General features: G+C 45.8%; 1 protein-coding gene across 7 annotated transcripts; it reads right to left on the bottom strand.

The window, feature by feature from the left end:
* Nucleotides 1-16,540: 16,540 nt before the first annotated feature.
* Nucleotides 16,541-256,662, bottom strand: TTC7B (tetratricopeptide repeat domain 7B). 7 transcript variants are annotated; one of them, XM_033108190.1, is made up of 23 exons: nt 256,480-256,662; nt 233,873-234,027; nt 231,803-231,971; nt 206,911-207,041; nt 192,856-192,977; nt 192,181-192,204; nt 164,388-164,466; nt 158,994-159,166; nt 144,578-144,641; nt 140,608-140,745; nt 123,527-123,610; nt 122,424-122,528; nt 120,448-120,565; nt 118,318-118,375; nt 112,653-112,725; nt 109,746-109,906; nt 88,316-88,432; nt 80,933-81,030; nt 76,263-76,424; nt 73,906-73,956; nt 64,735-64,875; nt 50,064-50,266; nt 16,541-17,493 (listed from the first exon to the last, which is right to left on the bottom strand). In XM_033108190.1, exons 1-23 carry the CDS (start codon nt 256,598-256,600, stop codon nt 17,272-17,274), a joined length of 2,769 nt encoding a protein of 922 aa, XP_032964081.1. In that variant the 5' UTR covers nt 256,601-256,662; the 3' UTR covers nt 16,541-17,271. The 7 variants fall into 7 exon arrangements, with proteins under 7 accessions (XP_032964081.1, XP_032964083.1, XP_032964082.1 ...); XM_033108192.1 differs by lacking the exon at nt 76,263-76,424; XM_033108191.1 differs by lacking the exon at nt 192,181-192,204.
* Nucleotides 256,663-259,946: the final 3,284 nt, after the last annotated feature.

The following is a 259,946-nucleotide window of genomic DNA, read 5'->3' as shown; positions in this document are numbered from 1 at the left end:
TGAACGCCGAGCCCCTCGCAGCCCCTCACGGTCAGTGCTTCTCCAGACAGTAAGAGAGCAATGATCTGCTTTCCAGAGAACTTGGTGGAAAGAACCTGGGGGACAGGCAGTCCTGGCTTCAAGTCCTGCCCCAGCCATTTGTCAGCTACGTGACCCTGGATACCTTTCTTAACTTCCCCAAAGCTTTGGCCTTTTCCTCTGTAATGTAGTCGCTTAGAATGGCCCCTGGTCATTCGCAGAAGGTGAAAGCATTCACACAAGACTCTATAAAGTGGGAGAGCAAGGAAAGGTTTTTAAAGTTGGGGCAGAGAGGATGCCCATGGCAGTGTCTAAAGAAAATAGATGGCTGCCGGGGGTAGTAAGGAGCGAAACACCCGTGGAGAGGCGGGAGTGGGGTGGGGCAGAGTCTTAGACAACTGCATCTAACTTCAGGTTAGCTTTTTCTTATATGCTAGGAAAGGGGGCGTCAGGCAGGCAGGTCCGAGGGCTGACATCCTTCCTGGGGTCTCCTCCGTTTGAAGACAATGTTATCTTCAGACTCCGGACTCAGACTCGGCCATCACAGCTTGGAGCTTTTATGCATCACCAGTAAAATCTGCAAGGGAGTTGTAAATTGGATTCCGGTGTCCGGGCACCTGAGGATTAAGAAATTGCTCTTGTCTAGGTTAGGATTTTGTTAATTAAAGGAATTCACAAAGTATGAGAAAGGAAACAAAACAGAGTTCTTATGTTAATCAGCGAGGGGCGAAACAAAGAGGAAACAGCTGACTATCAGGGTAGCTCTAACTGCAAACTAGCTAAGTCTAATGATGTTATCAGTTTACTGAATTTCACCTGGGGGTTTACACAGCAGACATTTACTCCTTCCAGTCCTGGAGGCTGGAAGTCTGAGATCAAGGTGTCGGCAGGGCTGGTGTCTTCTGAGGCGTCTCTCCTCGGCTTGCAGATGGCCGCCTTCTCACTGGGTCCTCATGCAGTCTTCCCTCTGTGTGTGTTTCTGTCCTAATTTCTTCATCCTGCTTCCCAAATCCACCAGTCATGTCAGATCAGGGCCCGCTCATACGACCTCCTACACCTTAATCCCCTCTTTGAAGCCTTATCTCCAAATACAGTCACATTCTGAGGTACTTCCGGGGATAAGGACTTGGACATACAAATTCTGGGGACTACAGTTCAATCTGTAACCGGTCATAATATGAACGTCAGCTTCGCAGGTTTGCTGTGAGGATTATTAACCAGGAAATGTAGCCAGCAAGCCTGGGCATTGCCGCCTGTCCAGGCTCTGACACACATGATATTGGTAACCCTCACAGCACAGGGTGCACACAAACCTGCACCCAAAAGAAATGGAAGGTGCTAGAGCTTGTTACCTGGCTCAGGTGGGCCCTTGGCCAGGGAATGGTCTTCCCAAGCCTGACTTGTCCACTGTACCACAGGAAAGGGCAGGTGTGTACAGGTTTCAAGGCCAGTCCACACGCTCGGCCCAGCAGGCACAGCCCAGTTCTAAGGGGTCGGGGCAAGGGAGTGGAGCACTCCATTTCCCAGATGGAGAAACTGAGGCACAGAGCTGCCATGCAGGGCACTGTAGCAGGGAGCTGAAATGCACTGGGGCTGTGGGCCCAGCCTGGGGAGCGTGGTGCCCTGGTAGAAGTAAGGGTGGGGAGCTGCACCCCGTGCTGTTGGCAGACTGGCTCTCATGAGGTGGGTGACCGGAGGTAGGTCTGGCCTGAGGAAGGGAAGGGTCCCTGTGGGCCTGGTCCATCGCCCTTGCCGCAGGCCCCGCTCGGCCAAGCCTCCACTTCCTGAGCCGGCTGCTGGGACAAGCTGGACTGCTGAAACCCTTCCTAAAAAGGAATCAGGCTGTGGTGGCCCAGGCTATTTTTAGACAATTGTGTTGAAAAATCCCCAAAGTACATGTAGCATCATGCATTTTTTCTTCAGGAAGAAAAAAGAGACAGAGCAAGTGGATTCCCCCCACCCCTGCCGCCCCTGTGGGAGGGGCCCCACTTTGTCCCTTCCCTGGAGGGGAAGTGGTCAGCCCTGAGGTTTAGGAGTTCAGGGCTTTGGGCAGGACTCACCTCGGCCTCCTTCTCAGCGTGGGCTTCCAGGGGGTACGGGGCACACACGATCACCCCATGTTACAGATGGGGAGACTGAGGCCATGCTGACCTTGTCCCTATCCTCAGACTTCACTTTAAAAAACAGCTTTATTGAAGTATAATTGGCACATCATAAACTGCACATATTTAAAGTGTACAATTTAATATGTTTTGACGTTAAGTATACATCCATGAAACCATCATCACAATTAAAATAGTGAACACATCCATCATCCCAAATGTTTTTTTATCCTCATTGCAACCCCTACCATCCAACTGCCTCCACCCATCTCAGTCCCTCCCTGCCCTCGGCTACCACTAGACTGCTTTCTGTCGCTGTAGGTTAGTTGGCATTTTCTAGAGTTTTCTCTAAATGGAATCATATAGTATCTTCTCTTTTTTTGATTTTGTTTTCTTTAACTCACCATCATTATTTTGAAATCCATCCATGTTGTTGCATGTATGAATAGTGGTTCATCCCTTTTTATTGCCAGTAGTATCCTCTGTGAACATACCACAATGTGTTTATCCATTCATCTGCTGATGGACGTTTGAGCTATTTCCAGTTTTTGGTTATTATGACTAAGCAGCTCTGAACAGACATGTGCGAGGCTTCGTATGGGCAGATATTTCCTTTTCTTTTGGGTAAACACCTAGGAGAGGAATTCCTGGATCACACTCTATGCTTAACTTTTTAAGAAACAGCCAAGCTGGCCTCCAAAGTGGCCACACCATTTCACATTGTCATCGGCAACATATAAGGGCTCCAAGTTTTCCATATCCTCGCTAACACTTGCTATTGTCTGTCTCTTTGATTACAGCCGTCCTAGTGGGTGTGAAGTGGTGTCTTGTGGTTTTGATTTGCATGTCTTTCAGGACTAATGATGGTGATGGTTGTGATGGTTGGCCCATGTGATGGTTGGCCCAGATTTCACTTTTAAAAAAATAAGCTTTTAATTTGGGCATCATTTTGGATTTACTGAAAAGTTGCACAGATAATACAGATACCCATACACTGTCACTCAGTTTCCCCTAATGTTAGCCCCTGATATTACTCGGTACACTTGTCAGAACTAAGGAACCAAAACTGGAACATTATTATTGACTAAATCCTAAGCTTTATTCAAATGTCACCAATTGATAACACTAACGTCCCTTTTCTATTCCAGGATCCTATCGTGGAAACTGTACCACATTCTATTTAGTTGTCATGTCGCCATAGGCTCCTTGGTCAGTTTCTCAGACTTTCCTTGTTTTCATGCTCTTGACAGTTTTGAAGAGGATTGGTCAGATATTGTATAGAAAGTTTCTCAGTTTTGGTTTTTCTGCTGTTTCTCATGACTGTCCTGGGATTGTGGGTTTTGGGGAAGCAGACACAGAGGGGGAGAAGCTCCTCATCCCCTCCTGTCAGGGGTCCATGCTGTCCACATGGCTTACCACTGGTGACGCTGACCTTGGTCATTGGGTAAGGTGGTGTCTGCCAGCTTCCTTCATCGAAATGTTGCTATTTCCCCCTTTCCAAACTACACTTTTGATGGATGGGAGTCACTAAATCCAGCCCGCACTCAAGTGTTTAAGCTCCCCAAGCCTCAATTTTATTTGAGAATCTTCTATGCCAGGTACCTCACACTGACATTTTGCTTAATCCCCAACCTTACCAGTGTCACTCAGAGAGAGGTCCCAATGATCCTTAAAGGTGGCAATGTTTAAAGTTACAAAGGATCAGGGATCATTTAGTTAAACCCTTTCTTACCCTTTTTACAGATGAGGAAAACTGAGGCCCAGACAGGACGTGACTCACTTATAAGGCCTGACAATTAAGTTCGCAAACTTGTTGCAATGATGTTCTGACCTTTTTTGGTATCTGAGGGATTATTCATTATGAAGCTGTACCAAATGAACAAACAGTTAAACAAGTTCACTATCTGGAAGTGCTGAAAAGGCTGTGTGAAAACATTAGACGACCTGAACTTTTCGCCAACAATTCATGGCTCTTGCATCACGACAATGCACCAGCTCACACGGCACTGTCTGTGAGGGAGTTTTTAGTCAGTAAACAAATAACTGTATTGGCACACCCTCCCTACTCACCTGATCTGGCCCCCAATGACTTCTTTCTTTTCCCAAAGATAAAGGAAATATTGAAAGGAAGACATTTTGATGACATTCAGGACATCAAGGGTAATACGACGACAGCTCTGATGGCCATTCCAGAAAAAATTCCAAAATTGCTTTGAAGAGTGGACTAGGCACTCAGTGCACAGCTTCTGAAGGGGAGTACTTCGAAGGTGACCGTAGTGATATTCAGCAATGAGGTATGTAGCACTTTTTCTAGGATGAGTTCACGAACTTAATTGTCAGACCTTCATATGCTCACACCACAATCAGAAGGAAAATGGTTTTGGGGCACTGGACCAGAGCGGAGATCTGGAAGGATGTCCTGGCCCAGAATCGACATTCACTAGGCATTTATTGGTAGGTGAGGTGGGCATCTGTCTGTTGAATATGGTTTCTCTGGGGACCATGTGGACAGCCCTGCGACCTCCCATTTACCTGTACAAACCAGGGAAGCAAGAATGGGTCATGCCCAAAGGCAGACAACCCCCTGCTGTGAGCCTCAAATGCCTTCCCAGGCTGGCCATACAATAGAAAGTCTGGAGGAAGCTGGATTTGGGGTTTCAGCTAAGCTATCCATGACCTTCCCACTAGTCACTAAAGAGCTAGGGCCCGTGGTGAGCAGATAGTCACACCCTATGGGTGAGTGTAAACTGGAAGGGCAATTTATTAATACATATCAAGAGCATGAAAAAGTTAATGGTTTTGCTCTGGTTCCTGCAGGGAGGCCATGGAAAGGCCATAGAATCAGATGATCAAATGGATCCTGGATGGGAAGACTACAGATTATGCTCTTTGGTGAGTCACCTTGTCATTCTGAGTCTCAGTTTTCCCATCTATAAAATGAGGATGGATATGAGAAATGCTTTTCTATGTGTAAAATTAGTGGTGTTAAAGTGTGGATTAATCCACAATGAGTGTGGATTGGCTAGCAATATTATACAGGTACTTCTGATGGACCCAGTAGCATCTACCCGTCCAGGAGTACCATAGGACCAAAGATCTAGTTCTTTGTCCAGATGCCTTTGACAATTTTGTTGCCTGACTTGACCGGTAGGGAAGTTGAATCCTGAATCCTGCTGTCAGAATCCTGTTACGTCAGCTCGAGTGGACCTTTCATGGGAGACAGTGTACCTGCTTTGGCACCTACTTGCTGACAGCAGGCACCACCTGTCTGTGCTACACATTCCCTGGGGCGCCCGCTGGTAAGGTGAGCTTGTGGGGGAGGCGACCATAACCCCCACTCCTGCTAGTGATTGACCTCTACGCAGAGACACCGGACAGATTCTGGCAGTTCAAACTGGGCTCCGATCAGGTTACAGACTACCTTATAGGATTGTGAGGGTCAAATGAGATAATCCACAGAAAGTGTGTTGTGTGGTTCCTGCACAAACCAACGTCCCTCCTAGAAGTTTATCTTAAGATAGATAATCCGAGATGCTGGGGAAAATAATGTGTATGTGACTAATTAAGAGTGTAGATCCCAGAGTCAAGTGACCTGGTTTTGAAATCCTATCACAAAGTCACTCAACCTTGGGCAAGTTTCTTCATCTGCAGAAGCCTTCATTCCTCACCTGCACCAGTATCTGCAATAATAGCGTCCATCTCGGCGTTGTCATGAGGATTAGATGAGTTAAAAGATGTAGGTTGTTTAGACCAATGCCTGGTGCATAGTAAATGCTCAATAAATGTGAACTAGCCTTAACAATTCCATTGTATGTGGTAGGACAAATTGAGACAACTTAAGTGGCTGACAATAGGGGTAGGTTAAATAATTTACAGTGCATCCGTGTGATGGAAGGTTACGCTGTCTTTACAGTGTCTATAGAGTTTAATGACAAGGGAATATTAAGTGAAAAGGTCTATAAAGTGTTACATATAGTATGATTTCACTTTATTAAAAATATATATTCAGGAAAAAGCTAGAAGTCAATAGGCCAAAATGCTAAGAAGGTGAACACTAGATGGTGGAATTCAATGACCTTAATCTTTATATTTCTGAAAGGGTGTGTGGCAGATGTGGTCAGCAGAATGATGGCCCCTCCAAAGATGCCCATGTCCTAGTCATTGGAACCTGTGAATATGTCACCTTACATGGCAAAACGGACTTTGTAGATGTGATCAGGTAAGGATCTTGGAATGGGATCCAGGTGTGTCCAAAGTCCTTACATGTACAAGAGGGAGGCAGGAGTCAGGCTCAGAAGAGATGTGACATGGAAGATCAGAGGTCAGAGTGGTTCACTGCTGGCTTTGAAGGTGAAGGAAGGGGTCACGGACCAAGGAATGTGGGCAGCCTCAAAGGCTGGAAAAGGCGAGGAATGGACTCTCCCTCAGAGACCCCAGGGGGCACGCAGGCCTACTGGCACCTTGATTTTTGCCCCATGAGACCCTGTCAGACTTCTGACTTCCAGAACTCTAAGATAATAAACCTATGTTGTTTTAAGCCACTAAACTAGAGGCAATTTGTTACAGCAGCTATAGGAAACTAATACAGTGGGTATGTATTTTAAAATCACAAAAGAAAAGAGAAAGCTGTTTGTTATTATAAACAAAAGTAGAGTTGTGGGTGAACTAGGTTTATTTTCACACAACGGCTATCTTATTTAATTGTATTGTTTTTCAGGCCACTATTGGATAAATGAAAATTGACTTAGTTACCTTTGAATGACCATAGTAGGAAAAAAACCAACCTCGGGAGGATTTATAGTGGATCACGTTTGCAGCTTAGAGAACGCTTTTTCCTCTTCACATGGCCAGGTCGTCAGACACTTGCTGCCAATTTGAGGATGGCCCCCTGTCTTCGGTCCACTAGCCAGGCACATGATACTCTTTCAGGTAGAGCATGCCAGACACCTACATTTCTCCAGGGACGTGGGGGGGACCTTCCTGTCATTCAATATCACTGCCTCACAGAGGGGTACCCTGACCATCCACTTACTCTGGGCAGTTACATCTATCTGGTAATTATCTTATTTAATTATACCTCTGTTTGCTCTCTTTCTCTCCAGTCCCCATCTAGACCACAGTTCCCAAAGCCAGGGACCACTAATGGAACACATGCTGTCCAGCACTGTGTGTTTCATGCATACTCTGAATCTTTGTAGCCACCTTGCTCTGCCCATTTGACAGATGAGAAAACAGACTCAGAGAGAACTAGTGAGTCCCTGAAGATCCTCAGAGAGTGGGTGTCCAGGTCCAGATTCACATTTCTGCCAGCTGGCCCTACAGCCTGGGCCCCGCTGCAGACGTGAGCTGACCACAGTACACGAGGGCAGGGCTGGGTCTCACCGCCATTCTCAGACTCTGGCTGGACCCACGGCCTGAGAACAACCTTCTGAGGGCCAGGAGGCAAAGGTGAGGAAAGGCCACCAGCTGCACCCCTGCCAACCTGGCACCATGGGCAGGGCAGGACCCTCGCCTCCTCTTCCATACAGAGGAGCAAATGAATGAAGCACAGTGGGAATCATTGTGTGGCTTCCAGCTCGGCTGCAAATAGTTCTGTGTGGGTAGAAGGGGACGAGAGTCAGCATGTCCCCTCCCGCTCTGCTCCAGAGCTCCTTGGCATGTCCCTGGGCTGCTCACCTCCCACCTTGCTCTAGGCAGGGAGGAAAGAAGCACGTCCGTGCTGTTTCCCTGGGCCCAGGCCTACGCTTCCTTATATTTACATACCCAATAGCCCTGTGAGGGAAAGAGTGACCCCACTGCGAGATAGGAGCTGGAGGCCCTTCTCTAATGGAGGTGCCGTGACCAGGCAGAGCTGGGACTCCAGCCAGATCTGTGTGGCCCACTGCCCAGTGGTCGCCAGGAAACCCTATTGTCCTCAAGGGGTCAGGGGCCAATGAGCAGAAGACAGAGGAGGCAGGGAAGGCCGTGGAAGCTGTGGGCAGCCCAGATGGTTAGCTGGGGCTCCTGGCTCCACATAGACCTGCAGAAGGCACCCACAACCTGCCTGCTACCCCGCTCAGGGCCTGAGCCTCCAGGAGGGGTCCTGCTGCAGGCTGGCTCCGAGGCCACATGTGGTGGCCCCATAGGGTGGTTTCCCCTTCCTGGCATCTCACAACACCTACAGCTGCCTGCTGACTCACATCTCAGTCCGGAAAGCAGGCTGGGCAGGGGTGTTTGTCCTTATCAGATGCTGAGGCCCAGAGAAGGACAGTGACTCAGTCAGAGTCGCCCCCAGGCAGGTGCAGGGCTGGAAGGGGTCTCCTGAGGTATGGCCTTGAGGGGACTTCAGCCTAACCCCTTAAAGACCTTCCGGAGGTGGTCTGCTTGTCTGAGACGTTCACAGGATGTCCTTTTCCTGGTCCTATCTGGCTTCTGTGTGGGTGGGACAGCTGGAAATGAGTGACCATGAGTGTGGGAGGAAGGCTGGTGGCAGGAGCAGCAGTTCTGAGGGTCAGCCCTGTGGGGACCAGCCTGTCTGCTTGTGTGTTGGGGGCAAGGGGCATGGGGTTCTCCCAGCCCAGCACAGCCTGCCTACTGCCTGAATCCCCAAGGCAGAGCCTATGCAAGGTCTCAGGGGTTTTGGTCAGGTGTATAAATGCTTTTGCAGTAGGCAGGAGGGAGCAGGGAGAGGAACCAGGGAGACAGGGCAGGAAGTGGAGCAGGGAGGGATAAGGGCTGCCTGGCCACCATGCGGCCACTTAGCACAAAGCCTGAGAATGCTAGTCACAATTTCCAATGTGATATGTGCGCCCAAACTGGACAATGCTCACCCTGTCTCCATGAGAGATATCTGGGAAAGAAGAGCAGGAGGGAGACAGGTGGAGACAAGGAAAGAGGGAGCTGAGCAGTGAGAGGGCTCCCTAGTGGGGAGGTTGGGTGGGGGTAGGCAGGGAGGTATGGAAGAGGGAGATAGCAGGGCATGGAGTGGCCTTCAGCCAAGCTGTACTGCCTATCCTAGCCAGTATTGTTTATGCCTGGGGGAGCTGGGGAAGGACCACTGGTCTGGGGCCTGGCTGGGATTGGGGTGACAGGCTGCCCGAAGTGCCCTGCAGAAAAAGGGTGAAGGGTGGCAGCCATCTGTGGATTTCTCTGTGGCTCCTGCTGGGTGGCCCCAGGTGGGGCATGGACTGCAGCTGAACTTGACCTGCAGTGGATCCCCTCCAGGGTGGTCCTGCGGCGAGCACCCCCAGTGGCCAGCTTTGAAATGAGCTGGAGCACCACTGAGCCACCCCCAAGAATGACACACCCAAGGGGCAGATTGGGCAGGTGCCAGAGACCTGCTGAGGTGCCACAATACCTTCGCTGTAGTCATGGCCAGTCCTCACAACCAATGAACCAAAGGGTCCATCCCTCCCATTGATATGCAAATAGCAACCAAGGCTCAACTATAAGAGGGCACACACAGCCCACACAAGAGACACACCTGGAGTACATGGCTCAAGTGACCAGGAACACTGCGCTACTAAGCCCCACAGCACACCTACTACATAAGGAAACTCTACTAAGACCGGAAGACATAGCAACACTATCTAGTACATAGAAACAAACACAGAGAGGCAACCAGAATGAGGAGACTATGTACCAGGTCCCAAATAAAAGAACAGAACAAAGCTCCAAAAAAAGAACTAAACAAAATGGAGACAAGCAATCTACCAGATACAGAGTTACAAACACTGGTTATAAGGGTGCTTAGTGATCTCAGGGAGAACTTCAACAGAGAGTTAGGAAGCATAAAAATGGTGATAGAAAACATGAAAAAGAACCAGTCATAAATAAAGGATACAATAACTGAAATGAAGAAAACATTACAGGAAATCAACAGTACATTAGATGAACAGAGGATCGAAACAATAATGTAGAAGATAAGACAGTCGAAAACACCCAATCAGAACAGCAAAAAGAAAAAAGAATCCAAAAAAAATTGATGTCTGGAACAACATCAAGCATGCCAAAATTCGCATTATAGGGGTATCAGAAGGAGAAGAGAGAGCAAGGAATTGAAAACGTATTTGAAGAAATAATGATATAAAACATCCCTAACCTGGTGAAGGAAATAGATATACCCCAGGAAGCACAGAGAGTCCCAAACAAGGTAAACCCAAAGAGGCCCACCCCAAGACACATCATAATTAAAATGCCAAAGGTTAAAGACAAAGAGAAAATCTTAAAAGCAGCAAGAGAAAGCAGTTAGTTATCTACAAGGGAGCCCCCATAAGATTGTCAGCTGATTTCTCAACAGAAACTTTGCAGGCAAGAAGGGAGTAGCAGGAAATATCCCAAGTTATGAAAAACAACGACATACAACCAAGATTGCTCCACCCAGCAAAGCTATCTCTTAGAATTGAAGGACAGATAAGGAGCTTCCCAGACAAGAAAAAGCTAAAGGAGTTCATCACCACCAAACCAGTATTACAAGGAATCTTAGAAGGACTTCTTTAAAGATGAAAAAAAAAATTAATAATAAAATGGCAATAACTACATACTTATCAACAATTACTTTAAATGTAAATGGATTAAATGCTCCAATCAAAAGATAGGGGGGCTGAATGGATAAGAAAACAAGACTTGTACATATATTGCCTACAACAGACGCACTTCAGATCGAAAGACATACTCGTACACAGACAGAAAGTAAAGGGATGGAAAAAGATATTTCATGAAAATGGAAACAAACAAAAAAACCTGGAGTAGCAATATTTATACCAGACAAAACAGACTTTAAAACAAAGACTATAACAAGAGACAAAGGACCTAGTAATCCCACTTCTGGGTATGTATCCAAACAAACCCCAAATGCTACTTCAAGGGGACATGTGCATCCACATGTTCACTGCAGCATTATCTACAATAGCCAAGATAAGAAGGCAAACTGGGTGTCCCTGAATGGATGAATGGATAAAGAAGAGGTGGTACATATGTATAGATAACGGAATATTACTCAGCTGTAAAAAAAGGAGGAAATCTTGCCATCTGCGAAAACATGGATGGACCTAGAGGGTACTGTGCTGAGAGTAATAAGTCAGACAGTGAAAGACAGTCATATGATTTCACTTATAAGTGGAATCTAAAGAACAAAATAAATAAACAAACGAAACAGAAACAAACTCATAGATACAAAGAACATTTTGATGGTTGCCAGATGGGAGGGAGTTGAGGGTAGATGAAAGGAATTAAGAAGTAAAAATTGGTTGTTACACAGTAGTTACGGGGATGTAGGGTAAGGATAAGGAATACAGACAATAATATTTCAATAGCTAGGTATAGTATCAGATGGGTACTAGGTTTATCCGGGTGATTGATGCGAGGGGGGAGGGGTTGGGCTCAGGGTGAAAAAGGTGAAGGGATTAAGAAATACAAATTGGTAGTTACAGAATAGTCATGGGGATGTAAAGTATAGGGAATATAATCAATAATATGGTGATAACTATGTATAGTGCCAGATAGCACTAGGCAGGGGGATCACTTCCTAAATTATATAAATGTCTGACCACTATGCTGTACACCTGAAACTAATATAAAATAATATTGAATGTCAACTCTAATTGGAAATTTAAAAAAGGCGGGGAAGAGTAATAATATTGTGATAGCATGGTACAATGTCAGATGGTTGCTGGTGACCACTTCTTTAGCATAGGGAATATAATCAATAATGTGGTAATAACTCTGTATAGTGCCAGGTGGGTACTGTTGAATAACTATGATGTACACCTGAAACTAATATAATATTGTATGTCAGCTACATTTTAATAACAATCAAAAAAAAAAATAGGGTGAAGGGCGGAGATCTCCAGAGAACATGGGGAGGATACCTGGGCAGGACTTCCTGTAGGCAGATGGGCCAGGGAATACCAGGATTGACTGCGTGACCACAAAGGAGATCTGACTGACCATCTGGAGGAGTCTGGGTGTTGCTCCGTGTGGTCACACACATGCCCTCTTAGGCCATGAAGACAAGTCAGGGGCACAGGGGACAGAGACCTTGGTTCCCACCTGGGGGTAGCCGGAGCGCACATCCCTTTCCAGTCTTGAGAGTGAGCCTGGGCCCTACCTGCCCCCCACCCCCGCCACCTGGGGCCCATCCTGGCCCTGTGCCCAAGAGCTTTCTCTGCTGGGACGGGCTGGCTTCCTTTAAAGAGCCTCCTCCCTCCCCTTCCCTTCTTCCTCCTTCCCTCATGGTCTACTTGCTCTCCCATTGTCCTCAAACTTCCCACCCTCACCCTCAGCTTGCACTCTAGCTGCCTGAGAAATGGGAGCCTTGGGAGGAGAACCCCCGAGGTCTATTCCAATTAGAGTTGACATTCAATATTATTTTATATTAGTTTCAGGTGTACAGCATAGTGGTCAGACATTTATATAATTTAGGAAGTGATCCCCCTGCCTAGTGCTGCCTGGCACTATACATAGTTATCACCATATTATTGATTATATTCCCTATACTTTACATCCCCATGACTATTCTGTAACTACCAATTTGTATTTCTTAATCCCTTCACCTTTTTCACCCTGAGCCCAACCCCTCCCCCCTCGCATCAATCACCCGGATAAACCTAGTACCCATCTGATACCATACCTAGCTATTGAAATATTATTGTCTGTATTCCTTATCCTTACCCTACATCCCCGTGACTACTGTGTAACAACCAATTTTTACTTCTTAATTCCTTCCACCTACCCTCAACCCCCCTCTCATCTGGCAACCATCAAAGTGTTCTTTGTATCTATGAGTTTGTTTCTGTTGCGTGTTTATTTATTTTGTTCTTTAGATTCCATTTATAAGTGAAATCATATGACTGTCTTTCACTGTCTGACGTATTACACTCAGCACAGTACCCTTTAGGTCCATCCATGTTTTCGCAGATGGCAAGATTTCCTTTTATTACAGCTGAGTAATATTCCACAAGAACCACCTGGGCACCCGTCTGAGGCTGCCGGTTGCCTCTCAGTTGCTCAAGGATGTGGCTCCAGCGGTTCCCAGCTCTTCTGCCTCATTAACTTGCGACTCTGCAAACATGAATGTGTGCATTGAGCACCCATCTTGAAAACAACTCCTTACCACCTGCTCCCCTGCCCTTCGCAGCCCCTCTGCAGTGATACCGTGTTTTCCCAAAAATCAGACCTAGCCGGACAATCCGCTCTAATGCGTCTTTTGGAGCAAAAATTAATATAAGACCCATATTATACATTATATTATATTATATTATATTATATTATATTATATTATATAAGACCCGGTCTTATATTATAGTAAAATAAGACTGGGTCTTACATAATTTTTTGCTCCAAAAGACACATTAGAGCTGATTGTCTGGTTAGGTCTTATTTTCAGGGAAACATGGTATACTTGAAAGAGACATCTCACCCCCTTTTCCTATTCTTGAACCCACTTCAACCAGGCTTTACCGCACCACTCTGTCCAAATAGCTTGTTTTAGTCAGCTCTGGCTGCCATAAAATACTACAGATGGGGTGGCTTAAATAACAGACATTTATTTACTCACAGTTCTGGAGGCTGGAAGTCCCAGATCAAGATTCCAGCTCAATCAGGTTCTGGTGAGAGATCTCTTCCTGGCCCGTGGACAGCCATCTTCTGGTTGTGTGCTCACATGGCAGAGACAGCGAGCTCTGGTGTCGCTTATAAGGACACTAATCCTATCTGATCAGGGCCCCACACTTATGAACTCATTTAACCTTGATTACTTCCTTAGAGTCTCCACCTCCAAATGCAGACACCTGGGTTAGGGCTTTAACATATGAACTCGGCTGGGGCACAATTCAATCCATGGCACATCTTGTCATCTCTTGTCATCTCTTGACATCTCTTGTCAAGATCATCACTGACCTTCATATTGGCCAATCCAAGGGTCAATTCTTAGGCCTGCCCTGTGGACCTCTGGGAGCAATGAACACGGCCAACCACCCTCTTTCCTCCCTGAAATTCGGTCTTTGCTGGACCTCTGAGTCTCTACTCTCCTGCTTCTCCTCCTCTCGCACAGTGATTCCTTGTTCTTTGCTGGTCCTTCTCCATTTTCCCAGCCTGTCAACCTCGTCAGGTCCTGGAACTCAGCCCTGATGTTTCCCCTTTCTGTCTATCCTCGTCCCTAAGATGGCCCCAGCACAGCCCATGCCTTTCAATCCCCATTCACTGATGCCTCCCACACTTACACCTTTGTCTTGGATTCTCACCTGTTCTCCAGCTCCACCTGGCCAGCTGCCTCCATACTTGGAGGCTTCACGGGCGTCTTGTACATGGTGTTACTCATGTTTCACTGTCCCAAACTGCCTCAGTCAGGCAACCCTGGGCACCTTTCAGAGGTTCGTCCCTCAGGCCTGGGTCTCAATCCCAGCTCTCCCAGACTATTTCACGTGACCCTTCCAGGTATCTTACCTGCTCAGCTTCTGCTCCCTCGTCTCTTAATGAATGAATGAGTGACTTCATTAATTTGGCAGGCTAGAGGAGCAAGAGGAAGGCCAGAGCAGTGAGAGAGTGGAAGAAGGAGAGGCCAGCCAGTAGCAGGCCATAGGGCTCCTGGAGCCTAGCGCCTGGTTCCAAGTGAGAACTGGGGAAGCCATGGAGGGGTTTCTAAGGGCAGGGGCCTGATCCAATCCTCACCACTAAGAGCACTGTCAGGGCTGTCAGAGAACGGATGGCAGGGCACAAGGTAGGAGCAGGGAAAACACAGCAGTGGTCCACCGAGAGGTGCTGGGGCTGGGTCCACCGTGGTGGAGAGGTGGAGAGATTGGCGATGTGATTAAGGTAAATGACAGGACTTACTGAAAGGCAGAATGCGGGGTCGGTGGGTGGCCAGGTGGGGTCAAGGAAGAGGACTGAGAAGCTTAGGAAGAGTTCCCAAATGGGGAGTGATGGGGCTGGCAGTACTTCCCTGCATTTCTCAGGCCTCTTTTGGGCATAAAGTGATAGAAACCCACTCTGCTTGCTCTAAGCAGAACAGGGAAGTGCATTGGCTTGTGATGGAAAAGTCCAGGGCTCCAGCACTCTAGCAGTGAGCCTGGGTCCCATCCCCTTTTCCTGAGTTGCCATCATTCTCAGGCAGGCCACCCTACAAGTGCCACATGGCCACCAGCAACCCTAAGACTGGAATCCTATCAAGTCATCAAATCCAACAGAAAGAGGCTTTTTGCTAATATTTCCAGAACATAAGTCCCAGGAGTGGGGGGCCTTCTAATGGCCAAGCTTGGGCCACTTGCCCAAACCTGAACCAGTCACTGAAATCAGGAGCTTTAGAGCTCAGCTCTGTTTGGCAAGACCAGACCCACGTGTCTGTCCTTGAACCACGAGGTTGGAGAGTGGGGGAGAGGAGTCTCTCAAGGGAGACGGAAACTATGAAGGGGACAGATGGAGGGCAGGCAGATAGGAACCATCACCAGTGTCCCTGCACCGGCTGATGTACACAGGGTTTTCCGAGGCAAGGGCTTGGCACAGAGATGGCCTAGGAGATGGAGGCTGGTATGGTACCTGGACCATTATCCTTGGATGGCCTCAGCCTCCTGCCTTCCTGGTCCTGATCTGGGCAAGCCTCTCCCTGCACTTCTGCACAGGATGGCAAGGGTTGACCCTGCTCCACTAAGCTCCTGCCCTTTCCTGCCAGTGTCTCACATTGCAAATACCATGATTTATGACCATCCAGAACCCAGGTGCCTCTTGGCAGGTCAGTGCTGAGGTTGGGGTGCTTTCTTGCTCTGCCCACAGCAGGCTCCTGCTCACTGTTCTCTCCCCAGACCTCAGTTGCTCCCTTGCCTGATTGCCTCGCTTGGGTGGGGTCCTTGAGATTTTAGGGTACCTAAGGTCATAGCTCAGGTCCTCTACGTTTCCTCTGGTCCTGGCAAGGTGGGGCTGCCCCACCGCTGCTCAGCGAAGCAGCTGCAGGGGACTGGAGAGGCCTGCTCATGTTCTTTGTGGTTCTTGGTCTTTGCTATGCACTCTGTTGGGGTGCATAGTCTCCGGCTTCACATTTGGCCCCTATACCTCTATGCACCCTCCCTCATCGTGGCACGAGGTCTGCTGTAGTCCCGGCCTCACCTCTCAGGTGACGAGAAGAGTCCAGTAGAAGAGTGAGAGCCTTCCCTTGCAGCTCCCACTCTGATTGGATGACTTTAGGTCACATGTTCATTCCTGATTCTGTAGCCCCGTGAATGCCAGATGTTGATTGGCCAGGCCTGAGTCACACGCTCCAATCACAGATAACTTGGGGAGAGTTGGGAAAGGTGAATTCCCACACTAAAATCAGGACAGGGCCTCCTAGTACCAAGGGCTGACTTCTCCAGAGTGGCTCCCAAGTGCAGACAGCTCTCCACCCAGGTACTGAGGCTTAAGCTCTCTTGGATCTATGGTATTTCACTAACGACAGAGACCACGGGTCCCTTTAAAAATCATTTTATTATTAACATCGTCTTCCTATTTAGCCAAGTGTCTGTCATGTATAAGGAATGTCGGTAAATATTCCATTTGAAGCTCCTTTGTACATATTTCCATTGATAAATAAACTCTGAATTCACATAAAAAAGTTAAACTTAAATAACTCATATTTCCTTCTCTTGTAACAGGCATATATTGGTAAAATATAAATATTCTTGGACTCAGGCTTTGTTCTAAGTAAGACAGTAATTCATCACATGGTACAATTATTGACAATGAAACCAAAAAATTGTCAGCTGGTGTCCTGGCTTGGACTAGTACTGAGGTGGGAGAAAGAAGATTCACATTTGGTTTCTGGGCCAAGGGGGTGGGGGCAGGAGTGGTAACGAGGAGAGAACAGCTTTCTTTACAGCGTTGATAAAAATAATCTGTTCTGCCACTGAATTTTAACTTTGAATATATTTTTCTACATTTGCTGATTAATTCCATAATCATATTACTTAAAACTCAGATGTCAACTAACAAAATATATGGCACATAATCCATTTTCGACAATGTCAGTAGATTCAAAAAACGATCCTTGGGTTGGCGAAAACAACAGAAGTGCGCGTGGGGCAAGTGATGATTCGGGGTTGGTTTGGTTAGTTCACTGTGGCCGATCGCACATTCGCGCAGGGCCTCGGGGTGGCGCACTCGTCCCCTCCGCAGCCTGAGCGTGGTGAGGCTGGTGGGCTCCGGCTCAGAGCACGCGGGGGATGATGGTGAAGGGCACGGCGGGGCTGCTGGCCTCCAGCTCCAGGGCGGTCAGGAAGCACTCGGTGGCGGCCGCGTCGTTGCCCTGAGCCTGGAGGACCTCGCCCAGCCCGTTCCAGACCTCGTGGGCTGTTGAGTTCACCTGCACGGCATCCCGGAGGATCTTCTCTGCCAGACTGTAGCGGCCCAGCTGATGAAGGATCAGGGCCTGTGGGCATCAGAGAGACAGACAGTCGGTCAGACAGAAGCACTTGGCGCCTCTGGGCTCCTACCTGTCCTGGGGCGTCAGCAAGTTCCTTGGAGCGAGGCAGGTATCTCCTTTGGGCTGGGCACACACTGAGGTCAAGTTCTTCCTGCACTCAGGGGCAGTAGGCAAAATAGTTGCTTAAACCAAAGGAAGTTGCTGACGTTCGCCATTTTGGAATGATAAAAATGGCAATTTCATGCAGTTCATCCGAATAGTTAACACCCAGGAGTGAACCAATGGGAATGGCCATGGTCTATACTGAGCCAATGGGCTGTCCTGTATGTACCAGCTGACACCTGCCTGCGCAGAAGACTGCCTGTCATTTTTTTTTTAACCTAAAGAAATGTCATTTGTGGCATTATTATCATCATGCTTAGAACAGAATTTTTTAAGTTGCTCACAGTCCCCTACCCTAAGCAAGCCCCTGATCTTATTGTTGCCCGCTCACTCCAAGCTCAGGCACAGTTGTCACTTTTCCGTTTTAGTCGGGGTGTATTCGTTGGTCCCCAAATATTTTATCATCACGATGTTTCCTAGCTGCACATCTCCACAAGTGATGTGTTTGTGCTATTTCATCCAATAAACATATTCTCATTTACTCAATCACTCTCTCACAGGGGAGACATTTAGGGTGTATCCAGTCTCTTTGCTACTGTCAATCACTCTGTAATGAACACCTTTCGAGACGGTGCCTCTTCACTCTTTCAGATCAGCGGATTTCAAGTCGTTTTTATAGCCCTGGAAATCTTTGGTGAAATGGAACCTTACTGAGCACACCCACATATTCTGGGTATAAACAGACAAAAAGGAACTTCTAGGGGGTAAGACAATGGGAGGGGCCTAGAGTCCCCTGCGGCCTCCTCACAGAGGCCCTGGATGAGTGGAACCAGCTTGACAACCATTTGGAAATTCTTCTTTTAGGACAAATTTCCCCAAGGTAGTGTTATTGGACCAGGGGACAGGGCTTTTTTTAAAGGGTTCTCCCAATATTTTGCAAATTTTAATTCTCCAAGGGTCCTGTCATTTCTTGGGCCATCAACAGAGCTGCAATGGTTGGTCCCTCCCCTGCTGCACTACCATTACTCTTTATTTGTGCTAATTTTGTAAGTGCAGCATACCCCTCCTTATTGAACCCTGCATTTCATCAATAATAATTGAGGTTAAATACTTCCTACGCCTTTGTTTACCAGTCTTTTAGAAGACTGATTGCTATGCCTCTGCTGTCATAATTATCCAGTCTGTTTTTTGAGTTTTGAGATTTTTTTTCTTTGAACAAAAATTTTTCATTTTTAAAATTGAATTCATCGATCTTTGGTTATTTATTTATTTACAAAACCTAGAAAGCCATCCTTTCAAAGAACTGACGCATGGTCAACTCCATTTATTGTGATCTGACTTTCTCTACATAATGGTCTGCTTTACCTTGGCAGATAGGAATCTAAGCACATATCTTTGCCAGACACAAACTAGCTAACCCTCCCCTCCACTCACTCTTGGGAGTCTCTGCCTTTGTTATATAGTGAATTATTACATGAAACAGGGCCCTTCTACAAGAGAAGCCAGACATCTTTACAATGTTTGGTCTTCCCGCCCAAGAATGTGGGATGGCTGCTGATCTGTCAAATCTCACCCTAAATCTCCCAAGAAAGCCCTGCACTTCCTTTTCGTGTGCTGATGAGTCATCCGGTGTTCTCAAGTCCTTACTTCGCCAAGGGGTGAAGGGCTCTCAGGAACAGAACCAGCTAGGGCAGGGGCTTAAACGGTCTGCCGGAGGGCTGCCATGTGTGCCGACGGACCTGATGGGATCCATTCTGAAGAGGTCTGCTCTCCGAGACAAGCTGTGAGGAAGGCAGGGAGGCACCTTCAGTGGGCAGTGTCCGGGCTCTGAAGGTGGCTCAGGCTGACCTCTCTCAGGGAGTGTGGCCCTGGGCATGGCATCTGAGGGTCTGAAAAGCAGCCTGACTTTTGGGAATCGTCTCCACCTACGAGGATAAGCGCCTGGCGTGGGAATGTGAGGCTAACCTGGGTGGAGCTTGTGTGCGGTGTGCGATGCTGTGGAGGGGTCCGCCCCACAGCTCCAGCTGGGAGGGAGAGGCAGTTCAGGGAGGCTTCCTGAGCAAGGTGGCGGAGGAGGCCTCCGGTAGCCAGAGGCTGCCCTCCCCTGGCCAAGGCACAGCAGAATGCAAGGCCAGCTTTACCCTCTCTGAGAGGAAAACAGAAAGAAATCACCTGTTTCCTTTCTTATTGACATCTAGATTGGCCTTAACAATGTCCTGGAGTCCCTGGGTAGGAAGGACCAGGTCCTAAAATGGATCTGCCAGAACTAAGGGTTCTGAGAGGGTGTCCAGGGACAGGACAAGGGTGGCTCCCTCTCTGAAGCTGTAGGACAAGAGAAGCGGCCAGAAGTCCGTGCTTGCAGTTAGGATTTCATCTTGGCTTCTGAAATTTGCTCTCTGAGACTGCAAGGCCTTCTTGCCCTCCAATGTGAACCGCTGGGTCTGAGCTGCCTTTCCAAGGTTAGGCAAGGTCAAGTTTGCAGGGACCACCAGCAGAAGCCTCCCAAGCCCCACCTGTTTGCACACAAGGCCACCGCCGAGAACTACGCCCCAGCCTTCACTGGGTTTTCTCCTCACAGACCCCACTCTCTGCCCATCGAGGGGACAAGGCAACTGTGTGCCAAGGACAGGGGTGAAAGCTCAGCTTGGACCAGGGCTTTCTGGCAGGATGAATATTACCAGTAGCAGCAGCAAGTGCTTTCGCAGTGTTTGTGCCACAGCAGACACCATGCTAAGCTCTTATGTGTGCTAGTTCCCTTAATTCACCGGGGGACCCCAAAGCAATTTCACAAGGGCATGGCCAGGGCACATACGCACCTAGAGGCAAGTCCTGCTTTTATGGCTGCAGAGAAAGAGCTCACAGTGGAGGAGCACCTACGACATGATGGAGAGAATCCCCACGACTTAAGTGTTCTTTTCCTCTTCTGCAGGTAAGTAAACCAGACACCTGGTCTACCAGCTCCTGGAGGCTCTCTTCCCCCAGGCATATAGTTAGCTGCTGCAGAGCTGGGCCAGAACCTGCACCTCCTACCTCCTAGGGCCTGCCTGAAATCCCTTTGGGTGGAGCTCAGGGTGGAGTGGTAAGGAAATCACATCCATCTCCTAGGGTGGTGCTGTTCCCACTCTAGTCCTCCTTTAGAGACAATCTGAGAGCCTGACACCCTCATTTCCCAACTTGACGGTCAGGAAGAAAGAATGGGAGGCCATTTTCCCAGGTTGCAATCAACAGGTTGGAAAGGCTAGAGTTCCTGCCTCCATTCTTCTAGGGTTATCAGCTGCAGGAGGGGGTCTGGGTAGTGGCAGCCAGAAGTGGCATGAGAAGATGACTAAAGGAGTCCCATCATTCTCCTAGAAGGTGTGACGTTTTCGGTTCATCGTAAGTATTCAATACATACAACCTTTTTGAGTGGTTCCACCAGGCAGGGAGATACACACTGCATTTGTTTGGTAAATGGGTGATGGGGGACAAGCCACCTTGTCTAAGACAGAAAGAGGTGTTTTTGGTTTCTTGGCTGCAGGTGGAGACTGTAGTTTAGGTGCCACCACCGTAGAACCAGCCCCAGGCCAATTGTCTTCCTCTGCATGGAGTGACTTGTCCCCATCGGCATTCCGCTTGGCACTTGGACTTGGCCCGTCTCATATCAGCACCACTTTAGGTTCAAGGAGACGAGGTTCAGAAAGGCCAAATGTCTTCCCCAAGGTCCCAGGGCCCGCGTGTGTGGAGCTGCAGGCCAGCCCAGGTCTGCCTGAGGCCAAAGCCTCCATCCTTCCTTCCACCACGTCTTTCTACCCTCTTGCTGCTGCCTCTGTCACTTTAGGAGACAAGCCTGGAGACCCTCAGGCACTAACCCAGTTACGTCTGCACAGCAGCAAACGGGCATCTGCCCCTGCTGTGTCTTCCCTTCCACTTCTCCAGCCTCTCATCACCGACTCTGCTGCCCCTTCCCACGCTCGTGTCTGAGACATGGCTCCCGTCCAGGGCACAGCTCCCTTCTGGCCCGGCCTGCTGTTTGGAGCATGCTGGAGATTCGCTTAAGGCCTAGGAGGGCCCCTTGTCTCCCTGTGGTGCCCTCAGGCCAGCTGGAGATGGCTCAGGCCAGCAAAGGGCTGGGGGTCCCGTTAGCCAGAAAGTGGACCAATGAGACATGGAGACACAGGAGGAGCAGGACCTTGGCCCAGGGAGACGCAGTGGTCACCACTGACTTGTCCCAACCCTGCTGGAGCGGTGACAAGGACACCAGTACTTTTGCTGGGAATTTTGTTTAGAAAGTGGCAGGCCGTTGGATGTGGCTGTAGCTGACCATGAAGGCTTCAGGCAGGGGGCATGGCTATCAGCTCCCAGAAGCCTACAGCGAACCAGCCAAGGGGCTAATCTGGCCCATCACCCTCAGTGATGGGCAGCTAAGAGTCTTTGTGGTTCGCTAGTGTTCTAGGGTTCTCGTGGGCTTGGAAATTTCCAGCCCATAGCTGGATGTATATGCCGCATGTAGGAATAGGCTGCATTTCTAGATGACCTTGAAGCTTCCTGAGCCATCTGTTTAGTGGAATTAATTCTTAAAGCTGAGGCTGCTCAGGGAGACATCGCAGACTTGCCAGGGGCTGCCAGCTCAGGCCAGGCAAGGGAAAGAAAAACTGGTCTTTCCTCAGTGCCCCAGCGAGCAAGAGCAGCTCAGAAATCAGTCAGTCACACACGAGATCAACCAGCACCCACACTGGCCGAGGTCTGAGTCACTGTTTGGTGCCAGCATTGCTGGCAGGTCGGTCTGAGGTGGGCTGGGACCTGGGCATGGCTGGCCGTCAGGACTGACTCACTACCCAAGCCGCTCTGGGTTGTGAGAGGCTTTCCCTGGCTTTGATTGGCTCTTAGCTACTAGAACCCTGACACCTTCTTCAATTCTACAGGCCTGGCTTCGTCTCTTCTCCAAAGATCAGAGCTTAACCCCTGAGGCTGGCATTTCCCTGCTCTTACCACCAGCTGGATCCCACTGTCTCCCAGTATGAGCCCCTGGGTTCAGCTGGGCTGGTGACAGCCCAGGCATATCTGCAGGTTGCAGCCGCCAGCCCCCTCCCTCCTGCCTGATCTCAGTCCCGGCCTGCGGTCACCTGAGTGGAGCTCTAGTCCATCTGCCCAAAGCCCCGACCATCTCCATTCCCCCGAGCCCAGACCACACTGCTCCCTTAGGCAGCGCCACCTAGAGGCACACAGCTCTGAGCCCAGCCCTTAGGCTGGCAGGAAGCAGATTTCAATGATCGACATATTTCATTACCATAATACCCCGCCCTCCCCCCACATCATACTCCGCGAAACCCACTGAACGACTGCCCAGACCTCAGCCATGTGTTAGGGACACAGGGGAGGGCAAGAAGCAGGACTGCGCTCACAGCTTGGGGCCCAGTGACAATCCTAATTCCACCAAGCAATTGCTCTATGCCAGGCGCTGAGCTACACCACAGGCAGGCAAGATCTCATGTAACCCTCCCTCATCTCTGCGACTTGGTGCTACTGCAGATAATGCTGTATAAAAACGATCTGCCAAAGATCTTTGTAGGGAGTAAGTGGCAGAGCAGAGACATACACTCCTGCACCTGTGCTCTTAACACCAGGCCTCCTTCTTTCCTTCCTTTGGAGAGGAAGCCCAAATACCACCTTTCCGGGCCTGGATGTTTCTGGAGCCACTGCAGTGAGGAGCCAGCCGGGGTGGCCTCCGTGGAAGGGGGAATATAATAATGAGGAGGTTCCTTATTAGCCCCGTTCTTCAGACAAAATGAAGACAGCCTCCCAAGCTTAGCTTGTAATTATTATAATCAGGTGTTTTGTACCTTAAGGTCTTAGTGCTGCACTAAATTGGAAATAAGGGATTAAATGAAACCCGTTATTTCAAATGAGACACAATGGACTTAGCTAGTTTCAGGACAATTAGCCTCTTCCTCATGCATGCCTGTGTGTGTGTGTGTGTGTGTGTGTGTGTGTGTGAGAGAGAGAGAGAGAGAGAGAGAGAGAGAGAGAGAGAGAGAGAGAGAGAGAGAGAGAGAGAATTGATGTTCAAGGACTAAGCATGCTGCCACATGCTGAGGGCACTCGTGCAGGAGCCCCGGGCAGGCTGTTGTGCCCCAGAATTCCTGCTGCAGCCCTGGCTCAGGCTAATAGTGGGGCTGCAGGACAAAAGCCCCTTGGGGAGATTTTAGACATCCCCATGGTGCTCTGCCCAAGTGCCGAGTCAGCCCTTCTGGGCTCAAGGGCATGTTACAGACCACAGCTTGTCCTTCTAGGGCACAGGGAGGTAATGTCCCTGTAAGAAAGCATCCTTCCCAAAGCCAGGCCATCACTAAAAAGAAGTCACATGGCTCAGCTTTGGTTGGGGTTCATGCAAGTGGTCTCTCTCTCTCTGTGGCTGTTGCTTTTTCCCAGGCACGGTGCTCTGGAAATCAAACATTCAGCAGCAGGATGGCAATGCCCAACCCCTCGTGCTCTCCATGCCAGGCCTGGCTGCTGCTGTAGACTCCACCCCGCAGGCCCTGCTCTTGGCTTGGCTCCTCGAGCAGAGAGCAGTAAGCTGCCCTTGCCGCGTCAGAGCTGGCCTGGGTTTTGCAGAGGCTGCAGGGCACCACCAAGGCCAGGGTGGGGAAGAAAATCTGGTGTCAGGGGTGGGACTGGAGCACTTCAAAAGCTTTCTGACCCGATCCTGGGTTGGAAACTGCACCATCACACCACTGCGGGGGTGGGGGTGGGAGCTTAGGGCAGCGCTGTCAGGAGGCTCCCACCAAAATACAAATAAACTTGGGAGGACAAACACATGGATTCACCAGGCTCTCTCAATTATTAGTGTGCAAAGGATTGTAACCAACACACTGTTATGTTTCACTGATTTAAAAGTGCCTTCATAGCTGTGCTGAGACAGGTACTAACTGCATTAGCCCAGGTGGCTTATCCCACCTCTGCTCCCCCACTAGGCTTTGCTGTGAGTGCCCGGAGGGCAGGGACCGGGTGAGCTGTGGTCATCTCTGCACTGCCAGGCCTGAGGCCGAGCAGGTGGGCAGTAACCAGGGCAGAGTGAATGAAATGAGCAGACCCCGAATATCTAAGAAGCAAGAATCACATTTAAATCCCCCGTTGACCGAGTACAGGCCTGCTCAGTCCAGAGCCTGTGCTCCAGTGCACACGACATGCCTCAGAGAGGGGGGAGAACTTCCCAGCACCCATGAGCCAGGGGCCCTGATAGGGGCTGCTGAGCAGATCTGCAGCTTTTCCCGGGGTCTGGCCTGCACCGAGCTGCTGGGGCCATTAGAGCCAAACAAGCACCTCTGAGTCTTTTGGACGAAGATACATAAGCCTCCCTGTGGTGGGATAGGTTGTCAGGAGCCTGGGCTTGTGACGGCAGCTCAAGGAAAGCCTGTCTGGGACAGTGACAGAGTTGCTGAGCTGGCTGTGCTCTGAGCTGTGCTGGCTGGAGATGGCACAGCAGGGGCTCAGGACCCAGGAAAGGGGCGAGAAGGGCTCTGTGGGTCCTCACATGTTAGAGGGACCGCCGGCCGCAGGGGAAAGGCGTGACGCTCTCCCAGACAGGGGCGAGTGTGGGTCTGGGCTCACCAGGACTGGCTTTGAATCCTAGCTCCACCGTTGACTTGGACAACTTCCTCTGGGTCTCAGATCCTTTATCTGTATAATGGGTACAAACCCCAACTCACAGGAGAGTCGTGAGGCCTAAATGAGGCAGAGTTTGCAAAGCACTCAGCAGAGTAAACCTTTGGTGAATGGTCACCATCATCAATATCACGTTTATGATCACTGTCAGTACCATTAATGACCGAGGGGAGGGGCGGCCCTGCCATGACGCCCACGGTTGGATAACTTCACCGTTGTCTGTCTTCCTCTGGACCGGCTCTCAGTGACAGCAGGGACCCACAGCGGGCAGGCACAGAGGCGGCTCTTGGTGAACGTCTGCTGAATGGAGGGAGGATGGCGGAGCAGATGGCACGGTGACGGTGGGGAGAAGTGGGCGTGGCCTCTTGCCAGTGCTTTCGACCAATGAGCCCCTGAAAGTTCTGGCCTCGGGTCATCCTCGTCCAAGCTCCCAAGTCAGACCCCGGCCACTCAGAGCCTCCTGTGCCTTCCAGGGACATTAGCAAGGTGGACGCTCGGGAACAGCCTTGTGGGAGGAGGGGCTCTGTTCCCACAGGAGCCCAGTGTGTTGCCATGGCTCCCCTCAGGCCGCTTGCTCGCGCACCACAGACCTGACACCGCTCCCCAAGAAAACTCCAGAACCCACCTACAGACTCTGGTCCTATTCTCCTTACAGATGACGAAACAGAGGGTCAGAGGGGAAAGAGCCTTGCTCAACGCCTTGACCCTATTCAACTCAGGGTCAAGGGACCAGAAGGAGGGCCTGGTGTGTCACTGGTATGTGGCAGGTGTGCAAGCTTTAGACTCTGAGCACAGTGCTCGACCCCACATGTTCTCTGCTGATCCTGCCGGAGGCTACGTGCCCGGAGAATGAGAGCTTTCTGGAAGCTACCTGGGACCCCCGGGTGGCTTCCAGAACCCTAGAGGGCACGGGGACCCCACACGAGCTCCTGCCCCTTCTCAGAAGCCGTAGATTGGTTGGTCTGGAAGTCTGCACGAGCTGAACTATAAGCATCAAATGAGAAGAACCAGCACACTCCTGTCACCATTTCTTTTTAGGTACCTGCATTTTCCTTCCCGAGGATGCAATGGAGAAGCGGGGTGATACCGTTCTCAGAAGCATTTTTCTTTTACATCGGAATGCAAGTAGACTGCAAACCAGTGCCACTCTGAGAAGGCCACAGGAGACAACGGCATTGAAAGGATTTCCTCGGAACAGTGACAACGGGAATGCAAAGCCTGGGCAGCCCCCTGCCTGCCTTCTTCCCAGAGTGGCCCATTCTTCTCTGGCAAGCACCACAGGCACTGTCAGTCTGAGCATGAGCATTTTGTGGGTGCAGCTGAGGGGGCAGCCCTGAGCCCCGCCCTGCTTTCCAACAATGACTTGAAAAGGAACTGGAAACACACACAGATGGGGTGTGGGGCATGCCCAGTTTCTCTACCTGGATTCCAGCAGCTCCGGGTGAGGCCTGGCCCATGCTGGGCTCTGTTTTGTGTCTCGTTCTGTTTGTTTTGAGTGCTTAGAAATTGCACTGGCTTGCCAGGGGCCCAGTGCGTGGCCCTGCCAGCGCCACCCGCCGTGAAGGCCTGCCGAAGCAGGCCAGGGGCTCCACAGGAGCCGGTCCGAGGTGTCCTGGCCGAGGCCCACGGGGAGTGGGGTAGGTTCACACAGCGCAACTCAGCCTCTTTCACTAGGTCAGTCAAGAGCGAGTGAAGGATGCCCTGGAGAAGGACCCTCTGGAAGTCGGTGCGACTCCATTTCCCTCTTGGCAAGTCACACGTGCTGGGTGGGGACTGGTGTGGGGCTGGTCTCATTCTGGCCTTTTTGCTTAATTTGACACAGTTTCCCCAAAGGCCAAGCTAGCCATTCCTGACAACTCTGCACCCATCTAAGCCGCAGGGTGCCCTGCTGTGCATGCTGTGGTGCTCTCCCCAGCAACATGTGGCTGCCACAACTGTCACCTGCTGGTTTCCAAGTCGCATCCATCCTGCCTCCGGCCCTCTGGCGGGACAGAACATTCATGAGGCCATTAGACCTTCAGCGCAACAGAGGGCTGCTGGTGCCCCGCTCTGGGGACCTGGACAGAGGAGCGTGAGGAGGCACAGAGGAGGAGGGAAAACGTCGCTTCTGATGAAGGACCCGTCCCTGGACGTGCTCCATGGAGGAGCGGCCCCTCCTGACCAGGGCCGGCTGGGATTAAGAAGGGCTCCGGAGAAGGTGAGCAGGAGCCAGCTCCCACGGTAACTGGCCTTTCTCCATCTGTGATGGGGCCGGAGACAACATTACAGGGAAATCTCCTGGCATCCCTGTGCCCCTTCCTCCACATCCCCCATTCTCCTTGCTCACATGTCAGAAGCAAACACGGTGGCTCCTTCCCTCAATTCCCTGCAAGTTAACTAAACCAAATGCCCCAATGTCCCCAGGCAGAGGTGGGGGTGCAGTGCCCCAGGGACAAGCCTGTGGCCCAAGGAACCAAAGCAGGGAGAATGATGCTTTGGTCTGGGGCAGATGCTTTGGTCTCAGGCAGTAGGCAAGACTGGAGCAGGCCTGGGCACTCGACACCCCTTGGAGGTGTTCCCTCATTAGTGTATGCTGTGAATTGGTGCTGACTATTCCAGAAGGGAAAAGACCCCCAGCCCCTCCCCTCCCTCACCCACGCAAAGGATGACCAGAAGCAGCCCGAAACGCTGCCCGCACCTTTGTTCACTCAGGGTATCTGATGGCTGCAGGAGGCTGTGCTCTCCTGGGGCCCCTTTTCCAGGTCAAATGTTTTATTTGAAGAAATGTGCCTTCTGGGGACTAGACCTTTCCAGCATTGAACTCAACTCAGAAGGAAACAAAATTCGATTTTTCATAAAACCTCTTATTTTTCTAAGCCAGCAGCCAAATAGCTCTGGAAGCAGAAATCCTCGGGGTTCGGAGGGGGTGGGGCTTGGGCCTCTGTTGTGTGACGCACACACCCCTGCTGCCGTCTAGGCACGCAGCCGCCAGTGATGGGGAGCGCACCACTTCCCTGAGCACCCCACCCCATTAGTGGGCAGTCGGAACTATTGGTTAAAAATGTGGAGTCCTAATTAGCCCTTTTGTCTGATTCCCACTCTGTGATGTTTGCTGAGTCCTCTGGTGTCAGGCAGAAAAGTCCCCTCCCTTTTCCACCTGACAGCCCTTCAGAATCTGAAGAAAGCTTGTAGAACAGCACAGACGCACACACACTCACTCCCCGGCTTTGGAGGAATGGGAAATTCAGGCCTCCCACCCTACTCTCCCACCTCACTGAATTCTGCTGCTTAACATAGGATCTGAAGGAGACCTCACTGTGGGTTCAGATGAAGGCGTCATCGAGCCCCAGGAAAACGTGAGTGTGGTTTTCCTTTCCTCTCTTTCTTTTTCTCTCTCTTTTTTAAAGCATCTGACTGGAAGAATCTTTTAAGGCTGCTTTCTTCCAGAATGTCTTGGAATGTTCTGGAAGAGGTTACCCTGCAATTAGCAGAGCAATGGGATGTCAGGGCAGTAAACACCAGCAGTGAGGATGAGACAAACTGGCCATAAGCCAAAGAGCCTGTCCCGTCTCAAGTGGACTTCATACAGACTCAGGCCCTTGGGCCCCAAATTTCCTCTGGCCTAATTTTTTTGAAACTGGTGCTTCAGCATCAGTACCAAAATATCCATAGGTTGTGGTGGCTTTTAGAGAACAGTCACTGGGGATCGGTGGGACATTTAGGGGAGGGATTACAGCCAGCCTGCCAGCAGCTTCCAAGCAGCAAAGACCCACAGCCTGTCCTCTCTCTGCAGCAGGTGCCTAGAAGGTGGTCAGGGATGGCAGAGAAGGGCATGCGAACATTCCCAAAAGGACCAGGCCTCTTATTTTACAAGTGGAAACGGGGCCCCGAGAGGGCATGCACTCTGCCAAGGTCACGGAGTGAGCTGAGGACAGCATCCCGGCTCCCAGGTTTCCAGCTGGAGGCATTCCTTCTCTCTGCTACAATCAAAGCTGCTTCTAGTTCTTTCCTCCCTTCCAGCTCTGAGTGCCTGTGCCCATTCGGGAACCACTGTGCCGGCACTGGGCACTCGGTGGCATAGGCTGTCACTCCGGCCACACTCCTGCCCTCTCTGGCCTGGAGGGGTTTGCTGTGGGTCTTGCCCCAGACTGAGCCCCCGGAGCTGGGCAGGGCTGTCTTTCCCGTGTGGACGCCCAGCGTGTGGAGCAGAGTGAGGCCTGTTAGGACGATAAGGAGGACATCCCAGAAGAGAGAACAAGCTGGCTGCTCCCCTCCCCCTTTTAAAACACATGAGAAGGCTGAAGCTCACGGCCACACAGCTACAGAGGAGGAGCTGCCATCCCAAATCGGATCTGCCGCCTCTGCCTCTAAAAGCTTCCTGTGAACAGATGTCTGGTCCTGCGCATCTAGTTCTTCCTGGAGGAGACGCTGCTTCCTGATTATACCTGATGGGGCAGGTTCCTATCTCTCAGGCAGCCATACCTGGGAGGGCAAGTACCTGGCTCAGTTAGCAGGCCAGGTAAAGGCCAAGTTGTGTCTCAGGACTTAGGTGTCCTGAGGACCAGCTCTGGGCTCTTTGCTCCATGTCAGGCTACCAGGGTCTCTAGAGAGGCATGTAGGGGCCCCAGAGGCCTTCTCTGGGTTACCTGGCTCTGGACTCCATGGCTGTCGGCTGGGCTGCCCAGGAAGTAATCCTCCTTAGGGGAGAAGTTCTGGGGACGTGACTTCCCCGTCCAGTTCTGTTAGCTGCTGGCCCTTCCTCCATGTGGCGGCTGCCACATCCCAGGGGCACCAGACCCAGGGGACCCCCGGAGGACCTGGTTGGAGAGGGGCTGACGGGGTGCCCGCTCACATCAGAGTGATGAGAACAATGCCCACCCACGCTGCACCCCCGAAGGGGGCCGGGAGGGTCACGCACACAGCAGTCCCTTCACAGTCTGGATTCTGCCACATGGAGCAGACGGGATGGGCAGCCGAGCTCCATGCCCTGTGACACCCCTGTCCCCAGCCAGCATTGTGTCTGTGGTGCTAATCTTACAACAACCCGCCATCTGTAATCTTCGCTGGAAGATGAGGTCATTTAGGTAACTGGTCAAATTCCAAATCAGAGATGGGGTACGCTGTGCCCTTGGCAGTCTCCCTGCTCTAGCTCCAACCCCACTGGCTAGAACCCTGAGTCCCTCTGCTGCCCTTTGGAATGAACGGTGTAGCTATTTGGCAAGTCAGGAAAAAGAGAGGGAGGACGGATGGTAACGGAAGGATGACTTCACCTCAACATCGATATGTCTCAGCTCCTCTCTGACTTGAGCACCAGAAGACGTAAGCGATGTCTGCTTCCTCCTTGGAAAATAGCACAAAGGCGGCTGGGAGCTGCTCCCTCTCTTCATCCCCAGTGCTCCCCCGCCCCCAGCTCTGGAAGTTGAATCACTTTTATCAGTGTCCCAATGCCTGAGTGTCCCACGCTGCTACGGGCAGGATCTAAGGAGACCAGGCCGCAGGGTGACAGGATATCCCGTGCTGGGGGCGGGGGTGGGTGGGATGGGGGGAGCTCCCTGCCGGCTGCGGCTCGAGGCAAGGAACTCACGAATCCAAGACCACATACAGGAACACCAGTGTAAGCACCTCCAACACTCTGCATGGTCTGTGACCTAACTGAAGAAATGTCAGACCAAGCGAGTCCTGTGCGACCCCAGAGGACATCAGTGAGAAGGAACCTCAGGTCAGCCTCTGTGCAGCTCAGGCCGGGTGGGGGTCCCTGATGCGGGGCGCAGGGGGCACAGGAGGAAGCTTCGGGGTCCCTGAAAGATGTGGGGACGCGGGGTATCCTCCTCACTCTGAAGCCTGAGACAGTTCTTGGTAACATTCGAGATGAATCTCCAGCCTCCCATCCCCAAGTTCGCCACTTACATTCATTGTTGTTGCAACGAGTGTTAGCTCAGAGGTTCGATGTGAACAGGAAATATTAGGTACCAGCTCCTGGGAGAGAGAAAGCCGCAGTGTGGCCCAGGTGCTGTGGGACCTGCCACACCCAGCCGGCACTTTCTGTGGGTGCCAAAAGAGCTCCCTTTGCTCCTACTTTTCCACTCGTAATGGGCAAGAGACTCCTGTTGACTTATTTATACATCTCCCTGGTCGACTTATTTATTTAGTTTTATCCACGTTCCCTAAGCACAAGGACCACAGCACAGGGCAGCCTGGAAGTCGGCGCTTCCCCATGGCCCGAGCTATCCACGCAGCGGAAAGTTTGGTGCTAATCACCCTCTGGAGGCTGAGGCCCAGCCTCCCACCCTCAGAGGAGGCCACTGCCGCCTCGAGTGTTTGTGGGAGGATGGTGTTCCCGCCCAGCTAGACAGGCGTGGGCCTCAGGGAGGCGCTGAGTGAGCTTCCCCTGGGGGCCCTGGGGCCCGGCTTCCAAGGGTGACAACAGGCGCAGGCAGCCGCCTGGCCTCCCTGAAGCTGGTGGGGATAGGGTTGGGGGTAGAGACACAATCTCAGAGCTCTGGTGGGGGAGTGGAGGTTCTTCAGGGGCAGAAAAACAATTTAAACATGACACCGCAGAGCTGAGCTGTGGGGCTTCCTGGGAGAAGCCTAGAGTGTGTGTGTGTGTGTGGGGGGGGGAGGACGGGGTCCTAGAAGCCCTGGCCCCACTCCTGAGGTCCAGGGCTGGGACCTCTTCCCAGTGACCCTGAGAGACCCTCATCAGGCCTCTGGTTCAACCTGTGCTCCGGTCGAGCATGCAGAGCAGGGCGGGGGGGTCACTGTGCTTTGACCATTTGTCACCAAAGGCTGAAAGCAAACACCTGTCCCAGTATTTCCAGTACAAGTCCTGGCCCTCCCTGGGGCAGGACAGGGCAGGCGGAGGGCATGCCAGAGGTCAGGCCTGCTCTGTGGTCCACCACGGACTGGCCAACTTAGGCAGAGCTCTCTTTCTCAGCCTCACTTTCTCAGCCTAGGAAACAAAGGGGTGGAGTAGATCTGCAGATGAAAATTCTAGGGTTTGGTAAAATCTTCCACCCACCAGTGTTTTTTGGAGTACCTACTCACATCCCGTGTGTACCTGTTCTTTCGGGGCTGAGACCTAGATCGGAGAAACAGACCAAAAATACTCAGGGCCGCCTCCTTTCCTCTGGCCTAGGCTTAGGGTACCCACACCAGGCCAGGAAGGGGCGAGGGGCAGTGGCCAATGTAGCTGGGAGGGGCTGCCTGGAGGAGGAGAGGCTGGCTTCTGTCCTCCAGCAACAAAACTGGGCACCACCAAGGGAGTGGCTCTGGAATGACACTCCCCGTTGTATACAGCAGCACAGCAGGGACAGAGAGGAGCAGGCTTGGATGGGACCGGGTGTGGAGGGTGGCTACTGCGGGCGCACTGAGCAGTGCAGGCAGCTTTCTCTCTGACTCTTTAAAGGCCGCCCGTGGCTGGGGATGCCGGGGCTCTGTGCAGAGTGGTGACAGAAGACAGGCTCACGGAGGAGTACTGGAAGGCGCCTGGACTTACAGAAACTCTGGGAAGCTCAAAAAAGGCAATAGTGCAGAGGACAACAGTTACTGGAGAAAATTCAGGTCTCCTGGAGGTAGCCTGTGGGGACTCACCCCTGAATCCCCAGAGACCTAGGTGGTCCTGGGGACCCACTGGACACTCAGTAAATGCTTGTGGATGGAAAGGCATTCCCGGTCCCTGGCAAATGCTGGGTACGCTGCTGTATGTACCCAATAGATAGACGAGTATGGCCTGGGTGCCACAGCCCCACGCCAGCCAGCCATGCCCATTCGGCCCAGGGTCCACTATGAGAAGGGTGTGGAAACCATGCCTCTGGGCCAGCTTGCACCTCTGGGCACAGTGGACCCGTGCTTGTGGCGGGCTGGCTTCGGAGCGGAGAGGGTGCTATCTGGGAGGTGGATGGTGGGCGTGTTTCTCAGCCAGGACAGCCACCAAGGTTCTCATCCCTGAAGTCCGCCTTGGGATGCTGGCTCCATCTGGATTTCATGGAAAACACCAACTACACAGGCAGCTGGTGGGATAACACGAAGCCCAAGTCTGAGTTTTCAAGAGGCCCTGCTGGGGGCCGCCCACTTAAGGCCCGCTCCAGGGGAGCTGGTGGCGCAGCTGGAGAGGAACAGCTCTGTCGACCCACCAGACATAAAGGCCAGTGATTCACCACGGGCCGCGGGGAATGTGGTCGTATTGGCAAGTGCCCTCCCGATCGCTGCCAGCGTCTGGCATGAATTATTTTTCCATTTTTAAACAGGAACAAACAGAAATGATAAGATACTTTCTGATGGAGGGAGGATTGGAATTGATAAGCCTTAGAAATTTTTTCTCCACAAATAACAAGAGAACTCACAGCCTGGGATCTGGGTAGAAAGGCGGGGTGGGGGGCTTGCTGGCCTTGACCCTGACTGCTTTTCCCTCACACCCCACGGCACTCCTGGTGTGCCAGAGTGAAAGCAAAGCTATGATTCAGCGAGGAAAAGAGAAAGGCGTTTGCTCGGAAATGCAGACTTTCAGTCCTTTCAGTCCTGGGCTTTGGTTATAAACTTTCTCCCCAGGGCACACCCCGCCCCCCATCTCGTCCCAGGGCTGGAGCAGTGATGCGTGGGGAGCAGCTGCCATCAGGGAACCGCATAGCGGCTGTGGAAATGGAACAGAGACTGAGCCTGGCACTTTCTTCTCCCACACATTTGAGCTCTTACCCTTGACCACTTCAATATGGAACAAATCAGCATCAAGATTAGAGCCATTTCCTCAAAAATCTCCCCGTCAGCACTGACAGGAAGAGCACGGTGACAGACAGAGGCGCTGGGGGCGGAGCTGATGTGCTGGCCACCTGCCGTTTTATGGGCCACAGCTAACGAGGAGCAGGGAGCCTGCTCTAAGCCGAGTGCCTGCGCAGGGAACTCCAAAATGCATCCCGGAGGGACTTAAACAACCATTTGGAGGGAGACGGCGGAAATTGGAAGAGTAAATTAAAGCCACAACGAATGCTGCTTCTGCAGCTAGGCTCACGTGACTTCCACCGTGTGGACTTAGGAAAGGGAATGCTGTACTGCTCACTGGGGTCCACCCAGGTGGCAGCTCAAAGCCCGGGGTGATGGCCTGGCGGTTCGGCTGCCCCGGGAGCTGAGGTCTCAGCCTCCCTGTAACCTACTTGGGCACCTCTGCCCTCCGATTGGGATGTTTCGCCGAGAAGTGAGCCCTTTCCTCCTCCCAAAGAATGGGAAGGACGGGCCCCGGGGCAGACCCGATGTCCATCCTCCATGGTCTTGGGGGAACTCACACTCCACACGATTCTCGCAGCCATGCTGTCTTGGGAGAAGGGAAGGCACAGAAAACTAACATCTGCTCGGCTGAGTTTATGAGTCTGTGCTGGTCAGGTGCTCAGAACTGCATTCGACCCTCACGAGAGCCTGTGAGGGTGAGGTTTTCCTTCCTGAATGATAACACGTCCAAGTCACACAAATCGCCAGTGCAGAGGCTGTGTTCTGCACGAGGCACGCTTCCCTCCTTTATTTATAAAGAAAGACGCAGAAGCATATCCCGTAGGCTCCCGTGGCGGGGCGGGGGGGATTCTTTTTTGCTCCAAAATGTGTCCCAACTATAACCCCTCCCTGCCACCTGCCCAGGCAATTCCAAGTCTTGTTTTCTCCCCGGCGCCCCCCTTGGGTGCTCTCTCTCTATCTAGAGTGGCAAAGTCAGCTGTGCTGTACCTGTGCCACAAGCACTGTCCACCCCGGAAGTCCGGACTCAGACACCTGTGTTCTCCTCTGCCTACGCCCACTGCTCCCCCACCCCCATCTCTTTTGCCTCCCATCCTTCTGTTAAGCCACCGGGTCTGTGAGTCCAGTGGTGCGCTGGTAAACGAGCTCTCCGAAAGAAAAACAAAAGCCCTGATGTGTAACACTCGCCAGTTTCCATGGTATAAATACTCCCACCATGGCTGATTTCAAGCTGCCCGTGATGTCACTGCAGGCGGAGCTGGGAACAGATAAGCAGACTGGGCTGTGGGCTGTGAGCTCTGGCCCACACTGCCCGGTCCACTAGCTGGCAGGAGCAGCAGAGGCCACAGGACACGTGGGCGGTGCTGGTGCCCTAACGGATGGCCATTCTGTCAGCCAAGGCACTTGCCATCTTGGCTGAGGGGCTCAGCAGAAAAATGCTGTTTATTCAGGGTTGAGGATACGAAAGGGAGAAAGGAGATAGGTTTTCTTCTGTCATCCAGCAACTCGACTTGGGGAAGCTTACGTCACCACTGAAACACCCTCAGAACACCTCCGACATCTGGGAAGATGGGGCTGGGGGCATTGTCTTCTCCCACTCAGTCTCCAGAAGATCAGTCAGTGACACAGCCTTCTGAGCCTGATTTCCCTCAAGCCAATTTTTTTGTAAACTGGGCTGTGTCCCATGTCCTCCTCGTGGGTGTGGGGGGGTCCGTGAAGTGCTAGGGGTGGCTGGAGGCAGCTGCTGTGGGTAAGGAGGATGGGATTGATTGCAGCCGGCTTTCTTTAATCATTCCAAAGCCAGAAGCAGATTTGTCACCTTTGTGTAAGATGCCGAGCAGCAGGTAAAGAATTTAACAGCTTGTGGGAGTTCTAATTAGAGAGCCAATTATAACTCGATTGACCTGCCTGGCCGTGAAAGGCCTGGAAAAATGCATGTTGTCTGAGGAAGAAGCAGATTGTGCTTCGAGTTTGTTCTGGGAGATCTCTGCAGGGATCGCTTGCTTGCACTTTGGTTCTAGCCCCATGCATCTGTCTGGATGCTGCTGCCGGACACAGAGGATGAGAGGGAACCTGCAGGGACACGGATGCCTGAGGGGAGGGGCTGTGTTTTGCACTAGTCACAGTTCCCTCCTTTATTTACAAAGAAAGACACACCATCATGTCCTATAGGCTCCCTGTGGGGGGTGGACCAGCAGTTTCTGTTTTATTTGGAAGGACATCAGCCAGCATTTCAATTACGGATTTAATCAAGACTGACCTCTTGGCAAGGCCAGATCCCAGGCTGTGTGTGTGTGTGTGTGTGTGTGTGTGTGTGTGTGTACACGTATGTGCAAGATTCTTTGCAGAAACAGTCACTGTTATTATCAGTGTGGGTCACCCACCCTCTGACTGTCATGAGAATCTGGTCTCTGTTGGTCCAACAGAGACCAGATTCTGGGGTCGGGTCACATGTCTCCTAAGAACGAAGGCACACGTTCATGGTTACACACCATCAAAGGCCTTCTGGCTCACACATGTGATCATATCCAATTCTCCCAAAGCCTGGTGGGGCGGACACCATCATCCCCACATACTGAGGAAGAAACAGGCCCAGAGAAGCTCAGGGCGCCCGGCTCCTCTGCGTGGAAGTGTGTCTCTAATGCAAGTCACTCTGCTCCTGACACGTATCAAGAAGTGACTTTGCTGACTGAGACCCCTCCTCTGCAGGCGGCTGCACGGCCATCACATACACCACGCAGGGCACAGGGCCGGCCATCGCCCAAAGCTGAGAGCAGAGTGGGGCTGTGGAAACCAGAGGGCTTGAGAGTCTGGCAGAGCCAGGCCCCGATCCCCCGCTACAGCTGGGATTCGCTGGATGGACGTGGAAAAACTGTACACTGTCAGAACCTAAGTTTCCTCATGAGTCAAATTTCCCTCCTGCTCCTTAACTGCTGTGAGTCACATCCCAGGCAGTGTCATGCCGTCCTAATAATTGCTTCAGCTACCACCTATAGGCCACTGCCCCCCGCCATGGCTCCAGCCCCAGAAATGCCCCCACCTTCAGCCCCACGCAGCCCCACACCAAGCGGCATCTCTTCCTGGATGGACAGAGGTTGTCCATATCAATATGGTCGGCCAGACTGGCTCCCTCTTCTCCCAGGAGCTGCTCCTCCTCCTGTGCCCCGCCTCCTGCTGTGAAGGCACCTTATCTATACAGGTACCTGCACCAGGTGTCTGAGAGTTGGCCTAGAATCTTCCAATTCCCTCACTATGTCGTAATTACTGAGTCCACCTTCTCAGTATGTCCTATTCTGGACCGTCTATGTGCTATTAGCTGAGTCCAGTCTTAGTGTCTCTTAGCTTCCACGTAACCTATCCTCCACAGCTTCCAGAATGATCTCTCCCAAATGCAAACCTGATCACATTTCTTATTGTTGAACTTTTTTATCTTGAGAAATTTTAAACCTGCAGAAAAGTAGCAAGGCTCATATAACGAACATCGATAAACCTACCACCTAAATTTAATAACCATTAATATTTTTCATACTTGCTTTATCGATTCTCGGGGCAAGGGTTAGTATTTTAGAGTAAATTATAGGCATTGCGACGTTTCCCCCATAAGTACTTCAGCAGGAATCTCTAAAAAATAAGGATGTTTTCTTATATAACCACCCAACCACATCACACCTAACAAAAGCTACCGTGCCTCGTCATCATCTACCTGGCCCACATTCAGATCTCCCCAATTGTCCCGTACTTATCTCCAACAGCTCTTTTTAAGAATTATATATTTAAACTCCATCTGTCCCCTAACTTGCAGAAGAGTCTCCATCTCTACCCAGCTGCTGAAACTTGGCTCCCAGGTCACACCTTCTGTGGAGCTTTCTCTGTCTCCCACCTCCTTGAGGACACACCAGCTGTGCCCTGCCCCTCTGCCTATCAGAGTGCCCGTGGCTTGCCTTACACTTAGTAGACTTCTATATGCGAACGTCTCTCCTTCCAGACTTTCGGGACTTGAAGAAGCAGCCTGTTTATAGCCTCAGGATCCAGCCTCGCTCTGGCACAAACCCAGGTGCCACACATCTTACATATATCATCTCATTTAATCCTTATGACAATTATTAAGAGACTGTGTGCTGAATCAATGTGACTGAATGTGAAGCTAAAGAAAAAGATGGAACACTACCGGACCCAGAGGCGGTGCTCACAGGTGGAGTCCTTTCCTGCTTCACAAGCCTTTTGGGTGACTAGCCAGTTGATGTTCTGAAAGGCTTTCAAAGAAACAGTACCTGCAAAGGTCGTTTAAGAGACAGGTGTTCCGTGAATGCCAAGCAGAGGAGAAAAGGGAGGCAGCACATGGGAGGGGGGAGAGAGGGATCAGGGATCGGTCAGGGAACCTTGCGGGAAGTGAAAGAGGCAAAGGAACCACGGGGAGGCGGAGCTGCGGCCAGGGCAAAGCGCTCTGGAGCCCTGGAACCTTGGCAGAGAAACCCGCTAGCTAAGAGGCTCTCAAAGGGCTTTGCTAAAGCTCTCTGAGACTTGGAGCTTTCTGGATGCGGGGGCCCTGGTCAGAGCGCTGGTGGTGGGGCTCTTGGGCTGTGGTTCTGTCCTCTCACTAGGAGGCTGCTGAGGCCCCAGGGAAGCACATCAGGGGCAAGGCTGCCTCAGGACCCTGGGCAGTGCTCTCAGCAGTGCTGCCCTTGCATGGAGCCTCTGCACACCTCCACCCCACGCTTTGGGCAGCAGCGTTCACTGGTTTCCAAGAACGCGGAGTCTGTGAGGTCAGGGCCCCAGAACAGGATTCTGGTGGGTCTGTGCGGGGGAAGGGGCCTGCCTTGGTTCCCAGTCAGAACATTCCCAGAGCCTGAGGGTTTAGACTTGGTGATTCTTGGTACACTTTTGTCATTGGAACGTTTGTCATTCCTTCCTCCTAAGCAAGTCCTCATCCTAAACCCCTTGGCAACAGGAGGGGAGCCAAAGGCTAACCTGGAAACTCTGCTGCACCCCGCTGGGCTCAGAAATCAGTCCTGAAGCTGGTGACTCAGTCATACGTGGGGCTCGGGGAGGGAGAGACACTTCCAGGCGAGGTAGGAGGCAAGAAGAGACCAAGACTTTACTCGGTGGGAGCAAAAGAGAAAGGAGGCAGCTCAGCAGAAACTGCTTGACCTCAAGACACAGTGGGAGCCTCCAGTCCCCAAAGACAGTGGAAAATTCCACTGTTCCCCAGCAGAGCAAGGGTGGGGAGCTCTCTAGGACCAGGGTCTGCCCTGGAGGAGTCAGAGGCCCTGATCTCTTTCACCCCCATCCCCAACCCAACAAGGTAGGTGCTGTTATCCCATTTTACAGATAGGGAAAATGGGCATGAAACCTTCAAAAGTGATGGAGTCAGGATTCCTGGTGGGTCTGCTACACAATGCTCTGTGTCCTTGGCAAGTCTCTTCTCCCGTCTGGCTCGGCTTCCCCATTTGTAAAAGGGGGTGCTTGGAGTAGAGGGTTTCACTGGCCTTTTAAATCCTGCAATACCTTCAACTCTCTGGTCAAAGGCTTTCATCTGCTATGTACTTCAGGCCCTCATCCTTGATGTGGGTGAAGAAAAGCTGAAGCAGTACCTGGGACCGAATGTCCTCCAGAAGCCTGTTAAGCTCAGTGTGAAGGTCCAGACAACACATGTGGTGGACGTGGCCCACAGAGAGACCAGGAGCATGGGGGGAAGGCCGGGGGGGCAGGGGAGGAGTCTCTGGGATCACCACCAAATGATGGGGAAGGAATTCAGGCACGACGGGCTGGAGGTAGCCAAGCAACGCAGAGGAGGAGGAATTTGAGATGCAGCAGAACTAAAATCCAGGTGGGGGGGAGGTGGGGGCTCAGACTAAGGAGGGGAATTAGGGACGGGTATCTGAGAACATGGAACAATACAGATAAGTGAAAACTTGGATCAGATAGCCTGCTCCAAGCTGGGGAGCAGTAACTACGGCAAGGCAGAAAGGCAGTGGAAGCATAATGTCAAATCGTACTGGAATAATGGGGCAGAATTCTAAGAATACATGGTTTGGATAGAGTGTGTCAGATTTTAAATAACCTTAGATCATAATTACTAATGTGACACTGAACTGCAGTGCCTGTAATTAGTCATCTAAGACTCTAAAACAGAAAATAGAAATAAACACAGAATTAATTTTTTCCTTAAGCTGCAGCAAAGGATCGCCTGGTGACATGGCTTGCATTTCTCAGCCTGCAGGGGGTCTGTGTTGCCTCTGGGCCGTGATATCAGTCCTTGGTGAAAGCTGGGGTGGCCTGACGACATGTCTCCCTGGCCAATTCTGAGAAAATGCTGCAGTGGTAAGAGGAATCCAAAAACCCAGCAGAAAATGTCTGCACCAAACAATGCTGTTTGGGGTGGGGGTGTCTCTGGGGAGGGGTTGGCAAGAACACGGGCTGTAAGTCACACGGGAGTCGTGTGGATGGACAGCAGAAGTTCCAGATTCCCAGGTGACACTCCTCTTGCTCCAAGGAGGACACACGTACCTCAGACCACATAATGTCTTAAACTAAAAATATGTAGTTTCAAAAGGATATGAGGATATAGCTTGTGTCATAAAAAACTTTTCAATAACCTGTTTTTTCCCCCAAATAATTTCCAATACCTCCCCCACCAAATGTCCTCTCCGCTGGCATCGACCTCTGACCCCAGCTTTGGCAGGCACTCTGATGGTTATTGCTGCCGCTGTCATCTCCTCCCCGAGATGGCGCAGGCACAGAGCAAACCCAGTCAGAGCAGAGCGGCTGCCTCTCTCCTCCCCAGAGGAGCCCCCCTAAGCTGGACATGAGAGCCAAGAAGGTGTGTTGGTGCCGTGGAAATAAGGGGAGCTGCTTTAACCTGGCTTTGGGGCAGAGGTGGGGGCAAAAGAAGAGACTCTGAAGTCTAGGACCAAGTCCAGAATGTCGCGCCCTGAATGGGACACTAGACTGACAATCTAGGTAGGGAACCACGCAGGGAGGGGCCAAGGATGTGTTCCGGGTCCCCATCAAGGGACGGTGTGTGTGTGTGTGTGCACGCGCGCGCGCGCGCGTCCGTGTGTGTGAGTGTGCGTGCGTGTGTGCATGTGTGTGTCTCTGTGCGTGTCCGTGTGTGCACATGTGTGCGTGTCCGTGTGTGTGTGTCCGTGTGTGTGTGCATGTGTGTGTGTCCTTGGGGAGAGATGACCGGGGGTTTACTAACCAAAACTCTACTGTAAGAGAATTCGCGTCTGACCTGAGGGAGTGGGGCTTGGGTGCCTATTTTTTTCAAACATGAAATGCTATTTAATGATATTTGTTTGGCACACAGGGGTGAGAGAACCAGGCTGCTCTAGGCCAGGATGACAAGCTCCCCCCTTTCCTGGCTCTCCTGAGGCCCAAGCCTGTCCCTTCTTGGCTTGTCTGTAACCACAGGACCTTAGCGGGAGGCTCTGGTTGAAAGGGTACGTGACAGGTGGGAGAGTCTGGGGCCCCAGGAAGGGGCTGTCTGTGGCAGAGGAGGGGCTGCTGCCAGGATCGTCACAGCCCCAATCCTTGGCATCTGCTTGGGCACCCTGGGCTGCCCAGGGGTGGCCATGTCAGCCTCCCCAGTCCCTGTCTGAGGGTCAGGACTTGGCGCCTGGCATTCAGCGTAGAGGGTGAGCTCCTCTGGGGAGGAGGGAAAGAGCGAGCATGGGGGCCCGACCCAGGAAAGGTGCAATTCTTTATAAGTGATCATTTTGATTTCTGGTCTCGAACTAGATCTCTCGTGGGCCTGACGAGTGTGTCAGTTCCCCAGAGGGTGATCCTCTCTGACCAAACGGAGCGAGCCTGGAGGCCTGGCAGCCGGGCACACCTACCGTCAGGCAGTCCCTCTCCTGCTCCAGGCCTCTCTCACTGCAGCACCGTCCTTGGGGACAGAGAGCAAGTAGCCTGGGGACACACATCAGCCTGGGAAGACCAGCACAGACACCAGCAGGGCCTCCTGGACACTGTTCCACAGCCGTCTCTGCCTTAGGGATGGCGACTGCTGTGGGGAACAGGATCTGACGAAGAACGTGCTTGGGGACAACAGGACAGTGTCTCAACTTGAGAGAGGTGGTCACTGTCCCCACCCAGGGCTCTTCAGCCAAGGGCTGCCCCTCTGGCCTCCTGCCACGATCAGCCCCTGGGATAGTCTGCCAGCACACCTGACAGGAGCCCCACCTTACAGGCCTTCACGTGCTCTCTGACATCCAGCCTGGAACACAAGGAGATGCCATTGTCCTGAAAAGCTCTATTTATTAGCTCCGACATGGCCTCCACGATGTCACGGGAAACCATGCGGCTGCATTTTCCAGTCCCACCTCCACGCCACTTCCCATACTTATAGTTGTGCCAAGGCCAGGCCCACAAACACCCAAAGGACTCTGCACAAAGAAATAGTTAATCTGACTACTCAAAAATCGCGTGTTCCAATGACATCTGTTCAAAATCTCAAGGGAAACAGTACCCAGTATTTGGGGGGCTTCATTTGTAAAAGAGGAATAAGGACACCTGTCGAGGTCAAATTCACTTGTAGTTGTTCTCCCTTTCTCGGTCCCCAGCCCACCGTGCCCAACTGCCATCTCTGGTCTACACAGGCCACTGTGCTGCCTTAGGCATGGCGCCTTCCCCCAAGGAGCAGACAGATCCATGTTGCTTCAAGTGCTTCAAGAGACATGGGTCCAAGGGCTGAGGGTCCCTCTGGGGTGGGGTTGGGTGGGAGACAGGGTGACATCTGAGCTGGGCTCCATGACAGGCTCTGCTCTTCCTGCTGCCCAGACTGACCTGTGCTGCCTGACCAGCCCCTGTCCTTCAGGTCGAGGGCCCACCCCCAGCCTGGCCGTGCAGAGGGCCCGTCCGCGACAGCAACTCTAGTCTGGTCCATTCAGCCTCCCCTCTGAGCCCAGCTTTTGGTCTCTGCCTGGTAATTCATGCCAGCTGGGATTTCTACCCACTCCTTTCAACTCCTTTTACCCTTAATAACCTGGGTCACAGGCTCCAAAGAAACAGTCAGAAAGTAATACTTAAAAGCAAAAGTACTATGCTTTTGGTCAACCATGGGCCATGATATATTCGCATTTCTGCTCCTCCAACTGCTGAAATTTGGTCACGTTAGATCAGAAGGAAAGCCCACCCATGGTCAGCTCACTTGGAAAGATGTCTCCCTCACTGTCAAAAGGATACAGATGGGCTTCCCCCAGGTGTGACCGAAATCAGAGAGAACGACAGTAATGCTCAGTGCTAGTACTTACAGAGCGATAACGCAGCCTGTTTGTACTCATGTACCCGGGACCATGACACCATTAAGGGGGCACTATTATCATCTCCACTTCCCGGCTGAGAAAATGGAAGTACAGGGAGATTGAGGAACTTAGTGCGGGTCACAGAGTTAATAAGTGACAAAGCTGGGACTTGAACCCGGGCAGGGTGGCCCCAGCGCCATGCTCTCAGCCTCTCTGCTGCCCTATTCTTCAAGCCTCAGATGCTTCAATGACTCCACTAGCATCCAATCTCAGTATCTTCCAGGCCTGCGAGGCTCCTAAATTGCAGTGTGACCTGGGGCAGGTTGCCAAGAGCAGTTTCCCTGTCAGTAAAAAAGACATTCTCCGTTTCACCTCACGTAGGGAGAACAAACACATCAGGTGTGGCATTCGAGGTTTTCAAAGTCCTCGTAGAGGTTAAAGCTATATTCATGCCAAGTATTAATAATTCTTGAAAAGGCCTCCAGCTATCAAAGGAGCTAACACGCAGTGCATGCCATTAAAAGAAGGGAGAGAAGGGGGAACGAAGAACAGAGACCCAGACAGCCAACAGAACGCACTCTTTTTTGCACCGTTGGACTGAATGCCAATTATGGCGAGTAAAGATAGTAGGGAAATTAAGGTTTGTACACTTTTCAAGGACTGCTATCAACAAGCACACGGGAGCACAGGAAAGGGGGGGGGCAGTAAATAGTTCATGAGTCTTTCTTTAAAGAAAAAACTTGTTCTCCTTAATTTTAAAAGCATTTTTTTTTCATCCTGAAGGAAAATAAAATATAATTAATAAATGAAAGAGCCTTCTCACTAGACTACGGTAAAGTTTTATTTCCTGTCAATCATTCTTTCCAAGTACGGAAAGAAAAGTGATACTTTGTTTGAAAGAGATCCCTCCTACAGATGAGCATTTGAAAGGGGAGGGGTACCTTGGTTCTGTTTCATTAGCTTAATTGTACCCGGGTCTTATCCAGAGTACTAGGAGGGATCAAAGGCCCCCTCTTTAGGCCTGGTTTCTCCAGGGGAAGGATGTGTGACCCTGTCCTGTCTGTCTGTGCCCTGGGCTGCTTGTGGCCCCAGGTCCCCCTTACTAGATTGATGGATAAATCAGACCGATGCACAGACACCAGTCTCTGGAGTAACCCTGAAAAGTTCACCAACTTCAGGCTGAATCTCTACTCCAGCAGAGGCACAGACTAGAAAACATACCGCTAACTAATAAAATATGAGACTCAAGCAATTTTGTCCAAATCTCATTAAACAGATGGACACTTTAAAAGATGGGAGAGAGAAAAAAACACCCCAGTTTCATAATTTAGTAGTGCAAGCTGCCTTAGGCAAGCCAGAGCACACCGCTTTCCCTCAATTCAAACCCTCTGTACCATTCTTTGGCTTGTCACGGATGGTGGGATAAAGCATTTTCCCACCGTAAATAAGCGTGCAAGCTTGAAGCCAGTTTAAAGGAAGCACGGACTTCACGCCCCTCTTTGAACTTCGAAACAGTCTTCTCAGAGTAATGTCAGTGAGTCAGCCTTGCTGTGATGAATTCAGGACCAATCTTGGAAGCTGTTAAAACAACTTAAAATGTACTAAGAATCCGCCAGCTATATCCCCCTGCACTGAATGTCCCATGTCCTTCCAAACCCACCATCCACGTGGCGTGCCTTTGGGTATTTCACAGGAAAATGCACTTTTCAAACAGCTTAGCCATTCGCTCTGCCTGTCTTTGCTACGAAGGCGTTCCCTTGGAACGGAACGACAATACCACTTGTAAAGTGTTTATGCTCGACGTCCCTCCAGGATTCTAATGTTTCAGAAAACACAAGATAATGGAGGAAAGCCTCAAAGGCGGCCTGTGTGTGAAATCTTTAGCCCGAAGCCATCTTGATTGAATGCAGGGTTTTCCTCGTATAATCCATCCAGAGACAAACGGGCACTTGTGGACCCATCGTGCCCCAAACAAAAAGCTTATTCTATTATAAGATTGGCTCCTCACAGTCACCTCAACACTGTTCTTCCCCTGAGCAGGAGCCCCTTCCAACCTCGCTGTGGTCCCCTTCCATAGCCCGCATCCTGGGGGTGCTCCCCAGATGGGCAGGCCCGCCTTGGCCACACTTCCTTGGGAGAATCACCTGGGCCAAACCCATCACCTCCAAGGTGTCGCCTCCCAGTCATCTTCCCTTTTCTTTCCAGTGGTCTTTTCTCACTATGTCCTCTGGCAGAGCAGCTGGAAATTACCACTTTTTCCCCAGTCTTCCAGCTACCATGCTTTGAATGACTGACGGTTTTCTTCCTGTTCCTGCCCCGCCCTCCGCCTTGTCTTGGGACCTTTGACATTAAAAGGGATGGCCTCTCATGCTTTTAATCTCCATTTTCCCCACCTCTCACATCAGCTCTGAAATGTCCTTGTTTCTCTTGCCAGACTCGCCTTAGCTGAAGGGTATCCCGTCATGGTGACAGAGCAGTTGTCGTCCCTCCCCACTGCAGGGGTCAGGGAGGGACAGGGGCTCTGGCTCTCCGGTGCCCCCTTCCCAAGCTTCTCTCGGCCCAGTCCTTCTCCAGCTCACAGTTCTCCAGGAAACGGCCCCCTCTCTCCACAAGCTGTCCACTCGCTAAGTCCTGATGACCCCCGCCATCTGCTTCTGCTCCTCACCTTTTCTCAGCCTGTCAAGTGCACTGGAGGGAGACCTGAGCATCCTGCTGATGTATTCGAGGATAAGTTTATTTCTCAACAATACTTTCCCCTTCTGGCCTTATCAACCCCCTCCACACAACCTTCTGTGTTCCCTTCCACGTTCATCTCTCTCCTATAAGGTCCGTTCCTTTCTTCCCCTCACATCTCACACTCTGCTCTCCAAAGCCCAGGCCGACGTTATCAGAGGACAAGCAGATTTCCCTGTTTGCAGAGCCCTCCTGGGAATGGTCCCTGGCTGCCCTGAGCCTCTGTGCCTGCCCCTGGCCTGGGCAGCACATCCCAGGGATGCCATCCCTCCATCTGCCGCGAGCCCCGTTTCTCTCCTTTACCCCGGCTCCAGATCGCAGAAGAACTGGTGGGGAAAGGTTGCCCTCCATCCGTTTCGTTAATTCATTTTGGGTACTGGGAGCGCCTGGCTTTTAAACATAGCATGCAAATATATGTAAATTTATACACTTATGCAAAGATGATATGATAATATGACTTTAGATTTTCTGGGAAAAGTCTGATCAGTCTACGAATTCCTCCCCTTGTCAACACCATTGCTTTGTAATTCCCATCCGCTCAGCTCACTGCATCCCTAACACCTGCCCACATTCTGCTGCCTCTGCCTCTCTTGTCTTGTGCTCACTCATCATTAATATTAAATACTATTTTTCTTCTCCCTTCTCTATGTGAATTTAAATACATATATGATGGCTAAAACTATTAGAAAATTGTCATTTTTCACTGAGAGTTAATTTACGTTTCTCTTGTTAAGTCTGACCTTCTATTAACTTTAACGAAAACCATCTGCCAAGTCATTATTGCTTTTTAACTATTAATGTGTTTGCATTTCTGCTTAAATTGTACCTCTCCTCCAAGCTGGGTCAGGCGATCTGGCACATGCTCCCACTTATAACCCCTAGACACTGACAAGTAATTGTTCCTTATGGAGCAAGCGCGAGCTCCTGACTGTTCACAGCTTTCTGCAGTCACCATCGGCCACCTGGCCTCCACCTGGATCAGACAACGTGGCTTCCGCCTTCGCAACTGCTCCTGCCGGCTGTGCCCCCAGCTCCCCTCCTTCCCCACGAGCACTAGTGCCGACGCAGACACACTCTCCCTGCTCTGTTTCCTGTGAACCACCACCAATCAGCCTGCAATGGGTTCCTTGCGCTGGAACCTCCGTGGTTGGTTCTTGGTGGTCTCTTGTTCTGAACGCTCCTAGTGCCGACCTTCCGAGCCTTGGCCCGGGCAGGTGTCCCTGGCCCACCCTCGCTTGCAAGCTCCTCTTCCTGAATGCCTGGCGCCCATCTCCGTCCCTGCCTCCTTCTGCCACATAAATCTGGAGCCTTCTTTCTTTCCTAGGCCTGGATCTGGTAAAAAAGACCATTTCTGATCCTGCTGCTGAGCCCTTCCTTGTCACCGAGGAGCTTAGAAACCAGTCTGGTTTCCAGGAGGGTAGAGGCAGGGCCTTTTGTGACTCAGTAAGAGATTTTCTGTTTCTTTGCTTAATCTGTGTCTGGTGCTAATATTACACACATTTATATAGCTGAGGAAACTGAAGCACAAAGAGGGTAATTTTCCCAAGGTCCCAAAGCCAGTAAGTGACAGAACTGGGATTCGAGTCCAGGCCTCTGTGGCCAGGAGCCTCCTCCTTACCCTGCATAGGGTGTGGGAGGCCATCTTCCTCCCTTCTTCCATCCAAAGCCACAGAAACGCAGCTCTCCTGCACAGCGCAAGGAAGGCAGGAAAGAGATGCTGAGATGTTTCAGGGATGGAGGGCCTGGGGTTCCAGGGACTGACCCTCCACGGCACCAGGGGTTCCCACAGCACCAGTGGGGCTCCTGCCAGCTGTGGGGTGCACAGCTGGAGTACACAGGCCAGCGTGCATCATTTACAAGGGCTCCAAGAAGGAACCATCCATGCCACCCTTTGGGAGTCAGACTGATCCCGGTCAGTGGTTGGCTTCAGATGACGAAAATCTTAACTCCTCAAAACTTGTAGGCTTGTTGGTCTCAGCTTGCCTCCAGTCTGGACGGGTTTTGAATATGTCAGGATGCACTTAAGAGTTTATTGTTATTATTATTTTCTACTGGTGAGACCTCCAAAGCAGCCAGTGTCTCTGAGTCAGAGAAAGCTCACTTGTTGCCCACGACCCAGCAGGCAAGGGCCCTGGCTCACCAGCTCTCCCATGCCCGGCCCACCACTGCTCCTTTCAGAAAGGAAAGCATCTGGCATTTGTCAGGGAGCTCAGGTGTCTTGACAAGCTCCAAAGGTGAAACTGAAAACTTTCCCAGTGCGATTTTCCTATTTGATCTTTTGTCTCATGTGTTCCCTTTGGGGACGAACAAGAAATAGTTCTCTGAATAATTGATAGGCGTCGAGGTAGAAACACGGTGCCTCTTTTTAATAAAAAGGCTGGGTACACGGCATTGAGTATACCTCTTCTGCGATGCTCTAGAAAAAGCACGCAGATCTCAAAAGCACTTATAAATTCCTCTTACAATAGTGAGACAGAAACTAAAAGCAATGTAATATTTTTAATCAAACAAACTAATGTTTGGATAATACATAAAATTATAAAGCTGTATTGAGATACAAAATGCTCACAAAGGGGAGGTGAAACAAAACGAAGTAGCTGTAATTATTATAAGGTCTGACTGATTTTTAAACCTGAAAATGACTGTTATCCGTTTTCTATTTAATGAGCACTTACTACGTGCCAGGAACTCTGCTAGGCCTGTTATTCAAATCATTGCATTCAGTTCTTGCAAACGACCTGGGTAGGTCACAACCCACTGCACAGACACATGGTGGCTCCTGGAGGCCAAGTGACAAGCCCGAGCTTCCCTAGGAGTAAGGACTGGGGCTGAGTTTGGGCCCAGATGTGACTCGGAAGCACACACTCTTCCCACGATGCCTAATGCTGAAAACCAGCAGTTACTGCTCAGCTCTTGTACGTATTGCAATGTTACTATGACAAATGACAAGAGAACGAAGGCTTTGGGATCCTTCGGAGAACATTTTACTTCTTTGTTACAAAACCATATCTTAGTTGTAGATGAAAACTCACAGCCTATTGAGTTGAACGTTTCATTTTACAGAAAGGAAACTGAGTGCAGAGGGTTCATGGGCTTTCCCCAAAGTTCAAGAGCCAGAGAGTGACACTGCTGGGGCCACAGCTCTGCCCCTGGACTCCTTGTCCAGTGCTCACTTTTCTGTATCACACACCATTGATGACAGATGCTGGGCTCCCAAGGGCAGCCGACACAGAGGGCACCTCTGGTTCATTACTACCTTTCCTTTCCTTTGGTTCATTAAGTCCTACCACTAAGATGTCCTACCACTAAGAATGAAACAAAAACGCAGCACCGGAGCCTAGCATGCAGGCCCAGACAAAGCAGGACAGTTTTCCCCAGCTCTTTGGACTCGGTTCACTTGCGCGATTCAATTCAGACTTTCACAGGAAGACAACAGCAGGCTGATAGCTGAACTCAGTATATGTTCTTAACAGATGAGACCCTCCAGACTGGTAGGTCTGTTCCCCCACCCCACAGAAACCGAGGTAGTCAGGTGGCCAACCCCAAGGCGAAGGAAGGAGGGGAGCCCCAGGCTTCTGGCCCGTGCATCCAGAAGAGGGATGTGTACATTTCTCGAGAGCCAATTCCCCACACAGTGTGGAAACTGGGGTGACTTACCTGGATCCTCCTCCGTTCTCTGACAGGATGACCCTACTAGCCAGTGGCCTCGGAGACAAGCTGGAGTCTCCAGCTCCCTCCAGGGAAGAGAGCTCCCCCATTTGTAAAGTGCTCTGACTTTTGTACTAAAGTGTCCCCGGGGGATGGACACCCCCCAAGGTGGCTGCTACAAGCAGGTGGAGACCCAGATGACAATGACAGTGCCCAGGGCCACAAGAATGTCTTCATGAAGCCCAGAGCCGCAGGGTGGCTTGGGCTGCTGGCCAGGTGCCCCCTGACTCAGACTCTCCCCTCACCACAGAGGACCACCGGGTATGGCTGCCAGCTCCCAGTGCCTCCACTTACATGAACCACAGCAGGGACGGCGCCGCTGGCTTTGTGCACTGGGACAGCCTGGCAAGCTAATAATGCTCCAGGCCTTTGGAACCAAAACAGGGTTGGAGGGTATTGCGCTACCACGCGGAGCCCCAGCCAAGAGTGGGGGTCCCGCCGTAGGTCACTCACCAGTCGCTGCATGCTCTTCACGTGGGTGGGGCTGATGGATAAGGCTTCTTCGTACCACCGCAGGGCTTCCTCAAGGTTCCCTCGGAGCTCGGCAACCTGGCCACGCATGTACAGGACGTTGTGGGACATGGGGAAGAGGTTGGCAGCTTCTTGGGTACAGGCTGTGGCTTCTGCGGGCTTTCCAATGCCAATGTAGACTTCAGCTGTGGGGAAGACAGAAGAGGCAGATGCTTTCCTGCTTCAGTGCCCTGCAGAGGCCCTGCGAATGGCTGTGACTCTGGTTGGGGACATTTATTTACATTCCCCCCACGGGAGTCTGGCAGGGGTCCATCTGGAATACACAGGGCCCAGAGCCAGGCAATCCCCCACCCCGAGTGGAAACGGCTGCAGGCTGACAGTCTTTCACGCCCACAGTTACACAGGGACTTGAGTCACTCATACTGTGGAACCTTGAAGGGGACATGTGTCACCACCAACGAGAGGGGAGTGAGGCCTGTCTGTGTCCTTCCCCGCCTCACCCATCCTCGGGACCCATCTAGAACACCTGGGTATCTGGGACACCTGCCCTTGCTCTGACAACCACGGAGAAACGGCTGGAATGAGCTCAAGGACAAGCAAGCCAGAGGCACACAGCCCCTCCCAGGGCAGCAGCTCTGCCCTCCGGCCCGTTCCCCTGATGCCACAACATGTGACAAGAGCAGCAGACTGTGGCTTACATGTTTATGGGCGTGAAATAAAATGGCTGTCCCATCAGACACCGCCCTCCGACCTGGGAAAGTTACTGCACCCTGGAGACTATTAACCAGGAAACATCAACAAAGCCCTCTGGAAAACCCAGCTGTCACTGTCAAAACAGCAGGAAAATGACCTTTCCTCCCATCTCAGGCCTCAACCCTCCCAACTCTATGTGGAGGGTCACAAATGGCTCTGCAGCCCCGGCCTCCCCGAAAGAGCCCCTCACACAGGTCCAACTGCCACCTGTCTGTCAGGAACACGCAAGTGCCCTCCTCTCCTTTTCACCTTGTCATCACAGGACCACCACCTTCCCAGAGCTGGGCCTGCGTCTTCAAGGACGTCAGACTCCTCTCCCTGCCCCTCAGCCGTGCCAGCCCAGAGCCCTGCCCAGGCGGCCGCTGTGCGCTGGGCCCACGGAGCCCTCCTCCTCCTTCCAGGCCAGCCCCTTCCTCATCCGTCCGGGCCTTGACCACTGGCCTCCACTCCTGGCACAGATGTCTGCACCTGTCTCTCCAAGTTACTTGTACGTATGTTAATATACTGTGTATAATATAATGCACACAAACATAGAAACGGCAGAAGAACACAATGGGAAGAAGTAGAAAACTTGCACTATTTTCTTTGCGCACCCGACGAGTGTGTCCTGGAGGCAAGGCCTCCTTGAGCCCCCACCTCCTGCCTCCCACCAGCTGCTGCCCCTGAGGCAAAGCTCTGGTTGGGTCGCCCCCCTGCAGAAAAAACACTCCTTTCTGAAGGCCTTCCTGCCGTTCCCACCCACTCAGCACGACCCAGTTCCTTTCCCTGCTTTCTTTTCCTCCCTATACCAACTGGTAGGTTTATCTTGTCTCATTACTGCCTTTCTAGAACGTAAGCCATATGCGACATAAGGGCAGGGAGAGTGTGCTGTTCACTGCCGGGTCCCCATTGACTAGAACACTGTTCAGGAAACAGTTGCTGAATGAATGAATGAATGAATGAATGGTAACAGTAAAAATAACAGTGGTTAACGAGTTCAGGAAACAGGAGCTTTGTGCCAAGAAAGGCTCTCATTTTCCCTTGCCTCTGCACAGTGATCCCATAGGTACTGTTATTTTAGCCCAATATACAGACAAGGAAACTGAGGCACAGAGAGGCTGAACGACTTGTCTAAGGTCCCAGGGCAAGTTAGGGGCAGAGCCTGGCTTGGAGCCTATGTTATCGTCCTCTACAGAGAACAGTGTCTCCCCTGCACCAAATAATATCCAGGTCCCTTTTCCTGGCATTCAGAGCCCTTGGTGACCAGTCCCACCTGCCCCCCTAACCTGTGTTCCTACTGCTCCCTGAACCCCCGGGCTCTCTCATGGTAAGCACTGCTGTTTCCACACACGCTTTGGTTTATTCTCTTATGATACCATCAATCCCCCAACCCTCTTCGAGGCCTAGCTCAATTGTCACCATTCCTGGGCGCCTGCTCTGACCCCACCGTTCCCCCCAGAGGGGAGCCCAGCCTCTGAACCTCTCTGTGGCTGTGTCCCTGGTGTGTTCTTGTGAGGGGTCTTGGGTCTGCTGCTGGACAGCAGGCTCTGCTGTGGATCCATCTTTGCAGCTTCCCACCCCCACCTTTAAGCCCAGAGACGGGAAAAGCCCAGGTGGTGTCACAGGGTTGCAATCTGGCTGACGCTGCTGACTTCTGGCCCTTGCCCAGCCTGATGGCCTCTCTGCTCAGCTCCCTGGTGACCAGTTACACCACTGATGACTCCTCCGGCCGAGAGGAAGCCTGGGAGAATGTGGCCCTGCTGTGGCCCAGACCCACGCTGCAGCTCCCGCTGTCAGGTCTTCTGTCTGTCTGGCCTCCCTCAACAGGGAGCACAGAGGGGAGGGCTGGCCCAGGGACCCGGGGAGGAGAGGCCGGAGCGCCTCTCAGACATGGAAACTCAGGCAACTCCAGCATGTTACAGAGCCCCGACGGTGGCAAAGCCGGCACCGCACCTGCCTCGCCTGCTCTGGAGACTTGGCTCACCTGGTACTGACTGAGGAGGTACTTACTACACATGGGGCTCCACAGGAACAAATACATTATCTTTGTTTGGGCTCTGGTTTGGGCCCTCCGGGGAGATAAACACCCTCCTAGTGACACCGCAGGGCGGGCCGATGTCTTTTAGTAACAGTTCTTTCCGGCTCTTGCCAGAGTCAGACGTGTGCCCATGGCGGGTTCAGGTTACCTGAGCGCAGCAGCTTCTGGGACAGCTGTGTGGAACGCTCCTCTCCCTGCACACTTGCTCCTGACGTGCTTCCATTCTGGGGGTGCATTTATGTCCGTTCCCAAGCTCCCCAGGGCCTACGGTCTGTGGGTGGGTAAGAGGTAAGACACACCAGGCCTCTCCCTCTGCATCACTACAGGAAAAGGGCCAACTAAGAGAGCGGGGATTCAATGCTTCTGGGATTTTTGTACCAAGATTCAAGTGGGGGGGGGCTTACACCCCAACACGACATGTGAGTCCTGTGCATGGAGAGTCCTCTGTGAGGCTACCGTGTCGTTGTCAGCCAAACATCTGAGCTCTAGCTCCCTTCATGTGATGAGGAAATGGAAGGCGGAGCTGAGCGGAGCCATGATCACGAAGGTGGGAGAAAGATCCAGGCCTCCAAGGGCTTCTTTTCAATGGCACAGAAGTCGGAGGAGGAAACCAAGTCACTGATGAGGCCTGCGCTCCTGAGGCAGACAAATGCATGGCCTATGCTGCTCCCGGTCCCTCCATTTCAAGGTCAAAGGCAAGGACGTAGGGCACAGTGTACTGCAGTGATGTGCAAACCTTTTCCCCCATGGAGGCTCTTTTTTCCAAATTGATCTTAAGACTGTGCCTCCTGCCTCCCCCTTGGCTTGGGCCCCTGTCCCGGCCTCTGAGGCACTGCTGGGGACCTCCGGGTTCTAGGGTACACACCATGTAAGCCACAGTGTCATGAGAACACTGAAGGTGTGGTTCCTGCACCTGGGCCTGTGTGTGGCCCTGGGCAAGGCAGTCAGCCCCTCTGGGCCTGTTCACCGTTGAGGGGGCCAGGATGCTGGCCCACAGCTCTCCCTGGGCAGCGGTAAGGATCAGCCAGGAGGGAAGCCCAGAGCCCAGAGGGGTTGAAAATGGCGAGGGTAAGGCTCAGTCGGCCTCACCCTTTCGAGGGTGCAGAGTGAGGAAACTAAGGTGCCACTACGTAAAATGCCTGGTCCTCTATTTGGCCGAGTCTGTGTTTGGGAGATGCAGGTCCAGCTTTTCTGTTTTACCAGAGCTCCTTTGAGACAATGGCTCCGAATGCGGGCCTACCTGGCAGGTACTGCAGGCTGGGTTCCACACCACGGCAATAAACCTGATATCGCAATAAAGCGAGTCACACACATTTTTCGGTTTCCCCGTGCACATAAAACTCACGTTTACACTACACCGTAGTCTCTGTTAGTGTGCAGTAGCATTAGGTCTAAAATAACAATGTACACTCCTTCATTACAAATCCTTGATTGCTAAACAATGCTAACCGTCACCTGAGCCTTCATCGCGATCTTTTTGCTGGTTGAGGGTCAGGCTTACCTCCAATTGTAAAGAATGTAATGTCTGAGAAGTGCAACGAAGCGAGGTACGCCAGTAGGCATCCCCCCTTTATGAGGACGTTACATCTTAATGGGGCACAAAGTCTCCAGAAATGAATCCTTAGTGGTGGGATTTCTGCCATCAATCAAATCCTTTGGGATGGGGTTAGGGGAGGAGAAGGAAAGGCCTTCCTGGAAATCCCCAAGGGGCCTTCTCACCCAGGCACATGCTGGTTCCCTAGAATACATGGAGGCCATGCAGGCATTTACTATGAGCTTCTGCTGCTTGGGAAGCCTTCCTCCCTGGGAGTGAGTCCACAGCTCCCACAAGGACCAACATCTCTCCAGAAGAGGGTTTCACAAATGTCTACCCCTGATCCCTCCTCTGCGTTTCCATAACACCTGTGTCACTTCTACCATCCCCTCAGGCACAGCATCTGTGCGAGGGGATCCTCCAATCCTGCCTCTTGTTTGTGTCAGATGCCCATCTGCCACAGCCACCCCCCCCCACTCGCTCCCCTAGGTCCCATCGGACTGGTGCATTTGGGAGAAGGACTTGGGCTTGCTCATGGTGGCCCCTCAGAGCTCTGTCTAGTGCCTTGTCCCTTGGATGCCTGCATTCTTGGTTTGTTCTTACAGGCATGACACTGGGCTCTCCCCCTGCAACACGGAGGCCAGCGGTTTGGGACGGGTGAATTCCATTCAGCTGCCATTCATTAGGGAGCCCAGCTGAGACCAGAAGTCAAGCCACACCCTCCGAGATTCAGTCTCCCTAGTAACAAAGCTGGGAGTCTGATTTGCATCTCCCCACCCAGTCTATTTCTTAACTGGCTCAGAACTCAGGAGGTAAAGAGAGGACTAGCATTCATACTTTCCTAAAGCCTCCAAAATATGATCAGTTATTATCTTTTCTGACGAAAACTATGAGCAACTCCCAGCCACCATCATCTCTGCGTCTCTTAGCACAGGCTCTAGCACTTAGTAGGTGCTCAAGACAAGTTTGTAGGTTAATGAATGCTGAATGAGGGTTAGAGGAGGGCAACCACTTCAGTGGCCCAGGTCAGTGAAGAAAGTCAGAGACCAGAGAAGCAACAGCAAATGAAGTTTCCCTGACCCTTTCACCAGGAGCTAAATTCAAGTTAAAAGAACAAATAAACAGAGGGCCTCGTGAGCTTATTAAGAGATGTAAGAACTTGTACAGAAGGAACAACAACACAGAGGGCAGCTGGCTCTGGGAACTCAAAGCCGACAGTAACACACTAGTACGATGTCAGGGTTCCCCGCTGCAGGGCGGGCTCTGAAAGGTGACTCCCTGAAGGAGTCACAGGGATGAAGATTCTGTCCTGGTTGCTGGCAGCTGACAGCGTCTAACTAAAGGAAAGGGGCTATTCAGGGTCACGGACCTTTCTACCTCGTTCTGAGAGCTCAGCCTCTAAGCTCTGGCTCCTCTATGAATCCCTTGGTTTGTCCCTGTCACCAGGGTACTATGAGAAATGTTGCAAATAAATTCCCTCCTCTGCTTGCAGACCTTCATTGGTTCCCTGCTGCAGGTGAATGTAACATGCTTGTTTCGCATTCACTGTTAGGGTCCTGCCACCTTTGCAAATCCCTCCCTCTCTGTTCAGCTCATGGTCTCACTTCCACAACTCTGCTGGTGCCGATCCCTTCTGCCCCAAATGCCTTTCATGAATTGTCATCTGTGGAAGACTCACACTCTTCATTCACTCCAGGCTCTGCCAGTCTCTACCCTGCACACGATTTCCCCAGATGCTCCTGGGTAAACCATGTCTCTGTCACGCTATGGGTGCTCTGGGCAGTCCCTCACCCAGCCTGCCTTGTACTGCAGGGACCTGCGTGTGTCCCACTAGATGCCATGCTCCTGGAAGGCGGGTATCAAGCTGGCTCCATCTCTGCATTGTACCACTCCCCTAACTCTGCCTTGCACAGAAGGCTTTCTGAAGTTATTTGCTAAACCAAACTAAAGATGTGCTCTGCGAAGGTCTGAGCTATGCTGTGAAGGTCTGAGGACTATTGCTTCCTCGAGGCAAAGAGGTATTCCCGCCTGGGGGACTTCAGCAGCAAGGCTGGGAACTGGCTCCGACCTGCCTGCCTGGGTTGTGCAGGTTGTGCACTGTGCAAAGGCGCCGGGCAGAGGGTGGCTGAAATCCAGCCTCGACTCCACTGGTAGGCTGTGTGCCTGGCACTGGGCTGCACCTGTCCAGAAATATGAGGAAGCTCTTTTCTTCTCACAAAGGTGCCTTTGGCTAGCCAGGTCTGCTCCCTGGGGTTAATTCTACTCGGAGGACACCTTTTATGGAACTCACAGAAAGGCACAGAAAATGGTAGAGGCACCCCAAGGGCTGCACACCGTGTGGGTGCCATCACACCTGCCAATCCACCTGAGGTCCGGCAAACAGGGAGGAAGGAAGGACTGGTGTGTCGTCAGGTCCTCCCCAGTCTTGCAGGCCAGGCCTATAGGCAAGCAGGCAGGGAGCTCGGCCAGCAGACTCCCTGACCCCTAAAACCATTTCTTTTACCCCAAACCCTGCTTCCCTAAAAAGTAGGCGGGACTTGAAGCAAACCTTGGCAACTTGGTCTGGGACACGCCCTGCCCCTGGAGGGCGGAGTAGTCCCCAGGGGAACACAGGTGTGTGCCAGGAGCCGCGGGTGCTCCGGGCATACCTCCCGTGTCTTCATGCCTTCACTCTTTCCTATCAAGATCAGCACAAGGGCCAGAGAGAAAAGGGGTCAGATGTCCTTAGGAGTCCCCGTCATTGAGATCGTGAGGAGGGCTTCATCCTTACCAACTCTCACTGGAATTGGTCTTTACAGTTTCTTTGTTTGGGGACTCTGGAAGTGAAAGGAGGTAGTGACTTTGTTTTCATGCGTAGGTCCTACCTGAGCTCTGGCCCAGGCCCAAGCTGGGGTCTGCAGTCCCTAAGAGGAGCAGAGCCCAGGTCCTGTCCTCACTGAGGGCCTGACCAAGGCCTCCGGCAGGATCTTAGCTGCCAGATTGATACTCATTTCCGAGGATGTGAAGGGCTGTCAATCTGTGCAGTGACCCCTTCCCAGGGGCTCGCTGGGACGGAGAGACAAGCTCCGTATCCCCTCTGCATTTGCGACACACTTTATCCCTTCCCAGGCCTCGCCCAGCTGTTCTCCTGACTCCTCAGTTCTTTCCCAGAGTCCCCCACCCCCTTGGCTGACCTTGACTCATCATTCCAAGAGAAAACAGAAGCCAGCTGAGCTGACCTCGCGTCTCTTCTCGCACCAAACCCAAAAGCCCATGGTTGTCCATCCACGCTGCCCCACTTCCGCTATAACCGAGGGCCAATCCCTCTGCCTGTGCCCTGGACCCCACCAGTCTAGTCCCTTCGTGAGAGGTCTGTGCCTTCACACGTCCTCTCTCTCTTTTGGATGACAAGGGTCTCAATACTAACTTGATCGCCCCATCAGCCATCAATGTGACCAGTGTTGGCCATTTTTAAACCCCCTTCCTCGACCCCACATTCCTCCCCAGCTACCCCTCATGTCCCCACTCTGCTCCACAGGGGTTCTTACAAGGAATGTACACCCGGCCGCCCTCTTCTTCCTCACTTGCCATCCGCTCTGCAGCCCGCGTCAGCAGGGCTCCATCTCTACCATGCCACTAAAACCTATGTTGTCACGGTCACCAGCAAATCCCATCTGCAGAGTCCAGCAAAAGCTTTTGTCTCCACCTGGCTCAGTTTCTCAACAGCATATCCTACCAGTCACACCTCCTTACAAACAGTTACTTTTTTACGTTATTTTTTTACCGGCTTGCTATCTGCTGAGCACTCCCCATGCATTATCCTGTGTCACTGTCCCAACTGTCCTTGTTTTGCAGAGGAGAGCACTAGGACTCAGAGGGATTAGGAATAAGCTGCCCAGGCCACCCTGCTGTGCAGACCAGGTGGGACCAGGATTCCACTCTCCCCACTGGTGATTAGAGGCTGCTCTGTACCCCCTCCAATGGCCTCCACACCACCTCTCCCGGTCTCCTCCCACCGTGCTCACCACTCTCTTCTGTTTCTTTGGCCTTTCTTCCTCTCCCCAGATTTCCAATGTGGAGGTGGGAGGCTCAGGTCCCTGGCCCAGCCCTCGCCCTCCTCCATCGACATTCTCTTCCTAGGCCTTCTCATCACACTCCCTGGTTTTAATCCCCATCCCCCAATTTGTTTCTAGCCCAAATCTTAAGTGTAGGCTTGAACACCCAGCGCCTGCCTGACTTCCTCACTTGCATGTCCCCAGGCACCAACATTTCTCAAATAGGACTGAAGGCTTCTCTTCCTCCCTGACCCCAACACATCTGCTCTTCCCCCTGGCTTCCACTGCAGAAAATGGAACCACAGGCCACCCATGGGCTCGAGCCCCAAACGCAGGATTCTTCCCTCACCCCCACATCTAGTCCATCAGGAAGTCCTATCAGACTACCTCAGGAAGCAGCCAGGTACCTATTCCTCCCACCTCCACCGGCACCACCTCAGCCAAGCTGCTCTCCTCTCACGGGAACCAGCATCCCTGACTTGCATTCTGCTCTTTCTGCTTCCCCTTTGGCTGCCTTTCATTCCATTCTCCACATTTAGGAAGTGATCTTTTAAAACCTCAGTCTGATCTTTTCACTCACCCGCTTGAAGTCCTTCAATAGCTTTTCAGGGCTTTTCAGATTAAAGGATCTGGCATGGCCCTGCCTCACGTTGGGCCACTTTATTGCTTTCTCTTTAGGCTTAAGCCCCAGGGGCCCCTGCCATTTCTCGAACACGCAGCTCCAGCTCCGCGGGCGGGGCCTGCAGGCCTTTCCATGTGCGGTCCTGGGCCTCCCACCATTGTCCTGACCAACTGCCCAGCATGCCTCAGCTCCCTGCTCCCACGTGCTCGGGCCGCCACCGGCTCCCACTTGGGGAAGACCTCTGCTGCCATTTCTCACGGGGAACCACTCTGTTCCCTCATGTCACTCGGCACAGTGGGAACGAAGTCTCCTGTCACTGTTTTGTTTCGCATTTGTAAACTGCATGAAAGGAGCGACGCTGTCTGTCTTCATGACCACTGTACCCCAGAGCCCAGCTCTGTCTGTGGCATGCAAACGGATGCTCAGGGATAGTGGAGAGCCCAGCTTGGGCTAGAGCTGGGGTTCTGGGACCACGCTGGCTGGGTCTGAATTCCGGCCTCTCCACTTATTAGCCAGGTAACCCTAGGCAAGTGACTGACAGCTGTGTCGCAGTGTCTTCATCTGCAAAATGAGATGAACAGGATCTTTGTACCTCCTAAGGCTGCCATGAGGACTAAACGAGCTAAGACAAAGTCCATTGAATAAGGTCTGACACATGCATGGTCCTGGATAAACCCTAGTCACCTGCAAGTTGTAGCCCATTCATTAAACCCCCCAGGGCAGAGGAAGGGACAGGTCTGGCGGGGCTGACTGGTCAAGGCTGGCTCTGGGTCAGGCAGGCGTGAGCCCTGGGCACCGCGTGTTCCCTCCCCCAGGTACTCCCTGTGCGGTGACAACACACCACCTGCCTGGGAGCTGTCTTCATTTCATCAGGGTGGCCTCAGGGTGGCCGTGCCACAGGACTGTCCCTGGACCCTGCTGAGGCAGCCCCTGGTGGCTGGGAGGGGCCTGGTAGGGGGAGGGGTGAAGGGGCCAGGCCAGGCCAGGCCAGGGCCAAGGAATTCGTGAGAGTATCACAGCTTTAAATTCCCAGCAGAAATCTGAAAATCTGATCTTGCACATCTAAGAATAGCCGTTGGTTTCGACTGTGAGAGGTGCCAAAGTAAAAGCTATAATTATTAGTAAGTAACAAGCAGAAATTAACCACCTACTGCAGAGGCATTTTTAGCTGCCATCCCAGTGTGGAAATTGAAAGATGGGCACCAAGAAGCTGTTTGGCTTGGGAGAGGCTCTGATTCAACTCTGAATTACTGTGACTGAATTTCCAGCGGTCAACAGTAAGGGTTGCGTTCTAAAGAAGTTGGATGGCCCTAGTGAGATGTGTTTTGAGGTGTAATCTCCCCTCGAATGCTCTGATTCAGTCTCCTGACTCCTGCTGCCCTGCAAAGCAGAGGAAATTACCTCTCTGACCTTCTTCATGCAATGATGAATATACAAACGGCACTGGAAGATACTTGGAACTTTCTGGAAAAGAGACCATAAAAATGGGTAGCTGCTTTCTAAATATCCTATGAAGCCCAGATACCATAAATAGAAGATTGATAACTGTATTTAAAAAAACTGCCAAGAAGACAGAAAACACAAACAAAATAAAAAAGACGGGAACTATTTCTAGCACATATCACAGACCCAAGGCAAATTTCTTTGACATATAATAAATGCTTACAAATCAAAAAGAAACACTCAGTATCTAAGAAGATCAATGGGCAGAAGCCATGAACAGACAACTGAAATACCATTTTCACCTTCAGATTGGCAAAGAGCCAGAAGTTGGATAATTTGTGGGGTGGGAAGGACGTGAGAAAATGGGCATTCACACACTGTTGACTGGAATGTAAATTGGCAAAATTCTGTGGAGGCAACCTGACAACATTGATCAAATTAAAGAGTATATACCCTTTGATCCATCAATTCCACTTTTAAGAGTTTATCTTACAGATACAGAGCAATACATGTAAGGATACTTATTGATGCATTACCCACATTGGAACAGCGAAATACTAGAAATAATCTAAGTGTTAAATCAAGAGAGTACTGGTTAAACTATGGTAAATTCATGCAATGGGTTCCTACTATGCAGCTGCTACAAAGTGTGAGTGGGCCTTACGTGCTGGTCAGCAGTGATCTCCGAGAGTGTGTAACGTCTCTGGAAGGTACACAGACTGCTGACAGTGGGTGCCTGTGGGTGAGGATGACGGAGGCTCAGGGTAGGAGGGAGCCTTTCTACTCTATGTCTTTTTTACCTTTTCAATTGTGTAACAAATTCATGTATTATTTATTCAAAAATATTTTTTAAAACATTGTCACGTAGGTCTAAATAAACCAACGCACAAAACATGTGCGAACCAGGCAGGTCGGTCACTGAGTGACCAGAGGAGTCCAGGTCAGGAGGAGGAAGGCCTGAGGGAAGAGGGAGCCCAGGGCTCAGGTCCATCACATAGGAAGGCGTGACGCTGTGTGATCAAGCATGCCTGGTCTACCTCGGTTGGTGCTCCCCTCTGGCCTTTGGCCAGACTCCTCAAAGAGCAGATGAGGTTCAGGTGTCCTATTCATGATCTCTTTGCCATTCAAGTGGGCATACAAGTGGCCCAGGGACCCTCTCATACAATAGAGTGGAAATCTGTGGTCGTCTCAGAGTGACCTGACCAGTGAGCCTAAAATCTGGACCCCCCAGGGGCTCCCACCACGTGTTCCCACTATGCCCACCTCACCAGAAAAAACAACCGAGAGAAGAGACCCACCAACACCACAGAAATACCAGGGCCTTGGGTATTAGGCTTTGGTCTAACTAGTTTCTTCTAGAGCTCGCAGAATTTACAGAATCTGGCAGTACTGCTAGAGCTGTTGATGGACGCAGATGTTAGCTGGTTTCCATAGGCTGTCAAAAAACACGGGTCACTTTTATTTTGCCTCTCAGAGCAGCAGAGCTCAAACTACATATGGTAAAACTTTACAGTTCAGTGAGGCTGTCTTTTTGAATTTCTTCTGAATTTACCTCTTCAAAGACTATGCAAATATGTGACAGGCTTCTAAATCTTGACTCAAAGTCATTGCTTTGAAAGAATCAATACGGCACAAATCCTATAAAGATTCTAATTTACTCCATCCATTCATATTACATATAATATTCACTATATGCATGCAAGCAGTACACGCATATTCTGCCCAGAGTTTACCAGGCAGGTATGACACTCGATTACCCTAAGTTCAATTCCATCAACTTGTAGAATGTTAAAAGCCATACCTGTTAACTAGCGGGAGAGCTTTATTCTGCCCTATTGGCTACAGCAATGAGACATGGATGTTACATGATTATATAAAAATTCGAGGATAGCTCCAATGTTCTAACAAGTGGCTACCAAATTTCCCCCCAAGAGTCATGGTAGGACTCACAAAGGGGAACAGAACAGAGGGTAACTGAGTGAGGGGCAGCAAGCCACTAGTGACTCTCACTCAGGGATTAACTTTTCCCAGAAGCAAGCAAGAGAAGCAGTGCCCGTGAGCTCAAGGGGGCGAGTTCCAGCCCAGAAGGAAGCCTTCGGCCCTTCTGGTGTTTTAGACGTTGGCCCTTCAGAAACTGGACTTCATGCCCAATTTGAGAGACAGCCGAGTCCCTACACTGGCTCTGCAGGTTCAGCCAGTCTCTCTGGTGGCCCGACACTAAAAGCATAGTCCTTTCTGTTCTCTGCAGTCACTCGTGAAGGCGACTGACTAGGACAGACAGGCCTGGCCTGGGGACAGGGCTTCTCCGCAGGAGAGCTGTGGAAGAAGGCGTCACTGCTGCGGCCCTGCCCTGGCTCGTGGAGGACCCGGGAGAGGCCCAATGTTGGCAAGCATCTGTGCAGGAAGAACAGTCAGCACCCTCATGAATCATCCTTCTTTTGTACTTTGGCTTAGAGGAATATCATTTGTTAATTTACGGTAGTTGTTATGGCTCAATTAAAGATGATGACATAGAAGAGGCTGGCTGAGCTTGGCTCTGGGACATGCCAAAGTCAGGTAACTCCAACCATGTTTTCACATATGAAGATCTGCCAATCGGTCCACACAAGGTTGAACATCATACAATTAGCCTTGGCAAAAAAGGAGTAAACAGATGGACAACGGTGGATAATAAGCCCTTTCCTCAGCCAAATTTGGGCTTTTACCACCCACCCTGAAAGGCAAGCCTGGAAGGCCCAGGTGGGGTCTTGCTGATCAAGTGATACGTGACGGGAGAGACGTTACCTTTGATGTAGAAATATAAATATGTAAGTAAATCAACAGCCATCACCGGCTCAGAGGCTGTACAGTGGGGTTCTCATTGCTAAAATGCCTGTGTGCTGGATTTATTTTTGGGATTTCCAGCTATACAGAAACAGCCGCGTGAAACTGGAGGGGCAATTGTACCTTCCTAGGTGAGTTTCCAGTTCAGCAGCTGCTGTACCCACCTCCCTCTCCGTGAATTACCAGGAGTGCCATCAGAGAGTGGGAACATTGGACACGCCGCCCGTCCTCTGGCTTTGATAAAGACACCTGTGTCATCTATACACCTGTCCCCTCTCCCGGGGACTCCAAGACTTCACTGCAGGGTGTGCCAGGCACTATGCTCATCAGCCCTAGGAGATAGGCACTATTAACCCGACTGCACAGATGGGGAAACTGAGGCTGAGAGGGATGCTATTAACTCAAGTTTATACAGCTGCTAAGTCGTAGAGCTGGGACTCCACTCCAAGTCTGCAGGACTCCCAGACTTCCGGGCTCGGGACACTGTGCTATGCTGTGTCCTGAGAAGAAAGTCTAGGGCGTAGCTCTCTGGCTCTGGCTACAATACAAACCCTGCACCCCACACAGCAAGCTCCCTGGGATCCAGGAAGTCTGATTCAGAGAATGTTCCCTGGATGCCTGCTCCGTGCCAGGCTCTGGATCGGGGTACTGAGGCAAGGGAGGAATGGGCAGGTACAGGGTAACTCACGGTTCCTGCACGGAAGTACAGTAGTCCACCCTTATCCACGTGTTCACGTGGTTTTAGTTACCTGAGGTGAACCGCAGTCCGAAAATGTTAAATGGAAAACTCCAGAAGGAAACCAGTCTTTAAAGAAAGCTTTAAATCACACACCGTACTGAGTAGCATGATGAAATCTCGCGAGTCCTGCTCTGTCCCTCTTGGGATGTGACTCCCCCCTTTGTCCAGCATATCCACGCTACATATATGTATATATACTACTCACCCGTTAATCACTTAGTAGTCATCTCAGTCATCAGACCGACTGTTGTGGTATCGCAGAGTTTATGAGCAGTAACCCGTACTTTACTTAATAATGACCCCAGAGTACAGGAGTCATGATGATGGCGATTTGATAGGCCAAAGAGAAGCCAGAAAGTGCTTCTATTCCATTAGTAGTTATTGTTGTTAACCTCTTACCAGGCCTAATTTATACATTAAACTTTATCATCGGCGTGTATATATAGGAAGAAACATAGCTATGTAGTATTTGGTACTATCTGCAGTTTCAGGCATCCACTGGGGATCTTGGAACATACCCCCTGTGGATGAGGGGCGCGGTTACTGTAGTACCATTTTGGTGTGTGACTACAGTTTTGGTGTCTCCTGATGAAGGGCTGTAGGCTAACGAGGCAAATGCCCACAGGACCCTGCAGCCTCTGGCTGTGGGTGGGGTGGGGTGGGAGGCCCCGTGGGGGCAGAGCGGTACCTGCATGGAGCCAGATCTGTGCCAGCGTCATCCAGGGGTGCAGTGGGCCCTGCTTGGGGGCGCTGCTCTGCAGAGATGAGGCCACTTCTGACAGGGCCTGCTCCACTCTTGAGGCTGCCACCGATGTGGCATGGACAGAGCCTGTGAGAGGTTTTTGAGAAGACGGCATCAGAAGTGAAAGGACAGACCCAACCAACCAACCACCCGCCGCCTCCCACACACAGACATGAGTTCAAGACATACACATACCCCTTTCCCCAGGATGTTTCTAAGTTTTATTGTCCATAAAGATACAATGATTACAGCTGGAACCTTAGTTTCTGCCCTCGGTTTAGCTAATCTCTTAGTCAACAACCAGAGCACATGCTATGCCCAGCGCCCCTTCCAGAAGCTCAGACTGTACCGTGTGAGTGTTGGGGGCAGGGAGGGGTATAGCTAGCACACAGCAATGACGCACCTGTTAAAACATGGCATAGATAAAGTCTACAAAGCGAACTTACAAAGCACCGCTCTAAGGGCCTAAATCTAGAAACAATGTGGGGTGGCGGAAGGAGTCATCCTGGCCTCCTGGGATTGTACTTGGAGTAGATGGGGGCCATTCTCAAGAGAAAACCAGCAACTTTTAGTTCATTCCCTGGCCTTCAGGAGGTAGGCAACACCCCTAGATTTGGAACCATATTCTAGAACAAGACTTAACTGGAGGGAAAGCACTTTTGCCCTGTGCATAAACAGAAGTCTATTCTTAAGGCTACCACGAGGCTAGTGGAGGGCGGGTGACAGCAAAGACGCCTGGGGCTGAGAAGCTGCACCTGCCTAACTCTTTCGGGAATCCTACTGTTCTGAAAGGTAAGGATGGGAGCAGACTGAGCACATTCACTGGTCAAAGAAATGTGGTGAAAAAACTTCCATTCAGAAATCAAACGAGTCGTGTTTGGAGACCACCTTCAAGCCAGGGCTTGTTCCCCACTCTTCCCAACATTCACTCTGGGAGGTACGGTTTCAGAACTGAGAGCAGGGGTCTCAGTTATTTCAAATTTAAAACTGTTGATATTTATATTCACTGGTAATATTCTTAATTTATAATTCATCATAAAGTTTAATACGGACATGAACATTGCAACATCATTAGTGGTGACTATCAACGTATCAGAAGGTTTAAAACAGTGATAAGATATAAAGACAGGTGCTGACCACTGAAATAAATCGAGTTGGTTATACTCTGTATAAGTCGAAGTTGTGAGCATAAAAGTGATTTCTGTGGGGCTTTGAAAAGCAGGATACTTTATTCATTTTAAGAGTATTTGCAGCACTAGACTGGCCATCCATGTTGTGTTTTGGGAACAAATGAGGTTGTGTTTTGACTGTTCCAACGTGAAGGAAACATGGATTCCTTGACACACACTCTAATCCCTCGGTGGGGGTTCGGTGCACATGAGTCATGGGAGGTGGAGGGAAGCCAGAATGGGATCCACCTTCTCTGGGTAATCCACAGGTCAGCTTGCCTGCGAGGACTAGTGATTTGCAGACATTGGTCCTGTCCAAAACGTCCATGGAGACATTTGGTCCACGCCAAAAGGTCCTTGACATTCGGTCACATTTGCTCCTATCTGAAAGCTCCATGGAGACATTTGGTCCTTGCCAAGAAGATCCTTGAAATCTGGAACCCAGGGATGTTTTAAGTGTGGATGTTTTGGAAAGGACCAAGTATCAAGTAACTTTTGGCGTGCATGAAATATCTTAGAGGACATTGTGGACAGGACCAAATGTCCTGCGAGGGGACCAGCAGGAGGCGTGTGCCCCTGAGAGAGGACCGCTGAGTCCTCCAGAGTGAATGCTGCCACACAAGAAGGAGGAACGTGAGGCCCAGCTAAAAGTCACTAATTGATGTCATTCTGCTGTAGGAGAACTGATAAAGTTTGGCAAAAATCAACTGTGCTTAGACAAAGTGTGTCTGACTACTTAAAAAAACAAAAAAAAGTCTTAACAGCAACATTGATTAAACTGCTGTCGATTTTGGGGGCCTTATTTTGTGTTTAACCTTTTTTATGGAAAAATCATATTTTAACTCGGGTAACAAGGACTTGACATACTTTCCCTGAGACTTTTAGTAGCAACTATCAGTTAAATCAATGAGGCTGTTGTTGCTATACCCTGACATTACCAAGCTGGCTTACTTTCTCCCTGTCTTGAACAGTGGTTCTCAACCTTGGCTTCACTTCAGAATCACTTGGGGATTTACAAAATTCATGAGGCCATAGCCACACCCCAGACCAACTGAATCACTAGCTCCAGGGGTGGGGTGGGGCATGTGTTTGTTAAGTCGCCCAACTGATGCCAAAATGGAGCTAAGACTGAGACCCACTGACCTGGACAGACAGGAAGCAGATGTTACTAACATTTGGTCAAACAAAGCCTGAAGGCGTGTTCTACACCTGTCAGCCCGCATGAGCTCTTCTGCCCTGTTGTAACTCAACAATCTGGGGAACCGTGTGTCTCAAGCCTCTTGGGCTCTGAATCCCTTTAGACTCGGAGAAGTTATTGAGAACACTAAAGAGATTTTGTTTACATGAGTTATATCTATTGATATTTACCATATTCGAAATCAAAACAGACATGTTTAAGATAAACAGTCACTATTTATTTACAAGTAACTACATACACTACACTACTGCTCTAGAAAAATTCTGCAAATTTTCTACCAGGTTCGTGGCTCCTGTGCTACACGGACTTGTGACTTTTGGAGGGGTTAATTTTGCTTTTTGGATTAACTGTTTTGTCTGGTCCACAAATGAACAAACCAGAACTTTTGCCAAAGTTCCTTCTCTTTGTGATATCTATATACAGCTAAATTAATTCTCCTCATAAAAATGTTTCACTGTGAATTCTGGCAAAGGATGACAATGATGAGTGATAGTAGTGGTGGCTGTCAGTTTTAGAGAACCTTCCACGTTTCAGGCACTGTGATAATGTATATATATATATTATCTCATTTAATCTTTAAACAACTCTTTGAGGCAGGTAACAATGCTATCTGCATTGTTTAGATGACAAAATTGAGATTTAATGAGGTTATGTAATTTACCCAAAGTCATATGGCCAGCAGGTGGCAAAACCAGGACTCAAACACTAGCCTGACTCCAAATCCAGCCTTTAAATGCAGCTCTGACACCACCTCCTCCAGGAAGGCTGCTGGGATTCTTCCGTTTCTTCTCCCTATCACCGCCTTGTAAAAAGCTAGGCCTTGGGCCCTTAGTGCTCCCATAACCCCCCATGGGTATGGTTATCACTGCACAGACCACGCCGTTTTATGTTAAAGTTAATATAACTATCTCTCCTGTTAGATTGTGTGCGGCTCTAGAAAACAGGAACCATGTCTTCCATTTAGGTATTTTCAGGGGCTAACAATGCCAGGTACGTGGTAAATACTTGTGGAATGAATGAATGAATGAATGAATGAATGAATACTGTCAATGGACATGTCACTGTACAAAATTTAGAAGAGAGTGGTCCCCTCTTTTGGATACTCTACTCTCCTTCTCTAATAATGGCTCAGAGGCCAGAATCTTCACTGTCTCAAAGGGCTTTTCACTGTGGCTGTCATCACATCCAACAACCTAGACTAAAAATGGCAGTGGCACCTAGTTAGATTAAACACTGCACCTCATTTAGTGACTTCCCCCATCTCGAATGTAACCACCTCATTTGAATATGGAACATAACTGAAGTTTATCAGAAATAATTTTTTCCTTCCTAGTCAACCCCTTTTTATAGATGTTTCATAAGGGCAGAGATCCTTTGTGGTCTTAAATAGGGGTGGATATGAGAGAATTCAGATATTTATTAAGCATAGCAGGGAACTAACAATACCGGTAAAATTATTTCATAGGTAATGCCTACTATTCCTGGCAATCACACAAGTGAAATTCTTCCATTGGATTAGAATTTGAAGAAAAAAAGGATAAACATCAGTATGAATCAGAATGAATGTATCTGATTAAAAAATATAACGAAAACAACTTGTATCTTACTGTGTCATAGGACTAAAATGGTTCATGTTAAAATAGCTACTGGATGTTGATCTATGTAGGTAAACAGCTAGAAATGCTAGTCTAGCTAACATAGTTTTAAAGCAACCCTTTTCTCACCAAAACAAATGTGTTCCTACAGCGTCCATGGGGTGGAGAGGATAATTACCCTAAGAAAAATGGACAAATCGAGGCTTGAGAAAGGAATTAGAGGGAAGAACATAAGATATATTTCTAATTTGAAATCCAAGGCTCTGGAGAAAGAAGCTTCTTAGTCATCAGGCTCGACAGGTAAGCGATGGCGAGTGTCCCCAGCTGCCCATCTCTTATTTATCACATTCATTCGAGAAGTGCTTATCACTGCTGTAACCCCGAGGGCTGAGCAGCTGCTGTGCTCCCAGCAAGTCCCTGTCACAGGACACAGTGGCTCTGAAAAGCCACTATGAAACGAGAGGAACTGAGAGCTAATGCAGGCAGTGAGAGCTCGCCCTAAAATCTGGCCCAGGTTCTGTGACCTAATTGCCCCAATGGTACAGGGGGTGGGGTGGGGGAGGGCAGAGGCCCTAGGGCTGAGGAGATGGGTACTTCCTCAAGCCGACTGCTTTTTCTTCCCTCACCCAGATGCCCAAGCGGAAATGTTATCTTGGACACCTGATATGAAGGCAAAATGACTCTTGAAGGACTGTTCTGATCCTACACCCAGGGTTTTCATCTGGGCTCCCCTTGGACCACCCTGTGGGGGGGAGGGGGGCGGGGAAGACAAGGCGAGGACCCAGGAGCTACGGTAAAGAGGCATTTGCTCACATGCCAAGAGGACCAGAAACCAAGACACCGACCCCAGGAAGCTGTGAGTCAAGCTCTGAACCCCTCCCAAACCACGGTTTTCTGACCCATGCTCCTATCATATGCCGCAGCCTGTTGAGAAACCCTGTCACAAGTAGGACACTGGGAACAGCCAGCTCAAATTGCCTTTGCAGCTGAAGCCTTTACAAAAATCCTTTTTCCAAAGCACACTATACCTGTGGTTCAGTTTCACATAGACCTTGAACGTGGCAATCACATGGAAAGCGTATTTCACCAAAGTTCACCAAAGGGATCGTAGAGCCAACAATTTTGTTAAGCCAAAGGCATAATCAAGTATGTGACTTGGTTATGTTTGATAACCCTGCATTTTCACAAGCAGGGTCACTGAAAGCATGGCGTATATTTATATTCCAGCTGTCCTCCGACTGGTGGCATTCAGTGGCTGTGGTCTGAAGGGAGTCCACCTTCTCTGTCCCCTCATATCTTTCACAGCATGTACAAGATAAACTGCATCTCCGATGAAACTCTGCCCACCTAGTGACTTGGCAAGCATTACAGTCCAGGAACAAGGGACAACTGTTACATAATGTGTGGAAAAAAATCCTCCATCAGAGACATCAGTACACGTATCTCACATATGTGCTCAGGATTCGGGGTGGCTCTTTGCTTCCCGGTCCCAGAATTAACTCAGGAGCTTCCTGAGCATGAATATAGGACAATGATGGAGCACGTGGCCCCACCCCAAGTCCCATCTCTCTGTCACCCACATTCTCTGCCTGATGCCGCCACCGCAGACACCTGCCCTCCCTGTGTTTTCTGAAAAGAAACAGCGGAGTCACCGCTGCGAATAAACCTCTGTATTTATTTTCCCTCGGTCCTGAAGTGATTCAATGTTATCTGTCAATAGAGTTTATTCAGCTTTCAGTTCTTAGAAGCTGTGCCCTCAAAAACCATTAAAATAAGAAGAAACAAAAAAAAAGCAGCAGTTCCACCTCTTAAAGGGCCTGAATACTAAATAGCAATCTAAATGACTAAGCATTCTGTCACAGAGCTGTGCTTACAATTTTTTCTTTTTTAGCAGGAAAAGAATTTGTTTCTCAAGATAGGGCTTGGAAGCAAATCAGTCCAATACTGCAGACTGCTGGCAGCGCAGTGACCCTCTCACACCTGCCACCTGTGTTAAGGACCAGTGTCCTCTGGGCTGAACGAGGTAGCAGCTGAGTAGCTAGTGATGATTGTCTCTCACTTTTTGAAGGGAGAGGAGAGATATGAGAGTCCACTGTCACTCCAACCCTCAAATTAGGCATATTTTCTCTGTTTTTTTTTTTTTTTTTTTTTTTTTTACCTAATATTAAACATTTTGGTCTGTCCCTACCCCCCATGGGTGTTAGGACAATTTCCATCTGCTGGTGGTCCTATCAAGTCCTGTGATCCTGAGGAAGCTGATTTTGGGTGGTGGGCTCCTCGAACTGCACTGTGAGATCTCCATTCCGCTTTTCTAATTCCAGGAGAGCTGCCACCTCCCCTCTTGGTAGTGTGTCGACCACGTGACAAGGGCCCGGGACTGTCGTGGCTTCACGGACAACTGCCTGGTCCTACCCAACTCCCACCGACCATGAGGCCTCCTGCTTGTGGGTTCCTCTGATAAATAACTGTGGTCACCACGCTAGTAGAGACTCCCTTTTCTTCACTGAGTGGAAAAGAGATTAAGACAGCTAAACACGTCAGGACAGCCAAACCCACGGTCCCCAGACGAGGTCACAATTTCCAAATGACTTTAACAGAGTATCAAGCACAGTTTAAACCTGACAGGATGTGTCTTCTCCTGAAAGGGGAAAGTTCTTTCCAGGGAAAGCTTTAGGGAAGGATCCCATAAAAGCAGGGAGAGGCTGGGATATGTGGTCACCAGTGGGCATGCGGGGACAGCCCAGCAGGCTGCTGGCCGGTGTTGGCAGGGCCAGGCGATCACACGGAAGCGTGGAGGGAAGCCGTTCACATGCATGCAGGAAGATGCCAGCTGTCAGCGAGCCGCGCCCTGGCTCTGGCCGGAGACAGTACCTTCTGGAGGACCACACTGGGCAGGTGCTCCCACCCCCACTGAAACCCTCCCCGGTGCACGTTCAAGAGTCTGTGTGTCTGGACTGAAGTGTCCCTCTGTCTGGGGAAGGCTGTGTTTGTCTCTGAATGTGTGGGAACAGCTTCCCCGGTTTGGGCGGAATTCTAATTACTGGACATAGACTCCTGAACTTCTATCTGAGGGCCAGTTATTATTGACCTGTCAATCTCCTAAAATCCCGTTCAATCTTATTTAAAGACACCACAGAACTAATTAAGGAGACTTTAATTTAATTAAAATAACAAGAAAAGGTTTACATTTGAATCATTAGGGCTGAATTTCTCAAATTGCCACCCCTCTGAGGCCGCGGGGTCATCAATAGAGGACTTATTCATCTATAGATGAAAAGAAACCTATTAAGCGGGAGCAGAGGGTGAAATCGACCACCTGACTAGTCACTTCCTGATCATGACATACATTTTTGAATGTTAGAAAATGCAAAGTCAATAACAAAATGCCGGCCATAATGGAAAGAGAAAAAAGGACTTCCTTGAATTTATTTCTCAACTTATTGCATTTGAGAGGTGTGTTTTTTCATTAGCCTGTTTACTCTCTTCTCCCTGTTGTGCATTCCTAAAGAAAGCAGCATTTTCACCAGAACCAGTGATATGAAAAACTGAGCCAAGAACCCGAGTCGGCCTTCGTGATTTTAGCACATTCTTGGAGAAGAGACTAAAATGTGAGCACACATTTTTCTCCAAAATGATGACTACTAGAGCACTCAAGAGTGGGGGGCGCCGAGGGTCCTCAAGTCTAAGCAGTGCTGGGCCTGTGGAGAGAGCCCTATGCGGCTGTGTTCCAGTGCGGCTCTTCCCACCGGCGGGTCACCTTCCCCTGGGAGCCCCAGCTGCCTGGGCTGCAGCTCGGGGAGTAGGGTACCGTACCCAACTTAGGCCTGAAATCGGGATCACCGAGCGGCAAACCATAAAGGCATGTGTGGACAGAAGAATCAGTAAACTTACGTCTTCACAGAAGAGGAAACTAAGGCCCAGGGAGATTAAGTGAGTTGCCTGGGTCCCTCTGCAGAACTGGCCCTTGAACCAGGTTTCCTGACCTTTGAGAGAGTTGGAGCTGCTTCTATGGAAAATAGAGAGTACAAGTACCTTGTATAAATATATCAAACCTCAGGAAAAAAATACGAAGCCTGACTGTAACTACCAAGGGCTGGCTGCTTGATGACTTGAATGTAACCTGACTTTCTGAAAATCAAATCTTTTTAAGGTATCTGCGGAGTCTGATATTGAAAGGACCCTGGCAATGAAACCTTTTTTTTACCCCCTGAAAAACCCTAACATGAGGGCAATACCACACATACCTCTTTTCTGTTATGGATTTTTTAAAGAAAAATAAAGTCACTGCTAGGCTGAGCTGGATTTCAGAGGGGAAATCAACTCCCTGGGGTATGTTTGCCAGAAGCAGTAACGACTCAGACCTCAAGCACATTGGCTCATCATACCCTTTAGCATTTCCCAAGATGCAGTCCCTGAAACAGTGATTCCACAGGGTAGAAAATGATGAAATCAGCTGGGGAACACTGGGTCAAAGTGAAGAGAGCCTTGAAGTTTTTAAACTGCTGGACTTCTCAGAGCCTTTAATGTGCTAATGTGAACTGTGAGTCTCTAGGAGGGAGATGCACTATTTGCCCAAGATATCTGACCAGGGAAACCAGTGGTCTAAGAAACATCCCTTGGAAATGTGATAAATCACTAATGCGTTAAAAGAATACTGCCGAAAACACTAGGCCTACACCCAGGGAATTGCTTCATCTCCTCTAAATCTTGGTAGATGTAGATAAAGTTTTATGATGTCTGTTTAGCTTATTTTAGGAAAATTGATGATCAGAATTGCTCTTCTATGGAGCAATAATGGTTGAACTGGAAAGGAATTTCAAGATTCAACTGATTGCCTCTACCCCAAATTTACAGGCAATCCACACTGGGGAGACGGGTGCCCACACTTCTCATCCACGGCGTTTTCCCTGCATTGCCTCCTTTTGTAGTCCTTCCCACACAAGTACTGCCTCCTCAGCATTTAAACCCAAGCTGCAGCGGAAGCGTTAGAATCCCAGGAGAGATGAGCCCCAGGTGGCAGGGTGGGCAGGCAGGTGGCAGCTCAACATTCCCAACAATCAACAACCAACAACCACAACAGACATTCCAGGGTGGAGGGAAGCGTGATTCTGGAGACCCTCAGAGAGGTTAACAGATAGATTGGTAAACTACTTACTAACTGAAAAAAGGGAGGGAAAACCATGAAAGTATACATCTGGAGAGTTGCCTTGGAACAACAAATCAAACCAAAAATTAAAACCAAGAAACAAAACATTTGAAAAATCAAAATTAAGGCTAAAAAAGCAAATAGAGTTCTAATAACCTTCCAACTGCAAGTCTGGCTGTCTGGAATCAGGTTTCAATTCAAATGGGACACATTTCCCCACTAGCAATGATTTTTTTTTTTTTTAAACCAAAGAACGGCCAACTGGGCATTCCCCTCTGTATTTTAAATGCTCACCCAACACATGAAAGCTGAACAATTCATGTAACGTGTTTTGTTTCCAGAGCGGGAAATTCCAAAGGGAAGCAGAAAGTAATCAAACAGTTTTCAGGTCTTTCCACATATTAACTCTATGATTCAACAGTTTGTAGGGCTGGGCTAGTTCTCATTTCTGTTAGGTCAAAGGATTGGAGAGAGAAATTCATAAAACTTTAGGTCTTAGCTATCTGTCCTAATGGAAAGAGTTGGGATTCAAATTCATAACAATTTTAATTAGGAAATTCTATATGTCTCAGCAACATATGGTATGTTTTCCCCCTTCTCTAACTAATGGGCACTTCAGTCTTAGTTAAACTACCTGGTTACTGGGTAGTTCCTCCCTCAGGACGGAAGATGAGCTGCACAAAATATAAACAAATGAACACTGCCTAGGACGCCGTACATTCAGCAAAAAGCCCAGTGGGTGCTCATCACCCTGACAGTTTACTAATTAATTTGACATAAGTGCCTCATTGGACGAGACAGGACTTTGATTTTAAAGGAACACAGGGTCTCTGGGATGCAATGCGATGAATACTGGCAGGGTGTGGAGGTTGGTGGATTTGTTGTGCCCACAAGAGTGGACGGGGCAGTGAGAACATATAAAGTTCTTCTAGAACAGTCAGAGCCCATTTTATGATTAAAAAAACTGGTCAAAAGTCAATGTAAAAAACAATTTTTCTGGAAGAACTGTAGCTGGCAATTGCCCCTCGGCATTGTTTTAAGGGAAAATGTCTATTTTAAGAAGTGGATTAAAAACCACATGAGCAGTTTATAAGCATTCTCTTCATCTTCCATTTCATAAAAACCAGGATTGCCCTTAAGGCCAAGGTCAGAACACGGAGTATGCAGACAAGCAAGGTCATCGCGTTTGTTCGTTTGGCTGATGTGTTTTAGGTGATAGCCTCATTCTGGCCCTGACTCTGTGTGTGTGTGTGTGTGTGTGTGTGTGTGTGTGTGTGTGTGTGTGTAACACAGCAGGTTAGCCATACGAAAGATGAACACTTTAGAGAAAGTAAGTAGTTCTTTCTGGCAATGAGCTTTTGTTCAGTATATAACCTTGCATTTGGAACAAAGATGAGCCCTTATAAATCATGAATATAGAGATTAAATTTTCTGGCAGTGCTGCTGGTAAAGTGAACATTATTAAATAAATGAGTGAAAGAAAACCAGGGTGGACTCTCCTGGTGAGATCCATATTTAGGTCCCATTTAAGGATTTCGTCAACCGCTGTTTCATTTTAATACAGGGATTTTGTTTTCACTGACGTGTTCCCCAACATCCTAAAATGGACTTTCAAATTTCTCTATTATTTAAAAGCAGGATTAGATTAAAATAATGCTCCGTTTTTCTGCATAGTTTCATGACACAAATCCCACATTTTCCTTCCTTGGAAATGGAAAACAATTTATAACATTGTTTTTCACAATGTGGTGCCTAATCCACTGGCACTAGAATGATAAGAGGACGTTTTATAAATGCAGATTCCTGGGCTCCACCTCGGGCCTACCAAACTCTGGGGTGGGGCCCAGAGGATCTGCAGTTTTCAAAGCTTTCTGTGTGGTTTTAATGCACACAGAGAACCACGTATTTCAAAAGCATATGGTCATTATCTTCAGAATACTAGCTTGATTACCATAGACTTGTCGAATTAATTTCTAAACTGGAAACCAGAAATATTTAGGAATACATTATCATTGGCCAATTGTTTTAATTTGCCCTTTTCAAAAACAGAATTTTGATGTATTTATATCAACTCTAGGAAAGCAAGAAGTACCCGAGGACTAGGAGCAGTATTCTAGAAAAGCTTCTATTTATTCTGCTCCAAACAGGTTTCCTTTCCTGTCCAAAGAGGAGGCTGGAACTTGGGCACCAATATCTCCTCCTGCCCCAAACACCTTTCGGATTTTCAAATTAGCAAGGATTTCCGCTCAGATGGACTTGATGCAGTTTCTTATCCAGCTTATCAGTTAGGAAGATTATCAGAAAATGAAACATCAGGCAAATGAAGCAGGTCTAACAAGAAAGGAAAAACCATAAACCATGTTTACACAGAGAGTGTTCCTGGCGGGGGCCTGGGTCACTGAATGACTGAGCTGCTGGGGGCCACACAAAGGTATCGGGTTTGGGATGAGAATGAAGATGAGAAGATACAAACAGGTGGAGAGGAGATTCGGTTCTTGAAAGAGAAGAAGAGGAGGAGGAATCTGACACTAAAAAAGTAAAAGAGAAAAAAAAAAAGGATAAAGGCAAAAAAAAAAACCTTTAGAAACATAAAGAAAAAAATAAACTAGGTTTTAATATACTCACATAAGCTGCAAAGAAAATGAGGTCATGTAATACACAATCATTCCTCTACTTGACAATAGAATACAAGTGTTTTTTGACAATAGAATACAAGTGTTATTTGAAGAAAACCACTTGGTTGTTTTTCCACTGGTTATTTAATTGTTCGGCCACAACACCATGGGATAAAAATAACTCAGATTTACCTGAGCCCAGATTCAGCAGGACGTTCCACTGAAAAGAACACATCTTTAATCTACAACATCCAGGACATTCTGAAGGAAACTATTTGCTTTGCAGTTGGAAAGGGTTAGAACTTGACTTTTCTTAGATTTGTTTTTTTAATGAGAAGCACTCACATGAAGCTTATTTGAAAACTAAGGATTTCCTAGGTGTAGATACTAAGGTGCAACAAGATATCACAGTCCCAGCACACTGAGAATAGCGTGCTAAGTTTTTTGAGCTGGTCTGTGGTTGGGTGCATTGGCTGGGCCCTTGAGAAGGAAGCCATGGCTGCCACCTTCGTGTCTTACACCTGGAGAGACACCCAGCGATGGGGAGACCACCTCTGAGACACCACCCAGACAAAATAGACCACATTTTCAAGTTCATGGAATTATTTTGCTTTGGATAGGTGACCAGTAATATCTACCAGTGATTAAAGGTAAATCTCCTTATTCCACATCCTGTTTCTAAGGCCAAAGGCAGAAAAACAGTTTTTCATCTTCTATTTAAGGAACTACCAGCTATTCCAGAGAAAGGACGATGATTCATGGCTTTGCAGTTACGACTGTCACTCTATCGGATTCCTCTTTTTTGATGGCTGGGACCATCAGATGACAGAGGTGGGGGCAGGAGAGCCAGAGGTGATATCAGAAGGGAAATTATGTTCTTCAAGGAGGGCTTTTTCAGGTTGCCACATTCATTTGATAAAAACAATGTCCACTCTATTAGCCACCGTGGACTGGCCAGTCCAAAGCTTCTGGACGTGGGTTCCCCTTATGTGAGTCTGCAGATCTGCATATGGACAATTTCAGAGGTAGGAAACCATATGCTAGTTAATTAACCACTTCCAAAATCAAGAAACTGAACCTGCACTTAATGATGACCCAGATGTGTAATAATGGTATCGTGCTTACATTTTGAAATAGTTCTTATCTGTGTGACACATATGCTGAAGCTGTGAACGTGAGATATGATATCTGGGATGTTCTTTAAAATACTTTACAAAACTACGTGTCGGCTAAGAGAGATGAATGAAAGAAAGAATGCTAATTGCTGAAGGCTGGCGGTAGGCACATGGGGATTCATATATATTTTGGTATATCTGAAATTTTCCACAATAGAAAATTAAAAAATAAATAGGAAATACATTTTAGTTCTGGAATATAAAAACAAGTGATCCAAGAGGGCCTGTGGCTTCACAACGGAGTCAGTGTACATAGTGGGCGATTCAGAACTGGCAGGTTCGTGGCCGGAGAAGTTTGCCATGGCTTTGGCCACGGTCCTTGCTGATGCCGACACTGTATGGCTTTGCTCGTGTCGCTTTGCTCGTGCCGTTAAATTAGGGAATTCAGAAAAGCAGTGAAGCGCTGGGTGTGGCATGGCCCAACGCTACTGATAAGCTGTCACCCGCCAGGGCTGGGTTCTCTCGGACCACAACTGACCTCAAACTCACTTATGTTTTGATTCGGAACCATTTGTTACCTTGGATAAGTTCCTTTTCTCTTTTTCTCTCTAACCCAGTTGCTTTCTTAAATGAGCAGTGCTGCAGTGGATATTCAAAATTAGCCAGCCTCCTTCTGCACCACATGCACTGACAACTGTGACAGAGAGCAGGAAAATGGCTGTGATCACGCTGGATGGGTAACTCTGGAATGTGAAATCTGAGTTCATAAAATACGTCATTGCTGGAGAGAAGAATGAGGACAGTCTCTACCCATGGATATGGGGGGATCCTCAGGATACGCTATGAAGTGAAAAATGCCGGGTGCTGAGCAGCATATGGACCATGCAATTTTTATGTAAGGGGACATGGGAAATAATATCTATGCTTATTTGCATGAAAAAAACCACTGGAAGGGTGAACAGAAAACCTAATAAAAATGGTTACCTTTTGGGAAAGACGAGATGGAGGGGCAGGGACAGATGCAAAACTTCTCTGTTGTACCTTCTGAGTTAGAGTTAACAAAACCTGTGGGTCGTTTGCAAACAGGCCGTCCCTACAGGTGTAAAGTAAGAATGCGCTGGCCTCCTGCACTGCCTACTGAGCCGAACTTACAGTACTGGGTTTTATTAATCAAGATGGAGGCATTTTTGTCCACTTTAAGGTGAGCTTCCCTAATTTTTAAGTCTCTGATTGAAATGATCATTTCAGAATGTTTTACTCTCATTTACAACCGGCCTGTAATCAATAAGGCCGGCTAACGGGGCCTCCATTTTTCTGATTCCCTGGGCTTCTGAGTAAGTAACTGTTGGTGTGTAACCCAACAGTGTGGGGCTCTGGGGCCAGGGCTGGTGAAAGGAGCCTCAGAGGGGTTCCCGTGGATAGTACAACCACAACAAGCACAACAAGAAAACGGTCGCTGGCCAGTGCCTGGCAAGCTGTGGTTTTCTCCTATGACTCCAGGGCGCCTCCACCAGCAATCCAGACTCCAACCCCGTGGGCTCCTGAAGTGAGTGAGAGAGCAGAGGGCCTCAACAGCACTAAGGACAAGGGGGCAGCGGCCCCGACTGTGCCACACAGACACACCTCACCTGGACACTATGGCATCGGAGGTGTCACCTAAGAAGGAGACTCCTGAGGGCCCCAGGGAACATGTCCCAAGGGGCAGAGGGGAGCATGGATAACAAGGGCCTCACTCCCTTTCTGCCACTATCTGTATTCACTGTGATGTGATTTCAAGTCTTGGGGAAATTAAGGTCCACGCCAGAGGAGGAAAAGGGGTCTGAATTTAGTATGACTGTCCTCACAGGACCCTGGGGAGGGGCTGCAGGAGGAAAACAGCCCTGGGCAGCCACAGCAGCTGAATCGGCATCACCTCCTCTTCTCTGGGGCATCAAGCCTCGCCTTGCAGGCGCTCGTCCTGACAGCCTGACCTTCCCTTTCCAGCCACAAGATGGTTAGCCGTGTCTCTAGCAGGACTGGACAGATCCACGAGCAGCACTTTGCTGTGCTATTGCAAGTCAGAGTCTCTGGCTAGCTTGCTTGCAGTCTAAGCCCACCAAGGACTGCTGATCAACCCCTCCAGGGGTCGGGCCATCGCAGGGGGAGATTTTCTCTATGGCTCAGTCAGTCCGCATTTTGAGCAGTGGCAGCCAGCTATGTGAAACTGCCCTAATTTGCGATTTGTGCTGCTCCCAACTAATGCCCAGTGCTCTTTTGACCTAGGAGGACCAGGGCCCTGGGATTACACTTCTTAAGCCAACTTTAAATTGGTGAAAGGGAGCCTGGCACAGAGATGCAGTCCACAGGCAGCTGCAAGGACGGGCCTGAGTATCACACCTGGCTCCCAGAGGCCTTCGCTCTCCCATCCCAGCAGAGGATTTTCCAGGAGATGGCTGTGTATGCCTCACGGCCACTCTCTAGCTTTCTTTGGAAGGGCTTGGTCAAGAGCTGGGACCTGGCATAAGGGCAGAAGAAGCTGGAGGCTCCTTTCATGACGCCAGCCCATAAAAGACCAGGCACACCCAGGTAGAGATTAAGCCTCACACAGGCCCCTAGGCAGCGGGAAAAGCAACAGAACCAGGTTCCAAACGCACTGAAACTACTTTTGAGGCTCAAGGCAGAATGAATTTCTTTACATTTTGTGGGTCTGTCGAGTCCTCCAAATTGCCACTGAATAGTCGGTATCACTATTAGAATTACATGTTTGGAGAGTTGGAAATTACAGAAGTATATTTATTCCTCTGCACTTAGGCAAATGTGGAAACACAAATGCCGAGGTGTAAACATTTGCTCTGAGGCAGGGAGTGCACAGGCCGCCATGTGGGACCTGTAGAACCAGAAGCTCGGAACCCACCTGCCTCCCTACAGGGTCTTTTGCTGGATGTATGTGTGTTCATATGTGCAACTAATTAGAAATCAAAACCTCGGTTTCAGTAAGGTCTGAAATCTAAAGCGAGAGGGAGAAACAGAAAAGCAGAGGGGAAGCTTGATGGAGATGGGAACAATCTAATTTTAGTTTGAATTTTAGGCTCCAAGAGCTAGGGCAAAAATAGATTTCAAAGAGTTCTGTTGGGCATGCAATATTACTTCCCCCCCTGTGAACAGATACTTGAGAAAGACACTGAAGAAAACGCATCTTAATTGAGAGTTTAACCAACCTGCATGAGAATTTTCCCAACCCCAGTCCCTGGCTGTCTTCACCCCACATCTCTTGGGGCCGTGCCCGCAGTTGATGCCACTCCATCCCCTCTGGCTATTTATTCTCACCTGTCTCAGGATCGCTGAAGTCTGGCAAAGTGATTGTATTAAGCTGTCGTCTGTCAGCAATGGTTCTATCTAAGAGGCTGCTCCCACGTCCGGAATCACTGCAAAACACAGCTACAAATGTCAGTCATTCGAAGGGTGGGCGGGGAGGAAACAGAATCAACCAATACAAACCCCTGAAATGTATTTTTGCTGTCCTTCAGCACCTTTCCATTGATTACAAGGCATCCTGCTTCCTGCTCAGCCTGGGCTGGGATTCCTTTCAGCATTCAATACCACAAACACGGCTTAAACCACATCCACAGACTCTTGCTAATTTTAGCCTCTCTTGAGTCATTATAAGATATAAAAATGAAAACTACAAGCCAGGCTGTCTATCCACTTTGCAGCGGAAAATGGCATTCTATGCTGCGAAGTCTGAGAACTCATGAAGCCCAAGCTCAAGTAGTTCTTACGAACCCGGGACACTCGACACCAGCGTTTGCAGTCCGGGCTGCACAGGAGAATCACCCAGAGCGTTTCTAGAAAACACTGATGGCCAGGTCCCACTCCAGCACACTGAAAGACCCACAGAATTTCTGGGGCAGTCAACATTTTTCAGAGCTCCCCAGATGGTTCTAATGTATAGCTGGATTTGAGAACCCCTGGCCCCTACTTTTCAAAGGGCGAGCACAGCTATGGCCTCATTTGTGTCTCAGAACAGGCCTTTCAGATAATTGCATGGCTGATACTCCTTCCTGTATAACAGGTGAGGAACAGGAGGTGTGAGGTCACAAAATGAGCTGGAGCTAGAGCCCCCATCCAGGGCTCCAGAGATGCAGAAGGTCGGGTGGAAAGAAGACAGCAGGCTTCTGACGCCAGACGGCAGGCAGGTGCCCCTCCCCACTTCCCGCTCCCGTGCCCAGCTTGCTCCCACACGCAGGGCCACATCAGGCCTCACTGGAATGAAACAGTTAAGGGACCTTAGCTCATACAGACCCTTGTTTCTTGTTTTGCTTTTAATTCTAAGAAGCAAAAACAATTGCAGTCTTCTTTTTTCCTCCATCATGATATTGCATCAGAGAGGCTCCAAAAAGAAGCATATCTGTCTCTTGAGCTTTGAGTCCTTCATGTTTTTCTTTGAACCTTTTTTTTTCAATCTGGGGGCTCTAAGAGTGACATTTTTTTTGAAAGAAGTTCAAATTCTACAATAAAGGGACACAATTTCCTTCCTCTAGGCAGCTGTTGCTAAAAGTGGTTACAAACAAGATTTGGTATGAAATATAATATGGTTTCCAGGCTGCAATTCCCACATTCAGTGATGTAGTTAGAGAAATCCGCAGGAAACAGAAGGAAACTTGCTTTAGTTACAGACTACTTGTCAGCCTATACTTATTACATCATTGGGTACATGTTTTTTTGAAACTGTTCTATTCATTATTTCCACAACTAGAAACAATACATATTTCTGAGCAGAAAGCAACATAAACGTCCATGCAAATTTTCATCAATCATATTACTGACTAAATATTTCTAGCATTGCTCTGTTCATGTACGTGTTTTTTAATATAAACATTACCAAAAATATTACAAAAAAAAAGATCTGAATATTGCAATGGCTTTCCACTTAGGAGTTTTCCAGAAGACATTATCTCAAAATAGACTGCTAATTTTCATCACCTTGGGGATTCCAGGACACAGCACCATGAGGTGTTGGCTTGCCTGGCTTTTTGGTGGACCAAATCTGAGGAAGTGGATGAGAAATGTCTGTTTCAGCCATGATCCTGCAGGCTTTCCATCTCACCAAGTTTCAGAGCACAGGGTTGGCTGCCATGTGTGATGCTGGGTCCTGGAACGTGTGGGTTCTTATCCTACATCAACCTCTAACAATTAGGTCCCTTTGGGCTAGGCCACTTTCCCTGTGCCTCAGTGACTTCCTTGTCAGATGAGGATAAGGATTATCTTCCTATATAGAACTGTGTAAACTGTGGTCACGAGGCTTCGGAGGAGTTCTAACGCCTAGGCACACGCCAGGTGTCATTATAAACACACATACCTACAAACGTGCACCTGAGGTTCCTCAGGCTGGTTCATTTTGCCAGACAACTTACTGCCAGCCTTCTGGTGTAATGGTAGGTATGGGGAAGCTGAGGTAAGGACCTCCTGCAACTCCAAAGTTAGAAACCCCAACTGAAACCAAAACTTTAACTTGTGGGGCGGCCAGATGGTTCAGTTGGTGAGAGCGCAAGCTCTCAACAACAAGGTTGCCGGTTCAATTCCCGCATGGGATGGTGGGCTTCGCCCCCTGGAACTAAAGATTGAAAACGGTGACTGGACTTGGAGCTGACCTGCGCCCTCCACAACTAGATTGAAGGACGACTTGGAGCTGATGGGCCCTGGAGAAAAACACTGTTCCCCAATAAAATTTATTTAAAAAAACAAACAACAAAAAAAGCCCTTAACTTGCGAACTTCACCAACTGGTAACAGCAGCATCTATTTCCCCTCAACCTGCTGAAACCATGTTCAGTTACATCCCTTAGTTTATCATCCATAGTTCCTTTTGAGAATAGTACATGTGGATAACTAACTATTCAGAATGGAGGTGCTTTTGTTTCCATTCTGAACGTCGTGTCTGATGGAGACTTTTGCTGGACACTTTAAACAGTTTTCAGTTCTTCATTTACAGGTTGCAGAATTTTAACCAATCAAGATCTGCCTTTACCATGACCCAAAGAATGTGGAAGAAGGGGCAAAGGGAGGCCTCGGCCAGCCTTTGAGTTTCCTTAACTCTCTCACTCTGGCCAATCTCTCTCACGAAAGCCTGCGGTTGCCTTCCTCTCTCCCTCTGGGACACTGACTGTTTGGGTCCCTCCTGTGGACCTGATGTCCCTCATCACAGCCCAGTTCTCTCCCCATCTCTCTGTCTGGCCATTAGGCTGCCAGGAGCAACCCCCAAGGACGACGGCAGGAAGAGAAGGAAAAACAATCCTGGTTAGGCATTCTAGTAGAGGGATTAGGGAGAGAAAACTGGAAGGAACCCCAAATCCATGGTACACAGGCTGAAGGTACCCACATATGTAGATGTATACAACCAGGTAATTTCTGTTCCCCATTAGGACCGAAAATTCAGAGTAAATTGTAGTGATGGTTAAAATTATAGTGGCAATTGGAAGTTTTTCTTGGAAATCCTCTATCGTCCATAGCCACACAGAGGTTAAAAACAAGAGGCGAGCTGGTGGTGGGCTAGGAGTCAGAACCCTGGAGTTCTTGTCACAGCTTTGCCTCTTCCCAGCTCCTGAAACAGCGCCTGGCACACAGTAAATACTGGATGTAAGAGAGGGGCCTTGGATAGGAAACGGGAGGGGAGCAGGTGGGAGAGGGAACGCCTGTTCTTCTCCAGGACTCTTATGGCTGGATTGTAAGAGTCAAGGCGAGTACCCAACATCCCTGAACCTCAACTTTCTCATCAGTAAAGTGGAGATGATACAACATGACATTTGCCTGTTTTATGGGGCTACTTTGAAGATAAAATGAGAGCCTACCTTGTAAAAGGAAAAGTTCCACCAAAACGGTTGTTCACTATTAGCGTGAAACGGGGTGTCCAACTTCCGGCTGGGCTCAGAGCAAAGCAATCGTCTTAAAAATAACCCCAACAACTTTAAATGGTATTCATTATTAAGTGACTAAAATAAGAATCGGGAAGAATACATTTTCTTCCAATCTCATGGCTACAGGACGGAGATGGCCCAAGAGGCAATGGGAGGTGTGGTTACCAATAATAACCGTGTTTCCCCGAAAATCAGACCTCGCCGGACAACCATCTCTAATGCGTCTTTTGGAGCAAACATTAATATAAGACCTGGTCTTATAGTAAAATAAGACTGGGTATAATATAATATAATATAATATAATATAATATAATATAATAAATACTGGGTCTTATGTTAATGTTTGCTCCAAAAGACGCATTAAAGCCGATTGTCTGGCTAGGTCTTATTTTCGGGGAAACAAGGAAATAAAAACAAAGCAAAAGAAGTTGGTTGTCACCTCAGAGAGGGAACATGCATGGTGGAGGGAGCTTAAATGTGAGACAGACCTGGGTTGGAATCATAGCTCTATGACTTACTTAGTTGGGAAAACTTGGGCAACTTATTTAGTCTTGTTCAGGTTCCATTTTATTCTCCATGAAGTGGAAAGGGCGGTAGCTACCCTGAAAGGCTAAGGCCGGGGTTGAAGATCACATACACACGGCCTAGTAGAGTCCCGGCAGAGAAGGGGACCACGATCCCTAGCTGGATGCTCTCAGGTTCAGTTCAGGGGCTGCTGGGACCTTCTGGCCAGACGTCACACTGCCTTAAGTGGCCAAGTCAAAATGCACCAGAACTGAGGGGGGCCTCGTACACCACTAAGAGAGAAAAGATAAGACATGAGACAGATTTCTATGCAAGTGAAATTCTAGTGCAAGCCAAACTGCAGACCTGGGGAAAGAAAAACGGGCTTCTGAAATGACAGATACCTTGCCAAATGTACGCTCGAGAGAACGCCACCCACCAGTTTGCTCACTGCAAGAGATGTGCTCTCAGACGACAGGTGGAACGCTCTTTGCAAGCTGTCTAAGGCTCAGTTCAGCGACCAGCTCATAGTGATTTTCCTTCAGGCAAAAATAAAGAGGAGGAACGAGCTGTAGAGAACATGAAGCTGGGCCTAGTCTCAGTTTGGCCCCATTACTGCCCTTGTCATCCTCTGTGCCTCCTAGTCGCTCAGCTCCGGAGGCTCGTGTCAGCCTCAGGATGGAGTTGGGAGGGGGTGGGGAGCCATGGGAAGCCTTGACAGGTTGAACAGAGGCGCCCACACAATTGATCAGGCTCGGGAAGTCAGTGTGGACCTTCTCCAGGGGGAAACCAGCCGCCTCCTGCCAAGATACTTTCTGCTCCTGTTTTTTCTTTTTTTAAGCGGGGATAACGCACTTGTTCATGAGATTCTACCCCTTTCTAGAAGCCAGTGTGACCTGATGGCAGCCTCAAGGCTGTTGGACCCAGAGCTGCCTTTATCTGGAGGACTGGGAAGTGTGCAGTCCGTCAACACACCCGCCCCACGGTGCTTTATTCTCTTGCCAGGATGTCTAAATTTGTACAATGGTAAGGGCTACAGGAGAAACAGTTACTCATATCCCAGATACAATAAAGTTAAACAAACAAACAAACAGGACGCTCCTTTAATAAGGGGCTGCTTCATTACCAGCCCCTCCCTCAAAGCTTTCTGAGTAGCAGGTAGAGGAGAAGCTGGAGGGAGTTTTGCCTGGGTCGTCCTCCTGCCACCCCTACCTGCCATCCAGACTCTGCGCCCGGAGCCAGATTCCTCCCTGCTCTGGCCCCTGAAAGATCCTTCAGGAAACGGAGGAAGTACGGACACAGCCCAGGCATTTGGTTAAGTATTTTTAAAAAGCTTTCAATTCTGCTATTTTTTTTCTCCTCACATTCAATATTCTTGGTTGCTAAGTGGGAGGAAATGTGGGGAGGTGGGAGAGGTGTGGAGAACTGAGGGAAAATTGGCAATGTGAAAGCTGATGGATTTATTTTCTCATTTCTAAAGGCAGTACAGTCAAAGGAATGTGCTCCAGCACAGAAGCAGCCAGCTTGGGGAGTTATCTCCTATTAGCAGGGCTTGTGGCGGAGTATCCCCCAAATCCTGCTGCGTCTCCTAGGCCAGCAGCAGTGAGGGGCTTTTTGGGAGGGTAAAGATGGGCATTTTCTATTTCTGCTTAAAGACTTAGGAAAGAAGAATTTAAAAAAAATTAAAATGACCTTTATTTTCAGAACATACCCACAGAAGAGGAGAGGCCAGTCTCACGACTATCTTTTCACCAAGAGGAAGATGGAGCATGGGGCAGAGTGACGTGCCACAGGCTGTAGGTATGAAGGGGACTCTCGTCTAACTCTTGTGACCCCAACTCCGCAAGGGGTCATGTGGCTGCCTGCTGGGCGTGGAACTGGACAGGGGGCTGGCTTTCCAGGATGAGCTCCCTCCCTTCCAGTTGCACTGCCCATGGGGCCTGCAGTCACAGGTCTGTTAATGTCAGTTCACGAAAACCCAGGGCCCTGATTTTGAATGTTTTTTTTTTTTTTTTTAACTACAGAAACTTTGCAAAACAAAATCTCTCACTGAACCCCACCTGCTCTCTGCTGCTTCCCTATCACCCATCCCATCTTTCCTCTCCCCAGGGCAGCAGCTGCAGTCGCTGGCCACCAGCCCAGGTGCCCACCTCCTGGTGAACTGGACTGGGCAAGCCACACCATTAGCACACATTCATGATTCGACTTACACATTTTTAGGCTCCTGACTTTTCAGAGCATAATGTGGGCTATCCATGCATCTTGCTATGAACTTGAAAAATATGTTGAGTGTATGAGCAGTTGTTTGAATTCACTTGAATCATTACATCCCTTTTTATTAAATTACTTCCTTTATAGGGCAAGGCACACTTAGTAATATAAACATATGCCAGGAAAAATTGCTCAAGACTTGAAAATGGGCACAATAGGTTATGGGGTGTTTTTCAGTGGCATTGCTGGGGGTTGACTAGTGGACCATTCCCAGATTATCTGCCTCTGTAGGGTGATCCCCTTGGACTGACTGGGACCGACGAGGCAATTTAGCAGGTCTGCAGGCCAGAGTTAGCCTGTAGGGAATGGACAGTCAGGCAAATGAATTTTGTCTGGTCCAGAGACAACTGATTTCCACCCCGCAGTAAAGATAACCCCAAACAGTATATTTTATTGTCCTATAAGATAATGTTTTTGCATTCATTTGCAAATTAATTTCAGCATATCTATTTTTCAAATTCTTCTTTGAAGAGGCCTTAACATTTCATTGATTCCCTCACTAGTTAATGAAGCAAATAAAAAATTTACCACACGCTTATTTTCTATTTGTTTGACTCATAATTTCAGCTCTTGAAAATTATACTTTATCATGCCAATCATGATTTCTACTCTCCTTAGTAGGATGTGGCCTGTTGTCTATGTAGGTCCTTTAAATATTACCATAAGAATCCCATCTGGAATATATAACTGACTAGTCTATCTATAAAACACCAGAAAGATGAAAGACATGTCAAAGAAGTTAAGAGAAATCAGAGAACTATCAGTTGGGAATTGAGCCTAGTGGGTCACCATGGAAGCAAAAGCAAAATAAACCCATGGTTTGGAGATTTCATCAGCCACTGGGGGAAAAATCCCCTTAAAAATGGAACATGGGAAGTTCCACAGCTGTTATCTGCTGTTCATGGTGACCCGGTGGTACACGGTGGGGCAGACTCAATGGCTGCTAAATGCCAATCAGAGATGGCACTGACAGGCAGGGGCCCATGCAAAACCACGCAAAACAGGCCGTGCTGGCCTCTTACCTGGGGTTGGTTAGGTTGTAGCAGGATTTCCATATCTGTAACATGTGCTTACAAGTGAGAAGTGCCTCATCTGGGCCCCGGCAAAGAGACTCCAACTTCACTTTGGAAAACAGTAGTCTGTGGTGAGGAGACAAAGGGAGAAAACAGCACAGCTTAAGCCAGACAGTCCCCACCCAAATGGAACAACATGGCCTGGCTTAGACCGGAAAGCTGTTGTACTCATTGTGGAATGAACTGTCCAAAAGTTGGATCTAAGGGAAGCAGTGGTAGCAGGGCCAAGGATTCCAGGACTCCCACCTCAACATATGGCTTTGCCTGTTTCACCATTAAGGCAAAAGCAGGCACAACGGGACCATTTGTGGTCAGGTGACAGGCATCAGAGCAGCTAATTTTATTCAGAACACAGGGATTTTTACAAAGGGCATGTTTTTTTTAAGAACAAAAGCAATTTATCTGCGAAACTTCAAAAATTCATTAAAAGCCAATCTTACTTACAGAATTACACAGGAGATGTGACTCCTGTCTAATAAATCCTGATTTATTTACAAAATTAAACAGTTGATGTAAATATCTACAGATAACCTTCCACAATGACCCTCATCGTGTGATGGTGAACAGACCTCGTAAGCTTCAAAAAGCCTGAACTGAAGGTGCGTAAAGATGGGGCACCTGGCTAAGGCCCACCCCTCTTTATTCTTCCCCAGCCCTGCTATTTAGGGGCTAGGACTTCACCAACTCAATCTTCTCACTCTACAACCACTATCTCTTCCCTATTTTTGTTACTACCAATGGCTTCACCCTCCATCCAGACCCGTGAGCGCTTAGCTTAGACCCTTCTCTTTCTCGGCCCCTCAGAGTCAGCCCATCCCGAGAGTCTATGTATGTCTCTCTGTAGACATCAGAGACATCAGCTCTCTTGGTCCTGGGCTCATCACTGCCATCCTTGTGAAAGGCCTAGCATGAGCCCAGACACTTTCCTGAGGGTCTTCTTCTCCCCTGACTTGCCCGGCTCTAAGAAATGGTACTGTAAAGATCTCCCCAAATCATTTTCATTCCCAGCTCAAGAAACTACAACGCGTCCTTACTGTCTGTAATAAGTCACAATTCCTCATTGAGTCCTGTAAGGCACTCCGCCCACGGGCCTCTCCTATTTCACCATCCCACTGTGCCATGCATCCCACTCGATGGACCAATAGAATTACTGGCCAAAGGCTATGCTTCTTTCATAACTCGATGAATTCATGTGCCATGTCTTCAATCTCAGTCTCTGCTCACCCACATCTCTCCTTGATTCTTCGTAAATTCAGCTAAAGCCCCACCTCATCAAGTAAGTCTCCCCAGACACCACGTTTACACTGTTATAGTCTCTACTCAGTATGTATCGTGTTAGCTGGTGTTTGTTGTTAATAAGAAGAAAAAGAAGAAAAAGAGAGGGAGGCGCTCCTGTTTGTGAAAGGCCCCCTGTGTGCCCGGCCCTGCGCTTGGCACTTTGCAAACAATAGCAGTTTCCTCTTTGTAACAACCCTTCTCAGTAGGTGGTGTTTCTCTCCCCTCAATGAAAGAATCCCAATCTCTCTCTCTCTCTCTCTCTCTCTCTCTCTCTCTCTCTCTCTCTCTCTCTCTCTCTCTCTCTCTCTCTCTCTCGCCTCACTTCCACAAGTGCCTAGAATTGTGCTTGGAGGTCAGTGGGCCTTAAATCAGCATTTGCTCACTGACTACTTTCTCTATAAACCACAGAAGATAACGAAATGTTTCCAGTGATTTGAGTTAGATACAAAGGTGAATTCCTCAATGACAGGCCTCATTTGAAGGCATTTTTCCTGTGAGGGAGACAGAATGAGGGTGGTCTTGACCCGTTTACCACCCAAGCTCAGGAATGGGTTAGCACCAACCACTCCCTCTGAATGGAACCCAAGATGCCCCAGGGGACGCTGGGGGCTCCCGAGGGGGGTGTCTAGGTGGCAGCTTCCTTTAACCTGGGATGATGGGATGATGGACAAGGCAATGAGAAGGATGCAATTCCTGGTCTACAAGCAGGTGGACATAAAGAGCGAGGCCAGACATGAGAATACGACTTGGCTTCTGCTCAAAAACATTGAAGAAGTAGAAATTCCTTGAGGCCTTTCCAGGACCACCTACAAGGAATGACAGCCACTCAGGGTGTCTGGAGGGGTTTTTAAGGAGCCAGAAGCTGACTCCTGCTGCTATCCTCATGAGTCCAGAAGGTGGTTGGAGTACTTTTCCATCCAAATCTTCCACCAATGTGGTCAAGTGGGAAATGTGTTACAAAGGAAGGAGAAGCTGCCAAAGGGTCACCTGTCAGCTTTTGGTGACCTATCGGAGGCCAGAGACCCTTCTGAATGAGGGCTGGTTGCCAAGCAATTTTGGCCAGGGGCGACCCCGCCCAGGACCATGGTGGTTCTGAGAGACACACCGAGTTCCTCTGGCTTAGCCAAGCTCAGGACATGCCTGCCCCCGGGAGGGCCAGGAGCTGGTGGGGCAGGTTTCCCAGCACAGCAGGCAGCAGTGTGGCTCTAAGAGCAATTACCCATGAGTCCTTTAACTGTACCCAAAGTACCAAATGCCAGAGCTTGTCTCTAGCTTCAGCTTGGGGGAACAGTTCTGTGCAAGGCTTCTTGGCTGGAAAAAGAACTTCTAATTAACATGAAATAACAGCTTTCAAACACTTGACTCAGGATATGGAGTTGATAAGGTGTGGGCTGGATTTAAGGGAATCAGACAGGAAGAACAATAGCAGAACTGCTGAGCATAAATGATGGAAAAGGCACCTGGAAGTGAAGCAAGAGGAACAGGATGAAAAAGAGATTGGCACGGAAAAGGAGCTGGAAAAAACAGGTAGGGGAGAAAAAGCCGAGGCTCTCAGCCTCTTTCAGGTGTGCATACAATGGGCAGAAGGCCCTGACAAGCCGAATTCTCAGGCTCCCTTGAAAGCACAAATACAGCAGGAGACAGAGGCCCTGCCTCAAAGAGACTGTGCTCCTTCCCACCATTTCCCCAAACCTCAGCTTGTTCACGAGGCAGAGAACACCACCAAAAACAGACCAAATGATACTTGTCATCATATTTGCCGAACCCTGCTCACACATTTGAAGACTGTTGGAAAATATCTGGCTGGGTGTGTGTCACATTAGCACAGAAATGAGGAGCACACAATCAAGGATTAGCATTTAATTGGCTGCCGTTGATGTCCAAAGATAGTATGAATTCAATCCACCGAGGAAACCCCGAGGCAAACAAACAAGTCAAGAAAATACTTGTTTTGAAAAAACCAGCATCGACTGCATTTCAAAATGTGGAACTGTCACTCTGACAGAGAGGGCAGAAGAGAGGGCCAAGCTGAGAACCGTTGGCTGGCTGCGTCACCTGAGTCCAACCATGAATAGGATGTTTCTCTAAAGCATAAGAAGAAGTCACCTGCTGGGAAAATGATCTATTCCTATCCCTTGTCCCGGGCTCAAAGTTCATTAATTGAATTTTTTTTTTTTTTTGTTCAGAGACTCATTGAAAACTTACAGGAAATTAACGAAGAAGAGAAGAAACTTGCTAAAATACCCATCTTTGTTACTGAGAGACCAAATCGAAGGTCTTACCCAATACCTGTCATGATCTGGCTCCAGGTGCTTAAGCTTGGTCTGCCCACTGCCCATCACGCACAGCCCCCGTTCTGGCCATGATCAACTTCTTCCCGGTGTCACCTGCCTTCATGCCCCTCGGTCTTTGCACACGCTGTCCTTGTGTCTGGAATGCCTTTTCCACTCATTGCTGCTTTTTAAGCATCTACTCATCTTTCAAGATTCAGGTCAAATAGCACCCCTTCACGGAAGCCATCCTTGAGTAATAGGAGCTATCAATTTCGAAATGAAAAGGCAATTCCAGAAACGACAAGAGCTTTCAACTGTGGAATAATAAGGTGCAAGCCAAGAAACTTCTGCTTTCAAGACAAGTAAAATAACAATAACAACAGCAGCTGTCAGATACTTCAAATATTTAATCACTGATTCGTATGACAGACAGCCCTGCACGTTAGGTTGAGAATTCAGTACTAGCCCAAGTTCACACTGCCAGTCATTGGTGGAACAGAAATGTAAACCCAAACCCATCAGACTCCAAGGCACTGAACAGGAAACAGAGGAGAATGACTTAACATAGTCTAACCACGCTATCGACACTTAGGAAGACATACACGTACGTATAGTATTTTCGAATCCATTGCAAAATATGTAACACCCTAAAATGTGCAAAGATCTGTGTTAGCCACTGTGTGGAACAGAACGTAGTATTAAATATAGTCCCTTGCCCTCAAAGTTTACAGTCCAATCAGAAGAAAATACATGATCAAAAATATTAGGCAGGATTTCTGGTTTAGGGAGATTACAACTCTGAAACTTGAGCAGGGCTGTTGGAGAACAGGGCTGCTGGGGTATTACTGTTTCTAGGATATACCAACATCGTTCTTTAAAATACTATCACATTGTCTGTACTTTTTGTGTCTTGCCTTTTTCACCCAAAGTTCAGGCACACACAGAATTTTCTGGTCATTAGAAGGACCCAGTTAATCAAGGTTTTATTTTTCATTAGAACAAATAGAAATACTACTTTACCCTATTTTTGGAATTTTTTAGAGAATCCCCAGATAACTCTTGAAACAACAACTATGTTTGATTAGTTTAGAAGGAAGACAACACGTCCCCAATGAAACTCTGGGGCATGTGGCCCTGTGACTTTTCATTGGGCACCTTAGGGAGTGCATCAGAGTTAGGTTTAATGTCTAATGATCAGCCCCAGGAAGCCTTTCCTGACTCCCTGGAAACTGTCCCCAACTACTAGACACTCAGCTCTAGTCTCTCGCTCTAGTTGAACTTTATTCGGGGCCCCACCCCCATGCGTCCCAGGCTCCACACACCATCCCTTAAGCTCATCGCAGGCCTCACGGCTCCACATCTATGCTCATGGTGGTCCACCCGCCTGCCTGGAAGGCGCTCCCCAGCGCCCCTTCCTGCCCAACTGTAAACATCCCATGGTCTGCATCTTCCACGCGCCCCAACCTAGGCAGGATCTATCTCTTTCCTCATCGCATGTGTATAAAATGTATTTTGTAACCTGTTTATTCCTCTCATATTTGTACAGGTGACTACCTATATGACAGCACCCGATAATGAATCTGAATTTGTTCATCCTTTTGTCAACCACTTTAAAAGCACCTATTATGCCCCTGAGGCTCCAAAGGGGAATAAGACATGGTACCTTCCCCTCAAAAGCTCAGTCTAGTCTTATAGACGCACAATAAGGGATGAACACAAAGCGCTTTGGCAGCACAAAAGAAGGAGACAGGTTCTGCCTGGGGGCCTTGGAAGACGACAGAGAAGTGGGACTTTCACAGCTGGGATCGGAGGGGCCTTCAAGGCCTTCAAGCAGGTAGCTGGAGCACCCAGAGCATAGGCGGGGAGGTGCGAGCGTCCAAAATGAGTTCAAGGAATGATGCCTGAAATCTGGGATATAAGGCTGGGGCCCAAGATGAAGCTAAAAGGGCAGCTATTTCTAAATTCTGAAATCTAATATGTGTGTGTCTCACAAAGCTTTCTGATGAGGAACTCTCAATGAACATAAATTTGAAAAGTTTGGAGAAATACTAAAGTATAATAATAATTCCCTCCAATCTTATTTGGCAGCATAAAAATACACTCATTAAGTACAACAAGGAGGAAATGTACATGTTAATACACAAAACCCTCACTAATTAGCGGATCCGTAAATGCTGTATGCAAGGCAGCTGAGTCAGAAAAAAATGGCAGGTACCCTGGACATGTGGTATTTTGTGCTGATCTGTGCATGTACGCGCCTGGGCTCAGCGTGCCAGAAACCTGGTATTTGTCTGCTGAGTGTAGGCAGGGATGCAAAACAGCTGTGCAGAAAAGCACGTGGTATTATTGGCTCAAGGGGGGGGCAAAAGCCCTGGGGGGCTTCAATACCGTCTCCACATCTCACTTCTGGGGAGCCTGACAGAGAGCTGGAACGGGGTTGGCTGCCAAACATCCGAAGGAAAGTGAGCATCTTTCCAGGTAAAAGAAACTATAGATGGGATGCAAGTATGTTGAAATGAAATCTTAAACTGAGAGATGGTTTGGCAGCCACGGATCAGAATGGTAAGAGAAATAAAAAGAGCTGTGTTAAATGAAGCACGTGGGGACTAGGAGAAGAGACATGGAAATGTGAAGCCAGAGGAGTCAGCTGGCAACCAAGTCTGAAAGGATGGAGAAGCAGCCATAGCTGGTCATGGGAGCAGATACACCTCACTGACCCCTCAGCGGGGAATGAGGAGTGTCTTTCAGGTCCCAGTGTGGCTTCCATTGAGGAAATCCATCTCAATTCATTGTTAACAACATTTCTGATGACCTATTGTGTGCTGGACCTGGAGCCTTTGCATTCCTGGCTGGGATTCCCAAGCAGCCCAATAGTAGAAGGTGGTGTTCTCTGTGAAAAGCAGCCTGTGGTCCCGGGCTGAGACACTGTCATTGAGAATCAATCCTGTCCCTGGCCTGTGAGCTGCCTGGCCTGGCACAGTTCAACAGCCCAATTACTACCAGGTGAGACAATGACACTGGGTTTACAGGTGTGCAAGCCCCAAAGCCGAGAACTCAGACCACCCTGAGGATCCTCTGACAACAGCTGGAAGCATGGGGAGGAATGGAACAGTTCACGTGACTGCTCCCACTAGATCTCAAATGTAGTTTGGGGTGTCACTAATGGTGAACGTTCAACAAATGTCACCGGAACGAACGGTCTACCTGCTCACTGTTACATAGGAAATACACAATGCCTTTGATCACCTGGCTTACCTAATTGCTGCACTGACAGGCTGTTCATTGGCTTATTAGAAGAAATACGGATTTTCCCAACTAATCCAAAGCTGAAAAAGACCCTGAGAGGTCCTATGAAGCTTTGCTACTCAGCGTGTGGTCCGGGGCAGGCAGCCCCAGCACCCTCGGGGAGCTTGTGAGAAATGCAGGACACCCACCACTCTACACCCAATGGAACAGAATCTTCACCTAACAAGGTTCCCAGGTGATCTGTGTGCAAGTTTAGATCAAGAAGCGCCACTCTAGTTCCTAACTCTCCGTCCTAACCTTCAACGGTCTGATACTTTTTTAAAGACCTCCACGGAAAAGAGTGCCCATAGCCCCTACACTTTGGAAATTCTACCTGTGTTTATTTCCTTCCCAAAAGAATTGTGGGAGTGTTCTGTTCTTAAATTCAGTGGGAATTCTGATCAATCACTTACATTAAGCTCACACATGAAGGGCACCTCCACGCTTGGTCTTGAACAAAACGCTTCCCTTCCTTTGGGAGTGATTTCCCAGTTGGTTTTCCAATGGCTGCACTATCACTCCATCTAGGTCCTCCCCAAGTGTCTCCAGTGACGGTCACTGTACCCATTCAGGGGGTACCATTCACACTGTCACCCACACAAGGGGCACCTCCTGAGTCTGCGGAGCACTGAGTAATCATCCACTGCCATTGTGGGTCCTTCTCGGGGGTGAAAAACTCAAATGTCTTCCAGAGCCAGGCGAGTAAATGGGAGCTGGGCTCAAGATATCAGGGAGTGTTTGGAGTTGTGCCAGCCTACTCTAAAAGTAATCAAATCCCAACATTGTTGAAATGTCCGCAGACCTAATGGAACTCTACCAGCAGACGTCAGCTCACTGGCCACCAGAAGGAAACCCCTAGTCTACAAGCTTTTCAAATCTGAGTAACTTTACAAAACCCAAATGCACACATGGATTCCTGATCTGTTTGCAAAAGAACAACCAAGGGAGGGTTTGAAGAGTATGGCTCTTCTCTCTCATACGTGCAACTTCTCTAGGAATAAAGTCCTGTCCAGCAACTGACCCGGGTGGCTCATTGGAGAACTTCTGTCCAGGAGTTTTTAACCACTGAGGAAATTCTAGAAATCTGACCATGGCTGCTCGAGAAGGAGATGCCACACAATGTGCCGGCAAGTCTGGGGAGGTCACTTAGCATTTCCCCCACACTGGCCTCGCTGTTTCTGAGACCGTTATCCCAGCCCAGCCTTCCAGATATGCTGATTCCTGGGAAAACCCACACCATATTTATTTAGCAAAAGAAAGTTCCAGGAGCAGACATCGTGCTACAGAACTTAGCAGCCCCTCATCCTTGGATGGGAGGCTGCTTGTGAGTGACGGGTTCTGGGGACGGTCCCCACCTTCTCTGAGGATTCCGTTGTGCCGCATGGTACCCTAATCCCGCCCTCTCCTTCTGACAGGCAGGAACCCCCGTTAGATCTCATATCAGTTCCATTTTGTTTCTCATTGCAGTCAAAATGTCAACAATCTGGAATACGGCCCCCATCCTTCTGGTGATATTTTTAGAACAAACAACTGACATATTTAACTGAAATAAATCACCTCAAGAAACCCGCGTTTGGCTCATTTTTTGCTCCTGTTTCAGCTAGGAGCCAGCACCTAAGCTGGAAATGGCCTGGGTGGGATGAACTAAAAGCACCTCTGGAATCACACCGCCCGTGTTCCAAAGACCTCCTCCCACGCCTGAGTGTGACACTTTTATGAAGGGGGCCATTTTATTTAGTGATGCCCACAAAGCAACAGGGTGTGGACACCAACAGTCACGACAGTGTCCTGAGTGCTGTGTCACTGGGTGGTGCTGGGGGCTCAGGGCTGCAAAGTAAGTAGGAGGCGGAGAACCTGCCCTCGGGTTTGGGGAGCGGTAGTTGAGCAAGTGCCTTCGGCACAGTAAGTGTCAAAGAGCCATCTGGTAAGTAAATGTGTGAACAGAATGTATTTGAAAGCAAGTCTTCCCATCAAACTACTCAGGCATTAAACAGAAATAATCTATTCTTCCTGAACCACAAAGGCACTGGTCACTTCTAAAATGGGGGAGGGGTGAACCCAAAGCAAGTCTACTGCCCCACCGCTCCCCAAAGGCCATCGCTCTGGAGGGTTTCCATCTTTATTTCTGACTCAACTCCCATGGCCCTGATCTCCCCACATTCTAAGTCTGAGGATGGGAGCTCAAGTGGAGAAATGAGACATTTGGGCCCATTTCAGTGGACAATGGCTGATATTAAAAGAATGGAAATCCTTCACTCACCTAGACCTAGAAGGGAAAGCGCCCAGGCCAGATATGACATGGACTCAAAGGAATCCCTGAAATTCTGTAAGACAGAAATGGCCCCCTCCACTCCAAGTCAGGAAGGGAGCCAGGAAGGAAGAAGCCCGCGGAATGCTAGAAGCTGAGCCAGCTCTTTGGGACCAGAGGAGGACAACACATCTCCCTGGATCGGGACCTTGAGTCCTTGCACTTTCAGAAACCTGCCCCTGTGAGTCCTGGCCTGTGTTCCATGTCCCACATGCTCTGTTTTTACCCCTGGGTGTTCTTACTTAGTAACTCATGAAGGCTTTGCTTTTGTTTTTGCTTGGCTTTTTTCAGAGGTACCTTTGGGAGACCAAAGGCAGGACCTCTGCCTTTGGAGCTTTACCAGCAAGCCTGGCCCCCCTTGATCGCCCTGACAGTGTGGGTGGTGGTGGCCGCAGTGGTGATCTTTGTTTCTTCTTAGCCACTTGGCACATCCAAAGTAATTCTCCTCCACATAGCTCTGTGAGCTGCGTGAAGACAGGGCCAGTTTCCTCAGCCATGGCTCTCCTAAGCCTGGCACACACTTGGTAGAAAGTGGGGGCTCTCTAACCATGAAAGTAGGGGACATGTTCAAAGGACAGTGAACCTGATCATCTCCCACTGGGTTATCAATCCTCACAAGAATAATTATGGGATAAATTTGGAGATTCTCTACTTTCTCCTCTTTGCTCTCAGATATTTTTGCTTTGTTTTTAAATAGTGAACTTCCATTACCTCAAAATGCAAAAGACCATTACGAATGAACTGACATTCAACTGTATTGGTACTGTTTGATGTTTTTTCACAGTTGGCTGGGTCACTAGCAAGTGCTTTATGTGACCCACTTGCATGAAAGTCCAAGGACACCATCATTTGGTCACATAGTGGGACTTGGCAGAGTAAAAACCAAAATGCACAATAGAAGAAACACAGGTAGACGCATGCTTAGCTGTGGACTAAGGCTACCAGGCTACTCAGCAGGGTCACCACTTTCAACCATCTATTGCACAAACACGTGTAAGTGTTTGCAGCATGCCAAGAACTGGGCTAGGTGCTGAGAATCCAGAGCTTTACAGGAAACACCGGCACATGTCTGGGGATGATACTCCATACTTTGAATTGTTGAATGAGACAGTTAGGAGAACTTGAGATCTTATACAGAAAAGCACCAGGTAAATAAACCTCCTGCATGCCACCCTTGGGGATGGAGGAATTTGGTGCAGTGGCCCCAGCGTGGCCTCTCCCAGCTGCCAGGCCTTGTGAGTAGCTCCTCTCCCGGGCTGACAGGAAACCCCCGTGACCTGAAGGCTTTCTCTCCAGCCTACTCAGAAATAACCAGGAAAGGGGGAACTCTCTAGGAAGGAAGCCAGACACTCCTGTGTGGGGGACAGACAGTCACATGCATGTCTAGGACTGGTCACGTGGAAATGGGGAGAAGCATGGGCCAGCACAACTCCCCACCCGAGGACACAGCGGCTCTGGCCCTGGAGACAGGAAGGTCCTCTCGTGAGCAAACTTGGCTTCAAATACAGTTCTCCTCCATTTCCTCTTCTGCCCTTGCCTCGTAAACCCAGTTTTCCGTTTCTAAGCCATTTTTCATTGACTTTGGGGGGTTCTGTCTCTTTTGCCGAACACTTGCATTTACGGAAGGCAACAGCACAGACCAAGGCCTCACAAAAAGACTCCACGAACAGGCTGGTGCAGTGGGACGCTGCTTCCCGGCTTTAGAAGTCCCCCCAGGAAGAAAGGCGGCTTCAGGACCCAGAATCAGAGAACCCCAAGCCATCTAATCTCAACCTTCCAAGAACGGGGGAACCCTCCACCGCCACACAGGTCAAGGCGTCAGAAAGTTGATTTTTTTTAAAAAAATGTGGTAAAATATATTAACATAAAATTTACCATTTTAAGTGTACATAGTTCTGTGGCATCGGGTCAGAATGTCCTTCCTTTTGAAAGCTGAATAATATTCCATTGTATTTAGATTCACCCCACTTATTTCATCCATTCATTCATCCGTGGACACTGGGTTGCTTCTACCTTTTGACTGTTACGAAAAATGCTGCTAGGAACTTGAATGAAGGATTATCTGTCTGAGTTCCTGCTTTCAATTCTTTTGACTATTTACCCAGATGTAGAATTGATGGATTGTATAGTAATTTATTTTTAATTTTTTGAGGAACTGTCACACAGTTTTCCTGTGGCTACACTAGTTTACATTTCCACCAACAGCACAGGAAAGTTCCAGTTTCTCCACAGCCTCATCAACACTTACTTTTTTAAAAAAAAAAAATAATAGCCCTCCTAATGGGCATGAAGTGGTATCCCATTGTGGTTTTGATTTGCATTTCCCTAAAGATTAGTGATGCTAAGCATATTTTCATGTGCTTATTGGCCAATTTTAATATCTACTCTGGAGAAATGCCTATTTGAGTCCTTGGCCCATTTTTTATTCAGGTTGTTTTTTTTTGTTCTGGAAAGTTGATTTTAAGCTACTGCACCACTGAATCCACTGCACTTTGATCTGTGGTGCTTTTCAGGCTGCCTGCCACCCACTCTCTTCTGCCCAAAGATTCGCCTCCCCAAGGGACGCGCATCCCTGGGTTGGTTATCTTGCACTCAGCCCTCCCAGACACCCTTTTATGTATCCATGGATCATTTCTCTAATTTAATGACATGAACGACTTCTTTCCTTGTGGTCCAACTTTTCTATCAAATGCAATTTAATGGGCATGTTCATTACTCCATCACTTGGCTCAGACATAAAAATAGCCTGTAACACCTGGCCTCTCAATAATCACTACATCAAAACATTATTCAATATGACAGTTCGACTTAAATTGAGTTTCTCTGAGAGTGTGCGTAGAAGTGAGACAGAGTGCGAAAGAGACACAATCTTACTTGCTAAGTAAGGATTTTTTTTTTTTTAAACCAGATACAGACTCCGTTCAAGTAAAGAATGATCCTAACCATGTTTTCTAGTTTACTGATAAGATTAACAGGGGAGATAGCATAAAAATCCTGCTCACCTGAACTGTTAGCTCTAAGAGAGCACTAACTGTCTTTCTCTTGTTCATGGCAGCATCCAAATACCTAGCATGCATGGCACCTGGAACGTAGTAGGAACTCAGTGCTTCAAAGGCAAAGGTTATGAGCACAGATGTCAATACCAGACTGCCTGGGTTCAAATCAAGTCTCCACCACTTACTAGGAGCATAATCTTCGACAAATTACTTAACCTCTCTGTGCCTCAGTTTCCCTATCTGTAAAATAGGGATGATAATGTTACTACCTAGCATGATTCTGACGATGATTAAATTAGTTAAAAATGCGTTAAGTTGCCTATAACAAAGCAGTATATAAATGCTAGTGACTATAATTGCTAAATGAGTAAGTGAATGAATGTTATATTTGTTCACTTCTTTCCACACTGTGCCTGCTAGTGCAAAAAGAAACGTGGCTGACAAAATCTGCTTTCACATAATAGGGTAGAAGACCACATACAAAGAAGAGTGTTGTAGAAGAGCCTACGGTCTTCCAATCAGGTGACTGAGGATTTGTTTCAGCACCTTCCGATGTGTCAAAGTTATGGATCAAAAAACACACTTGAAGAAGTTGTTCAAACCGGTAACGATCCCACTTATATCCTTAAGAGGTTTCAAAAATTACTTTCTTGTGCTTTATAGTAACATTTGATGGTTTCTTAAGTGTGCTGGTCATCCATCTGATGACCTCTCTGAGAGCACATGAAAAAGGACATGCATATATTCTGTTTAAATAGGAAAAAGCAAAATTCAAATCAACTAAAAATCTATAATCAGGAAAGTTGCACAACCTCAATTTGTTTCAGGGCAAGAAACTCTACCGTGGCTGTGGCTGCCCTGCCCTTAGCAGCCATTGTAAGGCCTGCCGAATTAGAACAATTTGTTTTAGTTGTACTAAAGTCTCCAAATGCCGCAGTAAGTATAGTTATGACACTATCTGATATATTTTCCAAAGACAAAAAGTAACAGTCAGTTCTCATCCCAGTATTTTACCTACAAAGGAATCTCCATGGCAGAAACAAAGTCTGCGAGGGTCTGATCAGAGCCTTGGCCGACAGACACCTGACACCTACTTCTACCTCTTTAGGCCAATGAGGAAAATTATTAAGTAAAATGTATTAATCAATTAGGAAATTTTTGCCAAGTTGTATTTCGAAAGAAGAAAGATCGAGGTTCTTATACCAAGTACCGTAGACAGTGAATCTATTAGAATTTATGACCACTGCTCATAAAAATGTGTACTTTATTAAATTATAGTTTGGGAAAAACTCACTATGTGTTAGAGACATTTAACATGTAATCAGCAAATATCAATTTTTCATCCTTTTGTTTAGGTATTTAAAAGTTAACGGATTTAAAAACATTTTTTTTCCAACAGAAAAAGAAGGCAATATAGGAGGAACAAAAAAAGACAAGATTGTATAGAAATGGCAGACATAAATCCAACCACATCATGAATTATATTAAATGTGAACAGGCCTAAACACTTGCGACAAAGGCAGACATTATCAGATTAAATAAAAAAGCAAGACCCTACTATATGTTATCTGTAAGAGAAGAAATATTTAAAATAATAATGGCTAAGAATTTTCTAGAAATGATAAAGAATACAAACAATACCAATCCACAGGTTTAAAAAGTCCAGTGAATTGCAAGCAGGATCGACTCTTAGCTGCATCGTCGTGAAATGTGAAACGTTAGCAACAAAGGCAATAAGGCCAGAGAAAGACCGGTGACCCAACAATGAATGAAGATTAAACCGTGGACTTCTCAACAACTACAAAAGAGCAAGACCACTTGTGTAGTGAGAAAAGGTGAGCCTGGCTGCACTATACACCTGAAGCTGAATAATAATGAATGTCAACTATAATTTTATATATATATATATATATATATATATATATATATATATATATTCCCAAGAAGTGAAGTACAGCATATGGGATAGAGACAGTGGAAAAGTAATGGCTGTATGCGATGTCAGAGGGACAGTAGATTTGTGAGGGGTATAAATGATAAATGTCTAACTATTACAGTGTTTTGTACACCTGAAACTAATTAAAATATATATATATATATATAATATTTAAAAAAAAAGAAAGAAAAGATGAGCCTGGGATGATACGTCCAGTTTGAAAATCTCTTTTTGAAAGTAAAGTCAAATATATTTTTAGATGCTAACTGAGAAAGTTTGCCAGAAACAGACCCTCATTAAAATTTCTAGGGTCATCACTAAACAACAACAACAACAACAACCAAAACAGAATGTTTCTTTTTCAAATTAGTAAAGGAAAAATACGTAACAAAATCATAACCTAGAAGAAGGTCGGAAGGGAGAGGATGTGGTATGAAAAAAGGCAGGACAAATAGAAGGTACAAATGAGATGGTAGACATTGAGACAAATACATCAGTATTTACAATAAATGGAAATGGACTAAATATTCCAGGTAAGTCTGTCGGCTTGAGTTAAAAAATAAATCAGCTATATATAATGAGCACAAGAGCATATGTAAAATAAAAGAATATAAAAAGAGAATGGAAACATATCCCAAGCGCACACACACACATACACACACACACACACACACGCAATTTGTATGTGTGTAGATATGTATATGCACACATGTATGTGGATATATGAATGTAGACTTTGAGGCAAAATTAATTACATGACTTATTACATAATGATGAAGGCTGAATTTACCAGGAAGACACAGCAATTCTAAATGTATCCGTACCTAATAGTACAGCTTTACAATATATAAAGCAAAAACTGCTATGTGGTGAAACAGAACAATCTACAATTCCAGTGGTGGATTTCAACATATCTCTGCTCAATAATTGATAAAGTAGACACGAAAAAATTGGTAAGAATAAAGAAGATCCGACTAGCATAGTTAATAGCTTAACCTAATAAAATACATAAAAATTTACTCCCAAATCCAGCAAACATTCTTTTCAGGCACACATGAAATATTTACAAGAAGTAACCACATGCTGGGCCATAAAACAAGTCTTAACAAATTTTAAATTTATATAGATTATAGTCTCTGAACACAATTCAATGAAGTAAAAGCCCATTAAAAAAAGATAGGTTTAAAAAGTTCATATTTGACAATTATAAAACACAGTTCTAAAATAACTAATGAGTCAAAAAATAATGGAAATTTAAAAATATTTAGAACTGAACAGCAACAAAAATTTTACATAACGAAACTTGTGATGTACAGCTAATGCAGTACTTGGGAAATTTTTAGTCTTAAATGCTTATGTCAGAAAAGAAGAAAGGCAAACAGATTAATGAACTTAACATCCAACTTAAATGATTCAGAAGGAAAACCAAATAAAACAGAATAAACTCAAAGAAAATAAATAATAAAAATAAGAACAGAAATTCATAAAAGAGAAAGTAAACATATAGTTGAGATGATAAAAAAGCTACTGGTTCTTTGAAAAGATCAGTGTAACAAATTTCTGGCAAGACTGTTCAAGAAAAAAAAGGAAGGTGCATTAACAGTATCAGAAATGAAAAAGACTTAATCACAGATGTAGGACAAAAAAGAGTTTAAAAACATTATGAACAGCTTTATGCCAACAGAATCTAAAATTTAGATGAAATGGACAAAGCCTTAAAATATATATTACAATAGCTTACTAAAATAAGTAGAAAACCTAAATATCCTACAATCATTGTTTTAAAAGCATCAGAAGTCTTTCCATAGAAAGAAAGACCAGTCCCAGATGGTTTTACGAACAAGTTCTATCAAAACTTATTATTCTAGGAACAAATAATTCCAATCTCACACGATGATTCCAAAACACACAAAAAAGAACTACTTCAACTCATTTTATGAGGCTAGCTTAGCCTTGATGCCAAAACTTGACAAGGATGTAATGAGAAAGGAAAATGACAAAGGATTTCGCCCTGAACATAAATGTAAATGTTCTTTAAAAAAATTAGTAAACCGATTCCATAAAAAAGCTAATATAGCATGATCAGATTGGGCTTATTCCAAGAATGCAAAGCTAATGTAACAGTTTAAAGTAACAATTAATATACTATTCACATATAGTCAATAAGATGGGTACTAGATTTATTGGAGGGATCACTTCATAAGTTATATAAATACCTAACCACTGCGCTGTACACCTGAAACTAACACAAAATAATATTAAATGTCAACTATAATTTAAAAAAATATATAGTCACAGGATATAAAGTACAGCATAGGGAATATAGTCAGTGGTATTGTTATAGATATGTACGGTATCAGATGGGTAGTAGACTTGTTGGGGTTATCACTTTGTAAGGTGTGTAAATGTCTAATCATTATGTTGTTTTGTACACCTGAAAATAATAATAAAAAAATAAAAAATATATACACTATTCACAGATTAAAGGAGTAAAATCATATAACCATCTCAATAAATACAGAAAAAGCATTTGATAGAATTGATATCAATTGATGACCAAAAAAAAAAAAAAACCCTTAGCAAACCAGGAAGAAGGAAATTTCCTTAACCTCTTAGACTTTTGAATAGGAAAGCATGGAAAATTTTTTTCAAGTAAGTAGGAATAAATCTAGTAAAACATGGGTGAAATCTTTATGAAGTAAATTATAAAACTTCACTTATGAAGTATCTTTTAAAGGCGTCAATAATTAGCGATATAATGCCATGGATTAGAAAACCCACTGTCATAAATATATAATTCTCCCCAAAGTGTGCTATTAGATTAAATGAATTCCAATCAAAATCTCAACAGCTTTTTTTGTGTACTTGACAAGCTGATTTGAAAATTTGTATGAAAGTTCAAAATTTGTATGAAACAGCAAGATGCAAGGATGGATCTTGCTAATCCATATAATAAAGTTGTAAGAATGAAGAAAGAGTGGCAATCACAGAGAAACGGGCACACTGACCAATGGAACCAAGTAGAAAGCTCAGCAACAGCCCCCCACACTTTTGGACATTTGATTTAGTACAACAGTGGCAGTATGGAGCAACAGGGAAAGGAATCTTTTCAAGACACGATGCTGGGACAATTGGGTATCATATGGGAAAAAATTATATTGGATCCCTCACACCACACATACATAAAACAATGAATTCCAGATGGATTCCTAGCTTTACGTGCGAAAGATAACGAGAGAGCTTTTAGAAGATAATTTAGGAGACTCTCTTCATGATCTTGGAGAAGGCAAAAGTTTCTTAAACCAGACACAGAAGTACTAGCCATGAATATGATTGATAAATTTAACTCCTTTAAAATTAGGAGCTTCTGTTCATCAAAAGACATCATTAAGAGAAATCAAAGACAAGGCACAGATTGGGAGAAGATTTCTGCAGCACATACAACCAACAAAAGCACTTGTAACCATAATATATAAAGAAATCCCACAAGTTCTGTAGTATGAAGACCACGACCTAGTTAGAAAAGAGGAATGCGACATATGCTTCACAAAAGAGAGAAGCTAAATGAAGAACCAAACAAAAGGGTGTTCAACCTCATCAATAATGAGGGACAGGCAACTTAAATTCACAGTGTGATACCACTAACTAGCAACCACATTGCCCAAAATAAGTATGACAGCACCGCATGTGGCGTACGGAGCCACATGGGCTCTCAGGCACTGCTGGTGGGCGTGGAAACCACCTTACAAAACAGGTTGGAATTATCTGGTAGAGTTGAAGATGCACAGGTCCTATGACCCAACAATGTCACTCTCAGAAACGCCTGCACATGTGGACCTGTGCAGGGACATTTGCAGCAGCATTGTTCCTGATAGCCGAAAACCAAAAACAACCCACATATCCACTCAGAGTAAACTAGAAAAACAAACCTTGGGCTATTTACATAATAAAATGCTATTCATCAGTCTAATGAATAAATTGCTGCTGCATGCAATAAAGATGAACCCCAGGAACATAACATTAAGCAATGAAAGCAAGTAGTATAAATATGTACTCAGTGTGATTCCATTCTTTTAAAATTTTAAAACATGCAAAACTAGAATTTTTGTTAGTTAGGAGTACAGACATACAGAGGGTGTCCAAAAAAAGGAAGGAAAGGAAAAAGGAAAGAAAGGGAAAAACGGTATTAAAATTGTAATACTCAATATATACTGATATTAAAAGATGAATACAAGTCACATTTGACCTCTGCAATTACAAGAGATGCTCAAAGTGGTTACTATCAGCGTAAGTTTAATATAGTTTTTTCCTTTCTTAAAATGTGTATACACTTTTTGGGCACCCTCTGTCTATGGCACACAAACACAAGACAGCTCAACAAAGAATTCAGGAGGGTAGATAACCTGTGACGCAAGAAGTAAAGGGACAGGTTAGTGGGGGGTATACAGGAAATTCACAGGCACTATTAATGTTCTTTTTCTTAAATGAAGCGTGGGCATACATGTGTTATTGTATTATTTGAAATATATTTAATAATCTTTTTCTTCAACTCAATACTTAATAGTAATTTTAAAGGATCTAAAATATTGTATTTGAAAACACTGTAGTAGTGGTAATAATAATTCCTATGAATTGTTAAGTGATCAACATGTACAGATACCTTAGCTGCACCAGCTAGGACAGCTGAAAGCCCTTGCAGGAGCAGCTGGTCTTTCCTGCCTTACCCATCATTACTGTTACCATGAAATGAGAAAAGCTGGTGTACCATGGATAAGCTTAACAAAGACCAAAACTTTCTGTTATTCTCTACACCAGGCTAAGAGGCTAGCTAAATCAATTCTCAGCTCAACAGTTTGAACTGTTCGACAGTTGGGAAGAGGGTTCACCTCCAACTAGCAGGTACTGACTATACATCAAAGACGAACTCAGTCTGTGGCAGGTATGGCTTGGGGGACACAAACAACACGAGGCATTGCCAGGCTTCTGAGTCTACCGATCTGCGGGAGACAAGCCTGTCACAAACAGACAATACGACATGACAGGTGTCCACATAATCTTGTAGAGGTTGATGTCGCAATGTTTTACTGGGTGGGAAGAAACCACGGGATCGATTGGCTACATTGGGCCCAACTTTTAATAAAATATTCTTGGGAAGAAGTTTCTCATCATAAAGGAAGAAATACAAATATTTAAAAAGCAAACAAGTCATCGCCTGCTTTCAGACCTGCTGCCATATGCTTTGCTTTTCTGAGCTTCAGGCTTAACATTAAAATAACAGGCTTGCATTCCTCAAATTATCTCTACTGCTGTTCCTTATTTCTACTAGTACTTGAAAAGGCTGTCAGCTGCTGTCACTTGGAGGCATTACCATATTAGCCACCACTGTTTACTGCTTACTGTGCGGTGTAGCTATTAGTATAATAAGCCTGTGCTCAGATGATGCTCCAGGCTGTCTATGAGCCACATGCTGGAGTCTAACATCTAAGGAAGGTGTTGGGGGGTGGGAGGCAGGGAAGGCCCTTTTATAAATATTGATGAGAGAAACTGAATTCAATTGCATCAGGTTGTACTTCACTGATAGGTAAAGGACTGAAGATTTTTTTTAAAGAGCTTTAACCACTTTAAGGTTTCCATGGGCTAACGGGCTTCGGACAAAATCCAGAAATATACTCGGTATGTAAAAGAGCAAGTGTGAGATCTGCAAGAAGTAAAGCACTGCGGCAGAGCTCTTTAATTCCCTCTGCATAAATAGCCGAACCTACAAAAGAAATCTCTAGTCAGAAGTTTCCTGGATTAGAATGAGAATTTTCTCCAAGGGGAGAAGAGAAGTGCTCTTTTCACATGAAGACAAAGAAATGTTTGTAATGGAAATGTGTGAACCAATTTTCCAAGAAGAGCTGTTGAAACGCACTGATTAAAAACACAGTGAGGTGATGAGGCAGAGAAAGAAAGCAAGCCAAAGTTGATCCACTTAAAATTTGCAATTACACTTATTTCTGAAAGTGAAGACAGCCAACCTGGGCCACCGGCTACATTCCTTCCCCTCCCCCTGCCCAAAGCCGCCCCCACCCTATTAGTGCCCCTGCCCCTTAGACAATTAGAACCGGCCAGCCTGCAGGACTGTTCACTATTTCTGGCCGCTGTGTACCGGTTACTAGGCTACTCCACAGAGGATAACAGGAAACGAGTAGTCCCCAAGATTGTCCTTCCCAGCAAAGCCTAACCCACAGGCCTGGATTCAGGGCCTTGGAGGTAAGATGTGATGGTAAGTATAGACAATTCAAGCATGTGGCACTTGATAGTGACAATTCTTAGGTTATGTACAAATGCCGAGTGATTGATTTAAGGAATTCCATTTCCTACAGAATAAAACTCAAGAGGTCAGGAATTTTGATGAAAATGGCTTAAAATATAATAATTAAAAAAAAATCCCCTGAAGCTAGTGACACCCCCTGGTAACGAAGGACAAACAGGCTCTGAAGCAGTTTCCCAAGTTTCAGTCATTGGAGTTTGTTCAGTGTAACTTTTGCCATATCCGGCTCTATCTGCATGACTATTTACTTAATATTTTTCTTTAAATTGACTTAAAACAACTCATTTAACAAATTCTTAGTCTCCCTCCGATCAATAATTTCCATGAAATCACATTTTGATATGCAGTTATATTTTTTCTAATGTACATTAAAAAATGTATAACTACTAAAATAAAAATGGTCATCCACAAGCCATCAAAAGCCATGTTGTATGCCCCAAGAGTACACAATGGAAAAAATGGATAAAGTATTGTACCTTGATAACGATGACCTAACGGACTACAGTTGGCCTTTGAACTATGAGGGTCCAATTATATGTGGATGTTTTTCAATAAATACTGTAAATATACCTATTTTCCCTTCCTTATGGTTTTCTTAATAACATTTTCTTTTCTTTAGCTGACTGTATTGTAAGAATGCAGTATACGATACATATAACATACGAAATATGTGTTAATCAACTATATTATCTGTCAGGCTTCTGGTTAACAGTAGGCTATTAGGAGTAAAGTTTTGGGGGGGAGTCAAAATTATATGTGATTTTCAGCTGTGCAGGGGGTTGGTGCCCCTAACCCCCATGTTATTCAAGGGTCAACTGTTTATTTGTTTCTAAACATCTTGAAGAAACAAAAGTAAAGGAAATTGTGTACTATTTGCCCTTGGGATATCCATGAAGGATTTAAATTAAGTAGATTAGAGAGAAGGAAGTTGGGGAGAAGTAAATCGAATAGTTTTTGAGTACGGGAAAACCAACACCTATGACCACTTACATAAAGTTTTCTGGATATTCGCTCAGGGCCATGTCGATGATGTTCAGAGCATCGTGGTAATGCTTCTGTGCTGACAGCAAGAGGGCGAGCAGGTGCAAGGAGTTCACGTCATCACCTTGGAGTTGAAGAGCTTGGCGGACGTATCCCAGAGCCTCTGGTATCTGGTGTAAAACAAAACCCAAAAGAATTTTTAAACACACACACACACACACACACACACACACACACACACACACACGAAGCCACCATTTCAAGATCTGATTCTCTGAAAATACCAAGAGTTGTTTCTCCTTGTACCATGTTCAGACTCTAAGGCAAGTCTTCCTGAAAACCCCAGGATATTAACTGCCAACGTGGAAACACCTACTGTCTTCAAGCTATGGTCTTACCACTGAAGTGATACCGGAGGAGACCCCGTCTCTCTGTGTAACTGCCAGTCAATACCAAATCTTTTGTTTCTCCCTAAGGAAACACTCCCTCCTCGCCCCCGCCTCGCCCTCAAAACTGATCTACTTTTGTTTGTGCCTAATACGTTCACTCTAAATGGAGACACATACAAATTGCCATTGGTTTTTAGTGGAATTAAACTGCCTTTGCCGATCTGTTCTCATTTTTTAAAGTATTACTGAAATGAAAGTGCTTAGTAAGTTATAAAGCCTTTAACAGCTTTCCAAATGATCAGACACCTGTGATTCTTTTCAAGTTCCTTTGTCCTGGATCTCCATTAGACATCAAGGAAATACGTAAGCAAACAAACACAACCCACTTAACTTCCCAAACTACAACCCAAAATAACTTGATGCAAGAAACAAATTGCAATGCCACATACAAAGCAGACGTCCAGACACAACCTTAACCTTTATGTGTAGCAGCTGTTCCAGATTTTCTTCAAAATCACTCAAGCACAATGGCTGATAAAGTGCACGTATGAATATTGTGTGAAGGTCAATGAACATTGAACACCCCAGATCCCATGCAGGTGTAGCAGTACCTAGTGAGGATCAGAACCTGAAGCTGGACTTCTAAACAGAGCTCGAGGGTGAAGCTTCTTACACGACTGCCCGCAGACTCCTTCCGGTCTCCCCTCCAACTCCAATCCCGGTGCTGGACCTCCTCTCAGCTCTCCTGCTTCTTCCCAAACCATCAATAGCCTCACTCCTTAGTAGGAGGACACGACTTCTGTCTTTCCCAAATCTGTTAGTTTTCCTCTCTGAAATTCTGTTTTTGATGGATTTAAGCTGTAAAGGTTGGCTATAGAAGCTTTGTGCTTTGAAGCAGAGAATCACAGCTATCGCAGCTGGAAGAGCGCTCATACGGCCCAATCCTTGGTTTACAGGGAGGGAAGTCGAGTCCAGAGGAGGTGAAATGACTTGACCAAGGTCACTCAGCTACTGAATGGCTCTATATCTTCTGATTCCTCTTTCATCCTCTCCTCCTAGTCAAATGGCATTGGCTCTGAAGATAAGAAGGCCACAGCCTCCTTCCTGCCACAGAGGTCTGGTGTTGCCATGCTGCGTGCCCACGAAGGCTGCTGACACCCCCAATTCTCCATCTGCTTATCCACTCCTCAGACTGACAACCGACTGTGTGAACGGCTCTCGGCCTGGGATTGCGGGGAGGGTCGAAGGTAGGGTATACGCAGGGTGCCAGTTTGCAGGGATGACCAGAACAGTCCGAGAAAAACAGACACAGAGTTCAAAATGATGTCCTCAAGGGACAGTTAACTTAAAGGAACTCAAAGCTGGTTCCTCTACCAACAGGTACTCCTGAGTGCCTGCCACCTGTCAGGCAGTGCTCCAGCTGCCAGGGTAAAGCTGTGACGAAGACAGACATGGTTTCCTGCCCTCGTGGCACCTCAACTGTAGTGAGAAAGGCACTGAACAAGAGAGCTGAGCCCGAGGGAGGAGAAGTACAGGATCCTGCAGCAAGGAGGCTCCACGGAGAAGGTGAGATGAGGTCCTGCTGGAGGAGAGAGGCCAGATGGCCGGTCACCAGCCTACAGCTGTTGCAGCAGCAGCTCTTGCTCGGTCCAGCTGGGGGCCACACCATGCCAGGTGAGAGGACCTTTATAGAGGCGGTAACCTGGTTTCCTAAGTCCCCAGGTTGTCAATGGGACTCACGTCTCAACGCGATTCGCAGGCCTCAGGGAAGTGAGATGCATGCCTACAGCGTAGGGCTGCCAGGGGAATGGCATGTCTGGAGAACTGGCCTTCGATTCACCCTCCAGTCAGCACTCAGGAATGTGCTGGGGTTACCACTAGTGTCTTGCACCTGGTGGGCAGGCAGGCAGGCGTGTAGCCAGAGTCTCCAGAACAGCTGGGAGGGGATGAGAATGGCAAAGGCAGCTTCTGGAAACTACCGTTGGGAAGATGAAGGCCAGCAAAGCTTGTCCTTCCAGCAAGAATACTGTTGAGTCTCCTATTTCGAGGAGCCACCATGTGTAACTGTTTATATCTTCTACGTATTTTAAAGAATTTGGTATCTTTGGTCTATGCCTGCTGGCATCTTGCCGTCAATCACCAATACCCTTATGGCCTCAGCCAGTGACTCAATCCCCACCATGCTGAGAGCTCAGTGCTGGGCTCTGTTGGCAAGGGACATTGCTCTCCAATGACTTCTGGCATCAGGGTACGTGCCATGTGCTGCATCCATTGCCATCGACCCCAGGTTGGACCTTCCAGATCTGTGGAATGAACCTCCAAAAGCAGAGCCTGGCATGCTGGTGTCTTCACAGCTTATGCTCAAACTGAGCAAACACCAGGGTCCTCACTGTGAGGGGTCAGCATCCTCTGGGAAGAGCCTCTGGCTCCAGGTCAGCCTCAGTGAATGGAAGACCAGCTATTAGCTCAAACCAAGGCACTGACGGAACTGGATCGAGATAGTTTAGGAAACGTTAGAGAAACTGACCTGTCTGGAGATGGCAAGCTGGAGAGCCAGGTAGAAAGCTGCTTGGTGATCGGTAGGTGACAGGCTGTGGGCCCTGAAAAAGTATTTATGGCTATTAGTACATGGGAGAGTATTCACATGTGCATTTTTATACCAAGGTCACGTATTTAACTATTTAATGTTTCACTGAGACTCATCTCCTTCGTTCACTGACAAATGTAACACATTTTCCTCTTCACTGTAGTATGTAGCTATGACACAGGGGGAGCCTGTTTCTGTGTTTTGTCCAGACACTCAAGTGGCAGCCAGTGACCCTCGGCTTTGAGGAGGAGCCCGAGGTGAAGACCCCGCAGGCCCTGAGCCCAGATCTCCCTGCAGCCTGAGGCGGAGAGGCCACGTGTCATGCATGGACACGGTGAATCTGTGAGGGCACGTGGCAAAGCGAGGCTGCTTACGTTGTTTTGGCGTGGGCTTAATGCTACTTTGTCTACATTTCTGGATTTCAGAGAAACCAGATGAAAACCAAGCCCTGGCTTTGCTTGTAAAATGAGGTTTTGGGTTTTGATGGACACTAGGGTGAAAAGACGGGTAGACAGTCTTTTGAAGCTTCTGCTAAGTGCCACGCAGCTTACTAATTTAGTCCATGTAACTCTTACTTGTAAGACTCTGTGGCCAAACACGAGGTTTACTTTCATTAACTGGCCTTTGACACCGGATGGGAAGAAGCTGTACTGGCCTCTAAATTGATTGCGAATGTCATTCTTGCTTTTATGTGGAAGTGAATTGTGTTTCATCATGAGCAACTCAAACTGTGACTATACAAGAAACATAATTCTGTGTTTAACAGCCTGGAGGGAAGAGAAAAACAAACTTTTACTTTCTTTAAAGGCCACTGTGGAGCAGACTAATTACAAACGGTGGGACCCAGATAGTAAACAAAACTTCTGCTGTTCTGTCAACATTCTGTGATTAAAAGAGGATCTTCTACCAGCAGAAAACAAATTCAGGATAAAAAAGAAAGGCAAATCATTATGGATTGAATGGTGGCAAACTTGCCAAGAGTGGCTTCCTGCAATAATATGGCCTTTTAATGGAATTGTCCGTCTGCTGTGGGGGGGGAAGACCAAGGAGTCTTCCAGCTGTTTGCCGCCCAGAAGACGTAAGTCCAACAATCCAGGACTTTGGGCACATGTGGCAGCTCATATATGGGACTGGGTGGGGGGTTGGGAGGGTCTCGTCTTTTTCTTAATCTTTTTTTTTTTTTTTTTTTTTTTTTTTATTATTTATTTTTTAATTTATTGGTCTTTTTCTTAATCTTAACAGCAAAGCCCCTAAACTCCCACCTCAGTAACCCGCCTCAAGACACAGCCTTAGGACCTTCTCACCTTAGTGAAAGAGGCCATGTCTGCATTGCCCTGTTAAATGTCTTGTTTCCACCAGTACGCTCCAGTTTTTATTATTTCATTAAGTATTGGTTTTCCATGAATTTGTACATCAAAGAATGTTCTTCTTTGGTGTTCACAAGAAGTGAGATTGGAATGTCATAGTTTCTGTCTCTCCCAATTATTCAGGGAAATTGAATACAAATTAATTATGAAAAGACTTTGAATTATTTAGCACTCTTTATCTCATCTTCTTCCATAATTAATAAAATTCAGGTTTCTACAACCCTCAGAAAGAATTCCTCAGAGCTATCATTTTCTCAGTCCAGTTTAGATTTTTCTACAAATGAAGTTAGATCAGATCATGGTTGCCTCCACCCAAGACCAACCAAGTGAAACGCTGGTAATGGTCTGGTGAATGCAGAGCCATGGGTACATGGATAGTTCTGACCACAGGTCCCACCAGGGCCTTATCAAATGGTTATTAACTGTTAGCCACAGCACTGTGAAATAGAAATCTTGGCATTTCTGGGGTGTAGTAGGGCAACATCTGAACATTTGGCTGATAACGGATATCCAATTGCCAAATTTCTTATGAGGCACAACTTAAACATATATATTTTAAAAAGTCTTATTTTGATAATTGGGCTCATGCGTCCAACTCACTACATTAGCCTATGAAAAAAGGAAGAAAATAAAGGGAATGCCCAAGAAAACAAGAAAAAGTGCCTGGTATCGATCTCATGAGACTCCAGTTGTGCAGAACAACTTCAGCAGCTACGTTTTCTGTGACAAAAGCACCCTGATGTTGCCCACAGCCAACCTGCTCGACAGATATCATCAAGCAAAACAGGTGAGAGGAAAGATGTAAGTGTTCTTGAAAACTGTAAGCCTGCTGAACTCTGCACTTGAGTATAAAGCAGCCCCATAAGCCCTATCCCCATATGGTGGGCACCTGGTGGGGCTGCTAAGAGAAACCTAGAGACCTAAAAATGTCACCACAGCGATGCTCACAAAGTGCATCCCTTGTCAAAATACTGCTACATCCATTAATTCAACTCTTATCCATAAGGCAATAATTATTAGACTGCCGGCTCACCAGGCCGCCCATCCATCCATCCATCCATCCATCCATCCATCCATCCATCATCCATCCATCCATCCATCATCCATCCAACCATCCATCATCCATCCATCCCCTTATTAATCGATCCATCCACCCACCCACCCACATTACTCAGCACCTACTGTGATGCCAGGCCTCTGCTAGACTCTGGAGAGCCTGGAGATGTATCATACAAGTGCCCTTCCTTGAGGAGCATCCGTTCCCCACCAGAGGGGGAGATCCATGGTGATCCTTACAGTGCAGTGAGCACAGTGCCCTGAGAGGCACGCCAGGCTGCCATTGGAGAGCACAGGATGGGCCTCCCACACCACCTGGCTGGAACCCAGGATACTGGTCTCCTAGACTAGTTCTAACGTCCTCTAGAGCTGAACCAAGAATAGAAAGAAGGCTGATCAATTTTGACTCTGGTCCGTCAGACACATACTTTGTAGCAATAATAACTACAATTTATGGAGCATCTTTTCCAAGAACATCCAGCAAGAGACAGAGCTAGAAATGAAATTCTGAGGTCTGGTCTCTCTGCCATGTCACCCTGCTCTCTTGTTAAGCCAATTCTCCTCGAAGTCCCTTTTCGTCCTAATTACAGTGGACACGTGACTAGTGTGTTATTAAGAAAAAAATACACAAACCTGGTTAAATCTATTACTTAGGAAGATCCCATTAATTACACACATAGGATGACCAACTTGTCCTGGTTTACCCAGGAATTTCCTGGATTTAGCACCGAAAGTTCCATGCTCTGGAAAACGGCTCAGTTCCCGACAAACCGCGATAGTTGGTCACTCTTTCACACACAAATCATACCACATTCAAACTTAAGCTCAAGCTAGGAGGGGGAGAGGACAATAACACAGACTGTGTGTCACACTGAGTGATAAACGTGAGTGTCACCATGCCACCTCTTCCTCATGGAGCAGCCCAGATTCCTGCATGCGGGGGTCAAGTCACTGAAACATGCTCTCAGCTGTTTCTGGGCTTGCTTCTCTCTGTGGGATGTGAGAGCCCACAGAGGCAAACACTCAGATCAATTCAGCATCTTCAGAAAGCTTTGCAAACAACACTATGTTTTCCTTCCCTATACTTTTGTATGGGGCGGATGAATCGGTTTCGCTGTTTGGGCTGAGCTTACGAATGAACGTACAGCCAAGGGTCTCAATGTTAAGATGCAGTCATGCAACTGGGATGCCTTAAAAAAAAAATCACCTTTTGGAATCCACCGGAGAGCAAATGTGTCCAAATTCTGACTCTAGGCATAATTAAGGACTAATATATCTGCAACCCCACCCCTTTTTGAGTTATACTGTTTTCTTTTTAAACAAACAAACAAACAAAAAATTGCCAAACAATAGTATGAATAGAATTGTGGGGAGAAGATTTAAAATAAATAGTAAAAAAAGTACTTCTCATCCATGTGGTTCTAAAAGAAGTAACACATTTAAGAAGTAATACAAATCATTCTTATTTACTCAAAATCTTTCCCTTTATCGATGAAGTCTACAGTGCACTCGAATGGTGCTACTCAAGGTGTTCGTGAAATAAAATAATTTTGCTTCTTTGACAAATACTCTTTATTTCACACAAATACTAAGTTTGGTTAGCCTTCCCCAATAAATCACATAGGTTAGTAGGATTTTATTCCTTTTTACTCCCACGTGAACTAATATTTTAAAAATCTCTTTGAATTAAAACCTAAGTAAAAGAACCAAAAAAGGAACTCAGGCCGATGGAACAGCTGTTACACAACATGAAGTTACGAATTCTGGCGGGTCAAGGCAGACCACCACCAGGCCTGTGTTTGGAGAGCCAGTAAGATGTGCTGATTTAAGAAAAGGGAAACAGATGTAATGACCACTTTCTTAGGCATTCGTGTGTGTGTGTGTGTGTGTGTGTGTGTGTGTATCACAGACTAGGACTGGAGAACTTAAAATTCCAAATCACTTGAAATGGAAATGCTGTCAACAAAAGCTTATTTAGCACAGAGATAGGAGATCTGTTTGCAGCTGTCAATTGGTACTTTTTGTCATTAACCAGTCTGAGACTGGTAAGGTAAAGAATACTATTGGGGAGCCCGCTAGGAAACAGAAAGAAATAAGATGAAAGAGTTTCAGACTAACCGAAACCAAGGTACAATGATTTCATGAAGAAAGGAATCCACACACTGCAACAAATCTGTAGGCCACCCAGTTCTAAGGAAAGAAATCTAACAAAGGTTATTGGGTATTGAGAGTCCCTCATGACATTTTGGTGTAAGTAAGTTTCTAATACAAGTCCAAGAAATAAATGTAACTCAGATATATTTAAAGTGAAAGGATCCGTAGCAATTATAGATTTGATACCATGGGGCTATATTTTCAAGCAACAATTCATTTTAGTGATTTTGTATACTTGCAATAAAAATAAAATTAGGGCAGTATAGTAGGTACCAGAAAAGCTGGGTTAGAGACAGGAGAACTTGATTCCATCTTGACCTTAACAGCTATGTGACTCTGGTAATTCTCTTCACCCCTGCATCTCAGTCTCTCATCTGCGGTAAACATACTACTTGACCTGTCTACCTTACTGGTGTGGGACTGAGGATGGGGTCAAGTCAGGGATTGAAACAACACTATGACACTCAAGTGTTTTCTAATTTTAAAGCATTCTCCAAATTTCACAAAAGGTACAATGATGGAGACGAGCACAAGGTGTTATGAAGTATGACAGGTCAAGGGGCCTGGGGCGTGCTGGCCTGACTGTCTTAACATAGTATGTCAGAGACTGTCCTAAAATGTGGCTTTTTCATTTCTTAACATAAAAATCGGAAGCTTGACAAGTTGTTTTTTTTTTTTTTTTTTTTAAAAGCAAGCAATGAACGATCCCTTTTCTGGATGATGACAAATGTCTTTAATAAAAGGAATCATCTCCCTAGACATACACAGTATCTGTCTTCTTAGAGCTGAACTTGCTTTATTAGGAATGAATAAAATGTGCTCAAATGGATGAACAGATTAAGAATGCAGATTTACATGGCAACAAATGACGCAGCAAGTTTTGATACTGTATGTTCAGTGCTCAAGATGAAAGACTCCCAGGGGTAAAACACTGTTTACATAATCTTTATAAATATCTCTTCTTTTTATACTTATCATACTTTGGTGTCATTATGTACAGCCGAGTGAAAAGATGAACTCCCACTCACCTCTGAAATGCAAGAAGTGCCTTTCTCTGCAGGACCTCCTGCATCCCTCGCAAAGAAGCTGGGGAAAAGGGTTCAATTAGTCAGTGGCACAGGAGATCAGGGAGTGTCTGACAAATGCAAAACTCATCACCCAAACCATACATTCCATTGGATTCAAAGTGACACATGCTCTGTCCTGCCCCAGGCGCTGCTGAAGATAGGAAACGCAGCCCATGCCAACCCAAGACCCTTGCACTCGCTGGGCCTAACTGGGGAACGATGCCAGGGGAGAGTGTGAGTTGGATGGTGACTCTTGGTGGCCCCAGGCATAGGGGGCCGTCATCAAAGACCAGCTGGGAACTCCAGAGAGGAGCACATCTGTTTTCTCAAGTGTAGGCACATAACTTTTGGGTGATGATGGGATGGGCGCGACCAGAATGGCAAAGAAGAGAACCGGTCACCAATGGTGTTAACTGGACTGCCCTCAAGGTCCTACTGGCACTGAGAGGCTACGATCCTAGGCCAAGCTTGAAGCCATGAAAGGACAGTTTAATTCACATTGTGCCATGGCCAGGACCTTTGGTACCTTGATATGACTACAAGGGATAAACCAGGCAAACCCCACACTGAAACTGCAAAATCAGCTCAAAAGTGTGAGGCCACCTTGCTGTAGTCAACACACCCCCTGTACAGAGCGTGTGAGAAATGGATCCCTTCGAGTCTGCCGTCGGAATTCAAAAGGTACATTTTATTGTGGCAAGATAAGAAGTCCTGGAGGCACCTGTTTAAGGCTGGGACTGGATGGAGGAGGGCCTTATCTAACAAATCCAACATGGCAGTCACACTAAGAATGGTGGGAGGCTGCCCCAGGGAGCCAGGATGTGGCTGTAACCCACGGCTGACAGAAAAGTGACCGAGCTAGGGCGAACCGCAGAGGTGACCCAACTGAATCACGAATGCAAGATGAGGCCCACCAGGGTCCAGCAACTCGCCCAAAGTTACCGGGCTAACCAGGGACAGAGTCCAAACTAGGCATCTACCTGGATAACTACATGGCACTAAATTTACCCTTCCCCGCAAGTCTCCTATAGTTAAAACAATGTGCTGGGTATTGCCAATAGATCATGTGTATATGAAAAACGTGCAAAAAATCCATTATAAAAAATCAGTTGATATGTAAAACTTCTCCAGGGTCTTTGAAATTTTCAGGCAGTGGAAAGAAAGATTTAGGGTAATTTGTTAAAAATAAAACTATAAAGGAAGTGCATATTATTAAAGTCAGGGATAGTATTTTTTTTTAATGGGTCCCGTGAGCGGGAAGGGGCACGGGAGGGCACCCTGGGTGCTGCCAAGGTCTCATCTCCTAAGCACAGTAGCAATTACCATGATATTTGCCTTATACTAACTCATTAAATTATATATTTTTGAATTTTTAAAATATTCTTGTTATATTTAACAATACAAATGTAAAGGGAAAATAGTAGAGTTCAGAAAAACAATTTATCTATTTATACTTTCTGCAAACATATAACTGAAAACTTCATTAAGTTATACAAAACATTGTTTAGCCAGAAGCCTAACCACCAAAACTTGAAGCACATCCAAAACACAGAATTTCAGAGGATGGGTATTCAGTGAGCTGCTGCACTTCACGTGTACATACCTGCGAATTAAAATGTGAAAATGGAGAAAGGGAGAGGCAGGTCCTGACCAATCGGAGGAAGCTCCTGGAATGGCTGGCCCTGAAGTGTCCTGCCTCCCTGTGCCTAAGACCCAGCGACCCTTCCCTGGTAGCTAGCCTAGTCCTTGCTGGGGCAGAGGTGGGTACAGGCTGGGTTGGGGGAATCATCTATCAAGGCCCCCTGCTCATCGGCATGTGCCCTGCACCTGCCAGCTGGTCCCCTGCTCACCACCAGCCCAATGCACCTGGAAAAAGGCTTAGGGGCCCTGGCACAATGGGAGGGTCCCTTCCCTCCCATTCTCCAAACAGTCCACGCAAAGAGGGCAGCAGCAGAGGGGCCCCACAGGATGGCACACCAGTGACCCAGCTCATACGCCCTCCAAAGACAAAGGGAGGTGGGAATCCTGCAGTGCAGACAGGTAGTCCAGCCCTGCAGCTCAGCAGATCCCGCGGGGTAGAACTTCTCTCACCGTCAGTGGCCTGCAGACTGTATGCCAGCCCCAGAGCTAAGTAGCCTTTGGCCTTGAACTCGGACGTTTTCTCTCCTGCATCAACGACTGTTTTGGCAAACTTCTCAGCCTCTTCCAACTGAAAAATCAGACAAATGAAAAACAACAACCTGCAGAATTTCTAACATAAGTTCCCATCAGCATCTGCTGCCAAAAACAGATTTCTGATGAGTCACTGTGAAAATAACTCCCAGATCTTCCAATTCCACTCCCGTGATTCTGTTTTCTTTATTTGAGCCCCTCTCACAGTCCTCAGGATCCTACCTTCCATTTTCCCTTTAAAGTTTCCCTTATTGCATTTTGCCTTCTTTTCCAAAATCACTTTCATTCTTGGTGGGGCTCTTATCCTTTTCATCTTTATTTACATTTTATTGATTGGTTCTGTAATTAGGTTGTGCAAAGTACTTAGAAATTGAATATATATATATATACATATATATATACACATATATACATATATGTAAATAATAAAGTTCTTGAAATGTTTTGCGTTTGGGTCTGTCTTTTTTTTAAATTTTTTTTTAATGACATAATGAATCCATTTAGGCTTGGATTTTCCTTCCCACAAACTGTTAAAAATGGCAAAACTCCATCTACTTATTTTACAGCGCACAGCACATGGACCTCGCCTCAGCAGATTCCAGTGAGAAAATGTGCACCTGTAAACTACACCCACAACGAGACCTTTTGCACAATTCATCGGAGGCAAAAATAATAAGATTTGTTCCTTCAAAATATAGCAAATGTTGCTGTTATTGAAGCTGAGTGACAGTACATGGGAGTGCATTATACTCTTTACTTCTGTAGTGTTTGGAAGCTTGATAATAAAAATGTAAAAAATATATACAGAAAAAATTTGTTACTCTCATCTTTAAAAAAAAAAAGGTCGGATTTATTTTAGGCGTTAGAGAAACGCATGTTGCAGTAATGAACAAGGCCATATTGGAGGCAATACAGCATAGTCACAGCTGGAAGCTGGCATTTTCAAAACTGAAGGGTTGGTCCACTCCTCGCCCACTCCTGGGGCCTGCCGGCATTGTTCCCTCGCTTGTGGCACCAAATTGTCAAAACCTGCACGGACCACACAATGCCTTCATAGCTGTGTTTCAGGCGACAGCCTGCTCTTTCAAAATGTCTTTTTCCTTCCACATTTTACCCTGTAAAAGCTAACAAAAGTAGAACACTTTCTGCACAAGGCTTACTTTTGTCCTGCTGGGTGAGAATAAATGGGGGGTTGGGGGGGGGAAGGCAGCAAGGACCATAAAAAAAACCTTAGCAAGGCACCTCAGTCTTTTGAGCAAGTTCTTCTTGTTGCCAATCTTGATATGAAGTTACAGAAAGGAAATTAAAACTCCATTATTACGTGGAAATTATCTATGCCACCAATCTCAGCAACTAGTCTGAGTTTCCTATTTTCTACTCAAATGGTATATTTTCGAGGTACTAAAAGCGTTACAAATTAGGCTATTCCCAAATTTAAATGTGAACAAGAATATCTGAAGAGGAAAGCGTATGTGAAAGAAGAGGAATGAAGAACATTGGGTTTACACATGAGCTGAAATAGATGGAGACCCTTTGCTTTACACAGAAACAGGCTCTGCTGAGAATGAATCCTTTAGGGCATATACCACCTTTTCAGTCCAATGCTACCTTCTTACAGCAAGATGTATATGAGTATGAATTCCACTTCTATCCTACCATTTCCACTTTTGAAGCACATTCCTATGAAAAAGAAAAACCTGGATTCCCCCGGAACACACTGGTTCCCTCTGTCCTGGGGGTGAGTCGGCGAGGCCCCAGGAGGCCAGTGGCCCAGGCCAGGGCTCTGAACAGCCCTGTGTTTGTGTGGCTGGGGAATCACTACTCGTTCCTCTCAGTGCCTTGAACTGACAAAGGCTGGTAGGCCTGCCCGCGAGCAGAGGCCCAGCCCCACTCACCCAGTGCAGGGAGCCCATGCACAGCTTCGCCGCGAGGAGTGGGATGGTGGCATCGTCGGGCTTCAGACGGATACATTCTCTCAGCACCTTCACAGCGCGGGCAGACTTGGCAAAAGGAGATTATTTCTGTGAAACTCAAACTGTTTGACAGAACCAAACACTAAAGCCTTCCCAGAGGGATTCTTGGTAAAATGCCTTCTTAATGAGGTTTTCCAACTTTGAGCCCAACCACACAGGAGCCTGGGGACGGCGATAAACCAGAGGTTGGGGCTCCTGAGTGACAGGGGAGTAAACTGTGGTTAAAATAAGCGGAAATGCTTCCCTAGAATCACCCTAGTTTTCTTCCCTACTTAAGTAGCCACTTAACGTTAGAAAAAAATTAGAAAAAATTAAAGACAGTGGCGGCTCACGTTATTATAAAAAATATACTGTACAATTTTTAGCATACCATACTAAATTTGTCTCCACTTAGCCCAGATAATCTTATATCACAAACTTAACCATTCACTAAATAGCAGATTCTTTAAATAGCCCAAATTAACGAGAATGACAGTGGCTACAAACTTTATTGTGGACCACACCTTATGGGTATTATCCATTTATCTAATACCAATTCCATGAAGTAGGTGCTATTACTACTCCGTTTTACTGAGGAGGAAACTGAGATACCAAGTGACCTGCTCTGGGTCAGACAGCCTAAATCTCAACTCCAGCACTTGGATTCCACAACCCACACTTCCAGCTAATATCATACACTGCCTAATGTAAAGCATTGCTAAAGATAATGAAATGATTTCTCCATCAAGGAATAAGTTTATACTCTCAGATAAGTAAAAAGGTCAGTGTAAAGAACTAGCCTTAGTTTAAGCCACACCTTCACATAATGAAGTTACAATGGCTACAAAAAGGCAAATATTTAAGAATTTTTCTGCCTAAGGACGTGTCATGTTAGTCCTCAAATAATTAAATTTCATTGTTCATTTATAAATGAACACAAGACAGTGTCAAATAGTTGTAGACTTCAACTAGGTATCCTATCACCTCTTGGGATTCAAACACTGACTAGTGACACAGAGAACTGCACATCACGAAGGGGGACTTACTTTTCCAGCAGCCATGAGTGACAGAGCAAACTGGTACCAGAGGTGGAACTCCTCAAAGGCAAACTTCATGGCTCTTTCTAAGCACTGGTTTGGAAAGAGGAACAAATGCAGACATCTGAGAATGGCCAGTGTTACAGCTATGAGTTTGTGTCTACGCACACTGAGTTCTACAAAATCTGCTTCCCTCAAATGTTTACAACCCAATCCTCCACCAAACCCGTCCTGCGGAGTCCCCACCAGACAGGATGCGCTGTGCCAGAAGCCAGGATAACTAAAACACAGTCCTTGATCTCAAGTAGTTTTTATTCTAGTACAAGGAAGGAGGGAGGTACACAATCAGCTCAAATACAAGGCCCAAACTCACAAGTGCCCCAAGAACGGGAAACAGAAAGCACTGTGGCAAAGTGGTCACAGGATTCAGGTATCCCGGAAGAATGGTATTTGAGCAGGGCCTTGATTAATGAGAAGAAGAAAACAAAAACACACAGCTATGGTTGGGAAATGGCAGTCCAGGAAGACGGGGTGTGAGCAAAGACGGGGAGGTACAGTGTGTGCTTTGACTTGGGGACAGGGAGGGGTCAGGATAAACCCAGACTAGGACACTCAGGCAGGAACGGGGAGAATCTGGCTGGAAGGCAGGCGCAGGCGGGGGCCACATCTGAGCATCTGACATGGCGGCTCCTTTTCAAAGTTGTTCCATCTCCCTCTTCCACCCCAGCTTTTGTTCTCCCTCTTCTGTGCTCCTCAAGTTCCTAACTATATGTTAGTGTGACAGTCTTCCTGCCCCAGGCCAGCCCAGTCCCACACAGAAATTATCAAGGGCAGAAATCCTGACCTCGTTGTCTCCTCAGTGCCTGCCCGTGGTGGGTAATCTACAAATCATTCACGGTCAGTCAGTGAGGAACCTCTGTCAGTGAGGAAACTTCTGCATTTCCGCAGAGTTACACGATCACATCAGAGCTTTAGGAAGATCACAATGTGTTGGGGGCAGGGGGTGTAAGACCAGAATGGAGACAGGCTAGGAATAAGGTGGAAAGAATGGTCCAGGGACTTCAGAACCAAGTGACAGAACTAAGACATGTGCATGACTCAGAATCGGCAAGGACAGGTCACCAAGGAAGGAGAGGAGGCGTGGTAGTTGGTGAGGCGTAGGGCCTGAAGGAGGCCCCCAAAGTCTCTGGCCTCTATACCTGGGAGCAAATCTATGGCAGAGACAGCTGCTGTGTATGTATGTTTGTGCATATGGGTGCAAACCTACATGTGTGTGCATATGCGTCTGTGTTTTTATGAGAGTTTGTTTTTCAGAATAAAAAAATGGGAAACAAAGGTGTTTTATTAATGAGTTTGGTATGAATATGGTGAGTGTCATGTGGTGATTTACTGCAAATAAGTAGAGACAATCTGGGGCCTCAAGAGAAAGATCTAACAAAACACATACATTTGAGCTGAAAGAAATTTAAAAAGACATAAACAATTGGAAATACCTCCCATGTTCGTGGATTGGAAAACCTAAGATTGTGAAGATGTCAGTGCTACTCACAGTGATCTATAGTTTCAGTGCAATCCCTATGAAAATCCCAATGGTGTTTTCGGTAGAAATAGAAAAACCCATCCTAAAATTCATCCTAAAAATTTCAAGGGACTCCAGATAGCCAAAATAATCTTAAAAGAAAAAACAAAAAACAAACGAAACAGAACTGGAAGACTCACACTTCCTGATTTCACAGCTTACCACAATGCTACAGTAACCAAAACTGAGTGGTACTGGCATAAAGACAGACCCCAAAGAACTGAAAGCAGGGACTCTGATATCTATCTGTACACGGACAGTCACAGCAGCATTATTCATCATAGCTAACATGCGGGAGCAACCCAAGTCCATCAATGGATGAATGCATAAACAAAATGTGATATATAAACACAATGGGATATTATTCGGCCTTAAGAAAAAAGGAAATTCTGACAAACTGAGGAGATAAATGAGGTCCCAGAAGACTAGGGAGAGCCAGGTCCCGGGAACAAATGGAAGGCCTTTCTTATGGAGGCAGGTTCCTTAAGATAAAGAGGAGAGACCCTTCAGGCGCTGCCAACCCAAACACTGTTTTCTCTGTAAAGATGGAATGAGGTGGTTGCTGGGAGGAAAGAAAAACAACAGGGTTAGGAGTTTTTGAAAAGAATAAAAGAGCTTTAAACAACGATACAAACTTCACCCTGAAGGGACAGAAAGCTCACGTCAGAGTCCCCTCACAGACTGTTGTGGACAAGCAGTGGCACCTACAGCACTGTGCTGCCATTTGTTCTCTAGTAATGCTCTGTGGCCAGCCCAGGAGCAGAGGAGAATGGCAGGATTCTCAATTAATGGATGGACAAGGAGGGAGGACTGGTGGCTGGGGCCTGAGAGAGAAAGGAGCCACAGAGAGGGTGACAAACTGGAGGACATAATAAACGTAAAGTAAGGTGGTGGGAAAGGAGAGAAAAGAATTCCAGCATTTTAAATGGAACTTACAGAGATGGTCATAGTAAATATTATGCTAGCTGGTTTACTGTGAAAACCCATCCAAATGAAAATACAGAGGGTGCCAAAACAATGTATACACATTTTAAGAAAGGAAAAACTATTAAAATTGTAATACTCAATATATACCAATAACAAAAGATGAATACAAGTCACGTGCACACATTTTTTTGGCACCCCGGTATACTAAAAAGTGAAGCAATAAGCAGTTAATAAGCACCTACTATATGCCTAGTGATGAAATACGATGGATATCTGCAGGTGCTAAGTAAGATGAACACTGGGTCCCTCATGTTGAGCTCACTGGCAACATGCTTAGCTGCAATCTCAGGGGTGAACACGCGACTCCACTGTGGACAGTGTGACGTCAGCAGAAGTCACTGGGTGAGGCCTCCAGGAGAGCCCACTAAGAAGAGGGCACACTCAGCTGGGGTACAATTTGCCCTCAGCCCTGGCCCTTTCTTCTGTCAGGGACACAGGCCCCGTAATGGAGGGGGTGCAGCCAGGAATTGAGAAGCATGAGCACAAAAGCCACTCTCTACAATGACTGAGCAGAAAGGAAGCACAAGGCCCCTGATGCCATGAGACTCCGCAGCCTCTCACCAGCTTTCTTGCCACGGGGGAAAAAATAAACTCATCTTTGATTAAGTCACTCTAAGTTTGCTTTGTTAATTATATCTGGATACACCTCTCACTATCACAGACACTAAATGGCAGGGCTGGGATCTGAACCTGACCTCAGAGTCCTCTTAACTGCTCTGCTGTACTGATAAACACCAGGAACCTGTTACTGTGTCTTTAAGAAGCACCGTGGGGAAAAATACTAAAGCAGCTTGCTGAAAAAAAATCAAGTAGGCAAGATGGGGTGCTGGGGGAAGACTTAATTCAGGTGTGGAGTGGTATGGGCTGGGAGTAAGTGGGGGAGGACAGGTATTATGGAGGGAACACCAAGCAATGAAAAGCTACCAGTACTTAGGAACTAATTTAGGGAAGGGGACAAGGGCTGATGAAGAAGGAAACAAGAACGCTAATTGCAGTGGCCAGGGTCAGGCAAAGGAGCCGTTCTCAGGAGGGAAGAGGTAGAGGACGATCAAAACTGCGGTTTGTTCTAACAGCTCTACTCAACTAATTCATTGCAATATAACCACTAAGTACTTAAATATATACACAGAAACAGTTAGATGTTTAAATGCTTTTCTTCCTCCTTTTGCTAAGAGGAATGATAAATATTAACTGTTTTCCTGATAAACAAAAGGAGCTCAGCAGCTGAAACAGTCTGTTCTGAAGCAAAAGCTAGATGCTATAAATAAGTGTGCATCCTTATTTTCTTTTGTGCCAAAGGCTAATATACTTGTTATGCTCAGTGAAAAATACACCCTGGAAACCTAATTGGTAGAGAGCTCCATTCCAGGTGCTGCAGGAAAATACCAGCCCTCACAAAGAGTAGACTCAGAATCTTGGGGCTACGAGGGAACTTGGGAAGCATCTAGTTGAAGTCCCCTAAGGAGAGAACGTTTGTCATTTTGGCTGCCTATCATCTTAAAACTCTTCTGATTTTTTGTTTCGGGGGTGGGAGGCACCCTAGATAGAAGGGAAGTGGCCTCTCTGCTTCCCAGTAATAAAGCCTAAGGGTGAGTAAAGAAGAGAAGCAACAGGAATGTGTCACATGACCCCGGCACAGCCAATCAGATGTTCCCGTCAGCGCCATGCGACTGGAGTTAGAGAGGCAGCGGGAGACCATTGGTTGTTCTTCCCAGGGGCCAGAACTGGGGGCCACAGGTGCAGTAGGGTTGGTGGAGGCCTTCCAGGGTAAACTGGGGCAGGGACCTTTTCCCCTTAATTTCTGTTCATACCCATTCTTTAGCCTTCTGTGGATCCTGTGAGCAGTGTGCACCAATAAATGCCTTTTCTGCTTGAGTTAACCAGTCAGGCTGTTGCTTATACCCAAGGCCCTGAAGGTACACCAAATCAAATGCTTCAGGCTCCTCTTAGAACAACCCCTACTTCCTAGCTCCGAACAAGCAGTTTCTACCTAAGAACCTTCCAGAATAGGGAATTCACAACCTGAATAGTAGCTCGAGATAATCTAGGCACCACTAGAGATTAAGTGTGTGAATTTGGACAAGCCAATTAACCATCTATACCTAGATTCCTCACTAAGAAATGGGAAATATTGTCGTAATTAATGTGGAGCTATCAGGAAGACTGCATTAGCGCATACATATAAGCCACGGGAATAGAACCTCAGATACAGGCTAATAAGTGCTAAGTAAAGGTGAGCTATAAAGTCTTTTTTAAAACTTAACATTCTTATATTTAGAAAGAAAACTGCATAATACCTATTACTTTACCCAAATTGAAAATATGAAAATTCAAATTTATAATGCATTACATCAGAAATAATGATGAACTTTACAAAATGTTTCCTCATTTTAGAAAAGGATTCAACCTGAGACCCTTGAAAAGAGTGCACAACTTGACAGAAGCAGACTAGAATCTATGTTTGTTATTTATTTCCTTAACAAGAGGTATGGACTCAATGCTTGTGTCCCCCTCAAATTATATGTTGAAACTTCACCCCCACGTGATGGTGTTAGGAGGAGGGGCTGTGGGGAGGGGACTAGGGCACGAGGGTGGAGCCCTCACGCATAGGATTAGTGCCCTTAGAAAACAGGAGAGATCTGTTATTCCTTCCATGTGAGCACACAGAGAAGCTGGCAGCCTGTCACCCAGAAGCGGACCTCCACCAGACATGACGGCGCCGTGACCTTGGACTTGCAGCCTCCACAACTGTGACAAATAGACATTTGCTGTCTATGAGCCACCTGGTCTATGGTATTTTATTACAGCAGCCCGGATAGACTACGACAACACGCTTTTGGATAACCCTGGCAACGTAGCCAGGAACTGTTCTAACTGCTTTACAAGAACTGCCTCATTTGGTCACCCTAATCCTACAAGGTACAAGTAGGTACTATTATGGTCCTCCACTTACAGAGGAGGGAACTGGAGCACAGATGCCACGTGACTATGTAAGGTCTCCACCAGACACTAGTAGAGCCAGAATCTGAATCCAGGCAGCCTGGTGCCAGAGTCGGAGCACTTAACCATAATTCTGGACTGCCTCTGAGACTTTAATTACAGACATGCCACTCACACTTAATTTATCAGGCCCGTTCATGCTGCGTAAAGCAAAATATAGCTAAATAAAAGGCCCTTAAGAATGCCACAGGTTTCCTGCATTATTTCTGTGATTCACCAAGATTTTTTATTGCTAATGGGACCCTTGCTCCCATGGCCTCTTTGGGATCCCCGAGGCTACTAAGGACTGAGGCCTTTCCATCTTGCAGAATTTTCAAGGAACTTCACAGATCCCAGGATACCCACTCGACCGGTGAAGCCACGTCCCCAGCCCACCTGAAAGGTGCTCAGTTTACCCGAGTCACGCATTTCCTCTACACTGCCGAACCTTTCACAGACCCCTCCTAGCTCGGGCCTCTTGGTGATAACTGTAACAACCCACATCCCATAATAAGCCATCGGGATGTCATACAAAGAGTTAGGAAATACAAGTCAACAATTACAAATTAGCCCTTCACCCTAATTCAGAGGTGTCCAAGCTTTGGCATCATGGCCAATGGCTCTGTCTTCCTGTGGCTTCTTCGTGTCTTATACACAGTGATGGTGCTGGCTTTGAAAAAGTACCCAGACAGCTCCAGATGCTCCTGAAACCTCGATGCCAAGCACACTGTTTGATACATCACATGCCCTCCCCTATGTTCCTGTAAACACCCGGGTTACATAACTCCCTAAGCAGCTCAAGTCAATATACCTCAATCACAAAAGGAGGCCCTCTCCCAAGGAATGTCCCTAAGAAAATAAAGGAACTTGGGCTGTCACTGGGGGTATTTGCAATCCCCAATCTCTGCCTCTTCGGTGGGGTGTCTGCTCTCCCCAGTTGTTTCACTACCTCTTATAAGCACCCTACTCATATCTGTATATGACAGTGAAAACAATTCCAGTTTTACTGAAGAGGGGAGATTGGGAACAGAATATATGCTATAAAATAAAAAAAACAATAAATAAAAATAAAAGCATTCACATACTAATAATAATGGTTCCAGTCTAAAAGAAGTACTGATGAAATGGACTTTAAAGAAGCACAGGCGTTCTGTGCATGGTGGAGGCATTTGAGAGGCTGCTTCCATCTCCCAGGCCCTGCCCAGCTGCTGCTGGCAAAGGGAAGGCAGGGCTGGGCACGGGGCTGAGGACAGCAGTCGCATACGCCGGCACTGGCTCCGGGGCCAAACTCCTCACTCGCCAGCCGCAGGGTGCTTGTGGACCCCATGAAGGGGTGCATGTGAAACGCTTACAGGAGTGTCTGCTACAGAACGATGTATAAACATATCACCGTTGATGTTGTTTTTATGAAACAAAGAAGTAGCAGATCCTGTGGGGTTTGGGGTAACCTGAAGGGGGAATGAAGGTGAGAAAGAGGAGCCCTGGGGTGGGGGTGGGGGTGTCAGTGGGTGGCAAAGAAAGAGTGGAGACAAGCCTCTGTGTGGAAAGGGAGAGATAAGAGCTAGATCGTGGCCCCTTTTCACTTCTGGTGTCCAGTGGAGAGATGGCAGTGAGGGCCTGGGAAGAGGAAGATGGGGTCCGATCCAGGTCTGTAGATCCCTGAGTCACCCACACAAAACAGCAGGTGACATCTCCAAATCACCTCCCTTACCAGAAAAGAAGATTTGTTTGGCAGTAGTATTATTTCTGCCAGGAAACACAGGCCCATTTGCTGTAATCATCATACCGCTGCCACGTCTCCCAATCCCGGATAACATTCATTCAATACCATGAATATCTGGTAGAACAATAATTAGAGTCTAAATGGCATCCTAATCATTTGAGTGGTAGTCAAAATGTCACTTGCAAAAAGTGTTTCCTTCGGTAGCAAAAGCTTATCCTTTCCAGTCTCTTATTTTGGCTTTTCATAAATCAGCCGTTTCTGAAGGGGCTCCAGGGATGAGAAGCGCCCCTGGCACAGGAACGAGGTTTAGCAAGTACCTTCCTGGGACGCAAAGCCCAATTACATGAACTGGGCGCATGGCAGTGACAGCTGTGTAATACCACGGCAAGGAGAAGCCAGAGTCTATTCTTGGAACTCAAGAGTGAGAGTTGGCATCTAAAAACCCACGGAGGAGGGGGCAGGAAGAAAATAATCAGATTTAGCCTCAAATTTAGCCTGGAGCTGAAGTCTAAAATTCATCACTGTTAAAACAGAACAAATACCATAGTGAATTGCCTTCATTAGTCACCTTTGTGGACAGGTTGGCCGTATCCTAAGAGTTCTCATAACACAGGTCCTTCCATCAATTAGGAATGTTTTCTTTTCTACGTCATATGTACTTAATGAGTCAGTGAATAAATGTAATTCCTAGCAGTTGTGCAACAATGTTCTTCTTCTTATTTTAATTTAACGTGGTATGTGGATAACATTTCTCGTGTCTTTACTTTCAGCAATGAAATTTGGACCATTATCTTAGACCCACAGAACGACGTAATCAGAGAGCATGTTGAGACCTTTAAAATTATTTAGTCCCACTCTTACTTTTCAGATGAGAAAACTAAGACCCCGAGAAGAGACAGGACCTGTCCAGGGTCACACCGTGGTAGACCTGAAATTAGAACCCAGGTCTCATGATGCTCACTCAGCTCACGGCCTTATTTCTAAATTAACTAAAAATAAAAGTACAAATTAAAGTGGAATTTGAGAGATCTTTTCTACAAGAGTCTGGGTATAGGAAAAGCTTCTAAAAAGGCATGCTTAGGGGGCTCTCAGCTATAAATAAAAGCACCCCCAACCCAGGTTTGGATAAAACACAATGTCCATCAAGTTTTGCTCAGGTTTTCTCCCTTGAAATTGAAAATAAAATAAGAGCAAAACTCACATCTGTGCCCCTTCCCAGTTCTTTTTGCTTTAAAGCAGCAATACTGCTCCAAGCAGAGGAATCTCAAAGCTTTATTGCTTTACCAAATGCTTAAATTAAGGGACATCCTTACCTCTGGCCATGGTGGAAGGAGTAGAGAGTGGGTTGTTTTTCAAAGGTCACAGGCTTTATTACAGAATGGAACGCTGGATGCCATCCCCCGGCATGCTTTCTGCTCAACTCTAGGAAGCAACTTTGGTCAAGTCTGCAGAGCAAGTAGAGGGTCTCCAGGGTCCTGCCCTAATACTACATACTCCATTGGCTGTTTTGCTGAGGTAGCTAGCTGTTCTTTGTTATTCCTGCAAAATGAATCTCTCAATTCAAGAAATAGACATTTCATTCCTCTACCTCCTTCCTCTTCAACTGCCTCTCACCATTTGGTCTCTGTCTGTTTTCAGCCTACCTCCGCTGGCTTAGAGCACCAGGTTTTAACCCTTCAACCACAGCTGCTGCTTCATCCATGAAAGGACTGAGGGAGGGAAGGAATCGAGAGTATAGCGGCCCAGGGGTGTGCCATGTACAAAATAGGTGCTCAATGAATGCTTCAACGAAGGAGTAAATATGGATTGAGTGTTAGGATCCATTCTTTCAACTACCCTTTAAGGGGGGGAGGGGCACAGACCAACAAGAAAACTCGTGGGGAGTGCCGCGAAATGCAAAGATTCTGGAGATGATGGCTTTTCAGGCAAACTGAGGCCTGAGGGATAAGCTCCGACCTGCTGCCTGTTTTCATAGAGCCCCAAAGCTAACAGTCATTTGTAGTTGAACACTTGCCAGCATTTGATGAGAGGAAATAGTAACTTTGAGTCCAAATTAAATGAAATGTTACCCCCCCGAACAATCCCATTCTTCTCATTAACGTACCCGTATTACAAAACATTGTACTCACTATCATATTTTAATTAATCAATAAAAATTTTGTGGAACTGTGTTTCCTCTCTTGTTATACCAACACGATACCTTTTTTGCCTCTTGGTTCTCAAAGCCTAAAATATTTAGTACCTGGTCCTTGGGAGAAAAGTTTGTTAACCCCCACACGAAAGGAATGGGTCACTTTATGTCACTGAGGCATGACTGACTTGCCCTATTGTTCCAAAGAGATAGAATAGGTGAAAGTTACAAGGAGACAGACTTCGGATCAATCCTTTGGAGTAAGCAAAGAGAACGGAATGGTATGTATTACATATACACCAAGAGCTGTGCTGGCTATTTTACACCTCTCACTGAGCTTCACAACAGTCTCTGAGGTGGAAGTCCAGAGTGGTTAAATATCTTTCCCAAAGTTACACAGTTAGGAAAGGAGAGAGTCAGGATTTGATCTCAGATATGTCTAACTCCAGGGCTGAGTTTTTTCACTATGCAATGAAAGACCCTACTAAGGGTCAAGGGTCATCTGCCAGGGTTATTACAGAGGGGATTTTACATTTGAAAGCAGATTATCAACACCACCAATAAGAACAGTCCCAAGCCCACTGCATACACCATCTCTTTACTCATCACGATAATCTCTGCAGGTTCCTATTATTACCTGTAGTTTCCACATAAGGGGACAGGTTTAGAAAGATAAAGGAATCTGCTAATGTTCATACTTGGCCAGATGTAGAGTAGCAGAACTGAAATTCAAATTCAGCTCTGATATCAAAACATGAGATACTGCTAAGATGGCAATACTATCCAAAGTGATCTACAGATTCAATGCAGCCTCTATCAAAACTCCAACAGTCTTTTCTGCAGAATCGCCAAAGCCAATCCTCAATTTCATGTGGCATTGCAAGGGGTCCAGAATAGGCAAAACGATCTTGAAAAAGAGCAAAGTTGGAGGACTCACACGTCTCGATTTCAAAGCTTACAATAGAGCTACAGTAATCAAAATAGTGTGGTATTGGCATAAGGATAAACATATAGGACACTGAAATAGAACTGAGATCACACAAATAAACCCACACATCTATGGCCAATTGATTTTTGACAAGCGTGTCAAGTCCATTCAACGGGGAAAGAAAGAATAGTCTCTCAACAACTGGTGTTAGGACAACTGGATTTCCACATAAAAAGAATGAAGTTGGACTCCTACCTGACACCATATACAAAAAGTTACTCAAAATGGATCAACAACCTAAATATATAGCCTGGGATTTGGCAATACATTCTTAGATATGACACCAAAAGCATAAGCAACAGAAGAAATCACTGATATACTACACTTCATGAGAATTAAAATCTTGTTCATCAAAGGACATTATCAAGCAAATGAAAAAACAAACTACAGAATGGGAGAAAATATTTGAAAATCATGTATCTGTTAAAGGTTTATTATTCACAATAAGTAAAGAACTCCTGTAACTCAACAACAAAAACAACCCAATTTAAAAATGGGCAAAGGTCTTGAATACACATTTCTCCAAATAAGATACACAAATGGCCAATGAGCACATGAAAAGATGTTCAACATCGTTAGTCATTAGGGAAATGCAAATCAAACCTACTATGAGATACCACTTCACACTTAACTAGGATGGCTGTTATAACAAAAACAAAAACAAAAAATAACCACTGGTGGTGAGGTGGCCAGTGTTGGTGAGGATATGGAGAAATTGCAATCCTTGGGCCTTATTGCTGGGAATGTAAAATGGTGCAGCCACTATGAAAAAAGTTTGATGTTCTTCAAAATTTTAAACATAGAATTATCATATGATCCAGCAATTCCACTCTTGGATAAATACCCAAAAGAACTGAAAACAGGAAGTCAGATATATGTATGCCAATGTTCGTTGCAACATTATTCACAATAGCAAAAGACAGAAACAATCCACAGGTCCATCAGTAGATGAACGAACAAACTGTGGCATATACATACAATGGAATATTATTCAGCCAAAAAAGGAATGAAGTCTGATACAGGATGAAAGTGTACATTGGCTTCGAAGCATTGGTTTATTCAGCAGGTTTTTATTGACCACCTACATTGAACCAAACACTTTGCCTTGATTTCTCGGAAGTCTGCAGCTCCTTTTGTGTTAGGCCACATAGATGCCTTCCAGGGACCCTGGCCCCTAGGTCAAGGCTGAATTTCTACAGTACAAGTGGGGTTGCATGAAGTACCAAACCCTAATGTAAACTAACAAACGGTAGGCCTATTAAACAGAGTTGGTTAGATGTTCAAGTGTTTTCCACAGTACTCCCTGATTAATAAGTGTTTGGTTAGGGATGTGAAAATGTCCATTTGGTACAACCACTAGCCAGACAGTACTACTCACAGAACTATAATGTTGTTGAGATTTCCCATAAACAAATGAATAGGAGGAGTTCAACAGGAAAGATAAAAATACCATTTCTGTCTTTAAAGCTGCCATGTCTACATAGAGGGGACACATACTCCCTTCAAAAAGGACCCCATAACATTCTGTCAAAATGGAGCCATTAATAGCCAAATTCAAGAAACAAACCTCCTTAGCAGCTTGGGTTCATTCTAAAAACAGAGGAAGCAGTGCTTGTTGCTTTACTTTTAATAGCGCGGGTCGTCATGCCAACAAGTGCTGCTGTTTAAATTGAAGGGGCAAAAAAAAGAAGTGCTCCTTCCCACACAAACTTTTCAGCAGAGCTCACAATTAGTCTTTAAAAAACAAGAAAACTCATAGCACTGGAGATATGGTAAACATTGTGCTTATATTTAAACCTGTCAGAATGAGGATGTGATAAACCTTTGGTTTATATTGCCTTTGCCCAGTAACTGGCTGAACAGTGCCCTGAAAAAAAAGAAAGGCATTATGTGGACACATACAAGGCAGCCAATCTTCTTGAGATGGGAGAGGAGACTTCCATCTTGAATAAACACAACTGAAGAAAAAGACAGAGAGGGCAGTTTTCGTGTGAAAGTGGCTCTGCTTCCCCGTAAACATAGTTCTTACAAGCCTGGGTCTGCCCACTGCTGCACGACCCACCCAAAGGTGTCAGTGCCAGGAGGAGAAAGACAAACAGACATGGTAGGAACCGCAGCTGGGGCCCCACGACCCTTTCCCCTGTTGGTACAGGAACGCCTAGGGCTCAGGTCAGCCAAGGAGATGAGCCAGAAGAAAAACACGCCGCATCCTGATGTGGACGTGTTGACGCAGGCTGGGGACAAGAGAAGGAAGGCAAGTCTAAGAATAGGATGAGAAGGAGGTGAGACCTTTTGTCTCACAATAGCCTGGTGGTTGTAACCTTCTGTTCATACACGGTTCCAGCGGGTCTGCAGGGAGATCTGGGCAGCATCGCTGAGGCAGAGGACCTGCTCACAGACCCGCCAGGTGGTGAGGTGGCCAGATCGCCATCAGCAAGGGCCACAAGCAGTCTGTACCAAGACATGGGGTGGGGGGTTGACAATCAGGCTTCTGTCCAGTGTCCTCTCCCCTGAGAACAAGCTTCCATTTCCCAGACCCTCCGCCCAACGCACTCACACCTCCATGATGTTGATAATGAAGGGCCTCCCTCTGCTCTTAGACTTGCACTACCCAGTCTTCTCTAATTACGGGTGACCCTTGAACAACATGGGGGTTAGGGGTGCTGACCCCTGCGCCGTCAGAACTATGCATATAACTTTTGACTCCCCCAAAACTTAGTTGCCCCTTGGTATCAGCGGAGGATCGGGTCCAGGACCCCCTGTGGATACCAAACTCCACAGACGCTCCAGTCCCCTGTATAAAATGGTGTAGACCGATGCAGACAGCCGGCCCTCTGCATCGCAGACTCCCGACCCTGGATGGAAAAGACGACAGGTGTTTATTGAAAACAAAAATCTGTGTGTAAGCGGACCCACGCAGCGCAAACCCCGGTTGTTCAAGGGTCAGCTGGAGTTATCTTTTCAGGGTGTCTATTTTATCTCCCTAACTGGACTGGAAGTTTCTAGAAGCCAAAGACCTTTCCTTTATTTATTTATTTATTTATTTATTTATTTATTTAATTTATTATACTTTGTTGCTTCCCCTGTCCTGCAACTCCTGTGCCTATGGAGGTAGGAACAGTGCAGAAGCCCACAGCTGCCATTTAATAAGCCCTCTGCTGGGCTCTGTTCTGAGCACTTTCCAGGATTAGTGAATAACCCTCACAATGATCTGAGTATGATTATTACCCCTATTTTACAGAAGGAAAACCGGGGCAGAAGAGGTTAATAATTTCCAGGATCACAAAACCGGAACTCAAACCCAAGCTCTCTCCCCTGGGGGGCACGCCCAGGACACACGAGGTAGCTGGTCTGGGCTTGGGGCTGAGGAGACAGGGGTGGGGTGCCGACAGGGGGGAGAGCAGTGACGGGGAACAGCCACCGTATCCCGTTCCTTGAAACTTACAGAAGTTTACAAGCATTTATTCATAAAGAGATACATAAAAAGACGGTCTCTGAAATGTCGATGGGTCGTCAACGATCTCAGGACAGTGGGATTCCAAGTGACTTTTACTTTCTTTTCCACGTTCGTATGTATTTGATTTTTCAAGGAGTCGGCTGGGTTGTTGCATATGGCAGAAAGACGAACAATGAAGTCAATTTCATGATGAGAGAAAAAGTAAAACAAAATAAAAAGCGGGAAAAAGAAGGGGAAAGGGGACGAGCTATGTTTCTGAACAGAAGGGTGGCACGCCTCTTTCTGTGTTTTAGAAAGATCACTCCGGTGAGGATACAGGAGATGAAGACAGGGAAACGCAACATCCCACCATGATAAATGATAACAATGGTAATCGTTAATGCTCGTAGGGCCCATAGGAGTAATACAGGAAGTTTAAAATCCAGTTCCCCTACCGTAGCACTAGTCATCATAGGCAAAGGCCCATCAACTGAAAAATGGATAAACAAATTGTGATATATCCTTACAATGGAATGTTATTCAACCATAAAAAGGAATGAATTACTGACACATGCCATAACGTGGATGACCTTGCTATGCTAAGTGAAAGAAGCCAGACACAAAGGTCATATACTGGATGATTCCATTTATATGGAATACCCAAACCAGGTAAATCCACAGAACCAGAACAGTAGTTGACAGGAACTGGGAGGATGGGCGAATGGGGAACAATTGCTTAATGGGGGCGGGGTTTCCTTTTAGGGTGATGAAAATATTTTGGAATTAGAGGTGATGGTTGTACACAGTATGAATGTACTAAACGCCACTAACAGTACAGTTTAAAATGGTTAAGTTTGTTATATGAATTTACCTCAATTAAAAAAAAAATCCAGTTAGCCTTTTAACCTAAAGTCCTAAGAAAAATGGAAGCTGAGCAGATGAGAAATAAAGGGGAAAAAAAAGAAAGAGAGAGAGATAGCCTCAATAAATGAGGGAAGACAGACATCTAAGTAAGATATGGCCTGAGACTAAGGGGGAGAGGGTCCACGCTAGGCCAAGGGCGGATCAAGCCCCTATCCTCCGTAACCGAGCTACCAGAAGATGCAACCTCTTCCTCGAGGTGCCGTGCACTTTCACCTTTCACCTATGACACGTCCTGTTTTACTTAGAAGATCTGGGACAACATGGCCATCAAATGTTTGCTGGGAGAAGCTCCAACTGCAAAACTAAGTAGAAACAGCAGGAAAGGCTTCAGCCAAGTATTCAAATCATTATTACTGGGTGCAGACCCTGCAGGGAAGCCTCCTCATCCCCAACCACACCAGTGGGCACCGTGCCTGACTCGAGGCTATATCCTGGCCTTCATCACAGCCCCTGGCACACAACAGGGGACTGCAGATATGTATGTTCAAGACATGAATGTCCTTCATTTTATCAACTGATCTATATTTTTAATAGATAAAGCACAGATATGGTTCAAAATTCAAAAGGCTCCAAGGGATATACAATGATCAACTTCCCTTTCTCCTACCCTCGAGTAAACTCTAGCACCTTGGAGGCAACCTCTGGCACTGTCGCCATTGTCCTGACTGTGACTAGTGCAGTGAAATTCTAAATTGCAAAGGCCTCCAACAACCAAGCAGGCTACCCAGCGACTTGGGCGTCAGGTCATCAGCACAAGATGGAAGCTAAATGTGACATCAAGATAAAAGTCATCTGGGTGAAAACAAGGTCCCAGCATTCCGTGCCAGGAGGAAGCACATGCCAGGGAGCTGCCGGCTTGCAGAGGAATGCTGCTAAGGTGACAGCCGTCCCCCAGAGTCATTCATGGCATGACAAGAAGTCCATGGGCAGGGGTCATGCAGCATGGGACCAAGTCAGCCACCTCAAGCTCCTCACACCTGTTTCAGACATAGGCCAATTTCAAGCTGGGAAAAGGCTATGTTGCTACACGATGGGATGAAAGCAGAAATGCAAACCACTCTCAGCCTGGACACAGAGAGAGGTTTAGTGGTTTGTCTGGAGGAAAAAGTTCATCTTCAAAGAACTCAACCACAGGCTGGGTGGCACTGTCCCCACAGACAGGCTCTGCAGTGGACATGGAAGACAGGAACTAAGCTAGCCAGAGGGAGAGTGTCCTAGGAAATCACAGCATCCAGGGCAGTGACGGATTTGGGCCGATCCCAAGCCTGGACAGAGTCCCAGGAGGTGGACCGTGTGTGACAGGACATTTGGACACACTGCTTTATCTAGCTGGATTGTGAGGGGCTTTTTTTGAAGACTGAGTAACCACTGCCCTGTATAGTCACCAAACGAAAGACTAAAAAAAGATCCAAGCCACGCAGGCTCATCTCCTCCCCGGGCTCCTGCCTAATGTGATGAGGCACCGGCAGGCTACAGGGTGAGTCGGGTGCTTATCTGATTTCAGCCAATCTGTTACTGTATTTCATGCCCTGTCCGCGTGCCCAGAGGCTGTTGCAATGTGTATAAATTTAGAAAAAGAAAGATAAATAACAGGGAAAAGTTCATTTTCACAAAATGAGTTGTTTTCTTTCCTTTTACTCCACTAAAGAAAAGATAAAATGATCTTGTTATTTATTTAGCCCCTACCTACCACCGTGGAATTTGGGTTTCTGGGTGGCAACTCAATAACGTATAACCGCAGCCCAAGGTTAACCAGCTTCTTCTGAAACGAAAACAGTCAAGCTTCCACCCTAAATGTTTCTCAGAAGCTGAGGGACTGTTACATGACAGCACCTCGCACAATATCTACAATCAACTAGGGTCTCTTCCGAAACAAGCAGAAGACCCTGGATGAAGGCACTGTTTACATGGGAGCCGGTGCCAGCTCACGAAACAATACTCTGTGCTTGAAGTTGCCATGTTACCAGGAGTTACACACTGACACTTTAAATAAAACGTGTTTTTGTAAGAAAATTCATTGCACAGAGGGGAGATTTTTTGTTGTGGAAATTACCCTGAAAGAGAAAATTGTTTGAGAAATGACTGCCTTGCCTCACATACAAAATCACAGCCAGTAGGGTTTTTGGACCACTGGTAGGAAGTGACCGCCAAAGAACTGTACCATCTAATCATTTAGCCCACTTCCATTATACAGGAGGAGGAAACCAAAGTTTAAGGATGGGCCGGAGGTCACGTGGCTGCCAGTGACAGAGGGGGGCCAGGACCAGGTCCCATAGCTTTGCCCAGGGCTTAAACCACCAGCACCACCCGCCCCCTGGAAGTCATCCAGACTCAAGGCTGTACCTCCGACAGCATCTCATACTGGCCTCTTCTTCCAAGAGCAATGGTCAGTAAATCATAGACCACAGACGCGCTCTGCAGACTGATGAGGCGGTCGCTCCTGTGCTCAGGTATCCTGCTCAGCACGGCATCCCGGTTGGCCTGGAAACAACCCGGAAGAGAGAAGCAGATGGTGAGCCAGCCCATGCACACAGCTATCACTCTGTGGAGAGAAGCCATCCAGGCCCCCTGACCTCTAACAGCTCGCCGGGGGTCTGGAGAAAAGGGCGGGAATGAGTAAGGGTCTTGTCACTTCCGGTTGTTTATTCACAGTCCCCAGAGCACCAAGCACGTGGTACCTGGTATTCTCCAAACATGGAAGCCCTAGAAGCGGGATCCTAGAGGGCACGTGTACCTGCCAGCAGGTATTTGGAGGAAGGGTGAGGAGCCAGTGCAAAGCAGGGTGATTTCTCCTGCTCAGGTGCACAGACAGCACAGTTGCATATGCAGCTGTGCTCTGGAGCAGTAGAATCCTCCTCCGAGAGGCCCTGCTGCATCTCACTTGCAGATCCTGCTTCTGCTCTACATTAAAGAGTAGGAGAAAACTCCCGGCTCCACGCTTCCCACCACCAAATAGTGTCATCAAGTTCCATCAGTCCTACAGAGACGCATCAGACTTTTCCTCCATCACCAAAACGACGTTCAAATCCCTAACAGACATCTTCCCTGGAACAGACTACAAAGACTAATTCAATCTTGTTGAGGGAAGCACAAAACACATGCATAAGAGAAAGCAAGAAGCAAACAGATTTTTGTTTTAAACATATTACCACAGAGGACTCAAGAGAACACCTTGCCTATTTCACATCTTCACTGTTTAGCACAGAAATACAGCAGGCACATTCAAGCTTGTTAATCTCATCTAACTAGAAATCAGATGCTCTCTGCAGCAACTTGTTTTCATTACTTTTGAAATGTAATTTCTCTTCAGATTCCTCCAGACATACCCCATGCATCAGAGCCTCTAACCACTAGCTCGTTTTCCTTTTCTCCCTAATAGGGAGTTCAGAATCAATAAAGTTAGATTTTGCCGATCTTTTTTCCCCTGCCAATTAACAGACGTCTCCATATCTATCCGTCTCTAAGAGCATGGAAAGGGACACTCAGTTTTTCCTCTGAAAGTGGTTACATGAGTATCAGGGTCACTGGTCCAGGCACGCTGATGTTTATCTTCTGCCTGACATTTGGAAAGGCTAGGCACACACCTTTTCTCTCACTAATGAGACAAAATGCTTTCTTTCCATGTGAGTCCAAGGCATTTACTTTTAGCCACACATCAGTACTTACTCACTTTAAAACTCTTTGCTCTTAAATGTCAAAGACAAATAAGAATATATAAGACAGGCCACTTCCTACAAAGTGAGTCATCTCTCATGGAAATAAGCCTACTTTTGAAGATTTTATTCTAAGTTTTTCTTGTTAGGGTGGCTTTTAAGCCAACAAAAGAAGTCCTGACAGAAATAGGGCTTGCTGTAAGTGGCCACATTTTATTTATTTGCTATAAATGTTCCATATTAAGACCAATGCCTGGAAGAGAACAAAACAAAATACTATGTAAGAGAAAATTTCAAATTATGCCAAATGCCTTCTTTTAAAAAACATTTAGAGAAAGTCTATCAGTGTCTTTTGATTAAAAAGGTATAATATAGAACCTCAAACAGATCCACAAACAATAAATATCCCAGAATACTGTAGCAGTGTTGGTTGTGCAAATATAGTTCAGATAACTCTTTTTTCTCCTGGGGAAAACTGACTTGATTTGAGGTGAGAGAGCAGTAGAATTCCAAATGAGTTCTTGTAGGCAGAGAGACTGTGGACAAATTTCTGCTTCTAAGTTAGTCAGAACCAACGAAGAACACAATTTCTCCAAACACCAAAACAAACAAACAAACCCAAAAACACAGCAACTCTCATTTTGGTTCTGAAATTGAGCACATTCTTTTTCTGTCTAAAACTTAAAATCAAGGACTCAAGGAACATGAAAAAAGGCTTCCAAAGGTAACTTAATTTAGATTTCCGCCTATAATTATGGAATGATTTACAGGGAGAACATAATCATTTTGGCTGGAAACCTAGTCCTTCATATTTCCTGATGATGTCACTGGATTTCACCAGCCCTAAAGAGATTTTTAGGAAACGAAATACCACAGAGCCAAATCTGACTGTCTCAAAGGGATCCCAACTTTCTCAGTATTTACTATTAGTTCCTATCACTTCAGTGAAGGAGCAGGAGATATGGAGACCTCATTCCCAAGATACAAACATTTTAGAGATGTGACCATGTTTTCCAAATTCCAAACTGGAACACATGATCTGACAATGGAATTCATTATTTTCAATCAGCTTTCAGAACTTTTAGAAAGTAACAAACCAGGTTTGCCCAAAGGAAACTAGCTCCCAAGTAGGGAAGAGTCCAGCTTAGCATGTGGAAATGTTAGCTAGGAGGCCAATAAGAGCTGGTCCCCATAAAGAACCGAGGACAAAGCATGGTGAGACTTGCTCATGTGAAAAACCGTTACTGATGCCACCAAGTGACAGCCTGTTCACATACACGCCGTCTCTGATCGTGTCAAGGCAGAGGAGAGACTGTAAATGACACCGTCCTAAGTTACAGCTGACAGTGAAGGAAAGATGAGCCAATGGGGCGACCTGTTTCCTTCAGAGGAAAAAAGGCCAATGACGTCAAAGAGCTTCCAAATAAAAAGACTGGTAACTCAAGCAGTCTTGCTCTTGTAAACATCTCTGAGCCATTTCACAGAACAACAAAACCCCGAGCTTTACATTCAGGCAAGAAAGCTGCCCTCCCTGACTAAGCCCAGCCTCTTCGGATCCCTCCTTCGCTCGGCACACGCATATCCTTCTGCCTTTCTGTATAAGTCTTTCTCGCCTAAGTGTATTTCATACCTCCATTTAAACTGTATGCTTGGGCAAGAAGGGAAACACCTTCTCTTAAATTCGTTACGATTCCTGTTTCTCCTCCTTTCTCCTCCTGCCTGCCAGAGGGATGGGAGAGATGGAAAGAGGCAGTATGATCTACTAGAAAGAGCAACAGACCACTTCATGATGCAAACCTTTTGCCTGCTCTGGGCTTCACGTTCCTCATCTATAAAATAAGCGAATGGATGTGAGGACCTCTAGGTCCTTTCGAGCTGCAGGAGCTTGCCACTCTGTTCAGGTGCTCAGCACATACACTGACTTGCCAAGGTATCAACTCCTATGACACACATTGCTCCTAGAAGTTTCAAGCCAGGGCCACGCCTAATGATATGTAGATGAACAATGAAATTATAGACCTAAAATTTGATATCCTGGCCAAACGCGAAGAAAACATTTCAAAGGAAGCTAATGGTCTGGCAAAAAAAAAAAAAAAAAAATCCCTCACAACAGCAGAACCAGGGAACAGGAGTGACCTCTCATGGCTGGGACTGGGCAATGTTTGGGGAGCAGGTGGGAGCTCGGGGAAGGGGCCTGAGTAAGAGGACGAAGCAATTTCATCAGGCTCTTTCTATAAAAACTGGAGGTTCATGTATACAACAAGTGATCTATCCCCAAACTCTCCCTCCTACCAAGGCAAATGGAGAAGGCTTGTAAAGGTTACTCTTTGGGAGCTTCTTTTTCCTTCCAAGGTTCCCTTGGTGGTCATTTTAGCTGTAGTTTACCTATAGTATATACTTGCGTTAGTGTTCAATCAATACTTGGTGGATAAAGGGCTGAATTCAGATGTCTGCTAACTGATATGGGAAGAGAAGCTCCATGCTCTAGGCCAACCAACCTTCTGCTCAGTCCAAGAATTAAGAAACATCCCTCCTTTTAAACCTCTATTTTTCCCCCTCCCAGGTATCCCCTCTATAGAGTCACTACATTGATGGAGCAGCCATATCAAAAGAGAGACTATAGGAACAGGGGAAAGAAAAATAAAACACATTCTACTTACCATAGATTCACTAATCAGCAATAACAACAGGGCTTCTTCCGTATTTTCTTGAGGACAAAAAATGCTGTATAAAGAAAATCAACTTTGATATATGGCAACTTCAAAATAACAACAAATCCACTAACTATGAGCAGAACTGAATGCTAAAAGCTTCTAGATTTTTATGTAGAACCCATAAAAAATACTGGACATATAATCTGGACACTTGAATGAATTTGCTTATTTCTATGGTATCTATGGAATTTATACATTCTAACTATGCATTTTTAATAGCAGGAAACAGGTGAAGTAAAGCTGTAAAAACACGTTAAAAGCCCAAAGAATATATATGCCTATTATAGAAACAGAAATTTAAATCGCTACAAAGTAACATTACCTAAATAATACTAGCTTTCTCCTGAAACCATCATGGAGGTGTTAATTGCAGGCGTTTCAGTAAACAGCACTCTTCTTATCTCTTTCTTGCTAACTGGCATATATTATCCTTTAGATGAAATAAGATTGGATTTCAAAATTTTCAAGTTTGAATAATTTCTAGAATACTGTAAGAATTTAGTGAACTATCTTACTTAAATACGTTTTATTACGGGGTGGCATGCAAGAGCTTTATTAATCTATTTTTATGGAATTTGGCTGATCTCAAAGATCTTGGATTAAAAGAAAAAGCTTTTAAACCTCAGTGTAGCTCAGGATTAGAGAAGAACAAACACCAAACATAATCCCAACATCCATTCTCTGTATCCTATTTTTTGTGCTTTGAGCATTTTAAAAGATTTGTAGCATTTTCTTTCCTGTTCTGAAGCTCTAGAATCCTCTGAGTAGAATTGTGAATGTTATCACCAATTGGGCCAAACTCAACTCTTTCATGGAACGGAAGAGGAGTGCAATAAAAAAATGAAGTGGGTTAAGAAAGCCTCCTGGATGTTTTAGAGATGACTAAAGAAAGACTAGATTCACATCTTCCCAATGATAATATTACAATCATTTAATTTAAGAGATGGGATACTTACCCCAAAATGGTAAAACTGTATTTTCCAAATCCTTATAAATACTTGCTCTCTTTGAAACTTTGGCAACTTTTGGATTGCATCAAAGGACCGTGAAAAGTAAGACAGAAACAGTACAGTGGCTGGTACTCTTTTTACAACTCTGGCTTCCCCAGAGGTAAGAAATCCACCTGTGAGATGGTTCCTATTGCTTTTTCAGGGCTCAAATTTTATGAAAAGCCTGGCTTGTAAGCAAGGGCCAAGACTCTGGAATCGGCAGTAACTTCCTTAAAGAGGCAGCTGGAAGTGATCTGGATTTGGGGAAGATGGAAAACTTCTTTCCCCTTAAATTCAGAAAGAGCTTGTGTGTGTGTGTGTGTGTGTGTGTGTGTGTGTGTGTGTGTGTATACGCACGCACGCATGCAATTCAGCAATCATTTCCTGATATCCTGGCTTATGCTTACATGTATTGGGACCTTACAAAAAAGCAGTAACATTAACCATTTTTTCATAGCTAGCTAGTTCTGCATTGTCCAGACTAATTGAAAAGAGAGATAGCCCATGCTAATTGTGACTTAACACCAGCCAATTCAGTCCATGGATAATCCCCAAATTCCATCTGAGCCATTCAGCCTGCTTAAATGTGAAGTTGTGTTATTTTTACCAGAGCTGCTAACAAGTAGCACATTAACTGATTTTAATTCCACTTCCTCTACCCGTCCTTTCAAGGCAGGCAAGATGGGGACTCAGGAGCACTGCAAACTGTCAGGGCTAGCAGGAAGAAGTGGGGCCAGGGGAGGAAGAAGGGGAGTATTAAGAGACATGCCTAAAAACCGACACATTGGAATGCCTTTTCTTGGTAATAATTAATTCTTTAGACCCATTTTCAGCCATTCCTTTCCTCTTCCCTGTTCAGGGATGTGTGGAGCTCAGGATGAACAACAGTCCAAATGGTTGAGGCCTTCTCTTTTGTGACATTCTCCTCTTGGGGACCAACACCTCAGAGGAGATTCTGGGGTGCTCAAATCTCAGCCTTGTGGAGTTGGAAAAGTGGGGCCCTAGACCCATAGGAAGTTGACTAAAGAAGAGGTGGGAGATCAGAAAAGGCCAGGGAGAAAACAGGGCTCAGCGGGCAGTGAGGTCAAGATCCCATGAGCTGGACTGGCGGGCCTGGCGGAGGCGGGGTAGTGCCAGGGCCGCTGGGCTAAGAATGTGGGGAGGGGGACATGGGGGTGGTGGTGGCTGCGATCTAATCCTGGGCACGTTATTAACTCACTGTCTGACCTTTAGGCAAGTTGCTCCTTTTCTTACTTTGGATGAATTTCCCAACTCATTATCTGATTCTACGGAAGACACATGGAACATGGGCGAGAATCCTCACTTATAAATAGTAACCATGATCCTGCCAAGGCTCTCAGATAATAATAGCCCTTTCTTAAAATTTTCCCCAGATAGGTGAAAAATGTCACTGTATGGGGTAGAGGCAATCACACAAAAGAAATTAATCCTAATTTATCCAACTGCATTTCACCTGTCACCTTTAGTTATTATACAACACCCCCCCAATGACTAGTGGGATGTCTAAAGGTGAACGGCACCATCCAGGAGTCAAAGCAGACTCTCACATAGGTGCAAGGAGGGCCTTGAGAAGAAAGTAAGTTGATATGTAAATAATGACAACATCAACTGCAAGGCCCAGTAAGGGTGTCTTTATAATTTTAATATGCCTGGCTGTAATACCGCGAGGGAATTCCTAGAGAAATACAACCTCTGAACCAAAGACAGACAGATAAGAGCGAAAGAATCAAAGCCGAGACGTCATCAAAATGGCAGCGTGAGGTGAGCCTCTGTAACTCTGCCCTGGAATTTACAACAAATGGAACAACTATAACTCCACAAAGGACTCCCTGCACAGCAGACAGGCAAGACGAAGAGGCCCACTACTGAATTCACCGAAAGGTGGGCGAGTCGTGCGAGCGGAGGAGGAGGGAAAGGAGAAGTGCGGAGACAGAGTCCCGTGGGCACAGGATGCAGACCTGGCTCAGTGCTCCGAGCTCGCTGCATCCCGGAGCTACCGCAGCTGCGGGAGAGGGAAGCACTCGGACTGCTAAGGCTCCCCATATGGCCGACAGGGCTGAGGGGACATCATATAACACAGCTGAACCCAACGCTCACGGCAGAGACCTCGGAGAAAAGACTGAGGGAAGAAGACTGAAAACGGTAGTTTAAGCCGTCACAGCCGCAGAGAACGAAGCCTTAGGCACTGAGACTAGCCGCCCCCTCCCAACCCTCCCAGAGGTCACCCCACCCCCACCTGGCCGGTGCTACAAGCGGAACAGTAGCAGTGTCAGATCAAAAGAACAGAATATTTGCTGTTCTGAGAACTGTGGACCGCAGATAGATTCACAGCCCAACTAGTTCCGGCAAAGGGGAGGGAGCTGTGGAAGCAGGACCAGCTGTGGTGGTGGTCGCCGCCATTGCTCTGGGCCACCTCTCACAACTCACCCTGCCCCTGGCCCCACATATCTGAGCGGATCCCTGCAGGAGTAAATAGAACTGCTGAAATACATGGGCTCTGAATCTGGTGCAGGAAGAGCTTTGGAACTTCAAAAGCTCTCTACATACCCACATGGACACTGCGCCCTGTGACCCAGGCAAACTATTAACAGAGGAGAAGCCCGTATCCCAGGGAATCCCCCCATTGTGTGAGAAGCTGGAACAGTGCAGAGAAAACATAGCACTACCATGTGAGAGAGAAAAACAGGCTGCAGTCGGAGAGAAAATAAAACATTCTACCAACAAGTACTGGAAAACAAAAGAAAGACCTCTTCCTATCAATCTATTGCAGAAGCTACTCCTGTAGATGTCCAGGAAGAGAAATAATAAATCAGTAATTGCCATGAATAACCAAGGAAACAAGACAGCTCAGAAAGAAAGTGAAAAGTCTCCAGAAAAGGAACTTAAAGATATGTAAATATGTGACTTAAATGACAGAGAATTCAAGATTGCAGTTCTGAAAAATCTCAACAAGATGCAAGAAAACACAGAAAGGCAGTTTAATGAAATCAGAAATACAATCAAAGAACAACATGACATTTTATGAAAGAGATTGAAATTTAAAAAAAGAACCAAATAGAATTTCTGGAGACTAAGAACTCAATTGAAGAAATTAAGAATGAAATAGCCAGCTTAGGTACTAGAGTTGACCAGATGGAGGAAAAAATCAGTGACATCAAAGATAGAAACCTGGAAATTACACAGATGGAAGAAGAAAGAGACTTGAGATTTAAAAGAAATGAAAGAACTCTACAAGAACTTTCTGACTCCATCAGAAAGAGCAATATAAGAATAATGGGCATACCAGAAAGGGAAGAAAGAGAGAAGGGAACAGAGAATATATTCAAACAAATTGTCAATGAGAACTTCCCAAACTTGTGGACAGAACTGGATCCTCGAATCCAAGAAGCAAATAGGACACTTAATTACCTCAATCCCAACAGGCCTTCTCCAAGGCACATTGTATTGAAGCTGTCTAAAATCAACGACAAAGAAAGAATCCTCAAGGCAGCCAGGGAAAAGAAGACGGTAACCTTCAAAGGAAAGCCCATTAGATTATCATCAGATTTTTCAGCAGAAACTCTACAAGCCAGGAGGGAGTGGAACCAAATATTCAAACTATTGAAAGAGAAATTATGAGCCAAAAATAATATATCCAGCAAAGATATCCTTTAGATATGAAGGAGGAATAAAGACCTTTCCAGACATACAGAAGCTGAGGGAATTTTCTAATACACGACCTGCACTACAAGAAATACTAAAGGAGGCTATTCGACCACCATCAACAGGGACAATATAAAAAGGGGGAGAGTAAAGGCCTGAACTGGAACGAGGGAATGGAGAAAGTAGCCATGTTGAAGAAAATGTAATACTCTAAATATCAAACTTTCTTTTACATAAACTTCAAGGTAACCATTCAAAAAAAAATCCAGAACTGAAATATATACTGTAATAAAAGAAGAAACAGAGGGAAACATCATGGAATACCACCACACAGAAATAATACACCACAACAAAAAGGCAAAGAAACAACGGAGACACAGCCTTACCAGAAAACTAAAGATAGAATGACAGGAAATCCTCACATATCAATAATCACCCTAAATGTAAATGGACTGAACTCACCAATAAAAAGGCACAGAGTAGCAGATTTGATCAAAAAACTAAACCCAACCATATGCTGTCTCCAAGAGACACATCTTAGCTACAAGGACAAACATAGACTCAAAGTGAAAGAGTGGAAATTGACCCTCCAAGCAAATGGTACCCAGAGAAAATCAGTTGTAGCCATACTGATATCAGATGAAACAGACTTCAGGGTGAAAAAGGTAACAAGAGACAAAGATGGACATTTCATAATGGTAAAGGGGACTATACAACAAGAAGACATAACAGTCATCAATATTTATGCCCCCAATCAGGGAGCACCGAAATAAACCAAGCAACTACTAACAGAACTAAAGGGAGAAATTGACCAAAACACAAGTATGCTAAGGGACCTAAATATATCATCGACAGCTATGGATAGATCATCCAAACAGAAAACAAATAACGAAATAGCAGCCCTAAATGACACATTAGATGAAATGGACATAACTGACATATATAGAGCACTTCATCCTAAACCATCAGACTATACATTTTTTTCTAGTGTACATGGAACATTCTCAAGGATAGATGATATATTGGGACATAAAATCAGCCTCAGCAAATTTAAGAAGATTGAAATCATACCAAGCATATTCTCTGATCACAAGGCTTTGAAATTGGATATCAACTGCAAAAAGAAAGCAGGAGAAAACACAAATACATGGAGATTAAACAACATACTTTTAAAAAACGACCGGGGAAAGAAGAAATTAGAGGAGAGATCAAAAGATACATAGAAACAAATGACAATGAAAATACATCCTACCAAAATTTTTGGGATGCAGTGAAAGCAGTTTTAAGAGGGAAATGTATATCATTACAGGCCTATCTCAAGAAACAAGAAAAATCCCAAATAACCTCATGTTACACCTTAAAGAACTAGAAAAAGAAGAACAAATGAAACCCAAGGTCAGCAGAAGAAAGGAAATAAGAAAAATCAGAGAAGAACTAAATGAAATAGAGAATAAAAAGACAATAGAAAAAATTTATGTGACAAAGAACTGGTTCTTTGAAAAGATTAACAAAATTGACAAACCCTTGGCTAGACTCACTAAGATAAAAAGAGAGAAGACACTAATTAACAAAATCAGAAATGAAAAAGGGGACGTTATCACGGACACCACAGAAATACAAAGATTCATCCAAGAATACTATGAAGGACTATATATGCCACCAAATTTTATAACCTAGAAGAAATGGACAAGTTCTTAGAAACAAATAGCCTTTCTAGGCTGAACCATGAAGAACTGGAAAATCTAAACAGATCGATTACCAGTAACGAAATTCAATCAGTCATCCAAAACCTTCCCAAAAGCAAAAGTCCTGGTCCACATGGCTTCCCTAGTGAATTCTACCACACCTTCAAAGAGGATCTAATACCAATCCTGCTCAAACGCTTCCAAAAAATTGAAGAAGAGACAGTACTCCCTAACTCATTTTATGAAGCCAACATTACCCTGATACCAAAACCTAGTAAGGACAACACAAAAAAAGAAAACGTACAGACCGATACCTCTGATGAATACAGATGCAAAAATCCTAAACAAAATTCTAGCAAATCGAATACAACAATGAATTAAAAAGATTATTCATCACGACCAAGTGGGGTTCATCCCCGGGGCACAAGGATGGTTCAACATCCGCAAATCCATCAATGTGATACATCAGATAAACAAAATAAAGGACAAAAATCATATGATTATATCAACTGATGCAGAAAAAGCATTTGGCAAGATACAACATCCATTTATGATTAAAACACTTAATAAAATAGATATAGAAGGAAAATACCTTAACATAATAAAGGCCATATATGACAAACCCTCAGCTAATCTCATAATTAATGGTGAAAAACTGAAGCCCTTTGCTCTATGTTCAGGAACACGACAGGGTTGTCCCTATCACCTCTGCTTTTCAACATAGTGTTGGAAGTCCTTGCCAGAGCAATCAGGCAAGAGAAAGAAATAAAAGGCATCCAAATTGGGAATGAAGAAGTTAAATTGTCACTCTTTGCAGATGACATGATGCTATATATAGAAAACCCTAAAGACTCCACCAAAAAACTATTAGAAACAATCAACGAACACAGTAAAGTTGCCGGCTACAAAATCTACGTACAAAAGTCCATTGCATTCCTATATACTAACAATGAAATCTCAGAAAAAGAAATACAAAAAACAATTCCTTCTGCAATTGCAGCAAAAAGAATAAAATACCTAGGAATAAACTTAACCAAGGATGTAAAAGATCTATATGCTGAAAACTGTAAGACATTTTTAAAAGAAATTGAAGAAGACACAAAGAAATGGAAAGACATTCCATGCTCATGGATTGGAAGAATCAACATAGTTAAAATGGCCACATTACCCAAAGCAATATACAGATTTAATGCAATCCCCATCAAAATCCCAATGGCATTTTTTAAAGAAATAGAACAAAAAATCATCAGATTTGTTTGGAACCACAAAAGACCCCAAATAGCCAAAGCAATCTTAAGAAAAAAGAACAATGCTGGAGGTATCACACTCCCTGACGTTAGCTTGTACTACAGGGCTACAATAATCAAAACAGCATGGTATTGGCAGAAAAACAGACAAATAGACCAATGGAATAGAACTGAGAACCCAGAAATAAAACCACATAAATATGGATAGATAATTTTTGACAAAGAAGCAAAAAACATACAATGGAGAAAAGACAGCCTCTTCAATAAATAGTGCTGGGAGAATTGCATAGCCACGTGCAAAAGAATGAAACTGGACTGCTATCTGTCACCATGTACCAAAATTAATTCAAAATGGATCAAAGACTTAAGCATAAGACCTGACACAATAAACTGCATAGTAAAAAACATAGGTACTAAACTTATGGACCTTGGGTTCAAAGAGCATTTTATGAATTTGACTCCAAAGGCAAGGGAAGTAAAAGCTAAAATAAATGAATGGGACTATATGAAACTTAAAAGCTTCTGCACAGCAAAAGAAACTATTGACAAAATAAAGAGGCAACCAACTGAATGGGAGAAGATTTTTGCAAACAGTGCCTCCGATAAGGGGCTAAAATATACAAGGAACTCATGAAACTCAACAACAAAAAAACAAACAACCCAATTGAAAAATGGGCAGACGACCTGAAGAGACATTTCTCCAAAGAGGACATACAAATGGCAAATAGACATATGAAAAAATGCTCAACATCACTAATCATCAGAGAAATGCAAATGAAAACCACAATGAGATATCACCTCACCCCAGTCAGAATGGCTATCATCAACAAGACAAATAGTAACAAGTGTTGGAGAGGCTGTGGAGAAAAAGGAACCCTCATACACTGTTGGTGGGAATGCAGACTGGTACAGCCGTTATGGAAGGCAGTGTGGAAGTTCCTCAAAAAATTACAAATAGAATTACCATATGCCCCAGCAATCCCTCTCCTGGGTATCTACCCAAAAAATCTGAAAACATTTATACATAAAGACACGTGTGCTCCAATGTTCATTGCAGCTTTGTTTACGGTGGCCAAGACATGGAAACAACCAAAATGTCCTTCGATAGATGAATGGATAAAGAAGTTGTGGTATACATACACAATGGAATACTATTCGGCGGTAAGAAAAGATGATATAGGAACATTTGTGACAACATGGATGGATCTTGAGAGTATAATGCTAAGCGAAATAAGTCAGACAGACAAAGCAGAGAACCATATGATTTCACTGATGTGTGGTATATAAACCAAAAACAACAAAAGAACAAGACAAACAAATGAGAAACAAAAACTCATAGACAGAGACAATAGTTTAGTGGTTACCAGAGGGTAAGGGGGATGGGGGGTGGGAGATGAGGGTAAGGGGGATCAAATATATGGTGATGGAAGGAGAACTGACTCTGGGTGGTGAATGCACAATGGGATTTATAGATGATGTAATACAGAATTGTACACCTGAAATCTATGAAATTTCACTAACAATTGTCACCCCAATAAATTAAAAAAAAAAAAAAATCAAAGCCAACAATGGTTGCATCCCCAGCCCCACCCCCACCTCAAGTCACACTGTCTGTTAAATACACCAAGGCAGAAAATGATGTCAGTCTCAGGTATATGTGGAAGGATGAGGGTTCCAAGAGAGGAAAAGGATTTAAAGTAAGCATTAAGAGTGCCTCTTGCTTATAAGGGATCAGCTGATCCAATCTGAGGATTACTCAGGCTTCTACATAATTCTTCCATTTTGTTGTCAATCCATTTGGTCAGATGTCCTCATGACAAAAAAAGAGGGGCCTTTCACTTAGATCTGCCCCAGTGCACTGAGCTGAGCTGTGAGTGGACTGGGTGAATCCTACAAAGCACATCACCCTGCATGAGGGCTTCCTTGTTCCTGGTGAGCCATGATGATTCAAGGTGGGCCGTGTGCACAAGAGGTGAGGAGAGAGCGGCAACCAGTGGCACAGCTGGTCATTCACATGGCTTCAGTTCTGCCACCAAGTGGTCTTCCTGACCCTTAACATCCCTCATCCTTATCCTTTCAACAGTGTCCTCATCCTCCCAAACACCTTTGCACTGGCTACCAGGAGGCTCAGACCTGCATTTAGTATTCCATGATCATTACCTTCTCCTCCTAGGCCTACAAAGAACTTCAGCACAATATCTGGCACTCTTAGCTTTCAATAAATCTTTTCATTATCCATTTCCTGGCACAACAGTGGTTTTAAATATCCTTTGTGTAATTATAAAGTCTAATATGCGTTTAATGATCTAAGCCACCTCAAATGCATTTTACAAGGAGGAACACGAGGAAAAAAATATACCTGACTGAAATGCACACATATGTGCCCTATGAAACATAAGAATGTTCATAGCACTATTCCTATTGGCCCCAAATGAGAAACAACTCAAAAGTCCATCGCAAATAAAATAGATCAACATAGTGGCGTATATTAATAAAATGGAATACTATGCACCAATGCAAACGAACAACAACTACATGCAAAAATATGGGCAAATCTCTCAAATACAATGTTAGACAAACGAAGTTAAACAAAAAGTTCTTAATGTATGACTCCACTTGTATAAATTTTAAAAATGGGCTAGACTAAATATTGTGATAAAAATCAGGATAGATTCACCCGTGGGTAGGGGGTAGTAATTGGGAGCGGGGACAAAGAAGGCTTTTAGCATTCTAGCAATGTCTATTTTTTGATCAGGATGCTAATTACCTGGATGTGTTCACTTGGTAAAAATTCATCAAATTTTATACTTTTGACTTGTGTATTTTTCTTAATGTAGGTGTCAATAAAAAGCCTACTGTAAAAAAAAAAAAGCAAGCAGTACATAAAAGTCAAAAATCTTCACCGAAAGACCTAGAAGACAGGAAATAAAGAACGCCATGACATGTAGTCCCTCCCCTCTTTTGTATCTAGGATTGTCAACATTTTATTTTGTTTTAAAATTCATGATGGGGAGAGAACAAGCATCCTGTTTCCACTTCACTTCCAGGTCATAGAGACAGGGAGTGGAACTTTCTGGAGAGTTTGCCGCAGTTACATTCTATTATGACCAACTATTCTGAATGATCTTTGAGGTCTGCTGAAGCTGGAAAGATCTGTGCCACCTAAGGTCTGCTTTGTACTCGTATTTCTCATAAGAGACAGAGTTTGGGACTACTGTCCAAAACGGGGTTTAATCATTATCTATGGATTCCCTTTTTCACGTCCCAACCAGCATAACTGAATTGGTGATAAGGTCCTTTTTGCCACAGAGTTCATTGATCAGATAGTTCTGCCTTGGTAATAAAGAAGCCCCAAGACAAGTATAACTCAATAGGGTTTCTCTCTTAACTAATAAACCAGAAGCAGGATTGTGAACATGCAAAACTAGAAAGTCAAAAACTATGGTATTAACTGAAGGAATAAGGATTAGTGCAGAAATAAATGAAATAGAAAGTACATACACAATAGAGAAAAGCAACAAAACCAAAATTTGGTTCTTCAAGAAGATCAACAAAATTTGATAAACTTTTTAGCTAGACTGACCCAAAAAGAGAGAGAGAGGAAACTAAATTGCTAAAATGAGAAACGAAAGAAAGAACATGACTACCAACCTTAGAGAAATAAAAAACTTGATAAGGGAATATTATGAACAATTGTATGCTAGCAAATTAGATAACTTAGATGAAATAGACAAATTTCCAAAACTGACTCAAGAAGAAATAGAAAATCTTAATAGACCTATAACAAGTAAAGAGATTGAAGTAGTTTTCAAAAGCTTCCCACAACCAAAAGCCCAGGACCAGAGAGCTTCCCTGGTGAATTCTACCAAACATTCTAAAAAAAATGAATGTCAATTCAAAAAAATAGAAGAGGAAGGAAAACTCCCCAACTCATTCTATGAGGCCTAATACCCTAATACCAAAACTGGAAAAAGACATCACAAAAAAAGAAAACTACAGCTCAGTATGTTTTATGACTACTGATGCTAAAATCCTCAATGAAATACTAGCAAATCAAGCCCACCAATAAATAAGAAGGCTTATACACCATGACCAGTAGGATTTACCCAGAAATACAAAGTTGGCTTAACATCTGAAAAATCAATTAATGTAACATATCATATCAAGAGAATAAAGAACAAAACCCACATGATCATCTCAATAGATGAAGAAAAAGCATTTGACAAAATTAAACACCCTTTCATGATAAAAATACTCAAACTAGTAATAGAAAGAACTTCCTCAACCTGACAAAAGGCATCTGTAAAACCCCAGAGCTAACATCGTACTTAATGGTGAAAGGCTGGATGCTTTTCTCCACCTAAGATCAGGAAAAAGACAAGGATGCCCACTCTTGTTACTTCTATTCAACACTGTACTGGAGGTTCCAGCCAGAGCAACTAGGGAAGAAAATGAACTAAAAGCCATCCTGGTTAGAAAGAAAAAAATAAAATAAAACAAATCTCTATTTGTAGATGACATGACCTTGTATATAGAAAATCCTAAGGAATATAAAAACTATTAGAATAACATTCACCAAGATTGCGGTATACAAAATCAATAAAGAAAATCAATTGTATTTCTCTATACTTGCAATGAACAACCCAAAAATGCAACAAAGAAAACAATTCTATTTATAATAGCATCAAAAATAATAACACACACACACACACACCAAAAAAACCTCTTAGGAATAAGTTTAACAAAAGAAGTGCAAATCTTATACCCTGAAAACTACAAATTGTTGAAAGCAATTAAAGAAAACCTAACTAAATGTTCATGGCTCAGAAGACTTAATATTGTTAAGATGGCAACACTACTCAAAATGATCTACAGATTCAATGCGATTCCTTTCAAAATCCCACTGGTCTTTTTTTCCCCAGAAATGAATAAACTGACCCTAAAATTCATATGAAAATGTAAGGGATGGGAGTAGGGTAACAGCTCAGGGGTGCTGGGTTTGTTTTGGGGGTAATGAAAATGGTCTAAAGTTGATTGTGGCAATGGACGTACAACTATGTGGCTGTATTAAAAACCACTGAATTGTATACTTTAAATGAGTGAATTGTGTAGTACGTGAATTACATCTCAAAAAAAACGGTTAAAAAAATCAATTGTGTGTATCTGTGTGAAATGAAACTTGTGACTCGGTAACGAGTCCTGGTAAGGGAATGCTCCCTTTGACTAGTAACCACATTTTCTAGATCTGCATGTTGCCTCCGTAATTCTCCTGGGGCAGATAGGAAAGCTGGTGTCAGAGGAGTGACAAAGACTGAGTGGTTCGAGAAATACAGGAGAAGGGGTCAGCACCGTGAGTTTGATCGCCTTCCAGGAGTGTGGCCACGGTGGACTAGCACCCAGACAGACACAGAGCTCCAGCCATGTGTCCACCTTGATTGGGAGAGAGAGCAAGAACTGAGTTCTTCAATATATTTGGCATCTTATATAATATCTATTAAGAAGCACCTAAAGCAGAAAAAATAAATAAATAGGGTCTATTTTTAACATATGAATATCACTTAAAAATGAGCCCAAATCTGCTTCTAAATAGTTCATAAGGAGGGGGTCGGCATTTTCAAATTGAGAGTTTGGCAATTACTAGAACAGATGTTCTAGAATCCAGGTAAGGACTAAGGAGTAAACATAGGCTGTGAATTAAGCAAACTCATGGCTCAACAAGGCCATGAAAAAGGAGGATGGACACTAAATTAAAATAAGCAGAGGGGAAAAGTTAAGAATATGCTCCCTTGTCTGAATCCACACAAGAAATGCAAACTGAACAAGATGATGAAGGAGAAAGATGCCAAGGTCACCTTAAGAGGAATAAGGGGTGGCCGCCTTGAGAAATGATGTCCCCTTTGACAATGCAACAAACGTTTTCAGAAGCCACACAGGTAGTACGTATCCAGTCACCCCAGGTCTATCAGTGCTTTTTCTAGGGCCTCGGAAGCAACAGCCTGCAGTCTCTCAGCCATTTTTACAATTTGACAACAACCAGAGAGGGTTTCCATATTTATTCATACGTGATCCCCTTTTCTTTATACAGAGATTCTGAAAAGCTATCATGCCGTGTCCTTGTAAGAACAGGCAAAGGTGGGAAGTGAAGGCTCTGAGGGGAGGAATTAAGAATGAGTTAAGGATCGTTCCTGTCTCGTCACCCGTGTTATGGTCTCTCTCCCTCCTATCTCCTCCTTCCCCTGACCTGGGGAAGACCCATGCAGAGACTAAGTGGTTCACTAGCCCATTTTCCTCACAGGTGATCAAGTCCCAAATTTAAAACTTTAAAAAATTAAGAAGTTCTAAAGAGGCATCACCTTAGAATCATTTGCAAATTATTTAATTCTCTTTAAAATTAATTCAGTTTCAAACAAATTTTTAAAGAAAAGGGTCAAGGAATTGAAGAAATGAAAGGTTAACTCTGGTTTACAAATAGCTTTGTCGCTGATTGCTTTATAACGCTGTGGTTCTTCTAATAAATGGAATGAGAATCCCAAAGACCAATCAATAGTGATGGCTGAAATGAGAGCATTTTCCTGTGTAAAATGTCCTCACTGGTACAAAGACATTTGCTAAAAGTGTGAGAAGTAATGAGGTATCTCCATTAAGTTGGTAAATGAGACTTGTTCACCTGGTTCTCTTTCAGTGGAAAATCGACCCTTGAATTTCTACTCAGCCTTGAATTTTCCCAAAGTTTCCCTCCCATCCCCTAACGTACAAATGAGGACATCAACTCCCATACTTCTCTCCTGAGTAGACGCGGGCTTTCCGAGTGAGGGTGTAGGTTTTTGTGTTGGCTCCTTTCCGGAGGGGATCGTCCAGAGGTGACTGACATGGTGGGTCCTCCAGAGGGTTCCAGTAGCTCTGTTCACACATACCCCTCAACAAGATTTCCGCCAACTGCCTCGCTATTGTCTGGAAACACAAAGGAGCAAAGGCATAGCCATGGATCTATTTTGTATCATTCACTCATTCATCCATTTACTCATTCACTCATTTAATAAATATTTTTCAGTCATCACTTTGTGCTTGGCACTATTCCAAGACTCATAATTTAAAATTGTTGATGATATTATATCTGTTGATGACAAAAAAGAAGACACTAAGATATTTGAATAATTTTTTTTAAACACATTCATACCCTTCAAATGCCACCTGCTTCTGTTGCACACTGGAACACTAAACATGTTTTTTATATCTAAAACAACTGAAATTTTAGTTAAACTCTTTTCCAAAAGCCCTTACAAATAACAGGTGAACTGCAAATATCACCTCCCAACTGATGCCTGCTAAAGCCCAAACTTGGCAAAAAGCCAGCACTCAGCCTAGATGATGTTATCCCTGAAAAAAATCTCTTCATCGATGATGTCCACTATAGATTTTTAGAATGTCTTCCTTCTTTGAGCGCCAAGGGCCAGTCCCCCGTGGCCCCACTGTGGGACTCAGCACCTGGGAGCCCGATCCTCGGGTACCCTGGGCTTTCGGCCGGAAAGCTCCCCTGGTCTGTACAATGGAGAAGGCCAAGTAGGGACTCTGGCTACTGCTCAAGAAAGACCTTTTTTCAAAGCTGAACAGGCATCCCTTTTCTCGGTGTGAAAACCCAGGGATAGCTGGACCTCGTCCTCCTAGGTTAAAAGCCGGTCACTATGCTTCCCCAAACTCTGTGTACTCCACTGCCCAGGACGGCACCATGTATGATGGATGAGGGGAACGGCGTGTGGCATCTACTCAGAAGTATTTTGTTGACGGATGCATATCAGTTCATGTACCTCAGAATCTTCCAGTGACAAAGAAGAGAGGAGGTTAAAAAAAAAAGATAAAAGAAATAAAAAAATCTCTCTGAAAACAGTCGTACTGCGCGACAGGGTGGACCAGGCTACCCCACAGTGAGCCAGAGGTGGCAAAATAAAACTTCAACCAGCAGGTTTTCCCACAGGTTTTAGCACTCTTTGCAAGGTGCAGACAAAGAATGCTGATCTTCCCTGAGAAAGAGCCTTTTTAAAATAAATATGTTCCAGAAGAGAACTTTTCTAGGCGTTCATCCATGTGCAATCTCTTAAAACACCACAAGGAAACTTAAATGCAACCAAATCACTAGCTTAGTGGTTTCTGATAATCACTGGGTAAAGGCAAATTTTCTTGATTATTCTCAAGTAAGACCCATTGGCTTTAAATGTCTACAAAAATGTGAAATTAAATCACTTCTATCATCCCCAGCTGAGCCATCTGTAAAGATCTCATAAGAACACAATTTCCAGGACCTAAACAGTTCCTGAACTGTTTTCTTAAACGTTCTGTTATAGTTTCATTTTGATCTCACTGCAGTCATATAAGCTAATGACTTCTGCTAGAAGCGTCAACTGACAAAAATTACCTCCATTCACTATAGCTGAGGGAAAAAAAAACGTTAAAGGAAAAAAAAATGAACAAGGAACTTCATTTTCTGGATAGAGCTGCCAGGAAGGGATTCTAAAATTATAAAAATTTCTGCCCTAAACAATTGACTTGTCCACCACTAGACAGCTCATGCTAGATCTCATTTTCCCGCAGGGTATTAACCTATCAGACAGACTTTTAAAATGAGGTTTTCATGTGATTGCATGTTATAAAGTCATCACCTCATCGGTGCCCTACTGATTAGAAAGGATATTTGGTTGTGCTCGTTGAAAACTCAAATGAAGTTCAGAACAGATTATGAGAAATTATCAGCAAGCTCACCAAAATCTATACCTTTTATTTTTTATACTAAGGTTCTATTTAGCTTGCAGTTTAAAGGTTTAAGAACTGTAGGTAACAGTCATATAACTTCTGAATTAAAGGAAGGAAGGGAGGAAAATGGGCCTGAAAGAAGACTTGAACGTTTATATACAAACTTGGTCATGAAATGCACTTTTTTTGTATCTCAAAAAAAAAAGTATTTTTTAAATTGTGGTAAAAATTTACATAACATAAAGTTCACCATTTTAACCATTTGAAGTGTATAATCCAATGGCATTTAGTACATTCACAGTGTTGTGTAACCACCACCACTCCCTAGCTCCAGGACATTTTTATTATCTCCAAAGAAAACCCATACCTCTTCAACAGTCACTCTCCATTCCTCCTCCTTCCAGACTCTGGGAGCCACTAATCTGCTTTTTGCGTCTATAGATTTGTCTACTTTGGGTATTTCCTATCAATGGAATCATGAAATGTATGGTCTTTTTGTGTCTGGCTTCTTTCACTTAGCAAAATGTTTTCAAGGTTCATCCATGTTGCAGTATGAATCAGTACTTAATTTCTTTTTATAATATCCCATTGTGTGGATGGACCACACTTTGCTTATCCAGTCACCAGCTGATACGCACTTGGGTTGTTTCCATGTTTTAGCTGCTGTGAATAGTGCTGCTGTGAACATTCGTATACAAGTTTTTGTTTGAATGTTTGAACACCTGCTTTCAGTTCTCAAGGGTATTTATTTAAGAGCGGGGTTGCTATAAATGTACTTTTAAATCCTTTTCTGCTATGGTCTCACACCAGACTGAGTTTTACAAGGCAATTTTTTCCATCTCATCGGTATATCACAAATTTACAATTAACAGTTAATCTGAAAAGAACCATGTAGTTATTAAGGCTGATGGAAACACTGGATTGTGAATGGCATTAGCTTGAAAAGCTTTCTGATGTCCAGTATAAAAAAAGATACCAGGCAATTCTCAACTAGGGTGGCAAAGAATCACTGTGGAAACCAGAAAAGAAGATTCTCAGGCCCTGCCCCAGACCACCTCGGCTGGCACTGCTGCGTCAGGCATAGGGATGGGTATTTGTTCAAGGCTTCTCCAAGAATTCTGATGCACACCTTTGGTTCAGCGCTCAAGGAATTAGAAACAGTTTAACTTAGGTCACTTGATGATGATCAAGCAAGACCAAAAGTCAACTTGAACCTCAGTACAACATAAAGTGGGAAGTGACTCCCCTCGTGTAAACACTGACCAGTTAACAGCTGAAAACATCCAGGGGCAGCTCCAGTCTACCCAGACTTTCTTTAGAAGCCTTTCACTGCACTTCTCAGAAAAAAGGAAAAAAAATCTAAGAACTCTCTTCCTTCCTAACGTATCGCTATTCAGAATCCTACGTCACAGGATTTTTATAAGTTCAAATACGTTGATTTAAAAATCATAAACCTTATAATGCTCTAATTCTGAAAAATAACTGAAGTAAGCAGCATCAGATTCCAACAGTACACTCAATGCACTTGTTCCTTTTAATGAGGAAAAGCCATTCATTCATTTCCTTAATGAATCAATATGTTTATATTTTTAAGAGTCAATAATAATATGAACAAATGCTTCACATTTAAGCAATTTTGAAAGGTTGGCTTTTTAAATGTGCTTTTAAAACAATTATAAGAACATTTGCCAATATAATAGTTATTTTTAATGTGCTTCTAAATCTTGGATGAAGCTGTTCGTACTGACCAGTTGAGAAGTTTTATGGAACGTTGGGAGTAGATTGATTTGAGAGAAAGGACATTTGGCAACAACTTTTATCCCTGTTTTGCAGGGTTTTTTTCTTAAAGATGTCTACAAATCAAAACGTTTTGCTTGAATTTCTCAAGGCACCTATAAATCACACTGATATCTAATAAAGACTGAAGACCAAGTGGGTTCTTGGTGGGGTGTGTATGTGAAGTTGTTCATCTTCTCTCACCCCCTAACCCCCTGCCATAATTCTAGGCAAGCCTATGGCTTAGCCATCTGTCCCCGTCAGTTGTATGTTTGCACCTAAAACTCTGGAGACACCAAAAGATACTGCCTCATTTCCCGTGACAGGAATCTATCAGTCTTGCCCAACTGAATACTCTCCCACAGCATTTCAAGGAGGAGAGCAACATGGATGAGAAAAGAAACTGTCGTCTTACATGGGGTTGCTACCAGCGAGCCCCAGGCCTGCACCCAAATACTCAACGCTTATGGCTCTGAAAGGAGAGCTGTGGAGGTGCAATTAAGGAGCCTCGCCAGGCATGAAAGTGAAAGGATTGAAAGGATGAGAGAAAATTCAAGTCAACAGGAAAGCCAAGCTGCTGATCAACCAGTTTATTTAACGAGCTTTTATATTTCTCTTCTAAATTTTATCACCGATACAATTAGTCAGACAACTAGGTACTCCTCAGGGTCTAATCTGCTTTGCTCTGTCTGGGTTTTGGTATGAATTACAGGCGTACAAACAACCCTTTCACCACACTGCCATCTGGGAGGGCTTCCATTCCACCTGTCTTACAGGATGCATTTCTTATGCTTCAAGAGACAGCACTACCAATAAGCAATTGAAAAGATGCCCAACATTATTAGCCATCAGGTAACGTAGATCCAGACTACAATGAGACGACACTTCACACCCCGTAGGAAGGCTACAGCTAAAACGATGGATAATAATAAGTGTTGTCATGGATATGGAAAAATTGGAACCCTCAGAACTTCTGGTGGGAATGTGAAATGGTGTGACCACTTTGGAAAAGAGTCCAGCAATTCTTTTAAGTGTTAAAAATAGTTATCATGGATCCAGCAATTCTACTCCTAGGGATATAACTAAGAAAGACGAACACGTATATCCACACAAGAACTTGCATAAGATTGTTCATAGCAGCATTATACATAATAGCCAAAAAGTGGAAACAACCCAAATATCCATCAACTGATGAATGGATAAATAAAATGTGGTGTATCTGTACAATGGAATATCATTATTGGTAATGAAAAGGAAAGAAGTACTAATACAGGCTACAACATGGATGAACCTTGAAACATTATGCTGAAGTGAAGGAAGCCAGTCACAAAGAGACCACGTATTATATGACTAAATTTATATGAAATGTCCAAAGTAGGCAAACCTGTAGAAACAGAAAGTAAATGAATGATCGGCAGTTTCTGGGGAAAAGGAACAACTAGTGGGTGTGGAGTTTCTGGAGTGATGAAAATGTTCTGAAATTAAATATTAGTGATGGCTGAATAATTCTGTGAATGTACTAAAAACGAATGACTATAAGTGGGTAAATTGCATGGTACATAAACTGTATCTCAGTAAAGTATTATATATGAGAGAGAGCAAACACATGAAGGGCCCTTTGGGCTTCAATCAAGTCGTTAATCACACTTACCATTCGCAGGTTTTGAGTTGTTCTCGTTTCAACTGCTCTGAGGAGCTCTCTAAATCTCCCAACTCCTCTTGTCAAGTTCCTGTGTGCATACAGAATTTGACAGGGTTTCCATCTGGTGTGTATTAATATTAAATATTTTATACACATATTTCAATGCATTTTGTCTACATAAAAGCTGTTGTCTAGATGTTAAGCAAACAATTATTCTGAACATATCTGTCCATCTTTGTTCAACTCTGAAAATTTTGACCTGGATTGATGTTTTTCTGTGTTTCCACAATCAAATTTTCTCAAGAAAATAAAAGTCGGAAAATCAGTTCTGATGCCAGACAAACAAACAAAAGCAAACTACCTTGCAAGAGTCTACCTCCAACCTTATAATGGCTCAGTAGTTTTCCTGCTCTGTTGAGCGGTACTGAAATCTATCTTTTCATTTAAAAGGTTGGTGGTAAAAGGGGCATAGGAATATCAACAAGGCACTGCATGCAATGTGGGTACAGGCTTCTTATAAGTTGCAATTTCATGGGCAAGACAAAGATAAAAGGAATGAAAAATGAGGGGTTCCACCAAGCAACCACTCTGCATCTTTGAGAACATAAATCACTGTCCAGGAAATCCATCAAGCCACCCCGCCCCCTTCCACTTTCTTTTTTGACAAAAGCAGCAAAGGGTCAAAAGCCCCTTCTTGCAAGGGAGCATATGAATATGGAACCTGGAGCTGCCTGACTGTAATCAGAACACATCTCATCTCATTCCCCCACACACCTCACAGAGACATGTTTGGTGACACATTTTATTAAGGGACAAATAATTCTTTAGTAACATCCTGGTCGATATATCCAGGCCCCACTCGTCCTCTCCGAGAGCTGTGCCTGGCCTGTTCAGCTGGGAGCACTTCCCAGCCGGTCCTTTCACATTGAGCTCTGCTACCACCTATGACATAACTCGGTGATATTTATAACCTGCTCATTAGAACACATCTCGTCTTTCCAAAAAGCCGCAGAGCAGGTCAGCCGGTGCAAACTTGTCAGCCAGCCCTGCAGGCTGTGGCAGAAGCTCTAGGTATTTGGCTCTCTTCTTGGATGACATTTTAAATTGCACAAAGGTATTAAATCAAACTGAATGTGGGTTCTGTACGTTACAAGCACTCACAAGGACTATTAATTCGTATCTTATACCTACGTGACATCCCAGGACTCTCATTCACAAGAACAGCCCCAGAACTTGAAGATAGTGGTTTATTGGCAGAGATACATAAATACTCTCATATTCCTCTTACCCACACATATCAGATGATATCAGATCAGAAGCTTTATGGTGGCATAAAAAGGGAAGCTTGAGCTCGGGACGCCAAGCGACGCTAAAGGCAATCTAACAGAGACGTGAATAAAAATTAGGTAATAGGCCCTGGGACATGCAATCTACTTTGCTTTCCTCTTCATTTATTTTTATGGGATCTGTGTTCGCAGGCAACAAAGTACATTTGCTTTGGAGTGACGTGGGGTTCTCTTAAGTAACATGGGAGGGAAGGAAACAGTTACGGCTGAAAAAGGGATGGGTAGGACACAGTAGTCTAATCTTATTCCAGAATCACAGACTAAACTCCTACTACGTACCAAAGGAATGGCATTTTGAACTGTGTGAAGTGGGGGTGGGATTGAGACAACGTAAGTGGAGACGGAGGTTTAGAGGGCTGTTTACCAGGGTGGAAATTAGGCCTTGAATAGGCAGTATCAAATCTAAGTATGATTACTCAGGGAAGGCTACGAGGTAGGAATTGATCATCCAGAATGTCCCTGTGCCCTCCTCCTTGAAGAATGAGACACTTATGCAGTTACGGAAGCACAGAATATTCTAACTATAAATGATCACTATGACACAGAAGTGAAATGGTTTGCTGTGGTTCACAAACCTAGCAAGAGAGCGAGCCAAGAGCTTTCTACCCTACTCGATCGCCTTCCTGGGCTAAAGAAATGTAAGTTTTCAGACTGAAGTGCAGCTCTTGAAGAAAGAACAAAATATGAATACAAGAGCTCAGGTCTACATTTTTTTAAATCATTAATATGCAAATTACTTAATATATATACACACAATACAAATTTCCTGCGTTCCAGTGATCACAGCTAATGAGCTACTCCTAGGAACCGGTTCAGAGTTGGAAAGAAAATCCTGTTGGCCCAGATGAAGCACTCCGGTGTCCGAGGGTAATGGCTCGGCTGCCTTACCAGAGAAACGATGGATAGAGAAATTCCCTCCCCTGTGAGGCACCGGATGGTTTCTGCCGTGCAGCACCCGGGCCCTCTGGTGGAGAACTGGAGGAAGTCTCTCGGACGGAAGGGATGTCACACGCATGATAAGGCAAAACCAGCAGCAGCAAGTGAGGGCATATTCCTAAAGCCCCGATGTTGCTTTGGAAGCAGATACAAGTTTTTCTCAAACTGTTTCTAGTTTATTTCTGGAGAGAGCTTAGGATTCAGAATAAAATTCTTCCACAAACGGGGAAGAATCCCACTTGCAAACAAAGACTCCACGGTAACCAAGAATGTCTCAGTAGGCCTGGGGCTGTGCTACGTCAAATAAGTGTGGCACCATCGGACAACCATGAAGCTGGTGGTCCAACCACAGGTCAGTCTGACAGCAGGAAGGAGGGGAGCTGGAGGTGAAAGACTGCACATTTTAAATATTAGAAAAGGAAAAAGTATATCAAATGCAAAAACATAATTCTCATTGATGCCTACATTTTTCAGTCACATAATTTTATTCAACCAATCACTTTCACTGTTAACAGCAGAAAAATATTATTTAATCTAGATGAATAATTATGACAGAAAAGGAACAAAAAAAGGAAATTAACTTGCAAGAATTACATTCTAACTGCTATGAAATAACCCAATTTGAGAGAAGTAAACAAAAGTCACACGATTGCTTTTATGTCTCTGAACTATTAGCTTATTCTTAAAATGCTGAGATCCAATAAATATCTAGTAGGAATTACTGCTAAAAAACTCCACTCAAAATGAAGAGAAGCGAGCCAGAGCCAATGAACGTCCCTGGTTTTGAGGGTTTCCACAGACCCCTGACATTAGTCACTTATTCCATTTCAACACCCTTGACGGAGAGTGCAATGATGTCAGAATTCATTATGGTAAACTACTCTCAGAATGAATGTTCCTGCCAACATTTGAGCAGCGGGTACCTTGGCGAGCTGTCAGAACTTGGGGGTTCACCTCCTGTACCTTGCTTCGGCAAGCTTCCTGAGCTGGGTGCATTTCCCTCCACTTGGAACAGTTCCCACACAGCTCAGCTATTACCAAGGAGAAAGGGTCTGCAAGGACCTCGAGCACCAGCTGGTTGCTCAGCCTGACAAGCAGGCCAAAGCCCGCTTTCACGTTCCAGCATCATTGCCCGTGCCCCGCCCAGTAGGGAGAGCTCAGGCCAGTGTTGCACAGCCTAGCTCGGGATTAAACCCAGGCACCCTACTGCTCTGTCTCTGGCAGGAAAGCCCACTCACTTCTCACGGAGACACATTCTACTCCTCCCTTGACCTACTTTCATTTTTCTCTTCTCTTCCTTTTCTATCTCGTTTCATCCTCCTCCTTCTGAATCCCCTCCTTCCAGGTCTTGTCTGCTTGCCCTTAGGTCACTGCAGAAGTATGGCTTCCTACAGACACCCAGGGAGGGCACTGGCTTGCCAGCACATGGCCTCCCTCTTCTCCCCTTGGGCCCTGCAGCAGCACTTTTGAAAGCTGGTGTCTGAAATTTACATTCGCCTGGCTTTATCCTGTTCTGTTCTGTAACTCTGAACCACATTCTCAGCTCCTTCACACTTGTCACCTGGGCCGCTGTATGATCAAACCCAGGGGGGAAATGTGTATGGGAGGGAAGCCAGAGCTCCAAAAATCAAAATCAAAATGGAAAACCAAGGCTGGGGAAACTCAAAGATTTGAGAACCACGTCACCTCATGATGGGTGGCTACTTCAACAGCAAGTTCAATATGTTGTGTTATTTCTCTTTTCATTTCTTGGGAGTACAATGGGGAAATACAATTCCCCTTCACTTGTCCTTCCAAATTATCTTCTGACCTCAGAGTTTGGCCCAGGCCACCAATACACTTAAATTCAATATCAACTTTCATTGTCATGCAAACTCAAAGCTCCGATGTGAATAAAATACTTTTTATACTGGATGTCAAATTCCTGGATAATAAGGGAAAGGTGCCCTTGCTAGAGTATGTTTAATATTTTTTTCCTTCTCTGTGGTTGAGAACTTTATAACTAAAGATTAATTCCAGAACAAGTCAACACACTAGATCACTTTGTTTGGCTTTTTCCATGTTCTTTCTTACCAATTAGTACTCCAGAAGCTCTTAAGCAGTATGTTATTTCAACAATTATTGAGCTCTATTAGGTGTCAGGTCCTAGGCTCGCCCCTGAGGTACAACTGGCGAACAAGGGCCACCATCCCTGCCTCCAGGTGCTTAGATGGCTTCACATCCCCCATAAGAAACTAAGCGGAAGCATCTTGCGGACCTAGATCATTGTTTTGCTCACTGACATATCCCAAGCCCCTCAAACAGAGCCTGGCATACAGAAAATGCTCAGAAAATACTTACTGAATGAATGAAATTCAGAATTACGATGAACCAAATGAGCCAAGACGACAAGGGGACACGTTTTCTAGCTGTTTCTTGTCCCCTGCTTTCTCACTGCACATGGACGAGCAGGCAACACTTCAAAGCACTCTCTTAAACAGAACACATCTCATAGGCAATTGGTGGCATTGTCGCATGGCTGCCTGGGGGAGCAGTGCCACATCTGTACCAAGTGACATCCCTGGGCAAGCCTGGCTTGGCAGCTTCTAGACAGCTGCATAGATAATGAGGATTTTGAGATTTTCAAAAGCCTGCCATACATTTCAGGGAAACTTTGCTGCCCATATGCCTTTACACGTGCTGCTCTCTGTCTGAGGTGTCCGGAGGATCTTCTGGTCATCCTTCCAGACCCAGGTCAAAGGTTACCCTCGGGAACCTTTCCCTGGCTTCTCCAAGAAGGCAAAGGCACTGATCCTGGGTGCTCCCAGGATCTGCACCTGTTTTGAGCATTGACTGCATTTGACACACTGATTTTTATTTGTATTTATGTCTGTCTGCCCACCACACTGTGATCATCTTGAGAACACACACTCTCTTGGTACCCACCTCTCCTTTTCCAACTGTCTCACAGAGCCAACCAGACACCCAGCGACACTTAGTAAGCTGTGCACCCACCACCACTCCCCCACCAAAGAAAAGAGTGAGCAAAATCTTATATTCTGAAATCCCTTTCCCATCCTCCTTGTTGAAAAGAATTTTCTTGATTGCAAAGGGGACGACTAATGCACATACTTCTTCCCTCATGAGATACGCCCACTGTCATTCTGGACACTGTCAACTCTTAGAACACTAGAAAAACAGAAACAGAGCATGCACCTCTAGGTCACTTTCTCTTAGCTCTCAGGCTGGGGCACTGCTTCTCCTTCATTTGTATAACTGTTCGTAGTATCTACTTAGTAAAGTCTGAAATCAAAACCAGATATCCAGAGCTGGAAAGTGGAAGAAGAAAAATACATCCTTCACAGTCCGAAAGGACACTTCTGGCCGGCTGTCAGGGAGCTGCTTTTTCCCAGAATGGATTCCAGCTTCTGTTCCCTCTATGCACACTCCTCGCCTCGTATCCAGTGACATGCATTTGTGAAGACAGATGGCTGCTGCAGTCTGGGGCCAGGGATCAAACCCACAACCTTGGCCTCGTTAGCAAAGGACTCTCTCTGATCAACGGAGCGAGCCAGCTGCAGCCTAGATTTAGTGACGGAGGGTGTGACAACCATCCACGCTGGGAGGTGAACAGGCAGGCGAAGCTTCCCAAGTCTCATTTCAAACCTAATGAGAGTTGTACTAGGCTTAACAACATTTTTTTGACTACCTCAGCAACGGAGGCTTCCTCGTGACAAAAGCAGAGTGAATCAGGCATTTTGGTCAGCTGGCCCGGCGGCAGGCAGCACGCTGAGCAGGCACTGGGGACCGGGAGGCGGGGGCATAAGGCACACAGGGCACAGCGAGCCTCCTGGAGCCGCAACGGGGACATGGGACAGCTCCTTCCAACATGGCGCGCGCAAGGCCTACAGAGGAAAGCTGCACAACTGTGACGAGAGGACAACTCCGGCAAAGGAACAACCCAGCCTGCTAGCTGTTCCTTCCGCGCCCCCAACCCCTGAGTCTCTGAGGAAACACAGACACAATGACTGGCTGGCCCCGTGTCATGTCCTTCCCCCCCACCACCTCTGGGAATCGAGCAAAGGCTACCAATCCCATTCAAAAAATGTACGTTGAAGGCCTACTGGACACAGGGGATGCAACAGAGAGCCAGCCAACAAACGTGCTTCCTCGTGAACTTGTAGTGTAACGACGCTCCACTGAATCCTAGAGGACAAACAGTATCTAACACAGAGCTGAACTCCTCAACCTGAGAACACTTATAACAAACAAACCAGCTCCTAACATATCAGGGCTGCTCTTCAAAGTAGTCACCTGGAGACCCACGTCCTTATCTACATACTTAGACTTAGAGACACAGAATGGAACAGGGACTCTGGAGCCAGACTGTACGGGCTCAAATCGAAGCTTTGCCACTCACTAGTTGTTGATCTTGGGAAAACGCCCGTACCTCAGTTTCCTCACTCTGTAAAATGGTGGTAATAAACGTACCCACCTCACAGACTGGCTGCAAAAATTAAAGGAATTAATAGATGTAGTAAGCAGTTTTCCAGTGTTCACCAGTAGTATTTCTATTATCCTCAAAACCCGGCCATTGCTCAAAATGGTTTTGGGATTCTGGAATCTACCTTCCAGTCAATGTGTAGAACGTGAAAGTCTGTTTTACTTCTTTGGAGTCATTTAATTTTGAAGAATAAAAAAGGTACTCCCCAGTTGGATCCATTCATTCACTCCACTATGTATTGAAAGCCTACCGTGTCCTCAATGACAAAGGATAACTGAGGTCAGATGAGGATGGAGAAAAGCTCCTTCTCTGGGGCTCTGTGGTCACTGTCCCAGGAAGCAAAGGTGACATCTCCTACGAGTGCTGGAGTGCAGAGTCTCCCCCGAAGGCCACTAGGGGAGGGGCAGGGACAAATACAACACAGAAGAAGTAGAGGAACTGAGGGTGTTGGCACTGGAATCCTTCTTGTTCTACCTCAGTCCATACAGCAAACATTTGGACATTGTTCTGAATCCATTGACAAGGGTCTTTCCAAACTCAAAAATATGAACTTAGGTGGCTGAGCCACTGCAGGTGGTTTAGTGCCTCAAATTGGTGGTCTGGGTTGTTGAACCACTAGAGGTTTTTATTTGTTTGGTTTTTGTTTTTGAACTTTTATCTATTTTAAGTGTATTTTTCCAGGACCCATCATAGTTCTTTCAATCTAGTTGTGGAGGGTGCAGCTCACAGTGGCCCATGCGGGGATTGAACCGGCAACCTTGTTGTTAAAAGCACCTCGCTCTAACCAACTGAGCTAACCCCAGCCGCTCCCCCCACCCACTAGAGTTTTATAAGAGTGTAATACAACGCTGACAAGAGAAGAGCTAAGCACCAACATCATTTACTGCCACCGAAGATCCAGCTGGAACTGGGAGATAGGCAAATTTAACATGAGGAGAGCAGGAGTGGCCGGGGCTCCAAATGACGTGCTTTATAGGAAGGGATACAATTACATGGAACACTGACGAGCACCAGGAAAATTTATTATTCCTTTTTAAAGTCAATAATAAAGTACGAGGAAGATAGTCTAGGAGGTAGAAATGGTTCGCTAACAATACAACTTCAAACATTCATCAAGTCTAAGCAGCAAAGTCACATCGGTAAAAGGACTTCTGACTACCCTGTTCAGGCAGCCAACTGCGCTGTGGAGAGAGAGAAAGGCAGAAAGGACATCCAGGGGAGGACACAGTACTTGAGCTGAAAGTTAAGTGCAAGGATAAGAGTGCAATGTTCACTTCCATTTCAATTAGCAGAAAACAGGGGAATGACATTTCCAAAACAACCTCTGGGGACAATATTTCAAAAGCTATAACTACTGAGAAAAATTCCAAGGGACTCAGTTTCATAAAGAACACAAAAAGACCTTTAAGTGTACAGGGGTCACTGGTCCGAAAAGCTTCAGGAGGCAAGCAGGCGGCAGGCGTGGGTGGAGAGAGGCTGTGAGAGGGCGGGACGTGGCAGCACCTGTGAGGGTGCCCAGGCCCCAGGCCTGCCTAAGGTGTCTTGTTCAAACCCGGGCCACATACACTCAATAGGGAAAGAAGAGGCTGTGCCACTAAGTTGGTAAATAAAAGCCTCCAGTGTTGCTCTTGGGGAAACAAGGCAGTTTTGCTCGGTTTGAGGCAGCATGGTGCTGTGCGGGATTTTCACGTATTCTCGAGAGTCATGCCCCAACTTGCTTGGGCCTGGGAAAGGCTAATAAGTTGGGGATAGAAAAGAGCAAAGGCTGAGAGTGATCATGACAGGAAGAAAAGGAAGGGAGAATGGAATGTGAGACCCTGGAAATATGGCAAAAGGGGGAACACCAGGTGCTGGGCTCACGACTCTGTGCTTATTTTCTCATAAAATGGGGCTAATGCCGACACCCAATGCCTGGATAAGAGGGCACCTGTAAGGCTCCTGGCCCAGCACCCAACATCATGTGAATCGTCCCATTCCCCAACCACCTGCTACCTCCCACCACCCACCATCTGGCCCTCCAGTCCACAGATACACATTTATTGGGTAAAAGCCAAAAGCAGCCACTAATATGTTCATATACCTTTGGTTTAGCAGAAAACAGTGCAAAATCAGAATTGGTTTCTACTATATTTTATGTCAAAATTTTCTTCTCAACTAACAAGTATTTACTTAGCAGCTTCTGTAGTTTTACACATGAGGAAACAAAGGCTCAGAGAAATTATGTAACATGCACGCGATCATCACACAGCCCACAAACAGAAGAGCTGGGATTTGAACCCAGGCCCAATCTGATTCCCGTGCTCAGAAAAGCTGAAGATGACTCCTGTCATGCAAAAGCCCACAAACAAACTGGGAACTGTCACTAACTCCCATGACACATAAGCATCACAGAGGCAGGAAAGAAGCAAGAAAGGTTGGGAGCAGCAACGGACAGATGAAGCTTCTACCTGGACACACTGGGTTCTAAAGGGACGGGATTCATGGCCCTTCCCAGTGAGGGTGGATGACAAAGGGAGGGACAGCAGAATTTCTGTTGAGTGGTCGAAGCGACACAGTGGAAACGCTGAAGTAAGACAGTGTCAGGCAAAGGGACTAACAGGGACAAAATGATGACAATGCAGAAATGGGTCTGTCCACCAGTCACTACGACAAGCGCCCACGTTAAATTCTTTCATCATATAATGCCTTATTTATTTGGTCCTTCCCCGTCAAAATTCACAACTACTCACTCTAAGGTGAGCTCAACTGAACCTTGGCACCATCTATAGAAAAAAAGCTTTTCTAAGCACATTGGCAGGGAAAGTGTGATCTGTGGGGAGAATATTTAATTTGTTCAGGGGAATAAGCTATTTTAAAGCCCCTCTCAGCCATCCAGAAGAGCTGACATTTACTAATAAACCACTAACAAGATAATTAAAAGTTATTTTACTTTCTTATCAAGAAAGCCCGCGAGGCTTTCGGCTCCTCAGGACAGAGACGGGGTCCTCACACGCTAGGGCAGGAGAAGACCCAGCTGCACACCTGCTCCTCACAGGAGAGTAACAGCCAGCGCTCAGTAGGTGCTAGCCATCACCATCATCGTCTGACATGACACGAACATGCCATCTCCCAGCCCATTGCTCCAGATGGTTCTCCCACCAATAGTGGGGCAGGCTGGACTTCATTATCTTCAACTGACAGAGAGGGAAACTGAGTCCCAGGGAGGGAAAGGGAGAGGCCTGCCCAACAGCTCCGTGAGTGAGTAGTGGGGCAGGACTAGAACCCTGGCCCCTCGATTCCCAATGCAGGGACCCCTCCTCTGCCCTCTGCTGGGCATTGTTCTAGCCTACCTTTCATTTCCCCCGTCCCATTCCTTTTTAACCTCTGTATAGTATAAAATATAGATACAGAAAGCCATATAAAACAAATATATCGCTTAGGGAATCATTATAAGGCAAACATCTTTGTAACTACTACCAAAAAACAAACAAACAAACAAAAACGACCACTGTCATTCACCCCATTCCAATTAACAGGCCCCCACCTCCATCCAAAGGTACCTGCTACCTGACTTTACAGCTACTGCTTCACTCCATTTCCTATGGCGTCATCACTCCGGTATGTATCCCTACACACAGTTTAGTCTTGCCACTTTTTTTTCTTACTTGATGAGTCTTTAAAATCTCTCTTATGGGTTCTCTTCCGACCTCTTTCTTTTCCTTACAATTTACCTGTTAAAGAACCTAAACTGCTTGACCTGTAGAGTTTCCCATGGGACGGAAATCTGCACAGTCGTGGGACAATGAGATACATTCCTTTGTTCTCTGTATTTCTTGCAACTGGCAGCTGGATTTCGAGGTGTGACCAATTCAGATTCATCCCTTTGCAAGACTTTGTCAGTGGCACGCATACTCTTCTATCAGGAGGCACATCGCGTCTGGTTGTCACTCTTTTTTGGATGTTAGCAGCCCTTGATGCTCAATAGTTAGATACATTAATTCACTGAGAGTTTACAAAATGGTGACATTCGAATTCTTTTCTACATGTTCATTTATTCACTGGAATAATTTTATAGGGAGGTGTTTCCTTTTTATCTCATATTTGGTTTTCCAGTTCACATAGTAAAAGTAGGATAAATGTTTGGGTCTTTCTTTTTATTTACTTTGCTAGGTACTGAATTAGAACTCATGAATTTAACCATAGTTGATGAGTCTGTTGCAATTTTTATCCTTCTTGAAATTCAAATTGTCCCACATTTGGCCTGAATGCTTTTAACCTGACCCAATAAATCTGGGTAGTGTCCTTGCAATCGGGTAGTAAAGGTGTTCCAGGCTCATCTTATTTATTTCCTATCCCAGAACTGGAATGAGGTTTCTTTTACTGGAAAATGATACTTTAAGCTCACAATCTAGGCAAGAAATATTCACAGCTACTGGGTCAGTCACTAAGGCAGACCTCCCTCCCATGCCCTCCACTCTTTTCCTCTCCTCTCCTCTCCCTTCTTTCCCCCTCCCCTCCCCTCCCCTCCCCTCCCCCCTTCTCTCTCTCTCTCTCTCTCTCTCTCTCTCTCTCTCTCTCTCTCACACACACACACACATGCACATACACTCACATATACATGTATATATGTGTACATATACACACATATACATATATAGACACACACTCAGATACCTCATGATTTCATATTGATATTTCCGATTCAATCATTCAAGTTCAGGACTACAGAGTTTTTCCTTGATTTCTTCTATCTTAAATCTATTTCACCTTTCGTCCACACCGAGAATCTTGGTTCTCAAGGACCAGGGGATAATAGAATTAGAACGTTTCACAAGTATTCATCTACTTTATTCTACGTTACACAAAATGCTTCAGAACAGCAATACTAATAACACCACCATCATCATGATTACCAAAAAATGAAAAACTTCTCTTCTGCACATGTTATCAGCATTCTCCTCCTGTTTTTTAATTTATGGTTGTACTATATCAGTTATGAGACATGCAAAGAAATAGGGAAGCATGACCTACGCTCAGAAACAAGAACAGCCAATGTAAATTCACTCTGAATGGGTCCACATGTTAGATTTAGCAGTCAAGGACTTCAAAGAAGGTATTATAAGTATGATCAAAGAATTAACAAAAACCGCGTTTAAGATTAGAAGAAAATAAGATGACAATGACTAAACAAATAGGGAATCTCAACAGAGCAATAGAAACTATAAAAATTAACCAAATGGAGATTTTAGAGTTAAAAGTGTAACTAAAATTAAAAATTCCCTTAATGGGCTCAAAAGCAGCCTCTGTGATGGCAGAAAAATCATTGAACGTAAAGGTAAATTAATAAAAATTATCCAATCCAAAGAACAGAGAGAAAAAAAGACTGAAGAAAAACAGAGGCACAAAATTATAAAACTGCTGAAAGACAAAGAAAAATAATCTTGAAAGTAACAATTGAAAAACAATCACATATAAGGGAACAATGAAAGATTAACAGTGACTTCTCAGACATAATGGAAGATATACTCAAAGTGCTGAAAGAAATAAAACTATCACCAAGAATTCTATATACAGTAAAACTGTCATGCAAAAATGAAGGCAAAATAAAGATATTCCCAGATAAAAAGTGAGAGAATTCGTAGACAGCAGACATGCCCAATACAAAGTTTTAAAGGAAGTCATTCAGACTACAAAGAAATGACAACAGAGGATAATCTGAATTCACAGTAATAAATTAGGAAGAGTACAAGAAATGTAAATATGTGGGTTAATATAAAATATTGTATAAATATATTTTAAAATCTTTTCTTCTTTTAATTTCTATGAAAAATAAGATTGTATGAGGAAATAATTAGTATACTGCTTTGTGGTATTTATAACACATAGAGACATGCATAGCACAAAAAGGGGAGGAAATGAAGCTATATTAGAGCCAAGTTGTATATTTTACTGAAATTAAGTCAGTATCCACCTGAAGTAGATTGTGATATTTAAGATGTATATTGTAATTCATAGAGAAATCATCATAATTTTTTTTTAAAAGTACCGGTTAAAAAAAAATCAGAGGAATTAAAATGTAATACTAAAAAGTATTTTTTAACACAAAAGAGGGCAATAGGAAGGAACAAAGAATTCAAAAGACCTGAGACACATAGAAAACAAAGAGCAAAATGGCAGACATTATTCCAATCATATCAATAGTTACATTAAATAGGAATAACACCCCAACAAAAAGGCAAAAATTTTTACACTGGATAAAAAAGCAATGTATAAGAGATATACAAGAGAGGTGCTTTAATTCAAAGACACAAACAGGCTGAAAGTAAAAGGATAAAAAAGATACACTATGTAAACAGTAACCATAAGATAGCTCGAGTGACTATATTAATATCAGATAAGACCGACTTTACGTGAAGAAGTATTACTAGAGACAAAGAGGCATCTATGAAAAACCTACAGCTAACATCTAATTTGATGGTTAGAAGACTGAAGGCACAGATAAGACAGCAGTAAGACAAAGATGTGTGCTCTCACCACTTCTATTCAACAGGAGGTTCTTGAAAGTGCAATCAGGTAATAAATAGAAAAATAAAAGACATACAGTTTGAAAAGGAGAATGTATAACTGTTTTTATTCACAGAGGACATAATCCCATATATAAAAATCCTAAGTAATCTATTAAAAAATTATAAGAACTAATTAATGTTTAGCAAGGTTGTAGGATACAATATAGAGATAAAAAAAATCAACACTATTAACAGTATTTCTATATGATAACAAAGAATAATCTGAAAATAAAATTAAAAAACAATTTCATTCACAATAGCATACAAATAAAATACTTAGGAACAAATGTAACAAAAAATTCAAAACTTTTTTGTACAATAAAAACTACAAAACATTTTTGAGAGAAATTAAAGATCTAAATAAATGGAGACATTGGACTGGAAGAGTTACTACTATTAATATGACAATTCTCCCTAAATTGATCTAGAGATTCACTGTAATCCTTATCAAAATCCTGGCAGGCATTTTTGGTAGAAATTGACAAGCTGATTCTAAAATTTATATGGAAATGCCAGGGACTGAAAACAGAGAAAATAATTTTGAAAATAAACAAAGTTAGAGGACTTATACTATCTAATTTGAAAACCTGCTATAAAGCTATATATTCAAGACGGTGTGGTATTGGCTTACGGATAGACATATAAATCAATGAAACAAAACAGAGACTCCAGAAACAAATCTTTCCATTTATGTGCAATTAATTAATTTTTTGTAAATTGTCAGGCAATTTAATAGGAAAAGAATAGATTTTTCAACAAATGGTGCTTAGACATCTGGATATCTAGGTGCAAAAAAAATTTAACTCAGAACTTTACCTCACACCATACACAAATATTAACTCAAAATAGATTAGAGACCTTTATGTAAAAGCTAAAACTATAAAACTTCTGAAATAAAACATGAGAAAATCTTTGTGTTCTTAAATTAGCCACAAATTTCTTAGATATGACACCGAAAGGATGATACCTAAAAAGAAAATTTGATAAACTGGACTTCATGAAAATTAACTTTTCCTCTTTAAACAACATCACTAAAAAATGAATGCAAGCCACAGATTGGCAGAAAATATTTGCAATTTATATATCTGATAAAGGACTGTATCCAGAATATATAAAGAACTCTCATAACTTGATAATAAGAAGACAACTCAATTGAAAATAGGGCGAAATATTTGAATAGGTATTTCACCACAGAAGTGATAAGAACAGCTAACAGGCATATGCATAGCTGCTTAACATGACTAATCATTAGGGAAACGCAAATTAAAATTACAATGAGATACCACCTCACACCCACTAGACTGGCTCTAATTTAAAAACTGACAATACCAAGTGTTAAAGAGAATGGAAAGAAACTGGAACTCTCATACACGGCTGGTAGAAACATAAAATGGTACAGCCACTTTGGCAAATGGCTTGGCAGTTTCTTAAAAAGTTCAACATAAACTTATCATATGACCCATCAATTCCACTCTATGAATCTATCTAAGGGAAATGAAAACATACGTCTACAGAAAGATTTGTAGCCAAATGTTCGTAGCAATATTATTCACAATAGCCCGAGTGGAAATAATCCAAATGTTCATCAATTGGTGAATGAATACACAACATGTAGTGTATCTACACAATGGAATAACTATTCAGAAATAAAAAGGAATGACCTCCTGATACATGCTACCGTGTGGGTGAACCTCAAAAACATTATGTGAAAGAAGCAAGACACAAAAGACTACATATTCTAGGATTCCACTTACATAAAATTTCTAGAAAAGGAAAATCTATAGAGACAAACAACAGACAAGTGGTTGTCTGGGGTTGGCGGTGGGAGTGAGGGCTGATTGTAAATAGACATGAAGAGCTCTTTAGGGGGATGGAAATGTTCTAAAATTGAATTGTGTCGATGGTTGCAGAGCTGTATAAATTTATTAAAAATAATTAACCTGTATATTTACAACAGGTGAATTTTTGATATATAAATTACATCTGAATAAAGCTGCTAAAACATATAGCAGCTTGTTTCCTGGCCATCTCCCTCGCCCCGACTTTCATCTCTACCTTTTGTTTCTTTTGTCTCTTGTGTCCCTTCCTGGTCAATTTTCATTCCACTCCCTGCAGTTTCTCCTCAATGTGGGGCTCAGTCAAAGCATGGGGCTCTAGTGGGTCAGTTCCAAGTCCTCGGAAGGGCCAGACTCTCTAGCCCCTTCCTTTGGCCTTACTTGGCAAAACCCTCTCCTTTTCAGCCGCTAAATCTCAAATTGGCTGGACAAGCTTTCCAATAAATACTTGTTGGCTATTTTAGGGTCTCCTGTTCACAGGTCTATCAGATGCCCCATTGCTTCCTTCTGCTCTCACCCATGCAAGTGCAAATAACAAGCTAGTCTGTAACTGTTGGCATTCTGTCCTCATCAGCCTGTACCTTGGGGTTTATGAGTATACCCTGTCATCTAGTTTTGTTGTAAGTGTTGTCCGTGGGTTTTTGATTTTCCTATCTGGTTACTGTTCCCTTTTTATATGGATATAAGAAAAGATCCAAAAACTATGCTGCCTCCGTTGTTATCATCTTCCCAGATTTCTCAGCTGCCAAGTCTTACCTTTCCCTGTAGGGAGGTGACAAACCCTTCACTCCGTAGGGTTTTATTTATTGATTTGTCTAGCCCGTGTAGAGTGCTTACTGCGTGCAGACACTGTCCAAGCATATGATTATGACTAACTCACTTAAGCCACCTAACAACAAACACTATGAAGTCGGTTCTATTATTATTCCCGGTTTACAAGTGAGAAAACTGAAACCCAGAGAGGGGAAGTAACTTGCCAAGGTTCCAGTGCTAGTAAATAGGAGATGTAAGAGGGAGGATTCAAACAGAGGCAGCTGGACCCAGCGTCAACACTCTTTAACCACTACACAATGCTGACTCTCAAGAGCTTATAAAGTGTATCTCTGCTCTGTAGAGCTATCATTCAACCATGACTGCCATCCCTGTACCACAATCCTCCCTAAAACAGGGAAATCTTACCCGTCAGACGGTAAATCCTACCCCTCCCTCGAAGACCAGGTTCAAATGTCAATTCTAAGAAACTTGATGAACTCACCCAAGGCAGGTGGCTTCTTCTTTCTTCCTCTCCTCCCTTTTCCTTCTCCCCCAGCCCACCCTTCATGATAGTGCTTTTCACCAGGTGTTATAATTATTTGCTGACATCCTTGCCATCCCATGAGGTCAAAGAACATGTTTTTGTTCATTTCTTATCTCCAGAGCTCACCCTAGTGACTGATGCCTCGCAGGCTCTCAATAAACATTCATAGAATGGAGTAGGCAATAGTTTGTTTGTTTGTTTAACTAGCTCACATTGTACTTGAAAGAAATAAAATTTCATCTTTTTAAAAATCTGTAATTCAGAGATTTTACCTAGTCTGGCTAATGAGTTTTTCTGGGTATTCTTCAGAAGAAACACAGCACTAGACTTTTCCTGATATTTTAACGGCTTGTTTCCAACATGCAGACACCGCTGAGTCTGATGCTAATTTGTCAGGCAGATTCAAAGGAGAACCAGTTACCATACCCACCAACCACGCACCTGCCAGCAGAGAGAGGATACAGAAGGAAGAGCTGGCAGAAGAAAGATACAGTATGTCTGTGCCAAGCCTAGAGAACCAAAGTCACTTATAAATAAAACGTAAAAATTCAAACTTAAAATAGAGAGGAAGGTGGAAAAACCAAACATCAATTGAAAAAAATAATTCATTATTTTTTTTTAAATCTTGTAATTTAATGCAGGATTTTGCTATGAGGACATACAATTATATTGTAGATTTCTTCATGGGTGTACAGATCTATGGCAGATATTGTCATACAAATATCAAGGCGGGTAGTTGTAAGAATATGTATGGCCCCTCTCATTTTCAATAGAAGGTTCTAGTGTTTCCTATCCTAAGAAAAGTCAGAAATTCTCCAAAGATGTCTTAGTCATTTTCTGGGCTTTAGCTCAGTCTCTTTCTGCAACTCTAAGAGTTGACTAAAAATACTTCTGCAAAAAAAAAAAAAAAAAAAGGAGAGAAAAACCATTTTAAAAAGAAATAGGAAGTACCCCTGGAAAAGAGTAGGGCCTCCACCTCCACCCTGCCCTCGTGTAAAATATTAATGCATTTGACACCCAAACCAGGGAAGGGAAGAAGCAGGTTAACCAAGAGCCGGAACAGGATCTTTCCCCACACCCTCCCTCCCATCCACCCTCCGTCCCGGGCAGATACATCAGGACCTGCTCTGCGGTGCAGATGTCACTAAATAACCAAGAAAACTCCCCACAGTCAGACAGGCTCAGAAAGGGTGAAATCTGGCTTCCATCTTGACCAGACAGGATGTGAATTCCTCTTTCCCGACACACATGCATCATTTCACTGATCTGCCCTTGAAGGGCTGCCTCCAAGGGCCACACTGAAACACTCTCACATGCTTCTGTGTCCAACTGCACCCTGTGCGGTTTCAGCTTGAAGAGCTACATATTCATGACAGTGCCGGTCTGGGAGGCTCTGGGAGCAAATGTTCTCAGGCCACTAAAGCACAGGAGACGTTCCTTCTCTTTCCTGCGGGGAACTCTGGAATCCCATCCGGATGCGTTCCATGTTGGGCTTACGTGAGGAGGCTTTCAGGCCCCAAAATGCCACCACGGAAGGAGCTTCTCAGAAATGAGAGTCTGCCAGGGCCTGTTGAAGGAGTTTCTGATAAAAAGCCACCATTACTGTAAATACCCCCCAGTCGCAGAGACCGGGCAGAAAGCAGAGGTCCCTAGGATCTTCCCAGAAAATGTATTATTTCGTCCTGGCTCCCTCCACCCTCTTTTAACAGAAGGATATCATATGCAGGCAGACCTAGGTGGTCAGTGGACATCTCGCTCTTTACCACCCAGAAGCAGTAACCGCAGCAGTGGGTTCCACGAAGCCAGTCCCGGGGGTCGTGTTCAACCTTACATCCCTGGCACCTAGCACAGTGTCCACCAAATATATCACTTAGCTCTCAATAAATGGATGTTGCATTAACTAATTTTAAAGAAAACACACAATTGTTAGGCATCTGTGAGCCACAGCTACCTTAGCTGAAAATAAAAAGTTTCTTCCTTCCTTCCTTCTTTCCTTCCTTCCTTCCTTCCTTCCTTCCTTCCTTCCTTCCTTCCTTCCTTCCTTCCTTCCTTCCTCCCTCCCTCCCTCCCTCCCTCACTCCCTCACATACAACTGTATACCCAACTCTGCTCTAGATACAGATCCCTTCCCAAACAAAACAGACAAAAATCCCTGCCCAGGAGGAATTTATAGTCCAGTGATGGAAGACAGACAATAAACAATTTAGAGAAGAAAAAAAAAAAAAACAAGTGGGCAAGGGGTTAACAAGTTCCCTTCCTCTTCTGCTTGAGAATTTGACCTTAGGTTAACTTTCCAGTTCTGTTTCCCTGGAAACCTAATAAAGATAAAATGTCAATTATGTTACTAGGCAACAGTGCTTATGCTAAAAATGACGCCTGCAGGGAGGGCAAAGTGGGTAAAGGGGGTCAAATATATGGTAATGAAAGGAAAGGAGACTTTGGGTGGGGAGCACACAACAGAGCACACAGATGTCAAATTATAATCTTGTATACCTGGAAATTATATGTTATTAATATTAACCAATGTTATGCAAATAAATTTAATAAAAAATAAATTATAAAAATAAGAAAAATCAAATGTTTGTTTTTAAATGACCCTTCATTGATAACTTGCATCTGGACTGGAAGGATCTATAAATATCTGATGGGGACAAGATAGCTTTGGGCTTCCTTGAATGTGAGCAAATCCCTTGGGAGACCCTGAACACCTACTCAAGGTGAAGCTCATTCTCTAGCACCCGAGCTGGCACCTGAGGGGAGCAGGGCAAAGAGAACAGCTTCTGGGTGGCCCTATGGACTGCAGAGAGCACAGTTTATACAGAAGAGTAATCCCTGACAATTTGTGGTTCTGTTCTAGAACTTTCTAAATAGATGGGTGCCAGCTCTGGCCAATGAAAGTCTTACGGGTCAAAATGTTTAAGGGAACCTAAGAAGATCCTGGTAAGTACTGTTTATGGTATATTCGATGCCAGTTAAATGCTAAGGAGAAAAATAAAGCAAAGAAAAAGGATGGGTTGGTTGGACAAGATGCCTCTGAGAATACTTTTAGGTCTGAACAGTAACGAGCACACTTCCCACCCTGTCCTGCCTTTGCTAGTTAGCCCCTAGTCCCTGATTCATCTTCTGGTTTCTGCTCAGTCATGTCCCAAGGAAAACCTCCCCTAACCACCAAATCTAGGTCAACTTCTTTTTAAAATGGACTCTCAGACAAATGGGTACCTTTCCTCCTGAGTACTATCTCAGGGTGTAGCGAAACATCCAAGAATATAATGATCTCTGGGAGCAGGGAACACGTCTGGCTGCTCACCATTTTATCCCCAACGCCTGAACAATGTCACATGTCATCTAAAACCAAACAGAGGTGGCTCGTATGCCTCATACCACACTGCGTGTTCCTGCTGTGTCTGTTTATTCGTGCCACTCCCACCCAGAGCATGGCCCCAGAGCAGGCCTGCAAACAGTGCCATCTAGGTCAATAAATCCCAGGGGACCAATCTCCAGTCATATCAAGAGTTATTGAGAAATATCAAAATATTAAGTTAACTTTGATTTTTAGACACCTTATTGTATAACCATCTCTTTTTAGGAAAACTTGCAAAGTGAAAAGCTAAATAAAAAAAATAAAAAAGCTTTTTTTCTACCCTTTCCTCAGGCTTAGCCCTCTTGTAATTATTTGCCTGCTGGACTAGAATCCACAGGGATCATTTGCTGTGTCACCGTAGCTCCTAGCACATAAATGTTTGATGGATGAATAAATAAGTGAATGAATAAGCCCCTTCCCTCGTTCCCCCACTAAAGTGAAAATCACTACCCTAGACGAACCCAATGTGAAGACCTGGAATCATTTCCTACACCACTTCATCTTTCAGGGAATCTAATTCTGAGTGGTGGCTAAAGGAAGCAGCTTACGGCTGGGCAAATCCATGTGAGGGGGGGCCTCTGTGAGCAGCAAGGAACGTCCAGTTAGTTCACTAGGCTCCACCCCACCCGATGCCCCTGCACTCTGGAAACCTAGGATGACGTCGCAGGTTCGTCAGCTGACGCCAAGGACATCCAAACAGGATGCAGCGCCTTGTTGAACACTGATAAAGCTTCCAGATGGCACAGGACTCGAACACTCATCAAGGGCTGGCACTTATGAAGTACAAGGGAAGCAACGACCTGTCCCTCCTTATTCATTCTGAAAGTGGTCTTGGAGTTTTGTAATTAAACCGACAGATATTTCTTTGTTTCCATACTAAAGTTTGGATGGCATTATGGGATGAGCCCAGTCTACATTTAAACAAAACAGAAAATTCGGCTGATACTTTTTATTATATAAATAATGACATCTAGACTGGCTTTTAAAAGCCCTTATTTTCTAATTGCAATGTATTCCTTCGAGCTACGCTGCTCAGTGCTCCATGTTCAAGAAGAGAGAACTAACTGGGCATGGTCAGTGTGGTCCGAGTGGTCAGAAAACGGGACTGGGTGTCAGAGAAGGATAAGCAGGTCCCAGCTCTGCCACCAACTACTTGTGCGACACCGAATAAATCATATTGTCTTTCTTATTGACTGTTTTCCCAACCAAAATGTAAACTCCATGAAGGCAGTGACTGGCTCTGACTCGTTCACTTAGGGCAATGTTTGGCCCCTAAGTACCTTAGTAAGATTCTTGGTAAGTATTTATTGAATGATTGCTGAACGTGATTTCTCTGGATTTGATTCCTCATCTATAAAGGACAGTGAATAAAACCAATGTGTTCTCAACATTTGAGCTCCAAGATTTTCAGATTCTACACCCCACCATCAGTTCAACTATTAGGAAAACTAATGTCAAGTGCTTAGCACAGTAAGCTAGGTGGATCAAAAGTCTTCCAGTCATGTAATGACATGTGGCAACACCAAGGTGGGCCTGGCTGGTCAGGCTGCAGGACTCACATTGCTCCAGAAACTTCCCTTTGGAAGCTGTTGCAGCAAAGGCAATAGCCCTCTTACATAGACTCCCTCCCGTCTCCATCGCTGCCTCCATCACCCCTATCTTTCTCTCAGTCAACTGCATAACTTACTATGGTTCCTGCTGAGGTCAGAATGTAGTCTCTGGCCAAAAACCAAGCAAAATGAGCCTAGTCCAACTGAAATGGGGAACATGACTCAGCTGGCACTAGACTCCTGCAAATGGACTACCTATCCGTGGCCCTTTCTGACACCCCACCTGGGGATTCAATGGTTTCTCCATACCTGGAGACAGAACTCTATTCCTTAGCCTGGTTTTCAGTCTTCCGCCATCTTTCTATCATCCTTCCTTCCAGAAAGAACTCTATCTTAGAAAAGAAAATGGAAAAGGAAATAATAATGATTGAAAGTCATCTACATACAATGCCACACTTCCTCCTGTATCTTTTGTTCTTCTCTTTCCCCCATCTAGCTTCTGCTCTTAGACCATCCCACCAGAAGTCTATTCAAGGTCACAAATGTCTTCCATGTTATCTAAAGCAAGCTTTGGTCTTTATCCTTATTAACACACAGCAGCATCCAAAGCAGGTGATCACTTCCTCCTTCCCAGCACACCTTCCTCTTCAGGCTTTCACAGGCACTTACCCTCCTGATGTCCCTCCTACCTCGGGCAGCTCCTCCACAGGTTCCTCCCCCTCTTTTACTTCTAACTCTTGCAGGTGTCCAAGCTGAGTCCTGGGCTGTCTTCACTGCTCTCTCTACACCCTGTCCCTCACTAATGTCATCCAGTCCACAGCTTCAAATACAATCAATCTGCTGAAACTCCCATGTTATAACTCAAGCTCCGACCTCCCCTCGGTGCTCCTGTGTCTTCCTCTTTGACAATTCCACTTAGACATCTCACAGGCATCTCAAACCTAACATATCCAAAGGCAAATCCTTGAGTTCCCCTTTTCCAAATCTGATCCTCTCCTTGTCCCCACTCCATCTAACCAATTCTCAAGACTGAACTGGGGAGTCATCTCTGGTTCTTCTACTTCCCTCCCTTCTCCCCACTTCCCAAATCCATCCACTTCTCTTGGTCTCCCCTACCACTGTCATCTTTCCGGTGAGCAGTTAATGCTTTGTCCAGCTATCATGACCTTGCCTTTGCCCTGGTGACTTGGGGATTTTTCACTGGACAATCACCACTCCCACTGTATGCTGCAGTCGACCTGCCTTCTTCAGGGTAAGCCAGACCGAGAGCATCTGTGACTCTCCCCTTCCGATTCTGCCTCAGATTCTTAAACACAGAGTTCTTTCCTCATTCAAGACCTTTGCACATATGGGCCCTCTTCTTACAACTCTTTCTCCTGCCCTTGGCCTGGTGACTTCCTTCTCGTCCTTCAAGTCTTGGTCTCAATGTCACTTCCTCAGGAGGCCCAGCCTGAGCGCCCTCTCTAAGCAGGTGCCCTGTGTTATTTGCTCTCACTGTACCCATTCATTTCCTAGTACTTCTTACAATCTGTGCTCACATACATTGGATTACTTTTTTATTACTTGTCTCCCTCACTAGACTGTATCCTCCCTGAGTGCCTGGATTATGTCTCTTAAATTCACCAATGTAGTACCAAGCACAGTTCTTTGCACATAGCAGAACTCAATAAATACTTGTTGGATGACTGACCAAACGTACTGCATGCCAGGTCCTGTGCTGAGAGTATATATAAAAATTCACAGATTTCTAAATAAACCTTCACTCCAACCACAATGGTGTCCTCACAGCTGTGCAGAATACATACAATACTGAGTGCAGTGCTAACTCCGTGTTTCTACCAACTACTTGGAATGTCCCCCACCTCTCTCTCCTCCTCCCCGGGCCCGGCTCTCCCCAATCTGCACGTGTATCATTTCAAGCTTTACTCCCCTTTCCAAATAAGGCAGCAGTCTCAACACACAGCCTCCTTATTTGCTTTTGTGGCAACCTGAACTTCTCCTGCCACAACATGTAGAAACTACCCTGAAACTGCTTGTTTTAATTCTTAATTCTCTGAGACTAAGTTCTAGGAGGGGAGAGATTTGGTCCCTCTTTTTCACCATTATACCCCCAGTACCTGACACAGAGCCTGGTTCCTAACAGGCGTCCAATTAATCCTCATTAAATGAATGAATAACTGACCTTCCAGGATTAATAAATAAGTGGGCCTGGAGACTTCAGTTAAAGCGAGTAGGTGTTCTCTCATTGTTTGCTATTTTATGCAACCAAAATGTCACCTTTAAAGTTACTTATGTTATTGTCTTATGCTTTTGCTTTTCTCCTACTATGTCCCAGCGTGCACACCCATTTCTTTTCCATCTCTGAATCTCTTGAAGAATGTCACGTACCAAAAGTTAAATGCTTGCTGGAAACGTGTCTGAATTCTCTCATGTTCACAGCATGTGACTCATAATGTGAAAAGTAGTGTGCAGTAAAAAAGTGAACACTTCTTATCACTGCAAGCGAGAAGACAGTTAGAATGCAAAGGCAATGCCAAGTTGCCCCCGTGCCTGGAGAGATGGGTGCACCGAGCAAAGCCACCCTCTCAGCTTGGCCATGGAGTGTGGGAGCCTGTCTGCCACTGGAAGGCTATAAACCCAGGAAACGCCCCTACTCAGGAACCCATAGGACACTGTGGGCCTCACGGCCCCTTCTTCTGCCTTCTAATTCTGGGCTACCCTGAGCAGGGCTGAACAGGTGTAAAGGTCAACAAGATGCATGGGGAAGTTTAAAAACTTTTTAAAGCCAATGCAGAGTGATGAATAGTGGTCTATTTAAAGCCAGCTCGTATTGGCGACTGACCGTCTTTGCAGAACTCCAAAGAGCTCTCATACCACTTTATTCCCTGGCTTGATTGTAAGTACCTCAGGGAAGCCCATGTCTGACCATACGAGTACTTCCTGACTTCCTACTTTCTCCACGTCAGGGTCTCCCTGGCAGAACTCCATGAGGCACCCTAGCCATGCAGCCTCAGAAAGAGTACCACTCGATGGGCACATCTCCCAGGTACTGACAGTCATTTGCCTTCTTGCTTCAGATATCCCCACCCTCCCTGAATTAAAACCAATTCAGAACCAGGGAAAACACACTACCATCCATTTTGCTCAACCAGTACACCTGACATGGCTGACAAGAGGCAAAGTTATTTGAAATATCCTTTGCCACCCTTCGTTTTATAAGGGATGGTTAAAGGTTCCTGAAATGTGCAGGAAATAATAGGCATCCCAGACCCACGCCTCTCTGGCAATTCCAGCTGCAAAAACTCAAGTGGGGGGTTAACATTTCTGTTCTCCTTAGAAGGCTGAAGGGAGCCCCTTGCTGAGGCCATTTCCTGGCCACGAGCCAAAGAATACCCAATGCGACTGTGTCAGAGGAGCCAGCGCCACATCCCTTCTCTGAAACACTGACATGGCCATCAGTTATTAGATGTTATCCAAGCTAATTGTCACGCATTTTGGGCAGAGTTCGTTAAACCAGCAGTCTAAACAGATGCTCTTCCTTGAAAACTCTGGTGGTGTGAGGCTCAGCAACCAAATGCGTGACGGACGGACGTCTGTTCTGCGAACTTCCACTTCAGCTGTAGCCTGACCTTCCTCCGGTCCCACTTGCAGCAGGGACAGTCAGCTGGGCATCCCCATCACGGGAAATTACAACTGGCCACTTGCTGTTTGCCTGGAGCTTCATGAGTGTTCCCGCACGCATGTTCTTGTCTGTGCTTCACCACAGCTCTTGAGGTAGGAGGTCTGAGCTCTATTTCACAGATAAAGAAATGGATACCCAGCAAGCAGAGGCCTGGTTCCAAATCCAGGTCCTCTGGCCCCAGGGCCCCTCAAGCGAGTGCCCGCCGTGAGCGAGGCAATTCGAGAACCTTGGAGGCAGCAGTCCTGGTTTTCTGAGGCTAACGCTCTCTGATGTCACCCTTGCAGAACCTGAGCAAGAGGTTTTTCATCCTTAACAGGTTTGCTGCTGCCACCCAGAGGGACAAGAGACACAGATGTGAAATAGATGTGGGTACATTCCAAGTCACATCGTGCCCGGAGCACTTGGGGCTGGGATGGCAACCGAGCGTTCTCTCCCTCCAAGGAGGAAAGAGGGTGGAGGAAGGGAGCGTGGGGGAAGGGGGGTAAGAGGGCAACAAGGAGAGGGAAGGGAAGGAAATGGGAACTGAGGGTGAGGAAGAGGGTGAGAGGAAGGAAACAGAGAGGAAAAGGAGGGGTAAGAGAGGAAGGAAGAGGGGGCGTGGGAGGGGACGAGGGGGACAATGGGGAGGAGAGAAGAAACATGATTCGTGACATGCTGTAGATGAGACATGAGGACAAGTGTGATGAGAAAACACCAATCAGCAGAGCCTGGGAACCTTCCCCTGGCAACGTCTGTACTAGGGGTCAAGCTCCGTCACAGAGAGGCCGGGCGCTGGACAAGGCCGCTATGTGGGGGTCCAACCAAGCCCTTCCACACAGTGACAGCATTTCCCCTGCCGTGGTGCAGCGCTAAAAGGACTGAAGATCAAACCTGGAAGCCAGGTCACCGTGGGAAAAAGAGGATCAATTCTACTTATTCTGCCAAGCTCGTAGGCAACAGGGGACGTGAAGGAGATGCCGCCATGGGGATCAGTGTCCATGAAGGAAAACTAATGGTAAAGATAAAAGCATCATTGGGGCCTCAGGCGTTAGGAGGGGCCCAGGAACTGGTCCTGGAGTTATGTTCTTTGTGAACGAGAGCCAAGTTCGCCAGTTTGGCACTCGCTCTTGGAAAAGATGGCGAATTATAAATGAATAGAAGTAATTATTATATCTCACTAAGTCCTCAGTGATGACACCACAGCTGAATATCGTTAAGTATGTTTCTAAAGAAAAAGATGTGCTTTATCAATTTCTATCTCTTATTGCAAAACCCTTCTATAATACATTTCCCTATCCCCGAAAATCAGTCAAACCCTGTCCATTTTATCTTCCCAAATACGTATTTTTAAAAGTGCAGAAAAACAAAGAAAAGGAGTGAGACAACAAAGGAGCAAACACAGCAGGAGCTGGAACTATGGAAAGCCACTGGTGCTGAGAGAAAGCAGCTGCCCCCACCTGCCCCCACTTGCTCCACAGAGACACAGGCTGTTGTTGTTCCCTAACAAATGACCCCCAGATGTGGCTCTTGGGCCCTGAGTAACCCTGACAGCACTTGGCTTGTCCAAAACCTCCCACAGATTCCTCTCCTTTCTTCCATAATTTGTGGTCTCGAAAGTGGCCTTCACCTCTACCTACCCAAAGGTAATCTCTCCTTACTGCTGCAGGCTCCCAGCCTTCAGGACACTGCAGCAGGCAAGAACCGTCTTGAGTGGCTGGCCCAATGCCATCACTGGTCTTTAGAGCACAGAGCGAAGGGCGAGAGGACAAGAAAAGAGGAGCAAAGGCTTCCAAGTTAAGCAATCCCTTAACTTTGATACGCCAATGGGTATCTCCTTGCACTTGTTTTGTAAAAATGAGAAAGGAGCCAGCAAGCCATTCCCAGCGTGTAATCCATCATCTTATGATAAATAATAAACCTCTCTTCATCATTATTTTCTAGTTAGTTTCCAGTGGGCAGTCAACGTTTCATGACAGGAGGTTGAGCCCAAGAGCCCTGCTTCTCCCTCCTCCATGACTAGGCTTCAGATGAGAATGCGTTATGCAGCCCACCCTGATCAATCTTACGCAAAGCCTTTCCAATAGCAGGTCGTGGTGTGGCACTCGAGAGCCCCCAGGGAATTCACTCCTGTACTTGGACTTGTACATCAACCAGACACTCACAGGTTAGAGGGAGAGAGAGCAACGGTGGGAGGTTCCTCTGTGATGACCACCATTTATTGTGAAAAGGGAGAAGAAACAGATCGCTAGAAAGATATCCCACTTCCCTCCCTTCTCCCTTTATTTAAAACAGTAAAGAAAACAGAACTCAAAACTCAGCAGAGGGAACATGCACCACCGCGCAGTCGATCTCCATCAGGGGCAGATGAGATCAAATTTGAGCACATCTTTGTGCCAAAGCCACCAAGCCATTCCAAACCTTGGGGTGTTTCCTGTGGCCTTTCGTGGGCCATGGCACTCTGAACCAGTGGCCTTCGGAGCAAAGCAGGCCTTGCCCACAGTATAATAGGATTTGGGAAATTAGCACTCACTCCCAACAAGTGGAAAATGGCCGCCTGTGGCTCTGGGCCACCAGGAGGATGAAACCCACTTCCGTGAGCTACACCCCAAGGTTTGAAGCTCTCAACAATGAAGAGGGAGCAACTCCACTGTTCATTTATCCGAAGGCTGGGACTCGCGTCCCCTCGGCTGCTCAAAGCACTACTTGAGTCTTCCGAGAGGAAGGGAACGGGCCTCGAGGGGCCTCCCATGCACAGCCTAGGAGGAGCTACAGAGGAACCGGTACCTACTGTTGGTCTTCATGCACATCTATCCTGCAGCACAAGGTCAAAACAAGGGACAGCTGAAGAGATTTGGAACAGAATCGTCGCATTTCTCAGAAGAGTAAAACAAACATCAAATGCATTAGAGAGCTACACCCCACATGGTCAGGCTCTTTAACCTTTCTTAAACCCTTTTCAAAGGCAGCTCAAGTAGGAAGTGTTCTTGTGTGGCATTAGATCCACACTCACTTTCATAAAAACCATATGGGACTTGGCACATCCAATTCTCTGAACTGATCAGCCATTCAAAGGGAGAGGGTCCTGGGTGCCAGGGTCTCCAGTTCATTCCCTCTCCCCCGCATCACAGTGGGGAGGCGTGTGCAGTACCACTGCCGCGGAGGAAGGGCAGGGGCAGCCTGGCTCCCTTCTCATCCACCCCACTCGTCTTGGTGCCCCATCCTTGTGACTCAGACTCACATAGGAGCCCCCCGACTCCATTCTCCCACCTTCAAATCTCATGGGAAAGTAAGAAAGCAAGGTGGAGAAGAGACGAAAGAGCCTATGTTCTTTCTTTTTAAAAAATTCCAATTACAGTGCATCTTTAAAATTGTTTATGTTATAATAACTAAACTGAAGACAGCATTAGAAGACTCTCTATTTTCCTTCTTTAGGAACTTGATTTAAAAAATGAAGAAGGCTTACCCATTTTTGAAATAGAGGACATGGGCTCTCTGAAGTCCTGTTTCTAGGAAAAAACCTAGTTCTTGATCGTGGGGAGCAGGGCCAGGCTTAGGGCTTCTGTTTTGAATATTAGTAAGAATTACCTAGAAGGGGAGAAAATCGGAAAACTAATCAGATCCACATCCAACCTCAACTTCCTTTAAACCCTATTGCTAAATGCACTGCACAATTTGAAAAATCAACTACCTTATGCAAACATCAGTGCACAGGCCAGGGTCAGGAAAGCAGAGAGAACGGCTTCCATGAGACAGGGAACCCAGGGAACCCAAGCAACCCAGGGGCACATGCGGCCCTCCTGGCACCAAGGGCTGAGTGAAGGGTGTTGATGCGTGCATGGTGCCAGGAGAAGCATTAGAGCTGGAGGGGCTCTGCCGAATGCCAGGATGTTGACAGAGAGGCTCAGTGACACAGAAGCAGGTCCCAGCAACGGGCAAAAAAATAGTCATCATCCACCAATGGCTGAGGTCACTGACTAGCCAACTGCAGCTTCAGCCCTTTGAGCTGGAGGAGCTCCAAAAAGGGCTGGGAACTCGGTGCCGTGATTGGCACCAGCCCTAAGACTAACCAGAGAGGGCAAACTCTCCAGGCTATAAAACTGAGGCCAGTGGACTGAGGAGCAGTCATTTATCTGTTCTCAAGGGGAGAGCTGAGAAAAACAACCTAAGCTCCCTCTTTCCCAAACTCGACCTCTTGTCCACAGATAACGAGGTTTCAAAGGTTTCAATTTTTAGCCCTGCAAGAAAGACTGCCAACTAATCGGGAGAAAGGCTTGCAAGTTGAGTGGGTTAAAGTGAAGTAGAAGTACGGGTCTACTATTACAGAGGCTACTCGCTTTAAACTCACATAAAGTCACATAAAGCCTTTATCAACCAGAAGCTACTGTGTCCCATGAAAAAACCATATAAGTGCTCTCCAAACATACTGTCCACATTTGCTGAAAAGTCTGCAGCTCTTCAAAGACCCAGCTGTGAGCCAAACCCCAAATATTCTAGAGGTCTTGAAATTACTCTCCAAATGGAGTTGAAGCAATTGCTAGTTCTCTAACTTGTGAGCTTTGGGAAATGGAAAAGTAGAAAGCACACAATGAAGAGTCTGTCGTGGCACACTTGTATTCAAACTGCATCCCAACACCTTGTCAACACTGCCTGGCTCCTTCACGACTTAGCATTGCAAGCGCTAAGAGGCAGATGTTCTTCCTACCTGTGGGGACTGTCGTTTTTTTGGCTCTAACGCAGGCTCATCCCCCACCCATCCTCCAAGTGCTGGAGACACAGAGTCGGGTCCTGGGCACTTGTCCGTTCTCCGGTAAGTCTCTCTCAAGGTGAGCTATCTCATCCATTCCTCTGAGCTTCAAAATTCATCTATATGCCGCCAACTCCCAAATTTATAATCTCTAGTCCAGACTTTCCCTCTCTGAATTCCAGACTCTATATCTAGCTACCTCCATGGCGTCTCCACTTGAAGGTCCAACTTTGAAAGTTTTAAAAATTATCCTTCACTTGCTTTTGAAAATAGTTTTTCATTTTTTAAAAAAATGCCATGATTATTTAAAGCAAATTCAGTACAATACAAAAAGAAAATTAAAAACCATCTCAAAATTCCACCACACAGAAAAAACCGGTTAATACTGATTGAACAATAATCCAGATCTCTCTATATCCATATGTATCAAGAGGAACGATAAAAGTCATTTTACAAAAACTCAGATTGTGTTCTAGATGCTAGTTTTAATTTAAACCGTTACATTTAATTTTAATTAAACACAAGAAACTAAAGTGTGACCAAAGTAATCACTCAACTTCAGAAAAATACGTTTTTTTCTTTTTTATTAATGGATTTATTTTTTTCCTGCTTTTTCTTTTATTAGCATTTATTTGATGCTGAATTAACTCCCAGGCCTTAAGTTTTTGTTTCCTCACTTTCTTCATGGAGATCTTTTTCTGCTGTGCGACCTCTTCTTCTGGTTTAGGAGCCGTCAGCTCCTTTTCAGTGAGGGTCAGCTCAGTGTGGCAGGGAGAGCTCATGTATGGGTTCATCCGCCCGTGAGCTCTGTAAGTTCCACGTTGCATCTTGGGAGCTTTGTTCCCTGGCTGTGCTCAGTGACCAGGGCATCTACATCTAAACCCCTAAGTGCAGGATTTCTCTCTGCATTTTTAAGCATGTGCAGCCAAAAATTCTGCACTCTTTTTGGGCCACTGACCCTGCATCCAGCCCCACTGTTTGGCCTGGGCACACCTCCCAACTCCACCATTGTAATGACAGAATGGTACACATTGCTTCTGTAATATGACATCCTTTAGATACGTGGTGGCTTTTTGGATATGCATACACTTGATGGCCTGGGCAGTTTCACGAGTGTTCTTAAATTGAGCACAAAGGTTCGAACCTCTTGGTTTACATGATTTTGTGGGGTTCGCTGGGTCAAGGGAATAGTGAACCATTTTCAGAGGTCACATCAGGCAGCTCACAGGAAGAGCAATTAATTTATTTTTAAATTATAGTTGACATACAATATTATATAAGTTTCAGGTGTACAACATAGTGATTTGACAACACCTGACGAAGTGATCACCATAGCAAGTCTAGTAATCATCTGTCAATGTACAGAGTTATTACTTGAGAGAGAGAGAGACAGGGAGAGAGAGAGAGAGAAGTCATTCTTTTACCTACATATTTCAACTGTAGTGTCTACTGACCCCATGGTAAAGATGAAGAAATTAACATATTCATACTACCTTCTGCTTCTGCCTTCTCCTCAGCCTCCTAATTTTGTTACATTACTCTTCTAACGTTGCCAAGGTTCCCAACAATTATGTCCTACTCCACAATTGTTTTGCCTCAGTCCTATATTAAAATGCATTCATTGTTTCTTGAATTCTTTATTTTGAATCAATTCTTGGTAGAATATTGCACAAAAAGGCTCAGGGACGCTGTAGGCCCTGAATTCTTGTACGTCTGAGAACGTCTGTCTCTTGTCTCTATTCCTCCAAACCTGACTGAAGGTGACATTCTTGGATTTCGTACTTTCTCGCCCTTAGAACGTGGCAGATGATTCTCCAGTCTTCTGACACTGAAAGTTGCTGTGGAGAACTCGGAAGCCAGCCTTATTCTTCTCCCTGCAGATGATCTGCGAACAGCACTCCTTTTTGTCCCTGAAGTCTAGAAAATCTACCGGGAGTTATTTTGCCATTCATCATTCTCTGTCAGTTCTCCTGAGAACACAGCATAATTTTCAATCTACGAATTCAGATCTGTAGTATAAAGTAATGCACTGAAGTCAGGCTGCCATTCTGGGCTCAAAACCCAGCCCCCCCTACTTTGGGCAAGTCACAGCCTCTCTAGACCTCAGTTTTCTCACTGGTAAAATGGAGGTGGCAAGAGAACATGGTCTTAGCATAGTCCTATGGACTAAAACAGACAATGAGTGGATAGAACCCTTAGCACAAAGTAAACGCTCAATAGTTTTACTTTGTTGAAGAATTTCTCTTTGATAGAATAATTGTATTTTTTTATTTATTCCATTTCTTCCATTTATTTTTCAGGAATATTAATTGTATATACTGTCTTCATTACTACAGCTTTGTAGTAAGTTGAGAGATCAGGAACTGTGAGTCCTTCAACTTGGTTCTTTTTTAAGGTTGTTTTGGCTCTTCTGGTCCCTTGCATTTCCATATTAATTTCTGAATCAACTTGTCAATTTCTGCAAAAATGGCAACTGAGATTTTGATACAGATTGGGATGAATTTGTTGACCAATTTGGGGAGTATTGCCATCTTAACAAATTAAGTCTTTTGATCCATGAACATAGCATGTTTTTCTACTTATTTAAGTTTTCTTTCATTTCTTTCAACACTGATTTGTAGTTTTTATGGCATAGGTTTGTACTTCTTTTTTATAATTCCAATATATTTTAACCTTTTGATATAAGTGGAATTGCTTTTTTATTCCATTTTCAGAATGTTCACTGCTGGTGTATACAAATTAAAGTGAGTTTTGTATATTGACCTTGTATCCTATAATATTATTGAAATCATTTATTAGTTATAATAGTTTTGTGTGTGTATGTGTGAATTCCTAGGATTTCAAGATCATGTCGTCTACAAACAGAGATACTTCTACTTCTCTCTTTTTAATCTAGATGCCTTTTACTTCGTTTTCTTGCTTAGTTGTGCCATCCAGAACCTCTAATAAATAAAACTAAAATAGTAAGAGCAGATATCCTTGTCTTCTTAGTGATCTTAGGAGGAAAGCATCCACTCTTTCACCATCTTAGATGTTGTTAGATGTGGTTTTTTCATTGGTGACATCTATCAGGTTAACTTCTATTTCTAGTTTGTTAAGTGTTTTTACCATGAAAGGGTGTTGGATTTTTGTCAATTGCTTTCCCTGCATCTACTGAGATCATCATTATCATGTGGCTTTTGTACTTTATTGTACTGATGTTGTATTACATTAATTGATTTCTGTATGTTAAATCAACCTTGCATTCTTGAAATGAATCTCACTTGATCATTCTGTATCTTGCTGGATTCAGTTTACTGGTATTTTGTGGGATGTATTTGCATCTGTATTCATAACAGATATTGGTCTCATAAAATGAATTATGGAGTATTTATCTGCTATTTTCTGAAAGCTTTTATATTATTGCAAACATTTCTCCTTTAAATGTTTGGCTGAATTCTCCAATGAAGCCAACCTGACCTGTAGTTTCTTTGTGGGAAGGCTGTTAACTACAAATTCAATTTTTAAAATACATATAGAAATATTTGGGTTATCTATTCCTTCTTGAACGAGCTTTGGTAGTTTTGCCTTTCAGGGAATTTGTGTGTTTTCTATAAGTGATCAAATTTATTGGCATAAAGTTGGTCATAATTTTCCCTTACAGTCTTTTAATGTCTATAATTATCTCCTCTTTTCTGGGTATTGATAATTTGTGTCTTCTCTCATTTATTCTATTATTCAATCTTATTCAAAGTTTTTGAATTTTATTGATCTTTTCAAAGAATCCATTCCTGGTTTCACTGATTTTTCTCTACTTTGATCTGTTTTCTATTTCACTGAAATCTGTTCTGATTTTTATTATTTCTTTCCTTCTGCTGGCTTTGGCTTTAATTTGTTCTTCTTTTTCTAGTTTCTTGAGTTGGAAACTTAGATCATTGATTTGAAAGTTTTCTTTCTAAGATAAGCGTTTAATATTATAAATTATTCTATTTTTGTTTTATGTTTTTTATATTTTGTTTTATATTTTTTAAATTTTTGTTTTATATTGCTTGAAGCTCTATTATTAGGTACACATACTTTTAGGATTACAATGCCTTGTTGATGAATTGACTCCTATTATGTACTATCTCCCTTTATCTCCTATAATATTCCTTGTTCTTAATTCTACTTTGATATAATACAGCCACTCTAGCTTTGTTTTGATTATTATTTGCATAGTGTATAACTTTACTTTTTGTCTACCTATATATTATGTAAATGGTTTTCTTGTAGATAGCATAAGTTAGGTCTTGCTTTTTTGTTTAATCTGAAAATCTCTGCCTTTTAGATGGGGTGTTTAGACCATTTATATTTAATGTAATTATTGATATGACTGGAACCATCTTGCTAGTTGTTTTGTATTGAGTGATATGTTCTTTGTTCTTTTTTTCTGTCTCATTCTTCTTTTTCTCTTTAGATTGATGATTCCATTTCATCTCCACTATTGAATGCTTAATTATCTTTTTCTTATTATTTTTTTAGTGGTTGTCCCAGGGTTTATAATATAGCGCTGTAGCTTATCACAATCTATCTTAAAATAATATTATACCAATTCATATGTACTATAAACTCCTTATAGTAATATACAATCATTTCCTCCCTCATCCTCTTTGCTACTATAGTCACACATTTTATTTTTATGTTATAAATCCCAGGACCTCAGAGATGGGGCTCATTCTCAAGAGTACCTTTCTGGGCATTTCCCTGCTAACTCCTAGAATGCCTTCCTGGGACAAGAGCCACTTAACTTCCATCCCCCAGGAAAGCTTTGAGCATTATTATACACTTAAGAGTCCAGGTTCAGCCTCAAACTGAGGTTTCTATTATCACCCCGTCTTAATAAATAACGTCATCCACCCAGCTGCCCAAATCAAACTGGGGAGCGAGCCTTGATCCCTTGATCCTCTTACATCTAATCTTTTACCTCCTAACTGTTTCTCAAATACATTTGTATCTATCCATTTCCACAAACGTTACTTCATTTAAGCTACCATCACTTCCTGTTAGATTTCTACAACAGCCTCCTAAATGGAGTCTCCACATCCTCTCTTGCTCCTTTACTTCCCTGCCACTCTCTATAAGCAGCCTGAATCATGTTTTGTAACATAATCTGGATCATGTTATTACTCTTATGCTCTTTCTTATCTCTCAGGTATCAATTTGACTGTCACCTTCTCCCAAGGGCCGTCCCTGACTACCTAACATAAAGTAGGTCTGCTTCTATTTTTCCTTCTTACAGCATCCTATTCCATCCTTCATTGCATTTATCAATGTATTTTTAACTTGATTACTGGCTGTCTACCTCCATGGCTGCAACTTCTACAAAGTCAGGGGCCTCATCTACTCCATTTACTAATATATCCAGTGTCTACTGCAATGTGTCAGGCAGGGGAAGCATTCAATATATAAGTGAATGAATGAATAAATTTGCAAGGCCAATCAGAAATGCAGAATAAAGGCAATAAGAAAGCAACCTACTATGCATTTGGTATTATGTAGATACACAGGTTATCTCGTTTATCCCCCCCAAGAAAACCACTAAGATACACACTATTATTCTCTCTTTATTGAAGGGGAAACTGAGACTTTGCTCCATTGAGTTGCCCAAATCACATGGTTTACAAGTGTTACAGTTGGTGCTGAAACTCAGGTCCGCCTGACTCTGCAGTCCAGCTCCTCCCTCCTTTGTCTTATCAGTCTGTGTTTGCTTGTAGAACAAAGTCTAAAAGACAAGAGGTCAGGGCAGCCAGGACAAGGTTTGGTAATAAATGGGGAAAGTAGGAATCTAGATGCAAGGGAGAGAATAGCTTAGCTCAGGGTTTCCCTGAGCTCTAAGCGTCTTGGATTTAATCCCTTCCTCACAAAGAGCCTCTAACACAGGCCTGGGCAGGAGCATTGTTTGGCGGTGTTGAAGCCACCACTTGTTTGTGGATAAACACTTCCTTGTAAGAGTACTGCCAACAAGTAGCCTTAACAAATACAGCCTGGTTGGCAAAAGCATACACCCAATGACTGAGGAAGCATAATAGCAAGGGGACGGGGGCAAAAGATTTTAGGTCAAAAGACCCAGGTTCTAGATCTGGTTCTGAAAATCCTCACCACTTGTGAACTTAGGATAACTCCTTTGATCTCTCAGATCTTCATCGTCCTCATCTGTATAATGGGAATAATAACATACACCTCACATGAACTGCAAATGAGAAACTTAATGAGAATATGAACATTATAACCCTTAATGGAGATACATTAAAAATTACCTTCAAGTAGGAACAAAATAAGGATATTTTCCACCACCCTTATTTTTTAACATTGGTTTAGAAAGTCTGGAACTCAGGCATGAGAGAGATAAGATGGAAAATAATAGAAAGGAAGAAATTATAACAACAAAAATCATTCTTCTGCTATGTATCTATCTATTTGTATTCTTAGAAAAATGAAAAGAATCAACTCTGTTTTTATAGAGGAAGTCAGTATTGTGGCTAATAATCTTATATTGCTATTCTTGTCAGCCTTCAAGATTCAGCTCAGGTGTCATTACTTCCAGGAGCCGACCTTGAACTTCCGCACGGGCCCAATACCCCTCTCTGCAGTTCTCCCACCAAAGCACTCCCTACACTGGTTATGGACCTGCGTCCTCATGAGGTCATAAGTTTCCTAAGGACATGCTCTGTGGATTATTCATTCCAGTAGCCCTGGTGTCAAGCACAGTGTGCAGAACGTAGAAGGAACTCAATCAATGTTTGTGCAAGTGAATTAACAAATCAAAAGCATCGCTATAGGTGAAAATATAATGAAAAATATAATGAAAAAAAAATACCAATCCTATACACAGACAATACAAAACAGAAAAGATCTAGGAGTAAAATAAATCTACTGAAATCTGTATTATACCAAAAGTTTTGTAAAATGGAAAGACATATCAGTCATAGATAGAAGACTAAGCATAATTCCCCAAATTAATGTATAGAGTTAACAAAAACTCAGCCAAATCCCAATAGGATTTTTCTAGAACTCAACAAAATTATTCTAAAATTCATCCAGAAGTACAACAGAAAAGGACAAGGGATATTTTGAAATAAATAAGTAAATAAGTAGTTATTAATCTTTCAGATGTTAAAACCATCATAATAAAAAAATTTTTATTAAGCAGTGTCATATTGGTGCAATATAAGATTAGCAGAACAAAATAGTAAAGCCAGAAATTACTGTTGTATCTAACATTTTATTGAATGTCTTAAAATATATGACAGAAAACATGAAAGAGCTATGAGATCATCTTAAAGAGGCACTAAAATTTGGGGAAAACATTAGAGTCATATCTAATATCATACACCAAAATAAATCCCCAGAAGTTTTGAAATTAAAAGTTATTTTTAAAAATATGGAAAATGGTTGAAAACTCTAAATTCTAGAGGGAGTTTATCCCAATAGTTCAGCTTTAAAATAATGAAATAAATGTAAGAAAAAGATAATCAAATTCAACTATATACAGATTTAAAAATCAACCATATACAACTTAAAAATGGAAAATTACTGATCGGGACGACATTCAGAGCAAATATGATAAAGGGTTAACATATTTATGATATAAAGACTTTCTTCAAATTGTAAGAAAAGTCCTATATGCAAAAATTGAACGGAAAGTACAAACAGACAAAACGGAAATATAACAAAGTTAAACATAAAGTTACCATCTGACCCAGCAATCCCACTCCTAGATATACCCAAGAAAAAGGAAAACATTTGTCGAGACAAAATAGTGTATGCAAGTATTTATAGCAGCATTATTATGACAGCCAAAAAGTGGAAACAACCCAAATGATAAATGACTAATGGATAAACACATTGTAGTATTTCCGTACAATGGAATATTATTTGGCAATAAAAAAAAGAAAATGAAGTACCGAATCATGGTACAACATACAAGGTGTGATAAAAAAATATGGTGAATGTTTAAATAAAAAAATTTATTACACTAAAAGAGACATTGCCATTATTCCCCCTCAAAATACTCCCCCCCCTGCTTTGAACACACTTGTCTCATCATTCTTGCCACTTTCTGAAGCAGTTCCGGAAGTCCTCTTCCATGAGTGTCTTTAGCTGTGCTGTGGTGGCTGCCTCAATGTCCTGAATCATTTTTACTCTGGGGAAGAGCCAGAAGTTGTACGATGCCAGATCTGGTGAATAAGGTCGATGAGGATACATGTAATGTTTTTATTCGAAAGAAACAGCCGTACAACAGAAGCGATGTGTGACATGGAGCGTTGTCATGATGGAGGATGAAGTAAAGACACTCATGAAAGGGGACTTCCAGAACTGTTTCAGAAAGTGGCAAGAACGATGGGATGAGAGTGTTTGAAGTGAGGGGGTATTTTGCGAGGGATTAATGGCAATGTGTCTTTTACTGTAATAAATATTTTTATTTTAAACATTTACTGTATTTTTCGATCACAGTTCATATAAGAATCCTGAGAACATCATGCCAAGCCAAAGAAGCCAGTCCTAAAAGACCCCATACTGTATGGTTCTATTTATATGAAATGTCTATTAAGTTGGTGCAAAAGTAACTGTGGTTTTTGCAATTATTTTTAACCTTTTAAACCGCAATTAATTTTGCACCAACCTAGCAGAATATACAAATATATAGAGACTGGGAGATTGGAGGTAAATGGGGAGTGACCACTAATGGGTACAAGGTTTCTTTTTGGGGTGATGAAAATGTTTTGGAATTAAATATTGATGATGGTTGCACAACTCTCTGAATGTGTTAAAAAACATTGAATTGTACACTTTAAATGGATAAATTGTATGGTATCTGAATTATATCTCAATAATGCTGCAATTAAGAAAAGAAATATAACCAGTAAGCAAATAGATGGAAACAATTTCAACCTGAATGACAGTCAAAGAAGTGCAAACTAAGACTGTAAGTTACCACTTTCACCCAGCAGTTTGGCAAAATAACGTTTATACAAGAGCAACCCTGCCAAGACTGCAAAGAAACCCTAACCCTCCTGTACTGCCAAAGGTAGTATGACCTGTTGAAAGCAGTTGGACACAATATGCAGTAATGAGAATAGTAAAAAGTGTCCCCACTTCTGGGAATTTGCCCTTAGGAAACAATGCAAGCAAAGGAAAAAGCTGCCTGAAGGAAGATGGCATTGTAGCAGTATTTACAACAGGTTATAACCCAACCATAAGTTAAATATAATCATAGAGGCCATTCACTTGAAATATTATATAGCCTTGAAAACACGTTCAGGTTCTGACATAATGTTGAGTGAAAAAAAGCCAGATATAAAACCCTTTAACGCTATAAAATTATGAGGGCAAAGACTGAATGAGAATATACAAAGACTGAAATAAGCTACTGTTCTTTTTCTGGTTTCCGGACTTTTTGAACTCAGTTCTAAGTGTGTTGTAGCCTCCTACCCCAGGCAGGCTCAATGCAAGAGCACACTGCCTGGCCAGTTTCCTGACATGTCTCTAAGGAAGTATTCGTTCAGATATACTACCTCAAGCTCGGACCTGTAACCTGCTGTTTTGCTTGAGTGAAAAAGTAAGGAATAGAAAGGGTAAGCAAAAAAGAATCTGTCCTTTCCTTATTGTCCCACATTTTAAAGCTAAAAGCAAGGCCACGTGAACCTCCAGTCATGCCCTGCCTTTCTCATCAGCAGCACTGAGTGCTTTTCCTGGGACATCTGATTTGAATTCAAGACACACAGTAACCTTAATCTAATCCAGTTCTGAAGCCAACACCTCAGCTATGTCACTGCAAGTTCTTCCTCTGAGGAGGACGTAAAACACTCAAGGCATGGCCGGGCTGACCAGTGAACAAGTCCCGATAAACAGAGGAAACCCGGGCTGGGCCCTACAGTATTTGGGGTCCAGTTGTTTCTTCTCAAAACTTGATCACTGAAACAGCCCATAAAAAGTCTATGGATGTCCCATAATCTAGCATTAACTTCTTTTCTAAAATAGGGTGTAAAGGAATGAACTGTCAGCAGAAGGTAAAGTTCCACTCTGGCACGGCTTCTGCTGAAGAAAGCCAGAACCGGCTGGTTGGCTGATGCCTGCAAAGGGCAGAATGGGAGGATTTCACTCGCCAAAAGCGGGGCTCGCACTCTGATACCCAAGGATGAAGTCATCTTTATTCCTGTCACTGCGCCACTAGAATCTCCTTGTGGGGCAGATAACACTGTTTACTGTTGGCAGAATGCCGCCATCTGAAGATAAACGAATCAAGGCCATCCTATGTCCTCACTAATTCTATCTGCTCTAATTTGATTGGACTTGATTAAATTATTTTATAGGCACGATTTTAGAGGGATCTTTTATGCCTCAGTCAGAGAACAAATTATTAGTAGATGTCTCTGTAACCCTAATATACGAAGGACAACTAAACAAACATTTAACGCGCACTGCTTTTGTGTATTCGAATTTTCTTTGGCCCTGCCTTCATGTACTGGCTAGGGGACCCTGGCAGCTCACTGGTTCTGTGGCCTTAGACAAATCAGGTAGTAGGATTAGCCCCACCGTGAGAACAGAAAGCTGAAATACACAGAAATAAATGATTGAACCACAGTAAGTCAGATGAACAGAAGTCCGGAACTCAGATATAACATAGGGACTCCAGGCAAAATGTTGTCCCATTATCTTCCACACAAGACAAAGAAAACAAAATTGTCCTGAAAAAATTACTCCATTAACATTGCCCTAAAAGTTCTTTCACATTTTAAATAAAATATTGTTTATAATACTCCAGTTTTTATCGAAATATCTGAAATCTTCTATAGTTAGGAAAGATCTCACTGCCAGGTGACATAGGAACAGATAATGACAACAAAACTAATACTTAACCTTGTGCTAACCATGAGTAAAACCATTTTATCCTCCCAACAACCTTACAGCAATTATTATTGCTGTTTTACTGAGGAGGATCCTGACGCAGCACAGAGAGGTTGCGTAACTTGCTTGAAGTTTTACAGCTAAGAGGTGGCAAGGCCAGGATCCCAAAACATCAGCAGTCGCTTTGCAGCTGTGCTCTGCTGCTTCTCACAGCTTAAGTTAGCTCGAGGGAAAGCCAAGGTCAGCTCCCTCTCTGAAGAGTCACTGCCCTTCAGGAAGCAAAGAACTGTAACATCACGGAACAGAACCCACTCTTAGGGAAAGTCAGAGAACGGGACTGCCTCAGAAACACAATTCGGTGGTCCCAGATGATGAAAAAACACTGGCCAAAATACTCTGAACGGTCCTCAGAAGTTCTCCCCCAATTTTATTCCTGCTAGTGAATGAAGTTAAGAGCCAACACTAATAAGTAAAATGCCAAAAGGTCCTGGCAAACAGAAGTTTCTTCATATAGAATGGCTGGGAAATGAGGGCAAAACACTGAATGACTGACTGCCTCTGCCCAGCAGAACAAACATAGGAACAGAACACGTGGGATTTTCCACTTAACAGGGCTGCCTACCCAGAAAACTAAAGCACTATTTACCTAAGCTCGCCCCAGTCTTGTACTTCTTTCAGACTCTATTTCCCTAAAATTTCTGTTTTCAATTTAGCATAATTCTTAAAAATCATTTACGTTCATTTTTTTTTTTTTCAAATAGGCCAAACAGGTATCTTCTGCACAGCACCCATTATCTTGCCTCATAAAAACCCTTGAACTTCCACCAAGCCCAGTGGTCATGTAAGGAAGGCTATTTTCCCAGACTTCACATACATCAACATACGGTCTGTACATTTATAAAATAACAAAAGAACAAGACTTTGGTAGTCCCTCTGTTTTAATCTTTATGGAAAAAGAGAACCCATAAAATTGATGGGAAACGAGACTATGATTATTTTCTAAGTCTCCCAGGATTTCGAATCATTTCAAACGATCTGACAGGATACATCTCTGGGTCTGAAGGGGGAAATAATCAATGTGAAGCCTCGGCTAGAACTCCAAAAAACCCTGCTGGAGGCAGAGATGGCTAGGAGCTATTGGTACTGTAAAAATAACTGACATTTGCCAAGAACCCTGGGCTAAGTGCCTTTATTTACATGATTTTTTATAATCCCCACAAGAACTCCATGAAGTAGGAACTATTATTATGCTCCTGTTACAGATGGAAAATTGAGGCTGAGAAATGAAGGAACTTCATAAAGAGCAGAGCCAAAGACAGCAATCCGAAACAGACCGGTTAGGCACCCCGCGCTGGCCCCCTCCGGCCTCCGCCTTCCTCCTCCCGAGGGTGTGAGCTCGGGGTCTCTGGCTCACACATTCTCTGCTCAGGTGGCACTCTTGTCCGCTGCTGGTCTCCACTTTCCCACACTACAGGCAGGGCACTGACTGATGGCAGAAACCATCCCAAAGGGTCTCAGGGAATACACAACCTGCTAGTCACAGAGAGAAAGGCGTCCAAACGCGGATGTACACTATCCTGGCAGATGGTGCACGCAAATACAAAGGTCGACACGTTTTGTGTAGAATGGGACTAATTAGCCGCTTCAGGGCGCTGAGGGTGTAAAGAGATGCATGCTGTCATTTCTGATCAGAGGATGTTAAAATGTTTCCCAAACACTGACCTATCTATTTTCACAAGGGGCCAGAATCACCACCATATTCTCCTCGGCACTAAAGAGTATAAGTAAAGCTTTGTACCCAAAGGCAGACAGGCTGAAGGTTTTCTGGAGGGTGACCAGAGTTCTCTACGACCTGATATGAAATTTTAAAACATTCTCAAGTGGAAGGAACACATGGTCCTCACTTACCCTTTCTATCTCTTGGAGGTACAGGAGTGCGATGTCTCCTGCTTTCTCATAACATGTGATGACATCCTGCTCCCGGTCCACGTGGAGATTACTGGTAGAAGAGGAAATAGGCAACTTCTCTAAACAAAGTCCTAAAAGGAATCAAACACAAAAGCTGGGTGAGTTGCTTTTCATGGGTTTCAATTTTTTAAATGTTGCTGTAGAGGGCCAGAAAATGGTCCCAGGATATCAGTCAGAGAAGCAGATGGTCTGTCCTCTGCCCTCTCTCTTTAAGGATGAAATGGAACATCAAAACGGAGCACCAAAAGAGTATCTGTAAGTTACAGATGAAAGAGGCCCCAACACATCCTCGTACCCAAAGCACTGTTTGATTTTGATATCCAAGCTGAGAATTTGATCGGGTACTTCACCGTGACCCCATTCAGACCTAACAGAGTTTCTCAAAAAATTAGGCCCCAAGGTCCTTAAAGAAGCTTTTAAAGGTAAGTAGAGCCAGGCTCACAGCACAATGCTACCTAAAGAATATCTATCCCAAAATGTACATTTAACCAATTGAACATAAAAAAATGTTTAAATGCTCCCAGGAGACTCAGTTACTAGGAAAATTTTCCAACTCTCAGCCTTCGTTTGGAGTAACATTTACACCACAGGCCACCTCTCAGTTCTAAGCTAAGAAAACACCCAGAGCTTTGCATTACGGGCATTTCTTTGGAGGTAGAGGAGAGACTCTTTGCCAAGAGAGATTTCAGGGCTGGGACATATGAAAGCATGAAAGGCAGAGATGAGCAGTTGTATCCTGAACCCAGCACCAAACTGCCCCTGCCCCTGGCAACCAGACTGTGGGGAGGGTCTCCAGGTCCTCTTTACACAGTAGGGCTGCTGCTGTGTCAAGTGCCCTGGGATACCTGTGTATACACACCCCACACGTTCCACTCCACATAGAAGTGTGAGGTTTACTATGAACAGAAACAGCGTCTGCAGTGGAAGGGGCCAGAGAAATTCCCTGGAAAACCCATTCATTCTACAGATGAAGAAGCCGAGGTCTGCCACGATAAAGCAAGTGACTTGCTCCAAACTGAATAGTCAGTTAACGGCATAACAGAAATCAGAAGCCAGGTCTTTGGCCTCTCTGATTTTCAGAGCGGACACCACTACAGAGAGGGAATCAGACACACTCAACATCAGAAAATGACCCAGCAGCTCATGTGCATCGTTTGGAGAATGGCCTCATCCGAGTTGCTCTTACACAGCAACCGTCATCACTCCAGGCTGCAGAAAGCCACGCGAGATGGCAGTGCTGCACGGGAAGGAGGACAAGTCACTTCTGTTCACAAGGAGCCATCGGCTGAGGACAGTGCAGCTGGGAGCTCAGAGGTTCCCACTTTGTCACAGAAGGTGAAGCTCAGCCAAAGACTTGACATTTTTAACAGCTTCATTGACGTAAAATTGGCATAGAACAAACCACATTTGTTCAATGTTTCACCATGATGTGGTTCTGTTGCCGTTGTTTTTATTTTGGTATTTTTATTTTTTTCTATCAAATAAAGTCCATACTTTACGTTAGGGTTCACTCTTCATGTCGTGCAGTTCTACGAGTGTTGACACGTGTTTTGGTCATGTCCAGTATCCACCATTACTGCACTCTGAACAACAGGTTCACTGCCTTAAAAATGTCCCCTGCTTCACCTACTCATCCCTACATCCCTCCTCCCAAATCCCTGAACTACTTTTTACTGTTGCTACAGTTTTGTCTTATCCAGAACGTCATGCAGTTGCAATTATACAGTATATTAACTTTTCAAACTGGCTTCTTGCACTTAGCAATGCCCACTTAAGTTCCCTTCACGTCTTTTTGTGGCCTGATAGCTCATTTCCTTTGCTTGTTAGAGAATATTCCATTTACCCCATTAATCTATTCAAAGGAAATCTCCACTGCTTCCAAGTTCAGGCATTTATGATTAAAACTGCTATAAACTCTCCTGTGCAGGTCTTTGGGTGAACATAGTTTTCAACTCAATTGGGTAAATAACAAGATGCACAATTGCTGGAATTGTATGATAAGAATATGTTCATAAGAAATAGCTAAGTGAATATTTTTTTATTTACAAATAGATTGTGTTGTTGCAAGGTTTCTATGCCCTCGAGGACCATCTGTCTCTTTGTTCTATCATTTATTGAAACAGAGGCATTGAAGCCTCAAGCATTACTGTCAGTGGTTGCTTTCAGGGTTTCACTATTTTAAGTGATATTACACCACTTCGCATATAGTATAACTTCATCACAAGTGCATATTTCCGTTTCTCTCTTTCCAGTCTTTATTCTCTTATTACATACATTTGACTTTTACATAAGTTATAAATGACACCCTACATGATTATTATTTTTGTTGAACTAGTCAAATACCTTTTTAAAGGCATTTAAATCATAAGGAAAAACTTATGTAGCCCCCAATACAATTCTGGTTTCCAGTGCTCTTCATTCCTCTGTGTAGGTTCATATTTCCTTCTGGTATCATTTTCTTTCTACCTAAAGGATTCCTTTAATATTTCCTACAGTGAAGTTCAGTTCATGATGCTTTCAGCCATTGTATGTCTGAAGAAAGCTTTATTTGGCCTTCATTTTTGAGAGATATTTTCATTGAGTGTGGAACTCAGGGGTGGCAGTTTACTTCCTCTGTCCCCCTGACCCCCACCAACTCTAAAGGTGTCACTCTATTCTCACTTGCATGGTTTTGAACAATAAATCTGCTGTCACCCTTATTTTTGTTCATCTGTGCATACTCTGTCTTTTTTTCTGGCTGCTTTTAAGACTTTTATCACTGGTTGTGAGCAATTTGGATTATGAAGTGCTTTGGCTTAGTTTTCCCCATGTTTCTTGTGCTTCACTGAGCTTTCTGAATTTAAGGATTTATAGTTTTCATAAAATTTGAAAAATGCTCAGTCATTATTTCTTCAAAATTTTTTGTTACTCTCCTCTTTCCTTAAGGGACTCCAATTATACACATATTAGGCCACCTGAAGTTATACTTCATGCTCTTTCCACTTAAAAAAAAATTTCTCTGTTTAATTTTGGATAGTTTCTATTGCTATGTCTTCAAGTTCACTAATTTTTTCTTCAATGTCTAATCTGTCTTTAATCACATCCAGAGTATTTTTCAACTCAGACATTGTTATTTTTATCTCTGGAAATTTGATTTGGGTCTACTTTTAACTTCTATGTCTCTACTAAACTTTTCTTTTTTTCCCCTTCTGCCTCTCCCCACCCACTCCAGTTCAAGCTGTTGTTTCTCAGTCTAGTTGTGTAGGACACACCTCCCTGGCCCATGCTGGTATTTTGAGCCTTGTGCTCCTTCAGGCTGAGGCAGTCGGTCGGTCTCTCACAGCAACTCGCGGCAACTCTCGCCGGCTGTCCATGATGGCTGCTAGCCACTCATGCTGGCTGCCGGTTGTTCATGGCAGCACGCAGTAGCCCATGGCAGCACTCAGCAGCCCACAGCAGCTCATGCCAACCTCCGGCTGCTCACAGCAGCCCAGCTCCAGGGAGAGCTGTTGTTCACAATCTTAGCTGCAGAGGCGCAGCTCACTGGCCCATGTGGGAATTGAACCGGCGACCTCGGTGTTAGGAGCACGGCGCTCCAACCACCTGAGCCACCGGGCCGGCCCTCTACTAAACTGTTTGAACATAAGTAATACACTTACAATAATGGTTTTGATGTTCCTCTAGTCCTAGGTACTAAATATTCAGCCAAAATTGTTTATGCAGTTGCAAAAAAAAAAAAAACACCATTAAGCAGTGTCTCCACTGTGAACTCTGTTACAACCTCTTGAAATTTTCTTTGAAAGTGAATACTAGATACACTGAACAAATTCACCATTTATAGAATAGCTCCAGAACCACTCAAAAGCAAGCACTTGATTGGAGCTCCCGAAATGTGAGACTCAATTGTGCAAAATTAAAACCATCAGCAAACAACAAAAAAGAGACAAATTGTTTCATAATATGCCTTCTGCTATATGAGAAGCAACCAAACAATATGCAAGTTGATAATAGGGATTTAATATAAAGAAAATAAATTCTCCACTGTGTCAAGGAGCCAGAAAAAAATGGGTCTACCCTTTGGCACTTGGTACTACTGCAGGCTAGACTCTGAACACTAATCTTCGTGAAAATGACCAAGGCCTTCGGGACCTGCCACACCCACTGAATCGAAGAAAAGCCAAATCCAGCTCAATACAGTTTGGTTATCATCTGTATTTTGAGTTCTAAAAGACTGAAACCCAGTCACTGAGGGCTACAATCCATGGCCACGCATACTTGGTAAGAATATTCAAACCAGCTATACAACTTGGTCCTCAACAGTGAGAAGAAACAGGTGTTTTCTGTGGGTTTGTGTTCTAATTAGGCAGGTACATGAACATCTAATGGCTGGGCTGGCAAATGAGGTCCCAGCAGGGAGTCCATTCTTGTGTAGGAAGGCTCTTTATGGTAAATATTGTTCCTTTCCTTCTCCCAAATGCGCTGACATTCATTCCACGCACCACTGGGCACATCTCAGAGCAATAGCGAAGTTTGGATTTACCACAGTGCATGGCTGTGCAGCTCGTTCCAGAATATCGAATTCTCTGTCAAAAGCTGCTTACAGGACCTCTGGACTGGACTATAAAATTTCAAGTGTCTGGGGTCAGATCAATACTGTCTGAGAAGCAGAGTCCTGAGGTCATGGTCCAAATTGGCCCTCTTTAAAATGTCAGATGATGCCTTATCAGTTTGGAAAGCTTTTATCAATAATGTTTTCACTTTCTTTTTTCCAGAGAAGTGAATGACCAAAAAAAGCGGAAAGCAGACTGGATAAATAACTGGTACGACAGGTATACCTAATGAACATCTCGATAAGATCAGAAGGTACAAAAATCAAAACTGTGTACAAAAAGAGTAGCAATTCAGTGCTTCCCAACCAATCAGCGAGGCCAACTTCAAAACCTGGGTGAAAAAAGTGGCTGAACACGTGCAGTGATTAAAAGAACGCTGGGGAGCCAAGGGACCCAAAATTTATCCCCCGGCCACAGGACGAAATTCCCACAGACAGACTCACTTCTGAAAGGTCCTTTCTATGATGGGTAACACATTTTAAATAAATTAAGGATGAGAAAATCATTTAGATTATACTTGACTGCTTTTGAAGCTCTTCCGAGTGCACTAACCTATTTGGTCTTCTTTAATAGGTACTATCCTCCTTCCAATGGTGTGGAAAGAGTCAGGAAAGTTAAGTGACCTGCCTAAGGTCTGTGCAGGGGCAAGAACTGGAAAGTATAAGGGAGCCAGGAGCTGGGACAAATGTATCCTGCCCTGGGTGATACCTGTGAAGAAACAATCCTGCTGAGTTGGAGGCAGGGTAGAGTGTCAAAGCAAAGGGACTCTACAGGCGCCAGCAGGCCAGCGGGACCTCACAGCTGGGAGGGGCACTAGGCAGCTGAGGACCCTGGACTCTTTCAAAGCTTAAGGCTGAGCCTCTGGCTTGCTCTATGAAAGTGTGACTTACAGAACATAATACAGCAAACTGAACCCCACCCTTTGTTTCCTTCCACATCAAGGTCTCATCATCTCTGAAAGGAAGCTCCATATTATTTCCCCAAGGGCCATCCATCCATGGAGGTTTGGCTGAGGAAGTGGAGAGCTACACATCTCAGTGCCAAAAATGCAGTGATCACTGAGGGGTTAATACCCCAAATTCTTTCAGGGTCCCTCTGCTAGGACACTGATCTGGGTATGTGTAAGACAGAACTATTTCAATAATGAGAAAGGTTCATTTATCAAGGTGCTATCCAGCACCTTGCCTGGGGTTGACACACACCATTTATAATCCCCACAGCCACCCTGCAAGGAAAGTGTTAACAGTGTTTTATAGCTAAGATTGAACTTAGGGTTCCACAGCTAGTAAATGATAAAGCCAAGTTTGGAGCCCTGGTCTATCCGACTACAAAAGCCTGCTCACAATATCCTGTGTCTCACTGAGTCTCCGAAAACAAATTCAGTGTCTGGTAACTGCAGTGACAATAAAAATGAGCTTCAAATCGGAAAGGCACAGAAATCAAAGTCCAGGGCCCTAGGGCATGATTTTTCCTTCCACCAAGAGCTGCACTGCCCCAGGCAATTCCCTGGATCCGAGCGCCTCCCACTCCTCATCTGTCCTGAAGGACTGAACTACTGGGATACATACCATGTTTCCCCGAAAATAAGACCGAGCCAGACCATCAGCTCTAATGCGTCTTTTGGAGCAAAAATTAATATAAGATTGGTCTTCTTTTAATATAAGACTGGGTCTTATATAATATAATATAATATAATATAATATAATACCTGGTACAATATAATATAATATAATACAATATTATATATAAGACTGGGTCTTATATAATGTAATACAATATAATAGCCGGTATAATATAATATAATATAATATAATATAATATAATATAATATAATATAATAACCGGGTCTTATATTAATTTTTGCTCCAAAAGACGCATTAGAGCTGATGGTCCGGCTAGGTCTTATTTTCGGGGAAACACGGTACATCTTGAGCTGTATAATTTTATAAGACTAACATCAAAACAAATATTTGGATATTTAGAAACACATTAAAATGAACAGAGAATTAATTTCATATGAAGTTACACAGCACAATGAAAGGCTATAAAACATAATTATGTGAACTATGTACTACAACATCAGGCACTGTTTCCTCCTTTTTTTAACCACATCTCTGGGAGCCAAGCCCAGGACAGGTACACCCTGAAGCTTTGCTGTACGATGACCCACATGGGCGTTTATAATTGGAAGTACCAGAAAAACTTTATTATAATACCATGTCTCTAAGAACCCAGTTCTGTGGTATGGACTTCAAAGACAGTAAGACAATTTCCAAGGATCTCAATTCCTAAGGCTGAAAAGAAACTCAGGAAAAGAGATTTGAGATCTTCAGAGCAAAGTCCAGGCAAAGGCAGCCCCAGGTTGCTGGTTCTGAATTCTCACCTCTAGAATGGCTGCGCTCCCACAGTGTCAGATATACTCAACTCAGTGGGAGGACAAGCCTCTGAGCAAGCGTAAAGTGGAGACAGCTGATGGAAGCCACCAAACGCTGGGGGCAGGGGAGGGAGGCTGGCCTCGCTCTCCTCTGAAGTCCCTACCAGTCCTGAGGGTCTATGATTCCTGGTGGTCTCTGGGCTGGAAGCCAAGGTTGGCCCCTTCTGAGTGCTTTTAGAAATTGCTGTCTTCCTTCCAGAGTCACCATATTCTTCTCAGGAGGTGTGCGAGTACACACACACTCATAAAAGAAGAGGATGCCAGGCCCTGAATTAGACACTCACCTGCTAGAGCAGATGATCTTTCAATGTCCCTTCCATAATTCTGTGAGCAAATGAGATGCTAGTTCAGCCTGCAAGGCTCACGAAATGAGAGTTTGCGATTGGAATTTATGCTCTTTAAGTCTCTACTTAGTAACCACACAATAGTAATAACATGTAGTGAGTTTTAACTACATGCCAGACACTGTTCTCAGTTTGATATGATTCTTCTAACCTTCAGAAGAACGAGGGAGGACTTACTGTCATCCCCACGTTAGAGATGAGGGAACTGGGGTACTAAGCTGTTAAGTGACTCACCCAAGATTACACAACTCGTAGGTGGCAGAGCTAGGACTCCAACCAGACTCTCTGACTCCCAAGTTCTTGCTCTTAGCCTTTACACTCTCTCGTAGCTCTGATTTGTCTCTTTATATGTAAAGCATGCTATGTAGTGGCTAAGAATGTGGGCTCTGGAGCCAGGTCCCAGGTCCCTAATCCACAGCAGACTCTATATGTAAAATGCTATGTGCTTAGAACAGTACCTGGCATATAGGAAGGACTCAGAAAACAGTAACTATCATTATTCTTCACATCGCTCTTTAGATAACAGTAGGCTGGAAGGCCTCCAAGTGAGAGCATTTTATTCATTTGTCATATTATTTATTTATTTATATATATATCTATATATATATAGATATATATATGAGATATATCTATATATGTTATATATAGATATATATATATAACAGTTTTATTGACATATTGTGCATATAACACAAAATTCACCTGCTTAAAGTGTACAATTTACTGAGTATATTCACATAGCTGTGGAACTATCACCACTAGCTAATTTCCAGAACATGTTCATTACCCTAAGAAGAAACCCCATACCCATTAGCAGTTACTCCCATCCCACTCTCCCCCCAGATGCTGGAAACCACTACTCCACTTTCTGTCTCTATGGATTTGCCTATTCTGGTTATTTCATATAAATGTAATCAAACAATATGCAACCTTTTATATCTGGCTTTTTTCACTTAGTATAATGTTTTCAAGATTCACACCTATTGTAGTAAGTTATTAGAACTTCATTACTTTTGTAAAAAATTGAGGTGAAATTCATATAACATAAAATTTAACCATTTTGAAGTGAATAATTCAGTGGCATTTAGTACACTCATAAAACAAAGTTGGATAATTAAGTTCACGAACTCATCCTAGAAAAAGTGCTACATACGTCATTGCTGAATATCACTACGGTCACCTTCAAAGTACTCCCCTTGGGAAGCTATGCACCAATGTCAGTGCCTAGTCCACCCTTCAAAGCAATTTTGGAATTCTTTCTGGAATGGCCATCAGAGCTGTCATCATATTACCCTTGCTGTCCTGAATATCATCAAACTATCCTCTTTTCAATATTTCCCTTATCTTCATGTAAAGGAAGAAGTCATTGGGGGCCAAATCAGTTGAGTAGGGAGGGTATTCAATACCGTTATTTGTTTACTGGCTAAAAACTCCCTCGCAGACAGCGCTGTGTGAGCTGGCGCATTGTCGTGATGCAAGAGCCATGAATTGTTGGCGAAAAGTTCAGGTCATCTAGCATTTTCATGCAGCCTTGTCAGCACTTCCAAATAGTAAACTTGGTTAACTGTTTGTCCAGTGGTACAATTCATAATGAATAATCCCTCTGATATCAAAAAAGGTTAGCAACATCGTTGCAGCAAGTTCACGGACTTAACTGTAAGACCTCATATGGTACAATCTCCATCTGAATCTAGTTTCAAACACTCCATTCCTTTTTATTGCTGAATAATATTCCATTGTAAGGATGATGTAATACATTCTATTTATCCATTTATCAGTTGATGAACATTTGGATTGTTGAAACTTTTTGGATATTATGAAGAATGTTGCTATGAATACCCATGTACTGGTTTTTGTATGGACATATACTATGAGGTGTGATTGAAAAGTACAGTGAAAGCTGCTGCCGAGTGCGATCCAACAGAAAGGCAGGGATCTTCAATACGGGAAGCAGCACATAGAACCTTAGTAACAGTGTGTGACAAGTTTCAACTTGTTCAGTACAGTCAGTCGGGTGTAAGCTATGGTTGAGAGAAGTGTGCCATAAATCATGGATCACGAACAACACATTAACATGAAATGGACAAACAGTTTCATCCTTCCTCATGACAACGCTCCATGTCACACATCACTTCTGGTATATGGCAATTTCTGTCAAACAAAAACATTACGGTGTGCCCTTATCCACCTTATTGACCGGATCGGGCACTGTGTGATTTCTGGCTCTTCCCCAAAGTCAAAAAGACCATGAAAGGAAAATGTTTTGAATCAATTCAGGACATCAAGGCAGCCACGACAGCACAACTAAAGATATTCATGAAAGAGGACTTCCCGAACTGCTTCAGAAAGTGGCAAGAACAACGGGATAAGTGTGTTCAAAGTGAGGGGGAATATTTTGAGGGGGATTAATGGCAATGTGTCTTTTACTCTAACAAACTTTAAACATTCACTGTACCTTTTGATCACATCTCATCTATATACCTAGAATGGAAGGTCATGTGATAATCCTATGTTTTGTTACTTTTAATCTTTGTGCTAAAAATCACACCTATTGTGTAACTGCCAAACTGCTGGGTAAAATATTAAGAAGTGAAAATACGCGGGCTTTTGAGTAGACAGACCTGGATTTAAACCCTTGCTTCTCCACTTGCTGGCTCTGTGACTCTGAGCAAGCTACTCAGCACTTGGAGCTTCTGTTTCTTCATCAAGCTAATGAGAATAACAGCACTTGCTCCGAATGATTACTAAAAGGCTTAGATCGGTGACTGGCATACAACAAGTACAGTGGTACCTCGGATTTCGAATGTCTCCGTTGACGAACATTTCGGTTTACAAACACCGTAAATTTTATGGAACTATGGTATCATTAGATAGTAAAATTCATGCTAAATTTGCAGTCTTAGGGGTTGATTTTAAAGGTCTGAAACGGATTAATCCATTTTGCATCACTTTCCATGGGGAAATCATGCCTCGGTTTTCAAACGTTTCAGAACTCGAATGGTCTTCCGGAACGGATTATGTTAAAAAACCGAGGTACCACTGTATGCACTTGATAAATAGTAACTACTGTTATTAATAAGCACCTTTCCTGGGGGCTTAAATAACAATCTTCCTTAATTTTTTTTAGGGGTGCCTGAAAAATACAAAAAAGAATGGAGAAAATAACAATCACCCATATTCCTACCACTTTGAATTAAGCACAGTCAACATTGCAGCGCAGACCCTCAACCTTAATTATACATAATGCCATGTAAACTTTGGTGTTGGTTCTAGTTTGTTTCCCAAAAAAGAGTAGACTTATCACCTAAAGGGATCCCTCCAATGTGAAGTGCAGCCGCTGGATGCCTCAACTATAGCAAGGAATGACAACTGCCAGTGAAAAGATGTGCCTATCCTTTCTTCATTCAACAAATTCTCACTGAGCACCATCTGTGTGCAGTGCTCTGATGAGGGCTGGGCTTCACAGAGCAGGACATGGTCTTCTCCTTCAAGAAGCTCCACCTCTACTGGAAAGGAGGAGAAAGACATTTTCAAAACAATGTCAAAAGTACATGACTAAGAGGGACACAGTATCACAGAAGAACTGAAAACAAACACCTCAGTGGACCTTCACCAAAGACTTCAATCCACAAGCCTTCTTTGGACTCTTTGAGTCTCTGCTTGCTTCCAAAAAGAGAACCAATCAGGAGTCTATTGACACAATCAATATTAAATATGAATATGGGTCAGTGGCAATAAAAGAGTTCTTACTCTTCTTACACCGTCTAAATATAAACAGGAAGCTTTGACTAGCAACCTGAGATGAGTGGCTACATGCACTACAGCATCTAGCTTCCCACCATTTGCAGACTTGATAAATCGAGCTGGGAAGAGATCAGAGTCGAGATAAACAGCTAGCACAAGGCTTACACAGCAGATCTCCAGCAGGCCGAGGGCTTCACAGCTCCGTCACTCTCAATACCCCTACTCCTACATTTCCTGGGGTTTGCACATGGCAAAAGCACTTAGCAAGGCCTCCCCTGGTCCCACCTATACCACTCCGTCCCCTCCACTCATGGGCTTTTCTATAAAACCTTTTTCACTACACCTGAAGAAATCTCAAGACTTTAAGAAAAATGAAAAGCAGCTTCTGAAGGAAAAAAACTGGATCCCCTATCTTTCCTCCTCTTCTCATTCTGCAGAGGAGGAAATTCAAGCTCAGAGAGGGTTGGTGATTTGCCCAAGGTCACATGGGGATATTGGCAGAGAAAACCCTCAGCCCTGATCCAATGAGCTAACTAACCACAGCAGGTCCAAGCAACTGGGACACGGCCCCCAACAGACTGAAGAATTTTTCTGCCAAGGAGGAAGCATTGCCTGTGGTTACTTGTCTGTCCTGCTCCAGGAAACCTAGAAGGTCATGGCCATTAGCAAATATTCAATTCATAAAGGTCAGGATTAGATTTTGTCACTTCAAGACTTGAACATTCATCTACTAAGAAATACGCCACGAAAATCTTCCCTGGGCCTCTACAGTCCTTATTACTAGGAATTTTTCGATCTCTGAGAAAAAAGGACCATCAACTCTTGTTAAACCTCTACTACCAGAATACATACTTGTGCATCCTTTCTCTTTACAAATGATAAGTTCACTGCATGTTTTAATGTACTGAACGGCTGTCAACTCCCGTGGGAGTCTCTGTAAACGTCTCAAAGAACAATAAACACGCACATCAGCAGAGATTCAGCTCTAGGCCTAATTAAGAGCCAGCCAGGCCTGCGTGTAAATGCCTACGGAAGGTACAGCTTTCTAGAAACTGCCCAGGACTCCCTTAGGAGGCTCACTGATCCAAGGTTAATAAAGACTGCTGGCAAGTTCGCCCTTCTTCTCCGATCCCTGACCTCCAGTGGAATCTCTGAATGATCCAAATTTCCGGACCTGCAACGCGCGAGTCCGCCCGGAGGAGGCGGGCACCCTCGACAGGCGGGAGCCGGCGGGCGGGACGCCTGGTCCTGGGGCAGTTCTGCGCATGCGTGAGCGCTCCTGTAAGGATGCAGCTCCTGCGACCCCTGGTGGAAGCGGCCAGCACTCCAGGGACGGCCTCGGAGGGCTGCTAGTCATGACTCCCAACTGGTGTGGCCCCAGACGGAGCTGTTGCTCTTTCTGTGGAATTCCGGTTTTTGAACGTGCCCAGAGTAAACTGTTTAAATGACAAGGCGGAGTGCTGCGTATGTTGTTCAAGAAGAAGTTCTCCAAGACTCCTGCGACGTCCACACTGGTTCTGGGAGCCACTCAACACAAACCAGGGCACCTCGCAGCACCCCAAGGTCAACTTAGCCTCTTTCAGTCTGGCTGCTGCAGTCTCTGCACCTGGGAGTTCCTACAAATATGACACGCCAGCCTCAATCTACGAAACAAGCACCTGACTGCAAATGAGAAAAAGACCCCGGGCTGAAACAGGGGATCCACTCTTAACTCCTCTTAAATGGGGAGCCTACCTGTTTTCCTCTCACAGGGTTGAGGTGACGGTTAAGGGCGTTAAGGGGCAAGAGCTTAGCGGGTGTTCAGGAGGGACTCTTTTTTAATGCTGTAGTTACTACTAACAATTTACTACTATTATATTATTCCAGAATCTGGTACAATAGTAGGAGTTCAACAAACCTGAGTTCTCCCTGCCGTGCGAGGCTGCAGTGTGCCCTGCAGGGCAGCTGCAGACCTCTGCCTGGTTCACGGGTCAAGGTACTGTGCAGGGAGACCCAGCCCAGCACAGCTTCCTGCTCTTCTGCACCAGTCCCAATGTGACGGGGACAGCCAGGAGAGCCAGCTCTGACACCCTCCTTCTTCATAGAACAATCTGTGCTCTGCTCCCACCCCCAGAGAGCTCTGAGCTTTCCAAATATGGATACTTTTCTCAGGAACATTTGGGGGAAGAAAATGAACACCAGACATGGTTTGGAAATGATGGCAGCCAAGTGATACGTGGTGGCAGGATGAGCACTGGACTAGGAGTCACGAGTCCTGGCTTTCAAATACTAAATGGGAGTCTGGACTAGGCGATCTTTTATAACCTGCCAGCTTTGTATGGGTCTAGGCCCCAAGGAGATCCCAGAAGGACCCAAATCCTATGAGTGAAAAACAGCAGCAGCTAGCACACGGTGCAAGGGGAGAACAACATTAAGGAGTCACCGGCTATCAAAGAAAATGAGCCATGGAAATGGACTCTTCAGAGCCAAACAACATGAAAGACAGACCACAAATTGGGATGATCCAACCTGAAGCTGAGTGTGGGTAGAAGAAGAGTTAGAAACAAGAGTATTTGTTTTATATCAGCCCCCAAACGAAATCTATTTTCATCTAAAAGGGAGAGGATGCAGAATATACTGAAAACACTGTAGTTTTGCTTAAGCACTTCGTATGTTACCTAGATACAGTTTATCTTCAACAGTGTGCCCCTGGATGCCGGGGACACGTGATTAAGGAATCATCCATCACAAGCACGCCTGTGCAGCAGCCACTGTCCTGCTGCAAACGCAGGGGTACAAAGCAAGCAGCTGAAATGTGACACAGCCCCAGAGTCCAACTCAGAGCACCCACATAATTGCTGATTTAATTGTACAATCTAGTTTGAGAGAGGCAAGTGGCAGATGTGAAATAATTCAACAAAAACTGAATGTCAAATGGATGATGCAAACTATAAGAAGAGGTGGAACAGAAGGAGAGATTGATGTGGACAGCTGAGCTGGGACAGTTGTCACCGAGGTGTCACAAGGGTGGAGGAGGACTCCTGAGTTAGAGGGAAGAGACAAGCAGAGGTGGGGAATGGGCCTCGTAGGGGCAAGGGTAGAGGAGCGGAAAGGCCGGCAGGCAGCCTGGAGCAGTGTGGGTGGCACTGAGCAGGACATGGCCTCCAAAACCTGGAAGAATGCACAGCCATGCCAACACGTATTGCAGTTAGCAGGAGGACCCATCAGGAACCTGAACTTCAACAATAAGGAAAAAGATGATTTGGGGGAGCGAGGGGAAGGGTCTATTCGTGATTACCTCAGTGTGGTTTTTCCGTGGTACATTAAACCTCAGACAGACTTGGCCTGACAAACAGGCCGCTGTCTACTTACTCCTGCCTTCACCACATCTCACCTTCAACCTACTTAAGACTGTAAATCGACCACAAATGTACAAATGCTCGCATGCTTTAGGCTCTGTCAACTGCAGGGGAAAGCTTGGTGTCATCTGCGTCCCTCCTCCCCTTCATTTCCCCAGAACCCGGCAGGCACCTTGCCTACAGGTAGAGGTCCCCCATTGCATGCCGGCACCTCGCTGGGCGCCAGGCTCAGCCTTTGCGCTCCTCACTCTCTGTGGTCCTCTGAGTGAGCTTCAGCCATTCTTGGGTTGTACCCAACTCTGTAAACAGACAATTCCTGAATCCTGACCAACAACAAACCAAAGCCTAGAGACCCTTAGCTAAGCAGCAGCCCCAGAACTGGGATAGGTCCCTGCACACGCCCCCTTGTGGTCAAGAAGTGTCATCGCGTTCAACTCCAAAGAAAACTGGCTCCTCCTCCTGCACGCCTTACCTGGCTTAACTACAGACATCATTACCTGCCTAGTGAGCTAAGCTAAAAATCTCACAGTCACCTTGATTCCTCCTCAACCACCTTCCCACACCAACTCCATAACATACATACTGCTTCCATGGCCCACTGCAACCCAGGCTTTTGCAAAATCTGTCAGGATCCAGCTGGGATAAATCACTCTAGGTCTTTCAAATAAAGGAGAATTTAACGTACATAATTGTCTACATAAGGGATAAAATAGATGAGAAGCCAAAGAGGATGGTGTGGCAGCCCAGAATTCGGCAACAGCAGAAGGCCACTAACATGCCTGGGGCTGGAAAGGACAGAGGGAGGAGGTGGGGTTACAAGAGCCCCGAAGCAGCTATTGGGTGGGAGACAGAATCCAGGAGAAGCTCCCCAGTAGGAGCCAAAACCTACTGGGGAAGTTTTGTCTGACCAAAGGTGGAGCAACTGAAGAGACACAATTGCTGTCAGAGGTGTTGCCTGAGGCAGAGAAAGAAAAATAGCCTGGCTTCTCTCTCCTCTTGCTCTCATTTCTTGCCAGTGTTCCCTGTTGGCCAAACCCAGGCAGAAACTTACTGATGTGGGCACCTCAGAAACAGGCTGCAGAAGTCAGCACCCCTGACATGTAGAACAACAGAGGGGAAGGGCCAAAGCCAACTCACCCCTCCAACCAGTCTCCTTCCCCATAATCTTTAATTCCTTCTAGTCTATTCTCCATTAGAAGAAAGATCTTTCTTGCTCGTAAACTTAATTAAACCCTTCTTCCAACTTAAAACCTGGCAGTGGCTGGCAGTTCCCTGGCAGGAAAAAAATAGGACTCATCTATCAGGCTGACTTTGTGGATCAATTGGAAGTACAGGAGATGCTGCTTCCTTGACTATACTGAGTTCATAACATGATTGAGCTGCTACTCAAGATATTACGGTAGAAGAGACTATTCCACCCTAAACCTGATAACTAGCTAAAGATCATGACTTTCTGACCAGGATTGTTTGCCATGATCGAGAGGCTCAGGACTCCAGAGAAAAGATGCCATGTACAAGAAAGTGGAGAACAAGTAAAGGCTATTTCTGTTTTTAGTAAAGGCTATTAAAATCTATTAAAGCAATAAAGTAATAAGAGATTGCATTAGTAAACAAAAACTTCCAATAAAGAAAAGCCCAGGCTTCGATGACTTACTGGTAAATTCTACCAAATGTTTAAAGAAGAATTAACACCAATCCTTCAGAAACTCTTCCAAAAAGTAGACAAGGAAGGAACATTTCACAACTCACTCTATGACACCAGTATTACCTTGATACCCAAGCCAGACAAAGACATCACAAGAAAATTACACCAGTATCCACTATGAATACAGATGTAAAAATTCTCAACAAAATGTTAGTGCACCAGACCCAGTGACATATAAAAAGGATTATGTATCATGACCAAGTGGGATTTATCCCAGGACTGCAAGGCTGGTTTAACATATGAAAATCAATCAATGTAATACACCATATTAGAAAAATAAAGAACAAAAATGACATTAGTATCTCAATAGAAAAAGCATTTGACAAAATCTAACACCCTTTCATGATAAAAGCACTCAACAAACTAGAAATAAAGAACTCCAATCTGATAACGGCCATTTATGAAAAATCCACAGCTAACATCATACTTACTGATGGAAGACTGAAAGCTTTCCCCCTAAGACAAAGATCTCTGCTGTGGTCACTTCTATTCTATTAGGTTGGTGCAAAAGTAATCGCGGTTTAAAAGGTTAAAATTAATTGCAAAAACCACAATCACTTTTGCACCAACGTAATACATTGTACTGCAGGTTCTAGCCAATGCAATTAGGTAACAAAAAGAAAGAAAAGGGGGCCGGCCCGGTGGCTCAGGCAGTTGGAGCTCCATGCTCCTAACTCCGAAGGCTGCCGGTTGGATTCCCACATTGGCCAGTGGGCTCTCAACCACAAGGTTGCCAGTTCAATTCCTCGAGTCCCGCAAGAGATGGTGGGCTCCGCCCCTTGCAACTAAGATGGAACACGGCACCTTGAGCTGAGATGCCGCTGAGCTGCCACTGAGCTCCCAAATGGCTCAGTTGGTTGGAGTGCGTCCTCTCAACCACAAGGTTGCCGATTCAACTCCTGCAAGGAATGGTGGGCTGTGCCCCTGCAACTAACAACGGCAACTGGACCTGGAGCTGAGCTATGCCCTCTACAACTAAGATTGAAAGGACAACAACTTGACTTGGAAAAAAGTCCTGGAAATACACACTGTTCCCCAATAAAGTCCTGTTCCCCTTCCCCAATAAAATCTAAAAAAAAAAAAAAGTGTGATATACATAACACAAAATATACCATTAAAAAAAAAAGATTACATGGAAACTTCTTTAAAAAAAAAAAAAGAAGAAAGAAAAGGCATCCAGTTTGAAAAGGGAAGAATAAAACTATCCTGTTTATAGATGACATGATCTTGTATATAGAAAACCCTAAAGAATCCACACAAAAAATTATTGGAGCTAATAAAGAGTTCAGTACGATTAGTTGAATAAAAGATGAATATACAAAAATCAGTTTTATTTTCTATACACTAGCAAAGAACAATTTAAAAATAAAATTAAGAAAGCAATTTCATTATGATAGCATCAAAAAGAATAAATACTTAGGAATAAATTTAACCAAAGGAATGTAAGACTTGTACACCAAAAACTACAAAACATGGGTTAGAGGACCTAATATTGTTAAGATGGCAATCCTTTCTGAATTGATGTACAGATTCAACATCAACCTTACCAAATTTCCAGCAAGCTTTTTTTTTGGGGGGGGGGCATAATTGGCCATTTGGTCTTAAAATTTATATGAAAATGTAAGGAACCCATAAAAGCCAAAACCATCATTTAAATAAAGAACAAATTTGGAGGACTCACACTTCCCAATCTCAAGATTTATTACAAAGCTACAGTAATAAAGACAGTGTAGTATTAGCATAAGAATAGGCATATAGAACAACTCAATAGAATTGAGAGTCCAGAAATAAACCCCTACATTCAAGTTCAGTTGACTTCAACAAGACAATTCAATGGGGTAAAAATATAGTCTTTCCGACAAATGGTGCTATAAGAACTGGATATCCACATGCAAAAGAATGAAGCTGGACCCCTACCTTACACTATATCCAAAAATTAACTCAAAGTAGATCATAGATCTAAATGTAAGAGTTAAAATTATAAAACTCTTAACAGAAAACATAGAAGTAAATCTTTAAGATTTACTTTGTGATTTACATAGAAGGTAAATCTTTGCCTTCATTAGGCAATGGTTTCTTAGGTACAACACCAAAAGCACAAAAGAAACAAAAGAAAAAATAGATAAAATGGACTTAATCAAAATTTAAAACGTTTGTGTTTCAAAAGACACCATCAAGAAAGTAAAAAGACAACCCACAGAATGGGAGAAAATATTTTAAAAACATATATCTGTAAAGAGATTTGTATCTAGAATATATAAAGAACCATTACAACTCAATAATAAAAAGACAAATTACCCAATTAAAAAATGGGCACAAGATCTAAATAGATATTTCTCCAAAGACATACAAATAGCCAATAAGCACATAAAAATTGTTCAACACCATTAGTCATTAGGGAAACACAAATAAAAAGCACAATGACAGACCACTTCACACACACTAGAATGGCTGTAATCCAAAGGACAGATAATAAGGCGATGGCAAGGATGTGGAAACATTGGAACCATCAACCATCAGAGTAGTGCAGTCCTTTAGAAAACAGTTTGTTGTTCCTTACAAAGTTAAACACAGAGTTATCACATGACCCAGTAATTCCACTCCTAAGTATATACCCAAGAGAAATGAAAACATATATCCATCCAAATTTTGTACCCAGATGTGCACAGCAGCATTATTGACAATAGACAAGAAGTGGCAACAACTCCATGCCCATCAACTGATGAATGTGTTCACAAAATGCACAGAGTGTGGTCTAATCCATTCAACAGAACCTTATTCAGCCACAAAAAGGGATGCTACAAGCTGCAACCTGTGAAAACATGCTAAGTTTAGAAAGATGACACACCCAAAACATCGCGTATCATAGGATTCCATTTATACAACATGTCTAGAATAGGCAATCGTAGAGACAGAAAGTAGATTAGTGGTTGACTAGGGCTGGGGGGCATTAATCAGGTAACGGGCATTAATGACTGTTAACGGGTACAGGGTTCTTTCTGGGGTGATGAAAAAAATGCTCTAGTATCGATGGTGGTGATGGCTGCACAACTCTGAATATACCAAAAACCACTCAGTTGTACACTGTAAAATGTATTTTATGGTACGTGACTATCTCAATACAGTTTTTAAAAAGCTATAGAACATATTTGCAATATGAAAAACTGAATCAACACACATGTTCCATGGTTTAACTGGTTCCAAAATACCCATAAGGCACATGACTGTGCAGTCATTAAAAACTGTTTTCAAAAATGCTTAATGACATGGAACAATAAGTGTACATACACATATATACACATAGTGAAAAAAGTAGGATATAAAATAGTATATAGGGAATAATCCTACCTATGTATAAAATATTATGTAAGTATATGCTTATACATTTATACCTGTTATATATATTTAAAGATATGTGTATCTTTAAAAGTGGTTCACTAGCTTGAGTGGCAGTATGGTGACTGATTTTATTTTCTGCTTTGTATTTTTCGTTATTTTCCAAACATCTTGTACTCAACAAACAACTGAAGAATAATGTTCCCTTTCAGGTCAAATGGATTCTATTCAGTGTTGGCCAGAACGAGAGGCGACAGGAAAGCACACAGGGGCAGCGTTCTGCAGGGCAGTCTGGAAAGACTTCTCTTTCCACCCAGAAGCTCCACTTCCGGTAACCCCTCCTAGGGAATCATTGAGAAGAAGCGCAAAGCCCAGGCTGGGAGCATGTTCATCACAGCTTCATGCATAAAAGTGAAAAGCTGAAAACAACCTACATGTCTAAAAATAGAGGCTTTTTAGTGCAATATATTATGTTAGGTTGGTGCAAAAGTAATTGCGGTTTTTGCAATTAGTTTTAACCTTTTAAACTGCAATTACGTTTGCACCAACCTAATAGCTTATGGTACAATGAAATGCTGTACAGCTGCTGAAATGTTGCACAATTGTATTTTTTGTCCCAGAAAGTGTTTATGATCTGTAGTGAAGTGGAAAAAGCAGGTCGCAAAGCAGTATATGTGGTGTAATCTCATTTGTATTAAAAAAAAAATTCATACATATGATGAGTATAGAGAAATACACTAAAATGACTAAAATGTTAACAGAGGTTCCTGACCTCTGTGTTCCTGAGTGACTTCTCACCAATGGACTGTCGGCAGAACTGAGGTGTGTTACTTCCACTCACCCTAGGCATCTCTCCTTCCCCTTTTCTGAGCTGCGACATTCCAGCAGCCCAGCTTCAGTCACACAGATGTGTACTGTGCCCTCGCAGATGGGGAGCACAGTAACCTCAGAGAACACAGCTGGCCCCCGCCTTGCCCAGCTGGACCATCCCAGGACTGTGACAGGCCTTCACTCGTATTGGAGCCAACGCATTTTGGTCCCTTTAGGACAACAGGGTACATACCACGGCATTTATAAAGGCCATCTCTAGGAAGGCAAGCTACTTCCAGCTCCCACTGCCCCAGCTGTAGTAAATCTAAGTCCCAAATGTCCAGTAGATATAAGTCCCCAAATAGACAGCAGCCACGTGTCCAGTGTTTCCAAGCCTCCCTATTTGGGAAAGGAATATCTATGGCTACTCAAAATGTCCTGGAGATTTCAATTGATATCTCAATCTGTATCCCACAGCAACAATCTCTACTCACTTGATTAACCCAATACTTCCAGAAGCTAACGAGTTTCTCCATTTCTTCTATTCCCATTCTCTGTTAGGTTTAAGAGATGGAAGGAAGGCATTGGGAGGCGGGGGAGCGGCAGGGAGAGCAGTTGTGTTGAGATCCACTTAGGAGCTCCCTGATAACAGAAGTGAACTAAAAACGCACAACCTTTGGGAAAGATCCATGTCAGGTGCGTTATGGTGTGACGTCAGCATGCTCTTACAGGTGTTCCCCATAACTGGCAGGAATGATTAAATCATCGAAATATGCTCAGTATGTTACCTATAAGCAAAGAAAACCCATCTGACCATGACGGGTAGGAGCAAAGGTACCCAGAACCACCCAGATTACATGATGGGCATCTCAGTAGAAAGCCAAGGGAACTTTTGTCAATTTCATTCAATAATTGAGTACCAATTATGTGCCAACACTGTGCTAAGTTCTGAGGTTGGCAGACAGACAAAACAGCATTCTTCCTTTTGAGGAACTCACCAATTAGCAGGGTGTCTGGTAATCATACAACGAATTCTAAAATGACTTTCACGGAATCCTAATCTACTGCTATGACAGTACTGGATATGATTGACTCTCAATGGGGGAGTCCCGGCGGGTTTCAGAGAAGATAGGACATGTGAGCTTGAAGGACAGAACTTATAGGAAGAAACCTGGCCAAGGGCAAGAGGTTAAGGAGGCGGGAAAAGGGGCGTGGGGATGAGAAGAGGGGAACAGGCACAAATCTAGGATGTTCTCTAGTGGACTGAATGTTTTCTAGCTGAGGAAACCTTACCTGACCCCAAGCGAGTTCCAATCCACATGCCAGTAGGGCCGCGTGGTTAAGAACATGGACTCTGGAGTCGAACACTCTTCAGACTGAGTCTCCCTTTGCCACTCAGTAGGAGAGCATGAGCTCGGGAACCAGTCTCTGAGGTCGGGGCCTAGCTCTACCACTTCCCAGCACCCTGGGCAGCTTATTTAACCTCTCTGTGCCTCAGTGTTCTCATCTGTAAAATGGGAATAATCATAGTGCCTACCTCACAGGGTGGTTGTGAAAACTGGCTGAGACACCCAAATAAAGGGCCCAGCACCTGGCACATAGTAGGCGCTGATATCATTCCTAGTAACCACACGTGGTCTCATTTCCTTTGTCTGTAAATTAGGGATTTAGAAGATTAAAGAGGCAGTAAAGCCCTAACATGGTGTCAGCCCATAGGAGGGTCTCAGTAATGATGTTGCCTTCTGATTCCCAATAAACCATGGCTAACATAACCTGGCCGGGGGAAGAGCTCCCGGCCACGGCTGGAAGAATTAGATGTGGGAGTTGGTTGATAGCCCTAGTCAAGTCAGACCTCAGGTGACTAAGGAATAGTTTAGGGGAATCTATGAAAGTGGGCAGGTCAATTTCACCACCTACAGCAGCATGCAGGTGGCATGGGGAGGGGCGTGGGCTGGGTGCACCCCCATCCACGGGGCAGGTGTGCTCAGCTCTAGCCTGGTCTGACCCTGGAGGAATGAGGGATAGCTCTAGCCTTCTTTCCCAAGAAGACAGAAAGCCACATTTTTAAGTGTTCCCAATTTGGAAATGTTAGTATAATAACTAATTCAAAAGTGTTAGAAACATTGAGCCGACTATACACACGTTGCCTCAGGTGCCGGCTGGCCAGTGGTGCACAGCTTCTAATTTCAGAGTACTCTGTGCACTAACATGCGTCTAATCCTTGTCAGCAAGCTCCCCTTAAAAATTCTCAAAGATCTTGATGAAGAAAGAACAGCCAAGAATATTCCTACATAGAGCTAGGCCAAGAGCCTCTTGAACTCCTCAGAGAGCTGGCCTTTCTTTGGGCATCTCCATGAATTAGAGGAGCAATGTTCTCTTATTAAGTCACTTCTTACTAAGTCACTTCTAGTGGTCCCCCCACCGAACACTTATCTTTTAAGCTAACATTTACATCAGGCTCACTATGTGCCACATATGTTTTAAGCATTTTACATATACTGTCTCAGGGAATCTTCACAACCCAATAAGAGCTCGGTAGATGGGGAAAATGAGGTACAGAGAAGTTAAGAGGAGGGAGTTGGACCAAGGCAGATAGCTCAGCACTGGTGCTCACAACCATCACGCCACGCTGCCTCTCCCCTGACCTCCTGGGCTGCAGGCCACCTGCTCTAGGCAAAAGAGACCCTTCTCTCTCCCTGTACATGTGTGACTCTGCATGTGCCTAGAAGTCAGCAACTGGCCAGAGCCAGGTCTCCCATGAGCCAGCTAGTGTGTCCCAAGAGCCAAGTGGTTTAGTCCCATAACTGGGGGCCCACTGCTAACCACAAATCACCCTAGGGCCTGACTCAGGACCAAATCTCCCGTCTTCCTTGCCTACTTTGCATGACAGCCACGAGACTAAGCTGGCAGTGCCACCTCTAGACAGTCTGCTACCACCAGGATTTATCAGAGCCAATACTAAGACCTGAGCTCTTGGTGCTACCTAAGCAGGTCTAGAGCCATCGCCCGTCCCCAGCTAGCAAACCAACTCCTGGCTACAATCCACCAGGCCCCAGTCAATCAGGTGACTGGAAACTGCCAGACAAAGCTTTGCTCTCATTGCAGAATATCGTTCCTGGCCTGAAATCAATCAATCTCTCTCTCTCTCTCTCTCTCTCTCTCTCTCTCTCTCTCTCTCTCTCTCACACACACACACGCACACACACACCCCTCCCACAAGCCTAAGGCACATGAGGTAGTTGAGTGAGCACCAGAGAGAAGAGGGCAGTTATGTGGCACAGACCCCAGCACACCCCCTGATTCAGACAGAGGCAAACACAGGACAGGTGTTCTCAGACCCCTGAGACAGCCTCAAAGGACTGTGCCCATTAAACTGCTGGCGTGGCTATCAGGAGTGACAGGATCTTTTCCCAGCTCACAGGGATGTTTAGAAGATTAATTAGAAGAACCTGGCAGTAGTCGAGTTTCCCCAGGGAACTGGATGACTATGTCACCCCCATCACAAACTCTTACGTGTGTCTTGGGCTGGGTCTCTGTCCACCACTGCATAAGACAGCACAAGCGGCCAGTTTCCTGCTTTTCTGGAGGGTCAACTCACCCAGGAACTTGGCCACAGTCAGTCACAATCCATGGTTTGGACAGTTGGTGGCAGGAGGGAGAGAAGCTGCTTCAGATGGTCCCCTTCTTACCATAACCTTTCAAAGTCCAATTCAAAGTGCTCCTCCTCCTCCAGGAAGCCTTCCTGGCCCTGTTGCCCTGCAGTGACCTCCCTTGCCTCTGAAAAGCTGTTACCCACACCCTGTTTTTACCATTCGCTGCCTTGTTTGGGACTGGCATTTTAAAATATCATTTAGTAAGCTTTTAGTATGTGCAGGTATTGTGTAAGTGCTTTACAAACATTATTTGACTTAATCCTCACAACTCTAGGAAGTGGATATAATTATACCCATTTCATAGATGAGGAAGTGGCAACTTGGAAAGGTCAAATAATGTGTGTGTCCTGCCTCTGTCATTTCTCTTTCCATGGGACTGCATACTCTCACATTAGAGTAAAACGCCTTCATAGCGACCGGGTGACACTTACCCTTCCTTCTATGCCCTGAGCCCCTAGACACATAAACACTGCATGACTGACTGTTACACTGACTTCCACGTGTAGCGACCACTTAGCCTTAATTAACCCAGAGGTGCCATTAATGAGTAAAACTGTGGTCAGCCGTGTGGGTAACTGGCCATATGATAAGAAACCCTGTATGTGTTGTGCAGCATCTTAATGACCGAGAGAAGTCCCTGCTTAAATTGCATATTAGTTATCAGGAAACAACTGATTTTCCTTCCTTTCCTTCAGTGGTCACTGAAGAACTGAGGCTGAGGCAACCATGTGTTGCTGGGCTTACAATTACCCCATGGGAGAGGGGAGGGGTGGGAATTAATCAAACAGGGCCCAGGGGTCAAATGGCTGGTCGCAGGGAGGCTCTGCTGGCTCCAAACGGCGCAGCGCCCGAGCTCACGGAGCGCCGCGCACGCCTCACCTTTGGTAGCGTAGGCTTCTGCGGTCATCCGCAGCCGGTATGGAGGGACAGTCGTCAGCGGCAAGTCATCCAGGCCCACCCGGGCGTAAATGTTGAGAGCTTCTTTGTAATCTCCTTCCACGTAATTCAGCTTGGCCATGATCAGATTGGATTCTTGAAGGAATTCTGACTAGAAGGAAAAGGAGGGAAGAAAACATTTTCCTATGATATTATGGGCGCTGCTCCGTGGGGGCTCAGCCGTGGGCGCTCTCCACACAGAAGTGTGCGCACAAGCCTTCACAGCAGTGCTGTTCGCAGCGGCCAAGACGTGGAAACAACCCAAACGCCCACCAACTGAAGAATGGACAAGCAAAACGGGGTCTAGTCACACAGTGGAGTATTTCTCAGCATGATAAGGAAGGAAGCACTGATACACGCTGAAACTTGGATGAACCTCAGAAACGGTCTAGCAAGTGAGAAAGCCAGGCACGAAAGGCGACATATTGTATGCTCCCATTTATATGAAATGGCCAGAATGGTCAAATCTACAGAGGCAGGAAGTAGATCAGCACCTGCCTAGTGCTGGGAGGGTGGGAATGGGAGAAGTCTGCTGTTACAGGTTTATTTGGAGGGTGATGGAAAATCTTCTAAAATTGAGGAAAAGGTTGCACAACTCTGTACGTATCTTAAAAACCATTGAATTATACACTCGAAATGGGTGGATTATATGACATATGTAATATATTTCAATAAAGCTGTTGCAAAACAAAACAAAAACCCTTAGGCTGCTGGGCTGGGCTGGGCTGGGGCAAAAATGGAAGGAATGCTTTGTGAACAAAACCTATGAGCACCTCTCTCAAAAAAGGAAGTTTCCACAGGCGTCCTAGTGTGTCCTGCCCACTGCATTGGGAGTGTAACCCAAATAACCCAAGGAGAGAGGCTTTCCAAATTGGTGCAAAAATCAGGACTTGCTTTTTTTTCCAGGGGCAAACTTTTCTCGTTGAGCCATTCCAGCTTGTTAAGGTTGCTGACCCTGGGTCCTCTCCCCAGAGGCTGCAAGCTCCAGCAGGCCTCCGACGGGCTCTCCTTCCTGTCCAATCAGGAGAGGCTGGCTTCCCCAGGCCACAGCCACGAGCCTGGAGCCACAGCTCCGCACTGCCCCAGCCCCCACTCATAGCAGAGAAAGAAGAGGACACCCAGCCATCTATATAAGGAAATGTTTATCACCCTCTCCTAGGCCTTCTCCTTGGAACCCAAGCTACACAAGGCTAGATTGTTCAGCTTATGGAAGCATGTATTCTGTAATCTATCGCTGTGACAGGGCAGAGAACACACAGGTAACCAGCCAGAGCATGGCGAAGCAGCCGTGCCAGCCACGGTGGCCCGCTTCTGGGCATTTCTTGAAAGGAAGCCAGGACAATAGGCAGCCGGAGAGGATGGTGTTGGGGGTGGGGGTGGGGGTGGGGAATGCAGGGCAAGTGAAGGTGAGATGAAAGGGGAATCAAAAGAAGCAAGAAAGGAAAGACAGGAGAGGGAGAGGGAAAGCTGGGTGTAAATAGAGAACAGGGTAGATGAACATGGGCGCAGGACTTAAGGTCTCCTGAGTCATTGTCGGGCAGAGGAAAGTGCCCCCCACACCAAAGCACCAGGCCTGCGGTCACCAGTATGAAACCCCACGCAGCTCTAGGCCACAGCAGCCTGGCACTCATGGACCATATATTTCAGGAAGGAAATTGTGCAGTAAGTGGCACTCCTGATTAACTTCTCTCTTTCCTATAGTGGAACAGGGTCAGGTTGAGCTCTGGGCCACAGGTAACAGCTTATTAGTGCCCTTTTTCAGGACAATGTGTCATTAAAGGCTCTCATCAGACTCTGTTGGGCCGAAGACCCCACAAGGTGGTCAGCCGGCCTAGGGGTTGACAGGCCAATAGCACAGGGAGCTGGCCTGCTTCCAACAAGACAAACCATGGCAGCATAGACGTGCTCTGAACATTGCCCAGGTCTGTGGGGATCATCCCCAACCACACAGCTCAGAGGAGGTGGAGCCAGCATCTCCCCTCTGGCCCTCCTCATCCCAGAAGCCCACAGTACCTTGAGGTTCCCTCGGTCCAGGGTAGCGGTCAGATGCTTGCGGACCTCAGTCAGCTGGGGCCTGGGACCTCGGGGACTAGCCCCCTGTCTCAGGGGCTGCTCTTTCAGGTACTGCTCCAGCTTCGACTCCCCGAGGAGGAGTTCCGCCATGTCATCTGCAAAGAACAAAGGGAGAAGCTATACGGGCCGAGGAATGGTCAGTGTGCTGGGAACCCCCCCCAAGGACCCCAGAACCACCCCGCCCTGGCTCCACACCCGAGCAAGGCCCTTATGGAACTTCATAAACTCAGAAGGGGTGCGAGTAGCCACCGTCTTATAGTGAACTCCATTCATTCGTAAAGAATGTTCCAGTAGCATGTACTCAAACAGCTGGCGGCTCAGGCATTCAGTCATTCCTTTGTCATACAGTTAATGAATCTAGAAAGATGGATACGTATCAACATGAAGAAAGCTCCAGTTCGGTAGAAAAAACACGAAGTTATTTTATGATTTATTCAGTACGATGTTTACAAAACACACACAAAGCCTGATGGCTAGGTCTTTTCCAAGAGTGACGCAGTGAAACCTCCCAGCTCTCCCATGTTCTATGGCCTCGTACATGGATATGAGCTGGTAGAATGTCTTGTACAGTCCAATTCTTAAAATGAGTTTGTGTCAAAATGACCTGAATGCATGCAGTCTGTTTTTGTCTAAAAGTCAAACCATGCAGACACTGGTACCTGGGAACGTCTGTGTGAAGGCTTTATTCCTAAGATATCTATAGTTATATAGATATATTCCTAATATCTATAGTTATAACTTTGTTAATATCTGCGTTGGCTCGTCAATAGAATAAAAACTCAGTCCAGCAGCAGCTCTTATGAATCCACACATCCAGACTATTCTGGATAAACCCCAACAATTCATACACCAGCCTGAGCAAGGTCTATTTCTTCTGTGATGGGACAGAACATAACTGCACTAAAATACAAAAGCAGCTTTAGAAGGTCTGGAAGGATAGACCTCAAACTCACGACAGTAGTTACCACTGGGGTCCAGGGGAAAGAATCTTAACTGGGGTTAGTTGCCAAAATAGACTTTAGCTTTATCTTTAATATTCTGGCCCTAAAAAGAACAGATATGTCTATTATTTGTGCAATCTAAAATTAACTGAGATTCTGGGAGGTAGGTCCACTGAAGACTGAGAGATGCAACAAGAGGCTTTGCAAGTCCTCCGGTGAGTGACCCAAAGCTGCCGAATCTATGGTTCTCAGCAGTGCCGTTGTTTGTGTACTGGGAAGCTAAAAATTATCTTTTCGAGATGAGAACCATGGTCCTGGGAGGAGTGGAGCAACACAACAGGGCTGAGTGAAGTTACTGAACTCAAGAATTTTTTAGTTGTCCAAGAAGAAAAAGCACATCGCCTACAAGAGGAGGAGAACATCAGGCAGGGCCCATAGCAGTGTCCGCCACCAGAAGACAATGAAGCAATGTCTGCAGAGGGCACAAGGACACAAAGTGTGATCAAGTGGACTGGACCCAGCGAAACACCAGTCAGGTATGAAGGCAGGAGACAGCATCCTTCCAGAAGGATGAGCTCTCCTTGAGAATGAAATCCAGCTGATAAAGAAATCCAAGGCTCAGGGATGAAGGGAGGACGTGCAGGCAAGGCCTGACGGTGAGCGTCTGGGCGTTTACACAGAGGACACTCAGTGCTTACAAGAATTACAGTTACAATCAGAATCTGACTGTTATAAACCAATACAGTGCAAACAGTAATATATCAAAAATTGGGAGGGGCTTCAGAGGGCCATGCCCTCATCTTTGAAAACATTGTGTAGTTAAAGGAAAAAAAACAAACAAAGCATGACATCAGTATTTTTTTCCCCCTTCTTCTGACTCCCCTTCCCTCCCGCCGCCCCACTCCGGTTCAAGCTGTTGTTTTCTCAGTCTAGTGACAACAATATTTTAAAAACTTCACTGGACTCTTAAGAAGTGATGCCACACGGTGAAGTGTTTATTTGGAGCTCAACAATCTCTTCAGATTCCCCTTAGTTTCTTTTTTTCCTATGAATACTTATTACTACCTATTTTTTAAAGAGTGCTACTGTCCAATAGAAATATATTCAAGCCACATATGCTATTTTTAAAATTTTAGTAGCTATAATAAAAAAAGAAATGAGGGAAATGAATTTTAATAATGTATTTTATTTAACTCAATATAGCCACAGTGTTATCAGTTTTACAAATAATTAATTTTTTTAAAATTTTTATTGGGGAAGGGGAACAGGACTTTATTGGGGAACAGTGTGTACTTCCAGGACTTTTTTCCAAGTCAAGTTGTTGTCCTTTCAGTCTTAGTTGTGGAGGGCGCAGCTCAGCTCCAGGTCCAATTGCCGTTGTTAGTTGCAAGGGGCGGAGCCCACCATCCCTTGCGGGACTCGAGGAATTGAACAGGCAACCCTGTGGTTGAGAGCCCACTGGCCCATGTGGGAATCAAACCAGCAGCCTTCGGAGTTAGGAGCACAGAGCTCTAACCACCTGAGCCATGGGGCTGGCCCTGATATTTTTTAATTATCGAGATATTTTACATTCTTTTTTCATATTCAATTTTCCAAATGCAGTGTGTATTTTACACTTATAGCACATCTCAATTCAAACCTGACACATTTCAACTCGTCAGTAGCTACGTACGGCTAGTGGCCATCGCACTGGACAAGAGAACGACCACTGTTCATAAAAGTATGTCAACTTATCTTGATATCTGTCTATATCCCGAGATACCTAGAATGATTACCATTAGAGTAAACAACAGGAACTTTTGAATGGTAGGATTCGGGACAATTTTTAAATTCTCATCTTTGTAATTTGAATAATTTTTATTAAGTAGAATCATTTTATATTGCTATTAGAGAAAACTGTAACGTCTTTTAAAACTGGAATTATGCAGTGGTTACTTCTGAGTGGACTACCATCAGTGTATGCTGGATTTCTCTTCCGTGTATTTTAAATTTCCAAAAAAGAAAAGAGAATACAATGAGTTCAGTGTCCTAGGTTTAAATCTCAGTTTGGCACTCTGTGACTTTGGCCCTGTGATGTCATCTCAGTGTTGGGGTGGGGAGGCAATTCTAAGAAAGCCCCTCTGTACGTCGGAGCTAAACATTCCTCTCTCCCCATTATTCCACAGTATTCCCCTCTATTCTGCTCACCGCCCTGCTGCAGTCGCCTCTGACCTTCACCTGAACGTGGCGCCCTGAGCAGTCTCCCAGGCCAGCAGGACAGGGGCACATCACTTACCCACTTAAAGCATCAACTCCTCCGTTTATCAAATGGGAACAATATGGCGAACATAGCAAGACTGGGGACTAGAGCTAATGGTCTCTGAGGGGGGCAGGGAGTGGAACACGGTGGCCTGGAGGGACCATACCTTTCAACTGAGCCTTAAAGGATGAGTGGGATCTGGACTGGCAAACAGCACAGAGAAGGGCAAACCAGGCTGAGGGAACAGCATAGCATAAGAAAGGTGCAAAAGAGAGGAAAGAACACTGACCCAAGTGGCTGGAGAGTGGGGTGTGGGTGAGTGAGACGACCAGAACGGAGACTCGAGCTGCGAGCAGAACGTGGGGACTTAAAGGTCCTCCCTGTCCCCACTTCCCTCCTCAGCCCAGTCCCCACAGGATGATGTGCAAATCCCTTGGCTCCCGGTCAAGGTCCCAGCCAAGTTCTCCGCATGCACCAGCCCAGTGGCCTCCTCACGTGGTGGCAGTGCTTTGGAACACTGAGAACACCACCCGCCATCACTGGGTAAACATCTACCGGTCGTTCAAGCACCGCTGATCTGCCCCAGCTTGAGCCGCCCTCAGTTGCCCCAGGAACCGCAAGCTCCCTCACCTGGTGTTTACATATCCGTCTGCCCCTTCCAGACAGTCCAGAGAGGCATGAAGATGAATCTGTGTGTGTTTAGTTCTGAGTCCCACGGCTGAACACAAAGTCTGGCACAGTGCTCAATAAATGGTGAATGATTTCAATCACAGGCCAAGGCATTTGGACTGCATCCTCCAGGGTTAGACTGGTCCTGTCTGTGGCAGAACCTGCCAGTGGTTCCTGAATATTCCTTCTCCCCTCCTTCCTTCAGTATTAGAATCCCCATGTTTTATCAGCACACATAGCTGCCTAGGTAAAAACTGTGCTTTCAGGCTCCCTGGGCGCTATGGTACATGCCGCCTGTGGCTAAGTCACGGCTGCTGGACTGTGAGCAGAAGGGCTACAGGCAGCTTCTGGGCTGTGACCTTCGAGGGAATGAGATTGCCCTCCAGGTCCTCCTCACCCTACCCCACCAGCTGGAATGTGACTGTGCTGATGGAAAATGCGGCATCCGTCCTGGACCACGAGATGCAAACCATCTGCTGAGGATGGCAAAGCAGACGACATAATGATCTTTGGTCTCCATCACCCGGGAGCCACCACCAAGCCCTGGACTGCTGCTTATGGTCAATCATTACATGAGAGGGAAACATTAACTTCTACCTGTTCTTGCTTAAGTCACTGTTACTCTAACCTTTGTTACAATGGCCAAACTGGTACCCTAACTAATCTCCCAAACACGAAATAGGCGTTAAGTGGAGAACCACTGAGGACAATTTACGGACACCCATCTCCCCTTCACTAGCTTCTAAACAGATTCTGCAGAACCAGAACCCAACCGGGGGATCTGATAGAACCCCCGGGATCTGATAGAACCCCCGGACTCTTCGTCTCACCTGTTTCATTGGTTTTACATCCCAGGCTTGCAAACAAAGGGCTGCATAGTGAAAGAGGAGTGTAAAAACCACTACCGTTGTACTATGTGGGAATCTATATCCCTCCAGTTAACTGATCTCATGACACTGGGGAAACGCCCCAGTCTTGCTGTCAAGGTGTGGAGAGCGCCAGCTCTATTGGAACAACCGGGAGGGCCCTGGGAAAGGTTCAGGTGAAAGGAAGAGGCTTTCCTCAAATTCAGAGACACAGCCCCTTCCCTCATACAGGATCTGGTCCTTCAGGACCGTTCAGCATGACACGGGCTCTAATGAAGATGTACCGTCCTCAATGGGTGGAGGAGGAGACAAAACCGTCACCAAGAATGTGACAGACATATGTCTGCAAGGCAGAAAATATGGGGAAAGGCATTCCAGGCAGAAGGAACAGAACACGCAAAGGCATGGCACAGCCTAGTTGTTCGGGGAACTCCAAGTAGTTTGTTAGAGAAGAACCATGAAGGGCGGGGAGAGGGAGAGGGGAATGATTGTGGGAGTTTCCCGCCAGGTAGGCAAGGATCAACTCCTCGGTTCTGGAAGGAGCTGCACACTCTGAGCAATGCGCTTACCATCTAATTTGAATTTTAGCATGGTGGCTACGAAATCATTTTTGAAATTTCCAGGCTCCGATAAGTCTTCCAAGCAAATAACGTTTTCTTTGCTCCCCGTCAAAAACGGTGACTTCCCTGCCACTCACTCTGCTAACCAGAAGGGCAAAGATCTTACACTCAAGGAGCTCATGCCAGAGACACTATACAGAGGCTGCAAGGCTCAGGCCTAACGGCGAGGGAGGCTCGGCCGCCTGAGCCGCGCTCCACAGGTGCTGGCTGCACTTGCCAGGGACCTCACGGGTTCCTGGTGCGAAATCCACCAGCAACAAAAGAGACAGCACCTGACCAGCTGTGATTGCTCAACGGTGCTTCCTGTTACATGCTAGGACAGGGAGACACAGGGGAAAAAGCGCCTCGCAGCATACAAGGAAATTAATTCCAGAGGGATTAAAGGATTACATATAAAATAAAAGAGGATCAAAATATTAAAAATAGACTTTCGCTTCCAGCCAAGACAGACCGAATTCACCTTCCCATCGGAAACCCCAAAAATATGACAGAATATATGAAGAAGACAGTTTTTAAGACATTGGACATCAGGTAACCGAGGACGACCCCTGAGAATTGAGTAACAAACGAGGTCTGCCCTACGCCTGCCTTGGTTTCCAGCAGCAACATGGGAATGGGGAACACTTACGTCAGAGTTCTGCCTCAAGGAAGACTTAAATCTCAGTACTCCCCCCAACCCCACCCCCTGCTGGCCTGCTCACACTCACCAGGCACAGAGTAGAGCACAGCTGGGCGTTCCAGGGCTGCAGGTGGAGCAACGACCCTGCAAAGTGGGGCCAGGATGTACTTTCCAGAACAGAGGGGCCCAGCAGCACAATGTGGAGGAAAGAGCCCTGGCCTCAGGCAGCCCTGGGCTTGAATCCCAGCCCCTTTGCTTACTAGCTGTGTGGCACTGGGCAAGTTACTAAACCTCTCTGAACCTCAGTTTCCTCACCCAGCTACCATGAAGATTAAAGATAATATCTGTAATGCATAGAGTACAAAGCAGGTACTGAATAAAGGTTCGTTACTATTACTGTCATTTTCATTCATTTAGGACATACTATTTCACAGAATGTTATGTTGGATCTAGTGGGGCCAGAAAGCTCTAGGGGACACAATCCCTGTGCTCCAGAGGCTGCAGTCCCCTGGGGGATATGAATGCTGTGCCACAGTCATGACTCGCCAAGCCACTCTGAGCTCTTAGGAAATGCCACACAGTGTTCTAAGCACATCCCTTCATCCCGTTAGTCCTCCGAACACCAGGACGGTCATACTGTTCTGCTCTCCATCGCACAGGCAGGGAACCGGGCCTGAGAGGTCACAGCCAGTCTGTCCTGGAGCTGGGATTTGAACGCAGGCAGTCTCCCTACATTGTCTCCCCAGCCTGCCAAAAACAAACCATGGAGAGAAGGGGCCCAGCGTCCCTCCCAACCTGCCGTGGGACCCTGGCCAACCCACTTAACCCTTCCACTGTGGGGCCAGACAGGCAGCTTCTAAGTCCCCTTCCTGCCCCACCTGCTAGGATTCTCGGGTGACCGGAGTGAGGAGAGGCGCAGGGGTGCCCAGAGCTGGCTTCATTTTCCCACAGGCATTTTGGAAGGTTTAAGGGAGGCTGCACAAACCAGCTTTCCAGTGACTTCTAGAGGGAGAAAGCCTGAAGCCGAGGAGAAATCATCCACGAGAACCCTCACGGAGAAGAGCATGGGACTTAGCCCCCAGGAGGGGCCCCTGATCCCCAGGCTCATCTCCAGACAGACAATCCCCGGCCCTGTCAGCCTCACAGCTGGCACAGCTCAATGCCCAGGCGGCCTCGGCTTCCCTGCTCCGCTCAGGGAAGGAGGGGCTGTGGCCTTTGCCACTTGAGGTGGCGGCCCCTTCCTTGCAGGCTTCTCCCTTGCAGGACAAGCAGCTCACACAAGAGATCTGATCAGACGATGGAGAAAAAAACTTAGGTTTCCTACTCTATTTCAGGGAGTACTTGATATCGATGCAAAAAAATCTCCATAAGGTGGTTTATATGTCACTAGAGAAGCATTTAGGTCTATTCAACCCATTCCTGCTGGGGCTCCAATCCAAGAGGGAAAAACAAACCCCTATTCAAGCAGGAACTGGTTCTGCAGTGTCCTCTTTGTTACCCAGCAAAGACAGACAGGTTCTCCATTTCTTAGTCTCAGTATGACCTCGGTGAATTTCATCCCCTAGTTTATTTGCCTTCTTTTATAAGTCACAGACAACTTAATATTTGTAGTACTTGTCATCTCCCTGCCCAGCAAAGAGTGTTGACAGGAAAGCAGACACCAACGGACAGTGCTAGTAGGAGTATAAATTAGCATGAGTGTCTACAGAGGACACTTAAGCGATATTTACAAAACAATGCATGCTCCTGTACCGTCTGACCCAGAAAGTCCAGTTTTACCAACTTACCCAGCCAGATACATGCACAGAAATGCACATATAGGGATGTTTAGCACATACAGCCCTACTGGCATACAAAGGGCAGACACCATGACACACTGTACCCCATGCGATGGATGTAGTGTATCCACTAAACAAAGGGAACAGATCTAAACACACCTCTGTGGTGGCCGGACTGCACAAAAGGCCCCAGGTCTTCAGGCCTCCCTGAATCCACATGCTTTGTGGCCTCTCGCACTGACCCTGGGCATTGCCACATGACTTGCTCTGATCAACAGGACAGCAGCAAATCTGACATACACAGAGCTCAGAAAAGGGCTTGTCCACTTCTGCTTCCCTCTTGCTTCTCTGTGACCACCAGGAGGACACGCGCAGGGTAGGCTGGTCCTAGGAGGCTGAAAGGATCAGGGCTGAGTCGTCGTGGCCGAGGCCCAGCCATGGAAGAGCCCAGCCACGGGCAGTAACGTCACGGAGCTGACCCACAGCTCGCCGCAGATGCACGCGCGAGCCCTGGCAGACCCAGAATCATGAAAAATAATAAACGGCGGCCGTTAAAGGCACTAAGGTTTGGAATAGTTTGTTACACAGGAATAGATAACAACCTCAAAGAGAGAGAAAGACAATCTAGGGTGTATAGTATATCACTATTGTGTGTTAAAAAACAAAACCAACAACAAACTTTCTTACAAATGTACAGATATACAGAATATGTCTGAAAGGACCCCCAGGAAAATCCTAAGAGTGGTCGCTTCCGTGGAAGGGAGCGAGAGGACGCGGAGATAATGTAGGACGGAGGTTACTTTTCCCTATACACCCTTTTATATTATTTGATCGTTATTACCATGTACACTCATCACGTGCACAAAACAACCAGCTAATTTAAAAAGAAGAAGATGGCCTGTGTGGCAGTGCGCGCTGAACCTCCAGCAGCTGGCCTAGTTACCCACAGAGGGGTTCACGTGACCTAGTCCATCATCTCGGAACAAAGTGAAGGAGTTTGAAGTCTGCGGTTATTAACGAGAGCCCCTCTTTGGCTCTCCCTGGCCGCTAGCCTCTCACGCACACATTCCGCAGGCCCTCAGCATCCTTTCCAGGCCAAGGCAATCCGTCATACCTGAGGGTGCCTGCCTGGACATGCCGTACCTCCCTCCCTTCTCCTGCCAGAAGCCCAGGCATCATGTGAGATGCGTTTCAGGGTCACCTTGGAGAAGCTTTGCCCAGCTCTCTCGGCTGAGCTAAATGTTCCTCACAGCACTTGGCACATTGACTCATCAGCCAGCATTCACTCAGTACCTGCTAGCTCCAGGGACCCAGAGCAGTGAACGAGACCCCTGCTCTCAGGGAGCTTACATTTCTAGACAGGAGAGATCAAGAGACAAACCAGGAAAAGGCCAGTCAGTGGTAAGACGTGTGCAGAGAACTAAAACGTGCTAGTGAGTGACTGGGTAGTCAGATCAGGGAAAGTCTCCAAGGAGACTTGAGTGACAAGTTGAGTCAGCCGTGCAAATGGCTGAGGAAGGAGCGTTCTCTCAGCTCATGGAGGGCCCTGAGATGGGAACACAGCTGGTGTGTTCCAGGAACAGCGGGAAGACCAGAGTGGCTGGAGCAGAGGGAACAGATGGGGTAGGGATAGTCAGAGAGGTGCGAACATTCTCGTAGACTGTGGTAGAGTCTGGCGTTCATTCTAAGTGCCATTGGAAGTCCTTGGGGAGGGAGGTTGTAAGCAGGGGGATGAAATGATCTGATTTAGGTTTTGCAAAGCTCTGTTTGCTGTGTGGAGAATGAACTTCGTGTTGGAGCTGGGTGGAGGCAACAGCAGAAATGGTTAGAAAGTCACTGCGGTAGTCCGGTGAAAGGTGACAGACATTTAGACGGGGGAGTGAGAAGGGAGAAATAGTGTAGAAAGGGAGAAAAAGACTGAGTGAGGACACAGTTTGGAGATAAGATGAACAAGACTAATTAATAGATTAGATTGGAGGAGCGGAAAACAGAATTAGCCCCTCCAAAGATGTCTATGTCCTAATTCCTGGAATCGGTGAATATGTCACCTTACATGGCAAAAGGGACTTTGCAGATGTGATTAAGTTAAGGGTCTTGAGATGGGAGGATTACCTGGGAGGGCACATTGGGTCCTTAGAAGAGGGAAGGAGGAGGGTCAGAGCCAGAGGAGGAGATGTGACAGAAGCAGCAGTCACAGAGAGACAGGAGGAAGCAAAACTGCTGGCTTTAAAGATGAAGCAGGGGCCACAAGCCAAGGAATGTGGGCAGCCTCTAGCGGTTGGAAAATTCAAGGACACAGAGTCCTCCCCAGAGCCTCCAAAAGGCACACAGCCCTGCTGTCACTTGATTTTAGCCCAATCAGACCCATTTCCAACTCTGACCTCCAGACCTGTACGAGAACAAATGTGCATTGTTTTCAGCCAGTACACGTGTGAGAATTTGTTACAGCAGCAATAGGAAACGAATGCATTAGGGATGAGGAAAGGAGAGGGATTACAGATGAATTCTAGACTTTGCACGGTGGAGTGAATAGTGGTACCATTTTGCCATTTACTGAGGTGACGGAGAATAAAAGCAAGAGTCCTGTTTTGACCAAGTTAACTGACACTTGGTTTCCAAGTCAAGAGATCAAGTCGATGGTTGGAAGTCCAGATCAAAGCTTGGAGGAGACTGAATGGGAAAGGCCAGGGAAGAGAAACCAGGACTACGTCACAGAAACCGAGATGAAGATGTTTCCAGAAAGAGGGAGTAGTCGAGTGGATTAAAAGCAACTGGAATATCAAGGAAGAGAAGAGCACCATCATAACCATTAGATTTGGCAATATCGGAGGGTGATCCTAACCTGGGAAGTCTCGGGGATGTGCAAGGAATACAAGCCCAGCTAAAACAGGCTGAGGAGATGACAATTCTTTGAAGAGGCTTTGCTGAGAAGGGACAGAGAGATGGGGTGATAGCAATGTGGGGTTCAGGAAGCTTTTCACAGGCAAGCCCAGGGCCTCTGTGTACCCTGAACGGAATGGTCCAGGGAAGAGACAGACACAGAGAATGTATCCAGGAGGAAGAAGGGATGGCTGCAGTAGTGAAGTCCTGAGAAAGCAAGAACAGAAGGGATTCTGAGCAAAGCTGAAGGGGCTGTTGGCTTTTGAAAAAAAACGGAAACGTCCAGGCAGTGACAGGAAGAACGCGGGCACACTGGGTGGTAAGAAACCAGCGGGTTTCCTCATTGTTTCTATTTCCTCAACAAAGTCTGTGGCAAGGTCATGAGCTAGGAGGGAGAGGATATAAAAGTCAGGGGATATAAAAGGTCGAAGACCAGAAAAGAACATGTGAAACAGACATCTTAGAAAGTGGGACACAAACACACTGGAAGAGTGGCAGTGTCTTTGAGGCTACTGGTCACCGAGTGCAGGTGGCCGGCAAGGCCGAGGGCTGTCCTCCAGCGGCACGCGCAGCTGCTCGGCCGCTCGCACGGCAGAGGCGCTGACCAGCGGCAGGATGGAGAAGAGAAGGGCACGCACTTCAACTAGAAAATATGGACTAGTTGTCCCCATAACTGTTTGAAAATGTAAGTCATATCATGAAACCCCTCCCCTCAAAACCCTCCAAGGGCTCCCATCTCACCCAAAGTGAAAGCCAAAATCCTTACACCTTATCACCTTAGCTCTCTGACCTCCAACTTGTCACTCTCACATTCATGCTCTGCCTCAATGGCTCAGCACATAGTAGGTGTTTCATACATGTTTCTGGAAGGACTCAACCAATCAGCATGCCGCCCCGTCACGGACAGGGCCCGACCAAGTACCTTAGTCTTCGGAGACTCAGCACCTCCCCAGAGTACCTGGCATGTAGGGGGCCCCGACTGCTGACAGAGGTCCAGGCCTTCATATTTCTACCTCAGGCCCCTGTTGTTTCCCCTCCACTATCTATGTGTTTAAATCGTGATCCAGTTCAGAGGGCCCGGCGATCTGGAACTCTTGACTAAAAGACAAAAATGGCAAAAGTCAAAAATGAAAGAGCTCAAAAGAAGTTGGCAGAAATGATATTCTGGCAAAATCTTAGTAGTCGGAGTCCAGGCTTCATGCCAAAGCCTCCTCCCCATGTCCACACACAATGCAGAAGCTGGAAGGACAGGATGGGACAGTAAAATATGGGAACAGAAGACAATGATTCCGCTGTGCTGGCAGAACAGACAAGTAGACTGGCCCAGCACGCACGCACGCGCGCACACACACACCCTAGAGAAACCTTGCTTAAGAACAGAAAATGGTAACTTAAAAGTCAGTAGCTTGGAATTGGTTTGGCCTGTCCCCAGAGCTCAGAAGTGCAGGAAGTGACTCTCCCGGGGCAGGGGGATGTTATCAGATCAGCCCAGAAGGCTTGAAAATGGCTCTTTCAGGAAGTCTGCTCCATGCAGACATGGTAAGTACACAACCACAGAGTCTACAAGCATCTCTTAAAGATTCAAAGCCCCAGTCCAGTCCCTGCCCTCAAGAAGAACGGTCTGAGGGGAGATAAGAACCACGAGGTCCTGGCATGGTGGTTTGAAAAGACCACCAGGGACACTCAGAAAGGTGTCAGAAGCAAGTGAGGTCTGAGCTGGGCCTGAGGAATTTCTCCAAGTGAGATTCCAGGCAGAAGGGAGACTGGATACGATTGGTGTGTAGGGTGGGGTGGGGTGGGGGCAGGGACAAGGCTGCCACAGGGAAGGGGCAGCTGCGAAGGCCTGGGAGACCTACTTTCCCAAGCCTCCAGGCCCAAGACTCTGGAGAGCTGACTCCCATGGTCTGGTGGACCAGGGAAAGGAAAGTGGCATTTACTGCAGGTCCCCTGGGCTTGGCACCCCTGGCAGCATCTCCTCACCCACTGGGCACTCCTCCAAGGCTGGCTAACTTGAGAGAAAACACTGTCTCTTGTTAGGCGTAGAACCTGCAAGCGCCAGAGAGAGCAGTTCCTCAAGGGAGCCAGGGCTCACAGCAAAGGGGCTGAGCTGTCCCGTGTGTGAGGACAGAAGGGAGACAGGGCAGGGGAGGGGACCCGGAACTCCTCCCTGAGAAGGGCCACTCAGCAAGTGTCCACCCTGCAGTTGCACAAGAAACAGAAGAGAAGGTCACAGGCAGTCAGTCAGCCCAAACAGCCACCCATCAGCCAGAATTCACCCAGAGCCCCAGCAGGCAGGGCCATGGACAGTCACCCTCAGGACGACGCCAAACCTCTGAGATGTGGGACCATGCCTCAGGTGGACACTCCCTCCCATAGGCTTCCACAGCTCTGCGCCTCTGCCACTCCAGCCCTGACCACATGTATGCCAAGTCTCTATGCACTAGACTTGAGCGTAAGGATGGTCTTAATGACCACTGCATTCCAGGTCCTAAGGACAGGGGCTGGCACATAGTAGGTGCTCAGCAGGTGTTTGACGAGTGAATGAATCCAAGTTAACTGAAGGGCAGAGGCCAAGTTGTTCATTTAACAGTTAATTGAGTACCTCCTGTGTGCCAGACATGTAATTGGTGCTTGGGATTTAGCAATGAACACAAGAGTAAAAATAACCCCTGCGTCATGGGGCAGACAGCTCAGTGGTCTCATGCACCTTTGTGTCCCCATTACACACCACAGTACCCCCACATCCTATCCTGGGCTCACTAAAGCGGTGAGTGAATGGCCAGAAGAGGAAGCCTGGGGAGTCTGTCAGACCTGGGCTGAAGCCCTCGTTCCACGACCCAGCTACTACCACTTGTCGTATGCTTCGGCCTTCCTCACAGCTCAGGAGAAGAACCCCACCCCACCCCCACCTTTGCTGTCAATGCTTAGTTATCCTGCTGGCTTCCTCTACCCCTGAAAAAGACTGAGTGTCCGGACCCTCCTTCCACACACAATAGTCCTGATTCAGTCAGGCTGCTTCTGATAACACTGATGCTGGAAATTGCATGATCTCATTTACTCCTCAAAACGATCGACATTTGAGACAAAGAGTGAGGCTCAGAGAAGCTAAGTAACTCACCCAGGGCCAGACTAGCGGTAAGGGGCAGACCTGGGATTGAACCTGGGTCTGCCATGGCAAAGTTCACGGCTTTCTCCTGCACCGGGGTTCCTTTCCCCTTTGCTAAAAATTTCTGCATGCGCCTAACAGGATGAACTACCACCCTGCTGTCCAGGACTGACTTTCCGTGTTAAAACCAGGAAAGTCTCAAGCAGACTAGGATGAGTCAGTCACCCCAAGCCACGCTCTGCCCAAGCTCCTCCTCCTGGCTCTCTGCCAGGCCACTGCCACATAAGCCCCCCAGGAACCCAGGTGTACCTTGCAACCTTATAAGTGGTGCTGTCATTGTTTCCTCAGGCTGCTGGGTGACATTCTGTCCCCCATCATGGCCCATGTCTGGTCCTGGAACTCCTTGCACCACCATTACCTGGCCTGCTTCCTCAACCCCAACACCTTGAAGACGTCCTTTAGCAGAAGCTTGGGCCCAGCCTGGGCGTGTGAGTGACTGACCAGTCCCTAGGTGACTTGGCCACCCAGAGGTTAAGTGACTGCCCTGAGCTATAAGCTTCCTGCGGCTAGTGCCCTGCTCCTTCTGTTTCTTCTGGGGCAAGGCCCCCCCCACAGGAGGTGTGGTTGAGAGCTGGGGCTACCAGACCTGCCTGATCACACAAATCACCTGAGGCTCGACTTAAAAATGCAGATTTCCAGCCCCATCTGGGAGCCAGGGAACCACCCCTCCAGAGAGGTCTGGGAATCCGTAATGGCCAGGCTCCCCAGAGCAAGTGCTACTCAGCACGGGTCCTCCCCAGACCTGCTGCCTCTAGAAGTGGGGCCATCTGGGTTCTAACAAGCCAGTTTGGTGACTCTGTGATCAGACAAGTTTAGAAACACATTAGTGTAGTAGAAGGAATAATGGACTCGGGTCAGAAACGGGAGAGAATCTGGCTCGGTGACTATCTACCAGCCTCAGCCTGCGTAGGCCAGGCATGGGAATCACGGCCCCTACCCCCTTCCTGCTGCAGCTGCTGTGATGACTGACTAGGAGTTCACGCCTATTGTCCGGCACACAGCAGAAGCTCAAGAAATGCTTGTTCATTCTTCTTTCCTGCGGGCACCATTTTAACACCCGTGAAGTCAGGAAAACTAAGGTTTCACAGGATCAAGTGACGCACGCCGGTCACTAGGAGGGGAAATGCCTGGGGATTCTGACTCCAAGTCTGGCCGGCCTCTGAAAGGACCAAAAACCACTGTTCTGGTGGAGTTCTGGGACCTCCACTCCCGCTACACTTGATGAAGAGGGACAGACAAACCTGGAGGGTGGCAGGGGCTATAGCCACGCCATCAGGCTTCCTGTCGCTTATGGCTGCTCTGGATATTTCATGTGGCACTCCATTAACTCATCTGCCAAACACTGCTATTCATGTCTTGGTGGCTGATGGAATGCTTTTGAGAGATCTCAGAAAACCTCTTTCCTCTTTCTGGCTCCTGAGATGGGAAACACTGGTTCTCACACAAGTCAAAGGCCTGTAACTGTCCACCGTCTGACAAGTGTGAGGTCATCCAGAGGGGAGGGAATCCACCCACGAGACGTCAGTGTGAGTCGAGAGTGCCCCGTGCAACACTGGGGGCAGCTAGGGGTATTCTGGGTAAGTAAAGAGGTGGACCAGTTAGAATGACTTCAACAGCAAGTAATGACCACACACCCGACTCAATGTGGCTTCAACGAGAAGGCATTTGTTATCTCCCATAATAATAAGTCGAGGGAAGGTCAGCAATGTAATCAGGGGCCATGTTCTTCTCATCTCTGTGCCGCCTCACTCCCGGGCTGGACGCCCTCAAGACGGCTGCAGCTCCAGGCATCAAAAACATGAACAATTCCACTCTTATGTCACTCTTATGTCACTCTTAAGCATGATGAAGTCTTTCCCAGAAGCCCCTTCCACAGCAAATGCCCCTGATGTCTCATTGGTTAAAACGAAGTCGCATATTCATGCCTCAACCAATCACAGGCAAGGGAGTGGACCCACTGGGGGTCAGGACCCGCCTACAGTAAATGAAGCACATGGCACATGGAGGGACTGAGAGCTGCACAAAATCTGGGCTCAATCAGGAAGGAGGAAGATGAGTGGAGGCGGAGAATGCTGCATTGACAACCAGGGAGCTTCTGGCTGGACCCAACTCACTTGATGCCAGCAGCCCCAAAGGGAAACATCAGTCGTTGCGGGACACCACTTCTCAGGGAGAGAGTCGCCACTTGTGCTTTGGCCCTCACTCCATTTTGGAAGGCCCTCAGTTTTACTTCCTCAGGCCTCTTCCAGTTGCTGGGAGGCCTCCCCGCATGAAAGCCTGGGCCAATTCAACACAGCACACCAAAAATGGGCTATGAGCATAGGACCCATTAAAGCAGAACCACACCCCTCTGTCCTCTAGAAGCTGACCACCTTCCTGGGGAGACAAGGCACACACCCAGATAGGCAGTGTGGGGGGAGGGGGAACAGCCCTGAACTGGGAAAGGGGAGATGGGAACAGCCACCCCCATGGGACGGCAGCTGATAGCCACTCTGTGCAGGCACCACGCTAAGCTCTTCTAGGCATTTTGTTGTTTTTTCACTTGGCTCTTACAAACCCCCTCCAAGTTGGGCACTATTGTTACAGGTTCACAATCCCTTAACCATAATTTCTGAAATGCAGAACTCTCTAAAAACCAAAAGCAGGTTCTTGTTGCTTTAACTTATTGGGCAGCAAAACCTCAACTGAACCAACACGAGGCTATTTATAGTCTATTTATCCCTTTGCAATGACTGTTCACATGTTTAGATGCAGAAATGCTGACATGTTTTCGTAATGAAGTGCTGCCCCTGACCCCACTGGGAGTGTCACATAATGTCTAGCATACGTACCATATTCTGAAAATTTCTGCACTCTGAAATATATCTGGCCCCAAGGGTTTCAGAAAAGGAATTCTGGATGTGTGTCACCACTGTACAAATGGGATTTCATGAGTGAAATACCTCTCTTGGGTAGGAAACCACAGAACCACTCTTTGAGCTGAAACAACTGAACGCAGAGGCCAGAGCTCTGACCTGCTCTGCTTGCTTCTGTCACTCGCCAGCTGGTGGCTTTAAGGAAAAAAAATCTCTCTCTCTGCGCCTGTTTTCCCATCTGTAAAATGGGGAGGTTGGACTAGCTCAGTCGGTTTCTAATGTGTTTTTTAAGCATATTCTTCCCTTCCAAAGAAACCATAAGGAAAAGTGTCACTGCCCCAGTGAGCGAGGCCCACCCGCCCACCCAGCCACCAGGACCCAAAAGCATGTTCCCAGAGCGGTTCGTCGACGGCACAGTTTGAAAACTGCCGTACAATGTGCTCTCTCAGGTCCCATCTGGTTTTAACAACATATGGTTGTCTTCTCTAAGGCAAACAGCCTTTTCTGTGAAGAAAGGACAGCCTTAAACCAGTCCCTGACCTGCAGAGAGGCCTCCAGAGCCAAACAACATGAGCACAGGTGGAGAGACACTAAGCGAGGTGAGCGAGAGGGCCCAGGAGGCCCCACCGGCCAGGTGACGCGAGGACGTGCTGGAAAGGTTGGCTGGTCAAGCAGATGAATGTCAGGAACCCTCCTCCCTCCCAACTCAGAGCCTAAAATCCCTCCAAACAGGAGGCCAGGGAAAAGCCGAACAGTCCTGGCCCCACTGGGTGCAAACAGGTCCTTCTGCCCGGACTATGCTGTGCTCACCATGAGACCCACAGCCTAGCTCAGAGCTATCCATGTGTTACTGTCGAATAAGGGAATCTTTTGAATCCAAAAATCAGGACATATGGTCTGCCACAAAAGCATGTCCTTCAGAGGACAATAGGACAGAGTGTTTGAAAGCAAGACAGCTGCCCTGGGAAGGCCAGAATGGAGAGCCATCAAGGTCTCATGGGTGTCCTTCCCCACTGAGGCCAGTTTGACTCCCAGGAGTCTGCGTACCCCGGAAATGTCCAAAGAACCTATTCTAAACAATAGTGCCGCCTCCGCACCGCATAGCAGACTCTCAGGTAAACTTCGGCCTTGTTTCCAAAGAAGACCCTGGGGCCGGCCAGGAGGCCCCTGTCCACTAACTGCCCCCTCTTTGGGAAGACTCCAGAGGCCTGAGTGACACCGGGGAGCAGTCCCGGAACCCAGCCTGCCTCCAGAAGGGGAAGCCACGGGGCTGGAGGCAACAGTGTCATCGGAATATCAGCTGCTGGCAAATGCAAGAACTTTACTCCCACTCAGTGGTCGAGATCCATTTTATAACCAAACTTTCCCCCGGAAATAATCTTTGTTTCAGGCATCGTTGCCCTACCTATCCATCACCAAGAGGTAATTAAAATGTCTCAAAAATCACACATAATCAAAAAGGTGATGATCCCTTCAAGGAAAAACTACCATCTAGGGCCCAATTATTCTAAGTGAGCTCCATAACTGAGCTCGTGCCTAAGAAGATTAACAGACTGGGGGAGGGAGAAGAAACAGACACTGCCTCAGAAAGGGAGTGGCTGTCCGCTGGGGCTGATACAGGCCTCCGAAATGCCTGTTTCTGTCATTGAAATACACGGGAGTCTAGGCCTGAGCTCAGGTGTGTCCTTTCTAGGTCTGCCACTCTCTTTTTCTCCCACCCAGGTGATATCTAGGACTGGGCCTGCCTAGCCCAGGCTTACACTGAGTCAGCTGGAGAAAGTGGTCACCGGCATTTTACGTGGACCGAAATGTCCATAGATCACCTCGTTTCATCCTCCCAGCCACCCTGATGGTGTTTTAGTAACCCTATCTTACCAGTGAGGAAATGCAGGCTCTGAGCCGTTAGGTAACTACTCGAGGTCACCCAGCCAGCTATACGTAGAGTCTCAATTCAGGCCCAGGAGCCAGATTACTGTACTTCCCCACACAGCAGTGCACCTTGCCACTGGAAGGCTGGAGGGTGACATTCTGGGGACAGAGGGCAGCAGGGACTGCCCTCCCAGGGCCAGGACTTACCTGTGAGCCAACAAGGAGCCAGTGCGTGGTTATCCACCTTTACCCCTGACCCCCTTGGGCTGCCACCTCAGCTCCAGGACAGGGCACCTCAGACCTCCCTGTGCCCACCAATGCCCTGGACACCTTGTCAAGATGCAGAGTCTGACCCTGCAGGTCTGGGGTGGGGCCCGAGAGTCTGCATTCCTCACATGACCCCAGATGATACCCACTCTGCCCGTCCCCAGACCACACCTCAGGCAGCAACAGCCTAGACTCAAGTGCCATTTTGTCCCACCCTTGACTTGTGTGATCACTCCCTTGGCTGGGACTCACCGGACCCTGGTATCTAGTTGCCACACACTTAGTTTTTTGAGATGGAGTGATTAAAATGCTGACTACGGTGGAGTATGAGGCAGAAAACGGATTTCTGAGTTCTGTTTACCACTTGGCCTTTGCCCTTTTCTCCGTACCCACCCCTTGGCAAACCTGTCTGAACCAACTATCTCAGAGGAGTCAGGCTGGAGCAGCGAGCTCTGAAAAGGTCCACTAAGAGCCCTTAAGGAGGAGACACGGACAGGCCCACTTCCCATAAGCGAATGCTGCAGGGTGGGGAGGCCCAGGGCAAGTGGGAGCATTGAAAATGAGGGATTCCTCTGGCCAGAACCCTCCCGTGGCACCATCTCATGCAGAGAAAAGCCAAGCCTTACCCATGACCCACGAGGCCCCACGTGACCTGGCCCCACCCATCCGCCCTCATCAGGCCTCTGCCCTCGAAGTCCCTCCCTGAACACATTTCCCCCCCACCTTAGGCCTCATCTCAGAAGCTGCCTTCCCACAAGGCCTTCTCCAGCCCCCCCCCCCCGACTCCCAAAGCACCTCTCCCTCTTCCCCTCCCACCATCTGACATCCTGTAAATTTTACTTAATGATCTTATTTATCTGTCTCCCTGCCCTTTCCTCACTAGAATGTGGGCCTGGCAAAGGCAGGGATGTCTGCTATCTTTGTCTGTTTTGTTCACGGCTATATTCCCCGTGCCTAAACAGTGGCTAGCACATTGCAAGAACTCAGCATCTATGGAATGAATGAATGAATGAATGAATGGCCTGCCTCCTAAGGCGTCAGGCTCTGTGGCTCAGCCTAGGAGTCATTAGCTCCTCTGATCTTCATAACAACCTGTGCAAGGTTAGTCCTTTAATCCCCATTCTTAGATGAGGAAACTGAGGCTCAGAGTAGTTAAGGGATTTGGCCAAGGACACTGAGTTAGAAGTGGCAGGCGCAGGACTCAGGCACTGGTCTGGCTAGTTCTAAAGATTGTGCTCTCTTCTGCCTGTGGCTGCCTCCACCGGAACTGTCTTAGTCTGACAAACATGACATTACCTTGCTTTCCTTATTCTAAGCAGCAAATGCTTTAGCTTAAGAATGTTGCCAAATCTGCCCAGAACTTGAGGTCCAATGCACCCATGAAGGTCTAAAGAGAAGTGGATGCTCCCAAAGCCAGGAGGAAGTCCCCCCCACCGGCCGAAGGGAGACCCCCATCAGCCAAAGGAGGAGAAGGATTCTCCTTGAAACACGTCTCTGAATCACCAAGAGAGCCACAATAATTCTGGTTTTGTTTCATCTTTTTCTTTGCTCTATGTTTTTTTATTTTATCTCTTTGACCTTTGCAAGTCTGGGTGGCCAGTTGCCATCCATGGCGGCTGCTCACCATGTGGGTTCCGAGGCAGAAATCGACCTCTCATGAGTTTCCCAAAACCAAACGTAGACACAGACCTGTGGCTCCGCCTCCTCGAGGCATCAAGCCCCTCACGCATGCCCCGCACAACCCACTCCCCGCCCCGCCAAGCTCCATTAGTGACTGTGGCTTAGGCCACAGGGAACGGGCCCTGGGAAGGGAGCCGAGCCCAGGGAGGTCCCGAAGGTGAGTAAGACGGGCCCAAGCCACCAAAAGCCCATCGCCCCTCTCATTCCAGCGACCACCGTAATTTGAGTTGGCCCTCCTCCCCTCCTGGCCATTCCCAATCACGTTACCTTGTCTGTTTTCTTTACATCACTTACTCTCTGAAACTATCTCGTGCATTGATTTCCATATTTGCTTATTATCTGTCTCCTCAGAGGAGGGTAAGTGCCTAAGAATAGGACATTGGTCAGTGCTGCTCACCACTGTCTTTGCCTGGCCCGAGTGGGCATGCAAAGACTAGTTGAATGGATGAGTCAGTCAAGCCGGAAACAAGTGGTTCTGAAGGAAAGAACCAGGGGGCTCCCAAATGAAGCCAGTGAATCCTAACTTCAACCTGCTCTGAAGTTAGTATATGTCCATGGAACTGGGAAGTAACAAAGGAGACCCAATTCCAAGGACTGTCCGACTCCAAGAAGAAATGAGAAAATGCTGCAGGTAAGAAGAGGAGAAGCAAAAGGACGAGCTGGTGAGCTGCACGGGGAGCAGAAGGTCAAGCTGCTGTGGGGGCCCATGAGACTGAACACCTTTTGCTCAAATGCGAACTTAACTGAGTTCTTCTCAGTTAAGTCCATTTCCACCACACTGAGCCCAGATAGGTCCATGCTTCCTCCATACCCCTGGCAAAATCATGGCACTCGCATTAGCCCAGGGAATACCCACCCAAAGCAAGGCACCACAGTTGAGAGTGCACATAACCCCGTCCTTATTTCAAGGCATGCATACCATAAAAGGCACAAATATAATCCATTCTTGAAGATGACACCTGACATCCCTACTTCTGGGTAGTTGAGGTGAGAAGGTTGAAAACAGTGCAGATGTCCTTTCTTAGAGCAGTGTCATTCATTCATTCATTCATTCATTCAGCCAACATGTGCTCACCCAGACTCAGGAAGCCAGAGATGAAATAAGACAAAACCTCTGCCCTCTCGCCAGTCCACTGGTGCCCGTGGTTTTGGCGGGTACTAAAAGACAAGCAAATATTAGCAATACTTGCTTCCAAAACAAATAAGGCCACGTGGAGCTGTGCTCCCAAATGGGATTTTCGGATGCAATTGTGATTCGATTGGGAACAACCAAGTCAATCAACAAGATCATAGACGAAGTCCAAGTATCAGTGGCTCCCTCAGACCCTCTCCTCTTCTAAGCACCAACCCTCACCCACCCAACCCCAGCTGCTCAACATTCTTCAACCATATTCCCACCTCTCTCTACAATATTGTCCTGCAGGACTCTCCTGACTATTACCTCTATATTCCCAAACCTGACCTCCCTAGATCCACAGCTTGGATATCCTACTCTCTCAACCCCACGGCACACTCCAATATCTCAACCTGCCTTCCACCACCACCCCACACACACGCCAAGCCTGAGCTTCCACCTGGAGCCCCTCAAAGCCATATGTTTACAAACCATATTTCTCAGGGGTATCTGTGCAACACCCCATTCGCAGGAAACCTATGAATACATCCCGACGCCTTGAGTGCACTATACACACACCCTGGAATCCCCCATACACTCACACCCATGTGCTCAGGAAGCACCTTCCCCCATCACCTCTAACTTCTTAGAACCCCAAGGCCGGCCCCTGACCCCCTGGGACCCCGGTACAGCATCCGACTCCTTGAAATCTCCTACACCTGACTCCACAGAAGCCCGCTCTGCACGCCTGACTCAGGCAGGCCAGGCACAAGTCCTCGCCCGCCGGACGCCCGACCGTGTGACTCCCGGGACCCCAGGCTCCCAAGGCCCTGGCTTCTCGCACATCCCCGCCGCGGAGCCCTCGCGGCCCAGCCGCGCCCCTGCCCGCGCCCCGCGCCCCGCGTCCCGCGCCTCGGGGGCCCAGCTGGCCCGGCGGAGGCCGCGGCGCCCCCCGCAGCCCCGGCCGGCGCGCCGGGCGCGTACCGTTGGCGATGAGCTTGGCGGACAGCTGCTTGACGAGCTCGGGGATCCGCTCCCACTGGCACTCGGAGCGGCAGCGCTCGATCTCCGTCTCGAGCCGCGAGCCCGCCTTCTTGGTCGCCATCGCGGCCTGGCCGGGCCCGGCCCGCCCGCCTGCAGGCCCCGCAGGCCCCGCAGCCCCGCCGCCGCCGCCCGAGCGCCCCGGTCGCCGCCTCCCGCTGCCGCCGCGGGCTCGGGCTCCAGCTCCCGGCTCCGCGGCGTAACGGGAGCGCCGGCTGGGGAAGGGGCGGGGAGGCGGGCGGCGGCGGCGGGCGGCGGGGCCCCGGGCTCCGCGAGGAGCGGCCCCTGCCGGCCAGGGCCGGAGCCGCAGCGCGGGCTGGGGTCGGGACCCCGGCCGGGGCCCGGGAGGGGGCGCGAGGAAGGGTGAGGTGCGGGGGGAGATCAGGGAAGATGAAGGAGGCCGAGGAGCGCGACCTGGAGGGGGGCTGGGGTGGAAGGTGTGAGGGATCCGAAGGTAGTGGAGGGAGGTGAGGAAGGGCGCGGTAGTGGGGTAGGGGTCAGGGCAGGACTGGAGCAGGGGTTGGGGGGAGGCTGGAGGGAGAGACTGGGGGTGGGAGCAGGGCGGATCCTCAGGAATAGGGCCTAGAGAGGGCAGGGACCAGGGGAAAGGTCACCAGCCTGGCAGGACGTAGTGGCCTGGAGTCTGGTATGAGGTGGATGTGAGGGGCAAGCCTGCCTGAGCTTGTCCTGCTGTATCAGGTTGCCAGGAGATCCCTCTGGGCCTGGGTCGGCCTATGATCCTTAGAAGGCCCCCTCTGCCCCTGGCAGCCATATGGGCCACCCAGTCGGAGGTGGGCTAGAGTCATCCGTCCCAGGCAGGCAGAGCACTGCCCAGGGGCTCCATAAATGTCTGTTGAGTTGAACTGAGCCAAGTGAAGACGGCTTCCGGCTCAGATGCCAGCTCCCTTGCCTTCTGAGAAGGATGCAAAGTCACCGGTGGGGTTTCCTTGTCTTGACCTTGAGACTAAGAGTTGGGGGCAGGTGTCCAGTCAGTGCGTTCTTTCAGTTATTCAGTAACTATGTAGTGATCACCTACTATGTGCTACGCAATGTTTTGGGTGCCAGGGATAGACCACATTCCTGCCTTGGTAGAGCTTACATCCATTTGAGGATGGAGCTGACAGTCTGGAGCACCAGGTATGAGGAAACACGAAGTCATCGTCAGCATAATGCCTTCTAGGTACCTTCCTCCAGCTTTCCAAGAGTTCTCACATGCAGGTTGGTCTCTCATCCCCTCAGCAGCCCTGGGCTATTCTTGGGGAGAACAGATGTTGTGATCCCCAGTTTACCAATGAGGAAGCTGGAATTCACACATTCAGAGATGTGAGGAGAGAAGATCAGGAGATGGTTTCTAAAGCGACCAGCATAACCTGCAGGAAGCCCCACCCCGCTGCAAGGGGATGGACGTTGAACTGCTGGGCCTCAGACGCTGTAGACAGCCCAAGGAAGGGGCAAATAGAATATTAAAGTTTCAACAGGGGACCCCAAGCGCGAACTGAAAGGGAAGTAGAAGGAATCGCCACAGGATCTATTTCCCTTTCTCCCAACCCCTCATATTGTCCTCTCAACTCTAGCGTAGCGCTCTGGCTGTCTAGATGTTTGCCTGGAATGTTCTCTCCTCTCTGGTCCAGGAGGGAAATTCCTGTTCATTCTCTGAGACTCAGGCCAAAGGTCATCGGGAAGCCTTAGCTCAACATCTGACAGACCCGTGTGATACCATAGCTGTGGTATTTCCTCTGTGATGGGACTTCTAATAGCAAATTTTGCTGCAATAATGACTGTTTATACTGCCTCAGTTGCCACACTGTAGTGAAAATTACTGGTCTCTATCACTCTGCCCCCCTAGCTGGTAAGTTTTAAGCCAACGCCTGTGTTTTCATGAGGGCAAAGTAGGGCGTGAACCCTGACTCATCATGGGCTGTCTGGGCAGAGGCATTTAACCTCTGCCTGCCTTACATACCTACAGCTCCTCAGCTGTAATGCCTACCCCATGGAGTTGGTGGAGAATTAAATGAGGAAGTATAGGTAAAGCACTAGAATAGTGGTGGTGTATTGTAAGAGTGCAATAAATGTGAGCTGTCATTCTGTGTCCGTGTACCCCTTCCACCCAGCGTAGGGCCTGGCAAAGTATAGGAGCTTGAATGAGAGAGTGAAGGAATGAATGAATCGCCAAGGTCCAGAATCAACCTGCAAATGTTTTTCTTTAGGATTTAACACAATAATAAATATAAGTGACTACATTTGAGGCTTCCACCTTCCCTGCAGACCACCATGGAAGTGGCTGACACCTACCAGAGTTCACTTCAGACCATTTGCTTGAGCGCTGAGGTTGCTGGGGTACAGGGGTTGAGAGCAAAGTCTGACAAACACTGTCAGCCTGATCCAGCAAAGAAAGAATGTTCTGGGCCTTCACTGTGTGGAGGCAGAAAGCAGGGCTTTTCAGTCTCTGGGCTCATTCTCGTATCTGCGAGGTTTTGATCCTCACCCATTGCCCGGGCTGCTCTGGTAGCTGCAACCATCATAGAAATGTACAAGTGATTGTATGAGAAGCTCCCCAAATGATTTCCCAGGTGACCTTACCTGCAGGTGGTACTCAGGAAAATTCAGGAGTAGGAAGTCATTTGTGCTAACAATAGTAATTAAGCCAACATCTTTTTTCCAGGCATTGGTATTACAGGTTTGACAAGGATGTGAAAAATCACAGCCTTCAGGCCTGGCCATGCCCGCAGGAAAGAAGCTGAGTGAAAGATGGCTCAGAAAGTCTGATTCCAGGTTAATTCCTGCGAGGAGCTCTGGGACCAAGCTATAGGACCAGAGCAAAGGTCAGTGCAAATGGGGTTGCCTTCGTGGTCTGGAAACCTCCTGTTCCTTTTTCTCCAAAGGCTTAGGTTCCCTTTATTAGGAGAAAGCGGAAGAGGTGAGTAGAGGGAGAGAGGGCTTGACAGAGGCTGTGGGCCAGGTGGTGGTAGCGTGGGGAGCTCCAGGTGAAGCAGACACAGCTCAGCCTGGAATGATCTTCCCCAGATATCCACGTGGTCCTCCCTTCCTTGCTTCGGGTCTCTGCCTCAAGGTCACCTTCTCAGAGGTCTTCCCTCACCACCCTATCCAAACCCACCCCCTGACTCCCCATCCTCTTACCATGCTATGGTTTTCACCTGATTTATGTTTATTAATTTAGTATTTATTGTCTGTCTTCCCTCACTAGAATGACACTCCATGAGGGCAGGGATTTTTGTGTGCTTTCGTTCGCTGCCGCATCCCCAGCACTGAGAACAGTGCCTGGCATGTAGTAGGTGCTCAGTAAACATTTGTTGACTGGGTGAATGCGTAGAAGGAAGGTGGAGGGGGCTGGATTGGACAGGTGTGCTCCAGGCCTGAGCGTCCCAGCGGACAGGCCCACAGAGAAGAGG

Source organism: Rhinolophus ferrumequinum, chromosome 6 (genome assembly GCF_004115265.2).
Source record: "Rhinolophus ferrumequinum isolate MPI-CBG mRhiFer1 chromosome 6, mRhiFer1_v1.p, whole genome shotgun sequence".
In the NCBI taxonomy this organism is placed as follows: Eukaryota; Metazoa; Chordata; class Mammalia; order Chiroptera; family Rhinolophidae; genus Rhinolophus; species Rhinolophus ferrumequinum.
Note: the sequence above shows the minus strand (reverse complement) of the source record. Positions and strands in the feature narration are given on the sequence as shown.

What these genes read in the sequence shown, in the direction of transcription:
- TTC7B (XM_033108190.1), bottom strand. Translation starts at nt 256,600, where the DNA reads ATGGCGACCAAGAAGGCGGGCTCGCGGCTCGAGACGGAGATCGAGCGC. An exon ending in GCATGGGCTCCCTGCACTGG is followed by an intron (nt 120,566 to 122,423) that starts GTGAGTGGGGCT and finishes CTGATTTTTCAG; the next exon opens with TTGGAAGAGGCTGAGAAGTT. An exon ending in CCGCCAGGAACACTCTCTGT is followed by an intron (nt 73,957 to 76,262) that starts GTAAACATGGTT and finishes TGTTGTTCCAAG; the next exon opens with GCAACTCTCCAGATGTATAC.